At 40.4% G+C, this 275,843-nt stretch overlaps 1 protein-coding gene across 1 annotated transcript; it reads left to right on the plus strand.

Moving 5' to 3' along the window:
- Nucleotides 1-116,753: 116,753 nt before the first annotated feature.
- On the plus strand, nucleotides 116,754-234,032 carry MID1 (midline 1; the record flags this gene model as incomplete). The annotated part of the gene is made up of 11 exons (XM_082497104.1): nucleotides 116,754-116,833; nucleotides 131,206-131,921; nucleotides 164,745-164,828; nucleotides 188,080-188,175; nucleotides 204,582-204,689; nucleotides 206,686-206,834; nucleotides 210,483-210,610; nucleotides 219,340-219,483; nucleotides 229,298-229,459; nucleotides 231,908-232,115; nucleotides 233,684-234,032. The coding sequence occupies exons 2-11, from the start codon at nucleotides 131,262-131,264 to the stop codon at nucleotides 234,030-234,032; spliced, it is 2,088 nt and encodes a 695-aa protein (XP_082353230.1). The 5' UTR covers nucleotides 116,754-116,833; nucleotides 131,206-131,261.
- Nucleotides 234,033-275,843: the final 41,811 nt, after the last annotated feature.

The raw sequence follows: 275,843 nt of genomic DNA on the forward strand, positions 1-275,843 counted from the left end.
GCTCCAAAGTGAATATAAACAGTGATTGTTTAGAGACCATCAATTAAGCTAAGAAGTATTTAGAGCAGGTGCAGGAGAGATAATGAATGAAAAGAGAACTTTATAGTCTTGTATGTTTAAAAGAGTTTGGCTTTTTGATCTCATGTTTACTGGGAAAGGTATTGAATTGATAGTTGGAGCCTGTGATTTCTTTATGAACAGTTTTTAGTTTAATAAACACACTGCAAACATCAAGAGGGAAAGTCTAAATGATGAGAACGTTAATGCTGGCGGATGTTTTATTTATGACTGCAGTAATATTGAAAGAACATTTGAACTTATGGATAGAAGTTTATGGACTTTCTTGTTAACCTCTGATTTATTGAAGTGTAGTTACGCAACTTTTCATATACTTAACTCCCTAGTGGTGTCTAGAGGCATTGTTGAGAATGAGGCTTTCTCGCGTTAGTCATCTTGTATGGATGTAGTTCCTGGGAATTTGAAAAGCCATGTTAGACAAAGGGTAAGGAAAACATTCATTATCTTCACTTTACAGAGGAGAATCTGAGAAATAGAGGAGCAAGGGACAGAGATTTTACAAAGAGGCACTCTGCTTCTACTAAAAGAAAATTTAATTGGCCTTTCATAAAAGAATTCTGCAGATGAAACAGGAAACTGAACCCTCATCTCCCAGTAGTAATTGAGGATAAACGTGGATCAATGTAGCTTTTTCATCTCTAATCTTGTCAAAGCCTTCCTAAAATAGGTAACAGTATGAATTTATCTTTTTGTTTGTTTCTAACAACTCTCACCTTTTGTTCTTCCAAGATTTAACTGTTAGTATTCTGCACTTTCACACTCTCCACACTTTGTTCTCTCACTGAATTTTGAAGCAGCTTATAATTGGTTTCTTAGCTTCTTTGGCTTTCTGTTCTGGAATGGCAGCTTTACTATTCAGGGCTAAAGGTGGTAGAAAAAAACATTTTGGTGTTAATCAGAAGTGCAGCCCTGGTTTACTGAATAGCCTAGGGAAAACCACTTGATCCTTTTGGCCACCTTAGTCATTAAACCAGTAAATAGAAACATGTCTTCGCTGACCGCTAGATCCTCCATCCAAGCCCATCATCCCCTTGGTTAATAAATTACCATGCTAAAACTAGCTGCTGCTAACAGAGGTGAAGCGACCCTATGAGCAAGAAGCTTGTGAGCTGCTGTGGCATGCTGAGGGCATACCTGCGTTACAGGAGGAAGACACCGATATAAGTGACTACTCCGCACCCCTGGGGCCGCACAGGGCAGAGGGGTGGTTGTGCCTTTGAGGCAGCGTGTGGCACGAGGGTGCCAGGGCACTGCCCTGCGAGGTCACGCCGATGCATGGGTGCCTTCCAGCACCTCCTCCCCATCCCATACAACTCTGCGTGATGGCTGAGCTGTGCCGGGGAGAGGTCTGGCGGATATCTTGTACGGTACATCCTATTTCATACGTCTCTTATTTTGTGAAAGCTGCCTCTGATAAGTCCAGCCAATCTGCCCAGAGGAACTAGAAAACAGCATCATTCCCTGTGGGAAAGAGGAGGTGGAAGTGCGACAAGGAGACAAATGCTGAGAAGCTTGAGGTCGCTGCATTTTTTGTTCCTTGTCCCTCCATTGGTGATCTCCCAACAAGACACTGTCTAGTCTGAATTATTGAGAGGGAGGATTTTCAATACCAGGAAGGATTTAAAAGAAATCATCTGCTGATACCAGCAATGAAGAAAATGTTCCCAGTGATTTCGTCCCACGTCTCAGTGGGAAGAAGATAAATCCTTCATAGGGGCAGCGAAGCTACCTGAGAGCCCCTGTGTTAACCAAGTGGGAAGGATGACGTGAGGATGAGACTTAGTGTAAACAGAAGCTGAAGCCTCATGGACTGGTTAAATTACTTAAACATCACCGTATCTGTAACACAAACAGGCATACATAAAGACACGTGGGAACATACAGTTCTTTACCGTGGTTGAACATATGCCTTTATTAATGTAAAAAAGACAGAGTTCTATTTTAGTCAAGCATAATATAGTTTGCTGTTAAATTCACAGTTACACTGAACATATATTTGTACATTTGGTTTTAGTTTATCTCAAACTGCCTTCCCATTTGTTTTTCGTTGATCTCAAACTGCTTTGCCATTTTTAGGCCTTAAATATTTATAAAATCTACAGAACTCCCCCTTTTTTCTTTTTCTTTTTTTTTTTTTGACCAACCAAATGATTCAGTGATGCTTATCTAGTATATTTTTATAAAACACATAATTTTTTTTACATAAAAATTACTACAAACTCTTTCTGTTAAATCCTGCTAGTGAAGAACCCTGTAACAACAAAACAGTTTTCCCATATATATATGAAAGGAAGAGAAAAACAGGAGTGAAACATTTAGGTTTGTACTTTCAGTGTGTTGTAAACATGAGATGTGAAACCACACAAGCAAGACAATGTTTTATGTATACTGGTAGTTGCTTTGAGTTTGCTTTTGAATGTAAATATGAATTTAATTATCCATTGAATAAAATGTAGGGCATAAATATACTATCACTGCACACCAAGGTTCCCTTTGAAATAAAAAGGAATTTCTTAAAATTTCTAGCAGGATGTGCCAGCCTGGATGTGGATTATAAATTAGCCATATATGCTAATATAACTATATATATCTTGCCATATGAATTTACAAAATACTCTGCTAACTGCCATGAGGCTATTATTCATTTTTAAAATTCAAGCATTAATTATTTTGCTTTCCAACATGCCAAATTATTTTTCCCCATGCAGATGTGCTTTAAGTCCTCAAACACTAAAACAATCATGGAGTTAAAACTAAGAGTAGAATTGTCTCAAAATTAGTTTCCTGGCATGACTTTAATTAAATTATAGAGGAAATTTTAATGAATCTTCCATTGAGAAAAGTTTATTGCTCGTGCTTTTTTGTGTCTGTCATACAACAGTTCAGCATTCTTTTAATTTGCGTAATTAACTTAAATTTGTATTGCCTTCTCAAGATATTTCTCTAAGCCTTGAGGATTTTGGAATACAAATACCATTTTAATTTGCTTAATCTATTAAAAATGTAGGCACCCTTCCCCACCCCCTTTCTCTCTTTATGTTTTAACCTACTGTAGTTAAAAGTAACTGTTTTACTGTGATGTTGTCCCCCCAGCCCTCCCCCCAAAATATGACATTATCTGGTTTGGACTGAAAAAGTCATCGTGTAAGGACTCGATGATCTTAAAGGTCACTTCCAGCCTAGGCCATTTTATGATTCTCTGATTTTATAAGAAAAACCTATTTTTTCCTGATGTAGCGTTACAGTGTGTGGTAGAGCCTGTGAGATCCCCGAGTGGAGGCAGCCCATGGGGGGGAGCCATGTGCTACCACCGCCTCACAGGAAGGCTGATTTTGGGGTGGGGACGAGCAACCCTGAAGCTTAATTTTCTACCTCTACCTTTCTGTAGGTCAGAGCCCATGTCCTTTTGGGACTGAGTCACCAACTGGTGGTGGTGTGCTTTCAGCTGGTACCCAGCTGTCATGCACACTGGAAGAGGAGAACAAAGCCTCTGCCACCTGGTTATGCTGCAGTAACCCATGCAGCCTGATTATTTCCAAAATGCCTAAACTTCGAGGATAGGCTCTTCTTGGTGTGAATCATCTTCTGTTTGTTGACAAAATCCTGGTGTGCTTGTGGCTTGACAGATAGATACTATGTGGACTTTTTGTTTTCTCGCTGTTTGGATGCTCAAATTACACAAGGTGGTTCCTCCGTTAGATGGCACTGCTTGTTTCAGTGGTGCCTTCAGCCACTCCCGCTGTGTTAAATTGAAAGTAATTAACTTTTAGGAGGTGTATTTGTTATAAAAAGCAGTCTCTCCGTGTGGGTGTTAGTATTTTGTTCTTAACAAATGAAGGAAAACTGTCTTTCTTGCTTGCTCTTTTTTTTTTTTTTTTTTTTTTTTTCTCCAGTTAGAATTGCAGTACTGGAAATGCAGAGCTGTAGAAAGTCTGTGGAGGGTTCAGGTGAGAACAAAAACTGTATACACCTCTCTCCTCCCACTCTGAAATCAAAAGTTGTTTTACCTTCACATAGGTGACTTAATTTGGGTCCCTGCGATTTGAGAAGCCAAGCACCTGGACAAAGTTATTCATTATTAATGGCCATGTTACAGAAGAAAAAACCCTTCTTTCCTTAACTTCGGAAGCACAAGAAATTATAGAGCTGGCCCTGGCTCTTGGACCTATGAAAGAGGTGTGGATAAATACCTGGTTTCTTTGTGACTGAGCAGGAACCAAGCTATTACACTGAGGCAGCTGCTATTCGATTGTCTGTGCTGTTAAAAGTGAGAGATCAAGGGAAACGGTCTTTCTTTAGCTTGGACAGAAATTCACCTTTGAACAAGGGGCCAGCAGGAGGCCAGGACAGGTCTCTGCTAACGGGGAGGGTCCCTGGTGCCAGGCCATCAAGGGAAAGGTCCCAGGCATGATTTTGGCCTGGCAAACCACCACTGTCCGCCTTGTTCCCAGGCATGGTTTGGGCACTAGGACGAGCCAGGGATAACCTCTGTAAGGGGTTATGCCTCTGGCCACCCTGTTTCAGGCGAATTTAACAGCGTGAATGTGAGTTATTCCATTCCTGTTGGCCTCAGTGCCAGAGAACAGTCCCAGGCTCGTTTAATTGACTCATGTAATTGTAGGCACCGTGTCCCAAAAAAGCATTAAGCGAACAAAGGAATTTATCCTTGCTGAATTTTTCAGCCCTAGTGAGGCAATGAACAGCAGCGGCCTACCTGGTGAATATTTTACTCTACAGGTTTTTTGAAAGTACCACTGCTCTTGGCTGCACCTACAGTCCTTGTGCTCTAAGAAACTGCAAAAGCTAGCCTAGTCAAGAAAAAATAACAGCAAGTGGGACTGGAGCTCCATGTTATATTTAGCTGAGGAGACCTGTAGGCTGGACTGGGGTGAGGGAAACGCAGATCCCTACCTGGCTGCATTATCGACTCTCAGGGTGACTTTGAGCCAACTACTTCATCTTCAGTTTTCAGAAGTGAGTAAAGAGTTTTCCTTCTAGTTGGACACGCTTCTTCACATGTCATAATAGTCCCTAAAATGGTGGCCTTCCATTCACTTGAGGCTGTAATTTTTTCAGATTTGAATCTATAACATGGGACAGGTGATAATGGCACTTTCCCCATCCTTTTTCTGTCTGTTCCAACATGTACCTAGTAGGCAGTAATGATCCAAAATAGCATTTTGTGATCACGCTTGCATCACATTTTGGCTGACAGAGTACACTTCTGATCCTTGATATAGTAATAATGTTATTTATATTAACTATAGCATATATTTGTCTAACCTATGCATATAAAAAAACATACAAATAATGAAAAAAAGTTTGAATCTGTAAAACAGACTTCATAGGGAAAGAAAAAAACAGATGAATATTTTAATAATACACTTTACACAACAATAAACTCTTAACAGCTCAGCTTTTTTAAAGGATTAGAAAGGAATTCAAGCAGGTGTGGTAAATCGTAGGTTCAAAGAAAAAGAACCTATAAAAATACAGACTCCTTATTGTTTAATTTCTACTGAATTTCCAAAACTTGAGTTAAGGATCAATTTACATTTTCATTACAAAGAATTTCTCAAGATATTATTAAATAACTTCAGGCTGAAAGTTAGTAAGTAAGCTATATGCAGATATGATTTTAATTTTGTAGATCTGCTTTAAATGAGAAACTTCTAGCCTGTAAAATTCTTTGTGAAACAATGACTGTGATAACCTTTAAACTGCTTGAGGATTAAAATTTTTGTTAGGTTTTTCCATTAGTAAAAAGGATTTTTTCTATAGTTTTGACTAGCACTCAAGTGTGGCTGTGCACTTTTGCTACCCGCAGTGACTGCCAGACATCACGCGTGAGTAAGAACCCTGTGCGGTACCCAGAGTCTAAGAGGCAGATGGGTGTCAGTAAGCTCCTCAGGAGCTTGGAAATGCTAGCTGGTTACTTGCAACACTAAATGTCCTTTTTTTGCGAAGCTTCAAGATAGTGTGTGTGTTTTGTTTTTCCCTAGTGTGATGCTTATTATTTTTGCAAGTATTTAAAATTGTAATGACTTGCTGTATTGACTTGCTTTAGGTGGAAAGGTAGGTCAGCCAGAGAATTGGTCTAGACACTTCTGTAGCTCTTGGGGACAAAACTGTATCGCCTATTATGGGCCTGGATGCAATGCAGTTGGTCTAATTAAAATGATCTTTGCAAACATAGTTTCTAACACTTCCATGTTTGGAAACTGATCTTACATTCCTTGTCTACTCTGTCTTAAATGAAATTAATTTAAAATCCTAACTAACTATGCAAAGAATAGAAAACGGAACCTTTTGAGAGCAGTGGTTCCTTAATAGCAGCAAAATGCATTCTGTGTTCTTTTTTCCATGTGATGTTTCTCTTTTCATGGAAAAATGAAATCTGAAAGATTCTCATGCTAGACTTTATCTATAAGATAGCAGTTATGTGCTTAATTACATTTAATTGGAAAACATAGTATTTGTGGAAAAACATCACAGTTTTCTCAAGCTAATTTAATGTAGACTTGCTGGCCTCATCACTTTAAGCCGCCTTCTAAAATCCTCATGTGGAATAGGAACTCCTGCGCCACAGAAAGCCATAATTAGGAAATATAGCGAACCAGTGAAAGAAAGGGACGTTATGTCCATACAATACAAGACAGAGACTAAGAAGTAGTCTGGTGCAATTTAATGAACTTTGTCTGGATTTGCCTCCCTTTTCTCGATCTGTGGTAGGGAAGAAGCTCAGCACAGTATAAAACCAATACAATTGTTCCCTACACACTTTACTTTCTGTAGCTTTCCTCATCCAAACTTAGTCTGAAATGCACTATACAGTACAAATATACAAGGAGATGCCAGTGTCTGCTGAAATCTGTAGAAAACAGTACTGTAGAAACATTTGGTTAAAAGAATTGGAGAAATGAGTCACAGAAGCAGAAGACAAATTTAAAGATTTGCATAAGGAAAAAAGGAAGGAAAAACATGATTGAAAGGTAAGTCCGTAAATTTGTGACTAAACCGTCATGTCTGGAGTCCTTGAAGATTACTAGCGAGTTCAGAACGAATACAATTTTGTCCATGAATTGACCTGAACTAAACCAGCAGAAATTAAGTGAAATGGGGGACCATGAAGAGCATATGAGGTGACAGAGCGGTGAAGAAAGGAGCGACAGGCACAAGCATGTGTACAAGTCATACCTGCAAGAAGGATAGGAAAGGAGAAGTTCTGCAAGGTCATCCAGAGTAGGTCCATGGAGAATCCTTTAGAAATAGATGGGAAGTCAATGGAGGCCTAGGACAAGAGACAAAAACGTAGGATGAGACAGCTGTAGCAGGCGATAGCTCCAAGATGCTGTGCCTTGCCTGCTAGCCAGTTTTAAGAGCTCTTCTGATAAAACAACAAAGGCAGCCAAAGACATAATACTTGCAGAACATCATCTCCTTTGAATGGATACATGTGTAACCCTGACACTGTTAGGTGAAATTTGGAGTGACATAGTTGTACATCCCTCTACAGGTTAAAAGAAGTGTGGCCTAGGTTTTGTGGTCTTACGGCATGTAAACAGAAAATACTAAATTTTTTTCCTGAAATACTTTAAATCATGCTGTTTACAGCTCAGTCACTTACTGAAGAAATATTTTTCTTTCTTCAGAAAGCCAAATGTCATGACATTATTACCCAAGAATGCAGGGCAGACACCAAATTTGTGTTCTTGAGCAGTGTGTGTCTGCAGGTAGATTTTGCTGGTAGATTCCCATGGAGGAGCCCCATGTGCACATCTGACACTCTCTGCAAACACAAATAAGATCTACACAAGCTTGTAAAAAAGGGCATGTTTCTTCACCCTTCTCTACTTCCAGGAGGGGACTTTTTTCCTCTAAGGCTATGGGTTGAAAAGGGGCGTAACCAGATGGGAGAGCTATGGAGCTCTAAAACTCTTGTTTTCCGTCACGGTGCTGTGACTGTTGTTTGGGGGTCTCTTGCTGGAGTGCCCTGTAAGCCTAACTGGGAGTAGCTTATTGCCCGGGGAAGGGACAGTGGGCTGGCTCTGCGTGTTCAAGCCAGTAGGATTTGCACAGCCTCCTCTCAGCTTAAGTACATTAGACATGGTACATTACAAATTACAGTCAGGTGAATGCTAACGGAATGATCTGAAGAAAACCAAGAAAGGATATTCAAGAGTGCTCTTATTTTTTTTTTAAAATCATCTCAATATAACATCTATTTATCATAAAACACTTACTTTGACAATCTGAAAATATTATTATTTTAAAAGGGTGACTAGACTCACTGTTGGCTTGGGCTGTCGTTTCCTTTTTATTATTGCAAAGATATTTCTCTGCCTTTCTTTATTAAACTAGCTTAATTGAGAACCCAAATAGCACCCTTGAGACAAGCAGAGGGGCTGATGGCAGCTGCATATTAGAGTCAAAATCATCCTGTTATCAAAAATAAATCATGGTCTTTCTCATTCACAGGGTTTCTTCCCAGTGTTTTCTCCTTTATTTATTATGACTTTTCTTCTGTATGAAGACTTGACAACTGATAATGAAAATCGTTTATAGTGCAGAATCCCTGGAGGATGAGAGGGAGACAAAGCTGACTGCATTTTAGGAATTCAGTGTTTGGGAGGGTATCATGATCAAATGCCTGTATCAAATGCATACTGCACAAAAAGGTGATTTTTTTTTTTTTTGTAGAAGAAAGAAATAGGAAACTTCTAAGAACCTTTTATTGAAGGTTATGTGTAACATGCAAAAGGCGGTGCGAGCTCAGTACAGCTTTTGTATAAAATAACTGATCACTACTCATGTGATCAGTAGAAATACGGAAACATTCATAAAAAGTCAAATGTCACTGGTAAGCTCAGACTTCTGTTTTTCAAAGCAGGAGAAACTGATCTTACAAAAATATTCTCTTTCAATGAATTCTCTTAAATGGCAGTGTTGTGGTGTGAGGTGAGAAAATGACTCTTGCAGATAATTTATTGCCAAAGTGAAGTGGGAGGTTTATTCCTGCTCAAACTGTTCATTACAAGTAGTATTATGAGTCTCATTTCTACTATCCCAGACAATGCTTAGTTTTATAAATGAAAATAAAAATGGGCCAACATCAAGTTCAGCATGATAAATGTGGAAAATTCATTTTCTGTCTTTAAGGATTGTGAATAATAGTTACGGGTTATTAGGCCAAATATTGCTATTCTCAGTGTAGTACAAAAGAGAGGAAAGCCACCTGAGGACAAAACGGTGGGAGGAGAAACCCATGTGGTCAGTGTGTCTCTGTGGTTGATATTACCCAACGGCAGTCTTACCTTCAAGAGTTTGTTTCTCAGTCGAAACTGACTGTCTGGAGTTATCCTCCTGAACAGTCTATACCCTTTGGGGATGTATTTGGGTAAACATGCTGTCCACCCACCAGTCACCACACGTAGAGCAGCTCTGGGATGCTGCAGAGAAGAGGGGAGGCTGAGCAGCGCTGCGTGGAAGGATGTTTGCACTCTGGATGACACAGGATTTGGGGAGCTGGAATCAGTTTCCTCGCACAGGCTTTTGGTGTCTGCGCTCCCTCTTGCTCCTTCATGTGGCTGCTGTCTTCCTCCTCTTTTCTTACTGGATCAGGATGAAACAGAATGGGATTCTGCTTTATTTCTCCTCCATCTGCCCCACCACACTCCCACGTTAGATGTGGGACTTCCCATTAGCATCATTTTATCCGACCCTGCAGTTGTTTTCAAGGGGTGGAGAAAACGTGTCAGTCGCTGAGATGCTGGTTGCAGAGCACTGGGGACCCTTCCGTGTCCCTCGGCAAGACAGACACTTTCTGGAATATAAGTCCTCTGACATGGAAGTCCTTGAAAGAGTTCGATTATCTCTGCTTCAAGCAGGAGATTGGCCCAGATGACCTTCCTGCCTAAATCCATCTATGGTCTGTAATTCCATGGTGGCTGTTGAGGGGGGGGGGGGGGAAAAACAAAACAACAAACCACCAAACCCATGAAACAACAAGATAAATATCCATGAAAGATAAGGACACATAATTTGCAGCTGTTAAATATTACTATGATGAGGCGGGATTATTGTTGCAGTACTTTCCTGAGGAACGAAAACATAGCACTCCTGGGTGAAGCCTGTGGTGGGAAGCATTCACAGCATGTCACTCAGTACTCCTGAGACATTAATGATTTGATTATTCTCACAACTTCAGCCACACCACGTTGCTTAATTAAATAATGTAAACATACACATGCCATATCTGTGCTCACCATTTGGGGAGGCTTTTTCAAAGCGGGTGGTGCTTGAGGAGGGAATTTTGTCAGTGCGAATTCTAAACATGAACTGGGAAAAGGGTTACATTTTTGAAACATCTGTAATCATTTGTGTGTCATATAAGTTAATTAGCTGTGTATGGATTTTAAGCAGTTGACTCCTTTTGCTGTTAGGTTCAGACATATTGTGTATTTTGCATTCATGAAACCTTTTTAGTTTTTCTAAAGTTTGTAGAAACCAAACCTGCAATCCACCAAAATTATGTGCAAGATTCAATAACATAGCTATTAGCATAGCTAGTAACTGCCTGCCTTTTTTTTTTTTAACTATGTCTGTGGTGAAATGAGAAAAAGCATATCAATACAGGTTAAGATCTAACTGTATGGCTTTTAGGTAATGTTAGAAAAACATAGAAGAAAATTAGTGGAAAAGCATCCTTTGTTTCCCCCTCATGGGAAACAAACCTGTGCATAGAGAGTGATAAAGTACATAGTCCAGTGAAAAAAGTAGGGCATCTATTCTTACCACAAAATATAAATTGACTCTAGGACTTGAGGTCAAATTAAACACAATAAATACCGTGTGGTACTAAATCAAGAGTGTACATAAGGGGTTTTCCATTCCTAATTTAGAAATAATTTGCATCAAAATTACAGATTTTGGTAAATGAGAACAGCATCTATACAGATAAGCAAAGACTTTTCTTTTTATCCTTTCTGTTGGTTTATGGTCACTAGTAGTAAATAATTATATTTTTTGCTTTCCAGGATTTAAACTGCTTTCTTATTCCTCACTCCAGTCCCTTTCTCCTACTGGTTTTCTTTTTTCTCTGCCTATAATCCTCTGCTGGCTGCAGTGAAAGATGATGTCTTCAGCTGTGCCGCTTCAATTTTCTTAAATCCTTCATTCCCTTGCGCAGCAAGATGATTGATTCCTTCTCTTCAAATCTAAACCTCACAGTTTTCCTTGTCTCAATTTAAGTATATCTACAGTCGTTTTAAATAGAATAAAATGTGTCCTACCTTGACACAGCATGGTCTCCTTCCTGGACCTCTTCTATTTGTGCGTTAATTGGAAATTAATTGAAACTAAACTTATGCATAGTGAGGTATGGGATCATATGCACGGGGTCTTATGGAGTCTGGGAACTTGATTGTATTCAACATCAAACTGTAAGATGCCGAGAGGAAAAAATAACCCTGACAACTAGGTGCCTCATAGGAAGTCAAGAAACAAAGCCGTTCATTGTAGGTTTTCCAGTTCCTATCAAAGTAGATTGACAACACTAATAAACTGATTCCTGCTTGGTGGCTCATGTGCAATATGTAATTACACACATTTTGCACCATTGTCGTTGCCCCTGGCAAGCTCTCCAGCAGGCCAAGAGTGTCGTGGAAATGAAAAGGCAATGAGCCGAGGCGCTTGTCCTCAGCTGGGTCTCAGGCATGGTAGCCGCACGGTGTTAGCGGGCCTGTGCTGCTGCTCGTCAGACTGGGCGGCTTGAAAGGACAATTAAATTCACCGTGCTGGGTCTCTGGCCTCTTTCCTGGGTGTTTCCAGGCAGGGTCCCGAACTCGGTTTTAGTGTAAGTTGGAAAAGAGCACCTTATTTTTTTTTATTAACATCAGTTAATTTCACAGGCATCTAAGGGGATGGCAAACTGGTTCAATAGGTCTTCACTGCATGAATTTGAGCTGACTTTTTGTTAGGCCCACGTTTGCTGTCTCCATCAGTTTCTGTTCTGTACGGAATCAGATTCTACCTGACACTCCGAATAGGAGTGTATTTGTCAAATTTGTCTATTGTGAGCTTTCTTGAACCCTTTTGGATATTTTGTTGGGTTTTGTTAATGAACTTTTCAATGCATTATATGTAAGGGTGATGATTAGTTGAAATCCTAATATGCTCTAAATCCCATCTGCCAGTGAATAGCTGAAATTATGAGCAGCTGAGCTATGTCTTCTTTCTGCCTGGTAATTGATCCGAATTTCATATCTGTCACTGAGTGTTTGTATTCTCTGTAGTGGCTGATGACTTGGTGTCTGGTAATAGGGCAAAACCAACCATCCAAAACATTTCAAACTACCAGCTAGAATTAGTGATTAGCCTCTGTAAGAGCACAGCAATAAATCTGTTCTGTTCCTCTTTGGTCTTTGTGGCAGCTAGCGGTGGAGAGACCCTAAACGGAATTGTTATGACTAGTGTGTGTCTGCGCCTTTATTCCTGCTATTTGTTCATTAAAGATTAGTGCTTTCTCTCACCGAGATTGGTTAAATGCTGCTGCTTTCAGTATCTTACTGTTTGTCTTTCTCATGTTAGCACTTAAAACTTTTTCATTCCGTTACAGTTATTAGCTCCCCTTTGAGTGTATTCTCAGGTAATCCTTGGAATGCCTCCCTGAATTAACATTATTTTCAGTTTTAATATTGAAATTAGAGATTAGGAAACCAAAATGTAAGAGTAAGCAGCATCTGAGTTTACTCGGACTCTCAACTAAACGAGCATCAGCAAGAGCTGGAAACCATTTCTCAGTTCTCTGTCCTGTCCGATACTTACTCTCAGGTGTTGCAGCTCACAGATCTCTGCAAGAAGGCAGGTTTCAAAGCATTAACGTTTACTTGCTGGCTTTTCAGTACAGGTCATATTTCTTAACTTTATTTCACTCAAATGGTGAGTCACAAGTAAAATCGGTGGCCTGTGCCACCCCTCCGCACTGCAGGCTGAGCTGATGCACACGTGCTGCTCGTCGGTCCTGCACCTGTGTGAACATCATCTTCTGCTGAAGTGTGGGTTTTACCTCTTGTACTCTGTGCAGAACATGCCTACTGGGGGTTCTGAGGTGCCTGGGCCAAGAGAGGTCAGCTCTTCGGGTCTTCATGTCTGTAGCTGTAAAATGTGAAGGCCAACAGGAATGCTTTCCTTTGACATGTACCCTGAGAGATGTAGAGGAAACATTGGGAAGTCCATGGTGAGACTTTTGCAGGCCTGCTTGGTTAAGCACTACTTCAGGACCACCCAGTACTTCTTTTTCCACCAGTGGAATTTACTGAGGTTTTATAGTCTCTGTTCTTGGGAGCAAAGAGAATGATAAAGCTATGAGACTGCTTGTGCTTTAAATGATGTAATTGCTATCATTAACTTACATAGGATGGCTGAAACCCATAACACTTTTCTAAAGTACGAAGCCCTACCAATTATATATATCTATGAACGTTTCTTGCTGAAAGCAACCATTTTTGAAAAGAAAAAGAAAATACTTATCAAACTTTTTATAAATTACAAATTAATTAATTGCCTTTTTTTTTAATTCGTCTTTCAAAAATGACTTGACGCTGAGATAAATGAGAGAAACTTTTTTGGAGTTTAGACTGATGAGAGCGATGAGATGCATTGGTAGAAAACAACTCTTAGCACTTAAAGGTCAGAATTAATTGCATATGGTGTTCTATGCCATCTATCCTTGGCAAAATGAAGGGGTAAATGATAACATGTTGAAAATGATTCTATTCGTTTCAGTTTTTAAACTGTTTAGCAACTGATGTAAGAATTCCAGGACATAAAGTTCCATTTTTCAGTGCAAATACAACTTTTCTATTTGTTATGGAGAGATATTATATGAATCGATGGAAAGACCGAAAATTTTTTTCTTTCTATGGCATGGGAATACAAGTCAAATCTTTCGGTAGGAAGCCTGCAGCTCAATAGCAGATTCTATTGGTTTTTTTCAGATGTCTGGATTATTGTGTTAGAAGTATTCTTTGGTGTCAAATAGTGGAAAATGAAAATTCAAGGCCACAAGTCAAAGAACCTCTATGAAATTGAGTTTCCAGAGCTAGAAACTTTGAGCAACTTCAACTTTTTCATTGGAATAGGTGTTGGCCCCTAGCTTCCTTACAAAGCCTTCCATGTGCAATCCATCACAGAGAGTTCAAAGTAGCTTCAGTTTCTGTAACATTTTTAGGGATTTGTAACCTGCTTAGGAAAGGTTTTGACTGCTTATTTGGCATATAGATCTTTATTACAAAGACTGCATGTTATGTGTGTAATGTGGTTGTGTGTAATGTGCTGAATTCTCAAAGGTGTGTTTTGCTTGGTCTACATTATTTAAGCAGTCAAAAAAGACTTACAATCTTAACCTCTACAGTAAGGTTAAGAAAATCCTGCTCCTCTCCTCCACCCCAAAAACCCAAACGAACCCCAAAACTTAGGTCAGACATTTGCTTCTGTTGGAACAAACACGCAGTTTTCTCGTAATTTAAATGATTACTGAAATGCAAAATAGCGGATGCTTTCTATAGCATATCTCTTTAGAGCTGTGAAAAACATTATCAGAAGGCAGATAACCTGGGGGTAGTTCCTCACAATAGTGCAATGTAATTCATAGAGCTTATTTGATGCGTGTGATGATCTGCCCTTTTCAGAAGTGGTAACTGTTTAAGTGACAGAAATGGAAACTTTAGTCATAGGGTCTTATTTCAGTACCTGTACTTACACTAGGCTTATTCTTATATTTCTCTAAGAATATACTTATAAATATATTTATTTTTAGTACCTTTGGAAGAGAGATGGACCTTTTACAAGCAAATGGATGTTTTGGAATGACTACAGTGGAGTCAGAACTACGATTATTGCTTTTATAAAGATCCTTTTTGGAGGACTGTCATTCATTATGAATTTATTCACAGATAAAACCAGTTCTGTTTAAAATGCACAAACACGTAAACACACATGCATGTGCTGATTCTGTTGATTATATATAAGTATTTGTAGGTTTAATGTAGAAATCCTATTGACTTACTAATTCACTTAAACTCTTTATGGATACAAGGCAGATGTGGATTTTTAACAGCATCTTATAATCATAATGCAGTTTAATATTCTGATTGAATATTCTTGAAAATTAAATACATGGTTCATTGCCTTTTTCATTATGAGTTTGGTGTTGACTGGAGAAGGTGTATGCCTTTCTGGACCCCTTTTCTATCTTGATTGTGGACACTGATCTGAATTACAGGCATATGTTTTATAATGAAGGTTATTTGTTTGTTTTCTGAGGATTTAGTTAGCCTTTTGGGGCGAGCAAAAAAGATATTAGAATGGAGCAGGTTGAAAATTTTGCTTTTTCTATTTCAGAACATTCAAAGAAAATTTTGCAATTAAATTAATGCCTTCAGGAATTCATGGGGGGGGGAAAAATCTCACCTAATTTGGGTAAATACATAGAATTCTTCTGTAGTTCACTTCTATAACTCCCATTCTTTTATCAGTAATTAAACACACACATTAAGAGAAGAATGTCACAATGTTTTGTTGCTTTGAGAATTTTGGCATGAGAATAGAGTGCACATTCATGACAGCTGGAGATGTGACTGGCCACAATAGCTGCAAAGGAACAATTATACTTTATTAGTTCAATGATTTTGCTAAGAAGCAAATATCTATTGTAGCTCTGTGCATGAATAACATCCAGCAGATTCACTGCTTCAGGGGAGCATCATTATTCACATCAGCTAACGTCCAGGAATAAGAGCTTCACTCTCCTTCTGGCCACTCTATTCTGGAAAAAGACACTGGCGTGGGGTAGAGCAGTGCTGGGAAAAGACTCTCTGCAAAGGGAGTGTGCAAGACAACTTTAAAATTACCTTTTTAGTGTGACGTTGCAAGGGAAAACAGCAGGAGTAGCATGGTTTAGTTCTTATTTTGTAAGCAACCTACCTGGTTTTGCAAGAGTTAAGTTGCATAAATTTCATAAATAAATAAATGTAAGTAACAGGATGTACATCTATGTACTGGATCTGGGTAACCCTATGTGTTACCTGATCCAGATTTGATAGGACAAGGGGTAATGGTTTTAAACTAAAAGAGGGTAGATTTAGACTAGATATAAAGAAGACATTTTTTACAGAGGAGGTGGTGGAACATATTGCCTAGAGAGGTGGTAGGTGCCCCATCCCTGGAAACATTCAACGTCAGGTTGGACAGGGCTCTGAGCAACCTGATCTGGTTGAAGGTGTCCCCTGGTTGAAGGACCTTTAAAGGTCCCTCCCAACCCAAACTATTCTGTGATTCTATGATTATGACAGTACGAGTGCAATTAATTTTACTGAATTGTAGCCATGTGCAACTTTGGTGACTGGTTTCAGCTAGTCACGTAGTGGCCTTTTGTAGCCAGAGGACAGAGAAATACTTTCAGAGGATGCTGAATCTAGTTACAGATGCTGACGGTTGAGCAGGAATGGCTTAGTTTAGGATGGCTGGTTATTGCTCACAGCTCCTGGACTGCCTACACTTCTGCATGTTCAGACAGATTAAAATTTTGGGGAGTAGGGAGAAGAAAGGGAGAAGGGAGAGAGAAGAAATACTTAAGGAAAAATGTGTATCTGAAACATTTTAGAGCAAAGGAGCTGCAGGAGCAGCACCACCCATTCTCCTTGTAACATTCCAGAGATACCTGTAGCAGTGCAATGAGAAGAATAGATACGGAACATAAAGTTCTAAATGGAAACTTATTTTTTACAGTTCCTTGGATTTTGCAATCTGAATCTGGTAGATGTTGAAATAGCTTGCCTTTTTGATGCTTCCAACATTTAGTGTTGCCTTGTGTTCAGGGTGAAGCCCAAAGCTGGCTTTTTCTAACACGAACACTGCCAGTTAAAAGCTCGTTGTAGTGGTATTCTGTCATCCGAACATCACATACGACCCTTTCAGTTCTGGAATTATCAAGTTGGTACTACTTTCTTCTGCATGCTTCAGTGTCGTGGAAGTTTATATTGCTGATCATAAGATAAGGATTAATGTCAGCAAATTAGTAACACAGATGCGACTTACCAAATGATGAGTTTGCTTATGTAACTTAAAAGCGTATGGAGAATGAATAAATGCAAGGGATTTTAGTCCTCAGGACTTTTATTTTCTTATTTAGACATTTGTACATTTTAACTTACAATGAGGGGCCTCCTCTACTATTATTATGGTATTTTACCCTCAGTAAATGACAGGCGTTATTGGTATGTAGAGATACATTACACATTCTCTCACTGGAACGCCTTCACTGCATGCCATTAGATAACAGCATGTGCTCAGTAGCTGTGGTCTCTTAGCAACTAACTCCGTCTCTTTCTTTTGAATTTTCCTTTTGTGACCCAGTGGCAGCTTTTAGGCATAAACCTTAGCCCACTCTTCTATTTCCAAGACAATGAAAACTGGAATGTTTTGGGGTGCTTATATGAAGTCCATGTAGTGCAAGAACATGTCTTTCTGAATCTATTGCATGTATTGAAAAGAGAAATAAATTTGTATTTCTTAATTTAATAATAATTTGATTATTTTAATCCTGCCAACTTATAGTATTGTTGGTAGTGACATGCCAATATATTTTAACATGAAATCTGGCTTTAAGAAAATATGTAATTAACATCTGCAGATTTGGCAGTATTACCTTTGCGTAGAAAAAGTGTAACCCCTTTCGCCGATATAAATTTTAATATAGATACTTTTGGGTGGGGTTGGTTTGTTGGGTTTGGGTTTTTTTACATATCTGTATTTGAAACAAGGACGGACAAAGAGGAGCATTCCTTCCAGGCGGGAGATTAGGGGCTATGCTTTCAAAACAATTAGAGGTTTAAATTCAGATCCTTGTGTGTATGCTCCTAAAGCTATCATTGGATTTTTTTCTTATTGGAGATTTTATTTGCCTTTCAGTGGCAACGTGTACTGGCAAATCCTTTCATTCCTAAAGAAAACCCCAGGATCAAGAAATATTTTTATTAATCAAATTCTTCTATTCATTCAATTAAGGAACATAAAAGAGTTACTCTGGTGTGGTGATGAATTGGTGTAATGAACCATTGTTCTTCTAAACTCCAGATATATTTTTATGTCTAGACAGGTCAGCAGTGAGGAAAGTATGATTATAACAGAATATGTCAGAATGCACCAAAGAGTTTTTTTTTCATAATAAACTCTTTATTTTATTTTTTTATGGGTTTTTTTTTTTAGAAACCAAGGCATGTATATGGTTTAGAAATCTTTCTGAAGTGATGATTCTGGTCGACTCTTCTATGTTAAGCTGATTAACTGTTTCTGACCTTTCAAAGTATGTCATATATAATCCTAGAAGACCACCAGAGTTGAAACTATTCTGTTAGTTTTGACATTCCCATCAGGCTTTCTGTTGGTATCACAAGCAATCCTAATTCACTTGTTTTTTAGTTAATTTGACAGGTCATTGTTAACATCATTACTAATAGCAAACTGTTAAAGTTACATATGTTTTGACAAGAGAAGTCTCCAAGACACGGCAATACCAGTTAATTAGAATAGAAGGAAAATGCTTATTTCTCTTGCTCATGAACTGGATGTCATCTTAATATTTCGGGAGTAGAGGGGAAGGGAGTATGTTTACTTCAGGAACAAACTTGTTTCTGGCTGGCTGAAACCAAGCAAGTACTGAGAAGGAAACTATCCTGACACTGTCATGCACATCATCACATTTAGGAAGTTTCTCTTTCTGGTAGCAATTTGTCAAGTAAATTTTGAATGAATCATCACTCCTCTACTTAGAGCTGCTTCTACTTTATCTAGCACGTTATGACCAACATTTTTTTTCTGTATGTGTAACCAGTTTTGTTGTTGAATGTGAAATAAGAGCTCATCTGTTAAGCTCTTTCCCTTCCTCAGAGGCAAGAAGTTGAGAAGATATAGATCCTTACCCAGTGAATGCAATGTAACCCGAATGTGAGCCTTTTGAGAGATTCAAAGACCATCCCTGAAGAGTCTGTCAGTTGAAGCATGGTTTAAGGAGCCATTTGAGTGAGTAAATGTTTCATGGCTGAGGGAGACTGACATTCATAAACAGTAAAGAAAGATGAGAGGGTGGGATTATCCGTGGTTTAAGTGGGAGCAAATTGCAACACGAAAGAGGAAATACAGCACAGGATTTTTGGAGACAAGCTTGTGCAGAGATTTTTTTTTATTTATTTTTTAAAAATCAACCAAGGAAGCATGCAAATGTTAGTCTGGTCTGAAGCCTTAAAATGCAATATCTGATCGGTAAAAATGGTCCTATCCTGCTTTGAGTTTCCCATTTTGGTATAAAGCTTGCGAACTATACGTGAAGAATTATTTGGCTTTAAAACAAGAACAGAAGAAATCTTCAGGAGGAACAAACTCACAGTTTAGTACCATACTTGGAATAAATATCTATATGAGTCAGTCTTAAAGTGCCTTTATAGAAGGCACTGAATCAAAGGCGCATCCGCTGAGATGTTCCTCCATTCCTGATTAGACAAAAGCACTTGAAGAAGTTTTGTGTGACCGTGGCCCCTTTCTGTCACTGCCATGATCATGCCCCAAGGTTGTACTTTAAGGTCTGAATTGTGGTTCTCAGCACCCGGTCATGCAGGCCAAGGGAGCACACAGCACCTCCCTCCATGCCAACGTGCCTGTCTTGCTTTCCACTAGAAATACCTAATTGTGTGAGGAAGAGAACCAGTGCCTTTAATCCTAAGATCTACAGCCAAAACTGAATACCGCTTTTCTGTTTATCAGAAGTAATTTGCGCCAGTGCTAAGCGATGGCTCCTGTGCCTGACCCACCGTGCCTGTAGGAGCTTGATGGAAATGGGGATCCTGCCACAACTGTAGTGATGGGACAGGTGTGGAAAGCACCTGGGAGGGAACTTGGAGGCAGTGGGTCCCGACATATCTACCTACAGCCATTAAACAGATTGCACTGGCCTTGGTTGTCTCTGTCCTGGGAAGAGAAAGAGCAAACGTCTCCTGTTGCAGCTGCTTTGTTTGAAAGGTTTGGTAACAAAATTTTTGTGGAAAATGCTTCCAGACAGTAGGGCAAAAAGCAAGCTGGTGGTTTCAAAACTATGTGATTCCATTCTTTGAACTGCAAGAAAATTACCCTTCTAAATAACTCATGGGATGGATAATAATAGGGGTTTACTTTGTTATGTGCTAGGCCATGTCTTTTCCCTGACATGAGCTAGAGAGAGCTCTAGCTTATTCTGTTCTCCTTTCCTTTCCCAAGGCTGCTTTTGTTGCAATATGATTGCTTTCTAGTCTCTTATGTGTTAATGTCTTCATTTGTCTTACACTTAATTTTATTGTTCTCAAGAAAAGGTGTGTTAAATTATATATCTTGATAAGGTTATATACCTATTATACCTATATAGGTATACACCTACTGTAATGTTACCCTATAATATTTTTCTTTTTAAAAGGAGAACATGAGGAAATTGGGGTAATGACAGAGCAAATAAGAAGGGGGACAAACTTGCATAGTAGCCTAGGCCCAGAGAGCATGCTGTCATTTGGTGTTTGAAGAAAAGAATGACTCTGAAGTTGCTTTCTTTAGGTAATAAAGAAAATGCCAGTGCAGCAATTTCTCTAATCACAAGGATCGACATTTACTTTGAGATTGAGGCTGCCTGTTTGTTAATTAGCGTGGCGGAGTCACACTGCACTCAGCCCTCCATCTCAGCAGGCCCTGACTGCAAGATTTACATTTCACAAGGAGAAACAGTCTTGATAATGAAATGATGCTATGCAGAGATATGTGCAGAGAAGCACAGCTGGATTATGTAAATGTGATTTATCCAAAGCTGTAGCACGCGGGCTCTGTTGCTCAGATGCTGATCCGTAACTCACTGATGGCTCTTGTGATTTCACATATATGTGCTCAGTGATTGGTATTAACTTTTAAGATCATTTATTTTTATGTATGCCATAAAAGGCTTACATCAAAGTTAATATGTATTCCCTACATCTCCCCTGACAGCGTTTTGTGATGTTTATCATCTCCAACTTTGTCATCAGTCACAGTGGCATTTTCAAAAGAGGAACATTCCTATTGAATGCATCCCGTTTAGCACCAAAATTAAGCGAGAGATGCTCAGGAGCTGAAACATAACACGCACTACCTATTTGCTCCGTTACACTGTCAGTGTTCTCCTTTCACCTGGAAGAACTTTTTGTGGGTTTTTTTTCCTTGTTATCTGGAAAAAAGCAGAAGGATGGGAAGAGGAGTTTTGCAGAATGATATATTATCGGTAGCACTGCAGCAGCTGAGGCTTCTGAGCAGGCTGCAAAGTACCAGAGAGCCGTTGTCTCTGTTGAGATTTGCCCCGAACTCATTTCACCCATGTTGCGTTCCTCCTGCTTCACCAGTTACCCATGAAAATGAGGACTCGGGCCTTTGTGCTTGCCAAAGCCAGGGCAAGGGCTTGGCCTTCCATTGTTTTTCTGTTTCTCCCCTTTCACAGAATCACAGAATTTTCAGAGTTGGAAGGGGCCTCTAGAGATCATCTAGTCCAACTCCCCTGCTAAAGCAGGATTGCCTAGAGCACATTACTCAGGACTGCATCCAGGCGGGTCTTGAAAATCTCCAGAGAAGGGGACTCCAAGGGGACTTCCGTTCCTGTGAGGATCAGAATATGTTTTTAGCCCGCTTTCCTCATTAAACGTTGTGTGCTTGGTAGTGCTCTTTGCCTTTTTCCCCGTGATAGCTTCAAAACCCGACAGCCTGCTTCAGCCAGGCTTGGCAGGACGGTGCAGCCCTCCGAGGGGATTCATTTCGATGGCGTTTGTGAAGAATGTGCCCTGGGTGGAGTAGAGGTACCCACACCTCTGCCCTGGCAAAGGGCCGAGAGGCTGCTGCCAGCTGCTGCCCGCTCCTGCCCGTACAGCTCTCGGTGGGCTCCGGCACGGGGATGCCTTCCCCGCCTGGGGCAGCAGCAGGGACATCCACGAGGCTGCGGTTAATTTGCGCCCCTGCCTGTGTGGAGGGGGGAAGGAGGGGACAAAATGAAATCCCTGAGAAATTGTCTTCAGTGACCAGCTTTCTAATTGCTGACAAAACACAACGTTCTTCCCTGCTTGCTCTTACCCTGAAAATTAATGTATTAGTGCAAATAATGTTTCTCCTCCATTAAAGTAATCTGTAAGCGAGAAACAAAAGAATAAAAGTCCTGTTTTTCAGCTGATCACTTTGGGGAATTTCCTGATTGAGTCGCTGAGTTCAAACAGAGAGAAAAACATGCTGACAGCATGTTGCTTTTTTATTCTGCTTTGTGCAAGTAAGAAGATTTGAGTATCTAAAATCCCCATTGTATTTTAGGAATGCAAGATAGGGTCGGGAGTTGCAAAAAACAGAAGTTACCATTGTTAGTTGTTGACCTAGGAGCCTGTTCTGCTGATTTTTGAACAAGTGGGCAGGCACTGACAAGTCATTGAAAGGAGCAATTTGCAGATGGTTTGAAAACTGTGGCCAGAGGTAGAGAAAGCAGAGAGCTAATGAGGCTTGTAAATATGTGAAAAACTCCAGAATGTAAATACATATTTAACTGATACGTGTATGCATATTTCTAGTTGAAAAACTACAGTCTGTACGGAGTCATTTTAAATAAAATGTTTTATAAACTTATAAGCTCTGGTCTGTACCTTGTTTAAAAAGTATAGTAAAGCCGGATGGGATTTCAGCTTCTTCCACACATCCAAAATGTAAAAATCTTTAGGTTTTAATATTCACCTCCCATAGGAAATAATGCATTTGGGAGTGGCAATTGTAAGCTAGGATAGCATAACAGGGCCATAGAAATATATTAAAAAAGACTCAGACCAGCTCCAAATCTCATAAATCTGATTTCACAAATGGTAACAGGAAGGAGAGGAATAGGTTTGGTATCATCTGTGCTGTTCTTAGAGGGGCAGAGGCCCCAGATGTCCTCAGGACATCTAAGTAGTTACAGGCTGGTTCTCTGGGAATTCCCGGTTTGTGTAGTTCCAAAAGTACTTCTAAGTAGACAAATTAAGTGCTTCTCATTTTTCTTCGAAGTTGAAACATCTTTCAGTTTAAAATTCTTTCCTTTGAGAAAAACCTCAGCTCGGTAAGTACTTCAGCGGTTGAATCCTCAACTGAAAATGCCAATAGGGCTAAACTGCAATGATGTTTTAGTGGATTGAGGGGCTTGGAATCACAAGGGAAGGCTTATGCTACTGTAAATTCCACTTAAGTCTCAAAGAAAATTGCTTTTACTGTTTATTGACTACAGGATAACAGAAGGACGTTCTGCTTTGCCTTCTTTCTCCTTACGTCTGACGACTGAACAGCTTTTGCAGGTCAGCCTCTGCTTTCTGGGAGGTTATGAAAGTGCTGCTGGGTCAAGGACTTCTTGCCACGTTTTTCACATAGTTTTATGGAGGATCAGCTGCACTTATGCATAACTATTCATAAGTTTTCTCATTCTTCCCTTCTTGCTTTCCTCCTGGAAGAGCAAGGTAACTGAAAAATTAGACATAAAGGTCTATCCTTGCCCAACGGCAAAGGTTTCCACTTGAAAGTCTGTGGCTTTTTCTTCAAATGGAATAATGCAGTATTCAGCCAAACTGACTTGCATATGCTGCTCCTGATGCTTTTATTCTTCCCACACTGCTAAAAGGCTGATATTCAAAGATGGTGCCGGGGACAGTAACTGTTGTACCACAGTTCTCTCTCTTCAGTATGTTTGTCTGCTGTTTCCCTTTATTTCGGTTTCTAGTTGTACTTCTTGCTAGCAACTTATATAGCTGACAGTAGTAGATTCCAACTATTAAGTGTACATTAATAGGTAAAGAATAATGAAATTAAAGTTAGAATCATAGAATAGTTTGGGTTGTGAGGGACTTTTAAAGGTCATCTTGTCCAACCCCCTGCAATAAGAAGGGACATCTTCAACTAGATCAGGTTGCTCAGAGCCCTGTCTAACCTGACCTGGAACATTTCCAGGGATGGGGCATCCACCACCTCTCTGGGCAACCTGTGCCAGTGTCTCACCACCCTGAAAGTGAATATTTTCTTCCTTATATCTAGTCTAAATCTGCCTTCTTTTAATTTAAAGCCATTACCCCTTGTCCTATTGCAGCAGGCCCTACTAAAATGTTTGTCCCATCTTTCTTATAAGCCCCCTTTAAGTACTGGAAGGCTGCAGTAAAGTCTCCCTGGAGTCTTCTCCAGGGTGCACAACCCCAACTCTCTCAGCCTGTCCTCATAGGTGCTCCAGCCCTCTGATCATCTTTGTGGCCCTCCTCTGGACCTGCTCCAACAGGTCCATGACTTTCCTGCACTGAGGACTCCAGAGCTGGATGCAGTACTCCAGCTGGCATCTCACCAGAGAGGAGTAGAGGGGCAGAATCGCCTCCCTAGACCTGCTGGACACAAGTTATTCCTGAATTATTCATGTTACTATTTTCCATCATTCCAGTGGATGCTTGAAGGTGTGCTACAGCAGTGTGTTGCAGAAAGTTGTTTTGTATTTATCTTGAGGCTTTTGCTTTTTTAATGCACCAAAGACATGTGAATATGGTAATAGTATCTTCAGGGTATCAGTTGGACAGATCCTCAGGTGTTTTCATTGCTGTATCGCCATTGAAATGATGCCCCCATCCCTCTTTGTATTTGCACAAGGTGTAGACTGTGACACTGGACTAAAGCAAGTTGACTAATGCCACACTGACAGTCTGTGGTAGAGGGAGGAACTGATCCAGAACACATGCCTTTACTATTGAACTATAATTTCCCTGGTTTCGTACTATATCTTATTATGTATATGCTTTCAAAATAATGCAATGTTATGAATAATCTAAAAAGAACCAAATCTGAAACGTATGATTAATTGTCCTTGGCACTACTTAAAGAAAGCCATTAGTGTACATATCACAGACTCCATCCAGCTGCCACTGAAGTTTCTATTAAGATTTCCATTTACTTCATTTTGACCTGGAGCAGGCTTCAGGACTAAAAGCGTATCCTGTGCATTTGGAGTAGCATTCCAGTTTAACTAAAGCAGCTAGGCATACAGTTTTTGAAGAATGGAAGAAAGAAAAAAAGCAAAATAATTAAAACAGACAATTCTTTAATTAAATACCCACTGGTGTTTAATTTACAATCAGGAAACAAAGCTATTGGTTCAGGAAATCAGTAAATAATTTATAAAGCCTCAAGAGAGGCACAGAGGTTTAAAAAATCTTTCTGTTTTATGCCTGTATTTCCTACAGAGCAAGCCCAAAAATATTAAATAATGTGTCTGGGATCTTCCACAAGAAAGAATTCAGATAAGCACGAAGTGCATGGAATTTTAGAAATGTTTAACATCTGTGACAGTTTGTTGTCTGCTTTGGATAGAAAGCAATACTAAACAAGAAACATTTAGTTGACACACATGTTCCTCAAGTCAGTAGGATTGCAGCTAAGCTGAAGCCCAGAATCCGGGCATCAGAACTTGACAGATAAGATGTTTTACAGCCCTGTCTGGTTTTGCCCAATTCCTGGTCTTATTTTTGATTCCATGAAAATGAATGGCAAAACTCTTGTTCCTGTCGCTGAGAGACAGCTGGGCCCTGCTATGAAGTTGCCATCTGAAATTCTACCAGGAATATATGGGCAACACTTCTTGTCATGAAAGAATTTAGGATGAAATTGAACATAATGATTTTTCTTTGCATCTGCCATTGTGAAGCACCAAAAAAGTCCGTCCAACCGATTTGTAGCAGTGGCTCAAAACCGTGATGCTTCTGTTTGGCACAGCCGGTGTTCTGAAACATTGAGTATTGTATTGCTCTGTGATTACAGCTGGGAAGGCACCTCACATCCTGAAAAATATTTCTACTTTTTTTTTTTTTTTCAGAAGATACTAAAAAGTGCGCAGAAAGAGAAAAAGCCCAAACTGTTAGGCAGTGATGCTACTTGCTTTTACACTCCTATAGTGACCAGCTGGTAAAATATAAGACCGCCTTGCACGGCTGGCCAAAGTGCTTCTGCGTGTTGTCTGCTTTAAACTGCTCAGCCCTGCGTGCTTTCTGTAGATTTGCAAGAGCTGAAATCCGGCTTTCTGCAGTCAACCTTAATGATCTCAGAAATGTTGCTAAAATGAAATTGCTTCTATTCTTTATGCATGCTCAGTCGTGAACATTTTCTCCAAATATTCTTAAGAACCGTTTATTAACTGACAGTGTAAAGAAAACATTCCTGGAGAATGATCTAGGGAGTAGAGAGGAAAAGCTCCTCTTTAAACTGTGTTTAAACCTTTGAAATTGCGAGCATTAAGTGGCCATAGATCTTTTACTAGCTCTGGGAGCTGCAGTTGGTTTCATTCTGAAAAGGAAGTACTGAGGCTGGAAAAGGTTTTCAGAACCGTAGGCATCCAACATGTTGCCTGAACAATAGCCAAAAGCAAAGTTGTCGCTCACAAAAATAGGAGAATAGCATTTGAATTCGTTACTATCAGTTGTCAGCTTACTGCTAATAATCAGAAGACATCAGCAGCAATGGTTTAGTGAATACAGAATCACAGAATCACATACGTTCGGGAATTGCATACGGTTGCACTGTTTCATTGTCTTTCATCAGTATTTTTTAACAAACAGTAAATTTTTTTGAACAAAAAGTAAAATTTGGGGAATCCCTTGTTCAGTGCAAGGTATCACATGGCTTCCAGTTTTCAGATAAAACGTGCACAGACACGATAATGCTTATAAATCGGGATCAGTTGTGTCAGACATATGGTCCCCCTCGCTCGATTTAAAGGGAAATGACGATCTGGTGGTGAATTCACCTTTTCATGTTTCAATAAGTATGGTTCTTTGAAGCAAAAGAAACATAGGCTTCGGCCAATGTGATCCTCTAGTCTCTTGTGGCTGTTCCAACAGCACGTATCCTTAATTTGTAGTTATTTGAGACTTTTACAGAGAATAACATATTTTCATTTATTTTCTCCTAACTCTTTCCTTGAGAATTTTATGGGATTATTATCATTCTTCCTTTAATTAGATCATTTCGGAGCAGTGCACACTCTGAATAAGAACAGTCCATGTGACAGAAGACACCACTGGAAATTTTGGCATTACAGCAATTTTTTTTCTACTAATTAAGCACGGTGTTATCTTTGCAGACATTTATGCCTTTTTTGGAGGAAAATTGACCACTTTCCATCATTTCTACTTTTGATTGTTTTCTCTTGGCCAAAGGAATCTTGCCCAGCTGGCATCTCTTTAACTCACCACAGAAGATGTTTATTCTACCTAATTTTCGAAGTCTAATAAACTCTAACATCACAGACACTTCCTGTTTATCTTCAGACAAGTGGTGTTTTGCTCATATCTGTATGTTGGCCTTACAATGAAGCTGAGCAGCTCATTGAAATACAGTCCTGGAAATCAAGGATTATTTGTGCATATTTCATTTTAGTACAGGCAGGACTGACATTTTCGCCGCAATTGTTTGATCTCTAAAATGGAGAATATTTATTAATTAATTTTACTGAAAGCCAAGCTCATATATGCTGTTGAATGCATTCCTTTGCAGAGTTTTTTTTTCTGAAGTGGTTACAAAAGCGACTTTGGTTGTTGAATATGATACAGTACTTACCCCTGTAATCCTAAACTTATTGTCCTGACAGCTGGAGAGGAGCAGCGTTCTCTTGCTTTGTGTTTCTGTCTTTGGCAACTCTTACTGGTGCATGGTGGAAACACTGAAAAGAATATATCTTCCAAATGACACTCTCAGCTCAGCCAAAAAAAAGAGAAAGGAAATTCAGTAGATTAAAGGAAGAGACTATTTATCATAACTGCAAATGATTCCGTTAGAATTTTAGCAAAGTTTAGTTTTTAAAGGCTCAAGAAATAAAAGTTAATAACTTCCAGCACTGCTTTGAAAATTAGAAACATTTCTAAGATTAAGTGAATGAGAGGTCACCTAGCAGATGAGTGAAAGCTCTAGAAGATTTACTTCTACACTGGGGGCTTGACATCACATTTGGCACTAAATCCTTTATATTTTCTCCACAAGATGCAGATTCATACAAGCATGTGCAAACTCATTTAGTACTTAAAAATTTGGAACAAATTTCGTTTGTTGCCTTGACTCTCCAGGAGTTCAGCTCTCACCTCATACCTGTTGGCAGATGGGGCTTTTTCAAAGAGAAAGGTATTTTCAGTGGTAAATGCCTACTGGTGAACCAATAACTTGCTAAAATGTATTAGTTTAACAAAAGTTTTAATTTGGAAAAACCAAGGCTGAAACAGGATTTCTGGTCAAACCCAGAGAGCAGTCTTTCCCACAGTAGCTGGTCTCACACCTGGGCTGTAGCATATAGTCTGGAGTCATTGCTATGCCTGATTTACACAGATGGGTAAAATCAGATCACATCCAACCTTAGAGCTGATGAGAGATGAACAATTTTGCTTACAATTTCACGTACCTACTGCAGTTGCTAGCTTTTTCTCCATGTATCTGTCTGCAAATTGGCACGCTCCTTATCTCTGTGGTTTGGGGGTACCCGCTAGATGTATAGGGGCTTGTGGCACAAAGCCAACAAGTTCAGATGCCATGTGTTAGGTGACAGTAATACAGAAAGGAATGACTGCCAGGAAATAAACTATTTTAACTGAGTATCCACAATGACATTTGAAGTACCAAAGAATTTAGATTAACATAACACCTTTTTAATTTTTTTTTTTTTTCTAATTTGTTTCTGCATTTACAGCTTCAGAAAGGCATTTTTGAGAGAGGCGAGGAGTCTGTGGCAGTTCTGGGAATAAATTCAGATCTCCTGGCTGAAAATCATGTCTCTTGACCACAAAACTTTTTCCTTCTCAGAAAATCCAATTTTGTCCTGCCTTGTATCCTTGATTATGGCTTTTTTTTTTTTTTTTTTTAAAGAATCTGCAGATTTTGGTTTGGTTTACATGGTGTCATATGATATATCAGAATAATGTCTCAGAGGAACAATCTTTGAATATAAGAGACAGTATTTTACCTTTCTTCAGTTTTGATTTTTTGATTTTGGCTTTGGGTTTTTTTTTAGCAATGACTACAGTTACATTTCACCATTGTCTGTCCAGAATGTGTCTGATCCCATGACTGCTGTTTCATTTTAACAGTCATGAATATGTGTATTTTAAAAAGGTGTGGAGGTACTTCAGTATGACAAGAGGTTCTTCAGATAGCAGCTACCGTTTAGATTTTTAATGAGCCATTGCCTGTGTAAGGAATGAAAGCTGTGGAAGAGAATTCAATAGGCCAAGTAGGCTTTCATTTTTAATTGAATTGGTTTGTTCTAGTTTTTGGTGTGTTTTGGTGTTTTTTTTTCTTTTTTTTAGAGGAGCTACTTCTGGGCTTTTATAGTTATCTTATTAAAGGTATGTCTTCCACCTCTCGTGGTGAAATACTGGTAGGAAACTGCTTCAATACTATCATCTTTCTAGATACTAATGGGTGGTTTTCTGTTGAAGTTCTTAAAGTCCTGAAATACATGAAATATTTTTAATACATAAATACTGTCAAAATCTGCAGATGCATTTTTAGAGTCTGCTCTAAGTTTATAGATCTTCTGTGGAAGGATAATTAGGAACTTAAAGGAGTTGATAGTCTTCCTTTGCAGTTTACCATTTCAGTACTCAAGAGAAGTTTAAGAAATATGCAGGTGTCCCCTAGTTTTGCATTTAGTACTGTTTTCAGGTCTTCCCTGTTGTTTTTTGGGGTGCCTTGCTCCATAAATACCTGGAATTTGCTGTGAAATTGGATCAATAATAACGGTGCCTTGCAGTTCTGCAATGTTCTGTCTTCTCAGCGCCTATTGAGTGCTGTTCTGAGAGCATATACAATGTCAGCAAACCAGGGAATACTGTAGGTAGGATCCCAAGTCAAGACTGCCAAATATCTATTTTGAATTTCATGATCGGAGATATGGTCCTGCTTTTCTGAGCTGCTATTATGTAAAACATATTTTCCCTTTCATTTCTACGGGGTCATTTACATCCATATGGAAAAATCTTGGTTTGAAATGTGAAATGTAAAGGACTGCACTCTTTCATACATGAGCACATTTGAGTACCTGGCTGCATTTGTGAATGGGATGAAGATACAGATGCTTGACATTTGTCATGCAGCCACTAAATAGTAAATTTGAAATTATGTGTTATAAAAATTAAGTAGAGAATCATTGTTCTCCCAACTCCCAGGAAGTAAATGAAAGATCACTCGTGTGTTGGGCTAGGGGGGAGATAGTTGACATTTTGTACTAATAAAGGCATCTTAATCCCTTAATCTGCTTAGAAAAGTTACGCTTCTCTTCATTTTTCCTATCTTGTTTATCATATTTTTAACTGTAATGTTACAGTGTGGGGCAGGGACTCTGCAAAAGATTCAGCAAAATGGTGCTTCTGTTCTGACTGGAACTTTTAGACATGATGTCACTATATTTTTAAGTCATTAGTATTGAGTATATAATCGCAGCTCTTTCTGTGGTATGCCTACTGCTTTAGGCAGGTACTCTGTAGTAATTAAGAGATTGGGAGGGCCTGCAGACTTCATACCCAGGGCAGTGTAGCACGCACATACTTTTAGCCTCTCATGCTCTGGAGACCAATGAATTGGTTAATTGTTTTCTGTGATGTATGTCCGACCTCTAAATTCACATGAAAATGCTGCTTAAAGTAAGGAGTTGAATGCAAAACATCCAATATGTAATTTGTTACCACGCACAAATAAATGTGATATAGAAATAATTCCCCTTAGATAATACATGGTGGATTCATGTGAGATGCGGAAGATACACTAAATGTGCTTGTGAGGAAATGACCTCCATAATTCATTTGAACTGCACCTTTCATCTGTTATGAGCAAATTTGTCAGAGATAATTCTGTATCCCCAAATCTCTAGCATACCTCTCACATATCCTCCTAACTCTCACTTTTTTGCTTGTTTTTCTCATTCTCTTTATCTAGCAAAAGGAGGGACAAAGAAGCAGAAAAGCAAAATGTGTTTCGGATACAGTATAGATGCAAAGCATAGGACCCGTGATGAGGATTGGAGAAGAATGTAAATTGTGCAAGACAGGAGTTCAATAGAGTCTCTGTGCCTGCTTGTCCTGTTCATATTTATTCAACTTTTGTTTATTTTAACAAAATCTGCTGTAATTATAGAATCATGTTGTTTTATTACACACAGGCGAGGATCAAACAAGGGCTGATATGATTCTGTTGACAATTTTTAATTTTGTTTTTCATCATACTTTACATTTTAACTGAGTGTAGGAGAGAAACTCTGAGAAGATAAGCTCACATAAAACTCCCTGATTGAAACATCACTTTCTTGCTTTCTTCGTGCCATGTACAGGAAAGCCTCTTCAGAAGGCTTTCTGGCATAACACTTGCAGGCCAAAAGTTACTGCATCTTAGCTCAGTCTTCATTAAACTCCTTTGTATAGACTTGGATTATTCAAACAGGAAACTATTATTTCATAATTATAAAGCCTTTTTTTTTTATTCAGTGGAAAGGTTTTGTGGTTATTGTTAAATTGGTTTATTAATTCCTATTCTTAGACACTAATTTTCCACCTTTAAGTGAAAACAGACCTGTCCAGTTCAATCATACAAAATCCTGCCTACATTAAGAAATCTGTTCTCCAAGTCACTTTGGGTACTCCAGACCTGCAGTAATGTGTCCTGGTCACACATTCCCCAGTTTACAAATGGGTTTCTACCCCTGCCCTGATTAGACTATTTTTTTGAAAAAAAAACCAAAACAACCAGGATCACTGTGTGGCCTTTCTCGGTGTCAGAAAGGGTGGCCGTGGAGAGGCGGTTGTAATAAACCTTGTGGAGCTCGCGATCAGCATGCCAAGCTCCTGCTCCTGGGGTGATTTGCCCAGTTATCTGGGAGCTGCAGCACTGAAGGCTGCTGTAGGGCCAGTGTCACATTTTGGTGTTGTAGAAATTACTCTGTGTTTTTCTTTTTTTAAATGACATATAACCCTAGTTGTCAAACTACTAGTTCATTCTTTTCATAGGCTTTAAACTTAGTCAGTTCATAGGATCATAGGGCAGTACAGGTTGGAAGGAACTTTTGAAAGTAATCTGGACCAGCGCCTTGCTTAGTTATAAGCTACAAACCTACATGAAAAAGCAGTTTAAGTTTATTTTATTTTAAAGTACGTATTTTTTTTGGATCCTAACTGATGATATAAAGCACCTTATTTAAGTAAGCTTGCAAAAACGCTTCAGCTAACATAACTTTTCCCATGTCTATAAAAATTCAATTTATGTGTGTGTGTGACTTAGCAAATCTGACAATTACAAAGATTTGTTACGTGTTTATTTTTTAAGTTTCATCCACTTCTTGATCTTTTGTTCAAACTGGAATCTTTTGTGTCTGATAACACCATCAGGGAAAAAATAATAAAATATGACTTTGAAAATATTGTTCTATTACATGATGGTGTAAAAACACTTATCCTAACCATCGACTTCAGTAACGTGGTGAGACGTATATAAATCATACTTAAAGTAATGGATTTTAGAAGGCAAGGTGACTGGAGGGTAGAAATACGTTTCTTTTCAGGTTGAATCTGTAAGTCTTCTTTTAGAATGTGTTTTCTTTTACATGTAATAATTTTCCACTGAATTGCGCTGCTCATGAAAATTGTTAGGTAATGCTCCTCCTAAAAATAGCCTTACTGCAGAAACATATATTTGTATTTTCAGAAAGGTGTGACAGTGCCTTTGGTTTTATTTTTTGTGAAGTATCAGTATCTCAGTAGGACAGTTCAGGGATCTGCTGTGTCGTCTTGTATCTGAATATTTATCTCTAAAGACAGTGAAGCACAGATCATGACACATCTATGTTAATTACAGTGTGATTAATTCATCTGTCTGTTAATTGGGTGTGTGATGTGCCATGTTCCCTGATAGTCTCATAATTCCGTTAGTGCCAGATGTCTGTCCTGGAGTCTGGAAGAACTCTCTTTACTGGTGCTTAAAGTATCTGGTGCATCCACAACCACATTTCATGGATCTACTAAGTGCAGTGATTGAATCCAGCTGTTCGCATTCTGTGTCTTGCTATTATTTGCCAGCCACTCACCGTGAGAGCTGGGCAGGAAACAATTTTCCAATCCCATTAAAATTTTCAGGGATTAAAAAAAAAAAAAAGAAAGGAAGTGTATTTTAAGGCTGTTCCCCAGAAGGGGAAAAAACCGCAAGATTCACCCCCAAAATAGCTTGTCCTTATGACAGTCACTTCAGATGAGGAGATGCAGATTCAAAACTCCACGCTGGATATCTTCATGAAAAGTTTATCTTTTTGAATAGATCTTTTGGAATAATAATTTCCTGATGAAAAGCATTTAATGTCCCAAATTCCTGACTATTTCTATGCATCAGAGCCACTATTTGCACATAGATGATCTGCCCTTGTTGCAAAGGGTAAATTTTTTTTCCATTTGAGTGACTGCCAAGACTGTGAGAAGAGTGGACATTGCACACTGATTTCCCTCTCACCCCTCCACATCATCCATGCTTCATGTAATATCATTTAATGTATCTGCTGAGAGGATGGATGGAATTTACTGCCTCTTTTTTCTTTGTAGTCACTGTCAGAGACACAAATCTAATAGGAGTAGTGGGTATATGTCTTCTCATAGGACTTTTGCAAAAGGGGAGGATGTACACCCCTATCTACCTCTTTCTATTACCCACCTAAACGTCAATTTTGGCTCTAATTTTAGTGTTTCGTTTTATTATTCATAGTATTATACTGCATTAAACACTATTATATTTCTATTATATTCTACTAGAAAAGTACAGTATTCTAGGCGCTGTACCAGCATTGTAGATGACTGTCTTTCGCAGCCTAAAACTGAGGATCTAAGGATTTACACTCCTACTGTATATAACCCAAATCCCTGCTGCAGTGTATAACTTAAAAGGTTTACTCACTGGAAGTTTTGACCTAACACATACTCTATGGCCATGGAGGCACTGGCTTTTAAGGGAGAACAGGAAAGGGGAAGAAAGGGAAAGAGTAGTCTAATTTTTTTTTCCTCACCGAAGTTGAGTTGGGGGTTGAAGGCTAAGAAGGTCGAGAGCTAATTAGCATACATACTCATACACCAAGTAACTATGAGCCCTGCAGATTTTCACAGTGCAGATCAGCAACGGGTTGAACATTTGGACTGCTGCAACCAACTACCTAACGCTGCTTCGGGATGTCCATGTATGCATGAGCAGCTTTGGTGAATGCAGCTTATGCCTACTTGGGCACCAAATATGATGCGCTCCCCACTGAATGCAGTAATAAGACTTCCAGCTGTTTTTCCCGTGGCCAAGATTTTACCTGTTGGCTCTCAGGCATGTGCCTAGAGCGTGTGTCTGTTCAGTCCTCCTGGACTTTTCTTGTAGTACTACAAGAAGGACACGTGATGTTTGTCAAGAAGCTGCCGGTACTGGGCCAGTCTATATGAAGAAACTGTACCGGCAGATCTGGCTCTTGGGCATCTGGGATATTGCAAAGGATTAGGCAATAGTGGTTTACTGATTTTATCAGCACAGCTCTTAGGTGTTCATCGCATCACCTTTCTGTCTTGCTGGAGACAGTATGATTTGTTGAATGTGATTTGAATGTCTTATTAAATAGTAAGTGAATCCTTTAAAAATGAAAATCTATATAGGCAAAATGACTAGATAATTTCTACATACTATAAATCTCTCTTCTGATTTATAGTTATTTCTATTCCTTTTTTGAAAAGATCAGCAGTAAAAGGAACACAGCAATGAACAGCTTTTTTTGATACTTTCCTTGACTAGTGGTGTATAAATAATTTCTGAAAGATACTATTAACCTCCCTGGTGGGACAATAAAAATGCTAAATAATTCTAAAGACTGCAAACAGCTCTACCCACCAATTTATTTCTTATAATACCAATAATACGGCCTGGTAGCTTCATGATTATTTTCTTTAAATAATTCAAAAACAACAACAACAAAAATACCAAGGTATAAGTGTGAGCTATAGACCTTGTAGGGTTATCTTTTCTCATATATATCTTTCACTTATAAACTGAAAGGCTTTTTTATGATACTCCTCCACAGCATAGCTGGGCATCTCATAAAGTTTAATGGCTTTTTCCTGACAAAGCTTATCTTCTGAGGGAACAATATCTCCATTATAAGGACAGGTAAGGAAAGAACAGCGAGTTTAGGATTAACCAAGGTCACAGTGGAAGCATACAATAGCAATAGAGGTGGAGTGCGAACTTCAAAACGGTGTATTAATACCTAGTCTCTCTCTCTCCACAGTATCCTTTCCACCGCCACACACTGCTTATTTATAAGGAGCATCATCAAATAGTGTGAGATTTAGTTTTGTGTTAATGCTAAGGCACCTACCATTATTTCTCTTCTTCCAATGCTCTTCGAAAATATGTTCATCAGTACCCCAAAATGTGGCCTGTGAGCCATTCTTGTTGCCACCGTTGCTATTCACAGGTTAGAAACACTCAGAAAAAAAGGTTCGCCCGGATGAAAGGATCCTCCCGATGGAAAGTGGCCTCCAGCTGTTGGATGCGTCGGGCTGGTTCGCTGCGTGATCCAGCATAAGCAGGGCTGACTTCCAGCCTCCGAGCACAATGCGTGCTGTGTGGGGTCACCCTCCGGCTCCCCTGCCCCCTGCTCCCAGGCCACCGGGCTGACCTCCACCCTCAGGGAGCGTGACCCCTGCCAGCCCAGCCGAAATGGGCTCAGCGGACTCCCAGCCGGAGCACGGGGCTCAGAGCACGGCTTTCGGCCACAGAAATGGTAATAGGAGAAAACATTTGTCTTTGGAGGAACCGCTACCGCCAAAGACTATATGCAGCTCCATTCTTATTTAAATAGGGTGCATATTCAAGACTTCACTTGGTTTTAAAGGTCTGTGAGATCTCCGAGGAGAGAAAAATAGAAGCATGCTGTCAAGCTTCTCTGGCAATTAAAAGAAAAATAAAGGGACGTTTATTCTGCTGTGATTTAGAGTATGTAATTTCAGCAATGTGCATGCACATATATATGTATGTGTATATATATATGTGTGCATAGTAAGTCCACACGTATGGAGAAAAAAAATACATGTTGCTGTAGTTCATCAGCAAAAAAGTGGGATGTCTGAATTATTTGATAAAGGTAATCTGTCGAATTAAAGTTTCTTGCGTGATTAATCTAGATTCGCACAAACCTTGTTGAATTCAGTGGAACTATTTGTATGAATGAGAGCTGCTGCATCTTGTCCTTGAGTTAGTCCCACCAAGTGGTTACTGTGTGGGCTGAAATGACACACAACTGAAAACCGACAGATTTTGCCTATTTTATATGTCACTTGCTTCAAGCACTTCCAATATTGTTTCCATTACCTCATCATGTGGAAAACAAGTCAATTAGGTGCGTTATAGAAAATTGGACATTTCCAGGGTACAACACTTAAAATGTTGTTACTTCTTACTTTATGGTATGCATGAGGTACTTAGGGTTCAAACTGAATTTCACTCAGAGGAGATTTACAGTCTGAGGATTAAATTAGTTTGTCCTCCACATCCTTGAATAAGAGAGGGCATAGAAGAAGGACCAAAAGGCCTTGAAATCTGGTGCAGTGTTCTTCTGGACATGAAAGTTTCTATCCAGCAGGTTACTTCTTGGAGTTATTGTGACCCTGGCCTGTGTCACAGCTCTGTGTAACTTTTTACTTCTTCTTCACCCTCCACTCACGTGCAGAGACCTGGGAGAATCTCTTTGTTCACCAAGATGAAAAAAAGAGATGTAGCACCTTAGAAGAGGGGTAGGGAAATGGTCAAAGGGGTGAGGAAGAGGTTGATACATGAAGTTTCATATCAGGAACTTGTGCAATTGGCTAGATTTACGTATTTATCTTATTCTTTATTTTAATAAAATTGTAGCTTACACCCAGCTTTGAAGAATGCATTTTTAAATAATTTAACAGAGCAATGGCAGAGTAAATGGATAGAGACGGTATGCAAAATTGTTTTACGTGCTACATGTGAAATATGAGGTGCCCTAGCTGCTGCTGGCAATTACTTTTTTAAGCCCATTCCTCTCAAGGTTTTTGTGATTTATTTTTTATGGTCTTTAAGACTACACTCTTGTGATGATTCTCGTAGCATATTTGCTCATGAGTGAATAAATGTACATAAAACTATGAAATCATGAGGGCTTCTTACGTGTTTCAGTTTCTATTACTTTTTTGTTTCTTACTCATAGAATCGCAGGATAGCTGAGAGTGGAAGGGACCTCTGGAGGTCATCTGGTCCAACCACCCATGCTCAAGCAGGGTCACCTAGAGCCAGTTGCCCAAGACTGTGTCCAGACAGTTTTTCAATATCCCTAAAGATGGAGACTCCACAACCTCTCTGGGCAACCTGCACCAGTGCCCACTCACCCTCACAGTGTAAAAATGCTTCCTGATGTTCAGAGGGAACCTCCTGTGTTTCAGTTGATGCCCGTTGCCTCTGGTCTTGGCAGCAGGCACCACTAAGAAGAGCCTGGCTCTGTCCTCTTTGCACCTTCCCTTCAGTTATTTATATCTATTAATATGATCCCCCTGAGCCTTCTCTTCTCCAGGCTGAACAGTCCCAGCTCTCTCTGCCTTTCCCCACAGGAGAGATGCTTCAGTCTCTTAATCATCTTCGTGGTCCTTCACTGGACTCTCTCCAGTAAGTCCCCGTCTCTCTTGTACTGGGGAGCCCAGAACTGGACCCACTGCTCCAGCTGTGGACTCACCAGTGGTGAACAGAGGGGAACACTCATTCTGTTATAACTGGGGCAAGTTCAAGTTTGCCTGAGAACTTGCAGTGGTCCTGACTGGATGATCTGCCCAGATGTCCCAGCTGGTTTTACAGTGTTCTGCCACAATTCTCAAACAGGCCAATTTTTGAGACAGTGATGGGCTTAGATAATGAAAACTGATTAAAAGCCAGCTGAAATTACATGCATATTAGCTGCTTTTACTAAGCTTTCTCTTCATGTGCCAGCCCGGGCCCAGGTCCAGTACCAGCTGACCGCTTGAGAAAACGTGCTGGTGACCCAGGGAAGACCCAGGACCGGCCCTTAAGCCACCCAGTCACGGTTCAACGTGGCTGGCATGGAAGTCAGTATGTATCGTCTTTCCGGCTTCAGGGGGAGTTGGAATGGAACCTTCACGCCCTCAGAAAACCTAATGATTGTTGGTGTGTTGAAACGCAAATCAAATGTGAAGTTTAATTGCAAATGAACTGAATATTTATATGAAAATTAAAGCTGTCCTTTTTGTTTTTCATAAAAGCTGTCATTGTTTAAACTTTCTGCGAAAAGCTAGTAGGACAAACGGGATTTCTTACCCTGTGATCAGGGTTGCTTTTATATCCTTTTCACTAATCTAAGATGCCTCGGCGAACTGTGTATATGTCGGGCTACATTTTATTGTAGAGCTTAATTGCTGCAAAGGATGATCTATCTGCTAGAATTTTTGTTCCCATTAATAAACTCTCTTGGTAGTTATATAAACATTTACTGTAGTCCATTAATGAACAGTGTGCTGGTGCAGGTGTTGAGTGTACCACAATAAAATTTTAGCAGTCAAGAGGTCGTTTATTGTACTCAGTCACATATTCTGTTGTACTCTCAGGTATTGAGACTGAAACGGAACAAATGAAAAACCAAGATTAGAGCCTCTTAAAATGGGAAATAAGTTAAAGGAAAACAGTTTTAGCCACTGTGCCTTTTTTCAGTTGCAAAACAATGCATGATTAATTTAGAGGAAATAATATTATTTCTCTAAGCTGACTCTCCGTGATTTTTTTTTTTTTTTACATTATAAATACTTTTGCCATAAAAACAATGGAAACCAAAAACTCTTGACAACTCATTTTAGGTCTGGTAGGCTTGAATGTAAACTGAGCTGCCCAGAGAGAGTTGTTGGAAGAGTTTACTTGCTGTAATTGTAATAAAGGAAATTTAAAAACCACAATCTGTTTCAAGTCAAAAACGAACAACTGAATATTGTCTTAAACTTTTTTTTCCCCTGTTCTTGGCATGCCTGTGCTCTTTAGGCAAGTGGCATTATGGGACTCAGGATACAAATGCTATTTCTTTTAGATAAGTAAAACTGTGTTGTTTCTGAACCCTTCAGTCCATTAATTCAAATGTTGTAGGTTTTTTGCTTTACAGTGTAAGAAAATAAAAAAAATAAGCTAGGAATAAGTCATAAGTAGGGATCAAATCATATAATCTATTTGTTTCTGGTGTTACACTTCATTTGATAAACTTTACATGGCTAATGGATTTGAGATGATTTTAAATGCATTCTGTTATTTTATGCAATCTATCTTCATTATTTTTCTCTATCTAATATTTATTCCAGAAAGGCGGCCCTTCTCTGAGTGGCATGCTAATTTATCTATTACAATATTACAAAAGCATAACAAAACATTTTTAAAAGAATGGCTGGAGGGAGGTGTGAACATTTGTGTCTGGCGTTAAGCTTTCATTTGAAAACTAAGATTAATGCCGTTACGATTATGTGATATTTTCATTATAATATCATTTTTGGTGTACGCAAAATACAGATTTCTGGCCTGGCTCTTAGATGTCTCACATATGTAATAGCGTTTTTTATAGTTTTGTTTCTTAAGGTGGTATGCTGGCTAGTACATCTACCGAGTGACTTTGTGTCTGAAGGATCCACGCTCATGATGGTGCTCACGGTTTTATACGGTTTAACCATAGGAGGGAGCCTCTCCTCTTTCGAAGTTACACAGGAAGATGCAATCTTGAGCCTTTGGAGGTATCTTCCCACCAGTCTGCATCTGGAAGTGTAAATGCCTCCTTTTTCCTGTAAGGCTCATTCACCGCATCCAGGCAGGTACATTTACTTGGGAGTCAAGCCGGCTAGTTCCGGAAAGAGCTATGCAGAAACCATCAAACCCGGCTCCCAGCGGATTGTAAGAGTGTGATCATACCTGAACAGGAATGGGATTCCGCCTTTGTTAGAAAATAGCTGGGTTGCTTAAATACCTGCCAGCATGACTACAGCTGCTGCAGGAGAGGGTGCTTCTTTCACTGATGCTGCAGAGGTTGTGCTCTCGGCTTTTCCATGGCATCCCTGTCTTCATTGCAGACAATTATTATTGGACAAGTAAATATTTTGGTTGTTGCCCTTGTATTGCGATCAGGTTAGGTTTGGCCTTAGCACAAAGTTTACACAGTTCAAAGTAAAATTTGTGGTTTAATGCAGTTAAGTAGAAGGTAACCCGTATGTGAGTATATTTAAATACATTTTTGACAAAATTGATTGCATTGAATTGGATCAATAAGCTGATATGAGAGAGAGAAAAACGATTCTGTCAAATTAAAACCCACGAAATAAATGCGGAAGGGAAATATATCACTAGAAAGGAAAAAATGGAGAACGGTTAGAGAAGCTTGAGCAAACGAATGACTTAAAATGACTGATTATTAAAGCTTAATACTTAAAATAAATTTTAGGTAATTTCATTTTTTAAATTTGGATAAATGACATCTAAAAGAAGAAGAAACCCGTAAAGTTTTTATGTGGTCAGAAATTGCTTCCTGGGTTACTTGTGCTTGGTGATTCAGCTTGGGTCTTCCCTTCGTGGTGAGTGGAGGTTTCTCTGATACTTTGACCATCAGGCCTGCCCTCCTCTTCCTCATCTTACAAGCCTGAGCTGGGGCACTGGGGCTGAAGTGGCCTCAATGAGAGATGGTGATCGTTGCCGAGATGCCATAAAGATGCATAGTCCTTGCGGTTCCTGGAGTGAGCTCACAGTAGACTCATACAGGAAAGTGGGGTCTCACTTAGACTGACCTATTTCTCCAGCCTTGCAAAGCTGTTTTTCCAAGTTTCTCCCCTCGTTACTCCAGTTCTGGGCCATATTATTGCTTTCTGAATCCTCTGCCCACTCAATGTATACTCTGAAATCTGTCCTGGATAGCAACAGGTTTATCTTCCATTATTCTGAACAAATAAAAAGAATCCCACATTTTCTCACAGCAAGAGCAGTGCATGGTATTAACTCAGGCGTTTCTCACACCTAATATTCTACTACTTTCCTTGCGTACATTATTGGATAAAGTCCAGATAAAGTCATATGTTATTTTTTCTTGTCATGTGAATGTGATGATAACTCCTAGGAGGAATCTTTAATGAGGGGGTAAATCTGCAACAGTGCTTATGTTACAGCTCAGTACTATAAATTCTTGTGCATATAAGTAGATTTCTTGTATGGAGTCTGATTAACTGTAAGACATTGATGATGCCTGTGTTTGCAGTAGTTTGCGGGGCGGTTTCCCGTAAGCTATTTATACCATATGTCAGTATGCCACTTTATTCCTTACTTCTCCTCCCTCTTCCCAAATACACCCAAGTTAACGATATTAATTTTTCTTTGTTTTGGAAAAATGGGCAGTAATACCACTATGTAAATCATTGTGTATATGTTTTCGTTGTAGTAATATCCAAAAGCTGGAATTCCAACTGTGCTGCAAACCTCTAAACTGCAGGGAAAATATATGTGTCTCCTCCAAAGAACTTAACAGCCTGAGGCTTCAAGCCTAGGAATTTTTTATGCAGATGTTTGTCTTTAAATACTGAAGGAGTTACAAAAATCTTGATGGTTGGGTTTTCAAAAGGTTTTCAGTCTTCTCAATGCCTACCTCTGCGTGCCTGCTCCTATCAGTCTGTCTGTAGCATAATTGCGATGACAATATCTGATCAATTAAAAAAAATTCAAGGAATGCCTGTAGGATGGATGTCTCCTAATCCCAGGCTGCCTGCTCATCCCCAGGCTGGTGCACAGGGCTGCAGAGGATGAGCTGGATTATGGGTAGTTTTCCTGGCTGCCCGGGAGCAGTACTCCACTGTCTAAAATGACAGTGTTGGCTCAGTTCTGACCGGTCCTTCTCTGACCAGCACGCCACGTATGCCAAAGCCTCTGAAAAGATACTTGGAATGTTTCTGTCCAATTTATGGAGGGCAACAGGCTTCTTGCTCCATACAATTTATGGATGAAGGAGGAATGAAGATCTAACCTTTTACAAGCCACAGGCTGTTCTTCCCATTTGCTGTTTTAATTTTATTCTTCTGTCAAACTTTAGGAAGACTGACACATTGACTGAGGTTCACAGGCTAGATGCACCAGCATCGGCTGGCGTGCTTTGAAGTTCCAAGGCAGCTATCCCCAGTTTCACACATACACTCCTAATGTAAACCCAGCTGCACTGCTGAATCCTTGAGACACAAAGGCAAAGAGAAGACTGGGTTTAGACTGAACCCGGAGATCAAGCCTAAAGGAAATGCTACCGGAAAACCCTTGTCAAAGTGCAACACTGACTTCAGTAACATTCTTGCTGGAGTGACTCTATTAATCTGAATTTCTTATTTCTTTTCCTTTTACCTTACTGCCTTTTTCTACCGTGTTCTTCCTTCTTTACTACTAGTCGTCCTTCCTTCCCCTGCCAGTTCTCTCCTCTTCCAGTTTGCAGGATTGCCACTACATTGGTTACTCAGAAGACAGATCCTGTGACATAGCTGAAGAATATCCCTGAAATTCAATGTACAAATGTTATAGGCTGGCTGAGCATAGATCATTAAACAGCCTTACCTTTGAATGGCAAAGTTTTAATATTAATTGACTGTGTTGAAGAGTTGGTTCAAAGGTGTGCTCTCTAGGGCACCTACTGACTATTTATGGACTTTAAGCTTCTTGATCAAATGCTTAAAAGTCAGATGATGTGTGTACCCCTAAGATGTGCATTTCCTTCTGTTTATAAAGATGTGCTGCCTCCATTTTCTACACTGCCTTTAAGAGTTGCTGGGTGGTTTTTTCTAGGAGAAGGTAAGCAAACAAAATCAAAGAGCTGCAATTGCACTAATCAGTCACACCGGTGATTCTCAAAGAGCTTAGCAACCTTTAAAGTTTAGTTTTGCTGGAGTCTTTTCCAGTGCAATTGCCTGCACCACTCTGCCTGCAGAAATGATAATTTGAAATGCGCTTACGATTGCTATTAAAAATGCAGGGCTATTATCCAAATGACCTTACCTTATGCTTTTTGTTAATCCAAGAAACACAAAAAGGAGTACATGCTATGCAAAAAAGGTAGTTTTGACAGATGATACAGATGATAAAAGAGGACATAAGGGTGAGCAAGTAGAGAAAAAACTATGTAGCAGAGCATGTAAATCTGCTGATATTTCCTAAAACTCAGGCTTCCTTCAGGCATTTGTCACGAGTTAGTCTGAAAGTTACATTCTGCTACAAAAATGAGAAAAACGAGCTCTTCCAATTTTTTAGTGCCTGTTGTTTTCAGTAGTATGTCCTATTGTGAGATTTTTTTTCCCCTCTACGCAAACTCATTTTAACTGGCTTCCAAGTATAAGGGTGGATGTGCTTTTCAAACTTCACTCTTCCTTTTCACTTTCCTCTTCTCGTTTGTGTGTATCACAGTTAACTACACGCAGGATGGTATGAAATTTTGTTATTTAGAGGTTATTTATTTATACAAAGCCTGTGAAGAGGTCTTACCCTTTCTAAAACATTTAGTGTACTTAATTCTTTATGATGGGCATGCTCTCTGAGTGTTAGAGAGAGACAAAGAAAGGATGACAGCAGTTTAGAAGCTGTCATTGGGATATAAATGGTTTACAAGTACCTCTCTTAAAACTCCTTTTTAAGGTGTGAAATTCAGGCCACATGACTTTCATCATGTTAGAGTCCCACCTAAATCCCTGAGTGGGGTCACCTGAAGCAAGTGGGTAATTCTAAGGTGGTTCTCAGAAAGAAAAATAATTTTAAAAATGGAGTTGAACTAATGAAACAAGATAACTACAAGTATTCCTCTGTATAAATCTGTCAGATTTGGGTTTTTTGGGTCTCAGTCAGTCTCTGGCTTCTGTTTGATTATCTTTCAGTATTATCATGAATTGGGTACTACCTCACAGAGATTCTACAGAAAGAAAAATATTCATAAATATGGAAGCACATAAATACCATCATTTGAAACAAAGTGAACATTTTTGGAAAGAATGAACAGGATTCACGTATATTTACGATAAATTTTTGCTACTGGAGAGACTTCGTGTGTATTTTGAGACAGAATTATGAGTATCAGATCCGAAACTAGAAACAATAACGACATAATTTGTGTGACAACAAATACAAAATATATAAGAACTTGATCTCAAACATAGGGTAGACGAGACCTTGTTTTCATAAATCACCTTTCAGCACATGAGGCTCACTGGAGATGGGGTGCAGTAGTGTGGAACAGCAGAGACTTGGCTTCCTGCCCGAGGCTTCCTTGAGCCAGGTCATTTGGCCTCAATATCCACCCGTAAAATCAGAGCTTTGACACCCTCCAGTATTATCATAATGAACCCATCTGACTAGATGAACAAGCAGAAACAAAGACATAAAGATATTAGCAACCTGTGTTCCTCTCTAAGGAAATAAGAGGCTGACTGCACATGTTAATGAGCTCAAGGCTACGGAGGCAGCGCCTTACATTTCAGAGAGGTTGTTCACCATCTTTCTTTTTCAACGTTTTCATGGAAAGGCAATTTCTTCATAGAGAGTTCTGTGAAATGTGGCAGCTTTTTTGTTAAATATGTTGATCTTGTAAAAAGATTTCTGAACTCATTTTAGCAGAGAACCCACATTCAAATACTGAATTTGAAGAGACCAATTTCAATACATATGAATCCTCTGACATTTTATGATAATTTTTAGGTAATACATAAAAGACTTGGCATTGCAATTGTTTGCCTCGGGTTACTGCAGTGAGGCCTTTGTCCAGTATTGTCCAGGATTCTTGATTAAGTAATTAAATTAGCATAGTGAAGAGACAGCTCACAAAATTCACAATCCGAGTGTTCTTTGGTCATAAATGAAACAAACAGAATTCCTTCTTTCCATCTTTCCTTCCTTCCTTCCTTCCTTTGTTCTCTGCTGATGTTGCCATTTTCTTAAACTAAAATACAATTTGGAGGAAACCACTGGGACTAATTCATCTCCTTGGAGCCTCTTCTTTATCCCCTTGCACCCTAACCCCAACAGAAGTGGAAAGGTATTCCCCCAACTTCCCAATTTTGAGGTAGGAAAAAGGTGCTCCAGGCATTTATTACACACTTGGTTCATTTTCCCTGATAAAATAGCTTTGTATGGTGGAAGATCCTCCTCTGCTCCTGTCTCCTCCTTCAACTAAGCAATAATGGGGAGACAGAGCCGTGAAGTCACAACCCATATTGTGAAAAAAGATCTCATCCATCAAACTGTCACCTCAGTTTTCTGTCCAGGGTCACAGAGGAACAAAGTCAGCTTGTGTCAGGTTGAAATAGCATTGGTAAGTGTTAGTGTGTGTGAAGCTGGTGGTTTGAAGTCTATTTATTTTGTTTGAAAGGCTCAAACAGCATGCTGCCGAGCAGAGGAACAGGCAGGAGGAAGTCTCCTTATAAATTATTACTGGAAGGCTCACAGCCATCATTTAAGATGTGAAATTATGCCATCTGCTTGTCTAAGTCCTTGGTTTACTTTGTGACAGCTGTCTGTTTCTGAGTTTCCGCATCTCTCAGAGAGGTAAAACTTGCGTTAAAAAACTAATATGACAACAGCATTTCTTTAACAAAGATTTAATGCTTTCTTGAACACCAGAGAATATGCGGGAGATGTTATCTCAATAGCTATGGCATGCTTTCAAGACAAATTATACGAAAAAAATGCTGTCTCTTTTTACATTAACTGGGAATCTTCATGTAAAGTAAATGTAAGTAAAGACAGAAATCTTTTTTTGTTGTGAAAAATGCAATTGTTTGTTCTGATTTTGGCTATCAAAAGCATTTCAGGGTGGCACCAATGTGGGGGTTTTTATATTGCTTTTAATTTGGTGATTCGTAAAGTTATTGATTTCTTGTCTGTTGGGGTCTTTCTTTATACTTTTTATTATCTATTTTCTGGGGGAACATCTTTGTTGTTATTTTGCTGTTTGAAATATTTAAGGTTTATTTACGTCGTCTTTGTTAAAGAGAAAAATCTTAGGCCCAACAGCAGCTTTAGGAAGTCACGTAGCTAATTTAAAAAGAAGAACAACAGCAAAAAAAGGCTAACTACTTCAGTGCGGGCTAATCGAGATGCATGCGGGGAACTCTTGCAAGTACCCAGGGGTGTGCTCATTTCAGAAATTAGCGGCTGAGAGGGTGATGAATGGAGATGTGCACTTTTCCATGCCTTGTCCTGACACGCTGTCTATGTTTGGGGTGTGCTGCCCAAGCGCCCGGCGAGCTTGTTTGGATACCCTCCCTGAGGATGGCCCTGCGACGGAGCCGGGGGGGGGTGGGGGGGAGCTGAGTGGCAGCAGCATCTCTTCCCCCACCCCCTGGGAGAATCGCTTCTGCTGAAGTCATTTGGTGTGTGCTGCTTTTTCCTGTGCGAGGATTAGGGAGTAGGAGAGAATGGCTTTGTGAGGAGGCTCCGAGAGAGAGGGAGCTGAAGAGAGGCTGAACAGAGGGGCCGAAAGACTTTAGCCTTTCATAGTTCTTTCAGTCAATTCATTCTGGGAGACCAATTGCATGCGATACAGCAGCTGGGGGTTTTGTTTTCCTTTCAGCTATTTACTGTAGGAGAAGCTGGTAAGGTTATTTTTTTTTTTTTCCTTGTTCTACTGTTCCATGATGCTATTGTAATTGCTTTATCGAAGTGACTGTTTGGTGAGGAAGGGAAGTTGGTTAATGATGCTGAGGGTCCCCTGCATTGTCTCTGCTTTGTGCAGCTGCATAGTTTGGGGAGAGGCACTGTTTACAGTAGAGGGGCTGGTTTCCGTTGAACAACTTCGCTGTTATTTTTCCAAAGTTGTTTCAGCCTTTCTTTCGGTGAAGCTAGGAAAATAAGCAAATAAGCGGACTTGGCTGTTTAGAAATGGGTAAATTTATAGAGGCTGCAATTTGTTGAAAAAGCTGTTCTGCCGAAATCCCAGTTTCAGATGTTCTGCCTTTGATGTTATCGGATTTGTCACTCTGCTGGATCAACTCCAAAGCTGGGTTTAATGTGAGAACCTTCTCTCACAAATCTTTTTTTCGCATTTCCAGCAGGGACAAGATAGGTCACTCGAACTGATAGCCAAAGAAAACAAAACAAAATGTATCTGTGGAAGGTGGAAATATTTGGGGAAAGGAGAAGTCCTAGGGGAACTCTGGAATTAAAAAATAAATGAAGGAGCATTAATTCTTGGCACTAATTTTTAGCAGAATGCTCCTGATCAGTGTATTAGGAAGCATGTGGCTAGGCAGAGAATATAAATACTCTTTCAGAAGATTCAAGATGCACAGGTGCATATCCTGTCTAACTGCACCCTTCCAAAGAGAGAGTTTATCAGATTTATCCCCTTTGAGGGGTGGAGGGGAAAGGAAAAGAAAACCAGAATGTCCTGGCTATCCTGTCCCTTTCCCCTCCTCTTGTTATTTTTAGAATAGTGACTTGTGTTTGTCAGAGTCTTTTATTTCCTTTCATATTATCGTGGGAAACTCTAGCTTGAATTGGTTGGACATACATGAGCGCAGCTTGGGGCATACCATGTCTATTCCACAGGCAGGCTATGAAAATCCTGCCTGTGACTCAGATGAATTGTAAAGACCATAATTACCAACAAAAGTTTCTTTTGTGGCCATTCAAAAATCACAAACAAGGTAAGGGGGAATGATTGACAACAGTTACACTACTGATTGACAGAGAAGCAAAAACTTGGTCCATGACTTAGTATGTTAGTTTTTCAAGAAGCGTTGACCTTTTTCACTGTTATTCTGTTCTTTCTGGTGGACTATTCCCAAGTCCTCTATAGAGGCTAGAATGTCTATCTAAAATGTGTCTTTGTAATTACTGGCTATAGCCTGTACGTCTCTTTACAATGATATGCTTATTTGTTGATGCCGACACAAAATTGAGAGATGCATTGCAATCAGACCTCCATGCAAGAATGGGTATCTTTTATATGCCTCACATGGTTAACTATTGATTTCGGCTACAGATTTCACTCTTATGAACGAATGAAGAGCCACATCCAAATCCTGCAAATTTATACTCACAGTTCTAGCTCTTAATAATGGAAGGCCCAAGGATATGAATGTGGTTACTCATGTGAGTAAAGATTTAGACTCATTTCCCATTCATGAATGAAATGGTTTAGGAAGTGCACAGTTACTATGGTTCTCTTTTGGCGTAAACCCAAAAATCTCTATTAAAACAACTACTAATGACATTTGTTAGAGGCACCCGAGCACAGACAAATTCACTGATTTGATATAAGAATGTGGTAGACTCTTCACAGCAGTATTTCAAGAAGAATGATGAAAACGTTCTCTCTCTTCAGCTTATTAACAGTTTTAAAAACATGGGAAACATAATTCATCTCTTCGTGCTGCCCCATGAGATATAGCCACAACCCTTGAAATACCACCACAGCTATGAGTCGCTCCTCCCTTCCCTTTGAGAATTAAAGTTAATTTAGTGTGGTCTTTATCACATACTGCCCCCTACTCCACAACTGTCAGTTCTGGCAAATGACAACAAACTGATATTTCAGGTTAGGCTTCTCCTGCTTTTCTGTAGACAAAGGTAGTAGTAGCTCAAGCTTGCAGTTTTTATTGCTTTCTCATCCTTGGTTTCATTGCAAGCAAACCAGGCAGAATGTGTTTCCTGGTTATTGATACTCCTTAGTTCTCTAGTGGAGAAATGACTTTGGTTTAGTGTTTCTAAACTGTTCAACGGCGTCCTTTAGTTTACAGAGGTAGAGAGATATATTTGCTGCTACTTCTTTCCTAGTTTTCATGAATTAAATATTTCCAAATGTGACTTTGAAGAAAAACGGTCATCTGACTTAAAAGAACTCACAACTGATATCTATACATGTGGATGGTAAAGGAACTACACCAAAGTTGTTGTGCAAGACAGGCCGAAAATTAACTGCCTGAAACAGAAAAGTGGCCATCCTATCTTTTTTATAAAGCAGAAATACATATACATTTATATGGCCGTTATTGTTGGAAAAAAGACCTCTAATTGTAAACGAAAGATCACTGCCAATATCACATTTACACATAAAGAAGTAAATCTTGGCTATAAATGTCTTTTATTAAGTTACAGCAGAACAAAATTAATTCCAAAGGTGAGGGGAATCACACATATAAATAAACTTAGCATCCATTTACTCATAAAATTAAGCAATCTAAATATATTCCAGCAGTCATTAGCTACCAGCTATTTGTCACAAATAGAAGGTTTAGGCAAATGAAACCTGTAACATTGCCTCTCAAAATACATACACAATTCTGTAAAAGAAATTGTGAGGTTGGAGCTGCCATACTGGTGCTATGCTCCAATTTGGTGAATTTTTTGAGAACCTTTTCACATTTCTTAGTCCAGATGTCACAAATATAGCAAAAAAAAAAAAAAGTAGTGTGTTTTCTATACTACATACATACATATTTATATATGCGTGTATAAACATTAGTGGCAATTTATTTAAATGCAGTTGGCACACTACAGATTGTTTTCAAGCTGTTTTTTTAGTGGTTTTTTTACTTGCACTCTTGCTTGCATCACTGTAAGGGTTGTTGTTTGAAGAGGCCTGTAAGGACACATGCTATCGTGATTTTCTATGTTACCTAAACACTTTCTGTGTTCGTTATTACACAGTGGATTCACAAAGCCTACGCTTAGAGCTCATGGCTACCCATCTTCCTAGAAATAACTACCTGAAGTGAATGTCACTGTAAGTCATGCTAAACACAGTGTAAAAAGAGTTGTGTTTTCTTCCAGTTAAGGATAAGAAAAGTACATCTGGGCTCTCAAGGGAAGCTGCCATTTTACAAACAGTAAGCAGCAGGAGGTCCAGTCTGGTGGAACAGGATAGGAATTAGAGAATACAGTTCCCACTTTACACAAAACGAGATTTTCAATGTTGCTTCAAAACCATCTTCTTCTTTCTTTAATTGCTGTGTAAGTAGTTAGATACAAATTCAGTCATTTTTACTCATGAAGTAACAGAATATAGAACAGGCTGAGTATTTTTGTCATGCATATTTAAATGACACTTACAGTTTCTAAATACATCTATGCAATTTTCAAAATCTTTTGATGAAATTCCGCATGATTGCTGATGCATCTTTCTGTTATCCACATCCTCCAGCACCTTAGAAGCGCAGCGTGTTCCATAACTTGGGCTTTGCTTGGTTTTTAAATCCAATATAAACAGAGAGAAATTTAACTGCTGAGTAGGAGGTCATCTGCAGGGCCATTTCAGCAGGAGAACGGTGGGACATTGTAACGGTATAGGGCTGAGGTTTACAAAGTTCACAAGCATCCCACTATCTTCCCAGAATATGTTTCAATGATGTATGTCTGTATCCCTTTATCTTTGAAAAGCTGTAACGTTTTCAAGCATGTTGTCCCCTCTGGTTGGATGGAGTAGGTATCTTTCATCATAGAAATCTCAGTCTTTTAGAAAATCAGTATCCATTTCCATGATAAACTTCCAGGGTTTAAGAGACTGACTTGTGGTTCATTATAAGTCAAAATTCAGCCCACATGGTGTGGCAGACTGGGCTCATAGTTGAGCAGAGTCAAGGTCTCATAGTTGATGCAGAATGAAATTATTGAGACATGTGGTCTTATCCAATTAAAACTTTGACTGAAATGTTAACTGTCTTTTGGCTGACACTTTGGGAAAGACCACCAGTGATTTCCTAAGGGGAAAGAACTATTAGCTTCCAACCATACCTGAGTCTGTCCAAGCCCAGTACATTATTAGCTGACATCTATGTAGATTTGTAAGAGCTTTTGAAGTTTTCGGGATTACGTGCAGACAGAAGAGAGATGGATTATTTTTACTTCCATGAACGAGAGTATCATACTTCAGTGCTAAATAAAGGAAGCTAAGGGTCAACCTGTCAGTCAAAACTCATCTACATTAGAAAAATGTGTGAAGCTTTTTTTCTGCATTGGCCCTTCTTATCCAGCGCAACCAGCTGTAGAAGAGGTGTAAGCTGAGACTTTAGGACTCCAAGGGCTTTCAGAGCATTCTCAGGTGGCAAATGAAGGAACAATGAATTTTGACTGCCTCTGCACCCCTCCCAAAGTAGTCCCAGTAGGCGCATTGGTGGGGATGGAGCTTATGTTAGAACTTGGATCACAGTTTTAACGTCTGTTTTTTTTTCTGTTGAGTTTAACTGGATCAGACTTGGGCAATTACTGACAGCCCTTTGTGACCTGTTTTCTTCCAGCTTGTGGAAGAGATGAATATACCCTGTTGATACTAGCATAGTGTCCTACAAAGAGACATCATCACTTGTCTTTTGGAAGTTCTGTCAATGACTTTTTTGATTCTTGCAGTTTCAAGGCCATATATTAGACTTTGCACTGGGTGACATTCCCTTTTATAAGACTATTTTTGTAGTCCACTCCTTTTTGCAGTCTAAGTTAATAAATTGCCTGGAAAAATGGTTTTGAAATGTCAGTAGGTGCTGTAAGAATGATATAGTGAAAGCTGGGATCAGGTAGGATACAACTTGGGTGGGATTCAGTTCCAGGTAGACTTTAAAGCTTGGGCATCTATGTGTGAATATCTACATGGGATTCAGCTCAAATGACAGCTGACACCTATGGTTCAGTTCAGTTGCCCACACACAGGCATTTAATGCCATTACAGATGCATTAAGGTACCTTAAACATCCACACGGGACTGAGAGGTGACACAGAACATTTGGACATATTGTCTTTCTGGAGAAGTGGCTCTCCAGGGCATCTGACATGATGCTAGGGACCTACGTGTAGGCCCCTGAACGGGGAGGCCATCTTAGCTGGCCAGCTCGACAGCTCTTCAGGTTCCACTGCTCATGTTGACTGCCTAGAGTGCCACCTTGCACAGTGAGCTTGTCTACAGGCACCTACCCACAATTTGAATAACTGCTGATTTTTTTATATCTTTTTATTATGTTACTAATCTTGAAGAAAATGAGCTGAATTATCTATGGACCAAAATTAAAGTGTTCCTGTCACTATGGTAATAGGGGGAAGAAGAAAAGCAGGAAGGAAGGGGAAAAGTGTATTTATCCTATCTTCTGAAGGCACCTGCTTTGAATGCTGAAGTTAGGACACTGGGCTGCTTTGTAATCAAGACAGAGAACGACAGACCTTATCTGAATTACTCAAACTCTGGATAAATCCCTAACCAAGGGGAGACAAAGTCTCCTTGGACTGATTCAGGTGGCCTTGGTAAGATGCTGAGCTGGTAACATCTAGGGCTAGTCGATAGGAAACATCAGGCATACTCATTGTGGCTTAGGTCATCTGTGAATATGACAGACTTTCCTAAGGTTATTCTAAATTCTGTTAATATGTGTTCAGACTAAAAGAGATTGTACTCAACAATTCTTTTCTATTATTCTATTCTTTTCATCTCATTTGGCATAACTGCTACCTTATATGATTTGAACTGACTTCTAAATGTACCTACCTCTCTTCATCAATTGCATAGGACTATTGCCTCTGAGAAAATAATCTGAGGGAAGAAACGCTTTCCTTTTGTTATGCGCCACTTACATTAAGTCCTTTTGCTGAGATATCTTTAAACTTCCACATTGTTTATGCATATCTATAGTGTTTGTCTAATGTATTCATGTATATTTTGAAACAATATACATACGCACTCCACCTTACAATTCTTTCGTACGTGCCAGAAAATAATTTCCCCAACTGAACAATCTAAATTACAAGTCCAGTTATTGTCTGTTTTGAGGCCCATAATTAGAGCTCAGATGGTAGGGCAATTGCAAAAGAGAGTTCACCAATTTACATGTTAATCAAACATAGTCTGATGGACTCTGATTAACGTTAGGCTCAGTCAACATCTTAATTAGCCAGAAGCACATCACGAGGCATTGGTGCCTGTCTTCCCACCCCTGAGATTTTTTTCCGAGCAAGTACAGGTTCCTCAATAGCTGTTTTCCATACCATTGTTAAAGCTAAGACCTTAATAATTGCTCCAATGAGGGAAGTTATTTAAAAACTGTTTAGCCTTGTGTAGAACACCTGAGGTAGCATAGCATCTTCATTAGAAGGCAGAGCCTGGCCAATTTGTAACCTGTATCAGGTACGATATTAAATAACAGATTTGTGCCAAAATTACATTGAGCACAGAATATGTTTTTTAAGAAGTGTGGATGGTTTTATCTGATTGATTAGTTCCACATGTCCACATCCCCAGGAATCTCTCCACAGGAGCCCACATGGAATCAGGATAAGCACAATTTAAGTATGCCTTTGTAGTTGGGTAACCTGCTGAGCAGGACTTCATCTCTCCTAACAATGTCTCTCCTGATATTTTGTTTAAAGGCTTGCTGGTCTGCAGCTAATTTATTTTACAAGTAAAAATCAACTTTCTCCATACAGATATGTTTTAAAATTCCTTGAATACTATCAAGTATTGTTTTCAAAAGCTAGCCTGTCTGAGGACCAATTCCCAGTGAGACTAGGAGATGTTTAGAATTTTTGCCCATTTGATTCCTTGCTGTACATCTTTCACTGCTGCAAAATATACACTGTGATATGTAGATGGAAATGTTCAGTGTATATTTATTCTTATTTTTAAACGGAAAATCCTGTTATGAAATGTTTGATTTTCGTGGGAAGAAGTTCTTTTATTGATGAAACCAGAAACTCTATCTCTCTGGCATTATACGTTCACACTATCACAAGAATGCAGAATAGCATGTACACTGTGTGCAATTTCTGTCCTTTCTGTCATGATAGCTGGTGTAAGAGCTGCTGGTGGTGACAAGGAGCAAAACATCCGTTGTGTTTTTTGGAATTGACTGCTGAGCAGAACAGGGAGCTATTTATTGCCTTATATTTTCTGTTATCTTCGGGCATAACATTGTGATTTTCTGCTTGGTTTCAGAGGAGAGGTATGGACAGTGTTTGGGATCAGGACCAGTCACTGCATGAGTGTCAGATGCTACCCTGGCCTTCCACCCAGGGGACTGGTATCACGGCCTCTCGTATAGGAAGTCTTCCCTCATTACTGTAATAAAGGAAAGATTCCCTGAGATCAAACACACTTACAAATTCCAGATATCTCTTGCCAAAACAGAGACAATTTATTAGTGGAAGAGACCCAGGAAGCTTCCTTGGTCTATTTGCCTGCCAATGCCTTGTTATTTCCTACATCCTCTCAAAGGCTTCATTATGTTCAATCCATCCTGGTAGGCTTTAGCGGCAGTCTGGCCTCTTATTTAGAGGATTATTTTCTTGGTATTAAATGTTCACTTAACTTCACGCTTCTGTTTGTAGTACAAATCATCCTGCTCCCTTCAACTCAGGTCACTCAACAAAAGAAGTACTCTGTATGTAATTATAAAAACATTTTTATTACATTTCTGAATACACTGTAAGTTTCAGAGGAACAGTAAGAATTTGTATTGAATCCATTTGTGAAAAGCTAACCTTTAAGGTTATTTAAGCCATCATAAAGTAAGTATTTCATGCCTTGAAGTACGGAGTGTTAGAAATTGCCTTGTCATGTAGTACTTGAAATATCTTAGGCTAAAAATGAGTAAATTTAATTATCATGGAGCCAAACATAAAAAAAAAAATATTTCAGTGGCTATCTCCAGTTGCCGTATTGCATTAATGTGGATGCTACCAATATTTCTTAACCTAAGTGCAAAGAAATGGATGGGTACAATCTTTTTTAGCCTAAACACATATTGACAGAACTGCTGCTGAAGTTACTGCAGTCTACAGATATCATGTGGTGACTGAAAATGGCTGTTTGGAAAAGTAACATGACTATATCTAGGAAAACATGTTTTTTAATGGCTGAAAAACATAAGAGAAAGCAGCTTATAAATGACACCTGTAAACATTGATTCTTGAGGTCGGTTTGGTATTTGAAATTCGGATATTTTACTTTTACTTTAGCTGTGGCAAATAGCTCTGGAAGCTGTTCCCTCTAAATCCAGAAGGAACCTTTTACTTTCAGCCTTTTACCTACTCTGGAACATCAGTGGAGGTAACTGGTCTCTGTTCCATCTTTTGGTAGATCCGTATTATTATTAAGCTTTGTATTATTCCTCATTACCTTTCATTGTGATATCCCTCCTGGATAATTAAAATGAGAATTTATCTCTGCTAACCTCCATGAATCAAAATGCTAGATAGTTTTATAGTTATTCCTAAAGGATAAGTCTTTTCATCTGTGCCTTCTGGAGCTTCATGTCTTCCTCCATTATAGCAGAAGCTCATGTACTTAGATTTAACCCCTAACTGCAACATTTAAAATATAAGTGAGATCAATATCTCTTTTAATGACTTAAATTTAGTATCATTATAATGCTAAAGTCTGAAGACCTATCTTGACATTTAAAGAACATAAAATACCGCCCCTATGCCAATAGACTGCAAAAGTTTTTGAACAGCAGAAACATCCAAAAGATTTAATCAGTGCTTGAAATTAACAGTTAACAGCAAAAACTGGTTACGAATGTATAACGTGTTTTCCTCAGGAAAGATCTAATTGCAGTGCCTATTTTTAATGGTTCTAGAACATCATTTTTCTAAGTTGTTTTTTGAGTTCTTAGATTAAACACTAAATTCAAGAGAATGCAATCAAGATGCAAAGCAAAATATTAAAATATGGTGAAGTGACATGAGCAGAGTTTTCTTAAGATGCTTAGTTTCCAAGTCTTAAGAGTGAACAACTGTTTTCTACAGTACAATTTTCCGTTTAAGTGCTTACAATGTGAAAATCGAAAAATACCTTGTATCATACACAGAATTCGTTTTGTTGATGTATCCCTATAATCAATCACCCTCCCAGAAGTATTCAAGTAATAAGACTGCAATTAATTTGCATTTACACAGTGTTTTTCAGTAGAAGAAAATCTGTATGAAGTGGTCCCATTTTACAGAAAGGAAAACGAAGACAGAAGTTCAGTGTTTTGATTATTATTCCGGTATTTCCAAGCCAAGAAGGTCTCTAGTGTTTGTGAGCAGAGCACTGGACATCTTTCACAGATGATCCTCTCTCCCCTATGAGAAGATGTTCTCCTGGAATCAGTCCCAGGAAGACATATTGGAGGAGCAGGTGGGGATTTATTGAAAAGAAGACGCGGCTATTTGAACACTATTGTGGTCATTAACAATCCAGCCATTAAGCTGAACACACACAGAAAGTAAATATTTATGTGACTGGTGATCTAGCTGGAAAAAGTGGAAAATGGGACAAAAATGCCTATGCTTTAATTTTGTTTCAGTTTGGTGTCTGACTCTTTCTGTTATGCTGTTTCTGTGCTGTCATCTTTCTGTAGAGCTGCAGCCTTGGGAAATGCTAGATCAAATTGAGAAAGGTAAAAGTAAAAAACTGAAAAAATCAGTTGATAAAAAGCAGGCCAAGAAAAAACAACCATCTGTAGTCGATACTGTTCAGTGTGAAAAATGTGATGTTAATTCTCTCCATTTTTTTTTCTGTAGGAGATCATTACAGGGCTTTATGGTCTTTCCAGATCAGTACAAAAGACATTCTATATCTTGATGTGTCTCTATGAATTTGAAAGATGTGACCTCCATAGGGGATATTACTGTTGGTTTTACATCATTAATGTTTCCCTTCGTTTATTTCTGCAGAATACCTGCACTGTCTTTTAAAGTGGGAATTGCCTGGGGTGACAAATTGAATCTTGAATCTTTGCACCTGACGCCACATGAGCCTGTTAATTAGTTATGGGCTAGGAAGATGGAATCCTAAACGTTTCTATTTCTCATAGAGAAAATGACCCTTTGCGTCACCAATCAAAGAATGAAAAACCTGGACTTGTTAGCAAGAAAACAATTAATTATTTACACACATGTGGATATTTGCTATTAGCATCTTTAGAATTAGAAGCCCTTGTTCTGCTAGATTTACTTCTGCCCTCAAGACTCTAGTTGTTAAAAATGGGGTTCAGCCTGGAAATATGTACAATGGAAGCTGTGAATCGAAGCAGGGCTATATGTCTCCATTGCTTTTGGTCTTTCAAAGGAATCAAAGATTAAGCTGTCTTATTTCAAAGCTACGATAGTGTAGAATCACCAGTAGTAATTGTACCATCACCCACGTGGTAGTTTATTATTCCAGCATGTTCATGGCCAGGATGAGGCAAATAAATTATTGAGTGCTGAGGGTGATTTCATTTATTTATGTATGTATGTATGCATGTATGTCATTGTTAGAGCAAACAGTAGAGAAAAATCTTGCATCCTAATATGACTCCCATGGGGAAATCTTAATGCCATTCAGCCAGGTGGAGCTTCTGTGTGGGTTTTTTCCATTCACTGCCATCCGCCTATCCATCATAATGCCCTGAGCACTTTTCATCCATGAAAACTCCTTGCTATAGCAATATATAGGCTTTGTAAATAAAGTCTGGCACCCCTAAGGGGAACAATATAGACTTCTAGGAATTCTCATATATTTAATCTGTTTTAAGGCCTGAAAAGTATATTTCTGTAATAAAATATTTTAAGACCTTTTTGTCCTGGGAAATTTCTTTTCCATGGCAAGTGACCTTTAAAGGTCCTCTCTGGCTGCAGAACTGCTACGGATATGAACATTTAGGGGTTCCAAATGGATACAGTATGATGCAGGTATTTTTTAAAGATTTCTCCAAGGCTAAAGCACTTTCCCCCTCCCCCAATATTTGAGCAGTTTGAAAGCATCAAGGCCCATGTTATCCCTGCAGATACATGCGGAAAGCTCCCAATCGCTACAGCCAAACCTGCACATGCACATCCAAGGGCAGTACTTTGGCTCTGAAGGTTAACCAGGATATGAGAGAATAGGACTGGGGTTTTGTATAGCCCCTTTCATACTTGTTATGGCTCAAAGCATATTACAAGGAAATAAATGAGGTACTGTTAGCACAGGGAGCATATGGGAAGGCTGAGAAGACACCAGGTGCCTAGTAGAAGATGACACAGTATTTCGAAAAGCTGAGCTTGATTTATTAAGAAAACTAATAGTCACCAGAAATACTGATGTTATTGTTTTTTCCTTCCTCCTCCTCCCTCTGTCCCTTATACCCACAAAATATGCCATTGAATTTTTAACTTAGAGTTTTCAACCCACTATCTTAAAACTATTGACTTTTCCCTCCACCTTTTCTTCTGAGCATCCAGCATGATCTGGGTGTTAGGTCTGAAAAAAAAAAAAAAAAAGCCTTCTCAACCTCTACCATACAGAGTCAAATGCTTTAGTCTAGTCGTGCTGACACCACATGCATAATGATGTAGTGATGTAGTAGGATATGTGCAGTTGTTTGGAGAAGGCACTCCTAAGCAGCTAAGCAAGGTAGGCAGAGTTTTCCAGGAGCTGCTTGAGGGCAAACTGCGCTGCCAGAGCAGAGGCATCTGAGCTGGCTCTGTCTGCGCTCAGTCAGGACTCGGTGGTATGCGGTTGTCATGGTTTGGGCACCTGAGCTGACAAATCATGTGGGAGCTTAAATTCAGAAGCAGTATCGTCTCATTTAGCTCTAGCAAAGCATGGGCTATGAGCGCTTCCAAGATACTGGACTGCTCCTATGCAGCTTCTTGCCACGACCTGGGTAAATCTTCACTGTGCTCAAGTCTCGGGTAGCTTAGATAGCGAGTTACGTGTATCAAGCCCCATGGTGCAACAAAGACCTGCCATACAGACCCCCGTCAGACAGGAAAAGCTGAGACAGCAGATTCCTCTACAAAGCTCATTGCAAGATTTGGGGTAGCTGGGATGCTGCAAGAGTTGATAAGCCACCTGAGCCCAGACACTGTTAAGTTTCGAAGGGGAAAGAGTCAGTTAGTCCCAGATACAATGTACTCAGCCTGGTGTTTCCAACACCACCAACTGAACAATTTTTAGAACTTGTGGATTCTCATTATCCATTTTTGATGCGTGAGAGTCACATGTGCCTGTAATTTCCCCTCTAAATCCCTCTGTGAGTAAGCACTCTTGCGGTGACTGTGTAGCTCTCACTGCTTGGAACAGTCTGAATCCATATTACTAACATCAGGGTTGGATTTATCTGATGATATTTCCTTAATTGTTTAATTTGTTAAAACATTTAATAGAACATTTCTGGAATGATGTACTCAATATTTTTACCATAAAAAATGAGCAGCAACATGTGTATCTGTCTGCTCCTGCGTTTGAAGTGGTAGGATTTGGTCTCAGGCAGTGCCAGGAACTTGCTGCTTTTGTAGTTTGGGTGGAATAATTTGGATGCAATCACAGATTTTCTTGCTGATTATTCTCTGCCTTACAGTAAGCAGGATTATGGGAGGTGCCCTTAAGTAATGATCGTAATAATAGGCTATTATATAGCTACAAGCATCCATACACACATGCATGTGCTACATTTATACTTATATCTGAATTTGTAGTAGCTCTACAGTAATTTTTTAGTTGAACTGCCCCCCTTTGTTTTTTATATATATATATATCTGTTAAGATAGCCTTCCTGCTATTCCCTTTTTTATGTGGAGGTGAGAGCTATCACTGCTGGTGCAGGACCCACGGTTTTCAACCATGTAGTGACTGGGGCCCATTTTGCCTCCATAACTCACACAAAGCTCCCTATTAATCTGTATTAATGAGTAGCTTTGCATTTTGGTGTTGCACTGGAAGCTGAAGAAGAAATAATATGAAGAAGTACGATAAGAAGCCCGAAAACTTCTAAACTAGTGTTTAGCTAGAGTTAAGGGAACATTTCCCTTCCTTTTCAGATCATGGCAGCGGAGTCACAGGCAAAAGTCATCTCATGAAGAGCAAAGCGGAGCAGGGTCAGGGCGCTTACCCATGGGGAAGCGTTGGGAGAAAGGGAAAAGCTGGAAAGGAGAGCCAAGGCAAGACCTCTGGGAAAAGGGACTTGTGGCTGCTTCAGCTGCCGAGGGAAGGGAGGGACACGAAGGGCTGAGATGCGATGCGGGAACCTGCTGGCAGGGAGCCGCCTCCCCCAGGCACAGCCGCCCCCCTCTGCCTCTGGTGGGGCACCCACTGGCACCCACCGCCTCTTGGCAAGGCAGGCAGCAAGGTTGCTGCCGTTTTCCTGCCCCCAGCAGCCGGCTGCTTCCCTTACCTGTGCCTAAAGGTGGCTGGCATGGCTCGTATGGCCTGTGCAATACTGGTGAAAAAGGGGGAAAAAAAAGGAAACCCCAGTACTGCATAGACACAGACAGTTGCACGGAAGCATTCGCCAGTGCCCGGCTGCAGGGGAAGTCAGGAGGGCAGGTGATGAATGTCTTAATTAAAACGCTGGTGGTGTTGACTGTACAATTGACATTTTTTAAAAAGGTAACGTATAGGTGAGCGGTGTGGTTAGTGCCTCATTGATGCCTGCCCGTCCAAACAGCAAACAGGGGTGGGAAACGGGATGTCTTCAGAAACAAAGATTTCTGTAGTCCCTTCCGCTTAAAGAGATTGCAAAGCCCGAGCTAGAGCTGATGAATGACATAGAATCAGAAGGCTGTTTAAAGCAACAGGTATTTAACCTGAAAGCCAGTGTGTTTTACACAACCTCCTCTGCATCCGCTGCGCAGAGGAAGGGAGCTTGCAGCAGCCCCTCCAGCTGTAGCAGGACACATTTCTCCCCTCCAGGAGCTCCCTGCCCAGGCTGCCACGAGCACGAGGGGAGGTCTTTTCTTACCTGCAAAGGATGGCCAGCTTTCAAAAAGCATTAACCTCCTACCAGGCTCCACCTCTTTCACAATCATAATATTTTAGCTTAAAAATCATAACATGTTAAAGACAATTCTGCATTCCTTTTCTCTAGCCTCTGGCTTTCAAATTGTGGGGTTATATTCAGGTCAGACTGTCAGCTCGCTCTCTGCAACAGTCCAAAGGCTAATTCCCTTTTAAAAAAGAAAATAAATCTTCAGTTCTCACATAATGACTTGGTATCTGGAGCTGAGGCTTCACAGAAAAGATCAAATAGTCTGAGCGTTGTGACAGAACTGTAAGAAATGGCAGCTCCTCATTATCCCATAGAGTAACGTCTCAGTTATGGTATTAAAATGGACCAAAAGGACCCCTTCGGTCCTTGAATGTTCCCTGAGACAGATAAACAAGGATATAGTCCCTGTGACAGGAGCTGGTACCGCTTCCACACCGCGTGTGTGTCGGTGGTTGTCACTTGTGCTCCAGAGTCTTACATTGTTGTAGCTGCTCACTCAAGTGTTTCATGGACTTAAATTGCATGGTTGTGGCATGCAAAGTGGTAACGAGATGGGGGATACTGTGCAAAAGTTAATGACCCATGGGCACAGATGGGACCAAAAGCGGTTATGAGCAGCTGCCTGACATTAAACCCCTAGAAAGTTTGAGAAGAACAGAGGTGGAGGGACTATACAGAGAACAACTCGTGCTCCTGTGACGCTCCTTCCTCAAAAAGAGAGCAGGAGCCTTGTCCCGTTCGGACCCAACCATGAGCTCATCTCAGGCTGCAGACTCCTCTCCAGCAGCTGCAGCTGTCTTACAGCAGCCTCTGTGCCTGTGCTAATGGGATAAAAGCATTTCCATGTGCTCTTTTCATTCAGAGAGCGTACATCCCTTCCCACAGCCTCCAGTGTATCCTCCTTCCCTTGAAATGGATTCAAATACTAAAGCCTGTTAAGTTTAATTATTGCTAAAAGTCTGGGAGGAAACAAAATCTTACGGCCGCTTTAAGCCGTTTCAAACCAGGTATGTATAAATCACAAATGTGCAATCACTTATGGGAAATTCAGAAGCCAGAATAAAGCAGTAATATGCACCAAAGAGAGGGATCATAAAACTTACACGGTCTTCTCAACCACGTGTGTCGGGTTTTGCAGCTCCTGGCCTGGTGAACACCGTTCCTTAGTGAGGGCCCCTCGCGGTCAGGACCTGCACAGGACAAAGTCGCGGCCACGGGGGCCCGGCGTGGTGGCATGCCAGAGGTACCACCTGCCTTTCCAGGCTTTCAGAAACGAGCCCACGAACAGGCAGATTGCTGCTGGGACAGCTTTGTGCTTTATCCTGAAAACTGTTAAATCCCCATAATTTCAAATAAAGTCGGGGGGAAGAGCTTGCCTTAACTTTTCACCAACCACGTGCAAAACTAAATTTTATTTGGAGAGATTTTTTTTGCTTGTGAGAATACAGAATGAGGCACAAGTGGTAAAAAATTCTCCATTTTTATATATATATATGTATATTATACCCCTGCTATCCCTCTGCTATGCTTCTCCCAACACAGGGATTTCTGATTTTGGGGAAATCCAGCATTGTGCATGGACACTGGATCAGCCAGTGGACATCTACTCTTTGATTTGAATGGAGCTTTGTACATATATGTATACACATTTAACAAGGCTGTGTCTACTCTTCCCCTCTCCCCCTCCTTTTTCTAATACAAATAGAAAATACAATTTTCTAATACAAATATTATTGCTTTCATTAAGTTATGCTGTAGCAAAACGGCACCATAACAAAAAGTAAATCATTCAGGCTACATTGAGGGGCTGTGCAAAGGAAACAATACAGTGGGTAGGTGTTCTTATGGAGGGGCTGAAAAAGAAGTGTATTTCCTTCTTCTGTGGTGGGGCCGACTTCAAATTAAAGTTCACAGGGAATCTCAGTTTACAATTTAGCATCGTTCTCTCTTCTCATGGATATTAGAGTATCCATGATGACATCTGGCAGGCACAGGAGCAGCAGGCAAGCTCCACTATCCTTTTTTTTTTTTAAAATTATTTATATGTTTGTTGAGAAGCAATCACCCAGTCAAAATAGAAACAGTGGCTTACTTTTAGTTTTGCACATGCACTACATGCTTCTTAACATTGTCATTTTTATTAATGAACTATTTCAGTTTTCTTCTGATGCGTAATCACATCACTCTTTCTTTTTGTATAAAGTTTTCCTGTAAAAGCTTAAAACTTCACGTTTCTGCTGGAAAGGCCTTCTGTCTTTCTGTTTCTAATGACCTTTTTTTTTTTTTTTTAATATATATAACTTCATACCACACAGGAAAAAAAGCCATTACTAACAGGTGAGGGAGATACTGTAAAATATTTCTTGGAAGGAGATGTAAAAATGCATGTATTGTGTTTTGTGGAGGATGCTGCACCTAGTATTCTGGTTGGAAGAGCTGAATCACTGTTTTTTCACATGGAGAAGGGACTGTTTGCTGATGCCTGTTGACAGTGTGCATGGATGAGGCTTGTCCTCTAGGCTGAGCTCTAGCAAATGCTGATAAAGTCCAGACTCTAATCAAACATTTTCCAGAAACATTAACATTTGCTAAATAAACATCTTTTCCTCTTCTCTGTTGCATGTAATGGATGTTTCTTAACATTGTTTGCCGGGCTTTCTACAAAGCATAACAGATGGCCGCTGCTTCTCATAAAATAATTATATTACCCAACCCTTTCCTCAGGAAAGAAAAGGTTTGGGCTTGATTTTTCACTGTCTTACCTCTTGATTTCTCTGAAGTGTCTTGCACCTGTCACTAGTATTTTCTATTAATCACTCTGACGACAAAGATAAGAAGAAAAATTTTGGTTGAAAAATCTCTTGCCGGTTTTAAATGAAAGAATGGCTACTTCTCTTGGTATTGCTTTTTTGGTTTGGTCACCCTCTCTGTTCGTAAAATGTAAAAGGGAAAGCTCAATCCAAAAGCCTGTGAAGAAGCACAGAGCTGTTAAGAGCCAACTATCAGAGTGACGTGGTAGATCCATGCTGCTCTCAGAGACAGATATTGGGAGTGCTCAGAAACACCCTCTTCTCCTTGATCGACCCATAACCTGTTGATACAATTGCTTAAAGGATTGCATGCCTATACCCTCAGGGTGTCTTGTTTGAGTGGTTTTGGTGACATACTAAGCCAGCTGGCTGAGCGTTGTTGAGGTACTAAACTGGCAGATGCGCTTATGTATGTGGGGAGCCACATGCGGTGGAAACTGGCCTCTAAAATAGGCTCCCAGGTCCCGCGTTTGTAGAGACGGAGACGCAGCCTTGAGAACTGCCCACTGGCGAGGTTAGTCTGCTCTCCGAAGAATGTGTTTGTCCTGCTGGGAACCTGAGTGCCCTATCAAAACGAACGCCCTGGGAGCGTTCAGGAGCGTACTGGCAAGATGTGGTCTTTCTGCAGCACGCTGCCGCCTGTGCATGTGAATGGTAGAGTGAGAACAGAGGCTCCTCAGATTCAGAATATGCTCGATTCCTAAACATTTCAAGAAACTATTTGGCCTTTGACATTGATGACATACCATAGATTGGTAATAATAGCATGCCTGAACTTTCGTTAGAAAAATAAGCACACCCCACAGTAATTCCCACACTCCTAAGTTAAATCACCACAATATCGTATTAATGCCGCGGCTGATGAAATACGGAGAAATAGTAAAACCTCAGCTGAATAAAACTTGTTCTCCTTTGAGAGCTCTTTTTTATAAGACTGAAAAGAAGAACAGTAAGATGTCAGCTAGTCATTTGTCAGCACCATTTCTCTTGCACACAGATAGGGGTGACAGGATGCTCTTGCTCTCCCACCCTCTTCACAAGTGTCGAGATCTTGCACAAAGCTGCTGATGTTCTGCTGAATTATTATGGCAAATGCAGTTTCATTAACTGCCCTTAAAATAAAGGAAGCATGAGTAAGAGGAATTAACTGAGTTAAGATAGAGGAATTCCTGGAAGGAAATACTATGAATAGACGAGCTTGGAGAGGAAGCTCGGTCTGAAGGTTAGGATGAATTGCTTTTGTTTGGTTTTTCTATGATGAATAAAATCTATCTCCAAGAGGAATTCAAGCTTGGATATCAATTCTAGGTCCGCATGTGTTCTGAGCACAGCGGTAAGGGCTCAGCCTGTTCACACCCACAAATAGTATGAAACTGATTATTCACAAAGGGGGAAATAGTGGGTTTTATGCCAAAATTCCCCTAGTATTTACTATTCATGCATCTACAAAGAAATGAGTAACAGAAATCTGTGAGTGCAGAGAGGGATAAAAGTTCATTTCATTATGAGGAGACCTGTTTTTTTGTGTGAATGTTGGAGGACGTAGGAATTAACAGAATAGTATTGTTTCCATAGAGTCATTATATATAAGATAGCTGCCCTGGTATTGACTTAAATTCTCACCTGCCTGGACATGACATTCCGAACTGCATTGTTTGTTTGATACAAAAATTCAGGTACCTCTTCTGAAGGCAAACAAAAAGTATGTGTTAAATTGGGAAAGACAGAAGGAATATGAAAATGAGCAAGATGGATTGATATCCACATACTTTAAGTGTAACGGTTTGAGTTATCCCGAGGTTTACTGCCTGGTGTTTTTATCCCCTTCACGCTGACTATCAGGATATCCTGTTGCTATACACTAATGTGGAATGCACTCTAATGGTCAGAGTTCAGTGGTTTCATCGTATTTTCACAAGCAGAAAGCTGGTCCTTAACAAGAATCTTTTTGTCCCAAGGGCCTAGGCATATCCTGGGAAAAAAATGTATCACAAATTTCAAGTATGCAAACTCTCGTGGGTTTTTAAGACTGTAACTGCAGAGAAACTACGGCATAGAGACTTCATGGTGGTAGTTGCGCTGGGGCATAAAGTGTAATATAGCATACTCCTGGTGTGCACCAATAGTGTGTTTCCTTCACAATCATTTAAACTAGGAGAAAAATAGTTGCTATTCTGAACCTACGCTGTCTTCTTTTTGCATGTAGAAATCAGCTTTATGCATTAGAAAGCTTTAGAAGCAGAGTTCATGTCACATCTCGGGAACAAGAGGAAGGTATCTTACAATGTTGCAGATGGCATTATCATCAAGAATCGATAGAACTGCCTGCTGTATATGGGTTTTTTTAAATTTATTTCAGCATTGCTAAATTTGGATCCGAAGCTCAGCTGAGGACCACCCAAAACTGCGGCACTTCGGCTTTTCCCCCTGCAAATAGAAAGTTTTTGCAGTTCCTACGGGTAAACCAGTGTCACGGCCGCCTCGAAGGGAGCCCGCCGAAGCGTTCCCGTTTCTTTCTGAGCAGCTCGGCATCACGGCTTGCAAGCGGGCGGACAGGGAGAGGAGCGGAGGGAGCAGAGCGGGGCGGCGGCGGCCGGCAGGGGCTGCTGCGGGGCCGGGCTGGTCCTGCGCCCCGGGCCGCCCTCTCCGCCTCCGCGCTCCGCTTGTTCCGCCTGCTGTCAGTCAAACGGACTTGATCACACCAATAAATAACCGTTGAAAAGTCAATCCCAAACCAACCCCTTGCTACTGCAGGCTTCCCTCCCCCCTCCTCCTTGAGAGGAGTCGGGGGGCAGCGTGTGTTTTCCTGAGCGGTGTCTCTTTCTGATCTTCTGATAGTTTTTTTTTCAATTTTATGTATTTATTAGTTTGCTGTTCTATTTTAACATAGGTGTGCACATTTGCATGGGAAACTTCCAGTTTTTTTCTTTTCCCGCTTCTCTGTCTCATCATTTATCACCACATCCACTTTTTCATGCTCATTCCTACAATCACTGCTTATTTTGTAAGTGCCCTAAGTACGTAAATACTGAAACCAGTGACAGAATCGTTATGATAGATGATAATCTATCTTGGTAAACAGAGGGTTAGCTCTAGGTTTGGGAAGAGATTTCCTTAAAATTACTAAGCCTTCTGGCTGCCGACTTCACCATCACCTTCAAACTTCGCAAGTCAGGTTGCTGTTTGCTGAGGAACCAGGAGGCAACAAAAGACATTCTTACACTTCAGAAAGGAACCCAAATACAGAGTGAGTATGGATGGGTTATTTTGTGGTTAACAAAAGTGGTGATTGTAGAACAAACATGACAATTTTACCTCTGCTAACTACAGCGCAAAAATGCTTCTTGCTGAATGCTTATTATTGTATTTGCAGATTGACTTCGTATGTACCACATGTGCTTAATCTTGTTGCGTTGTGATTTCAAGCTTTTATGAAGTGATAAGCCACATATTAATAGTTTTAACAGAAGGTGCTCTAGTTGTTAACATGGTAACACCTTGCAAGAACAGTATGTTATGTCCATTTTTGGTTCTAGAAATATGCAACATTCTGCGCTTCGAAATACATAAGGTAAGTGCCTAGTTAGTACTTAGATCTGCTCAATATATTATCTTCCACAAATTCCTACCCTGTTGCTCAGTCCTGCTGTAAAAATCTGCTGCCTCAGACTGCAAAATATTAATTCATTTCCCAGGAATGTCTTTGGGTACAAGCTGTGAAAGAGGATCTGGAAGTTGCAAGCACATTTGCTCTTGTTTAATCTTACTCAAAACTGAGCTGATTACTGACACTAGTGTAGTAGCAGGTGTTCAAATACATCCAAGTAAGTTATTACCCTAGCTTGGAGGAATTTTTTTTTTCTTTTGTTGATCACAATCAGGTTATCAGTGGCATATGGAGGAAATCCTAGTCACATTTGGCTCAGTAAAAACTGCGCCGTAACTACTGCAAATGAGTTTCATAGTAGCAGGATTCCACGAGTGCATCCGATGTCAATGAAAGTTTTCAAAATAAGGTACCAAGTATATGATGGTCACAGGGGCCCAAAGGAAGCCAAACTGTGTTGTTTTGATCATAATAAAAATTAGGGAGCTTTATATTTGCTTACATTCTGGGTCTCTTAATAAACAAGGTAAAATTAAAAGAAGTTAGCATCTTAAAACTTTCCTTTAGTTGCATCACAAAGGGGACAGACAAGGATAAAAATACAAAATACTTTACAGAAACTTCTTTCAACGTGCCCTTCTGAGTAGGTAGTGCATGAAAGCATTTGCCCATGAGTAATATCTTATTAAACTGTCATGATTTGATGTGACACATTTTTCTCCCAATTTGCATACCTGACAATAGACTTCCTAAATATCACCCTCAGGTCCGCTGGCAAAAAAGCAACCCAACTGCAAGAAACATTGGATCAAATGTTGGTGATGGGACAATCTGAGGGCCGTGTCTGAATGCGAGACAAATGGTTAAGGCCATTAAAAGCTATATGGTCTATTGCCATGCTAACGTTGAGTTCTTTGTGTAGTGTGGGCTTGTTGCCTCATAAACGTGTTTCCGTGACTCATTAAATCCTCTGAAATAAAAGCTCTTACAATTCCAGTACAGTGGAGCAGTCATTTTTCGATTTAATTATAAACAGGCTAGATAATGAACTACCTAACTTGTCCCCCTTTCTGAAGGAGGAGAGTGGTTAGTGACCTCTCCTTTCTCTAAAGAGTCCCAAAATCCACTTTATTTGAAAGGTGAAGGAGCGAAAAGTCCTTGGCAAAATAAAAGGGATGCATAAGCAAATGCCAGCTGGGTGACTAATACTTTACATAACAAGTAAGAATATATATTTTGTGAACCTATTTAGTATTCAGCTTAAGAGAGTATAGTAACCATAGCAACTCCTTATCACCTGTTTGAGACACTGCCACATCTTAATGAAATGTGCACCAAATGTCCTGCTAATATTTGTAAAATGCTGATGTTATTATCTCTTGGAGAGAACTACACTGAAAGATAAATGTGTAAAAATGCTTGAGATTCACGGCTCCTCTGTCTGCTATCTGCTTTCTCCTTGCCTTCCTACTTTGCTTATATATATCGGTTTTATTTATTAAAAGCGAAAGTTTAACAGGTACAAGGAGTCACTAGAGGGAGCAGGGTGGTAGACGCACATCACTGTTCTCCCACAGCATGCCCATAATGACCAACCCCAGTTAAGTGCTCTGAAGGCTTTAGTGGTTTGTGCTGGCCAAACACAGGCAACATAAAGGGAAAGGTTTCCCAAATGGGCTGAACACAGGAACTCACGGGAAGGCACCCAAAAGAACAAGACAAGTGCAGATCCCTCCCTTGAAGCAGTTCCCAGTTTAAAAAGATGGTTGTGCCATTTACTTTATTTGTAGGCTTCTGAATCACATAAAGCTGTAACAATCATGATCTTTCTGGCTGTAGTGACAGCTTCTGCCATTTTAGACTTTGCATTTCAGGTGTTCTCCCTTCCTTTTCAGCTTCCAAGCTCCGAGTGGGCAGAGTTTTATGTTTCTGAAGTCTAAAATGTGGGTATGGCAGGTGAATTTTTCCGCGGTGTTATTTCTGTGCCCCACAGCCCTAAAGCTAAGGACACTGGGATGGCCTGCAGAGCTCCCCTGCTGGAGTGCCATCACCTTTTCCCGAAGGACTCTGTGCTTTGTCCTTTTTTTTTTTTTTTTTTTTTTTTTTTTTGTGGCAGACTATTTTCCGAGTCTATAAACTACTTAGAAAGGCAGGTGCTTATCAGTTATCTGAAGATCCCAGTGAATTCAGAGTTCCTTTGATAAAACATATATGGAAACTGTATTTGAGTTACAAAAGTCTTTCGTTTTGAATCCTCAGCATGATTCTTCTTTCTCTCTCACTTCAGTGTGAAGTGCAGTATACCATGTACGTTATATATGCTTCCACTCCTGAGTACAGGTGTAGAAGGAGGGTAGCAAAATCAGCCGTTACCAAGTGATTTGGTAATTGAGCATCATGGCTGCACGATTCAGCCAATTCCTCTGTACGTGCTGAGGCATCTTCATGTCTAATTTCGGTCTGCAGCACCACATAGTACCAAGTCTTTTGCTCTTAATTGCAGGTGGTAGATGGGAAACTGAGAGCACTGAAAGCGTGGGTGGCTGGAGCTGAGAGGATTATCAGGACATCACTCCCCACTCCCATTGACATAAAGGACCTTCTTGGTGCCCAAGAGGTGTGAAAAAGGCCTTTATGAAATGGGAGTCAGGACCTTTGCATATTGTTGCAGTTTCATAGTGTATTACAGCAAAATACAAGCTAAGGAAGGTGTTGGAACGAGAGGGAGAATGAGCATGTGTGACAAAGAGTGGCCCTGGGGATCAAAAGCTACGTGAAATAGCTTAGAAGGCATGCAGTAACCTTCCCCGTTGAAGTAATGTGCAGTAGCAGCTATTTCTGTACTTTTTTTTTTTCCCTGCTGTTGGTGCAAAAGAATGGTGGCAAGGGTAAGAACGGTTGGGTCTCCCTGTAAAAAAAATACCTGCACCCATGAATATCTATGATATCCACAACTTTCAGTGATGAAGTGACAAATGCAGACTAATAATAAACTGGAAGTACGAGATGCAAAAATTTAAACTGTAGTGGTGAGCATTTTATTTCTGTGCTGGCCTTCATATTCCACAAGCCTTACCTGAATCAGCTTTTCTGAGTTACTGGATCGTCATGAAAAATTTTAACTCCGACTATGAAAATATAGTTTTCATGGACCAGTCTGGTTTTTTTTTTTTATTTTAGTATTTTTTATAAGCGTACCTTATAAATGGGAATCAAAGGATTGGATTATAAAACTCTTTTGCCTGGAACCTGGAGGAGCACATTATCTTTGCAGTCATTGTCTTTTATTGCCAGTGCCATTTACCAAGAAGGGAGGCCTGAAGAGGGGACACATCTGGAAATGTGAGCTAAATAAAGTAAAAAATTCTTTTGGAAACTGGTAAACCTTCACTATATATGTCTGTAATTAAAAGGAACAAGGTACAGTGGCTCGTAAAAGTACCATCTGAAAACAGTTTAAAGGTTAAAAAAGGGCTACTTGGCACAGAAAGTAGGGTGAAACCTGACCAGACCAGTCCTCCTGGGGTAGTCCTCCCAATGGGCCTATTTATAAGCGCAGTGTTCTAAACCCCTCCTTAGCTGCTGTACACATCGATAATTTTAAGCGATGCTCCTGGTGAGAAACAGCATTAATTCAAGAGGGAAGACGCTCTGAAACTGTCTCTTCTTTTGCTGCTGTGACTAATGCTTTGTGGTATCTGCCCATGTCCTTGAATTATTTAATTTAAAATTCTCTGGTAAGGCGGCTCTTTGGATTTTCTTCTAAATTCTTTGCCTGTTTTTCTCATTTGAAATTAGAAGAACGTGATATTATTTTTTTTTATTTCCCACATAAATATATTGCATATTCAGCACCAAGGGCCTTGCTGAAGCAGTGGGAAGGGATAGTCATTTGATATTTCATAGGTAATCTGACCTTGACAGTAACCCCAGTGAACTCCAGAGGTTTATGAGTCAAATCATGAGTCACATATGTTAGAAAATTCTCAGTTGTATAAAGAGGTCTTCCTGGGCAGAGTCTAAGGATTTCAGGTTTGGGTTTAGGCTTTTTTGTTGTCATTCCCCAGCCAACGTTCCATTCGCTGCAGACCTCATCTCACCACAAACACTGCAAAGGGATCGCTGTATCCTGGCTAGGGAAATACTTTGCTCAGTTGTAGGGAAGAAAACCTTAAGACTTCTTTCTTTTTAATGGAAAAAAAGTCCAAGAATTTACATTTATTTTTACTTGAAGAATTTGAATATATTCATGCACGCACCCAATTTTCTAGAAATAATTTCAGTAGTCTACTTGTGTTGTCTGATTAATACTGGCTTTCCCGCTCTGGCTACTAATATTTAGCCCAGAAACTTGTAGTCGCATCTACAAAGATTAGTCTTTTTGTCTTTCATTCCTGCTTATGGAAGAGCCTGTGCTGCCCTGATTACTGCAATGTGTAAAGATGTTTTAGTTTTTATAGACTTACTCTCTCCTTTATTACCCTCGGGAAAATAAAGGCAGCTTCAATACGTAGCTTGAGAATTAAAACAGGGGAGATGAAATGCCTTGTCCATGGACACACAGGCAGTTCACAGGTCACAGTTTGTGTTCCTATTGTTTAAGATCGAATCCCGAGTCACGTCACTTCACCAGGTTTCCGTGTGACCCTGTTGCTGTAACAGGTAACTTTGTTGTAACTTCTCCTGTCCCAAGAGGTTGCCCGTTTCACAGAAGCCCATTTTCCATGTGGCAGGCAGCTGGCACGGGTTGCTGGGGCACTGGAGAGAAGAGATAAATGAGAAATCCCTATGGGAATATTCTTGGGGAGGTTCAGCTGCAAAACGTAATTTTCTCATGAAATCGGGTTTCACGAGAAAATGCAGATTGTTGACAAATTTTTCTGCCTAGAAAAAAAGAAAAAAAAAAGATTTTGGTCTGACTGGAACTTTAGACAACTTTGGCTCTGTTGATCTGAGCTGAAGCATCTGATTTGAAGCCTGTGAAATATTGGTCGGTTGTCCCTCCAGTGGCAGTTTGCTTCACGGGATTTGTAGAGAGACGCATGAGCTCCTTTTTTAGCTCAGTGTCACCAAAGCTCTGTAGCGTCGTTCCAGGGAAATACAGCAGAACTTTGAAATATCAAACGTTTTCTGAGAACAGGAGATGTGGAGAAGAAAAAATGGTGTAGAAATATTCCAGTTTTTCATGTTCATGCCTTGCCTCAGCTAGAGGGTTTAAAAGACATTAAAATGCCAGCATTTCTTGTCTCTTGGAAAGTTTTGCAACGCAGAGTAGATCTCTCCATAATTCTTCCTGGACACGGAATAGTCCTGACAGTGCTTAGAGTTTCTCACTCCTGGCACAGACTTCTGCATGGCATGTGATATGTCTAACCTGCTGTGTGCAGGTTGAAGAAAAACTCTCTTTTAGAGCAGAATGGCTTAATTGTGAGAATGTTACACGTTTTTTGGTAAAGCTGTGGGTAGGGGGTTTCATTTGGAAAGGAAGGATTTGTGCGGTTTGATGGTCTCAGCTAACAGGAAGATAATCAGAGTTTGAGCAGGTACCTACTTGCTTCAGGTAATGATTTATCAGTTTAGGTTTCAACCTGTTTCAGTGAAATCGTGGCCGCTTCATTGAATCTGTGTGATCGTATGTTGATATAACTCCTGGAATAGCAGAACAGTATTGATTTTGACAGCTACTGTTTGATGTAAAAGGCACATACCATACAACTTGTGCTATTCGCCTGAATCTTTATTTTCTTAGCTTGAGTCATTGCATGAGTGATTTTTGCTATCGGTCGCTAAATAAGTAGCTGGTTCAAAATGCAATGAAAGAAAGTTACTCTTGTTTTCTATGCTAATAGGGGTTACAGAAACATAAGGCAATTCTTATCTTGTTACTTTCACATTCTTGTTTTCATGGAGGCTTCTTAAGACTGGAATACTAAGAAAAAAAATGGTGTCATTTAACTACTATCTATTACTTCTAGGAGTAATGAGGTATAATTATCACTGAAGTATCAACTAATTGTAAACCCCTAGGAAATAAAATGGAGAAACAAGGGTAAACTAATTATGATTTCCATTTAATTCTGCATGTATGTATACTAGACAACAGATGCTTTAGAAACTCTGAACCCTTATAGAAACCACCTTTGCCAGTCTTTTTAACTTACTCTACTTCCATATAATTTTGAATTAGACTATCAGAATCTTCTTATCACTAATTTATTACACAAGATGTGCACCAGCGTGTTCAGATCAAGTATCTGCCTCATAGCAGATGTGGTAAAATGAAATCCAGCAGGTATTATTCTTTTGATTAAAATACCGTAATCAAAAAGTCTCGTCAGTGTTGTCATTGAGGCAAGCACAGATGGATGGTGTTTTTTACCACCTTTGTGTCTGTCTGAACTGTGGATTACTTAGATTGCATAAGTGATGGAGGAATAAGTCGTCCTGAAGACATCTTCACTTATATCTTGCCTGCAGCTGGTGCAGCCCCAAGTGAGATCAGAGCAGTTTGAGAGATGCTGTACATAACCAAGCGAGGGCGAATGGTCATCCAAGGACCACTCCACCAAGCGGACTGCAGGATGCTCTGTTCTTTCTCATCTCCGCCTGTTTTAGTGATACCCTGCCAAAGGGCTGAGTCATCTTGCTTGAAAGGCAGTGAATTGCCCGCAGCTCTGCCTTAAGGACATCTTTGTGCATTGTGGCTTTCAGTGTGCATTTGTAAATTTAAGGATGTCTGACATTGCTGGTCTTATTTTTAAACTTCTGTTGGAAAACGTGCGTGCATTTAAATACCCATGAGTCAGACACTCTGGCAGGGTAATTAGTTTATCTTCATTGCATTCACTGCAGCGATGTTGTTAAGTACTGCTTTGTGAGATCCAGCTCTGCACGTTCTTATATTCACAAATATTAGCTATGTATTTTAAAATCATTGTGTGACACTCGCATCTTGAGAACAGTTTTTCATATTAACACTATTTCAGATTTTTTTCATTTTTTGTACTGTTTTCTCAGAAATTTGTCTTCATTTTGCAACCTCATATTTCATGCCAGTTCTTCTGGAGGTTATTTTTACTTTCCAGTGTTGCCTCGAGTTATATATTCTAGTGTTATCCGGGGTTACTAAATAGTATTTTGTATTCTGGACATCCTGCTCTTCCTACAGGTGCCAATTTGAAACTGCCAAGGGAGGGGCTATAAAAACCATTAGAAATTAATTTCAACACCAGTAGTTTGGGTGTCAATATTACCTTTTCCTCTCCAAGTGCAACGGTTTACCTGCTTGTTTAATTTTAAAAGGCATGTCTTTATTTTTATCAGTTGTCTATATTGCAAATTAAAGGCTATCTATTTGTGATTGACTTCATACCTGAAGCTGTTAATTTTGAAGCTAGGTTTTTTTCTTTCTAAACTAAGTGCTGGGTCATATTTTTTCCTGCTGCAACTCTTTCACTCCTGCCATCTAATCAGATCCTGGGGTCTGGTGTGTCTCTATTTGGCACAGCTCTGTAAGGAAACAGAGTGGTTCTTCTGTCTTTAGCGTATATTGAATTCTCTGGGCCCAGAAGGATTTCCACGGCAGCTGGAATTCAGCTAATAAGAGAAAGTCCTTTTCTCCACTTCCCGTTCTGCGTTCCCCCTGCAGCTGATACTGACCTAGCTTGGTCTGGACTATGTACAATCGTGTTACACAAAAAACCCTCCAGTGACTGAGTAATTCCACATTAGGTTGCTTTGCACCTGGTCCACCAGTTCAGAACTGCCCCTGTGTTTGGCAATTCAGTGGAAAGAATGAAGCTAATTAAGGAAGGTTTAGTTAACAAATCAGAATAAGCAAGTTTCAGATTTTGAAACAGCGCTAAATTTTTGGTATCGAGATTGGTGTCCTTGCCTTGTCACAACTTAAAACCTTCAAACTTGCCCACTGCATTGATGAGCACTGAACTAAGCCTCATCCCACTAAACTCAGCTGAACTTTTCCAGAACGAGAGTTGACGTGCTGACAAAGAACACACAACATCAAGTTTATTATGTTTTAATAAAACTATGTGATATTTGTACATAAAGTACAATTTGTAACTGGTATTACATGGTGGTGGGGTTTGCTGCATGTTTATAGGAACTCTCAAAGCTTTTTGACTACTTAAGCCAGCCCAAGACACATGCTAAAATTACCTCTTTATCTTAAGTAGCATTAGGAGGCAAGATTGTGAGTTAGCACCCAACACCCTGAGCTCTCACAAGTAGCTGCTAACTGCTTTTGCCAGGTCAGGAGCAGAAGAGCATGGACCGCACTGAAGTTCTTGCTGGTCAATGCCGCTGGTAACGGAAGCCCAGTTAAAGTTATCCCGCCTCACGTCTGCTTTAGGGAGTGGGGCGACATGGTGCTTGAGACATGAGGCTAGATCACAGTATCACAGTATGCTAGGGATTGGAAGGGACCTCAAAAGATCATCTAGTCCAATCCCCCTGTCGGAGCAGGAACACCTAGATGAGGTTGCACAGGAAGGCGTCCAGGCGAGTTTTGAATGTCTCCAGAGAAGGAGACTCCACAACCTCCCTGGGCAGCCTGTTCCAGTGCTCTGTCACCCTCACTGAGAAGAAGTTTCTTCTCAAATTTAAGTGGAACCTCTTGTGTTCCAGCTTGAATCCATTACCCCTTGTCCTATCACTGGTCGCCACTGAGAAGAGCCTGGCTCCATCCTCATGACATTCCCCCTTTATATATTTATAAACGCTAATAAGATCACCCCTCAGTCTCCTCTTCTCCAAACTAAAGAGACCCAGCTCCCTCAGTCTTTCCTCATAAGGGAGATGCTCCACTCCCTTAATCATCTTAGTTGCCCTATGCTGGACTCTCTCCAGCAGCTCTCTGTCCTTCTTGAACTGAGGGGCCCAGAACTGGACACAATATTCCAGATGCGGTCTCACCAGGGCAGAGTAGAGGGGAAGGAGGACCTCTCTCGATCTGCTAACCACCCCCCTTCTAATACAGCCCAGGATGCCATTGGCCTTCTTGGCCACAAGGGCACAGTGCCTAGATGGAAGGCTTGTGTCTGCCCCTTTTGCCTGGGAGGTGCTTGATGTGTGATAAGGAGTGTGGCAGACACCTGCAGTGAGCAACAAGGTCAGAGCTACTTTGGTCCCTCAATGTCTGCTGGAGTCACTCATAACTCCCGGGGCAGGTTAAACTGAGGTTTGATAAGGGGGATCTGGCCATTACTGCTGATAACCAGAGTCCACAGAACATAAAACTGCCAATGGTTTGGTGTGTACTTGTGGCCTTTTGTCTTTTAACTTGAATTAATTCCGTAAGAATCCTCTAAAACTGTGGGGCTCCCAACCATGACTTTGGTCTCGCTTATACAGATCTTTGCTCCCAGCCATGCCTGAACTTACAGCCGGCACCACCTCCGCTGGCTGCCCTTCCCTCTGTAGGTTCCCATTGGACAGACTGTAGAAGTTTCCTCCTTCAGGGGCAGAAGCTTCTTCCACTTCCCCAAAGACTGTATGACTTTCGCGTGAGCGCACATACACTTTGGTTACAGATGTGAAACTGGATATTCAGAAGAAGGTGTAAAAAACAGCACCTGCCTCTTCTTGCATCCCAAGTGGCAATTCCTCTTCCTCACATCTGACTGTACCATTGTGCCTTTGGATGCTGACTACCCTCAAAACCAATTCTTCCTCTCATGCCACTCAGAAGACCTTAGGAAGCTAAGTGCAGAACCCAGTTTTCCGAATCCACTGTCTGTGATAGTACTGCTGCCGGGCGGGTTGATCATAAAGCATGTTCCTCAAAGGTGGAACGTGAATGGCAGAATTCAAATGGGGGCTGTCTATGACACTTGGTTATTGCAGTAAAAAAAATAGTCCACGCCCCACCCTGAACGTGTGTCACTGACAAATTTTTTTAAATGACTTTTTTCTTTTGTTAACACTAAAAATTAGGTTTTATCCTATAGAACTAACTCATTTTTGATGTCACATCATTCTGCTGAGTTTTCAGAAGAATGCAGTTCCCATCCCATCCTGTAAGGAGTGCATGTTGTATATGAAAAGGTGTGCACTTCCAGAAAACTTCTGCAACCGTTTTATCTTTATAATGTTGGGAGTTCTTCCTGAATCTTTTGCTATGTTTCCACATGAAACTCTGAAACCGTCCTCAGAACAGTCCTTCTTAAAGCCCTGAAACCAAATACAAGGTGTTGGGGTGAATCCTTTATAAACCTTACTAATTTTTTAAGTTTTGCACCTTTTGCTAAATCGCTTTCACTGGGGTAGTTTATCCCTAAGGCTCTAATTGCTTCAGAAAAGAAGTTTTATGCTTCCTTTGAATGCATCCCGGAGAGGATTCTCCTCGATTTAACCACAGTAAAAGGTCTTCGCATACCACGTACTCATTTCAAGTGACACGTGGCCGCCGAGCTATGTTTGGGGAACAGAGGACAAGCATTCCTGTTAAGTGCTCTTAATGCGCCCGGCTCTGTGCGTTGCAGCTGCTTCGAGCCGTTGTGCAAGTGTGCAGGACTCAACCCTCACTGGAGGATGGCTGAGTTGTCTCCATGTTGGCCAGTGTAAATGGCTGGTCTTGCCCTTATGCAACATCCCGTGCTGATTCCTGGAGGCAGATGGTTTCCATCATACGTTAAAGCATATGACTGGATCCTTCCACCTGAGGACACGGACCAGGCAAGAGTACAGTGGGCCCTGGATGAAGTGCAATAGTGCTTTAAATCACGTTTTCCCTCCACCCGCGCCTTGCTTCTGAGCTGGACAGTGCCGATATTACGCAAACTACTTTCTTGGTTGCACTTACGAGAAAAAAATCATTATTGTCTTTAAAGGGGAAAGCAAATGAATAAGTTTTTCAGACCTTTTCTTCCTTTCCCTGTGACATACCCGGCGCTGGAGCTTATCATAAGTTAAAAGGAAATATATTTTAGGAAGCCTTTAATTAAAATCCTGGCAGCACATCATTGTAACTTTTTTTTTTCCTGCGGCTCAATTCAATAAGATTTCTTGTACCGATAGGAGTTTTTCTGGATAGTGACTACTTTTCGCCTTGGTAGATAAAGCCCTTGCAGAAGCAAATCCATGATATCGGGGCTTTTCTTCAAACATCAGATTTGCCTGATTGTCCCCTGAGATCAAAAGACAGATTTCCATTTAGAGTGGAACAGAGAGACTAACAGGCTTCTGAACTGATACTAAGTTAGAGGCAAAGAATTTAGAGAAGAGTGGGTGGTATGAATTTGTAGGTTTGTATTTCTCTGCATTTTTTTTTTTTTTTTTACTCAAGAAAGGTGTAACTCAAACAGCAATGGCACTTCAGATTTGGGATTTTTCTTTTTGTTTGTTTATTTTAATGAAAGCCACCAAGGGGCAGCAGATAGAAGCTGATCTCCTTCTTAAAATAATAATAATAATAAAAAAATCTACTATTATTTTTTTCTTTAAAGTTGCATTTGGGGTCCAGTGTTATCTTGCACAAGGAACTAAGCTTCAGGAATGAGGAAATTGCCCTCCCTAAAGAAGGGAAAGGAGATAACACACTGATGCTAAGGTCGATTAAACATTTGCCACCGAGACAAATAAAGCTTTGCAACAAAACATTTCCAAAGCCTATGGATGCACAGGCATACTTCTGTTCCTTCCGGCAGACAGGCATTTGCTCTTGATGTCGATGGCAGACTGTATTTTACTACTTCCTCCTCATGTCATTATGTAATTTACTTTTTAATCTGACATGAGGAAATTGGTGCTTCTGGAGCGCATGTGGCTCCGACTACTACAGAATATTGCCACTTTACCGGGCGGCTGTTAAGTGTTTCTGCGTCACTCCGATGTTTCAGTAGTTTCGCTGGACATTTACATTTTCTTGCTGAAGTCCTGGGAGCCCGTTAAGCTTTAAGCAGACCCGGAGCAGTCAGACGAGAATGGGAATAATCTCTTACACCGCAAATTGACTTCCCTCTTTGTAGCCCTAGACACTGTTTCCAGCTGCTTTCAGTCTTTTAAATCCTTGAAAGCTTTCCTAATCCTCATGTAGGCAGCCTTTATGCGCTCTACCTCCCTCCCCTTCCTCCTGATTGGCGAAGCTATTTCATGGCCCAATTCAGCCAACTACTACATCCCTGGGCTGCGGTTTGAAATAAGAGCCAGGCGGACAGTTGCCTCCCCGCTCCTGACTTTTAATAGGTTGGGGAAGGAAGGTTGGGAAACTTGACATTGTCTTAAGAAGAGTCCCCCCAGAAAAGGATAAAAAGGGGGGTGAAAAAGAAAAAGGGCGGGGGGGGGGGGGGAAACTTGCTTACACCGCATCATAGAATCGTTTAGGTTGGAAAAGACCTTGGAGAGGATCCTCAAGTCCAACCGTTAACCTAGCACTGCCAAGTCCACCAAATTACGGTGGGAAACTTGATGGATTTCTGCCCCGCCGACAGCAGCAGCGCGGTGTGAGCAGCCCCTTGCTGGCTGGATGGATGATGGGAATCTCACCATGAGGCAGGTAAGGAGCTGCTGCATGTCGGGGCCGGCGAGGCGAGGAGAGCCCCGACAGCCCCATTTGGGGCTGTCGGGGCTCTCCTCGCCTCGCCGGCCCCGAGTAGTACCAGTACCAACCTCTACGGAGCTCTGTCTGCTTTTTTTATTTTTTTTTCTTCTTGTGTCTTAGCCTTGTCAAAAGTAAGTTTCCAGAGTGAAAAAAAAAAAAAAAATTAAGCGATTTGAGGTTTTTTTGCTTAATCCTCCCGGTAGGCAGTGATGCCATGCAGGTCATTGTGCGTTTCGGGTTTGTACGGGGCATGAAAGCGGTTCGCGAGGGATGTAAATCAATTCCAGTTTGCCATGGTTTAAATGCATTGTGTAGGCTGTCTCACAGCCCTGTTTGTGACATGCGAAAGGAAAGAACTCGCTGTGTTATAAGCCTAAATATGCCAATAATTCAGCCCAGGGATAATTTATTAAACAGCTCTGCATGAGCTCCTTGCCTGCCAGTGCTTTAATCTTCTGATTGTTTTAAAATGTAGTAGTTTCAAGCTGTCTTACAGCTTCACAAAAGTACTTTAAGATGGGTTTTCTAGGGATTTTTTTCTAAGATTATTCAAATGAGATTTTTTTTAAGACTTCTATTCACCTGAGGAGACAAAAGGAGCTTTTATCCTTGTTCTCTCAGTTAAAAGGCACAGTGGCAAAATGTTTTTGATTCTCACTGTTCATAGTTTTACAACAACAATGTGTGGTTAGAAGAGCCTTGTGGGAGCAAGGAAAACTGGCTGGGCTGTATCTTAAGACTGAATCAGAGATCTGTCCCAGTTTAAAAAGCCTTGCCAGTCCACTTCTGAAACTTGCACTTAATATGTTATTTTCTAGGTAGGCAATGGGTAAATATGAGGAAATGAGAGAAGTTTTCTAGGTTCTTTTCTGTGTGGGTGTTATTCATTCAGCTCTCAGTGGGACTTTTATAGTACACGTCCAGGGAATGCACGTGTGAGGATTTTGCACCTGTAGTGCAAATGGAGCATTTGTTTTCCGCTCACTTTCTGAAACTGTGGTGGGAAATCTCAGCTTCCTCACACCAGTTTTCTGTAAGTTACTGGAGGTGGGGAAGGGTGAAGAAAGAGACAGTATAGGTGATGAGAGGAAGAAAGGTATTTCTTTCTCCCACCAGCTAAAAAAAAAAAAAAAAACTACTTCTATAGCTCTTTAAAGAGAGAGGGGAATTCTTGTCCTTGCGAAGCAAAATGAAGGGCATTTTATATACTGCATAGCTGAAGTTGGTCAGTTGGATGCACGTAGTCATCAGAAATCATTATCACCACAAGAGGGTACTTTGGCACAGGGGGTTGCCAACGCGGAATGAGAAAGCGGCGGGGAAACGTATGGCAATAATAAAAAAGTAAAACGGTCTGTGAAACACACACTTTCCTCTCCTGAAATATTTCTACCTAAAGCGTAAGGCTTCGTGGTTAATGAAGATTCATAGGTGGTGGGTTAAAAGAGCAGAGCAAGTAAGTCAGAAGGGGAGGGGGGGATGTCAATGCGCACACAAACCCTCCCTCCCCCTCCGAAAGAGGAGGAGATGGAGGGAGGGAAGGAGGGAGACATTCCATCCTAAAAAGAGGTGCAGGCACAGGCGGGCTTATTCTTGCAGAGCCCGGCCCGGCCCCGTAGGTGTCTGCCTCCCTCCCTCCCTCTCTCCCTCCCTCCCTCCCTTCCTCCCTCCCTCCCTCCCTCTCTCTCTCCCTCCCTCCCTCCCTCCCTTTTCCCGCCGGAGCGCAGCGAGAGGTACGCGCGTTCCCGAGGCGGGACGCCCCCCCCCCCCGTTCCCCCTCCCCCGGCCCTGCGCATCCCCCCGGCCCCGCCGTATCCCGCGCCCTCCCCCGGTCCCGCCGTGCCCCCCCCTCCTTTCCCCTTCCCGGTGCTGCGGGCGGGGAGCGGCCGCTGAAGCGCTGCCAGAGTTTGTTTAAACACCTGCCTGGGAGTGCGGTTTCCCGCCCCCCCCCCCCCCCCCCGCCCCATCTCCCCCTCCGTCTCCCCGGGCCAAGCCAACAATTCAGGAGTATTTCTCCGGGTTTGGTTGGTTTGTCGCGCACAAATATTTTGCCTTTGGCAGGGGCGGTCTGGGCGCGCTGCTGGGGTCTGAGGGACAAAATCCAGGGAGATGGAAGTCAAGGGGGGGGCAGAGCCACTGGGTGCATCGCGCCCCCCACCCCCGCCCCCCCCCCCGGCAGTAGACTTCAACCTTTAGCGGGACCTGAAGATTGCGATGAGCTATGAACCAACTGGACAAAATGTTTAGGAAATCCATTCCAGCAGACACTTAGGAGCGGGAAAGGCATGTGCAGCTGGAGCCCTCGCTCCTGCTTCTAGTTTCAAATTGTTATGGGAAGAAGGAATATGCAGAAGGTGACTTTTCTGTTGGTCCTTTAATGGTCCTCCTATTCCCAGTAACAGAGAGCTTTTCTTACCTACTTTTCCACCTTGCAGTCCTCTCTCCCTACCTGTCCTCTGGCTTTTCCCTGCCCTTCCCTGGTGCTCCCTTCCCCACCCCCACACCAGCCGGCTATAAGGCAGTGAGGGGGTGAGTTAACTCCTTCCTCTTACCAGGCTCTGGGAGCAAGTGCTCCCGCTTTGAGAGGCCCTTGGTGGGACCTATCGCTTAATTTGGGGGTGCAGAGTTAACCCCCAAGCAGGTAGTGTGTTGCGGGTGTTGGAATGGAACCGTGACTTACGCTGATGACTGCTCTGGCCCACGGGCAGTCCGCAGGTATTGAACAATAGCACACAGCAAGACAGATGGGCTAATTTCTCCGATAGAAGTGCAGGAATTTCTGGAGAAATGTAATATGCAGCCTGTTGAGTTGATAAGATCCAACCTGCTTTACCAGGCCTATAGTCTCTAGCGGGCAACGGGTTGATGGAAACGTTGTGTTGGGAGTTGTAAATGAGACTGTATAAAGAAGCAGTCATTTTTTGGTGAGAGTTGAAAACCTCAGCAAGAAGTGTCTCCTTGCTGTCTGATTCAATGACCTCACATATAAGCTCCAGTAACCAAAATGGGAAAATTTCTGTCTTATCGCTGTGCATGTGACATCTGGGAAAGTACAGTGGTCACCGTGTACCTGTGACCACTTTAAGTTTAAGCATCCACAGGAAATCTACCCATTTGGGTGTGCTAGCATGCTATAAGACTAGTGTTAGGAAGCAGAAGTGCAATTTTTTAAAGGTATCAAACGTGATTGCAAGACACAAAAACCAACTAACCTGACAAAAAAAAAATCCTTTGCAGGTAACGCATTTTCTGCTTTGCAGAGTACTCGGTTCAGTTTATTACTTTAAAATACATTTGTAAGTAAGGAAACCTGCAAGTGATGCAAACTCCTGAGAAGATGCTCAGCCTTGGTGTGGTTGAGCGGCAGTTTCATGTGTTGGGCACGGTTGTGTAGCTGGATTCCCCGAGTTTGCTGCAGAACTGGAGAGGGCACTGTGGGCTCTGTTTTAAGTTCCCTAAGCCTACTTCACAGAAAATTAAATGTTTGATGAATTTTAATACTTCACTTTCACTCACTTTCGCCCACAATATATCCCTGAAGTGCAGCTCGTGGGAGTGTCATTGACAGCAAATGCAACTCGTTATTTTGGCCTCTTTCTATTGAAGTCCCATTGACTCGGATCAAGGCAGAGTTAAGCCCTTCGTCACATTAAGAGGTTCAACAAAATGACTGTTAACTGACAGGCCACCTAAAAATGAAAAACTGTGTTTCTAAGGCACATAAAGCCATTAGAGTTATTTATCAGGACTGGAGTCATATAGCTTTTAGCGTGCATATAATTCACCAAGTGAATAAATGCTGCATGCAATTTCAGCGCAACACACAGGCAACATTGAAAATCATCCCCTTTCCTTACAGCTGTTTAAGTTCTTAGCGTGTGTTTCTTATTTGCTATTTTCTTTTGCATACCTTCTAAAATTCTTAACGGATTCCTCAGTAGAAAAGCTGTATTCTTATCCTGGAGTGCTGTAATCCTTAGCCTCGCCTTAGGAAATTCTCTTTTAAAGATCATCCTGGGACGTTTTGTTGTTTGTTTGGTCTGTAAGGGAAGAATGAGCATCTCGGAGAATGCTGCTTTTTTTGTGTGTGTGTGTGCGTACTGCGCAGAATAAAGAAAACAAGTGTACAGAGTCCGCAGGCTGGGAGTGTATCAGTTAATTAGTGGCTGGACATTGCTCGGTAGGACGCCTGGCGAGGTTTTTTGTGCGTGTGTGTATGTGTGTTGTCTGCTCCCTTTGATCACTTGTGTGGTAAATAGACATGCAGGGTAGCTATAGCAACATGTGCTGTAGGTTGGTGGGAACAGAGGGGACGGGATCCCCGGACAAAGGGTAGTTTGTTAGAGTGGTCGGTTCTGATTAGAAAAAGGTGGCACCAATCAGGGCATTTAAAAACATCAGTTTTGCAAAACTCGCATGGATGTTACCGGTTTCAAAGTGACGTTTGTTTCTGTAGCTCTGAAAGAGCAGATCATAGGGAAGATTGGGGAGGAAGGGGGAGGGATAATAAAAAGCAGAAGCAAGACCCCGTAACACTTTTGAATGTAAAAATGTTCCTGCTGGATGTGCCTTTTCTGGTGTTGCTGCACTGTCTGTGCGTTTTGCAAGAAAGCGTTTGTAGGAGCCAAATTACCACAGATGATGCTACAGGTAGTAGTGTTTTTAAGAGACGCTTTAGAGATGCAATGATGATGATCTGATGTTATGTAGTACATCTGATCCATTTCCTTTCTCTAATTTCTAAAAGTCCTGTATACGATTTGCGATCAAAAAATACTGTACCTATTTCAGCAGCCTACCTGTAGAGGTCAGACTTGAAGTTCTCAAAATCTTCACTTGATAGAATTTCAACCTAAAGCTAAAGCTATAGAAATACAAAACCAGCCATAGCCACTTTCCTCATTAACTTTATGTGGAATACTCTTAAAATAATGTTGGTTTGTCAGTGTCGGGCTATTAAGTAACACAGCATTCTGCATTGATGGCAGCCTGAAATGCATCGAAATTCAGCCTCGTCTCACATCTTGAACGGAGCCCAACCTAAAGTTTTTATTAGCCTCTGAATTATTTAGATGTGTATCTCCCTTTCTCTGATCCCCACCAGGCCTCCTACCTTTGATGAGATCTGGCTCCGGCTCTCTCCCTCCCGCCTGCCCGGCACTGCTGGGCTGGCTGCCGGCTTCCCACCGCTGCCCAGTCCCTGGGCTTCCCCGCTGGGGAGGGACTGGGAGACAGGCAGCAGCACGGAGGGCTTCCACAGCTGCTGAGCTCTGCAAAAAGTTGTCAGACCTCAGAGTCCCTCCGCAGAGTAGCACCAGAGGTAAGGGGTCTGCTGGAGCCTGGGGTCGAGGGACATGAACTGCCGGGAATGAGAAGCTCGTGGTGGTCAATGCTGAGGGAATGCGCTGAAGCTCAGTAAATGCTTCAGCATTTGGAGGAACAGTTTGGTTTGGCTGTGGGTGAAGACTGAGCTGAGGGAAAGGAGCAGACCTGTATTCGCGGACAACCATGCGAATAGCCTTTGGGACGCGCGCGCCGGAGTTTGTTTGAACTGAATTTCGGACTTCTTAGGGTACTCCATTCTTCAGCCTGTTCTTGGGTTCAAAGTCTTTTATTATAGTCGTGCAGCTTAGGGCTTGTAATGCTTTAGCAAGCTGTAGGGAATTACTGTATATCCCTGAGATCCCCGGCTTGCAGTGCAGAATCCACCCTGTCTGTCTGAAAGCTGGGAAAGGCGCTATAGGGTAGGAAGCTGATTTTGATCTCTTTGCTAAACAATAAAAATAGCTCTTAATTCTTTAAAATTCTTTCCTATTTGCTATCGTGTCAGGGTTGTTTATCATTATTATTTATATCTTCCCAGGGGGATGTGGGAGGACAAAAAAAGCTGAGAACAGACGATGTTTGTTTGGCCCTGAAGTATGATAAAACTTTTTTGATTGCATAAGTAGCTGGGTGCAAGAACAATTTTGAGATAGTAGAACAAATAAAAGAGAGTCCAGGTTTTTACTTGTGGCTTAGTGGGACAGTGAATGAGGAGATCCACCGGGCTGATGATTTTTCGTCGTAGTGTGATAGACTGCAAGGAAAATATTTAGGGAGGAGTATGTCATTGCCCCAGAAAGGAGCTGGTGACACCCTGTGACAGTTGCTCCACGTTTTGGGGCAGGGAGGCCGACATATTTCTCATGCCTGGGGCGGCGCTGACAGCTTTCCATCACGCTGCACCCTGGCCGCCTTCTGCTGCCCGGGCACCTGCGGGCCCACGGCATCGCCCGCCGCCTCCCTTCGGCACCCCTGTGTCCCGAGCAGGTGCCCATGACTAATGGCATTAACTTGGCTCTTTGGGTCTGCAGGTATTTAATTACTGAACAGCTGCAGCAGGAGCTCTGAGACACCCCTTCCCCCCACCACCAGAGCGGTAGGTTGGACTCATTTGTGATCCGGGCGAGCCGACGCACGACTTAGACTCAGGTGAAGAGAGAGCTTGCTCGGATGACAGCCCCGCACCCCACCCCACCCCAAGACCATGTCTGGGTTCTCTATCTCTGTTTTCTTATTAGAAAATTTATTCTAAGCATTAGCTGAGGCTGGTGCCTTCTTCCAAAAAATACGGAGAAATCAGTATTGTATCGCAAAATGGCTCTCAAAAAATTTCTCTTTTTTTCAGTAGTTGGCCATATGGAAACATGATTGTTGGGGTTTTTTTTTTTTTTGGTTGATTTGTTTTGTGTATTGGCGTTTTTTTTCTTCCTGAGGGGTAAATGGAAACATAAAAAAAGAAGAAGAAAACAAAATGAAAAGAGAAACACTACACATTTACACATATATATATACATATATATATAAATGGAGTTGCTGAATCCAGCAACTCCATCATAAGAACAGCCAGCATCCCAGTTTCAAGGTACCCTTAATCACCAAGCAATCATCAAAAGCATTGGAAGGGGCTTTATCAGAGGAGCATACTGGGTTTTTCCTCCTAAGATTATGCCCTTATTGCAAAATCTCTATGTGTTCTACAGAAAGATGTAAACTCTGTTGACTTCTGCTTTGTGGACCACCAAGGTCTGCCTCAGCTGCTTTCCTCCTTCCTGACCAGCCCCAGCTCCCTGGGAAGCTGAGGCCTCAAGCTCTCAGCCTGGTCTCTGGTCCCACCTCAGCTCTGGAGGCAGGGATACAGGCAGGGATACAGGCAGGGATACAGGCAGGTACGGCTCTAGCTTCTCATATTTCTGCTCTTGTGGGAGTCATGAGAGGCTGTAGGCGGAAACCTACACAACTCCGTCTATAGTCTCACTGAAAAATATGCGCGCTGTAAATCTGACGTGCAGAGGAACAAGGGTAAGGGAGGGGAAGGCTCTCCTCAGCAAGGGAAGGACAGTCCCTTTCGGAGCACAGCGTATGGACAGAGCGCTTTGGCAGGGACATGTGATGGCCAAACACCGAGCAGATTTGTCCGTGTGATGCTCAGGAAAGTGTATGTGCCAGGGTTCTGCCTTGTGTTAAGTGGCATCAAAACTAGCGTGCACTTTGCTCACTGACAGATGTCAGCTATGTGGACCTGTTTTTTGACAAATAATATGCAACTTAAGAAGCTTAGATTTTGACCTATATGCAAAGTTATGCTATTCCACCAGCCTTAGTAGCACCTATTGAAACAAGTGACCACAAAGAGTTAATGACTTTGTTTCTAACTGGATAACCTCAGAAGTATAGTTGAGGCAGAGATTTCAAACTGGGAGTTAAGCAGTTCAAAAGTGCACTATATTGTTTGGGTCTAATTAACACAACATGGTGATAAGACATTAAAGCAGAGTGACAACACTATACATTGATAACAGGGGACATTAATGCCTGCAGACACAGTCTACATTGTAAAAATCTGAAAAAAAAAAGGCTTATTATGTTAGATAGGTCAATGTGATTTGACCTAGTTTTGCTTTGCTGCTTGGAAATTATGTCAGTATTCATTATGTCATCTCCTTGGATGAGCAATTTAAGATCCTTTTTGCATTGCAGTGTTGTCCTAATATTTTATATATATTTACTTTGTAAAAGGATCCTTCAGGCTAGTTCTAGAGATCTGGGAAAAACTGATACAAACCAAAACCTCCTGAAACTGGCTTCACTTTTATGTATGTCCTCTGTGCAACAAAAAGGAGTGGATTTAGTCACAGCAAAATTGTAGTTAAAAATTCTGAAAAGTATCTTGTCCCTTTTGCGTGTAAAGCTGATTAAAGTTAATGAATAAAGAATGACTGTGCTAACTCATGTAGCCATGTACGCCTTTCCTGTATTGGTTATTCATCGCTATAAAACAGCATTTTTAATTTTACCTGGATGCTTATGTGAAATAGAGTGGTTTGAAGGAATCATGCCATATACATTCCTTGTGAAATGTAAGGTCTCATATGAAGTCATCAGTATTTATCTTGGAAAAACTGATATTGTTTTTGTAGTCTTCAACAGAATCATGAGGACTTTCTTTCATATTTAGGTTTACGCATTTTTTTTTTTACCTCTCCTACCATCGGGACTTGTAAGGCAAGACTTTTTGTTTGCCAGGACTCAAATTGTGGTACATCGAGGGACAACTAGAGGATTAAATGCTACCGTTCTTTGCTCTAATGGAAAAATAATCTGTTGCTGTTATAACTGATAACAGTATTTTGCTAAGTATTAAGTATTAAGCAAAGGAAAGCTCCATCTCTTCCTTAGCTTTACCTGTCCACCCACAGCCGTGCCCCTTACTGGTGTGTAACCAATGTAGGGTATTGCAAGGGGGCACCTTTTGTTTCTTAGCCTTGCTTGACCCAAAATGGGCAGCAATGAAGCCTGATTTTGCTTCTGCTGAAGTCAGCGGGATTCAGGAGGTGGGATGGAATCCTCCTTCAAAATACCATGTTGTTGTAGTTATTTGAGAAGTATGTGAGTAAATTCGCACCCTCGTGACAAATGCTGAACGGATCAGTTGATAGTGTGAGAGCAATACCAGGCTTTCTTTCCTGATATTTTTTTTTTTTACATTTTTTATTTTCATTCATATTTTCTTGAATAAAAAGAAATTTGATTTTGAGTTTCAGCATGAGCTTATCCCTTGCAGTGTTGAAATATGTTAGAGGTAAGAGCTGTACAGGTTCCTCACCATTTCTTCACAAATGCATCTGCTCTTCAAAAGGTCCTGCTTACTCAGATTTTTCAGCTCAATTAAAATTTAAAATTGTAATATCTGTACTTCAGAGGTAAATGCTCTTACATCCCTTGTTAACCAGCTTAATTGGAACAAAAGCCCGATAAGAATGAGCGTTTAGAGGTGTCTCTTTTGTGCTATAACATTTACTCTTGATCCCTAATTAAGCCTTGTTCCTGAAGGTTAAAAAAATCCTCCTATAATATAACTCTCCTTGAACGTCTTGACTGCAAAAGAAACTGTCATGGGAGAAGTCTGCTATTGCTTCCCCGGCTCCTCCTCCCTTTAAAGAGAACTAAAATGTAAACTGCTTATGGAAGATTAGCAATGACTGGAAATAAATATCACATATCCCTAGAGTAGTAGAAGCCTCATGCTTGAGGGAGAAGATGATTGTGGACTGACAGCACTATTGATATAACTAGCAAGTCTGTGCATGGATAGAGATTCACAGAAAGTTCTGATTGAACTGTGGAGATTATCTGGTCCGACCTTCTCTTCAACACAGGTCGATGGATCAACTTATTCAAACAATCTTGAGGATTTCCAGCACGTGAGAGTGCACCACTTCCCTGGGCGGCCTCTTCCAATCTCCACCTGCTCTCATGGGGAAGAATTTTTTTTATATATGCAGACAGAATTTCCCTCGAAGCAGCTCATGCCCACTGCCTCTCGTCCTTGTGAAGAGAGTAGCTCCGTTTCCTCTGTAACTAACTTCTAAAATATTCAAGAACTGTGATTAGATCCCCCTTGAGCCTTCTCTTCTCCAGGCTGAGCAACCCTGGTTCCTCCAACCTGTCTTCATATGTCAAGTTCTCTAATTCCCTAATAATCCTGGTGGTGTCCGTTGGATCCTTCCCAGCTTCTCCAACTGAGGGGACCAAAACCTGTCACAGTATTCCAGGTGTGGCCTAATAAGCGCCAGGTAGACTGAAATAGCCATATCCCTTGATTTACTGACGGTACTTTTGCTGGTGCGGCCCAGGAGACTGCTGGCCACCTTCTCTGCCAGGGCACACCACTGGCTCCCATTTAACTTGCTGCCTGCCACCATCCCCAGGTCCCTTTCGGCAGAGCTGTTCCTCAGCCCATCAGTCCCCAGCTTGTGCTCTGCTTGGAATTACTTCTTTCCAGGTGCAGGACATTACACTTATCTTTGTTAAAACTGCATTGAGAACGTTACTTTACAGCCTCCCAGAGAGGCTTCCTGGCCAACATAACATAAGAAAGGAAAAAAAAGAAAAAAACGCAAACTCAAAAAACCACAAAGCAAAACAAACCCAAACCTTTAGCTTGGTCTTATTGCATGATTGCCCACAAAAGGCTTTAGTTGTTTCTCAAGCCTCATCTGTCTTTCTGAACAAAAAATCCTGGGGTATTAGATCATGGATCTTGTCTAATTTCTCTATTTCCATGATTTTTTCTATTGTCTGTTTCTATGAATTTATACCTTAAATATTGTAGAGGGGTTAGCTTTCAGAAGACAGATTGTGTCATTGTGGTCTAGAAAATCTGGAAACTGTTACTGGAGAAAAGAGGTTTGTGGAGAAATGCACTTTATTTCCCTGTTTGTCTTGAGCTGATGAGGTAGGTGTGCCCCCAGAGAGGCTAATCGCCAGTGGTGCTGATTGTTTCCCTGAGGTTCCCTTGAGTTTTCAGACTAATTGCAGTATATTCTCCCCAGTCCCGTGATTTTTTTTTACCTCTTTGGATTGAGCCTTGCTGCCCCGACCCTGTCCCTGCTCTAGGATTTCTGTTCCTGCCTCCTCACTTCCCTGTCTCCAGTTTTTCGGCTTCTGTCTTTACCCTCCTGCTCCTTCCCCAGGCATCTGGGCAGCACTAGAACTCACAGAACTGTAGCGTAAACCCAGAGGGAAGAGAGAGGTCTTGAAGAAAGAGGGGAAATGCCATCTCAATCCCTCTCCTTTTTGAATGTGCTTTTAACCTCACCAGGGAGGTAGGCTTTGCCAACCTGGAACTCCCGTTCAGGTCAGTGTGCGGCTGGAAATTTGAGTATGACAAAGAAGAAAACTGGTAGCGCTTTTTTTAATCTTCTCTTCCCTTCTTTCTATCATGGAACTAGAATTGGAAATTTTCCTTGAAAATCCTAAGCCTGAAAATAGTTTTGAGTCTTTCCAAACATCTTTTGGCCGATGTTTGTGCCATTGGTTGGTGCTACCCCAGGGAAAGACTAAATGGGTTCGCCTTTTTGAGGTACTCGAGAAGAGGTAAAGGAAGGGGAAGAGGAAGAGAAAGAAAGGGGCCGCTCTGGCTGTTTGTGTTCTGTTCCTATATAACAACAGGGAAAGCAGCTCTCTACGTTTTCTTGACAGCAGTACATTTTAAAATACCGGGGCACATTCCTGAGACTAGACTAGGTTACTCAGAAAATAAAGTACAGAAGAGAGGGACAGAGCAGAGAGAGGCCTAAAGGGAAAACAACTACGTGGGAGGGGAGACCAAGAGGAGCCTGCAGAGAAGGAAAAGATTACCAGACTGATTTCTTAAAATTGCATGAGGAAAGCTGAGGAATGAGCCTGTATACAGAAATTGTGAATGAAACTTGTTTGAAAGCCTTGAGGATGAAAATAGGACTTTCGGTGCTACAGAATCAGCAGTTGCCCAGGTAAGCTCAGGTGCCAGAAAGCGGTATAATTCATAAACTTCCAAAAGCTTGGAGGCAAGAGAAGGAAGGCAGCAGACGGAAAGGTAAGGAGGATAAAGAAGACCTCCGAAGGGGTACAAAGGAGTTAAACACTTACAACAGTCATTGTAGCTTCCCATTCTTTCTCCATTAAACTGTCTGACCTGTCTCTTCTTGAAAGGACAGTTCCTGATGGTACCTGTCCTTTACAGGATCCTTTCCTTTGCAGTGCAAAGGTATAATGGGGTCATCAGTGGAGTTTTACAAATTCTCTGGACAGCTAGCAAGCTCTTCTTTCTAATGGGTTTTAAAAAGACACTGAAATATTCTGGGGTGTTGGGTTTTTAAAAGCAGCTAAAATATAAGGCTGAGTTTTCTGATCAAACTCCAAGATTTTTGGCTTTTTCAATCTTGAGTTCATTACGTAATGTGTAAATAAACATGTTCTACCAAGTGCTGAAGCCTTGCGTGTGAGGGCTGGAGGTACGAATAATCAGTTAAAAGTGAAATGTACCAATAGCTTTTTGCATCTTCATTTCTGAAATTTGTAAACCAGACTTCTGGGGCAGCATCAATGTAAATAATTCTGGGAATTTTTTTTTGTCATAAGGCACTGTTAAAAAAGGCTTCATCTCAATTATAAGACCCTTACTCCTGATGATCTTGTAGCTCTTCGACGGTGTGAAGAAAGACTTATCCTGCAAAAGTGAGACTGTGGCTTTTAATAGACTGAAAAGCAAACCTATGTTGTTTTATTTTGCAAATGCATGAAAATCCTTATTCCCCAAAACTAAATTTTTCCCACATGATACCGTGATTGCAGTTTTATGGGAAAAGCTAGTTTTTATGATGAAGTCATTTGATGTTTTGAAGCTTATGTGATATGGACAGATGTTGTACAATGCTGTACTTCAGGCGTAAGTTCAGCTTTTAGAGTTGAAAGGTGACTGACTTAGTTAATTTTTCCAGCTTTGGACGGTTTCATTTGAAAGTGCTGTGTAAAGACTTATCCATTGGAGATTTAAAGAATATGCGTTAATGTGCTTTGCTGTGCAGATATACACTAAGTGGTATTAGGATGGCATATGTACTGTAGCAAATCAAGCAAGCTTGGGGATTTAGTAATATTTACAGTAGACGTTTGTTTACTTACTCTGTGCTCTTTCTTGTGTAGGGTGAAAAGGTTACACATGTCTTCAGGTGATAATGGACAAATTATTTAATTAATAGGGGTGGGTTTGCTCCAAATCAGGAGGTCAAGAATCTTTGCCTAGTGTGTGGGAAAGAATGATACTCAGAGTGATTAACACCCAGAGGAAATTTCTCGGAGTTTATTTTGGCTGGTCTATAGTTGATAACTCCCTTGGCTAATGGCGTGCCCGGCTCCACGTCAATCACCATTTGCGGAGCTTAACTCTGAATAGCAGTTATTGGTCACATATGTTGGCCTGTCACCTCTCGTTTCAGAAACAGGATGCAAAACGGCACTTGGTTAAACTTGAGTAATTTGGGGGTTTTGTACCTATTTTGTTGTTGTTGTTGAAAGACTCAGATTTTTATAAAAAGGAAACATAGGAAAGCTTTTGGTGGAAGTCTGCTTATATGAAGTAAGAGAGTCTCCATGCCACGCTACTTTGTTTTGCAGGCAGCAGAAGTTTGAGAGAGGAAGAGGTGAGGAGAATGGGAATAACCAAGCAAATGTCCATGGCTGTTGCCACTTGTGCCCTCGGTTGACAAGCTGTATAAGAAGGCACTAATGATATTAAAGATTGTATATGGATAAAAATGATGACCTAACATCATACCTTTAGTTGGTGATGATACGCGCTGTTGGCTTGACTTGTTTTTATAGAGTTGGAGGAGAGGATGCCTTTTGTGTCCGTAGTGCCAGTAGAGTGTTAGCTGACGTGTGGCCCAGGGCAGCTATGACTTTCTGGTGTACCGCTGCTAAAAGAGTTGCGAGAACAGCAAATTCACAGCACCTAGCTAAAATAAACTGTTAATCAGGAAGGAGGAGTTGGACAATGACATACCGGAGAGCCTTTGGAACATTTTGTCACATCTTGGTCTTATCTGGAAAAAGGAGCTTATAATAATGACTGAAAGATGTTTTGAAGTTTACTTGCAGTTTTACTTACAAAGAGCAGTGGAATTGGTAATATTGATGATTTAAGATGTCATAGGAGACAGGTCCTTACCATAGGGTTGAAATGTATACTGTGTCTTTGTGGAATATGCTTCTCTTAAAATGGTACCCTCTTCCCCAGCAATATAAAATCTTTGTTCTCTCTACACCTCTCAGAAAAAAAACCTTCCAAACCAGTCAGCCTATAAAAACTGTTTCATTTTTCAGATGACAGAACCCCAAAATAAGGCTAAGTTATTCTGTTCTGGGATGTATCTGGACTGCACGATTCTTTTCTTCACCTTGACTATATTAAAGCACTAAATATTCTATTCTACACACTATATGTAAAACAAAAATATTTTTATTTAATAAATGGCAAAATTAATTTAAAGAATTCTTTTTGACTTATTCCTTAAAATATTTCATACAAGTCGACACACTCCTGTAAAATTTTGATGAAACTGAACTGAAACAACAGGGAGCTGTTCTATCAAAAAAAATTTGTTCTATTACTGTGATCTGTGCACGCGACTGAAATACTCATGGGAATTAAAATGTCTGGGGAAAGAGGAGGCGAAGAATTCACGTGAATTTTTAAAAACATAATTTCATTGTGAAATTTTGTGTCAGACCGGATGATATAGAAGAGACTATTAAATTCAAAATATGAAATATTTTAATTTTATTAAAAAGAATATTATTTGTGTTTCGTTGTTGATGAGCAAGTCTCCAGTGGTTAGAAGTGCTTAATCTGATCTGTTCTCCTGACCCCAGTAATAACAAAATTGGTGTTTTCTATAATCACAGGATTACTATCATACTTTAACTATTTACTATCATACTTTAACTATTTAACTAGCTGGTGAAGGGTCTGGAGGACAAACCTTATGAGGAACGACTGAGGGATCTGGGGTTGTTTAGCCTGGAGAAGAGGAGGCTGAGGGGAGACCTTATCACCCTCTACAACTACCTGAAAGGAGGTTTTAGAGAGATGGGAGCTGACCTCTTCTCCCTGGCGACAAGTGATAGGACAAGAGGAAACGGGTTCAAGTTATGTCAGGGCAGGTTTAGATTGGATATTAGGAAGCATTTTTTCACTGAAAGGGTTATTAAACATTGGAATAAGCTGCCCAGAGAGGTGGTGGATTCACCATCCCTGGAGGTGTTTAAGAAAAGGGTAGATGAGGTGCTTAGGGACATGGTTTAGAAGTGGTGGTGTTTTTATCAGGGTAGGTTAATGGTTGGACTTGATGATCTTAAAGGTTCCTTCCAACCTCACTGATTCTATGATTCTATGATTCTATTGTGGAGGAGAAAAAGTCATCATATGGTGGATAAACATCCTTCACCTAGGCTATAGTGAGGAGCTTGCTAGCTACCTTAAAGTAAACGTTGCAGGTACCTTGTTTCTTCATAGGCTTTCACGACAAGATAACCAACATGTTTATTATTTTAATTCTTCCTCCCTTGCCACACTTCTGTGCAGAGTCATGCACATACCTTTTGAAGAAGTGAAGAAAAAAGGCTTTAAAGGTTGCACAAGGCATCAACGCGGGCTGTGTTCAGGTATCATTCAGCGATTGTCCTGAAGCAGAAACTAATGCAAAATTAAGTAGTGATATGTAGATAAGAACAAGGGACTGATTCCAATCTCTAGTATAGTTGCTTAAATATAATTCCATCAGTGATGTTCCAGTAGTTCCGAAGGGACTGAAAGAAAGAACATCCATTCTCCAAACCCTGATTATACAAGTAATGAAATGAGTCATGGCATCTCATAAAATATTTAAGGGAGATGGTATAAAAGATCAAAAGCCATAAAAGCCTTTAGAATGACTCAAAATAATGCAGATAAATTGCTGGTGTCCTCGCACTAGCAGGAAATTCTTTGGGGGAAGTGGCAAATGATACTAGGAAGTGGACCGTGCCCATACTAAGAAGGGCTGCTCCACAAAATATACTGTAAATCCCCCAAATCTGACCTAGGGAATTTCTGTCCAGACTTTATTATCAGTTTAACTTTGAGCATATAAGATATGTTGACCACATTTTCCAAATATTTTCCAAATACTCAGAACATTTCACTTCAGTGGATGAAATAACTCACAGATGTTATACTATGCCACAATTTGGCTGTGGTTTAAAGCATCATGTTAAATGTTTGGTAAATGGTTTGTATTTTTAATATTTTCCAGGTTTATCTTTTAAATGCAAATGTACTCAGACAGGAAGCCTGGACAGGAAGCTCTGTTACAATTCCACGTCTCCATATGTCCATGCTGTAACTGAGGAGTTACTTACTCATCTTGTTTGGGTGGTGACCCCTAACTCTTCCAAGCTAAAGACATAGGCATAGGTATGAAGTAGGTCCCCACTTCTGCTATCATGTTAGCCACTATACATCCCATATCCACTTCAGGTGGAGGATGTAGGTTAAATCAGTTTACACTGCTAGTTCTCTACTACTTGTCTATATTTCCCTTCAAGTGCCCAGAGGGTCGGGGAAGGCTTCCTGCAGTTGCATGGAAAGCATCATGGAGAGGTTCAGCTGCAGCTGGAGGAACCACAGGAATTGCCCCAAGAAATCTCAGTAACCGACACAGGGACTTCAGTGTCCAAATCTGGGGCTTGTTATTTATATCAAAGAAGAGAGGAGGTATATCAAAGAGGACCTGCAGAATCAGGCCTTTCCCAACAAAACCTTGCATAACTAATCTTTATTATCTGTGCTATCTATCTTCAAACTATGTATGAAATGACACGCAAAGCTGCAGCCTCTCGGTGTTATGTGGGATGCTCACTTTAACTTAAGGAAGAAAAGTGGTGCTAAGGCTTTAAATAGATTGTGGTGAGAAATATTTTTTCTAAACATGGGTTTGATCTAGGCGGAACAATACAGAATAATGGAAATAATATTGAGCATTGCTGCTGTCAGAGAAGGGCTTAGTGAAGGAGTGGTGTGTTAATGTTTAGATAAGGTGTAATACAGCATCAGGGAACAGGGTTGGGGAAAGGCATCTCCAGTAGGTTTGGGATTTCTAAGAAAACAATAAAAAATTCATGCTAGCCTTAAATCCAACAATTCCTTTGCGGTGTCCCTTCTTTATGAAAAAAAAAAAAAAAAGGAAATGTTTGTTTTTAAGACAAAAGTCTGTGCTGCCTATAAAAGACATCATACCTTTTAAAACTAACTTCAACAGGAAATTCAAATGCAGTATTCTGTAGGTTTAAAAGAATCCATTTAATAAGCATTTGCATATAATTAAACATTTACAAGAAATCCAGTGACTCATTTGATACACTTGAGGGAAGTGCATGCCATCCAGAAAGACCTTGACAGGCTTGAGTGGGCCCATGTGAACCTCATGAAATTCAACAAGGCCAAGTGCAAGGTCTTGCACCTGGGTCAGGGCAATCCCCAAAACAAATACAGAATAGGGGGTGAATGGATTGATATCAGCCTTAAGGAGAGGGACTTGGGGATTCTGGGAGCTGAAAGATTGAGTATGAGCCAGCAATGTGTGCTTGCAGTCCAGAAAGCCCATCATATCCTGGGCAGCATCAAAAGAGCCATGTTCAGCAGGTTGAGGGAGGTGATTCTGCCCCTCTACTCCACTCTGGTGAGACCCTACCTGGAGTGCTGTGTCCAGCTTTGCAGTCCCCAGTACAAGAAAGCCATGGACCTGTTGGAGAAAGTCCAGAGGAGGGCCACAAGGACGATCAGAGGGATGAAACACCTCGAGAAAGTGCTGGGGAGACTTCAGTTGTGGCCTTTCAATACTTAAAGGGGGCTAATAAGAAAGATGAAGAGAGTTTTTACCAGGTCCTCTACGGACAGGACAAGAGGTGATGGTTTTAAACTGAAAGAAGGTAGATTTAGGTTCAATATAAGGAAGACAATTTTTTTTTTTTTTTACAGTGAGGATGGTGAGATGCAAACAGGTTGCCCAGAGAAGTCGTGGACGCTCCATCATTAGAAGTGTTCAAGGTCAGGCTGGATGGGACTTTAAGCAACCTGATCTAGTGATGTCCCTGCCCACAGCAGGGGGGTGGACTAGATGATCTTTGAAGGTCTTTCCAACCCAAATCATTCTATGATTATTTTTTTTCTTTTTGTTTATTTAGGTCCTTTTTTAGGCAATATTATGAGATGCCCTCTTTTAATAAGCCATTCTAATCTCAATTGAACCATGCATGATTGCATTCCAGGAAGTGTACTAATTTAACTGGAAATATTCTGGACATACTGCACTGGGAGTCATTTGACAAAATAGGCACTGACAATGGGACATCTATGTCTTAGCCCATTTGCTCCAGGCTTCTTTTACAGTCCATGGATATAGGTACTTCCAGGACAGGATTCTTTTTTGCACTAAAGCCATCTAAAAAGATAAATTGCTTCCTGGAAATGCTTATTGAGTGTAAAAGGATCCCAGGATTAGTAAGATCTGGTCATCTGTAGGCTTCTATGTTAGGGATACCTCTACTTCATCAGATGAACTGGAATGGAGTATCATTTAGGGTGGGCTTTGTTTTCCCTGACACCTGTTATGCCCCATTCAGAGATGGCTGTATAAGACGTGCAGAAAAATCTTGGTTTATGTTGTTTTTCTGACCTGAATTTAGGTGAGATGAGTTTCAGTCTTTATGGAGGATGTGACCAACTGAGGTTAATAGAATGGTACTACAGTTTCCTAGCAGCCAGGGATGATTTGTTCAGCAGAATTCATGCTACAGTTTATTTTACATGCTACTCTCTGATATTTAGTCACAGTGAACTGAGCAAGGGCACAAACTGACAACTTAATTTCAAAAATGTTGACTTCAGAAACATTTCTCCCATTCAGAATGGTAGTATGGCTGACAGCTGTATTACACCCTGCGGGTCTCCTAACAGGAATCTCAGCCGGTGACACAAATGTTACCTACTCCATAGCATGCATTTTTATCGTCATAAACCAAGACTCCACTCATAAGTATCTCCTGCACTTCCAGTGTCCTCCTTTCCCACTCACTCCCATTCTCGTGATTTCACCTTTCCCCATATGCTCTGTTTCTGAAACTCCATGTTCCCTATTTTCCAAACTTGCCTGTGCCTGAATCCTCAGTCAGATTTTCCTGAAGGTGCCGAACTTTTGGCATGCTCACTGTGTGTGTCCACATTAACAAATCATGCTGGATCTGTTAGCAGCAGATCTGTAGAGTGAAATAATTGATGCAGGGAACCCAATACCCAGACTATGCGCATTTTACTCCCATACTCCTTCTAGTCAGGGCCTGAGGACTGGATATTCATTAGTGACTGAAGGTCATTCTTAAGTGCTCATCTAGAGCTCATCCTCGGGGTTGTTTCATCTGAGAGGATGATACTTCACTTGCTCCAGCATTAGTCAGTGATATGAACCAAAGCTTGATTAGTGGAGAGGATTGGGAGATTGCTTAAAAATGTTCTCATGACCTGAACTAAAGCTCTAATGGGTATGACATGCAGCAAGCACAGGGGCTTCTGCTTTGCAAAGTCACAGATATCCTTGAATTAGCATATGCATTTGAACCGCTCATTTCCCTAATACTGCTTTCCAAACCAGGCTTATCCTGAGTGATGATGTTAACAATGCAGACGCAGCTAATGAGCAAGCCGCACTCAAACTGCTCATAAAGAACAATGGTGTGACTATCCCTCAAGTGAGGAGGTTAAGTTATACATGAGTGAACTTAGATATTCTGAGCACAGTAAAAATGGCGAAGGGCAGACTTAGTAGGAGGAAGATGGTTTTGGGTCAGGCTGAGAGAGAGGAGTGCTAATGCTAAACAGTGTGATAGTGCTAATCCTTTTAACTTCCCATCTGGGCTCTGTTGCCAGACCCCTATTGGGGCCTGATTATTCAGACTTTGCTCTGTCTTCCCAGGCATCCGTTTCGAGCAGAGCTGCCTCTTTCCATAGTTAACAGGGAGCTGAGCTGCAAAAGGCAGCTAGTATTTCTTCAAGGTGGCGGACGGCTTTTTACTGTTAAAACATTGTAATTGAACCAAACATGTGGAATATCTACTGACCAAGCATATGAATGTGTTTAGGAAGCTATACTGCTCAGAAGTATGGGAGTATTGTATCTGCGTTGCATTATTTCTTATCTCTGCTAACTATGGAAAGATCTCTTCTATAGAAAAGCTCAGGAGTACATAAAGGCACCGTTGTTTCTTGGAGTTAGTGAAGCTATGAAACACATGAACTTTACCCCTTGCCTCTACAAAAGGTCTGCCAATTCTATGAATTTTAAATCCATGGGAAATTTTTGTTGCCCTCGGCTGTTGAGTTTCAATGGCTAAAACTCTTTCTGAAGTTATGCTTGAATGCTATTTCCTTTATAGCCTCCAAAATGACACCTTATGCTTTTCCTGCATTCATAACACTGAGAAAAAGACGAACAAGTGTTCCCTGTTCAGACAACCGTCATATGTAATCTGGTCTGTTTGGCTGTTTGAATGTAGTGATTTAATGCCAATAATTCCAAGAAATACTAAAATGTGTTTAGCAGTTTCTTGTTTTAAAATCTGGGAATAAAAAGGCTGATGTTATGATCCATGAAGGAATAACACATATAAACTGGGGCTAGGGCACAAGAAAACTGGAACTGTTTCCTGTGTAATGAGCCATGCATGGCAAAGACTGTAAAGAATGGCTGCCAGCGAAGAGCTATCTACAGTGATGTAGTCATTTTATGTTCCATTAAGGTCTTGTTATTTTAGTATTTAAACAAAATTATGCTGTAGGAAAATATGGAGTCTGTTGCACAACTCTGGTAAGGAAGAAAATCAAACTTCAAAGTGTTGGGCTATCATTTAGAAGAATTACATCCATCAAATTCTGGTTTTTAGCTGAGTATTTTGGAGATGAAAGGGGGGAAACTTTGAATCAGGAAGGAAATGGTGGCATACTGAGCATTGGAAATGTCAAGGCACACGTGGGCAGGTGGAAACAGCACTTTTTTGCCTATGTGACTGCAACTTCATTTTTTGATTACTGAAGATGATGGGCAGAGAGAACAGCCTGTATTTTCAAGAGTCACTACTAATATATTAAATTGATGTGTTTTTTAAAAAGTACTGAGAACTTACTCCTCCCAAAAAATTGGATACAAGCTGGACATATAAAAAATATATCTCCTCATATGCCCTTTTGAATAGTGGGACACAGCAGTAAGAAAGGGGAAAAAAATGAAATCTGCCTTCGGTTTTCCTATCTGTATTATAAACCAGTATCATAACCAAAACCATTCCAAGATATGTCCAGGCTACTGCATCAGAAAACCAAAGATCCCAATTTGAGAGCTCAGATAGGTCTCTGCATCTGTATTTTCTTCTATAAGGAAGACTATGACTCGTGTCAGACAATTTATCCACCGCTTCCCCATTGGGAATCCAACCTTACTATCAGCTTAACTGTCAGACATGCTCCTAACTTTAAATACATCAGGTAAACCCCACCAATAAGCCTTTCGTCCAGATTTCTGTCTGTAGCGGTGTGTCCAGATCGACAGACACAGAGGTACCTTCAAAGAGGCCGGTGAAAGAACAGTGTTGTCAAACACCAGATTGGCACAATGTGTGGGAATTTTCTCCTTTGCTTCCTTCCAGGTTTCTTTTGCGGCCGCAGCAACATCTTCCCTTAGCAAAGGAAGCAATGGCTCAGACAACATGGTAGTCATTGGCTGTGCAGTTGCCCCAGGCATCCCTGTCCTGCTCTAGATTTGAGAGACTTAATGTGAATCTGATCACTGGACATTTAGCTTTCAACCTGCTAAAGGTGTAGGCACGGTGACTTCCACCCTCAGCGAGGCTAGCGCTCGCTCATGTCCCTCACTTGGCGGCTTTCGCAGGCTCAGCTTTCACGGAGAAGAAGAGTTGAGCTTTTGTGCAGAGCAGTGCAGAAACCCGAATGAATCAAAGTCCAGGAGGCACACTGAAAGGTTTCTCAATTTATTGTGTGTAAAATGTAGTAAAAGAATAGCTTTTAAGTAATTTTTCTAAATCCTGTTTCTGACTTGCGTGCATGTGAGGGCAATAATGGGGCTCCCGCTGGCCTATGGTGCTTGCCTTGTTGCGGGCTGTGATGGGAAGAGGTGAATATCAGATCCATTCTCCCTGACGGCACTTTGCTAACCGTTTCACAAACCAGTTGTGCGGGAAAAGTCAGCCTGTTCCAGATGCCGTGTACCATCACACAGTTCCTTTCCGCTCCCCAAGCACCAAGCAGAGAAAGGCAGATGGGGAGCTGAAGGGGGGCTTGGTAATAGTGACCATAAAAAGACACCCCTTCCCCTATATATTTTTAATATCATTTTCCAATATAAACATCTGCTTCTGAAATACGTAAGTTGAAAGCAACACTGTGGTCCTGATTCTTTAATATATGAAATAACAGAATAAAAACATATATGTGAGAATGCTTTAAAAGATTGTATTTTTTTAGATGTTTAGTCCTAAGAACAAGCACTACTCAATGTACTAGAGATCTTTTCCAAACAAGCAATCCATCACGAGAACTGGTATACTTCATCTGGTACAATAGGGTGATATTTATCTTCAGACAAGACAGAACAAATCTTCTTTTTAAGCCCTTGTGGCCCTTTGAGTACTGGTCTGACTCAAAGTAAAGAAAGATATTTATCAGAGAATCTCAAGTGGATGGTGAAGTATTATGCTTTGAATGGTCTATATTCTCCTCTCTCTCCTATATATTATTTTAAACTCTGTTTTGCATTGCATCTGAGAGATGATCGTAGGATATCCATGTTCCCGTTGCAACATGAAGGTATGTGACATAGGGGGTTTTTGTTTGACTATTTTGGGGGGGGGATATTACACAAATGCTGCTGAAAAAATAACATCACTCACTGGTTGAAGGCTCAGATTTCATATGTCTGATTTTCACTGTTCAGACGCTTAGTGGTGGCATACACATGAATAATTCTGTTCATAGTATTGTCAGAAGCTTTTTCCCTGTTACTTGGGTATAAAACCCGAAGAATATAATTTACTTTATTGGCTTCTAGGCATGAAAATCATTCTAGGCATTGTGGTCAGTCACTTGAATTTGAAACGTTTCGCTGTATAGTTGAGTCATTTTAAGGATCTGTCACGTAGCAAGTGTTTTGTTTTCTTGTTGCTTTTTCCCTGTGTGCATGTAATATATAGAGGTTTCCACAGAAATGAAAGAGGTAACATCTAAAGAAAGGCTGATAATACCTTGTAGTTGTTTACATGGTTCATAATTATAACTATCTTGATCACATCTTGATTGCATACAAAGGCTCCAGCCCACCTTCCACCTAAAGACAGTTACGAAGCTCAGTTTGAGTTGATAATAAAGCACTCAGGAAGACAAGGACCATGTCTCACAGAATCACGTTTTAGTACTTTGGTTTCCAGGAAATGCTAATTCTTAGAACTTCATAATCCCACGTGCAAATATAACGCAGAGCCATAGATCTTAATGTTTTTTATTTGAGTAGTAGCACTTCAACATTTCAAAATTATTTACAACAGAATAAGTGGTAAAGGGAGCAGAGTTTCTCTGCTAAAGGCGCTCTATGCTCTGTGTGTGTGATAAAATCCCGGCGTGAATGCACAGCAAAATGAAGCATTAACTTTCTTTTCTTCCTAAGAGTTCAAAACGTTTTGCTCCTGTGGGATTTAATGTAAGCGATGCTGGATGTTTAGTCTAGAGTCTTCTATTCACCTTTGAAAAGCCTAGGTTGTAATCTGATTTAGGTGACAATTGAAAGAGCTCAGTGGTCTCAGTTTAGTTCCTTGTTTATGAAACCACGGTCACACACTTAACACGGTGCTAAGCATGGCAGTAGTGGACCCATTTGCAGGCACGGTGGCACAATTGCAGTAAAAGAGGCATGGAGTATAAACTAGCCTTTAAAAAAAAACAACAACAAATTCCTTTCTTTTAAACAGCACAACTTTTACTGGAATTTTGCAACGTTGAACCCTCCCCGTTGGATGGGATGCTTTTATTCTCGCAGATGATGGACTATTCTGCATTACAAATGGCAGAGCTTTTGGTACTGTGGGAAAAGAAATCCTCACTAGGAGGCACTGTATTATGGTAAAAATGATTTGCGCTGGTTTATCAATCAAAGGCATCGGTATAGCAGAATCTGGCCAGATGGTATATTGTTAGGTGGCCATCAAGTCAGAAACTATGCTAGGTTAAGAAGATGCTCGCTCTGATCAACATCTCCAATCACGTGCTTAAACCTGACCCATTCTGAAGTTGTAATAGACATGATAGGGTAGTGTAAAGCTCTCCAATAATAAATTAATTAATTAAAATAAGTTGATATTGGAATAAATTAAAAGGTGGGCTTACGTAATAAAGACAACAGAAAAAGAATTTCATTATAAAAAGGATGTTTCTCATCCTGCATTATTAAATTCTGAAAAGAAAGCTCTATTGTAGTTTTTGAAAAACACCGTGACAGTTAATTCCATTTCTGTAACCAAGTATGGATGAGAAGCTGTGCGTTACAACCATCAGTAAAGGTTTTTGTGAGATACAGAGTAGACATAGCAGAAGAAAGAGGTTTAGAGTTTAGCACTTCAGGGGGCTAATGTGTCTTAAAGCTACTTCTCGAATAGACCATAGCTTAATCCCTGTGCTGCCAGTCAAGATAGTGATTAAAAATCACCCATCCAGGGAATTGCTTCTGGGTGTTGATGTGCCAAGTAGTGGGGATGGAGTTAAGGGGGTGGAGAAGAGGAGGGTTTATGTATGTATGACTGATGTTTGAGCAGCTGAATTTCAAAAAGAGGGAGGGGAATAGGGGGGAAACTTGGCTGGCCCCAAGAGGGAGAAAAGAGAGAGAACAAAGCTTCCTTCAGTAAACTCAGCCAGTCACATAATCACAATTTCTGAGTTCCTCACAAGCAAACTACCCCTCTATCGCTACTCTAAAGAGAAAACAAGATTGTGAAATCAAAAGTCAGCACTTGGGGGCTGTGGGGGAAGATAGCTTGTAAATGAGGCAGAGGCAGGTTTTATGCTGAAATAATAACCTTAGAAGTGATAGCAAGGCTCCTGGTGAACCATTGGTGGACTTTTTAATCTGTCTTCTCAGATGCAGAATGTCTGCCGTTTTTAAAGTAGGTTCTTTGTGTCAAAGGAGCTTAGTGTTGGTGACAGAATACCATACTCTTTAATGTGAATGTGGAGGAAAAAATACCTTCCCCTATCTCCCCTGCTGGCAATTCTCGTATGTAGATAATATCTCTATATTGCTTGCTTGGTTATTTTGTAGTTTTTTTTTTTTTGTACCCAGTAACTACTGAATGACTTTAAAAATCAGTGTGGAGAAAATACATTTGTTTTCTGGTTAATTAAAGCAAATAAAGATTTACTGAGGATAGCATTAAATCTTCTTTCAGCACTAAACATTTAAGTAAGAAAGTGATGGCTGTGCTGCTGCCTTTTGAATTCACGCATGGCTGCTAAAATATTTCATATCTCAGGCTTTCTTGCACATCTCATCCATGCTAATGGGAGGAAGATGCGTTGGTTTCTGATCTTTCCCAGAGAATATCTCAGTGAGTGGCTGGTACGCTCAGCTCCTTGAACAGAGAGGGTAACACATTGCTGATGCGTTTAGTCCGATAGATTTACTTCAGATTAGCTGAAACACATGGAGCCCTTAAGGACCATACATTTTTAATAGAACAAAGCAGCATGCCGTAAATTACTTTCCTCTGTCCTTTAGATTCATTTCCTTTGAAAGGAGGGAGAAAAATTAATATCTTGTCCATTAGAAGGCCCAACTCAGCAACAAAGATCATTCAGAATACAGTATGTAGTTAAATTTAGGAATACAGATAAGAAAAATGAGTCCTATCCATTCTATTTCCCACAGATTCACTTCTTTTTTTCTTTCTTTCTTTTTATTTTTCATTTGGTATTACTGCTTGAGAAATGGGCTGCACAACAGCTGCAGGGTATTCTACACATTTAGGACTGCAAAATTTGTATTTTTACACAGGCTCTTTCTTGGAAGAGCACTTCAGAATCTGGTATTCCCCCTGCTTTAGGAATCCTGTTTTTTCACTGCAAAATTATAGGCACCTCAAGATGAGCTGGAAGCTCTGCCAGTCTCTGCTGCTACTACCTCATCTTTGGTATCTTGCTTATATCTTTTGGACAGGAGACTTGCCATGCTCGTTGCCAGGGATTTAAACTAGTCCTTGTTTTCTACAGATGTCCATAGTTTAGGGAAGGAAAGTATTATCATAAAAATAGTATTTTAACAAGGTGTCCATACGTGGCCTTTTCACATGTGCAATGTTGCTGATTGAGTTGAGAGACAAGCAGAAAAATAGAAATGGTTTGTTTCTGTGAGGGGTTTTTCAAGGCTTGGTTCTTACGAGCTGGAAATGCCATTGGATTTAATTAGTATTTTAGATACTGTTCAAAATTGGGCTCAAGTAAGCTACTGAAAAGGGACTTAATTTCTTGCCCCAGCTTGTGTGAGTATTTTTATGTCATTAGGATGGAAACTCCCCTCACCACTGCACCTAGAAGTCTCCCAAGTGCATTTGCAAGGTTACCGGAAAGGGGAGATGTAGAGTGGAACAAGCTCTGACCATTTCTCCTCGTCTTAAGTAGGTCTGGCCTTTGTGAAAGTCTTGAAGGAACACTGGCTTCCTGATGGCAATCCAGGAACATAAGCAAGGTTTGAAGATAGTGATATAAGATATCGACTATCTGTTCACGGCCATTAAATGCTCCCCTCCCTTCCAGAGGGGGCTGGTTTAGCTGTCTGAAGGTCAGGAATCCAGAACATCCTGTCTGTTTTGCTTTCTCTGATTTAACAGTGGAAGAGATGGTTACCTACAAAGGGACACTCATGCTATCTGTTTTGGACATCTATCTGCAGAGGGAGATTTGTCCCATCCTGGGGTGCCTGTGTCACTGCATTTTCTAGATGGAACCTAAACAGCTGGCTACAATTTTGTCTAGCTTTTCAATGACTAAAATTACAGTTCTGCTCTCAGTCATGTCTACAGGAACTCATCTATCAGTCCTTTGACACAAGAAGCCTAACCTAAGTAATGTATATCTCCCACCCTGCGATCTTACCCCATTTGCCCTTTCTTAGACCTGTTTCTTGATGATATAATTAGCCCCATGCTATCCAGCTCATCCTGTCTGCGGCACTAGAGACAACTGAAGTTGTCTTTTCCTAGCTGTAGATGGGAGAAGAAGCTGCAAGAAGTCTAATCGTGGAGTGAACAGATCAAACCATGGATTTATATTCCACGTGTAATTCCATGACAGATGATGGTTCTGCCACTGTTGTGGGTGTGCATATCTACACTGATGAGGAACTTGGAAGAAGTAGAAAACACAGTAAAACAGAGTGCAGTAACAGAGCCCTTAAGACATCAGTCTCACAGGATGATGAGCGTTCATGTTCTGCTAGGGAATTTTCTCAGCTAGGACAAATGCAAGCGGAAGATAATATTAGGTTGATCCAGCAGAAGACAAAGGTGGTGAGAAAATGTGACGTTTACATCCTTACATCTGCTTGCAAGGGTCAGTGGTTTTAAGATTGATACAGCAAGTCTCCCGTGGGGGGGAAGTTAGCTGGCAGCCAGACTGGTTTCCCAGGAAAGAAGTTCCTGTAGGCTAGCTGCTGTTTAATAAATGCCCTGTGGCCATCATTCAAGCTCTTGAGCAGATTCTTTTTTTTTTTTCTTTTTTCATTATGGGAAAAAATTGAATTATTCTCTCTTTGTTACAAAAAAATGGTCTTGAATTTACCACAGATTCACAGCAGCTAGTGCAGAATATTCCAAAGATGGGTTGTTTGGCCTGTCTTGTCTTTCTTTTTTTTTTTTTTTCTTTCCAAATCGTGCTTGGATGTCAAATGTTGCTGAACCTGTTTGGTTGCTTCGTGAAATATGGATGGACATGAACTACCACCTGGAGCAGCTACCTAGAGCAGCCGCTATGTCTGACTAGTTCACAAAGACACGTTTATTCTGGTTGGCATTAATTACATGGAGAAGGTGGGAAAGAAAAAGGGAAGAAAAGAGAAGTTATTGCATTCCTGAGCTGACAATATATACAGGACTGACAAGTGGAGAGGAAAATTGCAGAGCATAGCAGCTGTCTCTAGTGGCAACTGAAAACTGAGCTAGGTCAACAAACGTGGCTAAAGAATAACCCGATCTAGTCCATTATTTGCAGCCCAGTAACTTTATTTTTTCAAGGGAATTCTGCTTTGTCTATTTGACCTAAAGAGAGCTAAGTAGAATAAATTAGTGATAGCAAATAAATGTTACCTGGAATAGAAAATTGAATTTGAAATTAATTTTTAAATGCCTTGCAGCTTTACTGTGCAAGGCACCACTAGGCATCACTTTTTTTTTTTGTGAGATTATTGCTCAGCAGGTCCAAAGCTTAAAATTAGCAGTGGATCTCATTGCCATGGGATGTTACGAAGGCCTAAAGTACGAAAGGGCTCTCAGAGGAAAAACTGGTGAGAGATGGGCACACAGATGGCTGCCCAGCTGCCTATTGCCAGCAGCAGAGTGGGTGTTCCTGGGAGAAGTTCAATCAGTAGCTGGTTGGTTTCTCAGTTTTCTCTTAACTCACACATCTTCTCTGGGACATAGCCTGTCCACAGCAATAGTGAAGAGGGACATTTGGTCAATTTATAGCTGTTTCTTATGAAAAAAATGAGTCTGCATTAAAAATCGGAGGTTCAAATAGATTAAAATGGCTGCAATATGTATTATTCTTAGCTGGTTAACTGGTGTTCTCCGTGGCACGTTAGTAACAGTCTTGTACGGTCTTTAGCTTTTGGAACATATAATTGAGTATTTGATGGCTTCTTCATTGACAGAAACTTTAAGCTTAACACCCTTAGCAGTTAGAGGACTTTGTATTCCTTTCAGGCTGGAAATTTTCATGCTCTAGATCTGAAAGTTTCATAAAAATTCCTCCCCACAAATATTGTTACTGCTTAAATAACCAGCTGATTTTTCCCTTGAGTCACTACTGGGGTCTTTGTTCTTAGGTTTGCCCGCTAGACTTTGTTCTTATTTAAGCCTTTTCCTTTTCTTTTGCTTGAGAGTGTATGCACCATTTCCCATTGTTTTTGAGCGGGGAGGTATGCTTTTAGTTGTAATTTATTTTGTAATTTAGGATAGGCTACAGTAGCAGGAGATTCTTTTGAAGAAAAACAGAAAGTAAAACAGTATCATAATTCGTTCCTTGTTTCTGGGATGGCATTACTTTTTGGGGAAAATCCCTTTACGCAGACTACAGGGCTAGTGATACCGAGAACTGCAGGGGCTCTGGAGAGCCTACAACATTAGCGACAGGCTCTTCTTTCGGGCTGATGGGAGAGAATACTTACATGAGTCCTGTGATTTGGCAGTGAGCTGTGTTTTTTCTGTCTAGATGCAGGTGCACCACCCTGGCGAAGACACTGACAAGAGAATAAAGAGTAAAGAGGACAAGAGGAAAGTTGCCAGATAATTAGAGATTTAATAATAAATACAAAAAAAATAGTTGCTCTGTTACCCAAGATCGGTGCTCATTTAATTTCTTGCAAATCATGAGTACTTAAAGAGGGAGCGTGATTGATGGCATTAATTAGAGCTATATGTTTAACAAGTGCTCCTAGCTATAATGGCCTCATTAATTAAAACTTGAGCTTTGTAGGAAAGCTTTTTGCAATCCATATTGGTTTATGAATTCTCTCTTTTTGTTGTTTTTTAATGAAAGAAAAATCAGATGACCATGTCAGTAGTGCATATGACAAACAATATGTAATGCATTACAGGGATTTATATTTCTTTGGAGAATCAGAAAAACACAAATCAACACATAAATCAAACATAATCAGCAAGGCTGGCCTTTCTTGAGATGTTTTCTTTAGCAGTCTCTGGAGGTCTGTGTTTATATTCATCTTATGTGAGGTTACAGGAACCAGGCTTTGAACTAACTGGAGTCTATAATTTTATGTTTTAAGCAATTTGCTTTCCATTGAGAACATCGGATATCCATAATCCTCTTCTTTTACGTACTTGCATTTGTAAATAGTTATATCTCTTAACATGATCAACTCTTAGGAAAATAACATAAGGGTGTATATGTTTCCATACGCATCGAGGGTCTGGATCCCGCAGTCCTTTGCAAATGTAAAATGCGCTTAAGTCATTCAACAGACCCGACGCTGTTAAGTAAGGATTTGTGTTCCCTGATGCTTTGCTTCATTTTGCATGAGTTAATGTTCTTTATGAAGAGGCCCAGCTTTCTCTTACTAATACATTTCAAGGCTATTCATTTCAATTTGCTAATGGTCCTCATTCATTTTAAAATATACTGGTACAGAGAATGTAGGAGTATCCCTGGAAGACAATAGATATACCTTCAGGACTAAAGATCATTTCATTAGCATACACTTACTTTGGCTCTAATCCTCTAAGTATTTGTCTATGTACTTAACTTTATTTAGCATTCCCAGGAAATTCGTGTGTCTGATGCTGTCTCTTAGTACCTGCAGAGCGGTTGCCGCCACTATCTGCAGTGAGAGGACATCCCCTTTAAAGAAAGCTGTTCAACTATGGCTTTAGTTGAAAACTGAAGTTGGAACTGAGGTTTCAGCTGCAATTCACATGTGTACATGCACATTTTATTAATATGCAGATCATAGATTCCGGTATGCAGTCCTCAGTTTGTAATAGTTTGGTAACAGCACATAGTTTAGAGTGAGCTATGTACTTTCCAATTATTGTGTAGTTGCTTGGGAATACATGAATTTCTGTAAGACAAAGCAGAGCCTGTAGGATGTATAGCAAAAAGAAACGCAGCTGGACTTGCCTGTGAATATACAGTGTCTTAGTCACACAAGATAACGTATTATGTCTTAACATCAAGTTTAATGAGGTGTTTCATACCTATCAGTCATGATCGCTTTTCTGCAATTTTTCAGGAATTTTGAGTTAAATGTAATGCTGTATTATTTATGTGACTCAAAAACTTGTATCATTTTCAGCAAGGATGTTGGCTTAAAAGCAAAGAATAAAGGCAACTTGGTACTTACTAAGACACTTGGATATGGAAATACTATTTGTTCCTTATTGAGCACAGAGCCTGCGCTTGCAGAGCTCTTTGGGAAACTTCTCATTTGATTTTTAACACTGAAGCATCACTGTTGCCTTCAGCAAACCTGAGAGCTGAGTATGAGGCTAAAATGTACTTTTAATTAATGGAAGTGTAGGTTCTTAATACTACTCAAGACTACCGTGTAATCTTCCTGTGAGACTAAGGGTTATGTTTCAATGCTTAAAATTATAAATCTAAATCGGTTCTCTAATACAGTTCCTTGTGGCTGCTGTATAAAAACATGAACAGATTCTGGCAGTGTTTCTCAAGTTTCTTAATGTGATAATCGCATCCCAGATTTCTGAATCAGAAGACCATGTAGAGGTAAGGCATAATCAGACATCGTTAATGATTGGACTAGATGATCTTACAGGTCTTTGTTTTGCTAAAAAAAAATTTCTTGAAACATATTAAACACTGGGGAATTTAGATATAACCAGCAGACTCAAAATCAAGACCCATCTCCAAACTTCCCAAAGTTTTGGGGCTTCCTATGTTTGAAATCTCATTGTCCTCTGCACCATTTAGGATTAATTGCTTTTTTAAATACTGCAGCAGAGACTTTGACTTCAGAAGACTTCTTTAGAAGCTTCAGGCTTCGTGTTTAGCACATTTCAGATCAAGTTTGTTTTGTCATCATACTGCTAAAAAGCAGCTTACAACAAAGCAAAAGAAGACAATTTTCTTATCTTTTCAGTACGAAACCTTTTCTGTGTGTTGAGTTTGAACAGGTAAACAATCCTTTAGGCTATGCTGCAGGAGAAGACAGAACAAGTTCCTGTGGTTTTGGTTGGGGTAGTTTGTGTCTTTTCCCCCTGTTTTTAAGCATACACTTGCACACTGATACTCTTCAAATCTTATTTTTATAATTTGGTCTAATTGGTGTTTTCACACTCCTGCCCTGATCATTCCCTCAGTGTCCTTCAAGGGGACAGCTTAGAGTTCAGTGCTGTATCATTAATCAACAATTGGGAACAGAGTAATTAATTTTCTCTTTCTCTATCCAAAACCCAAAATGCAGCACTGAGCAAATGGCTTCATTGGTCACAGGGAATTGTTAAAAGCAACTCCTGTGTAGCAGTGAAATGGGATGGGAGTAGCTTTTATTCTTCCCTCTCCCTGCCTCATCTACCCCCCCAAGACTACAAGTAGCTGCTGTACATGGTAAGCAAGGGGATTTTTTGTCTGTGGCTTACTTTGAAGTTTAGAAAAATACTCTGTTTTGTCTGAATAAGGGAAATCTGATATTTGATGGTGCAATTCATAATCTATTCATCCGATAAGAATCGAGTACTACACATTGCTCCTCCAGCAAGGCACAAAGAGTTTTGGCATCACGTGCTGCTGTTGAAATTATGGTTTGCCTTCCACCATTGATGCTCTCTGGAGAGTCATTTGTAGTATGGCTTATTAGGTCAAATTCAAATGATATTTAAACACTGTTGTAAAATGCAGATGAAGCATAGAAGGGAAAATGGCATACCTGCATACGGTCACCCATCATTGTCTTAAGACTTCCATCAGTGAGTCAACAAAGGGATTTTGTAGCTCAAAGAGCAATTAATATTAAACAACCATTTGAAGGAGAATTGGTACTCCACATTCATATGAAACAGTTTCATGTTAAGAAGCTCTTCGTATTGTATCACAAGTTGCTTTCACTGGCATGGTATTTCCTAATTTTTCCAAAAAGTTGGACTGACTCTTACTTCCTTCCGTGTCCTTGATGTGCAAAGAGAATTACAACATGCAGACACTGACTAAAAGGCAGGAGCATCTATACTTTCTCCACGTCTTTTATTTGTGGTGGGCATGACTAATCAGTAATGTACTGAAGGTATTTGCCCAGAGCAGGAGAGCCCTACATCTCTGAGATGCTGTGCAGAACAGCAATAAGGCTGCTCTAACTTTGGTCCTGTTCAACAAGAGAGTCGCAAATGTCTTTTGGATCAGCCCCTCTGTGCTGACTGACAGTATGGCAAGAGAAGAAAGAATGCAGAGATACTATTTTTACCCAATCCACTATTGTTATTTTCCTTCATCAGAAAATCCTATGATTAGCTGTATAGAATAAGGAATTTATGTGAGTGTGCTTGCCTGTGAGAAAGTTAGAAACCACAGACATATTAGCATATTTGTTCTAATTGTTAATATTACAGCTCCACTGTGATCTCATTATACTACCCTATGGTGTCTGCTTTCCGTAGACAGTGGACTGATTGTCTGGAGTATCAATTGCCTGGTGCCTGGCAGCAGCAGCTATCAATCTAAAAATGTATGTCCCCTGTCCATCAAAATAAGATAAAACAAAATTCCACAAGTAATGAGCTTTAAAAAAAATACTGTATTTCTGGTCTGCACATCAAATGAGTGGCATAGACAATTCTCTTTAGTGGGTGGATGGCAAAGCAGTAAAAATGAGGTTTTGGAAACTGCATATTAGGATTTCCAAACCAACAAGTAAAAATCTTTCTTTCTAGCTTTCTTAAAAAACACCTGAACCAATTTTCAAGTCCAACTGTTTTTGCCAAGATATTTATGCCTGACTTATTAGCGAGACAACTAACCCCAACAAAAAGCTGTGCTGGATGCTTGTGGGCCAGAGAATTCCAGTAGTGACACTGGAGTACAGTTTTGTGCCCCATCTAAGTTGCTTCTCCCAGTCAGTCCTGGTATTATCTTTTTCTAGGACTTTGAATGTTTCGTGGAAACGGAACTTCTTATAACTTAATTGGGCACCTGCTTGTTTCTGTCCTGTTGTTGATCTGCTCCAGCTCCTAAGGAGCTCTGTTTCTTGATTGCAAGGAGCATTGTAACCAGAATAATACTGGGTAACTCTACAGCACAGCTACAAGGTGTGGAGAATACAAAGCATGCTATTTGGCGCTCCCTGAAACAACAGGATCACACTGGACAAACTCTTCCCATGCAGAGCTGACCCTGAATCCTTCAGAAACAGAAGGTTGCAGAGCAAATAGATAAATTCTGGAGGTTCTGTCCTCAGAAATACACAATTTAGAACTTACACATGATGAAATCATAATTTTACAGTGGTTCAATAAATGGATATTTGTTAAGTATCTGAGCCTTAAGCTGCGTTAAATTCAGATACGTTAACTTACCTCTCTAGTAATATATTAAGCTCAGAGTCTTAGACTGGATTTCTGCACAACCCGATTGGGCTAGGGACATTGCCAGTTGAAATCTAGTGAATCTTTTGGACATAGCTTAAGAAATTACTGTCACCGGCTATCTGGTTCTTTCCCCTGCTGTAACTTACTGCAACCATATACACCTTGAGCAATCGTTTTTTTAGTTTGTACCTTGCAAAGAAACTCAGGAGCTGTGGTGAAGGTGGCAGCTTTCAGCAGAAAGGGGCCATTGGTGGCAGACGCATCTTGTGTTTCCTTAGTAAGATTCACCAAAGCTCTCAGTGGGTACCATAAGTATGCAAATGCACAGCTGTGTTGGCTCGGAGCTCTGAAGATGGTATCTTGTTGAACTGTGATAATTTGGTCACATTCGGTCGTATAGCTCAATCCTTCTGCTACATGAGAATCTAACTCCATATCCAAAGACTTGTCTAGTGGGGCTTTTATGAATTTCAATAGACATTGCAGAGGAGGGAGGCTAGAAGTCATCTATTTTATACTTGACGCATGCGTTCAGAAAGTGGAAGAAAGGAGATTAGTATGGTAGGGGATGTGTATAATTGTCAGATGTGTTCTTTATCTTAAGCTAAGGTTCTTGAATGATAACTGAAACAAACTGGCATAGCCAGTGACACAGGTAGAAGTTATTGAGGCTGTTGGTTCGAACCCATAATTACTTACTTGCACACATGTGCATGTGCATACTTGTGTATGTGCAGTGAAAAGTGCACTGAAGCCTTCGCAGACATACCATCATATAGAAATACTCAGATAAGTTTTGAAAGCTTCTTCCAGTATTGTCTATTAAAACATACACAAAGTTACCCTCAGACTGAAGAGGCACACGCAGAAATCAAGGCAGATTTATCAGTAGAATTAAGATTATTGGAACTGTTTTGCATCACTTTTGTGATTGATTAAGGAGAAGATTTAAATATAAAAGACTATATTTATTGAAACTCTGTTTCAGACTGTGGCTAGTTGTCTGCAAGCAAAGGGCGTGAAAAACTCAGGCTGGCTATAATGTGGACAAACAGAGCAGCAAGGCAGCATCTGCTAATAATACTGGTCTTTGGACTGATTGATCCCAAATGTGTCTGGATGAGTGTGAGCCCACGTGGCTGAAGGTACAGTCCAAAGAAGCTGCATGATGCTGTTTAATGAAAGATCAAGGACAGAATATGAGCTGAGGAATCTAAAATCTTTCCGACTAGGACTTGCGCTACAGCCCCTACTGGGCTTAGAAATTGACTTGACTATAGATTATCCGTCGACATTTAATATCATGGAAAAGAGTTCCAATAATCGTAATCCCTCCGCACATCTGTCTTGCTTTCTGCATGTTCCTTTCACCAGTTACAACCTGTCATTCCACCCACGTGCTAACAGACGTTGCCAGCAGAAACCTTTAAAAACCTTATGAAGCGTGTGCATTTGTGAGGGGACTGGTCTATTGTTTCAAGGAAATGAAACGAATAGGAAATTAACTAATCACAACAGTTGTTTATTGTTTCAATGAGAACAAAGTGCAGGCTTGTCCATGGAAGACAGACCAAAGACAGTGTGGATTTGCAACCTTATGCTCAAATGTCTGAGGTATGTTTTGTTTCACTTTGTTGTGTTACCATTGTATGAAAGAGGGCATTGCAACATGAAAAACGGAGAACACAAGGAAGCAATTCTTTCCTGCTGTTTTGACTTTGCATGAATTTTTAACACCTTGGTTGGAGACCAAATGTCTGGTGTGACTTCAATCAGGATTCCTCCTGGGCACTTTGCTGAAGCAGTTGTAGTTTTCTGTTGCAGTTTGCTGCTTACACACAAGTTTAGCTAGGAAAAAAATAAATAATGAAGGAACAGCTATCATCTTGTGTTTCACCTGCTGAATTTCAGAAAGTGGGATCTCCGTGCTGTTTGTAGGAAGAAGAGTCTTTCCCTCAGGTACTATGATCTGTCCCCACTTTAGGCAAACTCCTTCTGGACTTTGTGTTGTTAAGTTTTTGAGTAATATTTGGAGGAAACGGTACAAATAAGTGAACTGCTCATTTACCGCAAGTCTGTTGTGCAGAGTTCTGCCTTTCTGGAGAACGTCGATTTGTAAGAAGTTCATTTTGTGCCTGACAGGTTTGGCCAGTCCGGGTCAGCCTCCTGTTATGGGCCTGGGTGCTGCCGGCTGGTCAGTTGTCACTCCATGCTGGGTTAATTGCCCCCAGGGCTGAGCTTTCCCTCGCCCGGGCGGCGAGGCAGTGCCGTCCCACTGCTGGGATGCTCTGCGAGAGGACCCGTTTCTCCCTGTCTTCCCACCCCGCCGAGGCTGGCCCTTGGGAGGGAGAGGAGGCATTTAGCTGTGGGCGCAGCACGAAGGGCTGGCTTTGGGAGCGCTGGATCCTGGCGGAGGCAGTTAGGTGGAGCGGGTTTTCCTGCAATTGTAGGGGAGATTTTCCTGTTGTGTTTCGGCCGTGACTGTCTCGCAGTTGCAGACACGGTCACCGCTGCCACAGGATTACTGGGACGGTGGTGGCTGCTAGTGCCTGTCCTGGCTGGGCTGCCGGTGCTTTCCGAGAGGGTCAGCGTGGTCCCTGTCTCCGCAGCAATGTTGCAGCCAGAAGATGTAGGGCGGGATCCAGCGGTGGGTATGCGGCTGGTTGGCTTCTCGGGAGCTGGAGCCGATGCGTATGTTTAGGCTTGCCATTGCAAGTAGTTTAGGAAGGATTTTATAATGCGTTTAGCAGTCGTAAGGGAGGAGCTGAGGTTTGTTCCGTTGCTGTGACAAATTATCTTTTCGGTACTGAAAACTCGGGAAGAAAAGGGAAATTTTTTAGCAGAGATTATTTTTCGTCTTGTGTTTTCAAACAAGGGCTTATTGTTGTCTTGTTAGTTGTCATAAAACTAGTAAGAGAGATAAAGGGGGTGTTAGCATCTTCATACTGTTAACAACATCTGGAACATTATAGTTCTGTTTTAAAAATAACAGATGAAGGCTGAGATACATGTTTACATGAGAAGAATGAAAAAAATATGGTCATTCCCTGAAGCCTGCTCCACTCCTTGTGCAAAGTCTTTCAAATCCCGTTTATTTATGTGTAACTGATGAAGTTACATAACCTAAAGTGAAGACATGTTTAAGTATGATGGCCGAGAGATGATGTTTTTTCAAAGGATGTACTTTTTGGCACCAGTATGCTCAGAGTGATGGTCTGATCACTACCGTTATTTTTCTATGCAAGTTCTGTATCCACAAAAGCCCACAAAACGCGCCATACATTTAAGAGGATGAGAAGCATGTATAGTCCACAGGTACAGAATTTCTAACGTGATTTTCCCAGTACAATATTTCAAGCTGAGCAATTGTCTGAGAAGATAAGCTGACATTCAGTCAAATTTTAAAGTAGATATTTAACAAGGTCCTGGAAAAAAAAGCTTGAGGCTGGAGGTTGTGCAGATGCATGCCAGTAATTCTTTCACGAGTGCTATTCTCTTTATTACAGTAACAGTGACCTGCTTGCTAGCTGACAGGAAACGTACAATTTATTCTAGTTTTTTGAGATAAACTGTGAGGTTTTACATGTTGTTGATGAGGAATGTCTCACAGGGATGTAATTAAGCTACTGTTTTCTCTTTCCATCCTATCTTAAAAGCTACTAAGCTATTTTGTAAGTGACGTTGAGAATCTTTTACTTGAGAGGTCTGTCTGGGGTAATGGTACAGTTTTTCAGAAGCAATTGCTCATTTTAGCTGTCTTTTCCTACTCCCTTTTGGGATGTTCTGAAGACTGTCTGCAGGACAATTAATTTGAGGATGTCAAGTAAACTAGTAAGTAGTCCAACCAAACTAGTAAGTAGTCCAACCACCTATAGCCAATGGACCCTTCTCGCGTGCATGTGTTTGGCAGAAGACTTAGCCATAGCCAGGTAGTTAAAAAGCACTTTCCATTCATTTCATGAGGCTACTCAGCAAGGCCTTTCCCGAGGCACAGATGAAGAGCTGTAGGAACCAAACACCACCCACATCTCAGGGCTGGAGGCAACTGGGACTTTAGGCAATGAAGGCACTGTGTAGTAACAGCTCAAAAAGACAATATTTTCACTTTGACGGAGTGGTCTTAAATTTAATACTGGATCTTCTGGCTGTTGTACAGCTTTCTGGTTGATGTCAAATGAAGCACAGGTAAATTGGATAATTTTTTCTTATCACTTCACTAGCTGAATTAGAAACTGGTATTACCTGGTTTCCTAACTTACTTCGGCTCCCAGATCATCTCTCTGGTCATCAGTCGGGTTTAAAAAGACTAGCGCTATTTACCACTTCAGATTCTAAGCTGCAAATTACATTGCTGATACAATGCAGCCCTTTGCTGCTTCTAATTTCTTAGCTTGAAGCAATGGAGTTTTGCCACACTGTGGTTACTAAAAACCTGTGAGGCGAGACTATGTGGCTGTGGTTAATGACTGGTTTGTCTCAGGTCTTCAAAAAGTCTTTAAAGGATAACATTCTTAAAGGATGTAAATGCATAAAAGAAAATATTTGAGATCACCAGGGTTTATTGTGGTATGTTTCTGTTAAGTAACACTTTCTCAAGAAATAAAATACGTGTGGGCGTGCCTCTGGCAAGCACTAAAGCATTACTGGTTCTTTGCAAAAAGCACGAGCTGACATGACTTAGAAAGTCCTGAAGAGAGGTTAAGTGGAAACTTGCCACCTTCTTAGGATTTAGCTTTATTAGCAAGGAATAAAGACTAAGACTTTGCATCTCATAGGGAGTGAGGGGTGGTACCTCACTGAACAGGCTGAGTTGGGATGCCAAACCCTTGAGTGTTTAGGGGCAGAACAGCCGGCTCTTGTTAACCACCACATACAACTCTGTACTTCTTTCTCTTCTCAGTTGATTTTGCTGCTTTCATTTTGGGTCCTCGTCTGTCGGGGTCAGAATTTTTACTCATGCACTATTTTACTCATGCACTAACCATTTGGGGGTTAGTTGGGTTAATATTGCCATTTGGTAGTGCCAAGCAACCTGAGGAGAGGACTGGTCAAGTGGTTACTACGCTCCTTGGTATTGTGAGTGGGAGAAACTTAACCCTTTGAAGCCTGTTAGAGAGCTGCGGTGGGACGGCAGAAAGGACAGGGATGAACAGTTGGAAGGACAAGAGTCTTGCACCTGTTTCGTGTTCTGCAGTATAGGAAGGAAAGTTACTATTTTGTCAGAAAACGATGAATAAAATACAGACGTTGAAGTTAGGTTTGTCATGCCAAGCAAGCTGGTCGTAAGACTTAGTGCAGACCCCATTGCATCTGGTTCTGGGGAATTGTCTGCGTGCCTTTCCCATGCAGCAGGGACCAGAACCGTCTGGATCCAGAAAAATTCCCACTCAGTAGTGTCAGCTGGAAACGGGTTGCTTTGGGATCATTCTGCAACTCAATTCAGTTTTCTGTGTATCCTCTTGGATCTTTAAATACAGAAAATTATAGAAATGAGGCACATTGGAAGACAATTATTGGAACCAAATTTGACTAAACAAGTGATTGATGAGCTCATAAGAATAACAGAGAATAGATGTAGATTCTCCATTTTCTTTTTTTAAAGCTCAAGAGCACTGGGAATAGTTGCTTGTTATTTGATGTAGTCTTAATTTCTTATGTTCTGAAGTTCCATTATACCTGGAATGAAATAAGCATATCTAGAAGGCACAGATCTCTTAATCCTAAAGATAATCTAAAATAGTTTAAATTACATGCCTTTAGAGATGCCTGTTTCTTTCTATTGACTACCAAAGGACCCTACAGACACCAGATTAGATGAATGTCACGCTCTGTGTTTAGGAACCACTCTGCAGCAAGAGAGAGGAATTGCTACTTCTGCTAGTGATTTGCTACAGGGTATTGGCAGATCTCTGTTCTGGTCTACAGGGCCAAAGAATGCTCCTAAAATCATCCTGCTAATGGAGAACTGGAGCCTAGTACCCCAAGGTGGGGTGGAAGAAGCATGCTCATGGTGGCCTGGTGACACCAGTAGGATGGGAAATGTCTCAGAGCAGTCCCTGGGGACTGGTGAGGGCTCGCATGAGTGTTCTGCTCCCCAAATGAAGGAGCAGCCCTGCTGGTTCCCATTTTGTTATTCCTGGGCCCAGGAAGCCTGAGCTGGATGGTTCCTGCACCAGTGAAAGAGGTTTCTGTCAGAGGTCTAAAATAGATTACCTTCAGAGCGCAGATATAATTTGTTCCTTGTCCTCCACCCTCCCATGGTTCACAGCTAATTTCCCCTTCTAATTACCTGATTACAATCTTGATTCTTAAATACACCGTTGATCTTATGGAGTTCACTGTACTGAGAGTACAGCAGGCATAAATTAGAAGGAGCTCCTCCATGTTGGACAGTGGGTTTTTTTTGCAATCACTATAATCTCTTTGTAGTCTTTGCAAATGTGCAGAATATAACTCTGAGAATGTGTGTTTGTTCTTTAAAAGAAAAAAAATCTAAAACCTTTTATAGGCTTTTTTAATGATCACATAAGAGCAGCAGCGAGCAGGAGAAGTGAGAAGCTAGCATTGTGTGCCTTGTAATGCGATAGGGATAGCTTTATAAACATAAGGAGCTTTAGTTCATCAAAAGTGCATCTTGCAGGTAGTTTAAATTCAGAGTCCTGTGTGGTAGGTTAGGTCCCACCTTCATAGCTGTTGTAGTTCCTGGGACATTTCCTGCTGCTATTTTAAAGGCAGCCTTTGATAAGCAGGCAGACCTTGGGCTTCTTCCTTGAGAATTTATAATGCCATTATCTAGGTGGAGGTGATGGTTATGAATTTAAGTAGTATTTACGATTCCCTTTACTTAGCTGCAGGAAAAAGGACAACTTTCTGGAAAGAGAATGCAATAATTTCTTTAGGCCACCCTAAGATCTCCCATGAAAACTTGCAGTAGCTTAAAGGCCCGGGTGTTTCCAAGCTGCACTAAATTAGGCATCAGTATGTGTGAACACATATGACTAGAAGGAATGTGCTGAACTATTTCTGGCTATTTCTGGCTATTTCTGTTGCTGTATCATCTGCACTAAAGGTCAGGGAGTACCATGTCACCTAAGGCATTACACAAGTGAAATTCCCAGCTGCGGAGAGGTGAGAGAATTCTAGCTCTACTGTGCAACCAAACCCCTATGAAAACTGATGGTATTTACTGTTTGGGTAAAATAATTTTACTTTCCTTTTTTTTGCAGAGTAGCATCCATCATCTATGAAGCTCTTAGCTTGAAATGAGAGAGGAAAAAATGAGAGGGGATGTTACAGCAATATGTCCCCTCTGGCAAGCTTTCCCAGATATTTGGGGCTGCTCTAGTCATTTTTTCCCATGCTGCCGGTATCCAGGCCAAGATGTGAACCCACTTCCTCAATATTTGTTGTCGTATAGCCAAGATATGCCCCAGAATAAATTTCTCAAATGAAGAACATGAACTTAATTCAAGAGGTTTTGGGAGCAGATGTTCAGCCCAAAATTTGCTAGGAGGTCACTGATGATGCCAGTGGACCTATGCTGATTCACATGTGCTAAAGATTAAACAATCCTTTCCTTTTGCTCCCCTGAAACGTTTAGAGGAAATACTAAATCTTGTGTCTAAAGAATGTAAAGCTACAAGAGTTGGAAGAATATAAAAAATAAAGGTCCAAAAGCATTCCAAATGTATACTAGTACAGATTTATGTATACATGTGAAATACTGTATCTAATAATAAAGATAATGTTAAATCAGCTATTTATTGATTGCATTGGGATTTACAAGACATGATTTTCTTTTTCTTGCCTGTTAGCTTTTGAGGCTTAGTTATTGTTTTAGCTCCCATGAGACGGAATATGTGATGTTATGCCAAAGACCTTAATTCTCTGAGATGTTCTTATCTCACTGAATAACATACAGGATTCGGCTTTTTGAAAATATATTCTCCTACTAGCACATGTTTAAACTGGAGAGAGATGTTGTCTAGGCTTTACATCACTACAGACAGCATAGCAGATTGCTTTTGCTGTATTAATATCCTTTAAATGTTGCAAACATCTATTTCAACATCATGGAAACACTGCGTTTAACTTCTGGGCAAGGCAGCTAATCATTCTTCTGTCAGTGAAAATGCATGACAAGGATGAACTAGTCATTTTCTTTTATGCTGAGTATTTGTTTTTGCATATCAGGAGCTCTTGAACAGCACTGTCCTTTGAATATTTATTAATTTGCACTGCTTTGAGAAAAAACAGTGGGAAAACAAATATTTGCTTGCTTCGAGGTGTGCGCGCAGCTTGCTTTCTTCAGCTTTATAGAAGTTTTCATTAAACATTTCTAATGAAAAAAATCTGAGTTTGGATTATTAGGTCCTTTTATGCTACTTACAAAAATTACACTACTTACATCTCACTAGCTGGGCTGCTAGCAATTACTAGCATCACGAGTACTCATAGATTTCAATGTCTGTGCTGCAGAAGGTAAAAGCTGTAATGGATCTGGGACAAACTGGGCTATGAAGCAGTCCATTGGTTTAATCACATGTGAAATGCTTATTGAATGCGATGTGAAACAATCACATTCTCTTGTTGGAAGGAAAAGTTGTTCCCAAGACAGTTTTGTGTATATCCCAGAACAGGATAGAAAATGGCAAAAAGAACAGGATTTTCTTTTTTTTTCTTTTTTTTAAAGCTAACAGAAGAAATTGCAAGTGGTTTTTTTATTGCCCATAACACATTTTATGACAAGAATGTAAATTTAAAATTTTCCTTTTATAATGCACTTAAGAGAAAACTACAGTTGTGTATTATGATAGTAGCTTGCTTAACCACTTGCTGTATTTATTCAGGAATATTGTGTGTGTTGACTGGTATGCTTCTTATACTATAAATCTAGGATACATATTTATATGCACACACATATGCATGCATACATGCATAACACGTTTTGTTACTTTTCATTCTTACATGTTCGTATTTCATACAAAATTTCATATTCATATAATGGCAGTTTAATAAATTTGATTTTCTAACTGAAAAAGTCAGCAAGTGTGTTCCACAAAAATACTTAATCTTCAAGTGTTTGGTCTTTAATTTAGCCTGTGGTCTTCTGTCCATTTATGAACATTCCTATATATGAAGGACTAAGGGCGAGATAGCCTTACTGTAGTAGGCGTTCAGTAGTAGCCTTAATACAACAAATTGTTAGAAAATATTATTAGGAAAAATTGCTGTTTGAACCTGCTTGGGTGTATTTGTCCATAATTCACCAAAACATGACAAACTGCGATTTTGCCAGAGAGATAACACACCAAGGAATTTTGGAACATGGCACAAGTCCAACTCCTTTGCCCTGTGCTATTTGTTACTTAGAGACTTAAAATTTCCAGAATGGCCTACAGCTCTGTTTCCTCCTTCAATGTCACTGAGTTCACTACAATTTAAAAGTTCACTGAAACAGCTTTAATTCATACTATAAGCTCCACCTTTACCAGAGTGGAAAGTGAAGCTTCGTAGGACATCTCCTTCCACCACTTTTTCACTCCTGGTAGATTCTCTTCTCACCTTCCCTGAAGACTGTAGGCGCAGCTGGAATAGAAAAGGAGCAGGGGCAACACATAGAATGCTAAAACATTGCCTGCTAGCTTATTCTAATAGCTAGTGATTTATTCTGCATGGGGAGAATTCTGTGTTGTTTTACTGACAAAAAGTGACCTCGGTATACTGGAATTTTCGATACATTCATTTTAAGTGTAGTTTTATATTTCAGGCATTTTACTTCAGACATTACATTAACACTTCAGAAATACCATGTTCTGGCTTGAATGTACCGAGTTAAGGTGAAGAATGTTCTTCGGCAATATCACACTGTAATTACTTTGTTAATACAACAAATATAAATAATTATCAATATTATCGATCATCTAGTTAACACCAATGAAAAACAGATAAATGTTAAGTCCATGTCAGGTCACCAGTCACCTCTCTGGTGAGTATTACTAGTTAGACTGAAATGTCCTATCCACATCCAACTTTAAAGAAAGCTGCTAGCTTTTTGAAGTATTTTATTACTGTAACATCACCAGGTCCTACGGTATTACTGCTGGATGTTTTTCTTTTTCCCAAGGAGGTTAGCAGAATAATTGTTTTGGACTTTAGCTGCAATTTTCTGATTGTTTGGGTGCAGAAAGAGCGCTAGCCTGTGTGTACAGGAGGCATATGGGGGTATTTACCATGAGAACAGCTCCACGTAGCAATGTGTGGTTTGCAATACCTTTCATAGAATTGTAGAATCATAGAATGGTTTGAGTTGGAAAGGACCTTAAAGATCATCTAGTTCCAATCACCTTGCCAGGGGCAGCAGCACTTCCCACTAGACCACATTGCCCGAAGCCCCATCCAACCTGGCCTTGAATACTTCCATGGATGGGGCCTCTATGACTTCCCTAGGCAACCTGTTCCAGTGCCTTACCACCCTGGTAATAAGGAATTTCTTCCTAATATCTAATCTAAATCTACCCTTTTTCTGTTTGAAACCATTACCCCTTGTCCTATCACTACACTCTGATAAAGAGTCCCTCCTCATCTTTCCTGTAGGCTGAACAACCCCAACTCTCTCAGCCTGTCCTCACAGGAGGAATGCTGCAGCCCTCTGGCCATCTTTGTGGCCCTCCTCTGCACTTGCTCCAACAGGTCCATGTCTTTGCTGTGTTGGGGGCTCCAGAGCTGTACACAGTAGTCCAGGTGGGATCTCACAAGAGTGGAGTAAAGGGGCAGAATCACCTCCTTCGACCTGCTGGCCTTGCCTCTTTTGATGCAGCCCAAAATGCGGTTGGCTTTCTGGACTGCAAGCGCACATTGCCAGCTCATGTTGAGCTACTCATCAACCAAGCACATTAAACTCAGCACTTGCCAGTGAAGACCTGGGCAAAAGTCATTGACTACCTCAGCCTTCTCCATATCCCAGATAACTAGATGTCCTGTTTCTTTCTGGAGAGGGCTCACATTTTCCCTAGTCTTCCTTTTATCATTGGCATACCTGTAGAAACTTTTCTTGTTGCCCTTGACGTCCCTGGCCAGATTTAATTCTATGAGGGCTTTAGCTTTCCTAACCTGATCCCTGGCCGCTTGGACAATTTCTCTGTATTCCTCTCAGGCTACCTGTCCTTGCTTCCACCCTCTGTAGGCTTCCTTTCTGTGTTTGAGTTTGTCCAAGAGCTCCTTGTTCATCCATGCAGGCATCATGATGTTTTTGCTAGAACCATAGAATGGTTTAGGTTGGAAGGGACCTTGAAGATCATCGAGTTCCAACCCACCTGTCATAGGCAGGGACACCTCCCACTAGACCAGGTTGCCCAGGGCCACATCCAGCCTGGCCTTGAACACCTCCAGGGATGGGTCTCAACAACCTCTCTGGGCAACCTTCCTAATGTTTCTTCCTAATATTTAAACTAAACCTGCCCTCTTCCAGATTAAAGCCATTCCCCCTCGTCCTATCACTACATGCCCTAGTAAAAAGTCCTTCCCCAGCTCTCCTGTAGGCCCCCTTTAGGTACTGGACGGCCACAATAAGATCTCCCCGGAGCCTTCTCTTCTCCAGGCTGAACAGCCCCAACTCTTTCAGCCTCTCCTCATAGGAGAGGTGCTCCAGCTCTCGGATCATCCTCGTGGCTGTCCTCTGGACATGCTCCAGCACGTCCATGTCCTTCTTATGCTGGGGACTCCAGAGCTGGATGCAGTACTCCAGGTGGGGTCTCGCGAGAGTGGAGTAGAGGGGCAGGATCACCTCCTTTGACCTGCTGGCCACACTTCTGATGCAGCCCAGGATACGGTTGGCCTTCTGGGCTGCGATCGCACATTGCTGGCTCATGTTGAGCTTCTCATCAATCAGCACCCCCAGGTCCTTCTCCTCAGGGCTGCTCTCCAGCCATTCCCCGCCGAGCCTGTATTTGGGCTTGGGATTGCCCCGACCCAGATGTAGGACCTTGCACTTGGCCTAGTTGAAGTGCATGAGGTTGGCTTGGGCCCACCTCCCCAGCCTGTCCAGGTCCCTCTGGATGGCATCCCTCCCCTCCAGCGTGTCAAACAGCACTCGACCCCACTGTCCATGTCGCTGACAAAGATGTTGAACAGTACAGGTCCCAGTACCGACCCCTGAGGAATGCCACTCGTCACTGCTCTCCACTTGGACATCGAGCCATTGACCACAACTCTTTGAGTGCAACCGTCCAGCCAGTTCCTTATCCACCGAGTGGTCCGTTTGTTGAATCCATGTCTCTCCAATTTAGAGACCAGGATATTGCGTGGGATGGTGTCAAACGCTTTACACAAGTCCAGGTAGATGACATCAGTTGGTCTTCCCTTATCCACTGCTGCTGTAACCCCTTTGTAGAAAGCCACCAAATTTGTCAGGCATGACTTGCCCTTGGTGCAGCCATGCTGGCTGTCATCAGTCACCTCCTTGTTTTCTATGTGCCTCAGCAGAGTTTCCAGGAGGTTTTGCTCCTTGTCAGGCACAGAGGTGAGACTGACTGACCTGTGGTTCTCTGGGTCTTCCATGTCTTCCTTTTTGAAAATAGAGGTTATATTTGCCCTTTGACTTCCTCTTTGTTGGGATGCATCGCTCCTGAGCTTGGAAGAGGTGATCCTTGAATATTAACCACCTTTCTTGGGCCCCTCTTCCCTCCAGGGTTTTATCCCATGGTACTGTGCCAAGCAGATCCCTGAAGAGGTCAAAGTCTGCTCTGTTGAAGTCCAGGGTAGTAAGTTTGGTGTGTGCTCTCCTCTCTGCCCTGAGGATCTTGGAACTCCACCATTTCATGGTCACTGCCCCCAGGGCTGCCCTTGAGCTTCACATTTCCCGCCAGCGCCTCCTTGTTGGTGAGAACAAGATCCAGTATGGCACCGGTCCTTGTTGGCTCCTCTATCACTTTCTAACATCACATGATTTCTTCAGAATATAGAAGTGTGTTGCTTCCTGTGAGGATGTGCTTACAGTTCTGGTTCATGGAAGTCTCCTCCCACCAACACCACCAAGGTATTTTTATCCTGCTGCTTCTATATACTGCTTTCTGTACTTAAAGCATAGAGATCATCCATAACACTGGCATTCCTAGCAATGAAAAATCAGAAGTCAGCCTTCAGTCAGCCCTAGGATGATTTCAGGGCCACCACATCACCAGATTTTCCTATAAATAGTAATGTTTCGAAGAGTTATGAGTTGCATATTTTATGTCCTCCTCAGGAAAATTATTTTTGGTCTTTGGTTACTAGGGTCTCATTGAGATCAATGGGAACAGTCTTCTGGACTTCGGTACTCTCTCTGATCCGTAATTTTTCAAGTATAAAAGAAATGGAAGCATTTTTGCAGCATAGCGTTTCATCCAGTTATGAAACAGCTTGACAGATCTATTCAGCTCTACCAGCAGTTAACATACTGAAATTTATCTAGTTCCGTTTTAGTTTTAATTTCTGTTCTGTCTCTACTTCTGTGCAACTGAAGGCAGTAATACAACCTGCAAAATATGTCATGCTTAAAACAAGCGGTACAAAGATGCTAATTCCACTAGGGTTAGTAGAAGTTTGCCAGGAACTACAGTGAGATTGGGATTTCATTTACTGCATTGCTTACCACATATTGCATAACTAATCCTTATGTGCTGGGGAGAAGCCAGCTCCAAAGTTACTTAAGTACATTTTTGATTTTTAAATAACACTTGTCTTTTGACAATCACTTTTACTTTGATATCTGTTCTTAAAACCACCTCGTGGGTAGAAAAATAATACTACTCATTTCACTGACATTTTGGTAATAGTATAATTTTCTGCCAGTAATTTCATATTTTTCCAAATATAAAATTATGTACTCAAAATTCCTTCTTTCCTTTCTGTGTCTGGAGGCTGTCTATGTGGCTTTCCATTTGTGGGCCATGTTGAATATGCAATACAACCATGTGCATATATAAACCATGCGTATTGAGTTTCTGCCTAATCTTCCAGTTGACTGTAGCTATGGACTCTCTACCACTCTCAAGAAAAAAAAAATACCGAAAATGAAACCTTAAGTCAAGGGCCAGTGAGTTTTAAAGATTTTGTAGCTGGATCAGCAGCACACTGTACTTCAGGCACCAACCTAAATGCGGAAGCAGAATTGCAGTTGATTAAAGAGTAATCACTGGATTGCCCAGAAAATATAGCCCTTCTTCAGTGCCTCTTAAAGCATTCATTATTCAGTCCCAGGTGCAGTGTGCTTTGACTTATTAGCAACTGCAAAAGAAAACAGGGAAATGTCATTTTTTGGTTTCTATCAGTGCGCTCAACTTTGATTGCTTTGGAAGATAGGCTCTTATTCCAAGGCGTTTACAATCTAAGATCAGATTTTGGCACCCTTGCTCATGCTGAATAGCATTAGTCAGGGCTGAGCTGCTGCTCATTCAGGTCACATAGATCAGAATTAGTCATCAGTTGAGACGGTGGTGTTCAAACATCTTTCCATGAGGCAGTGATGCCAATGTTTTTCTGCTGCTTTTATCTGTTTATCTGTACCTCTCTTTTATATAAGCACCATAAAAAAACCTTCAGTTAAAAAAAGTGCTTTTGAGCAGAACACTGACCGAATGAAACTGTTTGTCATTCAAAGGATGAGGAGGGATTTTGTACCGAAAGAATAGCACGGCAGAAAGCCCCCTACACCAAGCACAGTCCTAAGAAACAAACCCTAAAGGTTGGCAGGTTTTCACTGGACTGCCAGTAGATGAGCAATGATTTAAAAAGTTTGCCTTTTTAAAATGTTGTCTCCTGCCAACCCCAAATCCCCTTCTCCCATTTCCAGTGCAGCATTCAGCCTGCAGGATAAGTGGATGATGAGGTACACACTTGTGGTGTGGAAGGGATTCAAACAATGTGAATGAGATTTTGATCTTCTGGGACTTCTGTGATACAGAGACTGAAGAGGAGGAAAGACAAACTGGTCTTCATTTGTAGAAATGAAGCATTTTCTGTGCTGTGTGGCTATGGCCGAGGAGAGACGAGGGGAGTTGTCTTCCTGCTTATATCAAATTGCCAGGCCTTTAATTTTGACCAGATGCACCATGCAATTACGGCAGCTGATGGATAGTTACAAATGAATTAATCTTTGGCAAACTGAACTTTATTTCAAGTAAGATCAGCATCACAGAAGACAGAGGAAAGCAAATTTTGCGATGGGATCGGTGCATTTTTGAAATGCTCAGATTTCTTGGCAGAATGAAAGGACGCATTAGTGCAAAGAGGCCAAGTATCCTAATTTCTGAGCATACCTCTGGAACAGACGCCTTGCTGCTCTTCCCGCAGAGCCGGCAGGACTAAATACCAATGGGCAGTCTGAACCTTGCCTCTGTTTGCTGAACTTTCCTTTTTGCTGTGGTTCATATTGAGGTAATAGGTAGCATTCCTGACACTGCCATGGCGCTCCCCACACTAATTGTCACGAAATACAGAAGGTTCAAGCAGGCTCGGTTCCCAAGGCTGCTAATGAGCCCTCAGCTCTCCTCACCCTTAATGAACTAAGGTTTGTTTGTGGGGCATTCTTGTCCGTCCCTCCTTTTCCCTGGCCAGGGGAGGAGGCGAGAGTTCACACAACCGAACAATGACTTTACAGTGTAAAGACGACGCAGCTGTGCCATCTGAAGCCGTCCTCAGTTATGAGCAACAAAGCTTAAATAGATTGTACTGTGAAGAGGTACAGCTCTGTGAGTGTGAAGCATAGCTTTTGCTTCTGCTTCACTGACCCGTCTGCTTGCGGCAGCGACGGGCCCTTGACGGGAGCTTAGGCAGGGAGAGCTGCGCAGGGCGACTCTTTCAAAACCACTCTCTGTAACGCCAAGCGCAGGAAAGGAAGCAAAATGAAGTTTCAGTTGATCTCTTGACGGGGGGGGGGTACTGCTGCGTTCTCCAGAAAATCCCATGCCCTCCATTTAGAAGTCGTTGGTTCCTAATCCCCTTCAGGTGATTAATAAGGCCACTAAAGCGAGCGGTAGTGCCTAAGTTTTAGCAATAGACAGTACTCACCACAAGTGCAAGCACACACACACAACCCCCTAAGCAAATCACTGTCTTACTCTCTAGAGGTGCTGCATGTACTATAGGTTAGGATCATCAGAAATTTGGGCTAAACTACTGTTTATCGTGTATTTCATCTACCTTTCTTCAGGCATTTCGGCTACGGCACTGTGTCATCCTGTGGCTATATTAATCTTTCTGCAAATATGTAGGTGCTATATGTTTGTCCATATATGTACAGGTACACATGCACAAAAATACAGGTGCATATAAATACAGCTACACATGTTCTTGAAATACACAGGAGTATACTAATATACGATATATTCATGATATGTATATATGTAAAAATATCACATGCTTTCCTAGAAACATTATTCCCTGTGAATATTCAGATATATATTTACACAGGAAAACACAAACGTACTCTAAATGCTGTACTCGTGCTATAATAGCAAATGAAAATTTCAATGTGGGAAAATAACTGTTAATTGTAATAGCAGTGAGAGATTTAAGGTTATCAGTTATAATACTCTGGACTAATCCTTCCACAATGCTATACAAAGGTGAAGGTTTTTTTAAAAAAGTTTTACTGGTAGATTAGTGAAAACAAAAGCAGCATCTACAGAAGAAATCTAATTTTTCTGTAATAGGCTGTTTGAAGGTCATCGTTTTGGTTTTTAATAATGCACAGAAACATCTGCTGTTTTCCTCGATCGCATGAGAGAGAAAGGGAAAGAGAAAGAAATTAAGAAGGAGCTTTTCTTTTGCATTCTCAAGTGAACAGAGGCAAGAAAAGAAATAAAGCAGTCCAGGTTTAAATACCTTGATGTGTGCATGTGCAGGTTCAAAACTTTAAATTGCTCTCCCTCCTGGCGTGGTGGGTTGATAGCCCCAGGAGCAATGGCGAAAGTTGACAACCCCCCACGGCTGACCCCTCATGTTCTCTCTCGCCTAATCGAATTTTACGTGTGTTTCCAGATAGCTGATCAGCTTCCCTGGATTTCGCTGACGCCACAGGAAAGCTTTGCCTGAAGATGGAAACACTGGAGTCGGAACTGACCTGCCCTATCTGTCTGGAGCTGTTTGAAGACCCGCTGCTGCTGCCTTGCGCTCACAGCCTCTGCTTCAACTGCGCGCACCGCATTCTGGTCTCCCACTGCGCCACCAACGAGCCGGTGGAGTCAATCACCGCCTTCCAGTGCCCGACCTGCCGCTATGTCATCACCCTCAGCCAGCGTGGTCTAGACGGGCTCAAGCGCAACGTCACCCTGCAGAACATCATCGACAGGTTTCAGAAAGCCTCGGTCAGCGGGCCCAATTCCCCCAGCGAGACCCGCCGGGAGCGGGCGTTCGATAGCAACAGCATGTCGTCCTGCGAGAAGGTCCTCTGCCAGTTCTGCGACCAGGACCCTGCCCAGGAGGCAGTGAAAACCTGCGTTACCTGCGAGGTGTCCTACTGCGAGGAGTGCCTGAAAGCCACTCACCCCAACAAGAAGCCCTTCACCGGCCATCGTCTCATCGAGCCCATCCCGGACTCTCACATCAGGGGATTAATGTGCTTGGAGCACGAGGATGAGAAAGTTAATATGTACTGCGTGACCGACGACCAGTTAATCTGTGCCTTGTGTAAACTGGTCGGGCGACACCGTGACCATCAGGTGGCAGCTTTAAGTGAGCGCTATGACAAGCTAAAGGTTAGTGCTACCTATCGGCCTTTATAGTCACGCAGCATATAGTTGGGAAGGAAAGTCCCCTTTGGTTGCATGCTAAATTCCTCATTTGGGCAGGGGTTGGGAAAGGGAGGTGTGCGTTCTCTAATCAGATGAGATACACATACAGATCTATACTTGCATTTGCTCATCACCGTTGAAAAGGTGTCGGATTTTGCGTAAGGAAAGGTTCCTCAGTTGTGCTTTGCTTCCTCTAGAGCTATCATAAGGAATATGCAGCATGTACTACTGTTTAGGTGAATTTTCTTATCTACCTTCAGCTTTATTTGTGGCAGCTGGCAAGGTTTAGCGCTGACTGCACGCACACAGGGGCTGATTGAAATGTCAGGCATTCTTTGCGTACGCTCCGCTGTTGATTATTTTTCATTTGGTCGCTTTCATTGTGAAAAGAGCTTTGCAACACTGCTAACAGGCGATGCATTTATCCGTGCCGGCTTCAGGGATGCCAGCTGCCCGCCCAGCCAGGGAAACCGAATGCCAGCTCTGCTCTTCTCGCGCTGCCTCCCACCCGGGCTCGCAGGCGGCGCAGTCCTGGAAACAAAACCGAAATTGTTTCTGAGTTTCTTGCGGCATTTCCACAGTTCGGTGAGCTTCCGCCACACGCCTTTGCCGGGTAGCCAGGGGGCTCCGGCATCCCCTTGGCCCCGCGCAGGATGCCCTGGGGCGGGTGGCGGTGGGCAGCCAGGTCACAGGGTGCTCCGGTGGCTCTCCAGGCTGCCGGCAGAGGCACAGCTCCCGCTGAACAGTGAGGCCACTGCGAGTGGCCTCCCACCCATCTGGCTTCACGTCCCTCTCATGCCCATTTGGGTGCTGCCGCAGAGCAAAGGCAGGAATTAAGCACCCCACACTTCCCTGCACCCACTCACCCAAGACGGTCTGCGTGTGCTGGTGCATGGCTTGAGGAGGGAAGGGGTTAAAGATGGACTGCCATTGAGAAATCACAAGCGTGGAGATGATATGCCAGCCTTCCCACGCAGAATTTCAGAGGTGGAAATAGAAACTGAATTAATAGGTTTAACTAACTGAGAGGGTTTTTCTCAAATACCTGCAGACAATGATAAGTGGCTGCACATGTCTGGGATAACTTTATGTGAGCGCGTGTAAAACCTGCACCCACACGCTGTGTGGATTTTGTGCCTCTGTGCACATGCAAACATGCAGGTCATATTCTCTGATTGTAGTAACATAATGGAAGATGCTTCTTCACCTGGACCGGACAGCTTCCTTTCGTCTCTTAAAGACTTTTGTATTTACTAAGGAGGAGTTGTTATTTTTGCTTTCTGACCTGGTTTGTTATTTTAATAGGTAAGAGTTTGGCCATTGATAAAATGGGACATGGACTATAAATGCAAATAGAAGGTGCATGGCCTTACAGTGCTTTTCAGTAACCCAGCAGGTTTATCTCCTTAACAGGTGCTACTGTTTAGTAAGCTAACAGTGTACTGTTTATCAGCTTTATATGAGTAGGAATGCAGTACTTAACATGAAATACCTTCAATATTAAATAGTGGATAAGGATATTTTTGAGGGTGTAAAAAAAATAGTAAACATTTCTCAGTGTTGATGTACGCACATATGTCAAGTCTTGAAAGAAGACTTTAAAAGGCATGTCTCTTGAGATCTTTGACTTCATATTGCAGATAGTTAGGGAAAAAAATGAGGGTAGTTTTGCATGATCTATGACTTTTCTGTGGAAAGATGCCAAAGCAAATTCTGAATGGGTATCTCAGACAGGCAAGTAACATTCACATTAGATGGTACCCAGTCTAGCTAACTTGGCAGAAGCCTAACAGGGTACTTCCCACCAGCCTCCTTGAAGAGTAGTTCAAGTACTAATTTAATGGTTAGCACAGGCCTGGGTCAAATAACTCTTTCCTTATAATGGCAACTCCTATCACTGTTTATAAGATCTGTACAATTCTTTTTTTTTTTGAAGTGTGGACTTTCTTTGTATCTAAACTATCTAAAAGTAGTTTATACAGACAATTATTAGTCTACATGAAATCCAGTTACTATCCTCTCTGTCATGAGGCAGACTATTTCACTTTGCTAATGCCAGTGATGGCATCAGTCATGCTAATTATGCCAGCAGTTATGACACGTTTATACTCTGAGCCCAGGAACAGCAGGCTAGGTGGGTTCCGTCCAGATCCAGCGTCCACTCTCTGTGGACAAGAAGGTAATCTGAAAACCATGTCTTTCTTTTCTTCATGGCATCTTCCGTCCCAGAAATTTGTTCTGGTTTATGTACTGAACTCCGAGAATGAGATTTTCAGGTCAGTAGATTGGCACTTATCCCTCAGGAGTAAAGGAACGATACCTGTTCACACCAGTGTTTGGTAGCTGACGGGCGAGAATTTCAGGTCCATTTTCATGTTCAGGCCTCCTCCTTCGTAAATGGTGTTACAACCTCTTGAGTCACTGGCTCTGCTGCTAAGGTAAATCGTAGGTACAAGCTTGCAGATGGTCTTTGTTAACTTACACATAATGTGCACGTGCTGTTAGCAAATTCAATGTTCAAGTGGATCACAAAATCCCTACCTGAAAAAATGGATTCTTGTTTGCTATATTGCTGCCACAAGTTTTTAAAATACATGGGGTTTGATAGATAGGCTACCTAAACCTTTAGAAAAAATTCTGAAAGAGTGAGCATGCGGTAGCCGATAGTATAGTGGATTCATTCAAAAATGGGTGGTTAATTGTATCTTTAAAAAAGAAAAGCAAAACTGCTTCAAGCGACACTTTCTTTCTTTCTTGTGATTTTTCTTTTTAAATCGACACATTGTTGATGCTAACAACAGCAACTGGTGTTGCTCTGGGTGTCAAGCTATGCTAATTACTTGCATTTTCTTCCAGCGGTGTTACTAATTATTTAAACAATATCTCACCCTTCACTAAGCATAGGACAAAAGATGCCATTACAATCTAGCTCCTTTTGTGGCAAAACCGAAACCCCTTAATTAGGAGTTCTGTACACTTGTCCAACAGAGATGTCTATGCTGAAGCGTGTTTAACAGTCAATGTAACAGAATTGTGGACATCTGAAAATGAGAAAGTGTTTTCCTTTGGCAACTATGGCTCCAACCCTGAGAGGTGCTTTTCTTTCTCAGCTTGTACCGGGGTGGAGGGGGTTGAGGGCACTTGTGTTCTTCCAGGAGCAGTCCTTTCTGGCTTAGTTACGTGATCACATTGTGTACCTTCACGCTTATACTTGTTTCAGTGTTTACAGATTTGGTGTTGGTTTTTTTGTTTGTTTGTTTGTTGTTTTTTTTTTCCAGTAGATCATAGACAGATGCATATTAAAAATGGAAAAATCATAAACCAAGACCAAACCAGAGAAAAGGAAATATCCTGGTGATATGCTGAATTTGTGAGGTGGTGGTTAAACTTGCAGTATAAATTAGAAATAATTTTTAGCTACATAAAAAATGAGAGCTTTAAAAATAGAAGGTGCAAAAGCTTATGCTTAGCCCACCAAATTGCCTCAAAGAAAATGTTTGTGGCTAATTACTTTTGATATTGATTATTTGCTTTTTGTCTTGTTGCAGTGGAAAGTAAAAGACAATTGAAAAGTGTGTTCATTTTTTTTAGAGAAAATTCATAAAATTACCATTTTTCTATAGATGTATTTAGACTCAAGAAAGTGATGAGTGGAAAGATAAGATTAGTTTTGAACAAGAGAGATCTTTATGGGAGAAGATACGAGGTGTGGATGGAAAGATATCACTCATTTAATATTAGCGAATAGCCATGGAGAGCGGTAACAAAAGAGGAAGATCAATGGCAAACCATATTTTTAAATGGTGTAAAGCCAGCATAACTCCATTGAAACAAATGTTTTTACTCACTTTCATATTTACTGAGAATCTGGCCACTGACACATATATTCTGGCCAAAAAAATAATTTCGGCACAATTTCTGTACGGCTTAGTCAAGAACGATCTTTTGTTGAATTGAACTGCTGTAGGTTAGCTGTGGTTCTCCATGTTTTTGTTTGAATCTTATTAGTGCTGACGTGTATTGGGCATGTTTACGAAGGCAGCGCAGCCTTCTGAACGGCACTCAGCAATTCCAGGAACAAAAGGGAGCTTCTTATTTGTGTGGTTTTCACCTAGTTTAGCGCCAGAATCTATACACATCTATCTTTCCTACACTGTTGATTCAGGATGCAAGGATTCGTTTTTCTACGGTGTGTCAATTCAATTACTCGCAAGTATTTTTTCTCGTGGGAAGCAGCCATAAACTGTTTCCACATAGGGAGAATTGCTTTTAATTCTAATAAACCTACTTTGGCTGTCTAAAGGTAGGAGACTTTGTCAACTCCGCAGCTTCTACAAATAGAGCACAAAAATATGTCTGCTTCCCTGCTATGTATATTATGAATTTAAAAACTTTTCATATTTAAAAACCTTTGCAGAGATACTGGCAAAATATGTGTTGAAGCTTTGCAAGTATTTTTATTTGGCATTATTTTGTAGTTGCAGATTGATCATTAATTGGTATACGGTGATACCATAAGAACCCTGCACGTACAAATCTATACTCATACAAACAGTGGGATTGACGATCTGGGAACATTGGTTTCTGGATTTACGTATAAATATATTATGCACATACATATAAATATATGTCTATATAGATTTTATTCATTTTGTGCACATATTTATAGTACTCGTGTTACTCTATAAAGGCAATACTAAATATGTTTGTATGTATGCGTGTGTAGACTTGTCTTTCTAGCATAGAAATACATGTAATTTCTAGTAATGTATAAATTCATGAATATCTAGAATGTTGAATTTGAATAAATACACATATAGCTATATTTTAAGCAAGTATATACAGTTTCATATATATGTTTAGGTCAGCAAAATATATTCGATCACATAGATTTATAAACTACATGTTAATTATTTTACTGTGTATCCATTTTTAATATTCCATGCATATATCTTCTTATGGTAGCTGAATATTTTCACATCTGAATTTATACCTTCCCTGTGTACTCTTAACTTTGCTGACTTTCTATTTAGTGGCAGGTATTTAACTAGCAAAAATCCAACTGCTAAGCAAAGGCATAGTATGTCAGTGTTATAGTGGTATGAGTTATTAAACATTTAGATAAGTGGCACTTTCTTTTACATTGTACCTAATAGATTCAGAGTGTAGAAAGTTACTTTCTATAGTGCCAGTTATGCAGGTTTAACATATAGGCAAAACACTATACCCAACCTGACAAAATGTGGAACTTGTGGACTTTCATTATTATTAGATTATTATTAGATTAGATGTAGCTTGATATTATTATTAGATTATTATTAGATTAGATACTGCTTGACAGATATTTCAGTATATTAATTTTTTATGAAAATAAAATGATGAATGGCACATCTATTAGTATGGAATATTAGCTGATATTACTTAACCCAGAAATAGATGCAAAAAAATAACTAACTGGCTGTGCTTCCGTATTTGCAAAGATCCCAAAATATTAAGTTGTTGGCTGGAAAAAGATCAGTGTCGGAATGAACTATTTTACTACAAAGGTTTTCCAGCTACTCTTATTTCATTACAGTAATATATAAATATTAAGGCAGACTTTACAGTATTCTCTCTTTAGTCTAGTGTTATCTAAAGTGGCTGTGTTTCCTCCATCTGGTATTTCTTTGGTGGAGTTTAGAAGGATAATAGAAAATGTCAATACAGAAATAACAATATTAGTACTTTTGGGGGGAGGTTGTTTGCGGGCATTGGTAAATTTGAGACTGTATTAGCATAGATGGAAGTTCCTCGTGTTTATGACTGTGGATAAGGAACTATGATTTTACAAGAGTTGTCAATACTATGAGATTGTTTTTATTTTATCTACCTAAGATCCTTTAAATAATATAAGCTATAGTTTTTTAACACTTACTTTCATAAATTTAGCAGTTGGCAAGTCTTTCAAAAATGTTTGCACACTACTTATTTCCTTCGATTTTTAGTGGAAATGATGGTGCTGAAGGCATAATCTATTCAGGAAGAACAAGTGAATTAAAAAAAAATTATTATTAACAGTGCAGCATAATTATCTTTGTTCTTATGAATCTGGTTTCCAAGGAAGCCAGACTAGGTATTAAGTAAAGTATATTTTCATACTTTTCCATGGATCTGGTCCAAACTGTTCAGATAACAAACTTTAAGTCCATGTTCAAACTCTGAATTTGATTATTGTAATGACTTCTTGACTAATCCTTCGTTGCTTATGCATTTTTAGACAATATGGTACTTGAAAATTGGTGGTGGAATATAATGCACGACACAGACTTCCTCAGAATGTGAAATTGTTTTTAAACAATAAATAATAAAGCAATAAAAACGAAAGGAAGCAAACAGATGAGGTTAAGGGCAAATAATAAACTATTTTAGAACACTGGACACAGATTGACCCTTTGTTTAAGAGATGTGGTGTCTGCCTCCCAAAGTAACAAAGGTAGGGCTGGTAACAGGAGAAGTCGCAAACAAGTGAGCTTTCAAAGGTAGAACATTTACAAGTTTTAGCATAACAGTACGTTTTCTTTTAACTGATAAATAGAAGGAGTAAGCAAATTCTTGTATTACTTTAGCAGGGACCGATAAAGCGAGTTGGGAGAGTATAGCTAAAAGCGCTCACCAGGGGTACTAGGCTAAAACTTGCATTGTTCAGTGGCATTGAGAGTCGGGTGGAAAGGTATGAATATGTGTGTCTATACATTAGGTATGTATGTTCTGAACTTATTTTGAGGTATAACCTTATTTTAATGAAAATATTTTAAAAAAATAAAGTCACAGCAAATACATTTTCAGACAAAGGTGAAGGTGGTTAATAGTATTGCTTTAAATAGGAAGAAACCCACCCCAAAACTTGGATGGGAAAATCTCCCAAATAGGCACTGCAGAACACTCAATAATCAGATTTCTCTCAAGCTTTAATTTAATATGTTAAATTACTCCATGAAGAGAAATCCAAATTACTTTAACTCTGCCCTGTAATGACATACAATCATAGGAGCAAGATTAAAACATTTTAGTTCTTCAATTTATGTTGAGCAATTTTCATGACCTTTTTTTTTTTTTTTTCATATCATCTGATCTCAAAACACAAATCCAGCAATGATCCCAGAACAGTACTTTCCATTTCAGGCTTTACAAGTATACAACTATTATGATATTCTTTGGCCCTCTTTTTTTCAGTAAAATGTACACTTCCTAGCAAAATGATAATACTTGTATGTACCCTCAGCACTGTGAAACCTGTACGTAGGGGTTCATACCAATCAGAAACAGTGCCTAATTTGGAAAGCCTGAATTGTCTGTGGAGAGGGAAGCTCCTCCAGAAGGTTGCGGACTGGGAAGCCGTGTTGGGTTGCTAAAGCACACTTTGGGCTCAAAGCCTTATATGGGTGATAAGACTGTCTGGTCCCTCTTTCTCCCATCTGTATTTTTACCTCTCCCCCAAACCAGCCGCCCACCCGCCCTCTATCTCTCTTGGCATCTCTTGACCCTCCACACAGGAAGCCTTTTCCTTTGCTAGGAAGGAAGTTGTTGCCCTTGAGAGTGAACACCCACACTGATGATGTGGGATGAGGAGATTTCTGCCCTTTACAGCTTTCACGTCTCATTTATAATGCGCTCTTGCAAATCAGACAGAGCCTGCTCACTTTTCCAGTTACCTGAAGTCAGTCAAAAATTAAGGAGAAAGAAAATGGAATAGTAGATGATTTTAGCATAATGTGACTATACTGAGTTATTCCTGGACCTTCTATAAATGCTTGCTTAAGCAATTCTTACCCTTTTAAAGTATAAATGCTTAATTGAAAGTGCATTGTCTTCATCAATTAAATGCTTAGAACATGTTGGGTAGCTAATAAATAAGTAATATATCACTGATTTTCTTGATGATGAGCCTTGATGGTGCCACCAGGATTGCTTTTTACGATAGCCTTTTCTTTTTCAATTTCTGCAGGCTGGAGTGGGAGTATCACTTGTTTTAGAAATTTCTCCTTTGTGGGGGGTGTTGGCCCTAAGCCATATCCCAGTTTATGACTGTGGAAGGGGAGCACGTGCAGGGTTGTTCTAATGCCGTGGACAAAAGCGTTCGAGGGACTGGAGCTCGGGGCTGCCTCTGTACCTTACGGGTCCCCTCCGTTAGAGCTGACCGACTCGCTTTCAGCTGTCCCCAGTTGCCAAGATGTGAGACTTTGCTGTAGCTAGAATTGCGCTGCAAAATGTAGAAAATACTGTGCCGCTTGCTACCACCTGTGTGTCTGCACATACACCTTTGTCTCCTCCGACAGAGCTCCGTGAGATTCTGAGCGCTGAAAACTGGAAAGTGAACCAGCAATGAGTCCACAGTCAGCAGTACAGTTCTGTACAAAAACTTCCCCATCCATCTCAATTGCAGTGCTATTGCACTTCCAGAATTTTGGGGCTGTTTATGTGTTTGTATTGAATGCATGCTCAAACTTGCATCAGTTTGACTTTGAAAGCAACAGGGTTTGGTGGTTTGTTGTTTTTTTGTTGTTTTTTTTTTTTCATGCTCACAACATTTGCATTTTTGGAGAAATTAACATTTCCTGCCAAAATGTAATCTCAGTCTTCTCTTTTGAAACTTTGCAATTTTAACTCCCTTACAGTATGTTGGCTGTAACAACATAAAGTAGCAGTATGATCGTATAATTATATTTTACAGTATGAGAGGGATCAAATTCAGCACAGATGAGAAATGTAATTGGAGTGCCTATGGCTAGCTTTTTCCATTGTGATTTGTCTGTTCAATTAGTTATGATATTGAGAATGATCCGCTAAACTATGACAGACCCCTCATCCATAGCCTTTTAGTGGCCCACAGAACATTGGCTGCAGAAACCAAATGCTGAAAATTTGAAATAGCAAGGATATTTTGTTTTAGTAATATACAACTTCATATTTATACAGAAGTTGATGTTTTTTTAAGGAAAAACAAAAAACGGGAAATCTCTGTGGGCATTTGTGACTTTGGAGTAGACGGTATTCCACTGTACTATCATCTCTGCCAACTGCATCAGCAAAGTATAGCAATGATTTTACTTCATTTTACTGTGGCAATTCCGAAAGGCTCAATTCAAAAAAAAGTCCTGCAATATAACGTCTCGTACAAGTACATGGGATGTAATCCCAGCTTCGAGGAATAGTCATTCAACTGTGCTTAGAACAAAATATGAAAGCAAGCATGACAGGTACATAGGAATTTCATGTGGTCACAGTAATATTCAGGCAAGCTGTTGGCATCATGCAATGGGTAAGATTAAATAAGAAAAAAAATTAAATTAATATTGGCTAGTTCTACTAGTCAGTGGAGGCAATACTATTTGATTTCTTATAATTGTTCTGGATTGAAATACAATAGCCTCAGTCCCCCTTGTCACTGTGCTGAAAAGTCTGGATTCTTGTGCCTTTCATCTAGGAGAAGAGTTCCCGTGCAACTTCTGGCTCTGTATGTCCTGTCTTATGTGCCAGTCTAATAACAAATTAATTCTGATATCCAAACTGATGTTAGTACACTGTTTCAACAGTATACTCTATTGACTGAAAATTTACACTCCCCACATTTAAAAAAAGAACTGAAATATGAGAGATTCCAAAATATGAATCTCTAGCTCATATCTTATGATATCTTATGAGCTAGAGATTCTTGTCTCTCATAAGTGTTTCAGATTTTATTTCTTAATGAAATTATTGTTTTGATATCAAATTCTTTTTCCAAGGGTATTCTAAATAAAATAGAAATAAAAACCTGGTACAATGAGAAAAGGTCTTTCATGTAATATATGCAACAGCTCATATAAATGACAATAAATAGTAATAAAATTTAGTCTTTTTTTTAAAAGCTAGAAAGTACAGAGGGGCCTTTTTGATGCCATTACTTCCTCGTGCCATACTATACGAATCATTTCTTACCGCATTACTTACTGTAGGCTCACCATTTGTGGGTGATAAATCATTGTTAATACCAGGACAGATGAAGATGGGAGCAGCAATATGCTGTTAGGCTGAGTGAAGAGATGGGAGCAAGCGGGAGACGGAGCTCTTGGGTCCCAGGGCTAATATCAGGATGGGATTGTTAATATACAGCTCTTTCAGGGGTATGCCTAAAATCAGCATTTTTGGCTGTATTTTTTTCCAGTAATTCCGCCTGTAATTCACACACATTTTGAAATACATCCTTGAAAGGTATTAAACTTCCATTTTTGCCTGAGAAGACAAACTCTAACACAAATAAGCTGCAACATCTCTGATGGTAGATAGTACTGGAAGATTTCTGAGCACGCTCAGAGTATCAGAGCTGAAGGAGGCGATGGCTAATTTGAAGCTGAGGAAGAAAAAAAATAAAAAAGTGCTTCCCTGATCAAAATAATCCAGCTTCTCTCTTTTCTCTAAAAGTATCCACATACACGCAAACAAAACTTAAGGCTTGTCAGACCCTCCTGTTTACACCATGCAGTTTATATTGAGATTTCATGTTACCTGTGAATAACGATGTCAATACAAGCTTGTGATGCATTTGAATGTCAGAGAAATTTTCCATATCTAAGTCTGGCTGATAGGCAAAATTAGTTTAAAGGTAAAAAAGAAAACACATCAACTTTCATTAACTACCAGATAAATGAAAATATCCTGTGACAAAGTGAAAGAGAAGAACCTACGTTGCTGTGTTGGTTATATAGATTAATGTTCTCTTGGTAAGCACCCAGTGCTTTACTCGAAGACTGGCAGTTGCTGTAGGTTCCCGCATTCCCCACTGAAACTCATCTCTGCGCTTCTGGAGGCGTACTGGCTACTTTGAAACGTGAGGCTATATGCTCGAGTTTTGTTATTTGCTGTGATACAGTCAAACTTTAAAAGAGATTAAAGACGGGCAGCTGTTCACAACATATGTGTCTCGTGGTAGAAGCATTAAGCAGACTCGTTAGGCCATAGCTAATGACAGTGTGTGCAAACTTTATTTTCAGATTAAGACAGCAGCATATGGAGAATATAACTCATTCAAAATGAATTTGAACAATATCTATCATAATAAGTTACTAAAGAGAAGAAAACATATTGATGAGTTTATGGATGATGGTTCACCTGAGAAGGTATTTAAAGTATTTTATTTGTGGCCCAAAGACTCTAAGCACATACATGCAAGAAATCCCTTCAAAGGAATAATTGAAAGAACTATTAAAATATTTGACTGACATAATCCGTTTTAAAAAAATTAAAATTTGTCAATCCAAAAATAGATGCTTTCAGTGCCTTTCCCAATATACCAAACCTGACTATATTCTGTAAACTATAAAAGGGGAAAAATATAAGTGCAGATATGCAAGAGATTGGTAGAGCTGAATGCTTGGAAGAGAAAGTCCCTGTGTTTTTCTAGTAGTCATGGACCTCCAGGTCACTGTATGGTCTTTCCTACGGTTCCTGTTTCCTCAGCGTAGGTGGATGCTGGGGGCTGCTGGGGCACTGGGTCACTCCAGTATGGCCCCACCAACGCTGGGGCTCTTCCATTGCACAGGATGTTCTTCAGCTTGGTGGGAGAGAGCCACATTTGCTTTTTCTCTGATCAGGTATTTGCTGTTGGAGAGCTAGCACTGAGGGTTAAAATTCATCAACACATTGAAAACTCCGCCATGTGATGGAGCTCCTGTATTGAGGCCCTTTTTCATCCCAAAGGGTGATAGGTGCCCACTCACAGAAAGGACCTACTCAAGATGCCTGGTGAGGTTACGCAAACTTTGGGTGAATTTATATGATGATGCAATCTTTTCTTTCATGTGCTTAAGTAGGGGCAGGTGCTGTTCTCTGCCCTGCATTTGGTTACAACCTTCAGCTTAAAAAATGGGATGCAGCTTGGGGGGGAAGGGCATTTTATTAGACGTACAAGAATGTTTTCACCCTCTTTGAAGCATTTGGCATGATCATTCTTGAGGAAAAAGTGACCTTTCCATTCATATCCACCAATCAGAGCAGCAAAGATGAAGCTTTTTGTGGTTTTTACCTTGTCTTTCCCTCTGCTGAATTAGCTTTCTTTCCAGACTTGTTACACATGCTCCAGCTCCCCTGAAATTCTGATGCACTGAAATTCTTATGCAGGAAGGATGCTATGAGTTACTGTAGCTATTTTTGGGTAAGATTATTATCAGAGAAACATTTTTTTACTCCTTTAATTTCCTTGATGACTTCCAGCTTTGTCTGTACTTACACAAATTGAAAACCTTTGTCTGAACATACAGTGAATTACTCTAAGTAATGTCACCTCTTCACATTAATAATTTTCTTAGAATGTCTTTTGTTTAAAGAGGCTGGGTAAAGAGAGTGATAAGCTAATAAAACATTTTTCTGAACACCTGAAAAACATTTAAATGAAATCTGAATTTTGAACAGTTTTAAATGGGTTCTTGCTCTGCCTAAATCAGTTTGCATCTTCTCACTTGAAAGCAATGTAATTTTTCTGTCAAATAAATCACTACTACTCTTTAGGAAAATCAAACAAACAAGCAAGCGAACAAAACCAATTTGGAGTTTTGCTCTTAAATCTCATAATGCTTAACTTCAGCACTGTTAACGTCAGTGAAAGCTTTAGATTTTAATGCGTACAATATCAAAATAATTTTGAATAAATTACAATGCTATTTTAGTCTAATCATTGTCTCTATTGTGTGCAGAGTTGAATGTTTGTGGTACAGGGGAATAAGTAAATTATTGAATTACAGGTAAATGATTGTCACAAGTTACAAATTCAGCTGTGAGAGGGCTTATTTTGTAATGACTGTGCTTAGAGTTGGCAATGAAACTTTCAATCCAGGGAAGAAAACAGCACAACAGTAGAGGAGAGGATGCTTGTTTTTTACATTATTTTTTTTTTTACTGTCATATCGTAAGCATGGTAGGAACCCTAGTTCACCCTGAAGTTCAAGACCAGAGTGCCTCATTGAACGACTCCTGCCTGCAGAACGGGCTCTGAATTTGCTGTCACGTGTTTTCCTTGGAGGAACTCATTTCCTTCCTGAGGAGGTCTGCAGGGTCAGGCAAATATCCGATCTTGGAAGCTGCCTGTCTCAGGCTTGTTCTCTCTGAGTCATTATTTCTACAGAAAAATTCATAGGGAAAGTCTGTCAGAAACCCTGGAGTGTAGCTAAGAGCTTCAATAATGGGAAGCCATTTTAAACTGGACATGCCAGGTAGAAGAGAAGTGTTTTGAAGCTTTGGGCTTTTGTTCTCTTATACTGTATATATATAATTTCAGTATTCTTGTTTAAAAGTCAGAAATTGTGTAAGTGGTTTCCAGTGCTGTGAAGCACTAAGAACTCAGTAGTGTGGGTAAAAGACTTCCTGTCCAGTCTTAAAAATTTGGCCTTATTACTGCTTTTGCTTTATATTATGTTTAGAGTATAGACCAAATTCTGGCCTCAGGCACACCAGCAGAATCCCACATTGCTTCATCAAATATTATCGGATTTATGGATTATTCTTACTTACTAGTTATTTATTTATTAGGTATTTGTTATTGACTAGTGGGGTTTTCCTTATTTATACTGTTATCACTGAGGGTACATTATGGGATCACCAAACTGATTTAACAAGGCCGCTGCTGCCAAAAACTGGTTCACCCTGTTACGTCGTTCTCCCTCTCTTTCCTGCACATTTGTGCGACCCTTTGGTGGGCTGATCCCCAGCCTTTTCTGCTGGCAGCGGGCAACCCCGGCAATGCAGTGGTGCAGGCATGCGTGAGGTGGGACCACTGAGTCTGGTCCATTTTCCCCCTCTTCAGGCACCCAACTGTCTTCACTGCCCACACAGGGGTACTCTAGGAACACTGCTGCACCAGATGCTGAGAGAAGATGCACAAATCAAGTGCCTAAAATACAATTTCCCAACCACCAAATCAACAGAATGGCTGGTTTCTGTGGGTCCACCATTTTCCCCCTCCTGTAGTCGTCCATCCTGAGCATCTGTGCCATGTCTGTCCAATTCCACCCTCAGCTATGCCAACTCTCAAGTTTGCTAAAAAAACTACTCCACATAGTGAATAATTTTCTGGATGTTTAGCAGGTTGAAATGACTCAGTGATGGGTCAAACTTACTCTGGTTCTGGCACAAAGTAAAGATAAGGATAAGGAGGAAAGGGCGGAAAGTAATTGAATGGACTTTAAATATTATCCTAAGGGAGGAGGAGCAATTCCACCTATAGTCCTTAACTGTATATAAAAAGGGGATACAGCAACTTCTCTATGTCCAGCTCTGCTGAGGATCCTTCTCTTTCTCAGCACAGACCACTGTGAAGATGTACAGATGTGACTCTTGACATTGAGTCAAGTTTTCAGAATTTGAGGAAAGCTGAAAAAAGAAAGCTTTCTTTTTCCTTGTGTTGTTAAGTGGCGAAAAAGTATTTTTGCCAATAAAAACAACTGTATTGACAAACAAAGAAAAATAAAGTACAGAAGTACAAAAGTGGTGCTATAACTATGCCTATGCAAAGACTTTTTTCAGAACAAAAATTCCCTGCAGAAGTTATGCCCCTCACATGATGTTAATGCTCTGGCAAAAGCTTCTAATGTAACTTCTAAAGTGAAGTTGGGGCTTTTGTTGGGAATAGTGGTAGGGGAGCAAATTTGATCTTTCAAGGTTTTTAGCCCCCTGCTATGAATTTTGCCCAATGATTAGGCTTCATGTCATCCCCTAGTATGTGCTTAGAACTTAGTGTAAGTCCTCCAGTCAGTTCCAGAAAACTGAACAAATATTTCACAAATCTGGTTTAAAGTTTGAGCTTGGAAGCAGTTGCAGAAGTCATTTGTTTTAGATTTCCTTGAGAACCCTTACTAAATTTCTAGTAGGGATACGATCTTTTCTGCGTTGGGAAAAGCTCATCCATGAAAAATATAGACAAAACTGAGGATTTGTTATTTATGTATTTATTTTGATTTACGCACATGACTTTTGAAAGAGTCCTGGATATATTCCTTAAAATATAGTGGAATGGATCTTTATGGTAATTCCCTTTTAACCACAAACCATCAGGACCTCAATAACTGTGCTGCAACAGGTGTAGATATATCTGATTTTTAAGAACTCCTGTCAGAGCCTTCCCATTTTCTCACAGTCTGCAGGATCAAATGGGCTTAGGAGTCATGCTCACTAAAACGAGGCTATTCTAAACTAAATAAAGAGCAAATTCCAAAACACATCAGAGCTAATTTGCCATTGTTTTCACCATAAACCATAATGAATCCTCATCAAATGAATGCAGCTGCTATGGTGCTGTATCCAAAATAATGTAATTAAATTGCTGGTTGGGGAATTTTAGAATATAAATTTGGCAGAGACTCGTTACTGGCAATTCGACAGCAAAGCATTTATAATCTTATTCAGAGAGGTGATCCTGTGTTCTGTCATTTTAAGAACAGAGAGAGGAGAAACAGAATCGGGATGACAAATGACCCGATCGAAATCTGAAACAAGAAACCACAAGAACTTCAGGCTAATCCAAGCCATGCTGGAAAGCCTATTGGGAAGGAAAGGGGAGGACAGGAGGAGAAAACTTAGATGAGTTACATTAGAAAAATTCTCCACCACGCTCCACGGTGACAAGGTCGATGAGGAAAGAGGATCCACCAAAGGGAGCCTGTGGGAGCCACAGCTTTGCCGCCATCAGGGTAAGAAGAGTCGCAACCCCAAAGCAGGCAAGGGTAGCTCTGGCGCATCATGCCCAGAGCTGACTCATCCTCCCTGCTACTCCCCTACAAAAAAAATCCCCCTCCCCCCCCATGCTGTCAGCAAGTGTGTAGACACTTGATCATAACTTAAACAACCTCCATCTGGGGGAAAGCAGTGATGTTGGGCAGCTTGGCCTCTTGCGTGATGAAATCCCCTGGAGCTGTCAGGACCCAGGCTGGCACATGGAGATACAACACACAACTCAAACATCTGTAAAAACTTCGTGATGAATGTGTGCTGAACACACCAACATTATCTTTGCTTGGGCTGTTCAAGATCAAACAAGCAGTCATTAAAGTGCCAAGGGTTATGATGAAGTGACTACTGCGATCTTTTTCTTGGTTACAAAACTGTAAAACTAAACACAGTGTCATCATGTCTCATCAGAAAGCAGGTTTTATTTCTAATGTGTGTTAAAAGTGACCCCAAATTAAATTCTAATTTCAGGAGAGAGGAATTTGCAATTGGGCCAAATCTGAGCCTTTAAATGTTTATGTTTAATAAGCCTTAGCATGCCTGTTATAATTAAGCATATATGAAATATTGCAGCTTAAATCGTACTTTAGTTTAACAGCTATGTTTCTGTTCCTTTATATGCTAAGCAAAGCTCCTGGGATTGTGTTTCCAATATGAATATTCAGTATTATGGCTTCAGAATTGGATATCCATGAATATTTAACATTATGTGTTCCTAAAGGAGTTACCTAACACTTCAGCTCAGGGACAGCTGATCAGATGAAGCCAACGAAGTCCTTCACATTATCTTCTCTTTTTTTATTATTTTATTTTATTTTATTCCTCAGTGCATAGTAGTTACTGGCAAAGTTGCAGAATCAGCAACTGACACCAGTACTAAGGGCGGGAGAGAATTTCAGACTTTTGATGAAAAGCAAAAAAACTCGTTTGCTAAAGCAAGTGTAGATATCAAATGTTGAGATTAGAGACTAACATGTTCAACAATAAAAGTTCACAGAACATCTTTGATGTGGAAAGAACATTAAAAGATACTATAGGCAAAAAGTTCAGAGGTTAAGTGGGAATCTCTATTATGTATGTGTGTGTGTGTGTGTATACATATGCCTACTTATAGCTAAACTTTATTTTGAGGTTTGATATTCTTTCTACCCTAAGGTTTAAAACAAGATGACAAAATGAGCCTGCTGTATCCTTCTGTTGCTCAGCATTGGCCAGTAAACATTCTTTTGGATGGAAATAAAAAATAGTTATTAGAGCTAACATTTGGCCTCAAGGTAAATGTTCCAGCCACATAAATCTACGCTAGCAACAGACTGATGTCTCCTGAATTTGAACTGCCAGAAGTGGAAGAGAAAAGAGAAATAGGCAGGGCGGGATTTGTAGATCAGTCATGGATTTCATGTAATTCATTTGTTTATGTAGCTTTGCAAACCCAAAGCTGTCTGAGATTTAGAAAAACAAATATTCGTGTCTTCTCAGAGGTTTGCCAAATGACAGAGTGCTGGCAATCTTGGCAAGAGACTGAAATCATTTGTTGCCATGTTGTTTCAGCTCACAATAAGCTTTACAGTTATCCTGGATTTCATACATAATACCTTCATCCTTGCTGAAGGCAATCGGGTGCCTCTATCCCATGCCATACCCCCCAAAAATGTAGCAGTTGCTCAACAACTCCACTGTGATTTTTTTAACATTCCGGGATGATGACTTTGGTTTTGGCCTGTCTGGTCAGGTAAATTGGCTGCTATAAAGTTCTGCAAAGTCACTGAGAAAATGCTGGCATAATCTTGAGCTTATTGGAAGGATCAGATTGGCCTTATCCTGCAATTTAATCAATAGAGTTGGGTAACATTTTTAGCAACTGCAAATTCATCACAAGTGGGGTTTTGATCCTAAAGCTGTTCCCACTTTTGATTAGAACTGCAGAATCGGTTTGAGGTGAGGAAAAAAATTGCCTGGAGATAAATTCTAGTCATGCCACCTCTCTTTTACCCATTGACTTGGGGATTATGGAATTAGATTTTTATCTCAGCATGAGAGTCTTGGAAACCACACCTCCCTCTGCAAAAGGACGGTGACCCGAGGAGAAAATTAGAGGGAATTTGGAGTGGTGTCTTCTCTTTCTCTCTTCAGTGCACTTTGTGTCTTTCACTTCTGAGGGTAGAAAGCGATTCTTCTTCTGACCCTTTCTTCAATAAACCGCAGTAGCATAGTTTGTTCCTGGTGCCGTGCATGGTGTCTCTTGTGCCCAGCCAGCCAGAGGGGCTGAGCTCTTCCATCCCTGGGGTCCACAGCCTGCTCTCCTGGCTGCTTTGGCCCACGGGGTCCCCAGCAGCACAAGGCCTCAACACTCATGTCGCTGCTGAAACAGCTTTAACGGCAGAGATGTCGTTGGCCGTCTTTGCCTTCCTGCTTGGTTGTCCTAGCGCCTGGAGGTTGTCTCTCTTTGAAAAAGAGGGAACTCCGGGTCAGGTTTGTGCTTTTCCCAGTCAGGGTGGGAACAGGACCAAAGAGACACAGCCACTTTTTTGCTTCCAGTAGTTCAGTTTGGCTGCTGACCCAGAAACTGAATTGCAGTCACAGCCCTCCATAGTGCAGGATAAGGTAATATTAAGTATGACAGTGGTTATGGCTGGCCTATGTGGAGCTAAGACACTTGCAGAGGCTGCTTTCCATGTGCTGCCTTATTTAGCCCTTTATACTCTTTTATGTTCTCCAAAGGAATCCTGTTTTCTCTGTGGGTTTATTTAAAATAGAGATGCATACAGATGAATAAGAGAATACCAACTTCTTTTTTTCTTTGGCACAATAGCTCTACAGACCGGTCTTAGATGAAGTTCAGCTAATTTATATACTAACAATAGTGAGCTGATATTTCCTCTGATACTGAGACTTGGCAGAGAGGACCAGAAGGAAGTGTTTCAATCCAATATATAAGAGAACAGCAAAAGGAAAAAAAGACACTTCCTCTTTATTATGTGAGGAGAATAATATATTAGAAATAATTTCCATCCATTAAAATGCCCTTTTGTTCTTACAGCCTGGTTTGGGATATGTGGTGAGTCCAGTTTTGATCACTGTAATATCTTTGCTTCCTCATATCTATAGCTTGCCTTTGGATGTGTTGCATCCGATGCCAGCTGCCTACGTTCAAAGATCAGTAACCAGGACACTTATTACTGAAGAGAAGTGGTGAAAGTTTGGGCTATGCTGGCCCAGCTCTTGCGGCTGGATTTTTGTGGGCCTCAAATCCAGTAATTTCTGGGTACCTTCATCTTTAATCAAGAGACCAACTGTAATTTAGCGAGAGCACTAGTAGGCCAAGTTCTCTAAACAGGGATATTTAAATCAGCTTTCTGTAGTTTTGCAAATCCCAAGGTTACGTCCCAGGTTGAGAAGCTTCCCACAGAGCTCGAAGAAAAAAACTTTGGGCTGTGCTAACAGCATTTTCGTTGTTCGCATGAGTTATCGCTCTGATTACTGAATGGCATGTATTCATTACAAAGGAATAATAACTGGAGGAGAAAGAAGGGAAGATTTTACACTGTTCTTTTTTGTACACCACCGGCAACCCAGCGATGTTTCATTCATTCATGTAAGGGAGTTTTTCTTTACTGAAGCACGGGGCTTCCGGGGCCCATTTTGTCCTACCGGTGTTAGGAAACTGTCTGTTAGCGACTCATCCCTGCAAGCGCTATTTCAGCCTCAGAGCGCTGAGGGGCTTGTGTTGTTTTTGAACCACACAGTGCAGAAGAGTTGAATTGCTCAAAGGCTTCTCCATTGGAGGCATGCCACGAAGCCTGATAAGTGCATCTGGTTTGGAAACCCCGGGGCAGGGCGCAGTTTAACAGCAGAAGGGACTGGGAGAGACCCTGCCAAGTCCTGTGGAACCCAACACCGGGTTTCCCAATGTGGCAGGGGAGGAGAGGGAGATTTCTGATGCCAAGGTTTTCAAAACAGTCAAGGAATGGCAGTAAGTTCTGTGCTGCCTTGAGACAGGGCTGATTTCCAACCACCGATTTTTGATAGCTTTAGGACATAATCAAGCAATAAATGCCAAAAGAGTGCTGCTCTCTTCTGTGCTTTCATGTTGGTTGCAGCTGAAATCCAGAAGCCTGGAGGTTAGTTTAACAGCCTATGGAGTGCGGTCCTGGGACTTAAAATGATCCAAATAATAAGCAATATGGAAAAAGTTGTGTTTCTGATTTGTTCAAATTTTTGATTGATTTCTCTTCATTAAAACTGCTATCACGATGAAACTCTCCTTCTGAGAAGCACTGGAGTTTAATTTCTACAAGGACTCTCATCCAAAATATTACTTTCTATTGCTTAGTTCTTTAAGTAGAAATTTACAGTTGCAAAGTTTCAATCACTGAATAAAGTTAGAACGGGCAATTTTTTTTTTTTTTTTTTTTTTGCAATGGTTATTGTGTGTGAGCCAGAGGTCCATTCCCAATGAGGCAACTTCTGTTTTAAGAAGCTAATACGTTTTGCAAAATGCAGATACTGATGCTCTAGTAGACAGCTGATGGCAGCAAAAAACATTTATCCATTTCTGGAAAATAACACCTTACTAGTTTAAGTGGAATTTCAGCTTTTCAGCTGAGTTTAGCTTGTATACTAACACCACAGCTTTTCTGTGTCAACTCTGCATCAGATCAGAAGGATGTTTTCTCTTAGCCTTGTCCATTCTGCTCAAATGAACTTCATGGGAGAGACGGGCTCAGGAAACCTACTGTGGTTCCCTGATTCTGGCTAACTGAAGTTCAGCAGCATTCATTAATATGATATATTTTTTCACATTCTTATCCCTGGCAAGTTTGTAATAAAAAGCTTCCATGCACCCAGGTTTTCTTGGGTGACTCCTCTCCTTTTGGATTGTGCAAATGTTAAATGCTGTAAAAGAGTGCCCAGAATTTCCAGATCTCACTGTAATGGATCATAGGCTTCTAATTCGGCTGCTCTTTCTTCATCTGTAATCCTAAATGTCTTTAGGATTCCCAGGGATCACTGCCCAGACATGTACATGCTGCTCTTTACCCACGCATGAGAATTCTGATGCTGTCAGGACATCCCAGCCTTCCTGAACATGCGTTACATTATATTTTCACTTTCAACTGCGTAATAAGCCTTCAGTAGGGCCCTGGGAACGGTCATGCACTGCCTGGTTGGTCTTTGCAGCCCCAGCAATTCAGTATGCCTTTAATACCTCCGATTTATTGAATATACAGGAAATGTTCACTGCCTTTCGATCAGGGAATCTTGCCTAGCAATAAGAGAGTCCTCCTCTATGTAACCCAAGCTCCTGCCTCCCTGGATGATCCACCGGATGGTAGACATAGGTGGAAACAAAACCACCAGCAGCTTTCTAACTACAAAGAGGTTTTTGCAGAGTGAGAATGGTCCATTTTACTTTTGCTGACCCACTTAACATTGTGTGTTGAGGCTTCACTAGAAAAACTGGCCCTGTTCAGGAAATACCTCTAGCGTGTGTTTAAAGTTTATATAAATGCTTTGCAAGCATATTGACTATATTAGTCTTGATGGTGAAAGAATGACTGTGCCGTGCAAGGAAATCTGTCACCAGGATATGGTGCATTTGATCTTTATTTCATTCTTTATTTCTCTATTTCGTTGTTCTTTATTTTCTTTATTTCATTCAGTTCATTTATTTCATTCATGAACTAGTAGCCTACAAACTTATGGTGAAAACAGTTGGAAAGTATGTTCTGTCTTTCTGCTATTGATTCCAATTCACGCAACACTATTTCAATAGAAATTTGAATTTCTGGAATGACTTGTTACTGTATTTACCTGTTTTATTTCAGTTACAGAGTCATAAAAGACACAAAAAAAGTTCACATCTACTCTAAAGAGCAAAAATCGATGTCTCTTGAAGACTCTTTTTTTCCTTCTGAGACAGTATTCTTTCCTCCTGAATTAAGATAATGCTACTCAACTACTTTGATTTTTAAAGTATATAATTACATATCTTTTGAGTATCCTAATGCATTTTTTTCTTTCAAACTGCATGTGAAAAGGGGATAATTGCTGTGTCGCTGAAATTCATGGTTCTAATACATTTTAAGGTATTTCTGAGGCAGATATTTGGTGGACCTTTTATTACTGACTTCATATTCTGGACAATATCAGGGTTCATGGTCTTGTTACAGTTGTTGATGTCTCTGAACATTACAACTTGCTATTTGGCTGAAGTGAAGGGTTGCTTATTTTGATGATGTATGTATTAATTGGTGAAAATTCATTTTTTAATGTAATTTAATAATTACAAATATTTCAAGACAGATATATTTTACTCAGTTGATTTGTAAAAAAATGTGAAAGAGAGAAGGAGAGGAAAGAACAAAAATTAGCATAGATAATATGTAAGAAAACAAAAGGTAAATAAAAGATACATAAAGGCCCAAGTCCTGTATGTGGAAATCTTGCTGTTGATTTAAATGGGAGCAGGGACATGCTCTTTAGCAGAATGACTGCTTACAAGACATGGGACTGTCATTATGTAAAGTGATTTTGTGTATTTGCTGTATGTTTTTCATCTCACGGAAAACACCCAAAAGCTAAAGACCCGCAGGCTAGCATTTAATGTCTAAAACAAGTTTAGTAAACCTCTTAGTTTTATTGGCAACCTGCAGTCTGTTGCAGCTCTCATTCTGCTGTAAAAAAAAAAAAAAAAAAAAAAGGGGTTTAGTGAAGTAAAACATGAGCTTTTCATGTCTGGGGGCTTGGCAGAGGATGAACACTGGAGTCTCAGTTTGGCATCTGATGTACAATAGGTGATTTCACAAAGCACCTTTGCAATTTGGCAGCCTTGTTTGCAAGAACCTCCGGATTAAATGAGCCTATAGTGAATTACTTAAGAATACCCCATAGAAACCTGCTCTGTAGGTCAAATCTGAAGTTAATTCACTAAATACTGCAGTTTCAACTTTCTGTGCTGTTCTGGGCCTCAGAGTGTACAGCAGGAGACATCTAGCTCAACTCAGGACCTACTTCAGCCTTTAGGTATTGGTGTGAAATGTATTTACAGCCCTGAAATACTCTGAAGAGCTCAGTGAGTATAGATGTGACACTCAATGAGAGACTTTTAAATTTTTTTTCACCTAGAAAAATTTTTCCAGAATCACCAAATTAAATCTTACTGTAAATACTGTGGGTTATGTTTTGTGAATTAGAACTAATATTACCCTAGTTCTTTCTAGTCTGATTGTGACTCCTTACAAAATAACATCCGGTTTTTATCATCCATAATTAGGGTTGTGCCTCAGTTTCTGTACCCCAATCTTTTGAAGTTGGTACTAACGTCGTTCTGTGATGGCAGGCATGATTCAGGGCCCATTGCTGTCAGCATAAAAGGCCCTGGATGACTTTGGAGGCTGCTGCCCACGTACCACAGGGAATCAATGGCAATATCCATAAAAAATTTACTGGGATTAATTTGAGTGTTTTGTCTGCATCTTGAGTACTAAAGTCTCAAGTGAGGTCCATGGAGTCAAACTGTGTATAAACCATTTAAAAGCACTACAGCAAAAAACATGTGCTTTGACTGAGCACTTAATCGAGCAATTAAATGCCCAAGTACCATGAACTTTGCATTGTGAATTAGGTATCTGACTGCTATTTATTGATTAACTCCTCTACAAGCCAAATAATGTCATTGTATGGTGTTTTTCTCACATATCTTTTGTCTCATTCCATGCAAAATATGTCTGGAAACTTTTAAAAAAATAGGTTTTTCTAAATACATTTTTTTATGTTTGGTTTGGGGGAAAAATATATATATACACACTCTTTCCGATTACTCTTTGTTCTATTTGCTGTTTGATTTAAATTTTACAAGGCAGAGATCATGTCTCCTCTGGTTTTGTAAACATCCATGTGTGCTTTTACCATATATAGGTGACGGAGGGTCTAATTCTAAGATAAGCTCTAAATAGGTAAGGTTCTACAGGAGGCCATGAAACATTATGTAGTATTAAATCCAGGTGTATAATGGCCTGCAGGATTGGGGTTTCATGTGTGAATTTTTTTGTTCAGGCAAGTTGGATGCAAATGTTGCATCTAATTTTTAGTGCAGCTCTACTTTATTTAATTATCCTTGTAGTCTGACTGAGGTATAAGGAGGTCAATTGATTTTCACAAAGTTCATGAGGTTCCTTGACTCACTTTGTCAGCAGCCAGACTGAGTGACCTCCTTATTTAACACTCATGTCTTTCGCAAATTATAAAAGACCTCTGCTTTGAGAGTCTTAGAGATGGGTGTTTGTTTCACGTATCATTTTGTACTGCATTTGTACAATGTGGAAACCTTCAGGATTATCGTTAACTCAAGACATCATGAAAAATGGCTATGTTTTCAAATACAGTCAACTTTTCTAAATACATACATTGAATAAATTGTGTCATTTACCTGCTGGTCTAGGCTAGGGACAATGGGAAGCTGTTTATTCTGCCCTTATGGGTAACCTGCCCCTTCAGTGTGCTTAGGTCCCATCAGGTGGGATAACTGGAGTCCGACACATGTTACTTGCAAATAAAAATTATCCTGCGTTTTGTGATACCATTTGGAATGGAACTTTTAAAGACTGCACATGTTCTCTCAATGCATAAGCTTTTAAGAAGAGAAAGTCATGAACAGTAAAATATAATGTGTCAGCCCCAGGTAATGGAAATATGTGGTATATAGCGATCCGTTGCTATCTCCAGTTGTACTGCTTGCAAGAGTAAGGGTCACTCATATGAGGGGTTATGGGATAAAGTCCAGGGCTGCCGTTTCAAAGCACTAAGCAGAATACTTAAATAGTAGTATTTTCCAGGACTGCCTCCAACCAGCATTTTTTTACCACAGTACAGGAAAAAAACAAACCGGAAACATCCCTTTCTCCTTGGCATATTTTCCACCACATGACAAAGCTACATAGACATGTTAGAAAAAAAAAAACATACTCTTTTAAATGTGGGGCTGCACAAAGCAGGACAGATTAACTTGAAACCAATAAATAAATAAGAAGTAGAAGAGTCTGTTTATTTTATCCTCTAAATTTCTTGGTATTCTAAGTTTAAATAAAAAATTATTGAGTCTTAAACAATGTTTGAGCCAGGATCCATTTAAAGTATTACAGCTAGCATTATTGTGTCTTGTAAGTCACCATTGCAGAGTAGGAGTGTAGCATGTCCCAAATGTATAACCAACCTGAAAATCAGAGACGCAGCTTGTTACTTCGAGCTGTGACTTTATTTATTCCTCTGAGTCACCATCAAAGGTTGCAGTAGAGATCCCAGAGATTGTGCAGTTTTTGTATTGTATAGTGGATTGCATCTGAATTACTCTGGACAAATTTTGGAGACTGGAAATCCTTTTAGACCCTGTGATAGGTATAGCTATGATCTCTTGATTTTTTTGTCTGGACTTTAAATCTAGGTTCTTTGTCTGAACTTTTGAGTTAATATACGAGTGGAACTTAGGCAGGATGGGAGAAAAGTTTGTTGGAACTTCAAAGAAAACCACAACGTGAAGTGGAAGCAACGTGACACTGCAGAACACCATAAACGTTCTTTCATTGCTTCTGTTGTGCTCTCTCCTCTTGAAGCTCTTCAAAACCATACCTACTCCCACACTTTCTGTGAGTGTACCCTTAGTTTAAAGCGGGAACAGAAAGCATTGTGTCCATCTCACCCACAGTCGTTGCCAAACCTTGAGGTGGAACCTACATTTTTTTCTTGCGTCAATAGTCGAGTACGAGTCTTGTGCTCGTATTCTAACTAGTAAACAGTGCTGCCTCAAGTGAAAAAAAAATGTCAGTTCCTTCAGATTTGGATTACCTATTTTATTCCAAATGTTTCAAGATTTATTTCAAATGAGGAAGCTGAACAAATGTTTTATTTTTAATTACGTTAGATAGAAGTATCTTAAAAGTCTGGCAAAGCATTATGTCCTGGTGGAACAAATAGAGCAACCTGAAACTTCACAAATAATGAATGCTGCAGTGTAACTTCCAATAGAAAATCTCAGTAGAGGGCACAGGCAGGTCAGATCAGGTTTATCTTTGATCAAGAGCCAAAAGCATCAAGAAAATAATGACAGTGATTTTGTATTCTGTTATTTTCACAGACAACATGAGATAAGCATTGGAAACAGTTATTAATTCTGTTAGCAGGGGAATTCATTATTAAATTACTTTTCTCTATTTAAAACAAAGCTTAGACTGAAATAAAATTGTATACTCTCCTCCCATCCTTACTCCTAATATTTAATAAATTATCTTATCTTCTATCATCTGCTGTCTAATATTCTGTTTCCTTCTTCAGTCTGCAAGAAAAAAACCTTTAAATTAAATATAATCTAATGCCTGGGCACAAAGCCACTTTTAATGCTGGATTTCACTTCATCAGTTTTTCATCATTTCAGAACAAGTAACTGAATCTCTTGTCACTTGCACGCATTATTAGGTCTCAAAGATTCAATTTCCATTCTGGTAAACTTTCAAATAGAGACATTTGTGTTTTGGCTTTTTTTCTTAATTAAGGTGTTTCAATCTGTATTGCAAAGAAAAGAGTTAGGCCAAAGGTGAACACTACCTACCTTTACAGAACTATTGCAGAGATTTATAGATACTAGGGTGATAGGATTGTGTATGGGATTGGGAGCAGGGACAGTTAGGAATTTGGGAACAAACTTTCTATTGCTGTTTTTTGTAAATGCTGGTATGTATATTTTTTTTTTTCTCCAGGACAGATCAATTTTTAATAAAATTTCTGTGGAGAGAGCCAGAAATTGCTTGAGGTAAAGAGAAAAGGAGAACCATCTCAATATAACCTTTGTATTCTTCAGTAACAATTAGGGAGAACTCCATGTTGGAAGTTCATAACTGTTTCTATAAGTGAACGTATGTGTAAGGGGGGACTTTGTGAAAGAGGATGATAGGAACTGCATGCTTCAGTCACAGGTAAGCTGCTAATTGACATTTAAGGCAACTTGTTAAAATCAATAATAAGGGATACCAAAGTTCACGTATAAGTTCAATATAATATATGTTAATATTTAACTATTTATAAATATTGAAATCACAGCAGTAACATGAACCTCTCACACTACATGATGAGAAAATTGCTCTGCAATTCAGGAAAGAAAATACAGCTCATTATATACATAACTGTGTTGAAAGAATCATCTTGAGGCAAAAACGAAATGTAGAAGCTAAAGCCTACATTTTCGTTTATACTGTGAAATCTCTGACCATTGTAATAAGTTAATATAATTCTCTTTCTATCACCATTCTTGCAAAGCTCTGCAGTCTTCATTTATTTTTTGCTAGAGTACATTCAGCCAGCTGGGGTTTTTCTCATACACGTTTCCCTTCCTGTGCTCCCACACCTTCTTTTGTTCTTTGAAGCACGTGGACTTCCTTTCTCAATAGCTGCAACTGTTTCCTTGTCCCCATCTGTCTACTGCTCTCTTTAAAACTCTCCCTTAGAGAATATGCATCTAAGAAATTCATTTTTAAGATTTTTGACGCTCTGACCTTTAATGACATTTGGGGGGCTTGACATCTTTCTCTGAGAGTCATATCGCAGCATCCCGTACACCCAGGCAGTACTTCTCGTCAGCTTGCTTGGTTTTAGCTCGTTGCAGTTGAGATCAGTCAGGAACAAGCTCTGAAAGGGAAGGAGCTAGGGAGAAACAAACACAGCATGAAACGAAAATAAAAATTGCTGGAGTCTGGAGAAAATCAGCTGATCGCGTGGGTTGAATAATGCACATTTTTTTTCAAGAGTTATTTAATTTTTTCAAGAGATTTTTGACCACTGACAAATACATGCATGTATGTATATGTGTATATACACATATATATATACACACGCATACATAGGTATATATTTTTGTATCTTTACCTTGAGGGTGGCAGAGCACTGGAACACGCTGCCCAGGGACGTGGTGGAGTCTCCATCTCCGGAGACATTCAAAACCCGCCTGGACATGTTCCTGTACAACCTGCTCTAAGGTGGTCCTGCTCTGGCAGGGGGGTTGGACTAGATGATCTCCAGAGGTCCCTTCCAACCCTATGATTCTATGATTCTATGTGTATGTGTAGGTATGCAGTTGTCTAAAACAATGGTTTCAGACAGGCCGAAGTATCTCATGTCTTCAGTCTTTTATTTTCTGATACAGCTGCTCACATGCTCATGTACTTGTTTTTCCATATTCTGATTATTCCCGATATAGGCTCCTACTCTTGCCTCCTTGTGAATGTTGATTCCAGCCTTGCTTTACTACTCCTCATTGTGCAAGGTGCTGCTGCCAGAATTGTATGTCCCAGCCATTGCTTCAGCCATGTTACTTTGCCATCACTTTAGTATCCTCCTGTTTTGATGTCTCCTGAATTGCAGCTTCCCATGGTTCCTTTGAGCAGCCAACACGGTGGTACTTCTTCTGCATCTCTTACGTCTTCCCTGTTCTTCTCCTTGTCTCAGTGCTACCAGTTTCCAAATACACATCAATTTCTGACATTCAGTCCCCTTAGCTAGAACAAAGCTCAATGATTCAAGGCAAGGTCACTTCAGGCTCTAAGATGGCACTTCCAAAGCAGTGAAGTTCATATTTTTGCTTGTTCAGAACATTTGTCACGTGTCAAGGAATTAAAAACTAATGTTAATAAAAGGTGATATTAATTTTTCATTTTTTTGATGCTAGTTTTTTTTGCTTGTAATGTTTAACTACTTTTTGGTGAGGACTAAATTAAATTTTTCTTTTATATTTATACAGTATCTAGCACAGTAGAGTTCTGATGTGTGACAGGACTCTGCAGCAGGAGACAGAAAAAGAAGTACAATATGTCACTTAAATTACTTTTTTTTTTGCTTTATTGTGAGTATTTCACAATTGTTGACTAATTAATTTTTAATCTCATATCCACTATATAACAATGTAGTAAGTATTAAAAAATGCAGGGAAAATTTTTTAAATGTTACTGTTATGATTTTTTTACTTACAAACATTTGGGATACTTCTTCAATCATAAATGATTTAAGCACAGTCTATAATATTTACATATAAAGAACATAAATTAGTTTCACTTTGACCAACTGTCACTCATCAGTAATCAATTATGGGTAATGGCTAATTACCATTATTTAAGTTTTAGCCTAAATTTTCTCAAATTTAAACAAGGCAGTATTTGAGTAAGTGTCCCTGGAGGGAATGTTTCAGTGCTCAGCTCTGCCTTGAATTACTACAAATTTCTTTTAACTTCACAGTTATTCACTAGTGACATTTTATTTACAGATAAAAGGTCTCATGCATTAAAGAAAGAAAGAATTTCTAGCAGGCTCAAAATTCACTGTGTTGTCCTTTCCTCTCTGTTGATAATTAGTATATTAACTGATTCTCTGAATATTGATTTATTTCGTATCCAAATATATATTTTTTTATAATTTGAAGGCTCACATCTGTCTGCATGTTGTAGAAGTGGCATAGTTCAGATGGATTCCTAGTGCTGAGTAACTGTCTGCATAATTATGAAGGAGCTTAAGGGTGAGCACATGCTTATGCAGCTTGATGAATTCCAGACTAAATCCTCTGAACCATTCCAGGAGGTAAGAAAAAGGGTCCCTTCCTGCTCAGCAGATGTAGAAATGGAGCACTATAATTGGAAATGGGAAAGTCTACCTAACTAGACATAGAATCATGGAATCATCAAATTGTTTTGGTTGGAAGAGATCTTTAAGATCATCGAGTCCACTCATCAACATAACACTGCCAAGTCCACCACTAAACCATGTCCCTAAGCACCACATCTACACATCTTTTAAATACCTCCAGGGATGGTGACTCAACCACTTCCCTGGGCAGCCTGTTACAATGCTTGACAACCCTTACAGTGAAGAAAGTTTTCGCTATATTCCATCTAAACCTCCCCTGGGATAACTTGAGGCCATTTCCTCTTGTCCTATCGCTTATTACTAGTGAAAAGAGGTTGACCCCCACCTCTCTACAACTTCCTTTCAGGTAGCTGTAGAGAGCGATAAGGTCTCCCCTCAGCCCCCTTTTCTCCAGGCTAAACAACCCCAGTTCCCTCAGACACTCCTCGTAAGACTTGTGCTCTAGACCCCTCACCAGCTTTGTTGCCCTTCTCTGGACACACTCCGGCACCTCAATGTCTTTCTTGTAGTGAGGGGCCCAAAACGGAACACAGTATTCAAGGTGCTGCCTCATCAGTGCTGAGTACAGGGGGACGATCACTTCCCTAGTCCTGCTCACCACACTATTTCTGATACAGGACAGGATGCTGTTGGCCTTCTTGGCCACCTGGGCACAATGCCGGCTCATATTCAGGTGGCTGTCCACCAACACCCCCAGGTCCTTTGCCACCAGTCAGCTTTCGAGCCACTCTTTCCCAAGCCTGTAGCACTGCATGGGGTTGTTGTGACCCAAGTGCAGGACCCGACACTTGGCCTGGTTGAACCTCATACCACTGGCCTTGGCCCATCTATCCAGCCTGTCCAGATCCCTCTGTAGAGCCATCCTACCCTCAAGCGGATTGACACTCCTGCCCAACTTGGTGTCATCTGCAAACTTCCTGAAGGTGCACTCGATCCCGTCGTACAGGTTGTCGGTAAAGATATTAAACAGAACCCACCCCAATACTGAGCCCTGGGGAACACCATTTGTTGGATTAACTGAGTGCTTGGTGTTACTCTTTGGAAGGAATCAGCTAAAGAACAGCTCTTTAGAATAGACCAGTTCTTGGGAACCTTCTTAAAATGTGCTTAGAGGAAATGTGCCAGTCTACAGATCTAACTGCATTATTTTGACAATTTAGATCTCTCTCGTTAATTTGGTCGTTTTTCCCAAATTTGACAGGCACACAAATATTGCAAACGTGAATGTGAAACTCTGATAATACATCAAATGTGCTAAAAACACAAAGCTGTATTCACTGCAATACTTGAACATAATCCTTTCAAGGCTGTGGACTATGCTTTTACTTGTCCTGTTACAGCTAGTGATACTGCAGTGCTATATTGCAATATTGCAATGTAGTATACCACATGATGATGAATAGTATACAGCATCATATGTATTTTAGTATACCACATAATGATATATAGTGGTACTCTAGAGTATTGCTGGTGTTACAGCCAGTATTACTGTAGCTACTTTCCAGCTGAGCTTGATACTATACTTTCTGCTTTGAGAGTGGTGGATGCTCAAGAATTTAGCCAAGAATATATTCTTTGCTTTTACTTCTCCTGTGGCCAGAGGTTAGCTCCTTTGCTGGTGCACATAAGCCAGCCCTAATCCAGGTGGAAGACTCTGGAAAGGTGGCAAGTGCATTACACAGTAGGCTGTACGGGCAGCAGGACTAACAAAGCAACAATCAGAGTGGTTTGTGCCTCAATAACCCCTCCAAATAAGATCAGTTTCCTCCCATGCTCTGTGGATTCAGTTTTCCTTCTTTGCCATACTTTCTCAAAATGCCATGAGCATCCTCAGAGCCTCATCCCTCCCTTATGCTATCGGCTGGGAAAGCAGCAGTGCAGCACAGCAAGTGCTGCTGGGGTAGGTGCATGCTCCAGCAGGCCCTGTGGGTCAGCTCGGTGCACACCACAGTCTTCTTCCCCAGCATGGTCGTTAATTGAGTCATCACGCCACTACTCAGCAGTTAATGAACTTTGTAGGACTTCAACATATCCAAGACTTCCGTCTCTGTTTTTTTGAAGCTAGCCATTCAGTTCATAAGCTACTGTAGATGTAGCAGATCGCTGCATGGAGGTGTAACAGGCAGTTAGGTCAAAGTTAGAGATGGATGAATTTAAATGAATCCTTGTTGGAAACAAAACCGTTTCTATCCTCAACATATTCTCTCCCTCTAGAGTGCTAAAAAGCTATCTTGTACCCCCTGCTTTTCTCTCCTTCCCCAGCACAACTTTACACAGTTAGTTGGACCAAGTTTTTGCAAGGAGTGGCTATGGTATTTTTCTGTACTTATGAGTGACCCCCATGTTTCTAGAGATGGGTGTTCTGAGGATATTCACCATTCTACAGTTGTAACTTGTTCATGTAGAAAGATAAGCAAACTATAATAGCATGCAAATAAAATCTTTCTGGCTAGCTGAAATCTGACTGACCCTTTGCTCGTAGAGCTAGCAGTAAGATGCTTCTTTGTGTGGCAAAACATATAGATGCTACAATGCGAGATGTAAATCAACTATGTTGAGCTTATTCAAGATTAGCAAAAGTTTTTCAGGAGTTAGGGTGTCCAAAATATCATGCTTCATGGGGGCCTTATTTTTCTAGTTCTTTTGAAAATCCATGCCTTGTAAATGTGTCCTTCAAATCCAAGGCATCTGGAAAAACAAATCAGTAACATTTCCAATTAAAGTAGCTTAATTTTCAGAGAGGCTGTAAGACTTTCAACACTGATAAAACTAAAGAAAATAGTGTAGACTCTAGAAACTGAGGAAAATGCCACAGAAGTTTTGTGAGCAGTTTCAGCTAATCTGAGACTTCATCAGCTGGAGGGATGGTTCCGCTTCACCACTTGCTTTGAGATAATTTGTTATGCACTGCCTCACTGGCGCTGGCTGTTACAATCGTGCTGCTTTGGGAAGGATTTGGTTTTGGCAAGATAATTTGTTTGATGCTCTTGACTGTGTTTTCCCACGTGCTGTAGTGCTGATGAAAGGGTGAGAGCAGGAATGCCCCTTTCAACAATGTCACATTCTTAAGCTATTTTAATAACGTTTGAAATGAAGTCACTAGCTGCCAAAAAAAGTAAGGCGAATAAAGCTAAGAGTCCCTGTCTGACTATCTGGGGAAGGGAACTTAAACAGACTCCTTCCTCTACTCAGAGAAACAGTGTGGGGTTTCATATTAGGGAGTCTGTTGTGGAATTTCAGAACCAGTCTCCAAGTCACGTATCCCACACTGACTTTGCTATCTAATTCCTCTCTTTAAAATTGCATCTACTGTAAATAAAAGATGCAAGGATGCCATAAACTCTGTCTGTGTCAATTCATTTCTTTCTCACCAAGGAACTAACCCCACCCGGGAGTCCAGAACTTGCTGAGAATTCAGAAGCTGTGGCAGTATCACTCTGTAGTGCCATGATAGGCCAGGTAAGGAAACCTGCATTCATAATTAAGTTTCACAAACACAAGCGTATACACATCCAGCAATGAGTGCATTTTCAGTAATCATGTGAAATAATTGGTGTCAGATAATGGAAGTAAATGAGGGCATTGTTTATTGTACTTTAAAGTGGAGCAAGCCTTTTGGCCACATAAGTGAATTTAAACTAGATCTTAAAAGGGAAGTAAGGTACATTCATAGCACAGCTCAAAATAAGTAAATAGAACATCATTAAATTATCGGGTTTAATGAGTAAGTAACATTAATTTGCAGATGGAGTTGACTGGCTGTTTTGCAAATTGAATAATGTTTGACTAAGGAGATGTGATCACACACCTCAGCTTATGCTTTTCTGGTAACTGGTACCAGTTATACAGTTATTCTGTCCCCTCCCTCTCTTTTTTATCATCACTTGTAGTATCAAATGCTGACTTTATCTTTTTCTTCAGTAAATTTCTCCCCCCGTTTAGTATCACAACATCAGTGAAAAGTGGTGATCAATATGGTTGTATTTTATGGTGTTTGAAGGGACTTAGTGAGTCAGGATGACTTTTTTGTGAATCCACAAGATGCTGGCTGTGATGTTGAAGGCCCTCTGGCGATTTCTGACCCTTCAGCACCTTGTTCCCCCAGCTCTGTCATAGCTCACCACCTCCTCAGTTTTTCTGCTACAACTCTCTGTGGACCTGTGTTGCAAACTGGATCTCTTACACCGGTTTAAAGTATATTCCCATTCCCTCCTCCTTTCTTTCAGAGGTTTGGTTTTGACCCAGGCCTGGCTTGCAGTGCAGCTGCACAGAGTGGTGCCAGGAGGGGGAGGGCAGTGGGGAGGGCAGGCCTGAGCTTCCCAAGCTGGCCTTGTTATCACGGCCACTGGGTGACAACATCATGCTAAAGACCGCGGTATTCTTCACGTTTGGTGTTCTTGTAACACTTGTATCTAACCAATCGGAGGCTGAGAATTAACTTGTCCAGGCTGCCAGAACATTTGTAGTGGATGGTCCCACCCCACAAAACCCAGCAAGGGGCAGTGTCGGGGAGGGTAGCTTTGGGGGGCCTCTGGGTACTTCCCTGAGGCCTGTTTTGCTTTGCCTCATTACGTAGAGTTAGGCCAGTATTACTTTTTTTCCTTTATAGATGAAGGAACTGAAATACTCCGTGATGTGAGGTGGCAAAGGCCAGAGAATAAATACCACTCCTGGGAACAGGAGTCAAGATAAAATGTATGTGAAAACTTCTCCTGTAGTTTGTTTCCTACCAGCCTGTGCTCAAAATAATGCGACTCTCATAATGGATTTATTTTTTTTTTTTGCCAGATGTTATCAGTCGGGACTGCTTTTTCCTTAGACAAATGCTGAAGAAAGTAACATAGTAAACCTGTTATAGTTAAAAGCATGCTGCTGTGCCCTAGAGCTATATGCCATTTCCAGAAACTTAAAGAAATGGTAAATCTTGTTTTGCCTAAGTATTTCTTTCACAAGGGAATAGGGATTTGCTGGGATATCTCTGCTTGGGTCATCAGACATATGGATTTTATTTTCAAAAGCAGTTTTTCTTCCAGACAGTGACTTATTCCTTGAACAAATAGCAATATCTAGCAGTGTAAGAGACATTGCTAGTACTGAATAAAAGCATCGGGGAAGAACATTTCACCTTTGGCATATGGCAAGAGTTGGATGAACCCTAAATACCTTTAAATGAGTTAGCAGAGTTAGACTGTGGCTTGCCTAAGTGGTCTTAACTTGTCTCTGGTTGTAAGGAACACAGTCGGGTTAGGTTATCACAGTATTAGCACCTAGGAATGTTTTGTTGTGGTTTGTTTTTTTTTTTTTCCATTGTGCAATATTATTTTCACCAGATTTGGCCTCAGTATAAGAGATAGGCAAATCGGCCTTGGCTACAGAAACATGGATGACTGAAGAGAATGAGGTTTTGTCTTATATTTTCAAAAGTTCAGATTGGGCATTGCATTTAGGAGTCTAAGACCCTTTGAAATTATTAAGTGTCATATGAACAACTTTTTGTTCAGATCTGTATTCTAGATGTCCGCTACTCTAGGCGTTTATGAATATCTCACAGAGAACATGTTTGCAGTTGCAGCCAACACACCTTTGAAAAACATAAGTCAATACATTGAGCCTGCTATAATACCAACTGATTCTTTATTTGGTTGCAATCCAAACCAGTGGCCCAGAACTGAATGTAGAGACAGATTGGCAATCTGTGCAGTTCAGTGCTGTCCACACTGAAGGTGTCACCCCTGGTATAGAAGGGTGGCAGGGACAGCTGGGCTGTTGTGGCATCCTTGACTAGAGTGTGTCTGGTAATAAAGATGGAATTGAAATTCAGTGAACCCCACACATCCATAATTAACATTTTAGCATGCTTTTGAAGTGCCTTGATAGGCAAGACTTTCACTTCTTTTTTTTGGTGTGAGACAAAGTGTTGCCAGGTGGCTTGACACAAGTTTTGAATGCTGACGGTGGTACGACTGCACAACATACAGGGGTGTGAGAGTAAGGCGACTCGGTCAGGGCATTGCAGGCAGTAGGGCTAATCTGGGGACAAGTCCCTGCAATGTAGCATATGGCTTGGTGTCCGGGTAAAGCAAGGTCTCTCCCACTGTGACCGCAGGTGCCAGAGGAAGCTGCTCCCAAGAGATGGCTGCAGCCTAGCCCACCTTAAACCCGTTTGATGCGTGTCCACTGAGTAGCACACTAAAAAATGCCTCTTGTAGTTTTCTGATCTGTTTTCCCATTCTTATGACAAAGTTGTGCCACCACTTTGCTAAATCCTACACTTCAGATCTGTCATTATATTTGTACTAGAAAGGTATACTTGATTGTCCTATATTTGCCTGAAAACTCAGTGCTCTTCCTGTTTTTAACGCAAGCTTTTAAATGACTCGTGTAGAACCTTAGGCTTGTATGGCCGGTTAAATAGCACAGCCTCAAAAATGTGATATCTGTGGGAGCTTTGTCATGATAAATATAATAAGATACCTTATCTCTTTTTCAAAGTAAATATCAGCCACACAGTTAGCAGTGACATATTCTCAGCTGACATATAACTTTGTCAGAGTCACAATTTACATCAGCCAAGGATCTGCTCCTTAAAAGCAGATGCTTAAAATTCCAGATGCTTTCCAAAACAACAAATTGCTGCAGGCCAAAACTGTCACACATTTTGTGAGAAAACAAATTTTGTGAAATAATTGTAATCTGGGAAATGAAATCACTTCAATTTCTTCTTTGATTGGCGATGTCAAAAAAGAAAAAAAAGAACTACAAACTCCACAGAGTCTTCTAATTGGATAACTTATTAATAAGAACACTAAATACTCAACTCAATACCTAAAGCTGATGACAAGTTGTGTTGTATTATACATTATAGTTGGTAGCAGGTAGAAGGAAATGATATTGTCCTCTAACACCTTGCTAACTTGCAGAGAGTAAAGAGCTGATCCTTACACTGAAATACCCTTAACAAAAATGGAAAGCAGACAATTGTATTAACATTGAAGCCTTTTATTAATTAAAAGCTGGATTAGGAGAAAAAATGTTTTATTTCAGTTTTCTTTTCAAAGAAAGATGGGGTGAAAACCGACCTAAATCAAATCAATGGCAAAATTCATGGAAACAGAAATCACAGTTTCGTAATTTAGAAGAGCAAAGGATCCTTTGATATTTCCCTTTTTCAGTGTCTACAAAAGAGCAGCATTTCCAGAGATAACCATTGGACTGTTTATGTTTCTCACTTCTCAGTTTTGCATATAAGCAGAATTCCCAAAGTTGCAAAAAAGAATTGTGAGAAATAATTAAAAACAGAACTCTATTGGTCTCATTTATGTGATTCTATTATAATATATGATTGCATTTCTGCTGGCAAATGGAAATATTTTGCTAAATGGGAAAGCATAGCTGATATCGTAGGGATCATTTGAGAAGTAAAGTATTCTGTCTGGAGCTGACTTTTTTCTCTGTCATTATAAGCCCACACAAAGGTTCACAAAATTATTCACCTAGACGTCTCTCCCTCTGAGGGAGACTAATTTCTAATTCCCACCTTCTTTCCATAGACTCAGCCTTCCCCTTTCCTGACACCCAGTATCAGTCTCCTTGCCTGCTCAGATCCTTTTCCAGTTGTATATGATCAGCATCCATGCCCCAAGAGTACCATTTCCCTGGCTGCTCTACATCTATATTTATTCTGAACCTTTTCCTTTGGTTCCCAGACTGCTTGGATCTCCATGGATGCTCATCTATTTTCGGTAAGCTCCCCCTCCCCCAGACCTCTGTTCTGCTCAGGGCTCTGCCCTCCCTGGTCTCTTGCCCCAGTGGGTCTGCCCTGCAAGATGTTATTTTCCCAGTCCCACCTGTTTCCCCACCACAGTAATTCCCACATGCAAATTCTCATCTAAGTCATTCTGACCTTCCCCGCTCCTCCTTCTACTTTGCTTCTTCCTTCCCTCACCTTATCTTTCAACTATCTCTGCCCCTTTTTCATTCCTGAGGTTATCATTTCCAGTATCTGCCCTGCTATTTTACCCTCTCACTTCCAGGCTCTCTTGCCTGGCTGTACTTCCAGAGGGGCTGCCAGCTCGCCCAACTCCCAGCCTCAACACCCTTTGCCAAAGTCACTCTGCTTGCTCTGCTTTTTCAGCTGTCCATCCCCATTTCTTCCCAGCACCTCCTTCCAATCTAGCCTTACCAGGAGCAATTTTTATCCATTGCTAGTTACCCGATCCCATGTCTTTCTCAAACTCCTTTCTCTGTCTCTAATCAAACCATGGCACTTAATTTCGATTTTCAATGGAGTTTCTCTTCATTAACCAGTGGATCCTCATGGGAGGGGAACTCAGGGCACAGGAGGGACAAACGCTCTGCTTTTAGATCTGGAATATGACCCTGCCTTGGGTCATCAGGTGGGAGAAGTCATTACAACGATATTATAATTTGGTTTTATTAGCCCTGAGCTGTACCGTGATGGTACATGTACTGTCTGGTCATCTGTGAGTCTGGAGCTCAGCTAGCATTGATAATCTTCAGAGCTTTTAGTTGCAAAACTGTGATGTGCAGGTTTTTTTCAGGTCTTTCCTGAATTTGGAAGGACTAGCAGCAAAAGACAAAAGGGCATATAGTTGACACAGATACCTCTTCTGCCAAATTTAAGTTCAGCTTTCAAAACACTGAAGCAGCAGAGCAAGACTTTTTATCATTGACGGCAGTACATTTCCCCTAGCCTGTTTAGTGAAATTAGCTGGTGGGTTTGGGTGACATTTTCATAAAAATAAAAATTAAATGAAATCAGGCCAAGGAAACACTGTCACTGGAAAATTTAATCTGGAATAACTAAAGTTTGACATTGCTGTAAGTGAAATCAGGATCTAATAATGGAAAATTTCAAATGTGCATAATCATAGGTGAAACTACAGTCCCCACTGCTGCGAGTAACAGCTTTAAAAAGTCTGAAATATGTTCTAAATTGTTGAGGATAGATTGTGAACTGAGCTACATCTTTGGAAATCATCTGATTCTCACATTCAACTAATGGCTGAATTTAGCCCTTTGTGTATAGCAAAACTACTTTTTAAAACTTGCTGCAGGCAGACATTATAAATTCTCAGCTTTCTACGGCCAGACTTGAGCACTGTAATTGCAGAATCTGACCTCATGTGCAAGAGAGACTGCATCATTTTGCATACTAATTCTTTTATTTCACCTAAAACTCGCAGTTGAACAAGAAGATAGCTGTTAGTGTATCTAAATCCAGCTATCAATATGTATGTATTCGGGGGGAGCTGTTTCTTGGGTTGTATTCAAGAGAAGAGGTTGAGCCTAATGGCCGTAATGACACAACTGTATCTTAATGAGAACACACCACTAGCAAAACATTCCAATTAACAGGGGATGTACTGAGTTGAAATAAATGGTTTTAAGTGATGATCAGCCTGGTGTGAAATTATAAACTCCATTGTTAGTATCAAAACGACTAATTACTGCTCTGATGCAGAATAGCACTCAAATTTTTAAATCTGTGGGACTAAACTGAAAGTGCTTTCAGCCTTTTGCAAGACCTCCAGGGAAAAATGAAGAGCATCCAATTTTTAGCTTGCATTTTTATTTAATTGGTGCATTATTTCAGTACAAAGTATTATATAGTATTTCTTTCCTCTTTCTCCATTTTTTTTTTAAATTGGGTTTCCACAGGATGTCCTAATTAGGAGACCCATACTATATACCCTCAAAAGAATTAAGGATTTCTCTTCAGCTAAGTGGCATTTTTGACTGTGGAAAAAAAAGCACATTTTAATGGGACAGAGAAAAACAGGGCAGCCAGGCTATTCAGAGAAAACTGAGAAATAGGCACAAGTTTTATATAAGGATTTGTAATTCACTTAGGCAGTGCTCTTTTCTTTACACTTTTCTAACACTGTGTAGTACTAAATTCTCCTAATTTAATTTGTACTTCTTTGTAAAGCAATCCACTCACATTTTAAGGCTTTTTTTTTCCTTTTGCCCTACAGCTTTCATATTGGGCAAGTAAACGTTAAAAGCAGTTAAAAGCAGGCTTGAATCTGTTCTCTCCATTGATGGGTTTTAAAATTAAAGCTCTCTGAAACTTTCATGCCCATCAGTGTAGCCCAGGAGCATTAAATCACAACTGTCTGGTGCCACATGCTGACAGACCAAGTCTTGAAAAAAGGACGACAGTTTTTTCACCATTGCTTACAGCGCCCAACCAATGCTGAATGGAGGAAAATAAATCGGATTTTTCTTTTTTTTGTACAGTATATGAAATACTAAGGGTTGAAGGTGCCTTGGATTTCCTGTTCTGTTTTATTTATCATCTCTCACAATTGCCCTGAAAACGGAAAACATCCCTTAATAAATTACAATCCCTTTCTTTGTGACAGATTCCAGGTGAAGTAGAAAAGGTGTGAGGTTTCTGTAATTGTACGCTACCCAGAAAGTATATTATTCACTGAAACTGAATATCCTGCAGAAGACAAGAATTCAAAGAATAGATTCCATGAAGTTAATAGAACAAGCTATGCAGGCATATTATTCACTCATGGTTTACAATGTACTTTAAATAGTGTAACCAAATGTACAAAAAGAGTTGATACCTATGTACTGTAATGATGGGCATATTAAGCATATCTGACAAAGCTCACAAGCTTGTCAAAATCCTAAAAGCTGATTTTCCTAAAATCTGTCTCCTTAAATATTTAAAACAAAATCTTAAATTCATAGATATGTAATAGTTCCTTGTACTTTTATAAAAAGCACATTAGCTTACTTCATATTTGGATATTCTAGGTCTTGTAGCTCTGGCGAAAGATAAAATAGTGTATAAGAAAGCTTCTAAATAAATATACTTCATTAAATTCTTCATAAAGAAATTCTTTAAATCCCAATTATCTGTCTTAAAATATCTTCATATTCTCACAATTTTAGTAAAATTTATGATTAATGAAGATAAGCATCTTAATAACCGAATTACAGAATAATTTAATTTGGAAGAGACTTCTGGACGTTATCTAGTCCAGCCCCCTGCAGAATGAGGACAGGTTGTTTAGGGACTAACTATTTTGAATATCTTCAAGAATGGAACCTCACAGCCTCTTTGGACAACCTCTTCCAACTTTTGGACACCTTCAAGGTGACAACAGTCACCTTTGCTGTGAGAGCACATGGTCAGCTTGTTGTCCACCAGGATCCGTGGCGCCTTTTCTGCAATTGTCAGGGTGAACAGCTGTTCTACAAAGTACAGTGTTTCCTTAAAGAAAATCACCAAGTTGTGCTATTAGATGCACTGCTTTTATGGTGATTTACTTTTCTTTCACTCACATTTGATTTTAGTGCTAGTTGTTCAACCCTCAAAAGCATTTTTGACATGCAAATTTCATTTGGACCTAAGACATTTCTGAAGGTACCTGTAGAGAACTCTGCGAAATGAAACAAACCAGACTTTTATTTACTTTGAAAAGCACCCAGCAGCTAATGTCATACACTGGAGACACACCGCAGCACGTGTTTAGTAATGGGAATGTGCAGCCTTAAAGGTCTGGACAAAGCCAGCAGGAACTACTTGAAATCTCCTTTTTTCAGACATGCCCTTTCAAAATGACATTCAGCGGCAAGACAAGAATTTTTCATACAATGTTTCTGAGTTTTAGAAGTCTGAATCGGGAATGTTTGGGCAGTAAGTTTTCAATTCGGTCACGTGTCAGTGGACTGTGTTAAGGGCAATGTACCTATCTTACACCAAACCTAGGCATCTTTGAGTCATTGCTTTTGTTGTCATCTTTAATCATGTGTATGTTGTTTGAGCAATAGTTTGGTATCAAATATACCAATACTGCTCTGACAACAAAGAAATAATTAATCAATATCTTGAGCTCCCAAATTACTTGTCTGTACAGGCATGTGTTACCAGCACATGGTATCTGGGATGAGAGGGACCTTCTTAACTTTACTGGCTTCCCATGAATCTCATTCAAAGTCCACTGAATTGGTAGAAAAACTCGTATAGCCTTCAGTGGGTTTTAGATTAAAGGCATTTGATCTTAGGGAAATTGAATAATCTGTAAATGTTTCTCTCTTGTAAAAGTAATTGAAATTCGTAGAGGGAAAGTAAAAAGTATGCACTTACTGGTTTATCTCTATTAAGAAAACTGGTTTTATCAATTTTTATTTAATTACTTAAATGAGTAATTTAAGGCATTTTAAGGCCTCATGTATTTGATGTTTCATTTGTTTCTTTCAATTGAAACAAGAGGGTTACTATGGAAACAAAGACATTGGAAGATTTCAGTTGCTGTTAGCTTTGGGAACAAATACATTATTATGCAAACAAAAAAACCCCTGAGATATTGAACTATAAAGTAGAATAAGATCCTTATTGATTAACAAATCCTGGGCAAAAGCTAGTTTTATACTATAAGTGTGTGGAACAGGAACCACTCTGGCAGAAACAAATGAAAAAAAATGGAAGTTAATGGAGCTGTCATTTCAATATTCAATAATATTATCTAGAATATGCAATTTCCCAGATGTAATTCCCATATCCTGCATGAACAGTTACAACAAAGTGAAAGGCTTACCGATGCCAACGTGCTTTTTCTGTCACAGTGTAACTGCAAAATATATACACTTTTAGAAACAGCAGAGCAATTGGGAAAATTGAGCTGTTCTTGACATCAGTTATGTGGGCAATATATGGCATAGTCGTCCTGGCACCCCCTCCGCTATTTGCACAATTATTTTCTTGGCCATCTCACGCACTTGCGTGTTTATGCACGGGACAAACAGACGTGCGTGCAGAAAGGAGGAATTGAAGCCCCCTGGTCTGGGAGAGCCTGATGACCTGAGGGTTGACAAGTGTTGCCAGGCTTTGCTTTTCAATCTCCTAGAGATACGGGAAAAAAGTGGACCAAGCCAGTAGGAATTAGAGACAGTTCTCCTCTCCCATATATAGCTCATTTTTGACTGTTAGTGACTGTATAGTGTTCTAAATCATGAAAGAGTTGCGGAATTGAAATGAGCTCAAATTGGGCAAATCAGCTCGAAATACAGGCACGGAGCCCAGTGAGCTAGAATAAGAGACCAACTTAACCCATAGGCTGATTTCGCTGTAGTATTTGCTAAAAGACACCCATATGCGAACGCACGCCTGCACGTGCACACGCACACGAAGCCACATTTAAAAGAATGATTCAATTATAGATAAAGCTCTTTAACTAATCAATATACTTAATAAATCATCAAACATAGAACATCCCAGTTTGGAAGGAACGTTGAAAGATGATCTGTTCCAACCTTTCGTGGGAAAGGGATCCTCGGTGGGGTTACCTAGGCTCTCTGTCCAATTGCATCTTGAAAACCTCCAGTGATGAGAACTCTACCATGTCCCTGGGGAGGTTGTTACAGTGAATGATTTGTAAAAAATTTCCTACATCAACATCAACTTTCCCATGCAACTTGTACCCATTGCCCCTTGTCTTCTCCATGTGGTGCCTTGTGAAGAGAGAGCCTCCGTCTTCTTTGTAGCTGCCTTTAAGCACAGGAATACTGTGATGAGGTCCTCCCTGAGACTTCTCTTCTCCAGGGAGAAAAGGCCTAACTCCTTCAGTCAAGTCTAACTCTTTCAGTCATGGGAAAGAATAAAGGAAATTAAAAAGCTATATTTTCATGGTGTTTTTTAAATACTGTTGAGTGTATGAAATCAGGCTCAGCCCTCAATCGATGTTGTGTGACCTCAAAATGCTATTGTTAACCATGCACAGAAATAATGGATGAGACACTGTGTTGTCCCTCTACAGCTTTAGCACATTGCATAACTTATTATTTCCACATTACAGAACACGCATGAGTACCTATGTAAATACATACTTATTTGTGTATGTTTTATACAGCTAAAGAGAAGGTGTTTCTCACAAAGCCGGTTAGCCTGACTCTCAGAAACAATGGATGTAGAAAATACAAACTTCAAGTAATGTACAGGGTGAATTAAGTCCATGTCTTTTCTCCGAAGAAAACTTTGTCTTAGATGAAAATCAAAATTTGTTAATTAAAGGCCCCAAATAAATACTTCCATGGGCTTTACAGTTTTTATATCTTCCCAAAGAGCCATGAAAATCATATACTTATATAATCAGCATTGGCTCATGTTTTTAGTGGAAAAAGTTTACCAGCCTTGATAGTCGGGAGAACTTCAAAGGCTGTGATAAATCAAATGAATAATTTGCCCGGAGGAAGTCTGTATAAATCGGTCACGTTATCTAAATGTGTCAAATGAAATCTTAAGAACTCCCTCTCTCTTTCTGCAGGAATAATTGGATCTGCACATCTCTCTAAATTGCTAGTCTTTTCCCCAAAATATAGGCACATATATTTTTTATTGCCTGAATGCCTGTCATGATAAATGGTTGCAGAAAAGTAACCGAAGTTATATGGAAGTGTTCAGGCAGGCTGATTCTACATTTTCCTACTTTTAGCCCACCTGATGTGAAGATGATTAGCAGGCCACATAAGACTAGCTCAGTTCTGCATCCCTAATTTAGATATGCTGGACTGGATAAGATGAAAGGGTCTAAGATTCTTTGTAAATCATTCAAAGGTAAGTTAGAAGGCTTCATTACTCACATGAGTTCCTCTAGAGGACCATAATTTTTGCATTTGGCATTCTGGAAGAAGAAGAGGTAACGGAAAATGGCATTTTAGAATGGTCTTGATTTTTCTCAAGTTTCTAAGGCTTTAAAGAAAAGCTGGGTTATACTTACCACTTGCTGTTCTTCTAGAAAAGGGACTGTGGATTCATATGTTTTATTCATGAGTATTTTGTTCCTAATTGGGCATTTATGACATCCTAGGATATATATATATACTTAAAAATTGCTTTGGTTTTCTATGCATTAAATGCTCTCTTTTCTGATGCCGGATTTACCAAATTTACTAATGCAAATTTGAATGTTTAATGTTAAGGCTAAAGACAAAGCACCTTGTCCCTATTTTATTCGTAAAATTTTCAAAGTCTCTTCCTATTAGAAGATATGGATCTCTTATTAATTGTTCCAGTTCTCTTATGAAGAGAACATGTAGATCTTTCCTTAGTGTTTGGCCTTTCAGCTGAGAATGTGAAACATCAAGAAAACAGGGAAAGTTCCAACTCACAAGCTGCACTACAATACAACGCGTTAGAAATAGAAATAGAGATAGATAAGTCTGTGCTTGCACAGTGCGAGTATGAAATCTTACAGGTGCACGTGCTTGGACTTCTATTTACAATTTTTTTTTTTTTTTCTAAAAAAGTCCTTTGATTTCATTTGTTGTGATTTATCACCTTGCCAAACTACAGCACAATTTTCATTTTTTGATGGTATATTTTAAATGTCTTGAGAGACCAGAGTTCTGTGGTGCTTCTAGGAAGGTATTGTCGCAATCCACTGATTCTTACTGACAGAAGATTTACCCTGGGTATGCGTTCAAGCTGTGTGTAAGCTGAAGCAAAAAATGGAAAATAATGTTGGGAATATAATGATGGGACATCAAGTATTGACGAAGTAGAACTGGCTTGAGTTACATTTATTGTTTGGCATGCTACAAGTGATTTATTATCATAGGAACATATTAAAAGTAAACTACAAAAGTACTTGCAAACATGCTTTGTTGAGCTAAAACTCACTACTTTAAAGTATCTCATGCAATTCTTCATACTAGTACGAACAATTCATTAGTTCATACTAATTGATTAGTTCATAGTAGTGAAATGAAACACATCTGTGATTATCTGCAATGCTGAAATAAGTGAAATACGCAAGTCTGCTGTGGCTTCCACATGAGACATTTCCTTTTGGCTTGTTTTTTTAACTATTCCCTATACATTGTCAAGGGCTGTTAAATAATAATCTGTCCTTGAATTATTGGCCCCTCAAATGTTTATAGAATCATAGAATTGTCTAGGTTGGAAGGGACCTTTAAGATCATTGAGTCCAATCATCAACCTAACACTGCCAAGTCCACCACTCAACCATGTCCCTCAGCACCACATCTACACATCTTTCAAATACCTCCAGGGATGGTGATTCAGACACTTCCTTAGGCAGCCTGTTCCATTGTTTGATGACCCTTTCAGTGAAGAAATATTTCCTAATATCCATCCTAAACCTCCCCTGGAATAACTTGAGGTCGTTTCCTCTTGTCCTCTCACTTGTAGTAATAAGAGGGAGAAGAGACTGACCCCCACCTCACTACAACTTCCTTTCAGGTAGTTGTAGAAAGCAATAAGGTCCTTTTCTCCAGGCTGAACAACAACAGTTGCCTCAGCTGCTCTTCATAAGACTTGTGCTCCAGACCCCTCACCAGCTTCGTTGCCTGGGCACACCGCTGGCTCATATTTAGCCAGCTGTCAACCAACACCAGGTTCTGCCGTGCAGCTTTCCAGCCACTTTTCCCCAAGCCTGTAGGGCTGCATGGGGTTGTTGTGACCCAAATGCAGGACTGGTTGAACTTCATACCATTGGCCTTGGCCCATCTATCCAGCCTGTCCAGAGCCTTCTGTAGAGCCATCCTACCCTCAAGCAGATTGACGCTCCTGCCCAACTCGGTGTCATCTGCAAACTTCCTGAGAGTGCACTCAATCCCCTCATCCAGGTCGTTGGTAAAGATATTAAACAGAACCCACCCCAACACTGAGCCCTGGGGAACACCATGTGTTACTGGCTGCCAACTGTATTTAACTCCATTCAACACCACTGTTTGAGCCTGATCATCCAGCCATTTTTTAACCCAGCAAAGAGTACACCAATCCAAGCCATGAGCAGCCAGTTTCTCCAGGAGAATGCTATGGGAAACGGTGTTGAAGGCTTTACTAAAGTCCAGGTAAACAACATCCACAGCATTTTTCTCATCCACCTAGCAGGTCACCTTGTCATAGAAGGAGATCAGGTTTGTCAAGCAGGACCTGCCTTTCATGAACCGACGTCAGACTGACAGGACTGACAGTTTCCCAGATCCTCCTTCTGGCCCTTCTTGTGGATGGGTGTCATATTTGCTAAACTCCAGTCAACTGGGACCTCCCCAGTTAGCCAGGGCTGCTTATAAATGATGCAAAGTGGCCTGGTGAGCACTTCTTCCAGCTCATTCAGTACCCTTGGGTGGGCCCTATCCATCCCCATAGACTTGTGTACGTTTAAGTGCTGTAGCAGGTCACTCACCATTTTTCCTTGAATTATGGAGGCTTCATTCTCTTCCCCACTTCTGTCTTCTAGCTCAGGGGGCTGGGTACTCGGGGAACAATCGGTCTTACTAATAAAGACTAAGCCATTAAGTACCTCAGCCTTTTCCTCCTCCTTTGTCACTATGTTTCCACCTCCATCTAATAAAGGATAATTATCCTTAGTCCTCCTTTTGTTGCTAATGTATTTATAGAAACTTTTTGATAGTTGGATTAACATTGAATTGATTATTACATTTTCATCTGGGTGAATGTGCATTCCTATAGGGACTGAAAAATAGTATCCTAGCAGCAGAAGGAAAGGAATTATTTCTTTGGATGCTCCCCTGTCTGTAGCATGTGTCTCTCACTGCCTGAACATTTCCCTGAGCATCCAAGTTACATTCAGACCTTCTACCCAGAAACTCTTGGCACTGTGCACTGCCAGCAAAGCAAGAGCCAGCAACTGGGTTCAACTCAGGTTCATAAAATCTAGCAGGAGGTGAGAGGTGCGTTGTAGCAGCAGCTGGGCAGGTCACAGCATGACCAAAGAAAAAGGGGCAAAACACGGACGAGTTTTGGAGGTAAGAGTGGTGAGGGAGGTCAGGACGTCTGGGAATGGAGTTGGATCCGCTGCTGCAGTAAGGGAAGGAAAAGCTTTTAGTGTTGTACATTAAATAAGAGAGGATGATACTTCTGCCTGCTGACTTGGTATGCTTTTATTTCATTTATCAATTGCAAATACAAGGCAAAAATGAAGTACTATTTTTGTTATGGTTATTTTTCCAGTGCATCAGTATTTAAATTAGACCTGAACCTGGTTTTTAAACCAAAGGCTCCTGTTTTTATGCTGTTGTTTTGGTTTGTTTTTTTTTCTCTTTTGGGGGTTTGGTTGGTTTTGGGTTTTTTTGTTGTTCAGTGAATTTGAAATCTGGAGTTGATCTCTGATAAAGTATTGTCACTAAGAGTTCGGCAGCTCAGAACAGAAACTTCACCTGAATATGACAGATATATGAAAAAAAATCTGATTCCAAATCATGCTCTGTACCTTGTAATTTATACTCACTAGTTAGTTTAAACTCAGCTCACCACAATCACATTGTTTTAATAAGTCCCTAAGTATATAATTGTATTAAAATTATTTAACATTATTATCTGGTTTTATCCATAGCAACTTGTAAAGTCAAAGATGTAAATATAATAACAACTCTGTAGCTGAAATCTAAGTTCAGGATTTAGGAGTTTTCCTAAATCCTAAATACAAGATCTAGTGGTTTGTCAAAAGCTTTGTACAGAAAAATACTGATAAATTATATTATCAGGCCAGGTTGACAAGTATTTTAGATGAGTTTCAAAAAAATACTTGAGCCCATGTCTAAACTTTAAAACTGTGAGTAACTCAAGTTAACCTGTGAGTTTACTCAATACAGTAGAGGGTTTTAGTTTACTGAATAGGAAACAGAGCAAACGAAGAGAAGAAAACACAGAGAGATTTACACTTCTGTCTAGACCAAGCTCTAACTGCGGGCAGCAAGGCAATAAGCGTGTGCCAGAATGAGCACTAAACTGGACGGATGCCAACTTTTTCATTGCGAGTAACCTCTTGCAGATGGAGCCTATTCACTGGAAGGGAAAGGCAAAGCCACCAGTGACTTCAGTGGTGCAAAAGCAGAGCGCTCCAGAGGGGAAGAATTAGATCATGGTATACTTTTTGGCAAAATCTTGGAGAGTTTATAATCACAAAAAAAAATACCATAAAAACATAATCATAAGTGGTGCTTTGTTTAGTATGATTCAGCTTAAGTCAGAATTGGGTCTTTCTGGATGACTGGTTGGTTGACACTTGCCTCATTCAGCGTGCCTTTGGACAGTGGAATCAGTGTTTTCCAAAAGCTCCAGCTTCACTTGTGCTTACCAATGGTGCCTATATGGCTCCTCAAATGCTGCCAGAGCAACAGGTGGGAATACACTGTGTTCCCAAATGCCCCTGTTTCCTCTCTATAGAGGAACTGCACAGAAAGTCACTCCCATTTCTTGAATAAATTCCTACTGGTGGTCTGTTTAGCCCAACTGCTCGATGTTGCACCAGTAGCAGGCAAAACCAGTGTGCGCCTTGGGCATCCCAGTCCTTCCACCCATGCCAGGAGATGGGCTTCCAGCTTCATTCTCTGGATGGACAATTGATATCCTCAGGAGGGCAATCTATACACGTTCTTCAAAGTGCTGTTTGCCAGTCTGAGAAACATAAATGCAGATGGGTGCAGCTGCCTCAAATGGCATCTTTGTTACAGGCCAGCAGAAAGAGCTGAATTAGGTATGTGACAGCTCCATGGGTCTACTACCTAACACAGACCAAATCACCATGTTGACCTTCTCTGTTCCTTGCCTATCTGGCTGTCCTTTCTAACCTGCCAGTTTTGTATAAAGCTGTATTGCTTTTTATACATACCTGGTTAGATAAGATGGAATTTTTCAACCGCAAAATGCAGTAATACGTACTGACTGATTAAAACCAGATTTTTTTCCATAATACGACCTCTTAAATAAAATACAAACTTTCAGAAATGTTTAGGTAGACATCTGTAGAAGCCAGGACTTTAATAACGCTGCATAAATTGTAGTTCTTTAGATGAGTTTTTTGCTTTCTCTTCATATAAATGTCTGTCATTAGTTATGTGCAAAACCAAGGACTTCACTTTTTGGAATGAATACTTCCCAGGTCTTGCATGTGCAAGATTAGATTAAGCATCTCATGAGCAGGAGCTCTTGTTGAACTCCTGGTTTCAAGTACGTTCCATGTCCTGGGAGGCTGGAAGTGGATGCAGCCAGGATGCTGAAGGACAGCTGTGCAACAGTTCAAGTTCTCCTTAACCCCTTTCATTGCACCGAATTAGTCCATGGGGAAAAGAATGAGCTTCCTAACCCTCTAGCTCTCCACAATAAGTCTTTAATGACATGCTTTAAATGCAGGGTGTCTGGTATTTGCTGTGCTCTATTACCACTTCAGCTTCCAGCTTGACTACTGCATTGAAGCCAGAAAAAAATCTAATGTACCGGGGCCTCAAATATATCTGAAGTTTTGCAAACCTTTATTAACTCAAATATGGATCCAAGAGTGGTTTTTGCTTTTAATTTAATCAAACGCTTAATCTAGTCTTTCTTGATCCTTGATTCCTGATTATTATTCTGGTACTTCTTTGATTAATGTCTCATTAGAAATAGTGCTGAACCAAACCCCCAGATCCCAGCCAAGACAACATTTGGATATCTTGTAATAGTTTAATTGAAATGGGAATCTCTAAAAAGATTGCTTGCCCTATATAGTCAGTTTTGTCACTGTCTAAACTGGGACAAAGATTTTACGTGGTCAGAATCTGAAATGCTTGTATTTCCTTTAATTTTCACAATGTCCCATTTTAAATAAGGGCCAATAAAAAAATTTAACAACATTCCTATAAAATACAGAAAGAGACCCAACTTAGTTAACATCATTTAAGTCATAGTGGCTTCAAATGCAGGTATTTTTAATGCGCATTTAATAAAAATAGTCCTGGACAATTAATTAACAGTGCAGTATCTCATGGGTCTTTCCTTGTGTTATACTGTAATCACTTGAGGTAAAAGTTTCAGTCCCCAGGAGCGTATCAACAGCATAGCTGTTACTTCTTTTCACATAGAAATGTGGAGTGTGGTTGTCAAGCTCTGCACATTTGAGACTTGAGGTCAATCATTCCTATTAACTGCAAATGTTACCATTCCCTGGCCGGAGAAATACAAGGTCGAGCATGTGTATCCTACGGAAGAGTAGTCATCTGTTTCAGGACAAGTACACAGAATAAAAATTAGCTTAAGTTTTTCCATGTGCACCTGGCATGTCCATTTAAATAAAGAACACCAAAGGAAACATTAAACTCACATACACCCAAAACCTGGATCAAAACCATGCTTGATATTCAGGCAGTTCTTCTGGAATTGATTGGCAACTTTTTTAATAGGTTAGACACGAGTCCTGGAGGCAACAGGCCTAGTTCATAGGGTATGTCACCACGACAAGGTGGAAACGTAACTGGAGCACATGCAAGCATAACTTCTTCGAGTTGGGAGGAAAAACAGTTGGGGTGAAGATGTGGTTGCATGGACTTTGTTAGCGACAGGGTGTGTATTTATGATCCCTGGCCGGCCTGCATGTACTAAAGACTGATCTGCCATGTCAGCACCGCTCTGGCTGCCCCGCTAGCTTCAGTGCGTTAGGATACCGTCACAATTCTGCTTTGTGGCGTTTTATTCCTCATCTCTGTTTTGCTACAGTGTAACGGTGTGGCTTTTGGTTACACGCTTTAAGCGACCAAATCTGAAAATATACCACCTCTGTTTCAGTTTGACCATTTGTAAAGAGACAATGGGAGAGTGGCTGTGGTTCTCACGAAACCTATATGATTACTTAACCCCATTTTCCACTATGCAGGGCTCTGATAAGCCCAGAAGGCTCTCCAAAGTTGTTTTCTTCTTTAAACCGGGAGGCAGCCTGAAAATATGCCTTAACCTGGTCAGTTCTACAACAGGAGCAAAGGAAATGCAAACTGCTGTCAATGTTTGCTGCCGAAAGGCTTTGATCACAATGGATTTGATGTGAAAGGCGAGCAAGGCTGTTGGTACAAAGTACGGCCCCACAGTCTGTGAGTCTTAGCACGTGCTGCAGTTGCAGCAGATCGGTTCTCAAAACCTTCCCGTAAGCAGAGAGTGGGAAATACAAATGCACCTTATATTCAGCAATATCAGGAAAAAGAATATTTCTAATAAGAAAAAGACAGTGGCTTTACTTCCAATGGAATTTAAAATCTCGTTGTATCTGACAGTGATATGTTTTATCTTGTGGCCGTTTGAACAGACATTTTTTTATGGAGCAGAAAAATGCCTCTGAGAAGATCTTGGGGACGTTGCTGTTTTCTCTGCTGTGACGTAAGGCAGGGGCACACAACTCAGCATTTTTCTTCTTTAGAAGCTTACATTAATTTATTTTGACAGCATTTCCAACTCATATAGTAGCTTAGGACTATCTGTTTGTGCTACCTTCCTATATTAGACAAGCGATGCTTTGCGTGAGACTGTTAATTTGGCAAAGGGCATGGGTTCACATTTGGTTTTCATAGACTGATAGATTTAAAGGCCAGAAGAGACCATTATGATCATCTAGTCTGACCTCCCACTTGAGTCAGGGCACCAGCCTCACGCAATCATTACTGCAACAAGATCCTGAGTTCAGTGTGAGCTAGACAGCAGCTTAAAGAAGGCATCGAGTCTTGAGTTGCCTTCCTTTAAATTTTAGCATTATTTTTTCCAACTTCAGACCTCAGTCCCTGGATCGTATCATTTTATAGGCATGCAAAGTCAAAATGAAACATCATCCTCAACTGTCCTTTTCAATTACATGTCTGTGTTTTCATCTACTTGGATTTATCCCAAGATTATAGGAATATTTATGTTGCATAGTTGTCAGACCATGCTAAATGGACAGTAAGCATTATTTTCACTTTATACTGGATGTTGTAAAAACAGTTGCAAAGCACGCATGGAATGTCAAGATCTTGGGCTAGGTCTGCACTGGTAAGTCAGCAAGCACCCAGCCTGGCTTTTGGTTTTTGGAGCGGTTTGCATCCACTGAGTTAACATGAGTGAAGCCTGTTCACAGAGCAATGCACAACAACTGTCACCCTTCCTCTAAAAACCAACCCCTGCATTTCTAAGATCAGTTTTTAATAGACAGATAACAATGAAAATTGGCAAGTGACAAAAAAAAAAAAAGGATAAGGAGAGGCAGGTGCAAATGTTTAAGAAATGATGATTTACCTAGAACATTTCCAAAAATACAGTTGTAATTTGGTTCACCTAAGAGAACGGCAGTAGAAAATTAGGTGGGAGGAAGGAAGATACTTTGAATGAGCTTATTCTGCCACTCATTTTCACACATACTCATCATAATGTGAGAGCATACTTTCTCCAGACTTAAAACCTGGCTACAATTTGCTATCCCAGGAATTCTTGTCTACAGCGCTGAATCAATTTTTCAAGATGGCCAGAGCTCCAAGTCTGGCATTGAAGTTTTACACAACCTGGGATGCTTTAGGTGTGGATGTGCAATGAGTTTGCCACACTTTGGAAAGTCTGTGAGCAAATTTCTGCTTCTGAAATTTAAACATCTTTCAGGCCCATTCCAACTTCCCCTACACAGAGTAAAGAAAGAGTAGAGGGCTTGAACTCTGCTTCTCGTACATGCTATCATGTGGTAGCCAAAGTGGTGCTATGGTCTGTATGGAAATCGAATAGGGGAAAGAACTAGAGGAAGATATTGACAAGAGAATATCCAGGTAAACGTACTGCAAGAATTGATCAAATTTTGATGACCTTTAAAACTTTCAAGTCAGGCCAGTTGTAAGAGCTGCCATTCAGTACTTGCCCTCGTGAACCTGAAAAAATTGACATTCATTTCAGAAAGCAGCTGCCAGATTCTTTCTATTTAGTAAAGCGTTAATATAAACTGATGTTCTTCAACAGAAGTTTAAAAAATTCTTATACTTCTTGACTTAAAAAGAGCCCAAGCTCTTGCATACCAAACTGTGAGGAAACAAAATTCCAGGCTTTCCATTTTGAAAATGACACAGTTTGACGAGCTAGAACACAGGAATGCATTAACTCTAATTTTCATAAGGCAACTCCCTTGTTTAGTAGTTAGCCTTCATTTTCACAATTGGGAAATGCAGAGGACATCAAAAGACCTGTGTGAAACCATAAAAATATACATGAGTTTATGTTTGTATTCACTGGACAGGAAACTTATTCTAAAATTGTGTTCATGATCCAGGATTTGGATAATTATATATATAATATATATATATATAATGCGTGTCTAATATATATAATATATACATTAGATATAATATAAAAATATATAATATGTATACATTATACATAATCTGTATATAATCTATGGGTAAATAAATTTCTGTTTCAGAGAAAAATATTTATTCTTCATATATTAATGGCCTTAGTTCAAAACACTTTCAGGTTGTTGAAAATCACTGCAGTATTCTATAACAGCATTGAGAACAATTTTCTTCATAGTATGTGTAGGTCCCAACTGTTAGCATTTATCATGTCCAATAATACGTTTGAAATTAGGCAATCCCAATCAAGAATGTACATTTTTCATTTTAAATCTTTTGGTATAAAATATTAGAACATGTACAAAAAGAATATATGAGCAATAAGGTGTATAAATATCATTTCAAGAGTATTTGCACAGTTGGATCCCCTTAACAAACTGGTTTTTAAAGACAAAGGTTATCTGATACTGTAACTATATACGGTATTTTGACTTTGCATGTGAGCCTCAGCTCTACAAAGGGACATCTAACAGCACAGCAAACATGCCTTTGCAATTAAATGACCATTCACAGTACCGCTTATGGAAATATAAGATACAGCTCAAACTGTTCGGTAAAGAATGCCCGTTCTTGTCACTCTTTGTTTTAATGGGCTATAAAATAAATGCAGTGTAGAAGGTATTTTTTCAGCCAGAGCTTGTGATACACGATACGCATGGCTGTGCTGGGAAGAAAACGCCAAAATTATGTACTTCAAACACCCATCACACTTCTCGGAAGGATTATATACGTAAAGCCATCAAAATCCTCTGCTATCTTTAATGGAACAGGACTGACTGCTCCTTCGGTGTTTACAGCGTCAGCCCTGGTAAATGCCAAAGCATGTATGGTTCAGCAATGAAATACTGCCGGCTTCATTCGTTTGTAGCCATATGCAGGAGAAGGAGTAAGGAGACTGCACGGCTGCAGAAAGGGAGGGCAAAGAACAACGTGTTTTAAAACACACACACACACACACACACACACACACACACACACACACAGAGGTGGTGAGGGCGGAGGGGGAAAAAAAGGATGAGAGAAGTCAGGTGAATTAATGGTAGCTGAAGGGACTTCAGCAACTGAATAGATACATCGGTGGGCAAAAGTAGTAGCGTGGAGAAAAGAAGCCCATTAATAAACGAGGAGGAGGGGCGAAATTAATGAGAGCTCTGCAGAGACAGTGCAGCCCTCGTGAGGAGAGAGGCCCAGGGCCTAGCTCTGCTATTCTTGTTCTGTGCCTCCTACGTACTGGGGACTGCTTGGGGGACAACGTACGATTCAAAGGCAGGCCCTGTCAGCCGGTCGGGAGCACAAAGCAAGGGACTAGTCTCACGCACTTACGTAGGTGAATAACTGAGGAAGACCTTGTCACACCAGCAGTCCCCAGGATTTTTAAAATGAAATTTATGCCCCTGAAGTTACTGAAAAAATAAATTAGTGTTTACAGTCAGGACTCTTTTTAATGGTTTGCTGCTTTTTTTTTTTTCCCTTATTCTTTTTGGTGTCCTCAAGTTATATCTACAGGCCGCTTTTATCTCTGTGGAAACTTTGCATTTCATGCAAAACCTGGACTTTTTCATGCCCATGTGCTTCCAGAAGGTGGGATTTCACGTAAAACAGCAGCTATCATGGCATGTATAGTAAAAAGCGAGGAGCTGGTACTTGCAGGTTCCACAGTGCACCGCAGGGTCCTGATCCCAAGGCAGCCAGACGAGGGAGCAGGTCACAGGCATCACAGACCTCCTCATGTGCTTGAATTTCCTTCCTGTGGATGGGGATGGGAGAAGGGAGGCTGAAGCATATGTTTCTAGACCTCAGTCTCACATACAATTGTACAGTGGCCAGGGATGCGGGGTCAGATATGGAAGCTGGAAAGCGCTCTGAGCTCCCACGGTTGCAGATATTTATTGCAGCCATAATGAGTTGATAGACACAAGCCTCAAGTTCTCTCTTAAGAACACTTAGTGAAGGCACAGTCTGTGAGTAGATATTTCATTCTTATGCATAGAAAGGATGTTTTTCTTCAGAGTTATTTATTAAAAAGCATAGCTTTACTGAACTAGGGATTTAAATCGATGTGAGCAATTCCCCCAGCACTGTGAATCCCAAGAAGAAACCGCTGACCCATCTACTGGGTCCTTACAAATACAGCCCCAAAAGGGCACCTGCTGGGAGACCTCAGTTAGCAGTAAGCTTTTAAATTCAGATGTTAGACTGAGAGCAGGAAAAAATGGGTCAAAAAGCATTCTCAGCCAAAATAAAACACTTTTTTTTGTGAAATATTTTAACCTTCCTTGCTCTTTTCCTTAATCTTTTCCCCCCCTCAAGTAAAACTAATTGCTTAATCTAGTTTTTAGTAGGTCCTTAGAAACTATCTTCTAGAACTTGCTCTTATCTTGAACTTTTCTGCTGTCTTGTCTTGCCATACTTGATGCATAGACAAAACATCTAATGGAGCATATAAAAATGAAAGTCTCGTGTTCATACCTGTGTAATTACAAAGTTCAGATCCTGAAAATATATCAATTTTTCAACTGTTCACCTAAACGTTAAATTCTTCAAACTGCTAATGTGTTGTGTTCTTTCTTTTCGACAGCAAAATTTGGAGAGTAACCTCACCAACCTTATTAAGAGGAATACCGAACTGGAAACTCTTTTGGCGAAACTCATTCAGACCTGTCAACATGTAGAAGTGAGTACTGAGCTCCATTTGAAATACTTTAAATTTAATTACATTCACTTCTAGCATTCAGGAACAAAAGTTTAAAAAAAAAATACAATGAGCACGGAACTATATTAGTCAGTGGTAAACTGACTTGTAGTTTTTTCATTGATAAATGGTATTCTCAATACAGATTGCCTCCTTCACATTCCTTCCTATCCCCTTTTAATTAGGATATGTTTGTATGGCCCCCACCACTGCTATACTTGAGCACATCACTTGCTATGTGTAATAAGTTTACCTTTTTGGGTCCTTTGTGAGGTAGACTAATATTTACAGGTAGAAAAATAGTGCCCAGATCCACAGTAATATTTAGGTTTCTATCAGCCACTGATTTATTTTTGCATCAGAATTAAGTATCTAAATACATATGTGGACTCAAAATTCATACATGAAAATTTATCTTCAGAAGAAGAAAGAAAGAAGTTTACAGGCCTTTGAGTTGCCTCAGTTATGTATTCCACTTTGAGTATCACAGAAAATCTTTGGCAGAGAGGGACCTGAATCCGTATTTCCCCCAAATCTGGGGGATTTTTTAGATGGCCCTGTGGTGGCTGCTGCTTTACATGCAAATTAAAATAATCACAGACTAATTCAGCCAGGGGAGCCGACACGGGAGGAAATCAGATTCCACAATAGAGGGTTTTTTTCACAAAACTTTCCTTTTTCCTTTTTGCCATGCTGTAAGACTTTTTCAGGTCCCTATAGCTTATTCAGGTCAAGACAGCCAAAACCACTGTGAACAAAAAGCTTCCATATCATACAAAACTTGTGAAAGAAAACATGAGTTTATGCTTTCTGGCAGTAAATATTACACAAACATCCCCGTGGCATCAAAATTTTATCACCAGTGCTTTTCCCGTTGTCAGTCTCAGCCATGAGTCCAAGGTGACACACCAGATACAAAACTTTTTCACCCCTCTTCCAGGTAAATTGTAGCTGAGAAACAGTGGAAGTCTAGTAAAGGCTCAATATTGTGAGGCACAAGTGCTTGTTGACAGATATACTGGATTCACTGAGATACAGCAAGTTTGTGTTTGCAAGGCTGTCAGTTTTTGTAAGTTCTAAGTCCTATTTAAGACGGCATGGGAAACTTAATGGGGTAGGATTCAGAGGAGCTGGCATAACGTAATACTGCTGATTTAGAGTGAAACAAGCTTCAGACCTCAACCACAGAGAAAAGGTATTTTCAGTTGAGCAGCTAATTACTAGTCAGATTAGCAGGGAAAACTTATTTTCCCTGTGAAAAATGGTTGGGTTTTCATTTGCACTACAATGCTGTCTGTTGACAGGCTTCTGCACAGGACCATTTCACTTCTGACTGCACTGCAGTTCCTGCAGCAGCCTCATTTATTCAGACAAGGCTGCATTGTATGTTCCTAGCAGACAGGCAGCATTAAATAATGATAGTGTTGCATAGAAAAGGTATTCCACTTTGAGTGTGGTTGTCTATATATATGAAAGGAAGCCAGGTTTCTTCATCAGTGCTACTTAGGGAGTAGCCCTGGGGAATTTGAGTGAGGACGGCAGCCTTAACCCAGAGCTTCTGAAACACGGACATAATTTAAGAGAAATTTAGCTGTGACACACACTGCCGTAACACATCCACCTGCCAGCTCTGCAGAAAGGCACTCTCTTTTTAGAGAAGCCTCTTTTTCTTCCTTATAAAGTCCCGTGGAAGTTCTCAATAGGACTTCTGCTTTCCTGTCTTTTTCAGACTAAAGTTCAGTCAATTAAGCCCAAGAGCAACTTTTCTTGTGAACATAGTCACATCTTGAAGTCAAAGTTACATCTTGAAAATTTGGTATCTACTTAAGTACCTTGTTGACTGTGGCAATGACACATGATGTAGAAATAAAAGGAAAACATAAAATAAAATCCACCCAAAAAACCCCAAAGCAAATAAAAACAAACCAAAAAAAAAAACCCAAACAAGCCAAACCAAACCAAAAACAAACCCTGAGACTGTTCTTCCAAGGAGATCATCTCATCCATTTTTCTATCTGCTCCACCTCTGTGGAGGCTCACTGACTTCACGGGGCTCAACAAAACCACAAAAGTCTATCCTCAGTATCAGACATGAGGTGAACAGTTTGAGTTCTTTGTATAGGCAACAGTCACATCAGGCAGAACAACTGTAGTATCAGCTGGAATGACTGTAGTAGGTAATGAGAGAGAGACAAGGCACGTTTTCTTCCTCTGTGTATAAAACTCAGAGCAAACCCCGTGAAGCAGATGGGCCCAGGACAGCATAAGGCCTCTTTGTCATTAGTGGCCTATGTCCAAGATGGGCTAGATCTGGAAAATTTAAATCGCTCCTCCATCTTCTCTGCAATTCTGCAATATGTTACCAACTCCAAGGTTTTGTATTACAAAAATATCCAACTTATTCAACTGGTAACAGATGCGCTACTGTCCCTGGAGTCCCGTATTAGAAAATTTCTCTGTAGACATAAAGCAATAGCAGCAAAGTTGTTAATGAATTCCTACCGCGTTTTATTCATCAAATTAGTCTAATTAGCATTTAAATTAGCTAAATATTAAGAAATGAGCTTCAGTCAAAACCCTGGACCTAGGCCGTGCTGGAAATCAGGCAAATGGGGATGTGGAAGTAAACTTTAAAGCTATCTTCATTTCTCAGAGCTCTGTGAAGACTTCAGATATGATGTGAATATCTCCAACATTAGAGAAGCTGAGGCTTAGATAGACTTTTCAAAAGTCAGTATGCTCTCTTTGTGCTTCTTTGCGACAGAAATTAATCCCAAACCAGGAACACAAATGAAGCAAACAGTATATTGGTTGTAACATTAATGTTACAAATTTAAAATTACAAAATAATAGGAAAAGAAAAGCTGAAGTTTCCAATGACAATTAGTGCTGCCATACGAACTCACTTAAAGGTTAAAACCAAACCAATAGCTAATTTTATAGGAAATGTTTTCTTTTTCATTATTTGATACAATATATTACAGATAATGATGTGAAACATATTGTATACAATATATAAACATGCAAAAACATAGGTAATACACTTTAAAAACTGCTGTTATGTACTTTGATTTCCCTTACCTAATTTTAAGTCATTTTAATAATGTTATTTTAATGTCAATTATGATTTTGGGGGGTTTAAAACCAGTTTAAAAAAAAAAAAAAGAAAAGACGCTTTGGGTTTCACACATAATTCAAACTTTGAAAAACAAGGAAGGAAAGGAAATTATTATTCCTTGTGTTAAAGTTACCAAGTTTTTATTAAAGGATATAAAACCTTTAAAAAAATTATGCTAATTAACATTTATTCGTAGAAATAAACACTAACATTTTTAAAAGCCTTTGCCATGTCATAAACCAAAAAGTTCAGTATTACATGAAAAATGAAAAAGGAATGTCTTTTTTGGCTTTTGATATGGGGCAGAAGCTGATGTTTCTGACAATGCACAACAAACAGGCTCTGTGTCTTTTGAATAAGTGAATTCTCGCCAGCCAAACCAAATGTTGTCACAGAGCCACTGTTTCTCATCAACCAAGCGAGCTGTTAATGGCTTCCCAGCAACCGGCTTCACTGCAGATTAATTATCTATGCATGCATCCTTTCCATTAGGCAATTGTAACTTCGTCAATAGCAAAGGCCAAATTTCAGTTTGTCTGTGTTTTAAAACTGATGTTTATTCCCTTCTGAGAGAGAGTTGTTTTCACTTTTCGCTCACAAGAGCAGGCAAGGACTGGTCGGGGATGGTCGCTATCTGGAAGCTGGACGCCTTCCAGCCCCCAGGGAGGGGAGGTCTGGGGCTGCCTTTCATCACAGCAAGGGAGGCATAAATCTTGCCTATTTTTAGATGGAGTTTATCAATTTAGGACAAGATTTATGCTGATGGGGGACCTGATCTTGGGAGACTTGAGAAGTCCACTTCCAGTCTTGCATTCCCGTGGGCAGTTCTGGGCATATCGGCAAGAAAACTTTTGCGAATAAATCGAGCCAAACTTGTATTCTTTACTGCTTTAAGCACAGAAGAGACATTATTAAGCATGTTATAATAGTAATAATTGTAATATCTGAATGTCTGGTTTCATGATTTCATGAAAGTATAGTCTGTGCTAATACTTAGTTTATGGTAATGGTTAACTTCAAAAATCCCATTTTCTCAAAGGGAACCACACCCTGAAAAGTGAATGCTTGAGACTATAACACTCCTTTCTGTCCCAAACGTTTCTGTTTCATTAGGAGCACCCTGGTACACTGGTTTTGCTCTCCTTTCAGATACATCTCTAACAAGTTTTTTAGTTCGCACTCATTTTTCCTTCTTTCTACTCTGCCTTCCTCTGTAATCCCAACTGTCATTTCTTGGTTTGGCAGAAATGCCGAAGGCTGTTAATCAGAAAAGTTTTTTTGCCCCTTGGAGACGATGGCAGGTCTACAATCTCATGCCTTTGGCCAGGCTGCTCTCTGCACAGCACCCCCTCGCTTGGGGCAGCTCACTGGGTTGGCCCCAGTGATGTGGCTCTGCTCCTCACTCTGTTTGGGGAAGGTGGCTGTGGCTGCCTCCCCAGGGACAGCAGGCTTGGCTGCGTCAAACGATAAACTGATTCATAGGATAAAATACAGTTTTCTACACAAACTGGGAAAATGGAATAGAAATGGCTACTAATCTGAAATAATTTTGTTTGCAATCCTGGTTCACAGCATTCTAGCATCTCATAGTATCTGTAGAAAACTTTTTTAAAGGGATTAAATGCACCCAATGAGAGAGAGAGCCCTCCAGCATGTAGCTAAATCAGCGTGTAGCTCTTAAAAGTCCATAAAAACATCTGTGTGTGTCAGGAAAGCAGCTACTTAGTTCTGAAACTATTATAAGGGGAAGATGTTTGAGGGAAAATGAAGTAATGTAACTATTTATGCTTTTGCATAAAACAATCTAGGTACAAGCCCTCCACCTTAGCAGAGGGAGAAGAGGCTCTAGCTAGATCCAGTCCCACTGGGTGAAACAAGGCTGCAGTAATTCGCTTGTAACAAATGGGCTACACAGATTACTCATGTGAATATCTGAAAATTTCTGTAGAAGCCTTGGCCAAACCTTCCAAAAACACTATCGCAAAACTGGGATTGACAGGCCTAGGATATGGCAATATAGGGTAATCCCTGGGTGATAGCATACCCACGGCCATACCAACCCACAGCAAGGTGCCCCTGTCTCCCACCGTGGGCTGGAGGGGCATCAGGACGGTGGTGCCCCGGGGGGCCCTTTGGCACCCCTCCCCTGCCTGCCCCCCTGCGCCCGGCCGCGCTGCCGCGTGCGAGGCGATGGGAGCCACATCCTGCTCTGCTGCCCTGTGCCTTTTCCAGCTGTACACAGCTCCGGATTTAGCCACTTCTCAGTTGAATCAGGGAAGGATTTTGTGCCGTAAGTGCTTAGGTTCTCCCCTTGGTTTTGGTGTCACAGGTTTCTCCGGCTGACAAAGTGCTGTGTCACAGCAAATGTACTTCTTTGCCATCGTTTCCAAGGCACGTTGCTTCTACGAATGTGTGAGGCTTCTGCAAACATCTTTTAGATCATGACATTAATTGGCATGAGGCACAAATTTGAGCATGAGCCTTTTTGGACAGTTACTTTCTTCTAAGCAATTGAGTTTTGTTTCTGGACTTTTTTTCTCATCTTTTATAGGAAATGTATGATTAAACGTCTGTTATATAGTCAATGCGATGAAGCTTCTCTCATCTGTTAGGCAGAAACATAATCTGAACTCAGCTGGAGGAAAAATTGGAGCAATTATCTAGGGGGGAGGGGAAAGGAAATAGGTTTTGCTTGTAGACAGCTTTATAACATCTGTATCTCAGTCTTTCTGTTTGTTTTGTTTTGTTTTCAATTCACCAAACGTCAAAGGAAGCAAATTCTGGACACCACTGCAAAATCATTTTTGGTTGTATGAAGAAGGGAAGGCATTTTCCTCTAACAGTGTAACTCTCAAACTGCTGCATCCTTTGCTTACTATTTGTAATGGAAATGCTCAGTTTCTGGCTCACTTCTAAAAGATCTGCTGCAGGCTAAATCTCAGCATAAAGTTCCCAGTCAAAATTTGGTTTTGTGTGTGTCAAAGGGTGTTTTTTAATAGCCATGTTATATAATCACTTGAAAAAGAAAACAGTACTATATTGAAAGGTCTTTTATTTAACTGGCACAGATACTGAACACTCACGCATATCAAACACATTTTAAATAGCTGTAACAACAGTAGAGCAACAGCGGCGAAAAGAAGACAGCAGCACCTGGAAAATTCTGCTGTTACCTTTTTTTGCATGCCTGATCAAAATAAATGAGCCAAATGGAAAAATTATAACCAATGAAAGTTTGAATTTCTAGTAAGACTTCAGGTACAACACAGCTTCTTCAAATTTTGCGACAAAACATCTCCATCAATTTTTATTTGAGATACATGTACCATTTCTGTTACTTGAGGGACAGCAAAATCAAAACTCAGCTGTCAGAGTGATTCCCTGAGGACACTCTATCAATAAAGAGGCTTTGTCTGTGACAAGAAAAAACAGTGGCTACTCTATTTTCACTGAGTTTCATGGTACTTGCTTCTTCCTGAGATTTTGGGGCCATTTCAATCAAAGCCCAAGTAAACTGAGAAGTTCTTATTAGGAAAATTTAGGTGGAAAGGCTGTATGTAAATCCTGGTGTCTGAATTGCAGCAAATGGTCTTCATAGTCACACAAAGCTGACCCCTAGTAGTTTGGAATTAGGAATCTACTTTGGTGGGGTTTTGTAGATAGTAGGAAAGGGGCAATGGGTTCAATAAGTGTTTACCATCACTGTGGGCAGATAACTTGGAAAGTAGCTCCACTGAAAGCTGCATTTTCCTCTGCTACAGTATCTTCCATTTTTGCTAAGATACTTGTTCAGCAGCTAAGCTTTTTGCTGTATTTAAGTGCTAGAGCTAACTGTCGTTTTTTGGTTCATGAAATAGGCAGGAAAACATGACTTGAAGGAAATCCAGAGTTATTATTCTCAATAAGAGACTAACAAGCAAACTTCATGATGTGTATAAAACCCTAACAAAGTTTCCAGCATTGGTTTCCTAACACAGTTTCTAATGAGAGAGGATACAAGAATACTTTCTCTGTTAACATTGTTCAGCTTAAATTTATGGCATGGTCTACTATTGATTTCTTATTCCTTTAATTCTACATTTAATTCCACTCATATAAATTCATTTCTTTTAGTGAAAATCTCAGGTAAGCTTTAGTTAGAGTCGTAATTTTACATAGCATTAGAGAAAAGAGAAACTTCAGAAATAATAACTAACAAAACATGATGCATGGCATATGTCAATACGGAATATTCATTCAAGGATGTCCTAAGTTGCATGCCCAGTAAGCCCTAGCCTAGTAGATACCAGGATTATAATCAGAAAATAGATTTGTTTCTGGAAGGGGTCAGATGGTACTGAAAGTGCTGGAGAGATCTACACGCAGTAGGTGAAAATGTAGAAAGTACTTCCACTGTGCAGTTTTAGGTGCCTGTTTATCTGCTGATGTTAGTTAGCTGTTCGCTCTGCCTGGCTTCCCACCATGGTCCATGAGGAGAGATGGACCACAGAGCAGCTCACCCAAGGTCTCTGGCAGTGCCGGTGTCTCTCCACTGACTGCTCAGGGAGCCTAGAAGGACTAGTCAATCATCACTGTCCCTCCTCCTGTTCCCCCTCTTCTCATCATACCACCATCCCCACTGCATCACCCCCTCCCATCATCCACCGGTTTTAATGGTTTTAAACTGAAAGAGGGTTAGATTAGATATTAGGAGGAAATTCTTTACTCTGAGAGTGGTGAGGCACTGGAGCAGGTTGCCCAGGGAAGTTGTAGATGCCCCATCCCTGGAAGTGTTCAAGGCCAGGTTGGATGGGGCTTTGAGCAACCTGGTCTAGAGGGAGGTGTTGGAACAAGATGATCTTTAAAGTCCCTTCCAACTCTAGCCATTCTATAATTCTATGATTCTATTATTTGCCTAAAAAATGCTTTAATTGTTTTCACAATTGTATAATTGGTCCTATATAAACTATTGGTCCTATATTAAATGTATAATTGGTCCTATATATGTATAGAACGGCAGCACTTATGCATACATTTTATGTACAGATTAGGCATGTGCTGGAATATGTTAAGGCACCTACAACTGTTTTGTAACTTCTGGAAATTGGACTCACCATTATGATAGACGTAACATGGACTGTATATAAACTAAGAGCAGTGCTTGCCATTGCCTGTCAAGGTGGCCAGTTCCCACTGGCTCTATCTCTCCCTCTGTCTCAGATCCATACACGTGTATGTGTTCGCAGTATTCTTAGACTGATATTACTGCAAAAAATTGCCCTTAGACTGAAAAATTAAGTTTTTTAGTTCACTGTTAATCACTGGTTAACTAATGCAGAAGGTAATACTTTGTGCCTGCCATCAGAGCAAGTAACTTGTCAGTCAAAATGTTGTTACTTTTTGGAACCTTCTATCTTTGAGAAGTTTACCTTTATGAGAAAAAAACACTCCCAAATTTCTCCTTTTGCTGCCTAACATAAATAGCTGAACAGTAAATGGAGCAGCAAGGAGACCAAAGTCATTGATCCTCTAGTAAGTATGTTAAACATGAAGCTGAAGACCCCAGATCCTGGATGAGAGTTTTAAGTACTGAACTGTTGGTTACAAGGGCACTTGCTTCATCTTCATCAAAGGATGGGCAGTCCTTTGAACTTCAGTGATTATTTAATTGTTTTTGTTTTTCTACCCTAAATGAAACACACCAAGTGGGATATTTTGCTCAACTTGAAACAAAGACTTAATGTCAGCAGGAAAAACAAAATAAAAAAAAAAAAGTAAATATAGTTCAATTAAAAAAATATTTTCAGTATTTAGGTTCAAAGAAAAGACTAACACAAAGGATAAAAACAATGACTGAAAATAAGTGATTATATGACCCTTTTACTGCATCATAAAAAAACACATCCCTCTTAGGGCTTAGTTTCACAAACATGTTAATCTGATCTTAAGCCTCATTGCCATCCAAAGTCTTCCCACTTCTGCTTCTGCCTTCCCCATTGTGTTTCTTTACCCGCTTGCCAAGTGTTTGTGCAACGTGCACATCAGCCAGGTGAGCCCAGCCCAGCCATTTCCCCAGGTGGCCTCACAGCCTTCTGCAGATGGAAGGAAAGTGGGGAATAGCTTTTGTCTTTTTGGCACTATGACCACGGAGAAGTTTAACCCAGTTGTGAAACTGTGGTTTGTCTCTCAGTAAATGTCTTTTCTCCAGTGTGCTTTCCTATCCTGAGAAATGTCAGCTATAGTTCCAACATGATGCTGCATGTGTTTTATAAAAACAATACTTGGTTGGTTGAAGCAAGACTAGTCGATGGGCTTTACAGCTGTCAGCATAAGCATCTCTGGAGTAGCTCTTTATGAGAACTTTCCAGATCATCTGAGTTTAAGATTTTTTTTTTATGGTTCTAATGGAATTTTTATAAAAACAATTTGTTTGTTTTCCATGAAACTTCTGGTTTTGTTTTGTGATTAGATTGTAAATGTCACTAGAGGACTGCCAGGTATCTTGCTGGTTAGTTTCTCAACAATGAGCTTCAAAGCACAGTGGGACGAAAAATTTTAAAACAATATTTTAATAAGAAACATGAGTATTTCAAACTTCTAAAAAGATTTACTTTTAGTCACGACTGGGGCAGATAGTCTTATCAGCCTGACCCAAAGCAGTTTAGCTATCCTGGCCCAATCGATTCTTCATTCACAGAATTCCTAGGTAGCCAGAGTAAGTTGCTGTATTTTTGCACTGACCTTTGTTTAACCTGCTCTGAGACTGCCTCTAAACACAGGTCTCTTGGTTAGAGATAGATGTGGAATGCAAACAAAAACAAAGCCTCTGGCACACTTGAAATGGGAGATGACCATTCGTTTTTCTCTTGCGCTAATTCAGAATAAAGGAGTTGTAGATGATCCATTCAGACAGCAAGCTGATTAATATCACGTATTTCCAAAGGCACAGTTTGTCATAATAGATAAAATCAGTTCTATGCTTAGACTAGATGAAGTCTGAAAAAGCTTTATTCCAAGAGTTGCTTTTGCTCTACAGAAGACTACATTGACTAACCCATAATAGCAAACAGGGATATGAAATGAAAGAAGTTTGAATCCATGACTCTCATTCAGCCTAGCCATCCATAAAAAGAAAGGGAAGAAATGTTTTCATAAATGCACATTAATCATTATCCTTTGTATTTTCATTAAATAAATAAATGAAACATGGATGATAGTAGAATATGTCTTCAATGTATCATGACACTACGAAGAAAAGTTATTCACTTTACCACATAGAGTACTTAAAGAATAAATAGACCCCTCTCTTTAGATGAGTATAATCCTTTAATTCATCTGGAGGCTCTAATTCAAGAAAATGTGTTCCACATATACATGACAATGAAGAAAGTGTTCCTAGACTAAACAGGTACCGGCCATTATATGTCATCATTTTCGATTTTTTTTCCTCCAGTTTCTGAGTTTGGTGTAAGAAGGAATGCAGGCTCAAAATCTAGAGTGAAATATGTGACAATGATGTTACAGTAGTCAAGTGAAATCATTGCAATTTGATTTTCTGATGGTTTTGCTTATTTGTGAGTATATACTAATTTTATAACCATCAACTCAAACCCATAAAGAAAAGCTGATACCTCTTCTTTACCTGTACGGCCACAGCTGCAGAGAAATTATTTTTTTGAGGCATTGAGATCATTTTTAAACAGTAAAGCTGAAACTCAAATTCATACCCCACTTTCCAAAGACCAGACTCTTTCTACAACCTACTTTCTTCCATTTTGCATAACCAGAAGAGGACTAGTGGATAAAAATTACTCTGGTTTTGATGAATTTACCCCAGACAGCGTAGTCTTGAAAAAGCAGGGCGCATCTGATTTAGGCTGTCTTATTTTGCTTGTCATTTAGAGATTATTTGCCAAAAAGGCACACGTGCATTTCCACTAGTGAAAAAATTTGCCTCACCCATAAGGAATCTCAGGGGGTGAGTTTTGCTCCTGCAAGGAAAATTCTGCTGAGACACTAAAAAATCCTTTGATTCCAGTATGTTAGTTGGGGAAGATTTCGTGGGTATGAATCCAGCCCTCTGACACTCTGTTTGCCTTTGATTTAGCCAGAGAAGCTTCCCTGTAACCTTGAACCTCTAGCCATGTTGTAGTGGTGTGATTTCCCAAACATCTGCTGGGGACTTTGAAACCACCACATTCATTTTCTTATGACCTAAGCTGCAATTTAACTCAGGTCTCTGAAGATGAAAGCCAAGGAAGCCTCTGCAGAGAGCAGAACACTTTCCAAAGCAGTTCTCAGCTTGTGGAGCTGGGAACAGCTGGCCAGCTTTCCCCTTTGGGCCAGGAGGGCTTGTTGTTTCCAGATCCCTGTCAGACATCTGAGGAACCCCCATTTTTCTTTTTTTTCTACGCCCACTCCCTGAGGCAAAGGCCAGCAGTCCCTCCCCATCTGTCTGGAAGACCTGAAAAGAACCCTGAATTTTTTATTTTTTTTTTTTCAGTAAAATGTCTGAGGTCTTCCGTCATTACAGAAATAGAAATAAATTCCCTTCAAAAGCAGCAGGACAAGAATCAGTCCTTGCTTGCTTGTTTGTTTGTAGTAGAAAATGCCATATTTTTTGCTAAATTGTAACAAGGCCTCATAGTCAGTTTTACAATAGTTTTGTGGCACAGAATAGAATTTTATAAAAATAGTACCAACGAATCACAAAGTTTTAGCTTTGAAGTAGATCTGGACATGGATTTTTAAGGAACTTGTCGATGCCAAAACTAATTGTATTGATGTCAGTGAATTTTTTTACAGAAATATGTCCCCAGGCCCAGCATAAAGTCTCAGGCAATAGATATCTCAGATTAAGGAGTCAACCTTGATCAGGGATGGAGGAAGCCCAGATTTAAGTCTTCTCTTCGCATGATTCAGAGCCTCCCACAGCCAAAGTGAGCGACGCAGTCTCCAGACTTTTCTAATGCAGCTCTCAGTCTCTTTTAATGAACTCCTTGGAAAGAGGGCTTGTTTTTAATGTGGAAAAATGTAGAATGTAAAACCTCAAATATTCTCACCAGACAGAACTCGCATTCCTTGGCCAGCCCCAGCTGGAAGTTATTGTCAAGGTTGCTGTTCATCAAAGGACTCAAGCTGAAGGCAGAGCCTTATTCTGGTATTTCTGTAGCACCTGTACAGCGGAGCCCTGCTCCATGCCTGTGGCTCTTTGCTCTGACATATGACTCCCCAGAAACACACAAGTAAATAATATTCAATGCTAATCTCACAAATAGTCCCTTTAGGGCCACAGCTAATATGGTGCACTTAAAGTTAGGCATGTGCTCAATTATAAAGTTATTACTGAATCAGAGGCCTTGTCGGCTGAAAATTTGATTAAGGAGTATTTCAACTTGAGAAAAGCCCCCAGATTAAATGTGGATTTTTTTCATACAAAGCTCAGACATATCAAATAATTTGGGAATATTCTTTTCACTTTTAATAAGCTTGTGCAAGCTACAACATTGAAAATGTCTTCAAATGAAGTCTATAAAAGAGTATACTTTTCAGATTTCAAAGAAAAAGAGAAGTCTGCAGTCACTGTGTAAGAAATCCAAAGGTTTTTTCAACCGTTTTGTTTTTCTTAGTCTAGAGTTTTTAAGATTTAATTAATACTTTATTATTCGAACCAACCACAGCATTAAATGAAACAACATTGACTTAACCTTCCTGTAACTCTGTGTTTCATGACAGTTACCCCAAAGATTAATTAGATCTGCTCGAAAAAACGAATTCATGATGTAAGTGGTGATAGAAATAACACTTTGAATGGAAGCTACTCAAAAATTCTGTGAAGTGTTACTGCAATTAAGTGCCAAAGTCGGCTCTGGCAGGAGCAGACCTCAGTATCGACACAGAAGGAGTTGCGCCCACATGCAGTGGATATGATGGTTGCCCCTGACTGAGCCTATTTGGAATTCCCCATTCTTTGGTGGAATTTCAATCCGCTAGTGAAACAGGAGTCAGGACAGGGGAAACTTGTGCACTGGATGGCTCACTGAAAACAGCTCTGCAGAGTTTCATGCCAAAGTACGGTGTGTGACGGGAGGGTGTGATGCAGTAGGGATGGTTGGATGACAAGAAGAGGGAGAATAGGAGGGACAGTGATGATTGACTAGTTCTTCTAGGCTCCCTGAGTGGTCAATGGAGAGACACTGGCACTGCCAGAGGCTTTGGGTGAGCTGCTCCGTGGTCAGTCTCTCCTCATGGACGAGCAGTAATGGTTTTAAACTGAAAGAGGGTAGATTTAGATTAGATATTAAGAAGAAATTCTTTGAGGGTGGTGAGGCACTGGAACAGGTTGCCCAGGGAAGTTGTGGATGCCCCATCCCTGGAAGTGTTCAAGGCCAGGTTGGATGGGGCTTTGAGTAATCTGGTCTAGTGGGAGGTGTCCCTACCCATGGCAGGGGGGTTGGAACTAGATGACCTTTAAGGTCCCTTTCAACTCTAACCATTCTCTGATTCTGTGATTCATGGACCATGGTTGGAAACCAGGCAGAGCAAACAGCTAACATGAGATAAACAGGCACCTAAAACTGCACAGTGGAAGTACTTTCTACTTTTTCACCTACTGCATGCAGACCCCCCCAGCACTTTCAGTACTATCTGACCCCTTCCAGAAACAAATATATTTTCTCTTTATAATACTGATATGTTAATTAATAATTAAGCCTTTACAATATGTCCCGATTGGCCTAAACCATGACACAATATGAAATCAAACTTTAATTTTATCAAGCTTTGAGAAGGTTGATCCAAACCCTTAATGAAAGCAGGCCTTTGTAAACAAGTCCTGTCTTTGCCTGGAGGAAACAAAGTATTTCACATAGAACATTATTTGTAAAATTGGCCCTGGTCCAAATTTAGATACATAAGCGTTTGCTTAATCTTAATGAGATCCATAATGTGCTTACAGGTAAATGCGTGTTTAAACATATCATTGGGAGAAAAAAAAAAAGAAGGCTGAGGCAGATCAAGGGGCTCATCAGACTGAAAAATAACCAAGGGGAGAAATACAGTTTCTTGTCACCTGGAACTGTTCCCTGTTGCTGTTCACCACTAGCTCTTACTAGCCCAATGGAAAAGGTGATGTGGCTCTAGGAGCAATTGGCCAGGGCTGAAGGCTGCTTTACCCTCTTAGCAAAGTGCAAATGGAAAGATAGCTCTGAAATCACCCCTTTAAATTTTTCTTTATTCTAAATATGATTAGAACCTTTTGCCTTTTTCCTCTGACTCTTTACACATACATGTATTTTTACTACTGCTGGTGGGGAAGTACATTTTTCTTGTCGTACAGAATGTTGACTTTTCACTGAAAAAAGTCAGTCTCCCCCAGAAACAAAACATTTTCAGCTGTGAACCAAAATTTTTCTGGTTTTAGTTTTCTTATGTTTTTGACAAAAGTCAACATTTTCCATAGAAAGCTAATATTCTTTGTGAGTTTTTTTGCATTAAAAACAGTTCACTCTTTATACTTGTCATGGTTAAACCCCAGCCAGCAACTAGGACCATGCAGCCACTCGTTCCCCCCAGTAGTGTAGGGAAACCAGGGAGATAAGGAAGGGGAAGAAAACTTGTGGGTTGAGATAAAGACAATTTAAAAGAACAGTAACGGAAGAGGGAAAATTAATAATAATAATAATAGTAAAAGAATATACAAAATAAAGTGATACAACACAAGTCGCTCTCACCATCTGATGATCAGTTGCCCATCCCATCCCAAGCAGCAATTGTGGATTCTTGTCCCCCAGCCAACCCCCATTTATATACTGAGCATGATGTCTACGGTATGGAATATTCCTTTGGCCAGCTTGTCCTGTCTATGCTTGTCCTGTCAGCTTCCATGGGAAGTCCTTGACTAATATAAACATTATTTAGCAACAACTAAACCAATATGTGTTATCAACATTATTCGTATACTAAATCCAAAACACAGCAGCTACTAGAAAGAAAATTAACTCTATCCCAGCTGAAACCAGGACAATACTGTAGAAAACTACATGAGCACAGCTATTATTTTCTATCTATCTGATTCATTGCTGAGGCAAAGTAGTAATAACAAAGACAGTCGATACAGATGACTTGGTAATGTCACTTGGATCTTTGTTAATATGAATCTTTCAGGAACCACTATACAAACAATGAAAATAATAAACAATATTTTCAAGTGTTAAATTCAGCAAATCAAACATTAGGAATCATTATGAAAGTTTTCCAGATGAAGAAGAGAACATATCATGCCACTGTATGACTCCATAGTTTGTTTGCACCTTGACTAGTTAGTACAGTTCTGTAGCCCATGTGAAAAAGGAGTTGATAGACCTGGCAAAGTTTCAGAGAAGAAAAACAAGGATGACTGAAGGTATGGTACAGCTTTCATACAAGGAAAAACTGAATCACTTAAGACCCTCAAATGTAGAAAAGAAGTCCTTCTAGAGGACAAAACAGTGGTCTATAAAAGCACAAGCAGCACGGAGATTGGGGATAGGTATCAGTCGTTCACTGTCCTTTCCAGTAAAAGCACTTGGGATCATTAAATGCAGCTGGAAGGAGACAGGTTCAAATCCCTCTAAAGGAGGGACTGTGAGTTAAGTTGTGGCGCTTATTGCTGTAGGATGGAGGGGATACTTAAAACTTGCAGGGGTTGAAGGAGAGACTAAATAAATCTACAGAAGATAAGTCTTCAGAGGCTTAGTAATGATGTAGAAATTGTGTCTGGTTCAAGAAGACTCTGAGCTGCAAATGGTGTGAGGATGAGAAAATATTCATGGGAATCATCATACATGCTGGGATTTCTTCCTAAAATGCTTTACTAGCAGATGCTGGCAACTAGCAGCAGACAGGATACTGCACTAGATGGGCTGTACTTGTGCTCTTACTTGCAGTAATATTCACTGCAGTCCTATTCACAGCTTGAAACTGTGAATGTGTTAAGAGTCTTCACTTCTCACTGACATCCACTGTAACTGACATCACTCAGTACTCACAGGACCGGGCTTTTCTCACTGGAGTTAGAAATACCTGATGAGTATCTATTTGCAAGTCCTAACTCCTACAAACAAGACATTCAGACTTGTTTCAGTATTTCACATAATCCAAGACAGGGAAAGGAAAACAACATGTGGATTATACACAGAAAGGAGCAGAAAAACCCAAACCCAACATTTCAGAAATTACAACTTTTAAAATAGAAAAAGGAAAAGGAAAATGTCAAAAAAGGTTTTGCTAATCATAATGGTTTGCTTTACAGGTAAATGCATCCCGCCAAGAAACCAAGCTGATGGAAGAATGTGACCAGCTCATTGAAATAATCCAGCAAAGACGACAAATAATTGGAACCAAAATCAAGGAAGGAAAGGTAAAAGCTTTTCTTCTTTAGATCGCAAGTAGGTCAGCACTGCTTTGTCATGCTTATGGCTTTTTGACCTCAGGTACTGTTAATACAAATTTATGAAAGCCCTTATGTAGTACTAGGAATGAAACGTATCAGGATTAGTATACCAGACCTCAACAATCTAATTGGCATTTCTCTTACTACCCATAGAATGGTTTATATTGGAAAGGACCTTGAAGATCATAGAGTTCCATGATTATGATTTTTAAGGATAAGCACATAAATGATGTCACCAACAGTAAATGATAATAAAATAATGACTAATTAATGGTTCCTTCACTGTGTTCTATGTCTGACAGTGTTTCGCCCAAAGTTTTCACTTTCACAAAGTGTCACAACATTTGGTTTTCTGGCTAGAAATTAACTACATTAATATTTTAGTCTAGATACATTAATTATTTATTAAAATACTATCACATAGAGAATTTTTTTCAGTCATTGTCATTCTTGAGAATAGAAAGTCTAACTTCAAAAATTCAAAAACACGCAGGAAATTAAATGAAATGTGTTTTTCTAATTACTGTGATACAATAATTATTAGTGACAAACATATTGAGCAGGAAAAATCTCCGATATTCAGGTTTCAACACATTTTGCTAGCTACCTGTTAACTCAGAAACACATTAAGGTTGAATTAACATTCTTATTTTCTAGGTACATGGTGTTTACTCTTTAACTGCTAAACTAACTAAGTCAAATATAAACTCTTCTTGTGTGGGAAATGCTCAGGAAAGGAATAAAGTCAAGAGCAGGTTAAATGGTTCATGTGGCTGTCAAGATATTCCAATTAACTTGAAATAAAAAGCCTGTAGGCAAGGGCTGACTTAAGCATGTTTGAAACCACAGGTCCTGTACATTGTGTGACAGAACCTGAATTTTCTCATACTGTTAACAAACTATAATTCCCTTCAGTATGGAAAATATGGTCTTCTGCATTATTGTTTCAACTCCGTTTCTCTATGCAGCAAGACCAGCTGTGCTTCCAATGAAGTAGAAAACTTTCCGTTCATTTGGATTTCAACATATCTGAAATTCAACTCAGCAACTTCATAGCTCGTGCCCTAATTGCTGAGATTGGGAATGTTATCTTGATTATAAGTTTGGATATTTCTGTCAATCCACTCCTTTTGCATGTAACTGGGTCCTAATGCCTTTCTAAACTCCAGAATTATTTCATTTCCTTCCTATTTCTTATTCCTGCTCAAACTATGATCCTGATGCGATAACAAGGGGAAGGACTCCCAGACCTTTCAGGAACTAAGAGTTTTGTTAGCCAACATTGTCTTTAAATGGAGGATTGACGGTGCCCCTCCCTAACCTTTCAGCTAATGAATATGGTCACATCTACTGTGTTTATCTCCAGCACATATGTTTGCAGTAATAATAATCAGCTCTCCAGCACTACTGTGCTTTGGCCCAGTTAAAAATATTCAACAGCAAAACACCCTGTTTGACTAAAGGCACATGAGGAAAAGGGCAGGCATGCATTGTTAGTAGAACTGAGCAGTCTTTTCCTGCAAAGTTTTGTTTTCAGATTATTTTTAATGAAAAACCTCAGCGATAGGAAAAAAGCAGTTAATCTATAAGATGCCTTTAACACAGATCTCATCATTCAGGGAAATGGCTATCTAAATAACCCTTAGTTATCACGTAGGCAGAAATTACCAGGAAATGACGTTTCTTCTGTTGGAAAATAGGCCAGCTGTGCTTGTTTTGGCTCTCCCCTGTTGTTTTCCATGTGGAAAATATTGAGGCAGAAAGGCTGTGCCTGTCCCCTTATTAAAAATGTTACGTGGCTAGTGGAAAGGGCTCACCATCAAGCTAGTGTGAAAAAAGCTCTTGTCAGTGAAGCCATTCATCTTAACTCCCTCTTTGCATTCCAGCTTTGCCTTGGAAGTGCAAATGCAATCATGATTTGTGACCTTAGAGATGTGACTGCTTTCTTATGTTTCCACTCAAGGTGGTGAGGTTGAGAAAACTGGCTCAGCAGATTGCGAACTGCAAACAGTGCATTGAGCGCTCGACATCCCTCATCTCTCAGGCTGAGCAGTCGCTGAAGGAGAACGATCACGCTCGCTTCCTGCAAACTGCTAAAAATATCACTGAAAGGTAAAGAAGACATTCCTCTCGATAAACAGAAAAACCTCAGTTTAAGGCAGATGGGTTGTCATAGTTGTCATATTGTCTTGTCCCACCACAAATGTGGTCAAAGAGAGGGGGGTGGCGAATTGACACATTCCACCAAAACTCTACTTTGTGCTGTACCAGACTGAGAAGGACCTTACTGTAATGATAAATTAAAACATCCCTTTGAAAAGAGGAGCAGTCGTAAAAGAATGCAAAATAAGAGTTATAACAGTAATAGCGTGCACAAATGAAGGAGGTAGCATGGTTTCCAAACAGATGTCCGGTGCTACACACACTGAAAAAGAAAGATTTCTGGAGGCTTTTTTCCTACTAAGCAATTTTCTACTTCATGAAAAATTTTGAGATTGAGAAAGAAATCAAGCAGCAAGTATATTCTTTAGAAGAAATTTGGAATGATCTTAATGGATTCAGATTCTTCACAAAATAGCAAGCAGCAAGGTAACAAAATGTGTAACTCTGGGAACCCGCAGCATGCATTTCTGAGGTAGCCTGCTCAAAGAGTTGGAGATTCAACAGCCTGGGTGTCTGGAAGTTATGGCAGCTACTGTGTTGGGACCCTGGAATTTCTACTACTTCCAGGATCCTAGCTTCTTTTCCATTTCGGACATATCAAGGACCCAAAGACAAGGGAGCAAGTCTTTCTAGGAAACTGGGCTGTCAGAAAATTTGGTCTGGTTTTCAGTGCAACACTGTGAATACTGAAACTCTTCCACTGAATTTCAGCAGTATTTTCTGATGAAAAAAGATTTCTGTTGGAATTATCCTCTGTTTAGCCCTCAGTCAGAGAAACAGAAAAAAAGGAGAACGTATCTGGACAATGAAGAAGAAAACTATTAAAAAGCATGCTCATTTATTCAGCTAGTTTTAATCTCTGGGTTCACATTATATCTTCACATTTTGCAGCTAATTGTCACCTTATCCAAAGCATGAAATTCCCTCCTTTTATTAATTTTTAAGTCTTTCACTTACCTTGGAGTGCTGTATGTAGATTCACTAAATATCAGGCTTCACCAAAGCTATTTAATCAATTTATAAGTAAGCCAGCAACACTGGGTTGCTCGTTATAGGTGCAGAGAACCGACAATCCGTTGAGAAAGGCAAGGCAAGGCGAAGCAAGTCAATGGATTAGGTTTGATCTGTCAGGCTCAGACCCTGGTTTATATTCTCTCATCAAGCTACATTCTGGCACTTTTTATTTCCCAGCTGAAAACAATACTAAAACTATCACATGAGTATCATGAGCAAAAAGCTGAAGGTGAGGGTCTGGCCTTTTTTCAGTATTTGGTGGAACAAGCAGGAGGGCAGAACCTGTGGGGACACAAAGCTTTTTAACTGACTACCAGAGAATGTTGAGAGAAGCTCCGTTTTCACCTTGTAAACATGAACAGTTACATCATAAATACGGTCACAGGAGTGACAGTCGGAGAGCAGAAATGAGGCCAGCTGAAATATGTGCTCAATCAAATCTAATTCTTGGCTATCACAGATCGCCGTCTGTAATGAGATGGCTGTGAACGCCCTGAAAATCATTTCAAGCAGTGAATAAAGCTGAGGGGTAAAAACCACCAAGTGCTTGCAGACAAATTGCAAGTGGAAAAAGAGGCTAAATCTGATTAATAAATTGTTCCCCGTAAGTAAGTCTGAGTTCTCACGTGGTCAGCAATATTTCATTTGCTTCTAGACTGCTCATGTAACAGTCTCACCAGGGCCCTGAGCTCCAGCAGCTAAAACAGTCCCCTGAAATTATGGTTGTTGCATTTCTTCATGCACATATTTCAAAGTAATGGCAGTATGATATTCTCTGCTGTAAGCACAACAGGTAACTATGTATAGCAAAGACATTACACACACTACAATGATCTAGGTCGTATATTATTTACAGTGGGTGAAAAGCATTTATCCTAGAAAAATCCTTTCCAGCCAAGCATGGGGTTAGATAGGGCAAGGGGAAGTACAAGAGGAAATTCACTCCTCTCAACCTAATATGATGACATGGTGTGGGAGACTGCGAACTGTTGAGCTCACTGAAAACTGACTTTAACACACGTACTCACAGTGAGTCCTTTGCATAGCCACAGACAAAGTCCAAAAGGGTCTGGTGATATGGTCTTCTTCACAATAAATATGTGCTTTATGGAGGTATTCAAAGAAGCTCTTCATCTTGGATACCTGCTTGCTGGTTTCTTAGTAAAACCATTGTTAATTTTGTAGAGGTGTTTGCCCTAACACAGGCCCTACATGAAATGCATGTCTTTTTTTCCTACTAGATACAAAACACCATAGTGTGATTGCAGATGAATTACTGGGGGGTGGGAGAGAAAAAAAAAAAAAAGAAGGGAAACAGCTCAGCGAATTTTTCCTCTAAGTACATGGTGGAAAAGGCACTAAAAAAAAACCATGTCTACTAGGTTCTACTTTAAACTAAGTTCTGCAACTACAGTTGCAAGAGAAATAGTGATAAAAACTGTGTAACGTGAATTATTGACTAGGCAACCTCCTGAGCTCAGCTTTTGAAATCTCTGCTGAAGACAATGAGACGTGCAGCTCGGTTTGTGACTTTCCTGACTGCATTTTCCTAAAATACTACACAAGAAATATATGAAAATATAGTTTTTAGTAAGCATTTGGCCTGGAGCCATTTGAGTCACGTCTAGAGAGAAATACTCACATTTGGGAAACTGTTAATTGAAGCAATCAAAATGTTTTGATCTGACAGGTGTCATGAATGACAGATAACTGACATACCTTGTGTGCATGGTTGTGTGTTTGCCTCCAAACTCAAACAATTAACAAAAGAGGTTTAATAACCTCTTTGCTTAAACAGACCAAACTTTCTGTAAACATATCCAGTATCCAGCTCTCCAGTAACACGTATTTTGAGATATCAAGCTGAAGGATCTGAAAGATACATCCGGATGGCAGTTTACTTGTGAAAGCTCATCTCTCTCTATTAGTATGTCTGGACAGACAAGAAGTGGATGTAGCTCCCGAAATGAGGTAGGCAAGGAAACTTTTCCGTTTTGGAGGAAAAGTAAGTATTCACACATGCTTTGCAGGGAAAAGCCTTTCAAAATAAGCTGTGTTGACATCTGTTTGTTTTATCTCTCCCCTGTGCTTTTTGAAGTTAACAGCAGTGGGCTGTGCTGAACAGCTGAGGAGGTGTGGGGAGCTGCACCGAGCCCTTGGGACAGCAGTGCCAAGGAATGCCTGGAGCAAGAAACTGCTTGGGAAAACAAGGGTTGGGAGAGATGCAGCATCTGTCAGGATTGCTTAAAACATATATAAATATGGTGCTATTGCTACTTTGGTTCAATGGGTGACTAGAAAGAACAATTCAAAGTATATTGTTGTTTAATGAATATTTTGTTAAAAACTTATCTGACGCTGCATGTTAGGCAAAAGCTAAGTGATGAGAGATTTTTACCAGAGACTTTACTCGCAAAAATAAAAGTGGCAGGAGAAGCTTTTAACTTAAACCATATAACAAAAATACATGTAAAAGTTTTTGTCAAGCTTTTTGAGAAGTGATAACGATCATAATGATCAGCTCCTACCTTGATGTGAAAGTTATTGTCTTGCGTGCTAAAAGAATTTTTCTTTTCATTATAGGGTTTCCATGGCAACTGCATCCTCCCAGGTTCTAATTCCCGAAATTAATCTCAACGATACTTTTGATACTTTCGCGCTTGATTTTACCCGGGAGAAAAAGTTGTTGGAATGCCTTGATTACCTTACAGGTAATTTTTTTTCTCAAGCTGCTACTATGTTCCTTATAAAACAGTAATGGTAGGATTTTCTTCATTCCTCTCTGTGGTCAGTTAAGTTTGACTGCCAGGTGCCCACCAAGCCACTCTCTCACTCTATCTCCTCAGCAAGACAGGAGGAGAAAATAAGATGAAAAGCTTGTGGGTTGAGATAAAGACAAGGAAATCGCTCAGTAATTACTGCTACAGACTCAACTTGGGGAAGATTAATGTAATTTATTGCCAATTAATTGTAAGAGTAGGATACTAAGAAATAAAAACAAACCTGAAAACACTTTCCCCCACCTCATCCTTCTTCTTGGGCTCAACTTCACTGCCAACTCTTCTACCTCCTCCCCCCAAGTGGCACAGGGGGTCGAGGGATGGGGGTTGTGGTTATTTCATCACGTCATCTCTGCCGCTCGTTCCTCCTCATACTCTTCCCCTTCTCAGTCATGAGCTTCCTCCCATGAGATGCAGTTCTTGACAAACTTCTCCAACATGGGTCCTTCCCACAGGCTGCAGTTCTCCAAGAACTGCTTCAGTATGGGTCCTTTCCATGGGGTACAGTCCTTCAGGAATGAACTACTCCATTGTGGGTCCCCCATGGGCTGTGCTGCCTGCCAAAAAACTTGCTCCTGCGTGGGCTCCTCTCCACAGGCTGCAGCTTCCTTCAGGGCATATCCACCTGGTCCAGTGTGGGTCTTCCACAGGCTGCAGTGTGGATATATGCTCCACTGTAGTCCTCCATGGGCTGCAGGAGGGCAACCTGTGTCACCATGGTCTTCTCCACAGGCTGCAAGGGAAATCTCTGCTCCAGTGCCTGGAGCACCTCCTCCCCCTCCTTCTTCACTGACCTTGGTGTCTGCAGGGCTGTTTCTCTCACATTTTCTCACTCCTCTCTCTCCCAGCTGCTGTGCAGCCTTTTTTACACTTTCTTAGATATGTTGTCACAAAGGCACTACCAGTGTCAGTGGTGGGCTCAACTTTGGGCAGCAGCAGGTCTGTCTTAGAACTGGCTGTGTCTGACATGGGGTCAGCTCATGGTCTTTTCTCACAGAAGTGACCCCTGCAGCCCAACTGCTACCAAAATCTTGTCACGTAAATCCAATACACTCTCCCTCTTAATCCTGAATACATTGCCCCCGGCAGCCCTAGAATGCCTCAGGAAGCATTAGGTGCTACAGAGCACACCTGGAATACATTTCCTACCTTGTCTCCTTGCATTCCTCCCCACCAGGATGTGGATAAGTGGGAGTGGGAAATGGTTAAAAGCCACCGAAGCAGAGTGAAATGACAGAACAGCTGGAGGTCAGCCTGGAGCGGACAGAGGAGGGAGAGTGGGGACCAGATCCCATTTCCTGGGGAACGGATGCTCCACGTGTTGCCCTCTCCCTTGGGGCTGCCTCCTTGCTGCAGCAGATTGCAGCCTGGCAGGTTTCCCAAGAGCAACCAGAAGCTGTTCAAGCAATCAACATCAGGGGCTCAGCAATGAAAGATGTTTTCTCATGCCGGTGATACTGTGTATTTCCCCCATCACAGAACCCGAGGACCTCTCTGTGTCTGGGGTGTGGGATGGGTTCTCTGCAGAGCCCCAGCTCGTTTAACTGAGAGCTTTGGCCTGAAGAGCCCACAGGATTAGACTCTTACTGAAGGCCTGAGTAATGTGCGATCTCAGAGTATATAATGACTCACAAAGAGAAACAAATTACTGTAATTTAGGATGTTTTGATTTCAATGCCAGAATTAGAACAATTCATTCCAGTTCAATTGAAAACAGAAGAGACATGGGGTAGGTTTTCATTTTTCAGGGTCTTTAAGCATCTGCTGTTAACAGCGAGAATTTGCAATGAAGGCACAAAACACTATTAGGCAAGCACTTGAAAACACTTCCTGGGCCCATTCTCTTAGCCTGGCTTGCAAGAGATACACCCATGCTATTTCAGAAGAATGTGAGAGCTCAGAGTCTCCTCATCACTGGATCATTTCCATGCAGAGGGCTGGCTTCTGGCTTTCTTCAAAGGAAAGGCTGAGAGAGTTGTGGTTGTTCAGCCTGGAGAAGGGAAGGGTCCAGGGAGACCTTATTGTGGCCTTTCAATATTTAAAGGGGGCTTATAAGAAAGATGGGGACAGACTTTTTAGTAGGGCCTGTTGTGGTAGGAAGAGGGGTAATGGTTTTAAACTAAATGAGGGTAGATTCAGACTACTCATAAGAAAGACATTTTTTGCAATGAGGGTGGTGAAACACTGGAACAAGTTGCCCAGAGAGCTGGTAGATGCCCCATCGCTGAAAACATGCCAGGTCAGGTTGGACAGGGCTCTGAGCAACCTGATCTAGTTGAAGATGTCCCTGCTCATTGCAGGGCGTTGGACTAGATGACCTTTAAAGGTCCCTTCCAACCCAAACTGTCCTATGATTCTATGAATAAGTGAACAGATTAATACTGGAAAGAACAAGGCTGTCTGCATGCACAGGACAGCACCACCATTGCCTTGGAGACCTGTGGGGTTCTTGCTATATCTGAAGGAGAGCTTTAATCTGCAGGGAATTTCTGTATCACTGTGTGATAGGTGAATGCAATCAGTATTCAACACATACTCAACTAAATAATGCAGAATAATAATGTGGTGAGAGTCATTTGAAGTTTTTATACAGTACCAGTGCAATGTTATGGTGTCTGACTCTCCCCAAAGTCTGCTGCAATTTTGCCACCATGTTGAGGATCCCCCCCAAAAATTATAAAAAGACAAGGAAATGAAAGGAAGGATTAAGAAAAAGCCAGGCTCATTTGCCCTAACCAAGGAATCTAGCTGTAAAATATTCAGCCTCAGCTTCCTTTATAGTCAAAGAGGAATAACCACTTCATTTTAAGGCATATGTATCAGTCAGTTGACTCCATTCTGGAGGTGCCTATTTCTCCTGCTCTCCCCATGCCTTCTCCCCTTTGCACATCCCATGTCAATAGTACCAGCCTAATTGCTGTGCACTGCAGAAAAGGTTGTATCTATACCAAAATGAAGGGTAGTCTTGATACAGGGTACGATGCCACAAAGATCCTTTCTGCATCCACCATGTTGGCTGTGCCATTTACACAGCTCCTCTGCCTTCTTCCTACATCATCCACAGTCTTGAAAAATTGCTTACAATGCAGTCTAAGGGAACTTGCAACTCTATCAAGCAGTTTAGATGTTTTTTCCTAATTACCATTTTTATCCTTGCCCTTGATGCCCAGTGAAGAACAGTTTTAGCTGGCTCTGTCTTTGTACTATTTTTCTTCACATTAATAAATAGCATATGGTTGCAATGGCAAAATTCAAAACACATGTCCAAATTATCTGAGCATAAAATACAACTTATGTGGACAGTTAAAATATGTTTATATAAATATATGTATATATGTAGTATATATGTGTATATGTATAGTCCCAAGAGTCAAATGCACTTGATTATTCTCTATTGTTCAGAAACTCTAAAGGAAGATTTATTTTATTTTACCCCTTTCGGATTGATGAATGGAATCTTCATAGATCTTAAACTGAAAACTCTGTGACAGAGTGAATTGGGCTTTACTTTTATCTTGTTTCACAGTTAAGTAAAATGAAGACCACTTGTAAGCCCTAGTGGCACATCTGTGTTCTGAATCAAGTGAAGAATCCTATATTATATCAGTTGTCTGTACTCCTTCTGAACAAAATGTCAAAGCCCAAATTCCAGCTTCATTCTGTTTGCTGTCAGTTCCCTTCAAAGCAATTGACCTTGGTTGTCTTCTGGAGATTTTCTTCTCCCTTGGTTCTTCCCAGTGTACTAATTGTCAGATCTTCTTCACCCTCCACCTCCCCAACCCTGGTTTTCTATGTGGCACCTTGAAGTTTGCGTCTTTCTTTCTTCCTATGCTGTTTCTTTCACAAATATAAATTTAACTAGTTTGTGCTTATCATTTACACAACTGTCTGTCCGAAGCTTCTGCTATCCAAATGAAAATCTCTGATATCTCTGAAAGTTGCCAGCCAGACATTGAGATGTCAAGCTCAGTATAGTAAAACAATATCCTTAATCTTCCTCTGACTGTTCTATCCTATGTATATACAGCCTTGATATCTTTTGAAAGCTTTCTTATCTTGCCAGTTGCTCAAGCTTTTCATCTGGAACTCATCTTTTTCTAAACATGTATCTTGATAAATCCAGGCAATGCATATGACTTGCAAACTCTCTGCACAATATTACTAGCATAAGGACTTTTTCTATCCATTGTGAATCAAAAATACTTGTTCAGTGTCTTAATACTTTGAAATCAATTGCAGGATCATCTATTCTTTGACCTTATAATTTGCCCTGCTTCAGAAATCTCATCTGAAACAACGATACATTTTCTTCATCCATCACTTTAGCTATGACTGTACTAAGAAATATGCATCGCCAAGCATATACCAGCAGTTTTTTCACACAAAACCAACTTAATACTGGAAACCCTTCACAACTTGTCTTTCCTCTTAACTCTTTCAGTATTAAAAGATCAAAAACCACATCCAGCCAGCTAGTCTCATGCTTCAGGTGTCATCTCTTCTCATTCTGTCGTTTTTGAACAGTTCTGTAGACTATGTCTACATAGTTGTATGATTGACCTCTTGATGCCAACTCATACATGGCACGTTACTAACACATCAAATTTGTATCCACATCTGATGTAACTGTGCCTTTCAGGTTCCTGCATGCTGGTTCAGTCTAGTGTCACGGTACACCATGGAGCCAGTAATGAACAGCTGAGAGAGGTTCAAAGCAGCTTCCTCAACTCCTTCATGTTCATACCAGCAATATCGATGTTTCTAGGACCACTGAGTCAAGGAGGAGGCTTAGATCTTCGTTTTTTACTCAGTATCAAAATCAGGAAGGAATCCTTACAAAGTCAATTACCCCATGCCGGGGAGGTGGAGACCAAGCAAACAAAAGCAAGTTGAGGTTGTTTTAGTCAATCTCTGTGACCTTGAGATGAAAGGATCTAGAAATAGTCTCAACATTCACCCAGGAGCCACTGCATTCATGCCAAGATTCACCAATGAGGGATGGCAGTTCCCCTAAACTGCCTCTCAGGTGTATGGACCATGTAAGTGCTTCCGGTCTGCTTCAAAGTAAATGCCACACAGATGACATTGAACAGAAAGTGGATTAGACTAAACCAGTTGAAAGGGAGTAGGTATACTCACAAGGTCAGTTACGTCTGGGAACAAATTTAAGAAACTGCTTTTCTAATATTATTTATTGCCTTTCAGGCACTTCAGGTGTGGTTCCTGACTATTTAAGTGTGCCTGCTCACTTTTGAGTTGAAGTCACACAAATGAACTAAAACAGCCTTCAGCAATGATTTCATTCTTGTCAGAGACTGTTGATTCATGAATGCAGGTGGATGAAAGTCAATGCGACTGAAGCAGTTACCACTCCCAGATGTTTGCACTGGTCCGCTGTGAAGATTGCCTCCCCATGACCAAGGAGAGCTGTAGATGTTAGGAAGCAATTCCTTAAACCGCTGCAGCTTTCATTGTGTTTTGCTAAGTCTGCTGGCACTGATTCCAGGTTCCCTCACTGCTCGAGGCTGTAAATCTGGGCTTTTCAAGAGCTGCTTCAAATTTTTTTCAGCTCTCCCTGACATTGGGTAGCATTTTGTAGACAGGAGGCTACCAATAGCTGAAGGTATTAACAGTATCAGCTGTCAAACGTCACTCGTTGCTGTTGTGAGTCAGTGCTCTAACCTCACCCTGAATGGGCAGGAAGGGCTCATGGGCAATCACTGCTTCTCCACTGGGAAACAGCACCAAAGGGTGGATACGAGGCTTTGTGTCCTCCACTGCTGTGCTGGAAGCATGCTGGGCTTCCGCTTCCTCAGCAGTGGTGGAGTACACCCCATGGAGGAAGGTGCTGGTTCAGCCCTGAGATGCTCTGGAGTCTCTGCAGAGCTTTCCCTGTGGCACCAGAGCTCTGTAGCAGTACTAGCAAATTTGATAAGCAAATCATACACTATCAGATGTAATAATGAAGATAACAAGAGCAAGTGGCCTCAAGTTACTCCAGGGTAGGTTTAGGATGGATATTAGGAAAAAGTTCTTCACAGAAGGGGTTGTTACGCTTTGGAACAGACTGCCCAGGGAAGTGGTGGGGTCGCCATCCCTCCAGGTATTTAAAAGATGGGTAGACGTGGTTCTTAGGGACATGATTTAGTGGTGGTTTTGGCGGTGTTAGGTTGATGGTTGGACTTGATGATCTTCAAAGTCCCTTCCAACCTAGACAATTCTATGGCTCTATGATAACCAATTAAGGTCAGTCTTTTCAATTGCATTATGGACTTACATTCTCCAAAAGAGTATGTGCTGTGGAATGGTGAATTTGGCAGTCAGATTTCTACATTATTTTGAAAGTCGTAATAAACCATTTGCATGCAGACTTCCCTGTCTGTCTGCAGGAGAAGCGGGTAAATTTTGTTTTATTCTGAGTAGTTTATGAAATGTGTGTTGCTGAAGAGTTGAGTTTCATGCAGTATAGTCTCAGTATAGGTGTGGGTTAATCATAAGAGCAAGAGAAAAGATGTCCTGCTCAGGTCAAATCTCTTTTTTCTGTCATTCTCATTACATGAAGGCCTGTAAATCTCCAGCCATAAGGCCAGCCAGGTGTGCATATGAAGAGAGAACTTAGGCTGTCATTTTCAAAGGACTTGAAGACACTTAGGTGCTATTGAAATGCAGTTTACAGTTCATTAAATCTTCAGTAATTGTTCCTTTCCATAAATTAATATTTATTATCTGTGTTGTAGTAATAACAGGTGCATTTCTCAAGCAAAAAGATTTGCTCTGTTGGATGCAGGAGGTGACTGAAGATGACTTTGAATACTAGCACACACAAAAAAATTGATCCACTTGTATATTTGTAATTAATTTCTTTTTTTTTTTTTGCCTTTGAAGGACAGGCAAAATATGAAAATGAAGCCTCAGCTAAAAAAAAAAATAAAAATAGAGAACTCCAGTAGATTGTTTTGCCGATTACATTTTTGAAATGTAGCTGATAAGACCAGTGCAACCAGTGCAGTACTGCATAGCTTTCACAATGGTTAGCTGGCCTCAGTTAGTACACGACCTCTAAACTGCAGCACTAATCTTTCCAGAAGATTGCAGGGTTTTTTTCTCTTCCTTTTGTTTATGTTCCCCTCCCGAATGACTGTTCTTATTTTAGTTCATTTCTCTCTCTCTCTATTAATACCCATCTGTCCCAAGAGTTCCTCTGCTGAGAAAAAAAAAAAAAGTCATTGGTAAGCTTCCGTGCTACAATATTTAGAGCATCACAAATCACAGTCATATCACATTTGAACGTTTCCTTATGTCCCTTGGTTAAAAGAGACTGTTTGGAAATGCGGCTGCACTTTAATCCTTGGGAACATACATCAGTAAACCAGGGATATGAACTATACAAATTCTTAATGGAAAGTAAAATAGATGTTTCATAAAAATAAGTTGTTGCAAAAGTAAAGGAGGAAGGGACTTTTTGTTGAGGCTATTATTTGTGGCTAACAGAAGTTAAAGAGATGACAGCAAAAATACCGTTCAGAGTTGCCTTCCTTTTCCTTCAATTCAGACGTATTATGGTTGTTTCAGCTTGAGTGCCCTCCTTCCTCACTCTGTGACAGCTGGAAGGAACAGTGTTAAGCACAAAGATTTTATATTTTTTTTTTGCATGATGATGGCATGTAGGGAAGATGATTAGGAATGAGGCTCCCACCGAGACAAGTACGCAGGAAGGCCCACCAGTCTTTGAAAGAAAGACTCACTTGTTTCTTATTTAGGTGCTTGGCTTTGTAGAGAATGCAAATGAGGAAAATTTAGACCTAAGAAGTTTGCTTCAAGTTTCACTTAAATAAACCTGTGTGTTAATATGGGAGAAGAATGTATAGCTTGCTACAGAGAGATCTTGTTTGTTGATTAAAAAAAAAAAAAAAACAACCAGAGGGACAACTTTTTATTAAAGTGTTTGGGTTGTTGTCTAGAATTATTTAATTACCAATGACATTGAAGTTTACATTGTAATAGTCATATAGTAATGAAGTTATGACAAGAATTCCTTACTTAAGGCTGAAAAAAAGTGAGTTGTATAGCCAACAGAAATTATATGCATCTATATTAGAAAGGACAGCTAGGAAATAAATTAAAATTAACTTGAAAAGATTGAGCATGAAAGCATGAGGGTTTGGAGACTTCCCACAAATTATATTTTTTAAATAACCACTTAGCCAATCTCTGGTAAGATAGGCTAGGCAAACACTTCTTTCAAGTCTACAGTGAAGAGTGTTGAGTCTCCCTATTGATACATGTTTCAGTGAAACTTTGATAATTCCAGTGTGATGGTAAGAAACAAACCTAGAAAAAATAACACGTCAGTTGTCCCAATTAATCACAGTTTAATGTGACCATCAACACATCTCTTGTGCTAGGGCAACTGAAACTAAAGCTACTTTAATACAAAATATTTTCCAAATCTGGAGTTCCTAGGTGGTTATATTGATAGAAAGAATTCCTTTGCAACAATTTATTGATAAACTAAGTTATTACTGGAATTAGTGAAAAGTTGTTGAAAAGTCTGTTGGACGGTGTAGCTGCAAACTCATACATCAGATGCCCTAATCTCAGCTGAGAAAGGAAATATTTTACTGATTGTGTCAGTAAGCCTCCTCTGTTGTATCTCACAGCTCCCAACCCACCCACCATTCGAGAAGAGCTCTGTACAGCTTCTTATGATACTATTACTGTCCACTGGACGTCGGATGATGAGTTCAGTGTGGTCTCTTACGAGCTGCAGTACACCATCTTCACCGGACAAGCTAATGTCGTTAGTAAGTATAAACCTTCTCTTTTCTGTTTCAGTTTCCTTATGGTTTCTCTATAAACCAAGTGCCTTTAAGTATAAATGTAGTCACATGTCAAGAACAACAGGAAAAAATATTTTCTAGGAAGGTTTAAATCCAATTTTTTAAATCTAAACCAATAATGATTTCAAATGGTTTTAAAATTCAGAATTCATTCAGTTAAAATTTCTTGTGTTTTCTGGGAGTGCCATCTATTGAGAGCTTTTGAAGACTAAAACCTGCACGTTCCCAAAGGCACAAGTACTGTTCATGTTAACAGGACTTACAGAAATTTAGAATTATTTGGATTGGAATGGACCTTTAAAGGTCATCTAGTCAACCTCCCCTGCAATAAGCAGGGACATCTTCATCTACATCAAGTTGCTCAGATTCCTGTTCAGCCTGATCTGGAACATTTCCAGGAATGGGGCATCTACCAGCTCTCTGGGCAACTTGTTCCAGTGTTTCACCACCCTCATTGCAAAAAATGTCTTTCTTATAACTAGTCTGAATCTACCCTCATTTAGATTAAGACCATTACCCCTCTTCCTATCACAACAGGCCCTACTAAAAAGTCTGTCCCCATCTTTCTTATAAGCCCCTTTAAGTACTGAAAGGCCACAATAAGGTCTCCCTGGAGCCTTCCCTTCTCCAGGCTGAACAACCCCAACTGTCTCAGCCTGTACTCATAGGAGAGGTGCTCCAGACCCCTTATCGTCTTCGTGGCCCTCCTGTGGACCCGCTCGAACAGGTCCATGTCTTTCGTGTGCTGAGAGCTACAGATCTGGATGCAGTATTCCAGGTGCAGTCTCACCAGAGGGGAGTAGAGGGGCAGAGTCAGCTTCCTCATCCTGCTGGCCACGCTTCTTTCGATGCAGCCCAGAATATGAATGGCTTTCTGGGCTGTGAGTGCACATTGTTGGCTCATGTCCAGCTTTTCATCCACCAGTATCCCCAAGTCTTTCTCGGCAGGGCTGCTCTCAATCTCTTCGTCCACCGGCTTGTATTGATACTGGGGGTTACACCCACCCAATTATAGGACTTTGCGCTTGGCTTTGTTAAACCTCATAAGGTTCACATGGGTCTACTTCTTGACTTGTCTCTTGCATCTTAGGTCCCTTGTTGCAGATGTAGCCACAGGGACGACGACCTCATTTCCATTGCCTGGGCTAGTCAGGCACTTGGGAGCCTGTGTTGAACTGGTCATTAGTTAGAACTGCAGACCTGTTGTCATTTAGATACCCTTGATAACTGGACCTTTGTCAGAAATACAGATTAAGTCCTTCCCTCTGATTTTTACTGTCTTCAAGGCTACAAACATTGGTCTCAGTTAGTACACTGAAGGCTAGGGCAGCAAACATCAGTGGAACAACAATTATTATGGTAACTTTGTTCGACTTCAAATGACATTAACTATCATTGCTTTATATTTTGTAATGCAACACATTTTTTATTAAATACACTCTCTCTTTTGAATCTGTGACTTTCCCAAATGAACAAGCTTACTGATTATTCCTCGGATTGTTTTGTTGTTAATTAACCATTCCTCTGAGAAAATGGTATTGTCTAACCTTTGGCCAGGAAGTCAACACTTCTGCGTTCAGTGCGTAGCGATCACTGACTATGAATTTGGAGAAGTCATTTAACTTCTTCCTGTTCTTGTATGCTTAACAGGAATACCACTAGCTGACATGTACTTGCTTTATAAAGCTGAAGGATTCTGAAATGAACCAAATCAATCAAAAGGTGGAGTTTGTTCAGTCAACATATATTTAAATTTGGAACTCATTGCCACAGAGGGTTGTTGATTAAAAGTCTGTTTGAGTTCAAGCAATGATTGGACAGATCATGCAAGAAAAATCCACTGAGAGCAACGGAGTGCAGAGACTTCCTTCTGGCTCAGGAAGTCCCCGAGCTGTAAGCTGTTGGAGCCTGGGAGAGCGTGGTGAGAAATGATTGCGTGCTCTCCCTGTTCCTTAACATCTTCCTACGCTCTTGCTTTGGTCCACCACCAGATACCCCAGGCATGTGCTGAGCTAGATAGGCTTAGCTCTGACCCAGTGCAGAAGTGATTTTGTTCTTACAAACTTTGTTGAGATGCTTTAATGAAAGTCAGTGCTGTGGACATGTTTACATACTTCATATCATTGAAAAAATATACATACTTCATACAAAATTTACATACTTCATATCAGTGAAAAAATACTTCATATCAGTCTATGCCAAGTCTCAGTACTGAGCCAAAGGCTTGCGCCGACTCCTTTCTTGGTGTGAACACCTCATTTTCTCCATTGCTAAACTGCAGTTACTTCTCCAAGCCATCTGAAAGGATATCAGAGGCTTCATGCACTGTCATTTTAAAACCATTTTTTAGTAGCATACTGTGAATATATCATGGTATTCCGAGGTGACTGAATACCATGTGTTTTGCTAAAACCTCCACTTAGTATTTCACTAAACAGCCTAATTTTGGACAACACACTGTAAAATTTAAGACTGCTGGGAAGATCAAGTAACCTTCAACACATGCTCCTACATCTGAGCAAGCTAGATACTAAGAAGGTCTAATAGTGATTTGGAACAAATTGGAGCACAGTAGATAAGGAAGGAAAAGCTTCCCTGATTAATCACTGCTAAGCAGACAGGTCTTAAAGGTAACACAGTGTGTTGCTTGTTTTCTGACCCATTTTTATCTATGGCTTTATGCAAGTCAGTTATTGGAACTATGTGTGAACACAGCAGCAGAAAGGTATGCTGTTTCCACACCTTTGTGATGTGGGGTTTTACTTTTTGCTTACCAGTGAATAAATAACAAGGTATTTCATTTTTCAGGCTGTATTACAGGTTTCCCACATGAAGGCATAAGCTTTGATGTGCAAAACATGTATCAATTAGTCTTCTTTCAGAGGTGGAGTATGATAAATTTTGGGTATAGCATGAGGTGCTCAGTGTGCAGTCTGAACTTTCATTTTATCACTTTGGAAAAATGGTGTCATTAAAAGTTTGAAGAGAAAACAAATCAACACTGTAAGAAACTTTTTTTACAAAATGCTCTGAAGACCTTAAGTGACAGTAGAAGGAAATGAAAGAACTGGCTTTTTCTTCTTTTTCTTTTTTTTTTTTTTTTTAATGCAATAGCTCTTACACAAATATCTCGGCTGTTAGTTTCAATTTAATTGAAAGCTATAATGTTCACCCAAATTGAATACATGCATATATAAATATATGTGGAAGGATTTTCTAAATGTTTAAAAGCTTTTTTTTTAAATCTCGTTATTTAATGTAGACTTGAACACCTCCAATGAGATGCTCCCACCAAATCTAACTGCTACAGATCTGCCCAGGTTTCTAACACAAGGGATTCTCCCAGTTCATTCCAGCTTCCAGTGGTATTGGAGATTTGCCCACTAACATCCCGATTTTACTCAGAACGCTGCTTGGGAGTTTCTTCACTGTGTTCGATTATATTCTTTGTCCTGCAGAAGGGTCTAATACCCCAACTTTTATAGATGACTTTCCAAGATTGTCCATAGAATATCGGAGTGTACCTTAATAGTGTGGTATAACACAGAGGGCTATTTTCACTGTAAGTGGCGTTAGCAGGCGCTGTGCTGCAGCCTTCATGTTTTGATGAAGTGAAGTGATCTTTTTTTTTAATCCTGTTTTAATGGAATAGATTTTGGATTAGCACAAATTTCTTTCTATTTATGGCATTTGCAAGCTGTTGCACGTAATTATTTTTTTTAATTTATTTCTCTGTCATATCCCAAGAGTTTTCCATTGGTATCGTAGCAGATAATATAAACAGGTTTATAGATCATCTTCAGTTCCATGTTTTTGTAGCTATGAATTAGTCACGAAGGAGTAGCTAGAGTACTGCATTAAACCAACAAGCTTTTTTTCCCCCTGAGACAATAGGAATCACTTTGCATACATACCCACCTACCGTGCTAATGGAGGTTGTTATTTTGGAATCCGTTTCTTAAAACCACATAGCCAGACTGACTGCACTTTCCACTCTTCAGTACATTTCCCCCACCAGAGGCACATATCATTCAGAGATTGCTAAGAATTCAGTAACAAAAACAAGCGATGCTATGTTTTTCTAGTGCATTTTCTATCCAACATAATCAACTATATTCTTTTTTATTAACTGAAAAATTGGAGAGTTAACATTTGATGGAAAAGGTCCAAACAGAGTATTTCATTTTGAATCCTATTTCATACAGGAAAGATTATTTCCAAATGTGGCCAAACTGCTTGGCTATTAAATGCTTGGCAGCCCTGTTCCGTGCATAAGAGCAATACAGAACTTTAAATTAAGCAGGCTTTTACTAAAGCAGTTGTTCTCAGAGTTATACCATTCACACATTTGCATTTCTGAGAGGCAGCTAATCACCTGCAATCTGAATATTGTAAAGGCTTTTAAAATGACTTTGTCACTAGCTAGCTAACATGCATTATAATTTCATTATCCCTTTTCTATAAATTTTCAAGTATTTATTGAGTATGCATTTTTTCAACATCATGGAATTGCTTTAGAGTGCTTCAGGAGGGTTAAAATTTAAACACCCAGCTTTTTACTGGCTGCGATACAAGATGTCTTCATGAAAAACACATCTCTCTCTCCAAGACAAAAAGCAGTAAATAATACTATCTTTCCTGGTAAATGGAATTTAGTTTAGTAAGTCTCATCAGCTAAATACTAAAATTCACTGTATTAAGGATACAATGTACTCTTAGAACCTTCCTAGTGTTACACGGTTACTCTTCTTCTAAGATAGGGTGAAATTTTGTTGAAGGATCTAAGACAGTCAGGAGCCTAAGCTTTCATGAAAAACAGTACGTTTATGATTCACCAATCAATTTTTGAATATTCTAGCTTTTGTCTGTTTCTGGAAGTTTTATTTTAGTAAAAACAGATTCCTTACAATCTTCAGATTGCTACTGAGGATTTTAGTGAGTATGTTTTAATGGCACAAAAGCAAGTCTGGGATAAAACCAAGAAAACTTCTGCCTCTTGAAGACTATAAAAAAAGGGGCATTTCTTAAAAAAAAAAGCTATGTGTTCTGCAGAAATCCTGTGTATATTATTTTCTTTCACATGGGAATGCAAAGTGGGGGTGGAGAGCTATCTGTTACCTTCACCTACTGTATTTGTTCTACCAATTTGAATTGGTAATAATTTATTTAAATAAAGCACTTTGAAATAATTAAAATACTCGAGAGATTAAATAACCTTCCCATGACTTTTGTGCTCCTCTTTCAGTTTTCAAGAAGATATATTTTATTAAAATCTACCAGTGTAAATTTTAGGAGGATTTACACCTTGGGATTTTTCCCATCTGTTTTTTAAAGTGCATCAACAGCCAACACCGGGGAATTAGTTCTACAAATTATTACCTCAGACTCTGAGTAACTTGTTTTGAAAACTCACACATCCTGTATGGGCATCACTGTGCTCACTGCACCATTCCAGGATGTAATTTACATTCTCTACATTTTTGTAGGCTACAGTTTTAAAATACATTGTTTTACCACCTGCACAAACCTGTAAAAAGCTCTGGGTTTTTGAAACAAGAAACCTGAATGTAGCCTGGATTAGGAGTGGGCACAATAGAAGACCTTTAGCTCCTGCTGCCACGCCAGTGAGGAAAAGGTGTGTGCTTTTCCACTTAACCTGCTGCCACCGGCAGGAAGCTGAGGGGGCAAATGCAACCCCTGGATACCCACATTACCCAGCTGCTTGCTCATTTCCCTGAACTTTCTTAATCGTCTTTTGTATTCAGAGAAGAAAGGCTGTCCCTGACAGGGCATAACTGGAGACAAATTCTTTTGATGTAGTCACAAAATATTCTTTCATACCTAAAGGCTTAACTTGGCTGCCACTAGTTACTATTCCCCATTCTGAAGGATTTTGAACTTGTGGATTGACACCATCAAAACTTCATTCCCAAGACTTCTAGGATCAAAGTTCAGTTTAAAGCCTGTTGTCAAATAGCTCACAGTCAGGAAGCACACGGACACATCACTGAGCCCCCTGGCGCGGAGGCAAGAGCCGAGCTTGTTGGGACAGCAAGGTTTGTCAAGCAAAGTAACCGAGTCAGTCACTGCACGTCCAACATTTATGGTACGCCAGTAGTCTGGGGTGCCTTGGATTGGAATCATAGAATCATAGAATGGTTTAGGTTGGAAGGGATCTTGAAGATCATCTAGTTCCAACCCCCCTGCCATGGACAGGGACACCTCCCACTAGACCAGCTTACTCAAAGCCTCATCCATCCTGGCCTTAAGCACCTCCAGGGATGGAGCTTCCACAGCTTCTCTGGGCAATCTATTCCAGTGCTTTACCACCCTCAAAGTGAAAAATTTCTTCCTAATAGCTAATGTAAATCTACCTTCTTCCAGTTTGAAGACATTCCCCCTCATCCTACCACTACATGCCCTTGCAAAAAATCCTTCCCCATCTCTCCTGTAGGCCCCCTTTAGGTACTGGAAGGCTGCTATAAGGTCTCCCCGCAGCCTTCTCTTCTCCAGGCTGAGAAAGGACAAAGAAAAGAAACCCAAGGTGGCCTATGTCATCAAAAAGGATAGAGCCTTCCCCTAGGTGAAATGAAAGGTTCCCAACTCTCTCAATAGACTGCACAGATATTTTAGGATAGGTAAGGTACTAACTCAGGAACTCTGCTCTTTGTTCAAGGTCAGGTGGGATGAATGAACACCTGCAGGTGAGCGTTTTGCCATTAACCCCAGCAGTAGAAGAAAAGATGTAGCTATACCTAAAAATTATTGTGGCTCTGCCTTCTATACACAGAAAGCTAAATTAACCATTAACTGGATTATTTAACAATATAATAATTTAAACTGTGTGAGTATTTACGGATTAGTGAGTATTGGATATGTGTAAATCCACATACACAGGAGGAGAAGACAGACTGGAGAGGAGACTTATAGCAATGCAACTGTACCTTTACAGTCCTCCGTATTACTACTTAGACCCGTTTCATGCCTTGTTAAGAAGCAATCAGCCGCCAGAGGGCAAGATAAAAAGTGTAATGCAAACCTGAAAAAACGTGCCCTTTAGAGAGTTGTAGTGACTAATACAAATCTGGTTTTGAGATGAATTAGCAAAGATCTGGGCACTTCTTTGTCTGCTTAAAGGTTTGTTTATATATGGCCTATGTATACCATAGACCTTTGCTTTCAATGTGTGGTTGTGGAAGGAGAAGACACTTCCAGGACCAATGTCTGGATTCATCCCGCTTACTGTCATATCTTATTTGATACCCTACGAGAGGCATCTGAGTTAAGGATTCCTCAGTCATCCTGAACTCCCTCTAAATCCAGTGCTTTATTTTGTTTTATTTTAACCTAACACTTATTTTGCACTAGCACCTATGAGTGAGGTAAGTTATGGTCTCAATGCAAAATCAATGTGGTAGCTCAGCTACAGAATAAATGTGCCTCTAATACCTGTGGCAATTTTTTATTGAGAAAAGATGAGGATTCCTCTGAGCAGTCAGTGAAATATTTTATGTCAGGAAACCACTGCTTTTATTTCCTTTCTTCGTCTTAGGAAACCCATTCACGTCCAGCCTAAAAAAATAAATATCATTCAGTAGGTATGGTTCAGTGAAACAAGATGTGGACCGATGTTGCTATAAGGAGTTTACTACAGTTGCTTGGTACAACTGGGGTTTTCATGGTATATAACACTGGGTTCTTTTTTTTGGGGAGGCAGACAGATGATTGCTCTATATGATCTAGGTTTTCAATAGTCTTGAGAAAAACAGTGCTGCAAGGTTGTTTTTCCTTGCTGCTTCTATCCATATATAGCAAACTTTGAATCCCTTGTAGCTGATATTTAGGGAGGCTACATGTGGTCAGGATGCTCACTGGTTGGAGCGTAAGGAACATAATAGAATTCTTTTTTCCCACTTTACAGCAGGAAACTGCAACAAAGAAATGTTCTCATTCTGGTAAATCATGGTCCAAAGGCCACAACCCACATGTGAGTTCAGCCAGAGGCTTAGACTTCCAGACTTCAAATCAGGGTGGCAGGGGGGTTTGTCTCACCTCATTTCAGATACCTGAAGTTAGAGATCTCACCCGCGCTAGTCACCTAGGCTTCCTCTGTGGCCAAGAAAGAGAGGCACTTTTGGTAGGACATTCACACCTGGAGAGGTGGTAGAAACTACTCACTGATTTCTGCCTCTCCTCAGAGTCCAGAAAAATATCTTAGGCATTGCAGCTCTTCATTAGATGGTAACGTGATAGGAGTGTGCCTCAGTTACCCATTTGCACAGCAGAATGAACAGCTACCTGCCTCTCAGGGACACTATGTAATATGAGAGGACTTTGAGAAAAAAGCTACATAATGCTTAGATTGAAATTTGGGGTATTCTGTTTCTAATGATCTTTTGTTATGAAAACCACATCCCAAATGAGGAAGGAGTCTCCCAGTATGGTTATGAATTGTCTATGAATCTGTAAACCTGTATCACAGGCCTTTTTCTTTCAAGTTTTTTGTCCAGTAGCCTTTTAATTTTTATTTTACATAATGGTTGTGTATTGCCTAATATGCAGAGCTGAAATTGCTGCTGACTTCTAAAAGATTCTCTTCACTAGTACTTACTGGTTTGCTGGTAAAACGTGAGTTAAAAGCTGAAAGCTATTTTTTAATAACACAGTAGGTTTCATAACATGTTCTGTGCCCTGTAAAGGCAGAGACCAAGAAGTCTGGCAGGTTCCTAATCCAGTCAAGCATTTTTCTCTTAAGTTTTCCAGCCTTACGTATGCACACGCATGCATATACTTCCATCTGCATATATCTTTTTCTAGCTGCATAGCTATATAAAAGGTTATGAATATATATACACTTCATGAATGTTAAATGTGTTATTTATGTAAACATTTATAATAAGAGAGCTATCAGACTGGGGATCCATTAGACCAGGAGCTGTTCAAAATATACAGTAAGTAATATGGGTGATTGACTGCCATTGCAGTTATATAACAGTAGGAAAAAATTATGTAGATGAATAAGTTCATCTTAATGGAGTATTTGCCTGTTTTGCAGATGATATTGCTCCTTCCTTATTTTACTTACTTCCTACATATTATACTTCTGTGGTAGGCATCAAACATACCCAGAAAAGTTTGTAACTGGAAAATTATCCAGCTCTTCCCAAGCTGACATCTGACCGTGAAGCCATAAATCAAAACGTGGCAGCTGTTAAATTTATTGGCTTAGGTTACATCCTGGCAAAGCCTAGAGCGTAAGAGCCAAAGCTTGCTCTGGAGCCCACACTCTACCCTGTTTGGCTTCCCACGATTTGCTTCAGGTCCTGAAGAATGCATACCTGGGGACTGTCAGCAAAGGTGCCTCCCCAGCCCTCCTAGCATTACTGTTTACGTTACTTTTCTGAGGCTTAAACTGAGTTCATTAATCCAAACAGTAGATTGATGGGATCTCCATAATCCTCTACTTCTTAAGCAATAAAGAATTCCTTGTGCCGGGGTATGAAAAACCTCAGACTGCTCCTGCCTCCACTGAGTCGTTCCTTAAATGTCCATTTTTTATGGTTGACTTAACATAGCAAGAACTTAAAAGGTACCTTGGCTGAGGGCTGATGAAATGAGTTAGTGGCATTGAGTAGCGACTCAGTAAATGTAAGAGCACTTTAAAAGGTACAGAAGCAAAATTGATATTGGTCGTTGGGTGCTCAGGAGTGCTCTAAATGTCCCTTTGTTGCAAAGTGTTTAGTATGTTATGACTAATGTGCTCTGTTTGAAACTGCAGGTTTATGCAACTCAGCCGACAGCTGGATGATTGTTCCCAATATCAAACAAAACCACTACACGGTGCACGGGTTGCAGAGTGGCACTAAGTACATCTTCATTGTTAAGGCCATTAATCAGGCCGGCAGCAGAAGCAGCGAGCCCGGCAAGCTCAAGACAAACAGTGAGTAACGTGAAATCCGGCATTTCTGTTTTCTTGCCTTCCTTTTTAAATTTGATCTTTGGAAGATACAATAGCGCAGAGCAGCTTAACTCGTTTAAAGTGGTTCCCACAATGAAAGCCACTTATTTAACTCAATTCAAGATTGCCAGAGTCTTCAGTAGTGCAGAAATCACTTTTTTTTTTGAGAGAGATGCATCTGTAAGTTTGGTCACTGGAAATATCATTTAGGAGCAGAGCCATCACATGTGAAATGATTGAAAATACTCTTTTGTGGTTTTGTTTTAATGTCCTCTCTGTTCTTTTCCCTCTACAAAGCAAAAACTTTTCCTATGTTTGCAATAAAACATTTTATTTTTGTATAAAGTTCATAAGATAATTGCTAGTTTAATTTTATCCTCCAAAATGATCTCTTTCTTAGGACACTGGTAAACCTTCTTAACTCCATTCCCCTCGGTTTTTTATGGACTTCAACAAGGTGGTAGAGTAGTCAGAGATCCCACTTCAAAAAAAACAATGGTTACACAAATTATTAGCAGATGTAGAATAGCAATTTTAAGAGTGGTTTTCAGCCTTTTTCTTCTTGTGTCCCAGCCAATCCCTCAGTCACGTAGCCATCACGGGCAGCTCTGAGCACTGGAAAGGGAACACTGGGATTTGTGCACCCTCTGAAACCTGCTTATTGTAGGGGAGGGTGCTCGAAGAGGGGCGATACTGAATGTTGCAAGAAGGAGGCTGCAGGGAACGGCACGTACACATTCCTCGTTTCCCCCTTGCTGCTATTAACCTGGCTTGCATTTCTGTGTGAAAGGTGCTCACATCTGCTACCAAGAACTTGCTTATTGTTAAACCTGGTAACCTACAAACAAACGCATAACCAGAGGACCTGTTTGGAAATGGCAATCTTTTATCCTTTTGTGTCTTTGTGACCCGGTGTGGCACAAAAGCAATCTCTCAGGTGACTCTGAGAAATGATGTGACTAGATACATTTCAGTACAGAGAAAGACATCCTTCAGATACTGCTTCAACAACACAAAAGCTACTAACCAGTTAGAGAGGCAGGCTGCAGGTATTTTACTGCTACCGAGGGGTAAGAAAAAGCAGGTAAAATGTGCCCCAAATACTTTCCAATGCAATAATTTTATACTTATTTATACTCATAATACATAACTAAATACACATCATGAAAGTAGATGGAAACTTTAAAGCTAAAAGTGCTCCTTATCTAAACCCTGACCCATCTCTGATAATGCAAATTGAGAATTAGCATTGCCTCAGTCATCTCGCATTTTAAATGTCTGCATTTTCAGATTGCCTAGAGATCTGAACCAACAAATATTGACTGTCACTGTTCAGATGAGCTTCATTTCTTCTTACCCCCCACATTAACGCTTTCAGTTTACTGCATGAGATATGCTTAACTGTTCCTTCATAGACTCTGAACAATTTACATCTTATATGACGTACACGTGTCAGTGCCTGACACAGACCTCATGAGAGTGCTCATTTCTGTTTTCCGTGCGTGACATCAGGTCTTCCACTCACATTTTTTTTCCCCTTGATATGAAAGACAGTCAGGAGGGATAAGGGCTTTGCTGGACCACTCATGGATTCATACTTTCCTAGTTGTCTCCTGGTGGAGGTAGATGATCGTTCTGCTTTTTGACACAATGAGCAAGCCTGTCAGAATTGTGGTGGGCTTTATATGTCTACAGGGTTCGGTTTACCAAAAAGCTTCCTGTTATTGTCTACAAACCTTGTGCTACAGCCGAAGATACTTGCCAAGAGCAATAGCCTCAGTAATGTTTTTACACCATATTATTTGGACCAAGTTACAGTTCACTTCCTTCTTTTTAATGCACAGTATCCAGCATCACATGGGCATCCTTCCAAAGCGATCCTGAATTGTTGACTGTGCTTGTTATAAATAAAGCTGTGAGTGAATGAACAGACAAGGCTAGTGCTTCTTATTTTCAAACTAATTTTGTGGGATTTGAAATCATACTTTTTTGTAGTAAAGATGAAGCTGTTATTATGGAGCTTTATCCCCAGAGAATTAATAGAACGTAACTTATTCAAAATCTAATACGCTGTGAAAAAAGCAACCCTCAGACCTTTATTAGCATGTATATTGGTTTCAATTACATGCAAGAATTAGAGTATTCAGGTTACCTCTAGGTCAGAGATAATGGACCTGATGATTATGCCGGGCTCTTTTCAGGGATTATCGACACGGGGAAGTTAGTGCACAATGAGATTGACAGTAAACTGACAATGCAAACTAGCTATTGCAGGGAGCAGAATAGGTTAGTCTATCTCGAGGATGCTTCAGAGGAGGAGATTAATACGGTTATGTAATCTTGTGGGCTTCTTAGAGGTCCCTAATCCACTCTCCTTTTCAAAATCAAAGCCAAACCATTCTTCTGCCATCTTTGTCTCCACCTCTCCAGGTCAGCCATTTAAACTGGACCCCAAATCTGCTCATAGAAAACTGAAAGTGTCTCATGATAACTTGACAGTGGAACGTGATGAAACGTCCTCCAAGAAGAGTCACACACCGGAACGATTCACCAGCCAAGGGAGCTACGGAGTAGCTGGCAATGTGTTCATTGACAGCGGGAGGCATTACTGGGAAGTGGTTATAAGTGGCAGTACGTGGTACGTATATAAAAATATATGTGAAAAGAATTGCTAGCTCACACTAATTGTCCATGCAGGTCCCAGCACTGTTTCTCTGACAGACACTAGTAGCAGAGGCATGCGGAACAGTACAACAGCAGGACAAACATGTACTTTTGTATTATTTGTCATGATATTTTCCCAATCTCCAGCACTTTTGGAGTCTGGAACTAAGTCTGCCAGATAAAGCATCTTTGTATTTAGCAGCTGTCACAGGATTTTTACTCCATGGCTGGGGATGGTTGTTTTTTGAACCCGTGTTCAATACATTTCAAGATTTTAGTGAATTGGAGAGCTTGGAAAGTTTCATCTTATTATACAACAGAGCAAACTCTGTAAGTGTAATCATTTCTTTACTAAATGTGAAATATCTTAGCGTTTTTCAGTAAGAAAAAAAAACCCAACACAATATGAGGACGATTTGATGATCCAGTTTCACAGGGGTGGGAGTCAGATTAGCTTCTGGGGAGGGAGGGTGGAGCAGCAGAGCTGTCAGTCTGTGCCCCAGGGTATGAGGCAAGGGGCAGGAAAGGGAGGAGTGCATTCCTCCTCTTCTGAATGATCCTCTGTGTCATACAGGGGTGGATTTCAGGGGCCCTTTAGTCAGTAGAAGAGATGTCATCCTTTGGGATTCAAAGGCAACCATCATGATGGAAGTTAATGGAGTGGAAAAATCAGTGAGGTCTTCAGGTATGCCCACTGTCTCAAACAAGAAAAATGCTGTTTGCCTGTGCCAACGCTAAGGAATGGAAATAGAGAAATTTATGGCATATTAATCTCTGTTGGTTGAAAGCCCAACAAATACTGCAGTGTCTCTAGAACGTGAGGAACTTTTACATTTCTGTTATATATGAGAAATCAGGTATTTGCCCTCGGTGTCCATTAATGAGACCATTTTCACAATCCTTTTACCCTGCACATCTTGCCATAAATTATGGTTTGCAGAGCAAATGTCTTCACCTACAATTGCTTCACTTGGCCCAAAACCCAGTCTCAAAAATGCTCATTTGAATTTAAAAACCACACCAACATCTGGCAAAACATATTTGGGAATGGCAAAAATGTTTTTTTTTTAATGTGTCCTTTGATGTTTACTCCTGCGTTCCTTCTTCTGGGCCATATATTAAAGGCGCAAGGGGAGATCAGATTAGCTGACAGATAGCAGTGTATTTTAAAATCAATGAATTCCTCTGTATTCATCTGTTTGGAAGTGGAAATTTGAGGCCCACTGAGTTGCTGAGTACTCAACAATTTTCCTTTTGAATACCGGAGGTGAATGCTCCAAAAAATTATCATGGCAGCCAAACTACAAAAAATGCGAGAAACAATAAAGTTTCCCTGACCTCGCAGACCCAAAAGAGAGGTGGGGAAAGCCATTAATTAAGCCTGTGCAGATATTGTGGTGAAACATCACTTAATTAGAACTTAGCCAGCAAAAGTAAGAGGCTGGAGCATCCCAGTGAGTGCTGTGGGCTAACATTTGACTTCACCGAGAGACAAACGTGGCAGGAAGCATTTGTTTCCTTGAGTTGTTTTTTGTTTTGCAGGTATGCCATTGGCATTTCTTACAAGTCAGCACCGAAGCACGAGTGGATCGGAAAGAATTCTGCCTCCTGGGTGCTTTGCCGCTGCAATAACACGTGGGTGGTGCGGCACAACAGCAAAGAAATCCCCATCGAGCCCGCGCCTCACCTCCGGCGGGTGGGGATTTTGCTGGACTATGACAATGGTTCCCTCGCTTTTTACGATGCTTTGAACTCCCTACACCTTTACACTTTTGACATTACGTTTGGGCAGCCGGTGTGCCCCACATTCACTGTGTGGAATAAGTGTTTGACCATTATAACTGGCTTGCCTATCCCTGACCACCTAGACTCCTCCGAGCAGCTCGCATGACTGCTAAAAGCCAAAAGGTAGGACGACGCATCTTCCCAGGGTGGCCAGGCGGCCGCCCGCAGGAAATTGTCCAGAGCTGGTGGACCGCGTGGCAACCCGGCTGTCGCTGCCAAATCCGGCCAGAACTGAAAAGGGGGGAATCTCTCTTTTCTGTGTACTTTGTACGGAAGGACAAGAAATGGCTTTAATAATATCTTAAAACTTTCTTTTGCAGTTGGTTTTGTTTGGTTGGTTTTTGTATTTAGTCTCTTACAGGAAAATTTATAAATTATTTATAAAAAAAAAAAAAAAAAAGAGAGTGAGAGAGAAGGGAAAGCCTGGTTTGGACGCCTGCAAAAAGGACTTATTTGTTTTGCACATTGATGGTCCTATTAATTGAATTTTCATCATGCCTTTGCATAATTTTATTTTACAGTGGATAAAAGCAGGAAATTGGAAGGATGAAAACTGTGCAGTGGACAAGTCAGTATATGGCAGGTTTTATTTGTACCAACATTAGTGCCCTCATTACCAGTCTTGTTGAGTGCAAGGTTTCCTAATTTCTGCTTTGCGCATGGGAGTGTGCAAACCAAAAAGAACAAAAATAAACAAGTGAGGAAGTGGAGCTAGCCACCAGAGCGAAAGAAGAAATTTTAATTTACTTCTGTTCACAGGGCAGTGCTCTCTCTGTTCATAAAAACCCACATGGAATATCTCCTAGAAATGTGAGTGGAAAAATCATCTAGCGGTTTATTTTATTGATGGCAACATTCCCATCTACCCGTGCTTCGCCTTCATCATTGGGAAACATTGTAGAATCACTGAGGATGTGAAAGACTGATACCATCTCTGAAAATCAGCAACACTGGAGAAGAGCAGCCAATCCAAGGTCTGACTGTAGACTAATTTGATAAAGCACGGCATCATTTAAGGATTGATTGTAATAGAAGATGTCACGGTTCTGATGGTAGACATGTGAATGCTTATTGCTGATTTTACAAGGTTCAACACAGCAAGCCCAGCCAACAACTCGGAAGTGAGACATGCGCCACTTTACCAGGGATTTTAAATTAAATACAAATGTTGCATTGTCATACACTATGTAGTCTCCATAACAAAGCAAGGAAATCTGTTTTACATGTGCTGTACAGAAACACTGCAGCCAGGGTTTGCTCATAGTTATCATTGTCCTGGGTAGTTTGGGAAAGCACAGTTCTCTCTGTGAATAAGGAATAAATAACAAGTTTTCAGCATCTGTAGGAATCTGCACAGGCAGGCCCTATGTTCATCCTGGTGTTGGTGGACGATCTTCAATGAATGCAATAGAGGTTGTACCTACTTTATGTCAAAGCTGAATCAGGTGCATTTTTTTTCTCTTTTCCGTCTACAGAATAGAAGCCCTTTGTAATTAATACAAAGCTTATGTATAAATGATCATTTTGGGAGATGCTTGAGGCCTATGACACCTGTGTGAGTTTTCTACAGTGTTTCGTTGTTACTATGCAAGTGGTGAAAATCTGCCTGTGTAGAAAAAGGATAAATGGAATATCAGCTTTACGAAATATTTGCTCAGTAATTTATAATCATGCTTTAGGTGTCTTTTGAAAAGGATGCCTTAATGCACTTTGTTCACCAATGGGTCCAAAATAAAGTGGTCCCAAGCTCAGCTTCAGATTTCATAAATACTGATTCTCCGGGTACAAAGCTGTACTACAGTTTGCCTTATGATGATATTGAAAACTTATGAGCAAGATGAGGAATACATACATGCCTATTTGGTTTTTTCCTATTTTTAATAGAAAATAAATGCCTATCCATGTTCCTTTGATTTCCCTTTACATGCCCTGCTAACTACTGAATTAAATGGAGAAAAGTCTGGCAGTATGTTGCTGGTATCATGGCTTTCAGTTGGGGCAGCATCCCATGGTTCACAGGTAGGAACCACTGATCCTTTCAGAGTTGACATAAATAAGAGCAAATGTGTACATATAGTGAACTGCGGTGTTTATCGCAGTGTCTTTAATAATCAAGAAATGTATACCCTCAAAAATGAAAAAGTAAATAAATTCCCAAACATTACATTTTATAATTGAGCACAATGTTACCAATAAAATCTGATGTACATGGCCCAGATAATCTGGCCTGGGATATTTGGGAGGTAGCTGAGATGGCATGAAAACTATTCTAATGAGTTGACAGAAGATGACTGATGCAAAGCAGAGACAAAAAGACGCAGGAGGAAAGAAGTTTTAATGTAGGATTATTGCAAGGTTTCTGCCTAAAAGGAAAGGGTGTATTCCCAAAGTACATGTAGCAAAGCTGTGTATTTTCTCTTTTGCCAGAAATAATAAGACTAGAAGCTGATTTCAGTAGTGGACAAACTGAAAACACTGGTCAGTGTTTGGCCATACAATGTTGGCCAGGATTGAGCTGGGTGGAAGTAATACCATAAATTTGAAAAGATCCCAAACGATCTCACATATTTTCATTGTAAAGATAGACTGTGAGTCTAAAGACAGATCATGGTTTTGGCCAATGGAAAAAGAACGGTCTGTTATCTACAGACCTTGCTGTATCATTTTTATTTTAACACAGAATACTTCATTTGGAGCTAAGCCACATTTCTCCAGTGGACTATTAATTCAGTCAGTAGTCTTTGTGCATATGTGTTTGTGTATATATGTACACACATGTATGGGTACACACACACCAGTATATGCACAAATATAGTGTGTAATTTGTGTATATGCATACATACATATATACACACTCAAAATGACAGTAAGTAGTCAGGTGTTCCTTTTTTGCTTGTTTCTTGAACAATTTCATATTCTGTATGACTATGAGGAAACAAGTTTGCTATGAATGGTATTCTGGACGTTTTTTAACAAACAAATCTGTTTATTTTACAATACTTGATTCAATGCCTGATTAACCAATAAAAACATCCATTCAAAAATGTAGCTTCTGTGGTCTGTGGCATTTTGCATGGTCCATAGTAATCAAATTAAATCTGTGGGAACAGTACTCCTTGTGTGAAGATAAAACATGGTACTTTAATGTAGTGTGCAGTCTTAGATGAGGTTTTTTTCCTGATTTTTGAAAATTTTGTGACTAGGAATGAAGTAGCATTGTATAATGCCATGTTTAACAAAGGCAGATTTTTGAGGAATAGTCTGCTGAGATGCAAGCAATGAATGTAGTAGATAAAGCCTGTGTTGGTATAATGATTGTTTCAAAGGTGCATTTAAAATCCAAGCTGGGATTTAGCAGTTAGAGCAAACTATAGCACAATGTTTTTAGAAGACAGTAGCATCAGCTCAGAGTAGTCAAAGATTGAGGTAGTGGGTCAGTGGGGGACTTTTTTCTGGACTCTGAGGCCAGATAAGATTTTCCATGTGGTAGGCTCCCATGTGTTAATGCACACCTAATGGGGAAAAAATCATTCAGGAATGGGCTGTATGTCAGAAATCATTTAGTAGACCGTCTCCAGCCCACTGTAGTTTCCTGTTGTTGGTTTTCAGAGGGCAACAAAGTTGCTGTGTTTTCTGCCTTGAGTTCACTCTTTGTTTGTTTTGGGAATCTCATTTCTCAATTGCTCAGCAAAGAGACCCCCACTGAGCAGTGGGTCCCAAGGGCGGGAAACACAAAAATCCCTCAGGTGTGGGTACACTGTGAAAATCTGGAAATCTGCAAGTACAGGTGAAAACACATGCACGTTCTTTATTGTACTAGCAATAGTAGGTCACTGAACAGCAGTGTGCTCATTTGTTTTAATCATGTGACTTAATTTCAAAGACTATATTCTTTCCATTTTAGAAAATGCAACAGGACACTATTGACAGCACAAATTAAGGTGTCAGCTCTTTAACCAGTTCATTTTGAGATGGCCAGCATTTATAGCACCATGCAGAACTGTGGGAGATTTCATTAAATTATTATTTGACATCAAACACAGTATAAGTATTTCTTTCTTAATTATCTTGATAAAGCAGACAGGTAGTATTTCCCAGATTCTGCTTTAGTTACCGCAGCACAAATTCCAGATAAGCCCATGCACCAAAACAAAGTGAGAATTGCTAGTGGCTCTTATCTGTGTCGCCAAAACTGAGGCTATTCATTTTAAATGGAAACGCTGTCTTCATTTCTGCTTTAGTAGTCAAAAAGTGTTGGACTCACACAGAAAGTACACACTGGACCATCTCAGTAACTGGCCAGGGCATTCCTGGCCTGAAGGCCATCCATGAGGCAGCTTTGGGAGTTAGTGATAAACAAAAAAACACGCACAGGTTGCTTATGTAGTGATGTACTGGCAATTTTCTTGTAACACCATCTCTAATGTCTTTTCACATGCTGATCTGTCCAGTAGTGGAAGTGTGTATTCAGATAGAGGAATGTAAAATGCAGTATTTTCCTGTGTTATTGGGTTGGTTGCCCATTTAGAAATTAGCGTGTTCACCATAGTGTTCTGAACTTCAGCCTTAATCTTTGTCTTCTCCACATGGAGAAAAGCCCTGGTCACTCCCAAGTGCTGATGGTGGGTGTTCTAGATTATGCTGAGCTTTTCACTTTTATTGTGCTTTCTGAATTGAAAGAAACTCTCTTTACAGTTTAACCTTTGATTTAGCAGTTGATTCTCATGTAAAAAAATTAAGAGACTAAAGAGCAATGATGTTAACAATACTTCAGTGTGGGTGAGACTTAGTTTGGACCATGAGGCTTAAGGCGTCTGTGTACATAAATCTCCAGGACAGACTGATTTGTCATTCATGTGGGAGTTGAACAGTACAGGTGCAAGTATTTTCTTGTGAGGTAGGATTTTGCATTAGCTCCACTGCTGATGTGGAATATTCTGTTCCTTTAATTTTTTTTTTACTTGGTTTTCTGATTCAAGTGCAGAGCTTGTTAGTAAGACTGTAAGATAATCTTTCATCATGTTACTAATTTTAGCAAGCCCTACAGTGTCACATGCTTCTGAACCCATTAACTGCAACCATAACCTTTGCAACATCACCCCCAATGAGTGGAATGAAGTTAAGCCATTGACCGAGTATTTAACTTTCCCAGGTGGGGTTCATCTTGCTTTGAGTAAGGAACCCCAGCACAAATGGTGACACCAGTTCAAGGTGAGAGGCTCGTATATTTTACAAAGATGATATAGGAAAGATACGGGCTTGAATACCGTCAGTGTTGAGGCAGTTCTGGTTTAGAAGCATGACGATGTATTAGGAAGGCATGAAGTCTACTTTTTTTAGACTTACTCTCCTGCAATGCGATCAACAGTGTCACTATTACTCTGCCTGAGAGAGGGATGGAGGTAGCAAAAAAGGGAGTTCTGGAGCAGTGCTGAGAGAGGTCATTCAGAGTGACCAGACAGCTGGAAGCCTGCCACCACTACCTGCCCTGGTGCTGGTGCTGCAGCTCTGCAAAGCAGGTCTGCACCTATTCTTACTTTTGTTACGGCTCAGCCCCAATCCACATTCCCAAATGACAGGAAAAAAAACATCGCAATTATATGTTTGAAATCCTGACCTGAATAAAAGCAGCAGGGCAGGGATGACAGCCCCGGGCCTTGATTCTCCTTTATTCACCCAGACTTTTACATCTGTTGACTTCAAAGGAGATAGTCCTGATTTACATAGAGGTAGGTACAAGCCCACGAATCTTCAGTTTCCAAAGGGTGAAGCCCAAGAGAAGCAGGAGCCCCTGTGCGAACAGCTCGGCATTCCTATTAAATCATGTCTTTGGAGAAAGCACATTAGCTGCTAGCAAAACTGCAGTTTCTCATGAACTGTTTCCCAAGGCCAACACAGGTGTGTTTTAAAATGTATGGTTCTTTTAAAATGTATGGTTCAATAACATTCTTCTTGGGTGAATTGTTCAGGCAAGGCTTTGCTGTTTCCTCCAAGCAGGGTGGGAACAATTCTCTTAGCAGGTGCTGTGTTACTTTTATAAAAATCATGAGAACGGCAGATACATAAGTTATAATATAATGCTGTAACATAAGACTATTGTTCTCAGACTTCCATTTAAAAATGGATAATAACTAAAGAAGCTTAGAAGTCTACTTCCTCTAACTGTTTGTCCTTATTTATATAATTATTTGAATGCATGTAGGTGTTTCCTCTCAAGGAATTTCACCTCATTTCTTTTTAATATACACAGGTGCATTGTAATTAGGAGTATTCCTGAAAACCCATGAATTGATAGAATAGCTTCTAACCAAGTCTTTGAAACACAGCAAATGGAGGCTCTGTGTTTTGCATAATGTTAGTCATTGAACAGGGAAAAATAGCTATAGCAGTTTAGGTCACTGAAACATTTGAAAAATGACAGCCAACTGCCACACAAGAGGATGGGAAAATTTTCATTAGCAATTTTTTATTTCTCCCTCATTTTTATTTTATATGGAGAACAAACTATTCCACTTGAAAATATTTCTGTTATCCTTCTGTTTCTTCACTTTTCTGCTTTCACAATCACTTTCAGATTTTAAATGTTAGAGTAGCAAGAAGTGTGTGTTTAAAAAGTTGGATCTATGTTTTACTTCCTTGAGAATTCCCTTTTTCAGGAGGCTCACAGCAAATGAAATGAGAAGTCAAAATACTAAAGCAACATGGTTGCTTGAAAGTTGATAATAATTTTGAAGTAGAAGTTGAAGAAGGAATGCAGATAAGCCTGTCACTCTTCTACAATTACTGAATTATTTGGTTTCATTATTCTGAGCTTAATAATATTGCTCTCTAATTAAAACAATGTTATGAGACCTGATTAAGGAGCACAAGCAGAGGAATAGTAGATTATTTTAGGATAATCCTGGAACAAGTTCCCTTGAATAGCAATATATATAGTCAACCTCATTAAAATCAAGTCGTTTGGTTGGGGTTTTTTTCCATATTCAAATACTGTGTGTCCTGTCTAGCAGTAGTTTGGAGCCTAGAAGTATGTGTCTCTCTTGGGAAGCAATTGGGAAAAAATCCTCCCTATGGCAGGTGTGAAGGTGGTGCTAGCACAGTGAGAACATCTCTCGCTGGCAGGGGTCAGTTTGATCTACATTTCTGTCATCTTGTCTGAGCGTGCAGTAGTGATGGCCAAACTGACGATGAAGTAGGGTCATCCAGAATTGTTTGTGTGGGAAGAAGTGGAAGCCCCCTGTGGTGAACTGTGACTGCTGGTTACAACCAGTGGTGGACCCAACCCAGAACTAGAAATTAGCAAATGGAGATTTGTTCCTTACAGAACCAGTAACATATCCTTTTAATTTCTTCAAGTGACTGTGACCTCTGTCTCAATTTGTCCATCAGATTACATCCACATGCACACTGAGTATCTCTTAAAGTTGGAGCTGAAAATGTTTGGTGGTTTGCTTGGTTTTTTTTTAAGTGTTAAGGTTTTTGTCAAACTACCTTAAAATGAACATTAATGATATAAAGTCAGTATCTTACGGCAGAGGGTAGAGGTGAAGAACAATGTAGTGCCTAGAGAATAAATACAGGTGCAGACTGAGTTTAGAACAGCATAATACTGCTCAAAAACATAGCTTCCATTAATCCTAATTGAAATTGTTCGTGTAGGTAAAGAGAGAGAAAAACAGCTGAATTCAGTCTTGGCACGTGCATGAATAACAGTCAGTACAAAGTAGCACAGGGCCTGAAACAATTGAAAAACAAGACTCTATTCTGTAAAATTAATAGTTGGTATTGTTTCTCTTCTAACAGTTGGGTCATAGCATTCCTACATTGCATATATTTAAACAAATAGGAGGTATTATTAAGAAAGCGCCCCGAGTTATGCTGTAAATTCTTCCAAATGCAAGACCAATTGAGGAAATTAGGATAAATATTTGAATAATATATACAAAAAGAACAACAGAAAAAAGTTATTTATTCACAATCAATAATTCTAACCACTGTACCCAAACCATCCTTTCTCAATCCTGGTGCTGCCTTCCTGCATCTCTCCATGGAGAGGATGAAACAGGAACGCTTTGTCTTTCTGTTCTTATGAAGTCAGTGCTCCATATTAGTGTTACTTGGAAATCTCTCAGGATGAATAAATTTAGTAGGAATAAGTACACAGTTCTCACCGGTCTTGGAGCCTGAGTAAGCCATTAGCCAGTTTCAAGGCTGAATGACCATCAAGCTACGAATGCTTTCATGTATTTTTAACTGTGCAAAAAGAAAAATGTAGCATTAAAAAAAGGTGACCAATTTTATGTAGATCTGTGAATAAACGTCATTTTTTCCAGCTACAAAGCTGCTATTTGGTACAGAGACAGGAAAATATTTTTATGGATTTGGTATAAAGTACCTGCACTTGTGCTGGTTCTCATGCATGCAGAAGTGCTGTAGCCCTAGGTCCTGACAACTTTTTATTTATCTGTGGAATTCAAAAGCTCTGCAAATCGTGCTGAGGGGTGGGTTGGTGTGTGTGGGTACAACTTTCCCTAAAAGCACTCCCACTGGCCCAATTTTTCCTGCTTCCCCAAAAGTAAAAGGAGAGGCAAGCCAGCTCCCAAAGGTCTTCAGCTATAATGCTTACCTGACCTTTCTCATGGCAGAAACAGTGAAGCCAAAGGCTGGCCCTTGTCCCCACATCTTGTGTGGCAACAGAATTATGCTATGAAGTTTTAAGCAGGCTCCTCTGGCTAAGGAACTTGACACCACAGAAAGAGAAGCTAAACTAGCTCCACTAGCAAAGTTCACACTTCCACTAGCTTCCCCAGCTTCTTATACAGTCAGGAAATGCAAAGGAAATCTGCTGCAGTACAGCGTGTGAAGTAGACACATCTTCTAAAGACATGTCCAAAAGGCTCAAGGAGAAAATTTTAAGTGGCAGTCAACCTCATAGGAAGGTCTGTGTAAGAAGGCTGTGATGTATTTTTCCATGTTTCCTTGAAGGCACGGAAAGCCACCTCCTTATGCCCCATGTTTGGTAGTGCTTGTGCATAGGCATGTTTTTTGGTTTTCTCCCCACTCTCCTAGAAGTTTGATATATGGGAAGAAAAAAATTGTCAAATTCCACTGCATGAAGGCTCATACCACTGGTCTTCATAGTCAAAACAAAGAAAATGTAAAAAGAGGAAACCAAACCTGTGTGTGCAAAATTGTTATTTGTTACAACCGTTTCATCTCCAATGTATTTTTAATCGGATATTCTAATAGCAACAGAAATAAAGTGGAAGATTTGTCATGACGGGGAGTCTGATAAAGAAAGATAGAAACAGAAGTTGAAGATAGAAATAAAGTAACTGGGGAATGCACCTGGGAAGGTAAAACCAGAAAGGGTTGCTACCATGGTGCACTGAGTCTGGTAGAAGCTCATCTGGAAGACCTCAAAAATTCTCGTCTACCACGGTCAAGAAAGATGATATTCAGTAACTCAGTATCAGAGAAATTATCATCAGAAAGGAAAGTGAAGGGAGCGCCCTCGGTTAGAAGGGAGATGTGTATGCGGTTTATTTATTCTAGCAATTGATGGCTAAAGGAAGAAAAGGTTGCTGTGTCTGTAAATGTATGATTAGGTGTAGCACTAGGAAAGGAGAATAACAATTTTAAATAAAATTAATGTTCTTATGAGAATAAATGCAGTCAACCTGTTTATGGACAGTTAGGTCAATAGAAATTGAGAAGGTTTCTTCACAGGACAACAGGAGGGAAAAAAGAACCTTGCTGTTTCTAAGACAAAGCTTTGTGGGTGAGATTAATCTCCCTTCAATCCAAATGCCCAAATATTTGTTGACTCAGCCTGAGCATATTTTCTAGGCATCTTCTGTAATGAACTGGAAGCAAATAGCATCTCCAGAGATCTATTCATCTCAGTTATTCTAGCAAAGTGACTTGGAAGAGGAAGAATCCCTCTCCATGACTGTTCTTTCACCATTAGTCATATGAGGAGTCACAGGCAGCTAACACGTACTTGATGCCTGTCTTTTAGATAGCTGAAGGCAGATCACTCTCTATATATTTAGCAAATGGGATATTTACGTTTTTATAGTGGTGCTTATAGAGTAAATCCATTTCTTTGGATAGAATACAGAAATTTACAGGCAGCTTCTGACTTAAAATCCGTGCCGTTCTGAAGTAAGCGGGCAATTTTTCACTGGCCTCAGTGAAGACCTGATTTCACCTCTTAAATATGGACAAGGTGAAACATTGTAAGTCAAAGTCACGTTAAATGTAGGCATCTCCCCTAACCAAAGACTGTTTCAGCCACTGAGCCCTTGTTTTTTTCAAATCAAATTATTTATAATAATGTTTCAGGAAAATGACCATCCAAGCGAAGTCAACAAATGAAAATGCATCTGTTTGACTGCACAACAAACCATCTTGGAGATTATATGTGCTTGTATGCATTCTATTACATTGATTGTGCACACGAGTATTTCAGACTGGATAGGTTATCCAATGCTGCAAAATGCTATCTATTAATAGTTAGCATTGTTCTGTCATTATTCTTAAAGTTTGTTTTAATAGATGTCACAATCAGATCTCCTCTGGCATTTCCTGAGTTCCACATGTAAATATAAGATTGTGTCAAAACTAGAATAGCTAGATACCAGTTGACATGGTGGCATCATTCCTTCCTCACAGCACTAAGCCTACATAGGTATGATAGACCAAGCACAAGTATTAAACTCACGGTGCCTGTGCCAAACAGGTTTTGTTTATGGAATCAAGAGCTCCTCAGCATAATTCTCTTCTAATGGTGAAGTAGCCCACAATTACCAGTTAAAAGGAACGTACAAGAGGTAGCTGAGACAGGCTGGCTCTTTAACATATAAGTCGGATGCTGAGGTCAAAAGTACTTATTTTACTATTTAATTTACTTGCATCTTCTGCAAAGGAAATAGGACTGGTTCTCTGAAGGATTACTGAGAGTCTTTTTGATATTCATGGCAGATTGTTTTGGATGGCTACAATCCAGAAAATCTTAATGGGGAGAGAAAAATATTCTGTGGGTGGATGTAAATATCCCTTTTTCCAGGGTTTTATCTTAGACTCACCTCTCTACATTGTATAGGTTACTTTCAGAGGTTTCTTTTTATCTATTTCTAAACAGCATGAGTATTTATCTAATGATGCTGTGGTGAGGTATGATTCATCCTTCAGGTTAATAGAGTGCACACTTGAAAAAACCCTTCACATGCAAGGTATTGTTAACTGCTTGTTCTTTGTAAAAAGGAAGGAAATTACTCAGGTTGGAGAAATGTTATAGTGAAGATTGTTGATGCTCTTCAGGCTGATAGAAAAAGAATTGCTCAAATAAAAGGTGAGAGTTTCTGCAGGAAGCACTTTCTGATGGGAAAAGGATTAACACTCCGGGAAGGATAACTAAGAAAAGCTGACAGAAAATCACCCAAACTAGGCAAATATTTTGGAAAATGCTTGGCAAAGAGGGATTTAATGGGGTTCAAGTCACAGTGAAAAGCGGAAAATGGACAGGACTGAGATAGTCTGGTGTGCTTTGGAGGGACCAGTCTGAGGATTTCTATTTGCAGAGTATGGGAACAGCTTCTGAAACTGCACTCGCCCATCCTGCTTAGGGCTCTTGGAGTTGGAAGCAGCAGCAGAAAATAAAGGAACTGAAATACAACTGAAGCAAGAAGGAACTGGGACCATTTTCTTTTCCTTTTCTACTCATTAAAAAGAAAAATAAATCTGAAATATCCAACAGCAGAAAACAACAGAGCATGAAAAAAATCATAAAATGACAGTCTGTCTCCTTCCCTTTGTGATTTTTAACATCAATGATTATTGAAACGGAGACAGCTTTTCAACTTTTGTTAATTTTCACTATTTGAACCAAATGTTCCTTCATTTCTGCTGCCTGAAATTCAGTCAGTCTACAACCCTGGTTCACGTGCAAGCAAGGCCTTACCTCCTTAGGTATATCCCTATGCATACAAGTGTGGAGTTAATCCTATCTCCTTATAAACTCTGGGCCCTACCAATAGCACAGTGGGAACATGGAACCACTTTTTTTCCAGTTCTAGTTGACCCTACCAAAGTTTTTTGGTGAATGATGTAATAGGGGAGTACTGTGTCCATATGAGGCCTCTAGGGTTGGGAGCTTGGTGGGTCAATGTGACAGAAGTAGGGTTGATTTGTCTTTTACAGAGAAGCGGGCACTGATCAGGTGGCTAAAAGCAATGATGGATGGATTTGTGCCAAATTGCTGGAATGGAATGTGTCTGATGGGTGGTGAGGATGTTTGATGCTGGATGACAAGGAAGTTTTGCCGAGGCATTGGTGAGGTCTCACTGTCGCGGATGTTAATGAAATGTAACTACAGCCACTGTAATTCAAAAGGATTATTACAAAATTTTGTAAGGTTATTGTGCTCTGAATGGTGTTAAAATATGGAATTTATGTAAATGTAAATGAACTGATGTTTAGTTATTGGAATAAGATACTGCAGATGTATTGTGGGATATATATAAATGAATGTGTAATCTAGATGGTTTGGGTTATACAAGATGGTGCTTTGGCCGTCTGTTGGTGATTTTCTTTTACCAGGCTAAGGAAATTGTGGATATGAAAAGAAATAACAATTTATTAGCAAGTTTTGGATTGTATGAATGTGTCTTGATTTTTGTAATAAAGAATGTTAACTCTACCTCTTAATTTCTGCTAAAGTAAACTCGTGACTGCCAGTAATAATTTTAGTTTGGGCAGAAACAAGCTTAGAGCCTAACAAAAGTAAGAGTGGTAGCTAAACCTTATCTAATCTCAATGTAAAATAATGGTCAACTGACCAGTAATTTGTTCATGAATCACTGCCTCGCTAAGGAATTCCCATTGAAGGGAAATCACAGGGCATATGCAGCAGGAGGCACCTTTCCAGAAATTTATCCCAGTGACAGCCTTGAGGAAAACAGTGAAAACTGTACTGAGGAAAAACATTAGGTCAACACATGGGTGGATTTTCCTGACTTTTTATGAGCGAGGATAGCAGCCTTCACGGCAAGGGAAAGGGAAGGGCTCCCAGCCTCACACCCTCACATTAGATTAAGGTGTCTCCCTGAAACCAAGCCACTCTTCCCTGCTCACAGGAGCTTTCTCCTCCATGTATTTTCATAGGAACCGAAACAGTTCTGGAACAAAATTATTCTGTCATGTAGAACTACCAAAGTTAAGGGTAATAACAGCAAAGCTAAATTTGGAGGGGCGCACAGATAAAGGAGAGAACAAAGAGGGCTTTTACTGGGATTACTGAGCTGTGGGCAAGATGAGTAAAATGAAGTTCAGAGGATTTTTTCTTTCTCTCTGAATCAACATGGTTTGGGGATTATCTCTGAGTCACAAATTCCAGCCAGTAGTATTTTAAAAAAAAAGTTTAATTCCAGTTTTGGCTGAAAGACAGCTTTCCATCACATTCCTGCAGCCTTGCCTCAGAGATACCCTATCTAAACTTGCTCAGAACTTCTCATTGAGCTCGTGCTAGAAGAATCACACCTTTTATTACTGAATAATTAGTCACCTTTTATTACCTAAAAATGAAAAGTATATAAAGTACATGAGCTAATGACAATACAAGATTTATAAACTCTACGCTTTTTCCCTGTCAGAGACATGACATGATACACAGTTAACCTTTGCTTGAATTACCGTGCTTTATAATCGCTTTAGTCAAGGGAAAATCTGGTGAATTCAGTGTGCCTGCAACAATTGCAGTCCTGTGCTGGTGTCCCATCAGCTCTCCCAAGCAGGGCTAGGCCAGGGCCAAGTGCTGGGAATGCTGAACATAGCATCCTTGCCCTTCTCAGAGTATTTATTGAAACCCATTTTGGTGGTGTGGCATATCAACACCAGTAAAGTGGTGTAACTGGAGCACACATGAGCCTACTGAATGAGCTTAACTGAAGCTAATTCTGACACCAAGAGCCATAAACATCCAAATATGGCAGTTAGGCAATGTTTCGCTTGCTGTGCTTGAAGACTGATACCACATTCCCTATGTTTGTTTTTTTTCTCTTATTTTAGGTTTAAAGTCCCCAGTTGATTCAGTCTTTCCCCACAAATCACGTTTTTCAAGGCTTAGCATCATTTGTGTTGCTTCCTTGTGGTTTCTTTTAAATTCATCTACATTCCTCTTACAACAAAAGCAGTGCCCAAAACTGGATACAAAATTCAGCGCAAGACTGCAGCAGCTGTTTGGAGCAGAAGGATAAAAACAATAATCTTTCAAGTCTTCAAACCCCAATATAGTGCTTGCCTTGCTCATGACACCATGGTGATGTTGAATAACACACCCATCACAGTTGCTGCAATCCCTGTAGACCCTTCAGGAGAGCTACCTCCAGTCTGTCTTCACCTTGTCAGGAGCATGTCTGTTTTTAATCCCACCTTGTCAGGATCATGTTTGTTTTCAGTCCTGTGCTGCAATGAATTTACAGTCTGGCTTTGTGTCAGCTGCAAACGTAATAAATATATCCTCTGTTCCACCTCTTTGCGGTGCCTGGGAGCTAACCAAGAAGTGTTCGGCCTGAGACAGACCCTCCCTTCCTCTGATGGGAATACCCATCAGTGCCACTATTGTGACAATGAACTTAATGACAGCTACCCTCTGAGCAGAGTTTTTCTAATGACTTTGATACCTGCTTGTGGTAGTTTCAGCCTGATAACACTTCCCTTGTTTGTTTCTAAGATTGTCACAGGAGACAGTGCCAGAAGCTTTGCTGCGTACTAACTACGTGACAAGTACTGCCTCTTGTCTCTTCCCAGGTCTGGTTACCCTACTGTATAAGGAAATAAGATTTGTCAGATAGATTTGTTCTTGACAAACACTTGTTAACTTCTACTCATTTTGAAGCTATTTTCTAGGTGTTTACCAATTTATTTTACATGAAAAGGCACATAGAGAGCTGACAACGCTGACTGTTATTCTAACAAAAAAAAAAATGTGATTATTTTTCCAAAACCTACTAAATGCTTTCTCCAGCTTTATATACAGTATAAAACAAACAAAAACCATTCAGAGCAGATGAAAGAGTGTCCTGGTTTGAGGTAAAACAGAACCAATTTTGTTCAGTAACTTCGCTTCTTAGCTGGGCCTCTTCTAACTACTGAAATTAACTGCATATTGTGCAGACAGTGTTCACTCCCTCAGAGTGATAAGACCAATAGTTCATAGCTGATGCCCAGGCATGGCATGCAGAGAGGCTCCTGCTTATGCTTATTGCTATAACAGCCAAGGCCAACCAACTTTGTTATTTGCCACGTTGGAGGGTCAGAAGCGGAAAAGCATAGTGGGGTCCCACCTGCGGGGAGGAGCGGACAGGACAGGTGACCCAAAACTGACCAACAGGGGATTCCATCCCATCTGCCTCATGCTCAGTATAAAAGCTGAGGGATCAAGGGGTCAGCCTTCTTCCTTCAATGGCCGACATCTGAGGAGGACTCTGTTTGTCTGCCTGTGATCCCGATCCTGAATCCAGATCCGGAATCCAGTTCCTGTCCGTCACTGTGTCCAGCCTGGGACTGCCCCAGTGCCAGCCAGTGACGTGATTGTCATCTCTAGAGCTTGATACGGTTTTGTGTATATTTCATTATTTCTTTTTATTTTATTATTAATATTTCATTAAAGTAGTTTAGTTCCTTCTAAACTCATACATCTCTTTTTCCCTCCTCTGCCTCTCTCTTTGAAGAAGATCCCCCAGATCCCCATTTGCAGATTTGGCCTAAACCACGACAAAGAGGAAAGAGATATTCTATGAGATGTTTGGTTCAAACCTGAGACACCTAAATGCTAACGTGTAAGTCACTAGTGCCTAAGCATAGGCATCTGGTGCCATTTGAGAAACCCTGGGGCATGGAAGGTATCTACGGGGGCTAGCAGATGTGCCACAGGATTTATAGGAGACATGGCTTCTCCAGAGCAGCAGGCAAGGTACTCTAGAGACATAGAATGGCCCATAGTTAACAACTGGGTCATTCCTTGGTTGACCTAAATTAATTGACCTTAATTTTGTCATTTTAATCTCTAATGGAATTACTGTTCATTCAGTTTTATGTTACTGCTGAACTTTGATCTCCTGTTTTTGGTAAGCCCTCTTGGGCATATCATCTTGAGGCTCTGGCTAAAAGGAAAAAAAAAACAACCTTTTTCTGTATTTCCTTTCCTTTTAGAATACAGTTATTTTTATGTATAATAGGAAGGAGGAGGAGAATCTTTTCCTTTTGCTATATCCTCCTCATAGCAGACTTAGCAGCAGCTCTATTTAACTGCCTTTGCACCAGTAATTACAGTGAGTCAGAAACCATTCCCAGCACTGCTACTTGCTTTTGAATAACTGCTGTTCTCTCAAGTTTTCAAAAAAGTCAAGAAGCAAAGAAAGGGGATTCACATACTGGTCTGAGTTTAGAAAACTCCTTAGTGGATACAATAAATCACTACCCTAATCTAGGAAGAAAAGAGAACATAGGACAAAAAATCTCATAACATTGGGAATAAGGATAGCACTGTGATGCAAATGGGGAACCTTAGAATCAGAAAAGAATACGCTTAAGGAAAAGGAAAGAGTCAGTTGAAGTTATTTTTACTTGCACAGAATAAGTTAACAGGCGCCCTTTATCATACTTAAAGAAATATAGAGCAGAAAGCAAAAATTCCTCCATCTGCGTCATGTGATTTATTCATTTAGGGCTGGATCTCTCTGCTCCCAGAAGGACACTTACTGCTATGGCTGGAGGTGCACAAAGGTTTGGTGCTGCCTCCATGCTGCTCTCCTCCGCACATGTTGCAGAGAGGTAGCTGGATTTGCATCCACTGGGGGACCAGGCGCTCTGCCTGAGGAAAGCAAAGTGTCCTTTCTGCAGCCCTAATGGAGGCCACATATGTGCTCAGGATGCAGGTGCCAGATCCCTGTCTGTCTGGCCATCCTGTCTGCTTACAGCCTGGAGAACACTGGGGGGAGATTCATCTTGTGCAGCAGCCACCTTGGCTCTGCAGCAGCCCCACTGCTGGGTGCCCAGCCCCAGGCTCCTGCTGACCTCCATACACTCCGATGGTTCTCACAGTTTGGGGCTTGTCCCCAACATGCCGTACATGTGTGAGGATCAAAATTAGTGATGGTAGCATGTTATTCTACTCTGCTCTGGTGAGACCCCCACCTGGAGTACTGCATCCAGCTCTGGAACCCCCAGCATAGGAAAGATATTGACCTGTTGGAATGGGTCCAGAGGAGGGCCAAAAAGATGATCAGGGGGCTGGAGCACCTGTCCTTTGAGGACAGGCTCAGAGACGTGGGGTTGTTCAGCCCGGAGAAGAGAAGGCTCCGGGGAGACCTTATTGCGGCCTTCCAGTACCTAAAGGGGTCCTACAGGAAAGCTGAGGAGGGGCTTTTTACAAGGGTATGCAGAGATAGGACGAGGGGTAATGGTTTTAAACTAAAAGAAGGTAGATTTTGATTATATATTAGGAAGAAATTTTTCACTGTAAGGGTGGTGAGGCACTGGAACAGGTTGCCCAGAGAAGTTGTGGGTGCCCCAACCCTGGGGGTGTTTAAGGCCAGGTTGGATGGGGCTCTGAGCAACCTGGTCTGGGGGGAGGTGTCCCTGCCTATGGCAGAGGGGTTGGAACTTGATGATCTTTAAGGTCCCTTCCAACCTAAACCACTCTGTGATTCTGTGTTGCCTTCAGCCTTAGCAAGAAGACAATCTGTACGTCAAGGACCCCATTACACACATAACGTTGTTCTTTTAGGTATGTCCACTTTTTAATGCCCAAGTTTTTAAGCTGGCCTTATAAGACGCTTGTGGTCTGGAAGCTGTAAAGCTGTCTTAATATTGGACTTTGCCAAGTTAGCATATAATGTTAGGAGGCAAAGTGGAAGAAGTGAATTGATTTGCTGCAACATAACTCCCATGCTAGCAGAGCCATACACTTTCCAGCTGAGGCAGGCTTACAAATGGCGTTCCCATTGGAACATGGTCTTTTCTATCCATGTGTGTATCCTTGCTTCAAAAAATTAACATCTCATCCATTTATGTAAGTGAAATACAGGCTGTGTCTTCATTAAATGGATTTGAAACAAAAACATTTTTTAAGTGTCCCGGCAACAAGACTTCACAACTTTTTTCCAAATACGCTTCTTTTAAAAAAGCCACAAATTTGTAGCCTCACATTTTTTCCAACGTTATATCAGTGAGTTTAATCCAACTTCCAATCTGTTTTGGAGATGTCTTTTTTGTTCTTAAAACAAAAAAAAAAAAAGAAAAAGCTAAAGAAAAATGCATTCAAAAAGTTCAAAAAATATTCAATGTTTGTTTCAGGATCAATTTTAATTTAATATTAAAATCTGAAAAGGCATGCGAATGTTGCGGTTCCTGATCAACAAACGGCGATGACATGGCAAACAATATCCTAAATGTGTTCCAGTTATTAAGAATTTCATTATTTTCATTGTGAATCTGTTTAAATCACAGAAGGCTTCTCTTCTTTTTTTTTTTCAGAGCCTCCAGGCCAGGTGCTGCCAGACTTCCTGATGCTAGCACTTGGTACCCTGTGAAGTGCCCGGTAGCAAGCCTCAGCTTCAGCTCCCAGGGGAAGAGTCAGAGTAGGATGAGTTGTGTCTAGTAGGAGGAGAAGGTGCTTGCAGGACCCTGATGAAGGTCTTAAGCCATTTAAGGTATCGTTTTATCCCAGTCTACTTGTAAATTAGGGCATAGATTCAGTGAAGAAATGTGTATATATTCACACTATATATTGCCTACCTTTAACATTTTGCCTAAACAAACAAAAGGTTTGTGCAGATGGGTTACTGGACAGCTGGATTGCTAGTTTTAATCCCAGAGAGGAAGACTGGCTACTTCTCTGTTTTCTGCAGAGGGTGGCCTTGGAGGCCAGCCCCTGGGCTGGGCTGGGGGCTCGCACACAATCCTGCTGTGAGCGTGGCAATGAGAGGGAGCAGGAACGAGCCCTTCAGAGGACACTAGGCACTGCGTGCGAGCATGCCAGGACAGCCTGTGGGACGGCTCGGGGAACGGGGAGGGAGCTGCTAGCCATGGGCAGGCAGGGCCATGGCACTGGCTATGGATCCAGCTCACCCAGAGCCTATCAGCATAGCTGTAACAGGGGACCTATCAACTGGGTGTCTTTCAGCCTGTGCAAAGACTTGAGGAAGGACCATACGCAGTTTGTGAGTACACGGCATGTATTTATTGGCTAGTAAGTACTGATATGCTCACCACCCACCGGCGAGGCTCTGCTGGCCCTGCAGCGATCAGTCAGGCAGAGAAGCGCCATCCCTCATTGCATGGCTGAACCTTTACCTTGCTGAGTTGCCATCATCTGCCTCTCTGCTTTCCACCACCACCAGGTTTTACAGCCTCCACACCACTATTTCCCCCTGAAGTCCTGGACTAACCATTACAGATTCACTCGCATGTTTGTTTTCACTTTTCTTTGCTCATGTGGCTTTAGAGGCGTGAGAAGGCTCAAGGACCCCCAGCAGCACTTCTGCAGGAGCAGCGCTGAGCCAGGCCCATGGCCGTGCCTCGCAGAGCCAGTCCCAGGGTTGTATCACCTTTGGCATTAAAACCATTAAATCTTGATTTCATTCAGCAATTCACACCAGTACCTTCCATTGTGAGTGTGTCTCCTAAGTGTGCACTCAAGGTGCCTCTAAAGATTCCAGTAGATGGAGAGCTTTTATATTGAAATTGTTCCAGTGATTAATATAATAGAATTATGGTTTTTAAAAAATAAATCTTACCTTAATTGCACTTTTAATTAATCCGCTTTCAGATGCATATGAAACCACACAATTCAAGATTAAAATAAATCAGAAATCCCTTTTTGAGAAATAGATACACCTGAAACAGTGGAGGTGGAAAATTTCTCAGAAGAATGTTTTTAGCACTTGGCATTATACATATGCTTGTTTGGAAAAAAAAAAAAAAGCTTTGGGGGAAAAAATTATCTTTTCCCCCTAGTGTTTAAATCATCAGATAATTCAATAAACAGAGGAACACCTCTCTCTGCTTGTCATATTCTCAGCTTTAATGTCAACTATAAAAAGCTAGTCCATTGTTAAGACTTAAAAACTTCTACTGTGAAAGGGAAACATAATAACCTTTGCTGTACACACACCAGGTGTTGTTCCCTAACAAGCACTGTTGATAGAGTGATGTTTCATCTTTGATGGTAATATCTAGGATGTATTGAAATGCAATAAAAACACTTTCCAGACACGGTATCTTCCAGGATTATAAAGTCTATGGACAAACCATATGACTCTGTTCAATGGCATTAAATACTGACTAGTAGTGCCAGGGAAATTCAGGTAATATTGTAAGTTTGATCTCTTTCGTGGGAAAAGTCTAGAGTGTTTAATAGCTTTATTAAGTGGCAAGATTTCGTTCCTGCATATCAGGTCAGCAATAAATTCTTACGTTACTACTGTTATAAAACTCAGCAACAGAAACCCAAAGCTGTGTTATATGACTCTCTCCTAGGAAGGGTCAGTGATTCACTTCTCTCAGTGCTGCACAATAATGGTAGGAAGCACCAGATTCACACAAAGAGTCAGGAAGAATTGTGATCCCAACTCAGTACTACACAATTGCAATTTAATGTACCACTATCAAAAAATTCATTTGATAATCATTATCAAAGTGGATTCTCACTGAAGGCAGAATTTGAAAGGCAAAAAATGTTATTAAAATACACTAAGAATTCTGCGTGAGCTGAAAATGAAAAGGAAAAGTGAGAGGAAGAAAAGATGAGAGGCAGAAGGCAGAGAGATTTGCACCCATTTTCGTATGATGTTCTTCATCAGGTTTCTAACTTGTTCATAATTTTAAAAATCCTACCTCTATCCAGCGTCATTTTTGACCCTGAAATAAAGGTCATGGCCTTAAATATGTGTGGTTCAGTCTTGTACCCTGAAAACAGCAGGCAAATCACCATCCTCCTCAACATGAACCCCCTAAGTAACAGTATCCCAGAAAAAAAAAAGAGTCTTGTGGCTCTTAAGACCTTGCCTAGGACATCTTTGTTCGTTCTAACCACTGAAAAGTAAAATCCAGGTTTCAAACCAGCCATGGCCAGAAACCAGAATCCAGGAGAAAGCTGAGATAAAAGGTTAATGTGGGTCCAACAGATTAGCACAAGGGAGAAGACTGCCTCTGTGTGCAGGAGCTTGAAGCACACCTCATTACCACCTGTAGGCAATAGTGAAGTATGTTACAGAATTCACGGGAAGACATTAAGCATGTTGTAGCCACAGAAGTTTTAAAATTAACTGGGATTAATTTTGCCTACGAATTAAATGCTAATCATTTAGCCTAAACTAGCATTTAGCTTCCTGCTGTAGCCAAGGGAGAAGGACAGACACCTCTAAAGAGTGATTATTGCACTCTCTACGGAATACACAGGGTGGGATGAATCACCTTTCTTAAATGTCTGTAAGACTCCACAGAATACACAAGCCAGATGATTAGCTAAACTCACAGCCTGATTTTGAGTCAGTTTAAACTGGATGAGATTAATTTCACTGCTGGTGATTCAAATGAGGCGTTTTTCACTGCTAGCATCAATTGTCAAATACATACACTTCTATCCAGTCTTGTAAACAGAGGAAAACATGGAAATGGAGTCTGGTATTTCAGCTAGCTCATTCTTTTCTTCCAGGTAGCATTATTTAAGTCTGGTGTGGATAGTCTGAGTCAGTGGCTTTTCCTCTGGATGATGATTCCTCCTGGAGAGAAAAGCAATCTTATAATGTGGCTGGCTATGCCAGAGCATCGTCAGCCTTCTGTGGGCCTGACATCACGTAACATCCCATCACAATCCCAAATACTATCTTTGTATTTTGAAAAGATGAAGAAAAAGAACATTTGGGCTAGCAAGACTGTTGCCCACCATGAGTCACTGGCTTTTGTTAAGAAGGAATAATTAAAACCACAGTAATGCCAGTTACACCAGGTGTGGTGACTCTAACTCATGCTCTGCAGTTCTGGAGCTGCAGAGAGCCAAACAATAGGAGCTTTAGGATGTGATTGGTATTAATTGTCCTAAGTAACATTATAGTACCTTGAGGACCAGTTCAGCCCAGTTACAAAGCGTGGTGGCAGATGTCATACGCTTTTCTTTCTCTGCCTCTCATTTTCCCAGGCTGGAGACAGGGAAACGGGTGATGTGGCTTTTCTAACTCCCTTATTCTTTTTGAAACTATGGCTGTTTTCAGGGATCTTGACAAGCTAGCTTATTTGAAGAAGGTGTTGATAATTTCCATTAGCAGCAGACAGTAGTTTTTCCACTGGCTTTCACCAGTCAGGGGGAGCACAAATCTGCTTTGTAGGAGGCAGCTCTCGTAATCCTCAGGGCTTCTAGAATTTCATTGTGTTTGATGGAGTTTCATTATGCTGGGGTAGTGAGGTGGTTAATACCAACCAGACCAACTGAAAGTTTTCTGCCCCTGTGAGTTCCTGTCGCATTTAGTTTATTTCTTCCGCAAAGTAAGATGAGAGTTCATTGCAACAGGCTGGTCTCAGGTTTAATTCAAAGACACTCAGTCGTCAAATGTCCGCTGTGACTTGCATTTATTACTGATCTCACTATACTTAAGCAGAAATGAAAATACAAATAATAGACAGGGAGATAAAGATAGATAGATAGATAGATAGATAGATAGATAGATAGATAGATGGATACACACACACAGAGGCAGCCTTTACACAAAGGTGTCATTCATAGAGCTTCCTGCAGTCTACAGTTCCTCGGCTTCTACACGGTGTATCCCTAGGCACTACACTGTTTAACAAAAATCAGCTTTTCTGAAGGGGAAAAATTGTTTAGCTGGTTGATTAACTAAGCAACCAGCCACTGAATGTGCATAGAAAGGCACTGGTGTTCCCAGCAAAAGCTATGGTCACATTTGGGGAAGGAAGCAACCCCAAGGAACTAAGATCTCCCCATTTTGTGGTGGGTTACATAGCAAGACACTACCAAAAGTGGCAAGACCCGTGTGGCCCTGCTTGGGGCATTGCAGCCAGCGTGTGAGGATAAAGAGTTGGAGAGATGCTGAAGAGTTGGGCTGGGAATCTGTGTTTCCCAGGACCACGCAAAGCTGACTGCGAGACAGGTGCGGCTGGGCGGGAGGAAAGCCTTTCGAGCAGTCTCTGGGTAAACCTGTGCTTGTTCATTTGGGTAGGTTGGACCAGAAGTGTTAACCCTGAAACAGAAAAGGGCTGGTCTCTGCTCAGCTTCCCTGGGTGTCCTGCAGAAAGCGGCATAAAACAAATCCAGGCTCAGCATGAATGACCAGGGTCTGGATCAATCGTTTTTATATGTGTACCTAAAACCAAACACAAACCCAGTTACTGGCACATTGCTGGGAAATCAGCACAAATGACAGGACTGTTAAAGAACACGCCAGGGTTTTGCCACATGCAAATGCTTGTCTTTGTGTGATTTAAGGAGACAATTACCCTTCTAGATAATTTTAGCTGACTATCATTTATCTGTATTACTGTATCAGCTGTAATTACAGAGCAGATTATTGGCATCATGAGGAATTAAAACTACCCATTTAGCTCCAGAGCTTTGTTAAGATTTCCTTGATCTTTTACACCTTTTTGCTGTTTTGAAAGGACATTCTCAGCAAGTTTGAGACCTTGACTGAAACGGCTGTGAAACAACCGTGCATTCTTCCAGTGAGATATGCCACAGGGCACAAGGAAGTAAAAAACTCACCTTGTGCTCAGGACCAAGAGGCATTTCTCTCTACAAGGTATCAAATCTAAATATAGCTACTGTCAGCAATGGCTACCCTTCATTGTTACCCTATGGCTCCTTGCAGCTTTGGTTGGGATTTCTAATAACTGTGTTGTAAATCTGTCATCATTTTCCCTTCTAATTCTGAGTTACTTTTCATCTGACAACATGCCTAGATAAGAGTATATCATGTACTTTTTTTCAGTATCAGATGAAAGGCAGATGGGAATAATTCATTTTGTTAGTTCCCACTCTACTCACATCTCTCTTCCTCCTCAAAATGTGTCCCCACAGGCACCCCTGCTCCCCACAGACATTTTTTCTTCATCTTTCTGCTGTCTTTTTTCCCAGAATCTCATAGGACTCCCTTTTCCATGAAGTCTTGAAGTCCTCACTTCTTTTTTTCTTCCCCAAATGGTCTTATAGTACAGTTTTTACCATGGTGCTTTGTATGCTGGAGCTTCCCACGTACAACCACTGTCTCAACATCATACAGAGACCGCGGGCACAGAGCTGGGCAGGCATCAGCTTCCAATTTGTTTCTGGATCATCCCTTCCACAGCAGGCGAGGGGGGGGGGGGGGGGGGACGACACAGAGGGGCTTCAAAATCATGGTCAAAAAGCTATAGATGTTGCATCAGGGCCTAAGAGGATCCAGATAAAGATCAGAAATTTAGCAGGTTCCTAGTTTAAAAGCAGGTTGATAAATGGGAAGAAGGGGAGAAACAAAAAATAAAATAACACTTGTAACATTGCAGAAGAAAATAAAAGGAGCTGTGAAGGGAGCATAACTGAAAACACTATAAAAGAGCTGAAATCACAAATAAATAGTAAATATGATACAAATAGGAAAGAAAACCGTGCTCTTTGCTTCCCTATCCTTAGTACCACAGTAAGCATTCAGGGCTCGAAGTACCTGTGTTTTTTAGAAAGCCTTTACATATGCAAGTGCTGGAAAACAGATTTTGACGTTTCTGCATTCCTTCTGGTAATTGTCAAAGACTGTGGTAACACACTGCCTGGTGAACTCAGCTGAAACATTAAAAGCCTCCTGCTGCAGACAAGTCATTCATTGCTGGCCCAAAAATGGATACTTTCTTAGCTGGTGGAAAAATCCCTGCTAAGTGAGATTGGATTGCTTGGTATTCTTAAAAATTGCTTGAGTTTTTTTTTTTTTTTCTCATTTCTGTATGGAGTTTTAACTGGAAACTCTCACTGACTGAACAGGAACGATATCATGAAAATGTTTAATATGCAAAAATGTACCTTTTAGTATCAGTGTCAATTTTAGCAAAAAAAAAATCTACTGCATTAGTGCGTCAAAGACACATATTTGGTGTAAAAACCACAGGTAATTTTCAGGTACCTGTTGTTGTCTAACCCTTCATTATAGCTAACATATTTTTATTTATCATTGGACACAGAGACACAAAACAACGCTTGAGCTCCATTGTCTTAGGTAACATACAAGTACAGGATAAGAAAAGACTTAATAAAATGTCTAATGAAATGTATGCGTGTGTTTGCATTAGTTATGAGCATATCAGTCTTCCCCTTTGTCTGTGATTTCCACATGAGTGCTTCCATACATGCATAAAAAAATCACACGTACATCAGCACACACAGGTATAATAAGGGCAAAAATAATGTCATGTGGCATAGGGCTTTATTACAAGCATTTTTTGAATGACCACATTTGTAAAAAATTAACATCTTTTGACTTAAATAGGCTTACCACAGAGCAGTGGAGTTTGAAAGGGACCTCTGGAGATCATTTCATCCAACCATTCTGCTCAGAGCAGGGTCAGTTGGAGCAGGTTGCCTGGACCATGTCCAGTCAGGTTTTAAATCTCTCCACAGACAGAAGCTCCACAGCCTCTCTGGGCAAACTGTGCCAGTGTCCAATCACCCTCAGAGGAAGAATTTTTTTTCTTGTGTTTAAACAGTGTCCTGTGTTTCAGTTTGTGTCCATTGCCTCTTGTCCTGTAACTGGGCACCACCATCAGCGTCTGACTCCTTCTTCTTTACTCCCCCTACCAGGTATTTATGTACAGGGACAAGATCCCCCTGGTTTTCACATCTCCAGGCTGAATAGTTCCAGCTCTCTCAACCTCTCTTTGTATGGAAGATGCTCCAGTTCCTTAATCAACATTGTGGCCTTTTGCGTGACTCACTCCAGTGTATCTCGATGTCTCTCTTGCCCAGAACTGGACCCAGCACTCCAGAGGTGTCTCACCAGGACTGAGTATAGATGAAGGATCATCTCCCTTGACCTGGTGGTGACACTTTGCCTAAAGCAGCCAGGATGCTGTTGGTCTTCTTTACAACATTGGCTCATGGCCAGCTTGATGTCCACTCGACCACACAGGCCCTCTTCTACCAAGCTACTTCCCAGCCACTTGGCCCTCAAGTGCCTGGTGTTATTCCTCCCCAGGAATAACAAGTACAGGACTTTGCATTTGTCTTTAGATAACTTCATGTGATAACTCTGCTCATTTCTCTAGCTTGTGAAGGTCACTCTGGATGGCAGCACACCCATCTAGGGTATCAGCTGCTTGTTCCAGCTTTGTAACACCTGCAAACGTGCTGAGAGTGCACTCTGTCCCAATGTACAGGCCATTAATGAGGATAATAAATGGTATTGGCAACTGTACTGATCCCCTGTGACCAGCTTCCAGCTGGGCTTTGTGCTGCTGGTCACAACCATCTGAGTCTGGCAATTCAGCCAGTTTTTAATCCAACTCACTATTCGTTTATCTAGTTCATATATTTTTTGCTGTCCTCTTGGCACTTCCTTATCTGCATGCTTATGCTTGAGCTGGGCTTCCTTGGCCCCAGTTTGTTAAAAAGTCTCTCTTGTGCACATGACCCTGCATCTTTTGCTTACCAACTCAGTCTACCATTTCCTCTTGACTGTGGGCATCAATTCCATCCCTCATTGCTCCTGTTAAAGGTCTTCTCCCCATGTTGGCCAGCCTGTTGGCAAAAATGTTGTTGCTCTGTTTGGTCAGCTGGATCCTATCTCTTCTAGACCGTCCCCATCAACAAAAAATGCACAACCAGTCATTGAGCTACAGAATCTGTCCACTCCTCCTGAAGCCCTTCCCCCTCATTGGCAAAATTGAGGAGAAAATCATGCGCATGTGGGCCCCTAAGCCTTTCATCCTTGCTGTGAGAGCCACGTTGCCAAGACTGACAATTTCAAGGTCTCCCCTAGCCTTATTGCTGCTGCCAACATGGAAGAATGGCATGGGACCAAGGGGCAGACATGTACAGCTGTTCCTCCAAGCCCCTGGCAAGCAGCAAACTCCCCTAAAAGGAGGCCAGGCTGGCAGATGGTGGCCTCCATCCCCATAGGGGGGAGTCTCCCACTGCTGCCACTAGTTGCTTCTTCCAGGTGCTGCCATGGCGCACAGGCTCGGCAGCTGTATTGGTTGGCTGGGGAGAGCTCCCAGTCCCTTGACTGCTACCAGGGCACTGAACCATTTGGTAGGTGCAGACCTGTGAGCAAAGAAGTTGTTCCCCTGATGCACAAAGTCACAAGCTTCCAGCCTTTGCCATTGTGTATCCGTTTCCTAAACTGAGAGGTACAGACCCTGCCTGCCCCTCAGGCTCCTCTTGTAGCCACAGAGAAACTCAGGTCACTCTCTTTTTCATCATCTCTGAGGCCATGCAGCCTGCTGACCTCCTGTCCCAGCTCCTTTCCCTGGTGCCATCCCCCCACACACATGGGCTGCAGATGAGGAGCTCCTCTGCCCTCACCCACAGCAGGAGGCACCTCAGTGCCCTGGACCTGCACCCTCCTGGGGGACCTTGTCCTGGGTCAAGGCCTCTGCTGTGCCAGGGGGAGTTGCTCCAGTGGGTGCTGGAGACTATGCCTTGTGGCATGTCACCACCATTGCCAAGCACGTGTACAGAGTTTCTGTCCCTGGCTTGTGCACTCTTCTGCATGAACTGCTCCACCAAGCGCTGCGCCTGTTGGCTGCCTCTGCTGGCTGCAAGTCTTCTTCATAGTTTGCTTAGTCTCCGTTCAGGTCATCTGACAAACCACTCTCCATAAAAATTCCCAAGCCTTTATAGCACACCATCACATATTTTATGCATGCTGACAGAGAAATGGACTCAAGTTAACCTGTTGAAGTATTGCTTATAGTCTTGTCCTTGCTCTTCTGTCTATACATAATGTATAAAGAACAGGTTAATAATGTAGTTATATTGAAGATACTTTTACATATAAATAAATTATTAAATAAATGCAAGCACAAGCACACACACGCACACACACGTGTGCCTGTGCACGTGAGGAAGCATCCAGTACATTGAGCATTCAGCACAGGGCCCATGGCGATGTGGCAGGTGTGGCCACAATGCCTGAAAGCCCAGAAGCCAAATTTGCCAAGATCATTTAGTGGCCTGGAGAGCTCTAGACCTTGTATGGGGACACATTAGGCTTTCGGATCAGTCTGCCACTGCCAGCGTTGTGTGCCAAAGACAGGCCAGAGTTTCATGCCTGGCTGTCCTAGCATCGGTGTCTGTATTTGCTTAGGGAGCTACCTGTCTAACAGGTGTTCTGGGAAAGTGGGGTTTGGTGTCTGCAATAATTTCCTTCATCTAGGCCTCTAGAGTAGTGATTATGTGACTTAGCAAAGAGAGGGCTCTGGAATTACGGGTGTCCTCCGGTGGAGCAGCTGGCCAGCTTGGCACACCAGGAGAGCACCCTGTCCACTGGATCCTGGAGAGCAAAGGAGCGCTCACCACCATTCCTACTGAAGGTGGGCTGGCATGCATCCAAGGAAAGCCAAACTGTGGGACTACCTTGTAGTTTTAGAATGACAAAAAATGCACGCAAAAGAATTGAAAATCAATATTTTTCCAATCGAAATATTTCATAGAATCATAGAATGGTTTATGTTCGAAAGGACCTTAAAGAACACCTCATTCCAACCCCTTGTGATGGGCAGGGACACCTCCCACTAGACCAGGCTGCTAAAAGCCCCATCCAGCCTGGCCTTAAACACCTCCAGGGATGGGGCCTCCACAGTGGGGCCTGGGCAATTTGTTCCAGTGCCTCATCACCCTCAAAGTGAAAAATTTCTTCCTAATATCTAATTTAAATCTACCCTCTTCCAGTTTGAAGGCATTACTCCTTATCCTATCACTACATGCCCTTGTAAAAAGTCCCTTTCCAGCTGTCTTGCACGCGCCCCTGGAAAGCTGCTATAAGGTCTCCCTGGAGTCTTCCCTTCTCCAGGCTGCACAACCTCAACTCTCTCAGCCTGTCTTCATAGGAGAGGTTCTCCAGCCTTCTGATCATCTTTGTGGTCCTCCTCTGGACCCGCTAAAACAGGCCCATGTCCTTCTTATGTGTTAAATAACTTCCAGTGAAATAAGAGCTACCATTTGCAGAGTAGGACAACAGCTTGAAGACCAGGAGAAAAAAAATGTAACTAGAGATGACTTGCTCCGCCAATAAGGGCACTAGGCTTTTATGAGTGGGACTAGGCTAGAAATTCACCAGGACCAATAGTTGATTATTTCTTGTTATGTGCTATAATGGTATACAAGTAGTCTAACGATGAGCCAGTAAGTGTTATCAATCCAGACATCACTGAGATATTCCTGAAAACATTCTAGGAATTTCAGGTTACATTAAAACTCTGTGAACTTCTTTTTTTTTTTTACTTTTTTTACTTTTTTACATTTTCTGAAAGAGTCCTTACCTCACATATGTGTTTTCTGAGTTGTTGAGGGGAAAAAAAAATTAATTAGCAGGAGAACAAAGGAAGCAGATGCACAGTCACACCAATGTGCTACAAAAATCTTACATATGAAGTTTCTCCTTGCAAAATACATACGGCAAGTCAAACATAGAATTGCCAATTGTCTGTCATGTTTTCCAAAACAGGATGGGTGTTAATTACTGAATAGTATATCCAAGGACCCTTTGTGTTGAATTATTTTTTTTCTTTTTCATGATTCTGAAATTTCCAGAGAAGTCTGTATCCTCTCAGAGAGACTGAAATCATGTTTCTGAAGCAAATTTCTTACAGCAGTTCTGCATCCTTAAAAGTCATTGACAGGAAAGAATATAGCTGAGAGATACCACTAAACTGAAGTTAAAGTCCAGTTGAATCAGTCATTTCCTTGTCTGTGAATGACTGTTCCCTATACACCTCGTTTTAAATTGTATAGCTCAGTCTAGCTTTCAGATGACCTCAGAGCCTTTAAAAAATCTTAGTGACAGAGGTGAACAATGCAGTAATAGAAATATGCCTCAACAGCAGAAAAAGTTTATTGACCTTCAGAATATTTAGGAATGCAATATAACAACGCATGGCTTAAATTATGTGAATCTTTACATATAATTAAACGTACTTTAAGTCTTCCTATTGGGAGTCTACCTCAGAGTTCAAACCAGAACTAGTATGTTGATACATCTCTTCTCTGCCAGTAACATAATACATGCTTTGGTTAGGTAAGGGGACCAACAGCTAGGGAATTAATTGTTAAAATGAGGAAAGATTATTTATCCATGCTGCGATGGGCCTAATTTAAGAGTTCGAACTGTCAGGGAAGGAAACCATGTTTAAAATTCTCATTTTTATTATTTCAGTGAGTCATTCTGGATTCACACCAGACTAGTTTTTCACATTCTTAGCCTGATATGAAGCTCTCATTATGACTGGAACAAAGCCTTTAGCATCTTCAATAGTTCATTAAAACTTGCACTTGTTTTTATGGTCTTTCCTTCCACACATCCTTTAGCATACATTGTCTCAAACTGAACTTTTCTATGGTGCATAACCAGGTGGATTTGTGTTTTTAGGCCAGTTGTTGTGGGGAAACAAGGATCCTGAGTGACATTCTGCAGATTTTCTTCAGGTTTGCTCAGCTGAGCAGCTTCCTTTGCCATCGCTTCATCAGTTGTTGTCTGAGAAGATCCATGGGTTGGGAAGTGATTTGGGTCTTAACCTATAACCACCCTTTCAATGCCACGTGCTGATCAAGCTTTTCACAGTCATAAGCTCTGTGAGTGTCAGTGAACCTCGGGGCTCTGTCCTGAGCCTTTCAGATCTTTCATTAAATTTAAATCTCCTTGAAGCATTGATCATGTCATATGGCTTTCATTATCATAAGCACGCTGATGATATTCAGATTCGTGGTTCACGTTAACCTTTCCTACTGAGGTCAGTAACAGTATCTCTGAGATTCTAACAGCTGTCTCCCCGTGGATGTCTCATAATTTTTTGACATTAAACACAGGCAGTAGGAGGCTCTGTTAATTGGGTCTGACAGTTTGTATTCTTCTTTTGGTTTGCATTTCACGGAATCCGCTCAGCACCTTTAGCTGGGAACTTGGGTCTTATTCTAGACAATAATTTGTCATTTACTGCTCCTATTTTTTTCTTCAACAAAAAACCATGTGATTACTTAACATCTCATAAATTTGCCTCTACTTAACCATTACAACAATAGAGACATCTGTCTGTATGCTTGTGGGTTTGTGTTTAGAGTTTGCCTTTATTCAAAAACTTATTTGTCATGTCAATATATGCATACTTTTCTCCTTGTAGCATCTCTCCTTATGCCGTTGGCATCTCTCCTTATACTGGTTCTGCCAGGGCCAGCAAGTAGCTTGAGTTTAGTGACCATGTCTATGAGGTTGGGCACAGTGCCCAGGTAGTGTGCAGGGCATTTGTCTTCTGGGCTGGAGTATGGGCAAAAGAGCCAGTCAGAGACAAACCTTTTTGTAATTTAAGTAAATTGTCTCTGTGGGCGTGAAAGAAGAGCATATGAACTGCTCCGTGCTTCTCAGCAGGGGCTTTTGCTCTCAAGCAGGGTATGCAATAAAGCAGTACAGTCATTCTCCGATGGTCCTTGAAGTGATTAGAGGAATACTGTTGTGTCCGACCAGCAGCTCCTCTCCTGAGTGACAGCAATGGAGCAAGTGAGAAGTTTCTGCTCAAACAGATTAGTAGAGGGAATACGCACACGGTTTTCCTGTATCAAAGGTTAAAAAAAAAAGTATTAAGTTTTTTATTTGGTGGCTATTGAGAAGTGACAGAGATGGTTTTCATTTCAAACGGGTGCCAGCTGGCCTACCAGAGTTAAAATGTTGTCCTCATCTGGGCAAAGACCAGCTTGTATTTTCTTTCATTTTAAAACGAGGAGCAGCAGAAATATAACCTTCAGGTTGTAATGAAAAAAATCAACAAAACACAAAGGCTTCAAAGGCTTGAAGGCCTGGAGATGGAGTGTATCACTGTGTATAACCAGGTACACAAGAATAATGGTGAAAATCAGGTAAATGGTACGTGAATTTTTTGGTATTGCGTGACTTTGACGTGCTTTAAAATGGTGAGACTCGAGAGAGAAATGGGAAGGAAATTTGCCTTGTGGTAATGGACACAGTAAGTTCTTTACAGTCAATATTGTGCTGCTCTGCACCTACTCAGCTCTCTAAGAAGAGAGAGCTCAGCTCTCATCTCAGCGTTGTCCCTCTCCAAGCAGCTTCCCAGCAGGGAATAAAGGAAAACGTAAAGTCTGGATACTTTCTAGAAGCAGCATGCTTATGCAGGCACAAATGCCAGTCCTGAGCTGAGGAGGTCACAGAGTAGTGTCTGGGGAAATATTTCAGAAATACACGACAAAAAACAGTGCTTGAACCATTCTCCAAAAAATTAACTTGTGCCAGGTTTGAGTGCATCGGGACTGCCCCACCATACTGTCAGGCTCTCTGCTGCCTACTGGCATCCGTAGCTTCCATACAGGTGACCTGCTGCCTCTTCAGTACACGGAGAGAGGGTGGTACCCAGTGGCCCTACCCTCTGGGATGCAGGCAGGCAGTGAGAAATACCCCTGGGAAGGTCTGAGAGGTGTCCTCTGGACACCTCTGCACGCTCAGGTCTGCTGCCAGGCACCTTCACCTGAAGCTTGAGGCAGGTCATTACTTTCTCAAATAAATTCAGGGGTAATGGCAGCCTTGAGGATTTTCACCTTCACATGCATCCACTTCCCTGACGATCTGGGAACAAGGGTTCTCTGCTTGATTTGAAATTGGGATCTGAACCTCTGCGCGTAACCAGAGTGCCCCAGCTCCTTTGTTATTCAGAGGCAAATGTCGCCCGTTACAGCTAGGCATTTGTTATAAGCAGTCATTAGCCCATGAAGCAGTCTGATAAAAGTGTCTTGCCCACCAGGCAGTGGTAAGTCTTACTTTTTATGCCTTCCTCTGCTCAGTGAACAGAAAATCATCCTGACATTTAGAATCAAGAAAAAGCATAAAAAATAAGTATTCTACTTTATTGCACTAAGGAATGTTTCGCTTTTGATAGATTTATACAACCGGGAATTAAAAGGGGCTAATGCAGGATTCCCCCTATTCAGCAAAATGCTCTGCGGATAAGGATGGAAGAGAAAATTTGGGGAAAAAAAGGTGATGCGTATTTCTCTTCTATCGTAACATGGTCTTCTTTAGTCAGAAACAACTTTGCTTTCTCCACTACAAGGATGGCAAATGGCACCATGAACCTTAATCTGAAGAAGACTGTTTCAACATGACCTGCAAATGGAATGAAAGTCATTTCAAGCTGAAAGAATGGAATCAGAAATATTTTTAACAGTATTATGCTGCAGGGAAAAATATGTTTTAACAAGCCCAGTACTTTCTGGGGGAGAGGGAGAAAGATTTGGGAGAATTGTGTGAGAACTTTGATGGACAGGTATTTGAAAGAACAGGTAATGATAATGGGTTTATTTTCTAATTTCATACTATTTCTTAAAGCATTACTAACTGCAATCTGGAGAAAAATAAAAGAACAGAGAAAAACTTCCAACATTGACTGTGAAATTCGTAACACAGAAAAAGCTTTCTCTGAATTTAAATGCTTCTACCTCATGCAGCTACATGTATGGCAGATCATTTGCAGATATTTTCAATGGCTGGTATAGTTAATTTTTTTCCTACTTTTTAGACCAGATTTCTATTGCCTCCCAGAAATCTCAAAAGAATTTATGTACGTTTGGCAAGTAGAAAGATCATCTCAAGACATAATAAAAACAGTCACGGTGAATGAGTCTATGAATACAGATTTTGAGGTTAAAAAATACAAACAGCTCTTCCTGTTACTTATTTGCTTATCTTCTGCATATTTCAATGGTGAAGGTGTTACTAGCACCTCAGTGCTGCACACATCTATTAGCTCAGGTTAAGAAGGACTTTCCCTGCTTAGACTCTGTTTGCAAACAATTTCTAGGGCAGTTTCTCAGAATTTTCAAGTCTGCTTCACTGAACTTGTATAAATAATATTTGCATTTCTTCCTTTTTAAGGTCATTCCCTATTGGGAATACCTAATAAGAGCAGGAGCAAACAGTTCTTGGGGACTATCTGGAAACACTGGATCTCCAAACTCTCCCTGGGACAGAGTGTTTAGAAGGTGTTTTTTGAAGAAGTTCTTAAAATACTGTTGTAAAATTGCCTAATCCCAGTCCCTTTTCTCATCAGGGCCAATAAAGCTTTTAAGATGATAAGAAAACCACTAGCGTGTAAGTAAAAGCATATAAAAGTATAGACCCAAATATGCTATTCTATTCTTCTGTGAAAGAGCTGTCTCTGTGTAACATGAGCTTATATATCATTTACTTTCGATAATAACTATGGACAGCTACCTTATCCGCTCCAGACAGCTAATGGTTCTGAACAACAATCATCTCATACAGAAGCAAAAACACATATTCCTTTTACCATCGTTCTATGGCATGTCTCAACGCTCAGTGTTAATAAACATGGTTCTTCCAGGGTTGTAAAGCCTATACCAGCACAAGATCCTTGCAATGGACTGCTATAGATAGGATAGTACTTTTCATTGCATTTTTACTATCTTCATTATATGGCAATGCATCACTGGCAGATGTATAACCTTGAGCATCACAGTAAACTTAGAAAGCAACCTGAAAGCCATTCTGGTCATTTACAATACTGATGTAATCTGAAATATCATTGCCACCATTCCTATTACAACGACATTTTGCTAAAGAGAACAATGTATAGCCCAAACTGTTGTTCATATCTGAAACTTTTCACATTAATTTGCTTCTGATAATATTTTTCTTAGACTTTTTTTCCTTCAGCAAAGTTTTATAGAGTAACTCTTGCCACTTTACTGAAGCTAAATTCCACTTTACTAAAGCTGAATTAGAAAAAGAAATCTGAACTATATGGTCTAAAATGTTACACATATAAAAATGTCAAGTTAGAAAAATAATAAGCTAACCCAAAGCGATTTTATTTCTATAAAAATAGACACATAAGAGCATTTAAATTCAAGTTAAACCAGAGGTAGTTAGGGCTAGTTAGGCCATTCTCATAAGACTAACAAATCTCACATATGGGAACTATAAATTTGCAAAAGAAATAAAGGACTAACTGAGACCTAATTGGTTTTATTTGACATGACCACATAAATAAGAACTACTTTTTCCCCATCTTGACTACTATAATATTTTTTAAAAAGTCGTTACCTAAAGCTAACTTTCTTTGCTCATGTAAAATATATTGGGTTGGATATATTCCTTTAGCATCTTTGGTCTAGGCAGGGGCAGATCCTAAAAACACCCAGAATTCCAAAATAATATAACATGCAACTGAATAATAATAATAATAAAAAGAGCATCTTTTGTGTGCATGCCAGGACCATTCAGAAAATCTTTGTATCAGAGCCACAGATGATGTAAAGCCAATATCAGCAACGACTTAAAGCATATACAAGTGGTGTAAGATGTGTCTACACGCTAGATGCTTGGCTTTCAGAGCGTGATCTGAAATGTAGAGTGAGGACCTAGAATCTCTTCTCAGATGGGTCAAACAAGTTACTCCAGAAGAGCTTTCAAGAGAAATCCATGCACTGAGTGAAGCGGTGCTTTGACTTGTCGCTAAGAAAACGGAATATTCTCCTCCAATCTAACTGCAACTGGGATTTCGTTTACAGAACAGGTCTTTGTGAAGCGGATGGCTTTGACTAGCTGTCTGTAGAAGCAGGACCATAGAGTGCACAGCCCGGTTGAGGAGCAGAGCCTTGAAGCAGAGGACTGGCAGAGGACATTCCTCGGCCGGCACAGAGCCCTCTCCCTGCAAAGCACCTGGGCAGGAGCAGGGGTGTTTCCTGCACTGTGTGTGGATGAGACATACATCTAGATGGATTTAGTTTGCCGGGTACAGACCCTTACGACGCCCAGGTATCCAGCTAGAACAGTTCCACCCTTTTTGAACTCTGCACTGCCTGTCTGCTGCGTGTGTTTTAATGCATTAGAATATGTTCAATTAACCCTTGCAAACACCAGTGTTTTGCCACGTTCACCTATGCCTTGGACCTGCAATGTCATCTTGATACCACCCAGCCTCCCCTTAAGGACACTATATCCCATCCAAAATATAGCAACTATCAAATATTGTCATATCCTTTCTTTTTTAATGATACTTATTTCTGTTCACAATACCTGCTGTACCTCTGTTTTCCAGCTTCTTTAAACCAATGGCTTGTGATTAGCAAGCTCTAGGGTTTAAGGAGACCTCTTTGTTTGTTTGTTTTTTCCTGATAATTTCCAGATGTTTCCTATAGTGATTTGTTCTGTGATGCAGGAATTCCATCTGTTCCTTCCTATACATTGGCTCTGCTTTATTTCATGTCTGCATCACATTGTGATTCAGAAGGTTTGAATTAGTACCTCTTCTTTGCTGTACGGCCTATTTATCATAATTTCTGCATTTGCAGATTGTCTCTTCCACTTGTCTGAGTTAATTATTGCAATAAATAATAAATAATTCATCAAAATGTATTAGGCACTTTTCTATATGCTTCAACGTACCTCTAAACTCATATTTGAAACTCCTTGCAAAAAGCTATTCCTGACCTTAACAGAGTTCCAAATGTAATGGGTACTTGAAAGGTGATGATTAATAAAGACATTTAGGGTCGTATTAATACATAGGTATGACAAACATAAAGAGTCTTGGAAAGAATAGAAGCCTCCATTTTTTTTATTACAAAATAATACAGACAAGTTAGTACTCAACTTACTGCTAGAAAGGCAGTAGTTCTCTGAAAATCGTGAGCAGCACTCAGAAGTACTAGGTCATTAGCAAGACGTTTTATTTATCTTCAGTAAATAACTGTGTTTACAGGCAAGACCTCTGCTTTGCTTTGACCCGGCAAATTTTAGAAATATCTCAATGCAGAAGAGAAGTTAGACTCTGAGGGTCAGCCAGCAGTTGCAAGATGTGGTAAAACTGACACCTTGATAAAGTCTATTAATCATAAGAACCACCAGCCGGGAAGAGTTCCTTAGTAATGGATCTCTCTGTATGAAACCGAATATATGAGAGGACTTTTGCCTCTCTGAATTCTCCTGTTTAGAAGAAAAGCATCCCCACTGACAGCCAACAGCTTTTTAGCTGAAATAACAGCAAGAAACCCTTACAGAGCTTAACAGAATCCAGAGTCAATGAGCATGGTTTTTACCTATCTCCGTGCATCTGTCTTTAAACATAATAATTACTTTTTAATCCTTCCAATTATTATAAAATTATTTACGTTACACTTTTCTCGTGTTAAATATGTCTTTAGGACGGCCGGCGAAACCTGAGGAAATTTCTTCTCCAAAGGAGGGTTTCAAAACAGGTTATTGGTCCATTCTTGTCATGTCCAGAACCCCCAAAAAGACTGGGCAGCAACAAGCTCTGAGGCGCAGGGGGTCAGTTTGGTTATGCAGGGTAGCAGCCTAGAAAAAGCATTTCCGACAAGTGAAATATGTCTGGTATGCAAGGAGGATGCCTGTATCATGGAAATTTTCTTGAAAATTAGCTTCTGAAGCTCCCACATAAATCCTTAAGATTTATAAAGAATGTAAAAACTTAACTTTTAAAATTAACTTGTCTGGTTAAACTCAGTCAGAACTATGATCAGTAAAGGATGAGCAAGTACTGACTGAAATTGCACATTTAAGGATGAGAGGTAGTTGAGAGGGTAAGAGACAAAGATGGTATTCGAACCTTTAGAATGCTTCTAGGTCATTATCGTTTACCAATTTTAATGCATTTATTTCATGCGATGCCTTTGTTATCATCAAGCAAGACACCAGATTTGCTATATTAAGCTTCTGCATACAGACTAATAGGTTTCATAACAGAAAATGTGAATCATAGCAGTGGCTGGAGGAAATCCTGCCTCGTGCTCTAGCACAAGTCTGTGCGGCTGTTGCGAACTAAAAAAGCCAATCTAATCAAACCCTAAAAATCTGCCATAAATTATATTAAACTGATCGGCTCCCCAATAGAGATCACAGTCTACCCATTCAAGAAAGGGTACAGGTGAACACAGGAAAAAATAGTAATGGGGATACGTGCAGAGAATATTGCTGCCAGAGACTTTATGTTGTGGAACCACAGGTCCTGCACGTTCCTGAGGGCAGAGCACCTAATTGACATACCCTGAGTCATTATGTTCCTGACTGAAAGCTTTACGTTTTCTCCTCGTACTTTCTTTGGCATTCTCACTGCTTTAGGAAATAATATTCAAGAATTAAGTTCTTAGATTTTGTGTGTCACCAGTTATCCAGTTCATCAAATCAGATTCTCTTCTTCATTGATCTAGTATTTCCATAAGTGCCGGTGCTCCAACATTGACATTTAAACATATCTCTGAAGTGGATGGTTGCAGAACGATGTACGAAATCTTACATTTGTATTTTTTAAAACTTTAGGTTTTTACCATCTCTCCATTGAATATTAATCTCATGTCCTACAGGTCATCTAGAATTTTAGCTCTCTTCTGTGCAGTCTATCGGTACTAAATATATTTTCCTTTATCCCAGGGATTTCTTAAATGCATTCTGTTTTGCACACTGCTAATGCAATAAAGACCAAACATTTGGATTGTATACATAAATGTGATTTGTATGGCCTATGTTAAAATAACTTGATTTTACTAGCATACTGCTGGTATGGTTGTCCAGAATCCAGACAGCTTTCAATAATTTTTAATTTGCATTTAAAACAGCTTAGTGAGTTATTATCATCTCTGACTATAGTGTATAATCTCTGTTTTGGAAACTCATAAATGGCTGAACCATGTACGGGAAAAATTCCACCCAAATTACCTAAAAAAAGAAACTGGTGGATGTGCTGCTTATCCAGAAAGGTACAGTGTAAATCCCTGAATATTCACATAAGTTTTGAGAATCCTGCTTCATCATTATGTCTTGTTTTCTCTCGCCCTTATAAGGCATAAAGCCCCCTTTATTCCTTCTAACCCTTTGCTGTGGAGAGATTTTCATCAGCAGAAACCCAATACAGCCATTCCTGTCAATTTACAACAGAAATCCTTTTCTTCCTTCCTTCCCTCTGTTTGTTGTTTTTTTTTTTTTTTTCATGTAAACTGTTTAGAAAGGCTACTGAGATTAGACTGCTCCTTGTATCAGTAGGCATTGCTTTCCCAGAGTGACAGCCTAATTTCCTCCTTTTCTCCCCGTATCCTTGCACCCTGCTAGCACTGTCGTGGGAACCGGAGAGTTCGCCATTAGCATCCTGAAAAGGTTTACCTAGGTCTTCATTTGTATGCATTGGCAAGTGAAAAACAGAGGGATAGAACTGAAATGCGTGGGGCGTGGGGGTGGGGCCTTACTTCTTCAAGCCTTGGAAATCAAACCTTCAAGGGCAAAAATGTAGCGTTTAGGGGCTCCAACACGGTGTCGCAACACAGTTTTGCAAAATGTAAAGAATTACATAACAGCAATGTTTTCAATAGCATGAGTTTAAAAACAATTTAGAGGATATTTTTGTAACAGGAATGAAATCGCCCCCTCTGGGGTAAAAGCTGGGGTAGCACACAGCAGCCCGGCAAACTGGCACACGGTGGATTCCCACCCCCTGCGCATGGCACATTGTAGTTTGGTTTCTGTTTCCACATCAGAACATCAAACTGTGAGTTTTCAGAACTGAGCCAAGACAGGAGCATCGCGTAGAGGGGAGGGGGTATGACTGAGTGCAAACACGCTGCTGCTGGCTTTGTCTGCATCGAGCCATTGGACGCCTGTTAAATTTTATCAGGTCCTTGCTCAGCTGTGAAACGTGCTGCAGAGAGGAAAGCTGCAACTGAGCTGAAAGGCTTCTCACCAGCTTCTCCTCAGGGTGAGATGTTCTGCTCCCATGAATCCTCCCCCGGAGGATGGTCACGGAGGGGGCTTGCCTTGTCCTTCCGGCACGCGGTGCAGACAGCAAGGGCTCTTTCTCTTGTTACTAGGTGATCACCGTGGGAAAGTAATGATAGCGAAGTTTTAATTTCACCTGCTGTCTCACCACAGTGAAGTACTTTGTCATATTTGAACGGGTCAAAAGGAGATTTGCGGTCTGAAGTTTTAGCTGAATCATGAATCTGCTCTATATCAAAATTAGGTATCCTCCTTTTCCTAGAAGCTAAAGCTAAGATGCCCATTTTCAGCCAGATCCTACTACTAACTTCCTTTACATTTTATTCCCACAAGCTCATATTTTAGCAAATCACAATCTTATTCTCATATTGATTATACCCTCAGCACGCAACTCTTTCAATTTCACAGTAATTTGTAGCACTGATCTTATTAAACACCGCTGAAAGCCCTTACCCTGTGCACTGATGTCATACCCGTTTCTGATAAACAGCATTAAAAATGTATGTAACTGATCTCAACCATGTGTGCTTCTTACCTAGTATGACCATAGCACAGTTAATTGCTTGAAGAACTGCTGTTTGAGGACATCTTTAGTCAAACTGCGTGCGATCTTCCTGACAGCAAAATACCTCACAACTGGGTCAGGATGAGTCTGGACTAGTACTAAAATACAGATGAATTCAGTATTTTTATGGTAAAATCCATAGAAACCTAATCTGGAGTACAGAGGAAAATTAATTTAGCCAGCAATTTGAATTAATTTAGTACAGCAATACATGCTGATTTTTTTATATGCCTTCTGGCACCTAGAAACTGTATATCTCAGGTAAGTAAAGACGCACTACTCTGTCTAAACTGTCCAGATGCTCAAATACCAGGAAACTGGAATAATTTTTTTTTTAAATCTGTATTTTAGGGTGAGAGGCAGAGATGGTATCTTCTGCAGCAAGTGGCTTTTTCCTTTGATTCCTTGTGTAAAAAAAAAAAGCCATGAAACAAAAATGACCCTTTCACTTTTCTGCTATGGTTCTTACTTCTAAGGGAAGCATGTAATCAAAGTAAGGTCCAGTAGCAGTCACAAAACTAGTTTGGGTGTCTTTGTTTAAAAAAGCCAAAACACCAAAGAGCAACACCCTCCACAACAATGTTCAGAAGGTGGCAAAAGAATTCCTGCCCTGAAATTGCTTTAAAGGGTAGAACCATCCTTCTTTAAAAATAGATTATTATAGTTTGGCAACAGCAAAAAAAAAACAGAGGTAGGATTCTGCCTTTGGACCTCTGGGTGGCTTCTGGAGTGAGACCTGCTCATGCAGGAGAATTTACATCTCCCTGCAGAGATTTTCTCATAATGACAGTAAGAGACTGTAAAGGAACACAACTGGCAGATTTAATTTCCAAGTAACCTGCATAAGAATGTAAAGGCAAAAGGATTTGGCACTAAAATGTGGTTCTGTTATAATATTCCAGAATTTCAATGTATTGCTAATACAAGCCCACCAAGTATTGATCTTAAAACAGGTGTGCTATAAAAACAGAACAACCTGGCATATTATTACAGAGGACTCCTTTTAAGTTCAGTGAATTGAAGTCTCTTTGGACCTACATTTGTTCTCATTAAAAATTAAAGACTTTCCTTTGAACTCAGTAGATCCTATCCGAACCAATACAAAAGGAAGGGGCTGATGTGCTGAAATAATAATACACAGTATAGGTGGCGTTTTTTCTCATCTCTTCTTTGTTGTTTTTCTGTAAGCTTTTCATATAAGTTCCCTCTCTAATCAGCACAGAGTGGGTGATGTCTTTATGCAGAAAGGTTTATTCCACGCTGAAGTAAACACCTAAGACCAGGGACCCTGGAAGCCTCTCTCTCTGCTGACTACGGAGGGAGTTGAGAAAAGCAGCTTAAT

The sequence above is a fragment of the Vanellus vanellus genome, assembly GCF_965231255.1.
Source record: "Vanellus vanellus genome assembly, chromosome: 1".
Classification (NCBI taxonomy): Eukaryota; Metazoa; Chordata; class Aves; order Charadriiformes; family Charadriidae; genus Vanellus; species Vanellus vanellus.